Raw genomic sequence first — 288,358 nt, 5'->3', positions numbered from 1 at the left:
ATGTACGCGTGAATTAACATCACATGTTGTCATATGAAAGTGTGCATAAAGCACTCAGCATTCTCCTCCCTCTCTCTCCTTCTATCTCCATCTCTCTCTGTTTTTTTTTTTCTCCCTTTCTCTATTATATATCTCTCTCCCTATTTCTCTCTTTTCTTTCTCTTGGTTGCAATATGCACTCGATAGAGCAGAAATCCAGTCGCGCCATTTGCGTTCCAGAGCGCTATAGCCTTTAGAGAATTGCCGATCGCCCGCGCTGGCGCACGCCCCTCGAAAGCCTTAATTATCGCGGAATCGAGTCTCTCTATGGAAAGCGAAACGTGCACGTATCCCCCGCATAACCTGTTTGTCACGATGATAGCAACCTGAAAACACATCTCAACCTAAGGAGAGCTCTGCTCTCACGAGAGGCGGTTCCAGCCCACTCCGAGCAAGTGAATTGATAAACGCTCGAAGGAATGTATTCCAAGGCATGTGCTTGTCACACAACAAGTTCCACAAATTATCGTTTACCACTATCCAGCGGATTGAAAGATATTTAATTGCCTTTGGGATACAAGTGCCCTTTGATATCAATCATTTTTGATGATCATGTCGAGAGATATCCAGGTGTTTTTTTTTTTTTTTTTTTTTTTTTTTTTTTTTGGGGGGGGGCAAACTTAATACATGGAGAAGGACGGCCTTGTCTAACAATTATACTCGTCCGTCTGATATCACACACAAAAAATCTGGCATAGTATGTTATCTTCATTAGTACATTTGCTTTTTGAATGGAATTTTTTTTCTCTCTTTATTTCTATTCTGGAAGTCTGACAAGAACCCCCCTAAAAGAATACTTTGGTAGTACATTCTTGAGATTCCTACTTCAAATATTTGATGCTAATTGAGTCTGACAAGAAGCCCTCCAAAATGAAATATATTTTGAGAATTCATTCTTGACTTTCTAATTTGGATTACTCGCTGCTAATTGGAAAAAAAAGAAGAAAACGCACCACAAACAAACAATCCTTGTACGATGTAATTATCAAAAAACGGCAAACAACAACCACAATTTACGTTATCATTAGTATTCTTATCATCAGCTGTACGCAGAAATAAAAAAGGTCTGTATGTGCCCTTTAGTGTAAAGCTTCTTTTCCTTTCAATGTTAGCCCATTCATGAACCTAACCTCAAAACTGCCAATAACGTTGTCCACAAACAAGTTATCGACAGTAATCAAAAAATTTTGTTCGTCATTTGGCCATTTGACCAACTAACGTCTAAGGCTGCTGACTAAAATGCATTAGCTTACTGAAGTGAAAAAAAAGGAAAACATTGTTCATCAAAATCTCAGTGTTCACTGAATGAAACTTAAATAATGGAAATCAAGAAGTAACGAGATGACAGAAAAAGAAAATCTTTTACTGCCTTGATTTCCCACACAAAATCAATCTTGGTTGGTATATTTCGCAAGAAATGTTGCTCCTAAGAAATATCTAAACGAATTCGTGTTTTATAAATAACTGTATATTGTACTCATAACATCCAATTTTCACTGTGAGTCTCTTTGATAGTGTGCATGGTATTGGCGTCGCGTCACTCAAATCTCTGAAATTACAATTACAGCCGAAAGTATCGGGTTTCAACATGCAACAGCCATTCGAAAGAGATGAAATGGAGTATCCTTATCCTAACTGCAACGACTGAACATTAATCTTTCGTTACTTTTCGTTACATTGTACTTAAACACCATTTATCGGAAGTATGATAAAATTCTGAGAAACAGCTATGGCAGTGCAATACCAGATCAAGTGGGTTTGTGTGTGTGTGTGTGTGTGTGTGTGTGTGTGTGTATGTGTGTGTGTGTGTGTTTGTGTGCGTATGTGTTAGTACACATAGTTCTGCAAAATACTAAATAAGCTGTATGGGAGGAAACATAATGACCATGCTGTTTTTTGCTGTCCAAACTGCCTCTACGCCAGTCAGAGAAAAACAGGGGAAAAAAAGCATCACCTTGAAGAGAAACAGAATTAGGAGTAAATAATCAGTAATATACACTGAGCTTGTCATAGATTATTTATGCCAGAAGGAACAAAAAGTGCATTCGTAAACACACACAAATAGATACATATAAAATCAATCACGTATACGTACGTATATATATATACATATATATATATATATATATATATATATATATATATATATATATATATATATATATATATTTATTTATTTATTTATATATATTTGTATATATATTATATACTGTTTCATATCATAATGATGTATAATTGGATAGATATATATTGGTGAAGATAGAATTATATTCTTGGTGCACCGTCAGTACTGAGTCAGCAAATCTCACAGCCTTTGGGTTTTTTACTCTCTCTTTCTCTCTCTTCTCATTGCAATTACAGCCGGCAGCATGAACAAGTGGCGCAAACAATGATTTAATGACCGAAGGCCATCTCTTTCCAATTTGCATGAGTGAGCGCGCGATGGTATTAGTACCGTCTCCGTATAGCTTGCCGTATTGATGAGTTCGCTGTAAATGTGTGTACACACACAAAATGTATACGCAAGCACAAGGCAGCCGCAGAGCAGCGGGAATGGTAAAATGGGCTTTTTCTTTGTTCATTTTTTATCTGGGTTGTTGTTGTTGTCGTCGAGACCGACCTGTTGAATGAAGCGTACTTACTCCCTCCTCCATGGCACGCGATGCTGCGCGTGGACAGCATTGTTTGGCGGTCTGTCACGTCTGTCTCCTAGTATTTCCTTGGTCTGCCTCAGCTCCGTATGCTGCAATACTATAGGTATTTCCAGGGTAGCCCACGATAGCAGAAGATGTTAGACAGAAGATCGACTCGTTGAATAGTCTTATCCTGCTTGCATTAATGTATCGCATTTCATGCATAATGCATTCAAACGTTAAGCTCAAATTCAGACTGTAGGAAAGAGAGAGAAAGAGAGGAGAAAGAAAGAGAGACTACTATTGAGCGCCGAGTAATGTGCACGTGTTTATGTGAGTGCATATAGTTGTGCACATTTGGATGCGTTTCAACATTCTCTCTTTAAGCGACTTCATCGCAATTAAACATGTCCAACACCGTTTTCAGTTTTATTTTTTTTTCTTACTTATGAGCAACTCCATAGAAACAATAACCAGCTTTAGACGTTTATTGGCGTACGTTTAAATAACATCGTTTGATTTGATTGCGATAGGAGTTATATACAGGGTCCTATTTTCATTCATTAGGACCCTTTTTACCATAAATAATAATAATAACAACAACAACAACAACAACAACAGCAGCATGGGTTAGCTTACATTTGTATTTCGCTTTAGCAAACATAGTCATTTTATGCAGATGAATAGTGCAATTTCATGAAGACCGAGCTAACTGCGTAAAAAGTATATGCCCATAAACGTTGTATGGGTTGTTCGTGAGTTTTGATGCCTTTTTTCTCTCTAGCCATGTCTAGCTCCTTCCCCCCCCCCCCTCTCTCTCTCTCTCTCTCTCAAAGTATAACGTGGTGTTTAGGAAGCTTTCAGCATTTACAATATATACCAACAAACATATTCAGGGATATTTCCCTCATTAACGCCATGTTTACTTGCCCTATAAAGTGCAAGATTAAGAATTCCTTCTCCCCTTCCTCTTTGTCTTTTTATTCAATAAGCATATACAAACACACTCACACACACACACACATGCATCTAAGCTGCCAAATAATAACCAACACTTTACGCTATTGCTTTCACTGGCGTTGGAATAACGAAAAAAAAAAGATGTTGCCTTGTTCACCACTCTGTCCTTATTCTTCACCACAATCACCCTTTGGAATACAGCCAGCACGCAGCAGAACACCTGCTCACTTCTAGCAGTTCTTCCCCCTAGTACTTCATGGTTTTAGACGCTCACTTTTATCTCGTCTGCTTCTTTTGCTCGCAGCATCCGATTGATTTCCCCTTTGAGTTTAAATGCGCACGCCTTTCAAACTTCAAACATCTAATTGATTTTTTTTTTCTTGTCACACAACAGTGGTGGTTCACCTGAAAGATCATAATATTATTCGCACATGTTGCCAAGCGCTGATTATGCGGCGGAAGACGTCGGTTTTGATGTATAGGGTAGAGCAATTTAGAGTTAAGGAGGCAAACGAAATTGCACCCTGAGAAAAACAAAAACAAAAACAAAAACAAAAACGCCCAGCCTTGGGTAGGTCGAAGACGTGATGCCCAGCCCCGCGCGCGTCGGCTGCAAGAGGCGGGCTGAGGAAACCGGATCTGAACGCTAGGAAGCTCTGGGCCTTTATTATCTAAAGGCTCATCATTTCTTGCGTGTTGATCATCAATCATCTGTCAGTCGCCGTCTCTATTCCACCTGAGACGCCTCTAGATCCTTTCCCTCTTTAATCAAATTCATCTACCCCTCACCCTCTCCCTCCCCCATCTACCTTTCCAAACTATTTCTCTTCTTATTCTCATCTCCTTCTCTCCCTCTCTTTCTCTTTGTCTCTCCTCTCTCTCCTTGTATCTCCCTCCTTCCGTTCGAGGCAAAATTTGATGCCACTTTCTGTTCTTAGTTTTAAGTATTCACGCGATAAATTCTGATCAACAGCGTGTGACAGGGGATGTGGTGATACGCAGAGTGGAAAAAGTGTGAATAGCATGTGGTGAATGAGTATCATCCGCCTCCCACGAAAGGCGGGAAAAGAGGGGATATATAGAGAGGATTTGTCTCTACCTTGTTTTCGTGCGAGGATGCGCTGTTTTGAAATTAGCATATTGTTCACCACCGAAAGTCGCATGTGTGTTGTTTGTTTGTTTGTTTGTTTGCTTGTTTGTTCGTCTCTGCTGCCATTCATTAACCTCAACTATACTTAGCCAGCCATTCGAACTTGTTTTGATCGAAACGTATACTGTTATGACGGATGTATACTATTTTGAGCAGGATTTAACAATAACATAACGGAACATTCCAAACCCAACATAAGATACCATGGCATGACATACCACAACATAACATATTCATTATGTAACATACCATATATAACATAACATGAAATAACATAACATAACATAACATAACATAGCATAACATAACGTAACATAACATAACATAACATAACATAACATAACATAACATAACATAACATAACGTAACGTAACATAACATAACATAACGTAACATAACGTAACATAACATAACATGTAACAACATGATATGACATAACATACCTGTGATAGCATATTAAAAATAACACGACATAACATAACGCTGATATCGACATAGGGAGCTTTCATCGTCAGTTACAAAGGCCCAGCCCCCCCCCCGCCATCACACACACACACACACACATACACACACACACACACACACACAAAGAGGGAGGTAGGAAGACAAAAATCGATGTAACAGTTTGTGTGTGTTTCGAAAAGAGGCATTCTCTTCTCAAAGAACATACTGCTAGATTGTCGGCAAAGAAATGCAGTTTGCACCGATTACTTCTGCAAACATTCATTTCGAAGCTATCCCATACACGTGCCGTCACCTAGGACGCCATTTTGACGTGAAGCAACACGTACACACTGTGCGCCACTCAGGCCAGATTTGACATGTTGACCGACCAGCAATATCCATTAGTGAGCGAGTCAATTTTTTTTTCCAACCCTACCTTGTGGGGGGAAATGCTGAAAATATCACAAATTAAATCTGTGTAATGGACTTGCAGCTAAGCGAGGAGTGGGTAGAAGATGAAATGAGAGGGAGGTTGTTTCTGTTGTTTCTTTTTTTCTCTCTCTCTAATGATATAAGGTTCGTCCTGTTCAGGTCGACGTTTACTTTCTAGAATTTTTCTATCCCAACTATAAAAATATACAACATGGCTTAAAGAATGTTCTCGACTGTCATTACAGTTACAATATAAGGGGGGAAACGCCTCTCGACTAGGCAAATCAAAGAGAAAGAACGGCAAACGCTAATTAAACAAGAACAATCGTATGAAAAATGCAAGTTGCAGACGCCGCTATTGTAATGGTGCAATCACTGTTAGGCAGTATAGTGAGAAAGGCTTAAGTCATTTTATGGACTTTGACATAAATGAAGGAGAGATAAATGTATAATAATCAGCTTTCATCGGCGAATATATCATACGGGTTATGAAGAAAGGACTCGGAAACACAGGGAGAATAATGCAAAAACGGTAACCACTCTCAAGCGATGGAGGCCGGAGTTGGACGACGTGATTCTTCACTTAGCAAGGGGGAAAACTCGTATAACTAACGGACATAGAACTAGCCTGTGACATAGAGTAATGGCTATCCACCTCAGATGTAAGTCGAAAAATCGTCAGACTATCTGAAGAAGACAGTGTCTCCTTTTTCCATTTCTTTTTTCTTCTTACATCAAAAGCTGCAGTCGAATCTGACTTGACCTGCGCTTGAATAAGAGGAAAAAAGACCAACAATAGCCGATGCATTCAGAACTTATAGCTATGCCCAGGCCATTGCTGCACCGGTATGTTTATTGATAAATGCCGATTCATATTAAGAGAGTGCGCGGTGGACAAAGAGCCGTGATTCTTTCAGCAGACGGCATCTTTTGCTTTCGTTGCTTTTTGTCTCCCTATCTCCCATATTCTGTTTTGTCCAGACGCATCACTAAATGCACCATTCATACTCCATAATTCTAAGATCCCCCCCCCCCTCCGTCACCTTTTCATCCCAACGATTGTGAGGCATCTTATTCAAAATATTCCTCTCTGCTCTGCTGTTTATCCTAGCAGGTGCGGTTCGTGAACTTTCATGAAAGCTTCCAAGAGATTCTGGTTTGCAAATAAGTTGAATGGAAAGAATGGCTTTGACCGAGGACAAAAAAAAAGAGCCGTTCTCCCGCCTTGGCTTGCTCACTTTTTTTTCTAATGTATATATGTGTATATGTATATATATATATATATATATATATATATATATATATATACAACATAAATGCGCTATTGACAATCATTTCCTGATGGCACTGCCACCCATCTGTGATTATAATAATATTCAGTTCTTAGAAACGCGTAGGTATACGATTTACGATTTTTCATAGATTCTATATGCGTGTATATGAAGACAAAAATCACATGAAATCAGCAATTATGAAAAAAGATCGAGTTTTTAACACATATTTGAGTTGGTCAAACTCTATAATACATCTAATGTTTAAAAGGGGAGACTATTCCACGATGATCCCCAAATGTCTTGGATTTCACACTTACTTCTGAGAGGACATTCTCTGACTTTGAACGTAGATTACGTACGTAGATAGAATGTTTTAGTAGGTTTTTTTTTTTTTTTTTTTTAGAAGCTGCTCATTTTGTCCGCCGATGACACCCTTTGCCGAGGCCAATGGCAAGTTCCGTTACCGAGTTTACACTTCTCTGAAGTGGCTTTCTCTGAGACCGAGTATTTACATTATGGAACGTTCATCCTGTAGAAGAATTTTCCTATTTTGAGTCGCACTTCAATAACACGACGAAGAGTAAATGCTCACATCTACCCCACTCATCTCCCATTTGCTAGGTTTTGAGGAATTCATGCGGTTCTTAATTCCTCTCCCCATCCCTCTTCCCTGCTCACCAGAAGTGAAATGCGTTTTTACCACTCACTGGCGCTATGCATCATCCAGATGAATTCTTGAAACCCATGAACGCCATCAAACATGGTATACAGCAAGAGCAAGTGTGCAGCGTTGGCAAGGTGGATGCCGTACAATCGTATGAAGCAAGTTTGCTTTAACCAAATTCGTGAAATTCGAAAGACAAAACAACAAAATCTGAGCTGTCAGAGACCCAGACATTTTTTTTTCTCGACAACCGATAGTTATAAGATGGCTTCTTTTACACAGGACACCATTATTTCATCGTTGATGCTCATCGAGCAAATGTTAAACATCACTTTCATTCCGCGTGACTGCTGTGTAGAAATCCTGGTATGAGGTTCTGGGAGGAGCGTACCATAGAGCAATCTTGAGGCGTCAAGCGCATTGGAGCAAGAGATAGATAGATAGATAGATGAATAAATAGATTTATAGATAGATGAATAAATAGATTTATAGATAGATGAATAGATAGATAGATAGATAGATAGATAGATAGATAGATAGATAGATAGATAGATAGAGAGAGAGAGGGGGAAGGTTTTCTATGGTATCTGTATTAATCCAGAAGATCGTCAAAGTGGGAAGTGCGGGGGGGGGGGGTGCTGTCGATTCGATTCCTGTGATGACAATCAGGTACTAGCTGTGTCGCATCTCCCTTGCCAGGTATTCCTTTTATAGTAATTCTCCATCTCATTTTGGCCATGTGGAATCTAGTTCACGAAAATTAGTCTTCCTTGTTACTATACATTTTTATTTTTCTATTCTTGATTGCAATATGATTGGCGTCGAATGGGAGATTTGTTTATCTAGTTAAGGACAATATCGTGCCCATTCATGGGTTCGTGAATGAGAAATTGATGCTCTTTCCTGTGTGGAAGAGGAAAAGAAAATAATAAGACTGGGGCACCGCGTACAGAGGGGGAAAAATAATAAGACGGGATGACAGGGCCATACGATAATATGTAATTGTAACGTGAATGCATTTGCAATGACGTTGGGAGTCTGGCCCGTGCGTGGAAAAGAAATTATTCCCGTATATTCTTCATTGAGACAGCAATACGGTCGTGGAAATGTGGTTCGCATTACTTATGTATGAGTGAGAGATTTAGATATTCCTGGCGCAGCATATAATGAATCAGATTGAAATGCTAACTGACCCGAGTTGAGCCGCCATGATTCTGTTGATGTCTGCCTTTGCAAAAATCACTCCCGGGGTAGTGGTTTTGGGGGAGGTGGCATCAGATTATCTGTGATGGGGATTCATCTTTGCTCTTTGCAGTCTCCTTGTTGTCTCTTACTCTGATACAATCATAATCAGTTTAGTGTGTGCGTCGATTCATACATGGGTGTAGAAGCACTATATTCATAAGATATATCTAAATAGATATAAATTCACACAAAGCAAGAAAAAAGAAATACACACACACACACACACACACACACGCACACACACACACATAAAAGAAGACACTAGCTATTGACAAAGATGTGGAAGAAGTTTTTTTTTTTTACATCTTTTAGTTTGTATAATTTTGTAGCTCTTTTTTCTAACTCTCGTGGAAACTGGGCCACGGAAAACATCCTCACAAGTGTCATACGGCCAAAGTCCCTGTCGAACTCATATTGGAAAAGAAATGCAAGCAAGGAAATGTATGCTTGTTTAGACAACACTCGAAGTGAAGGCACTGTCAAAGTCGTCGCGCCTTGGGCTCACAGCCGAGAAGCGCGCGAGTGGCTTTAACCCTATCACTCCGGATAGGCCGGATTATCTGGTGCAGTAGGAACGGATTCACGAGACCGTGGCTCTGTATGAGTTAACCGTGTTCATTTCAGAGCGCCGGCGTCTCTCGCTCTGGCTGAGATTATAATCGCCAATATAGACCCATGTCTTGTCGCCTTGCCGAACATCATTCGACGTAACATCTCATTTTCAAGACAATCAAAATGTCCCCGAAAGACTTTTCATCTCTCTTTTTTTCTTTTTTTTTTTTAACAAGCTGAAGGGGTGATGGGGAAATGGGAGGAGGGAGGGGAAAGAATACTGCGGGAAATGATTGGGAAGGTGTAGCTGTTGTTCGTAGCTTCTCCCCCATGAAAATCAGCTTGTCCTCGCTAGTTCTGCATTTATTGCGGTGGACTCTAGGGCAACGACGTGGAAAGTGAGGCCATTTTGGAGGACGCTGTTATCGAACACTGTATAAATTGTGTGACATTGTATAGTTAAAAAGCAGAGAAGGTGTACAATACGAGGTAATTGAGTGGACATTGTGCAGTTTCAACAATCACCATATGCTGTCCTCATTAAGTCAGTTTTTATCTTATATCGCTCTAATCATTGCACAAGCGATTTAAGCGGATACCAATTTTCGTTAAAGTTATACTTTCATATACATTATTATTACTTCTGACAAACAATGTGTTTGCTGATGCTTGACTATATAAATCACTTATCAAGTCAGATTATGTGCAGGCTCATATTTGTGTTAGAATTTGTGAAATGATATTCATCTTCATGTAAAAATCTGCGCAATCATGGTAACCGCGGATGACTATGAAATATTGATTTCATGATAAAGAAGTTAAATCCACGTGTTGTTTCGGACGACATAGCAGCTTGGGTGTCTTGGCGCACATTGCCAGCGCGAGATACATGCGGCAGGAGTCTGTACACTCGTGACTGGCTGAATAATGCATGGCTAATTTTGCCCGTGCTCCTCACGCCGTTGTGGATCCACTGAGCACGCAGCATCGCTTTCCATGGGCCCCAGCCTGATCGTGTCTCCTCTCGTAGAATTCGTTATCCATCCTCTTAGCAGTACATTTTGACATGTGTGCAGAAATTTGCCTGTCATTTTTTTCATTTCCCTACGGAGCGGAGTAAAGTATTTAGTCCTTGATTGGCTTAGCATTCCAAAACCCTGTCGTTCTCTGGAACAGTCATCAATGTAGAGCCAGCAAAAGAAAAAAAAATGCTGATCTACGCATAAATCAAATTAATGTAACAATCATCATCTGCATGCTGACAATGTAGTGTCTTTGTCTAGTAGAAGACAATAAGCAGAGACTTGAAAATCAGTCTTTTGTTAATCTAAGTCTGAATATAAACCACAATTAAACCGAAAAGGAATATGATTTATGAAAGCCCTTGATATATAGATTATGATGCATTGGGGAAAAATGGAATCGCTCAGGAAAGTCATCACAAATACGTAAGAGTTCAAAATCATAGCTAACTAAAGACACACAGCCGTTGAACATTCAAGCCATTATGATGAATATGATGTCTTTTGGTTGTCAAAGCAAGATAATCAAGGCCCCCAGAATATTATCTTTCACCAGCGCTTACCAGTTCTACTATTGATGATGTACATAATTACAACCCCACTTCAAACGACGACAAACGATAGAAATTGCCTGACTTGAATCGTTGTGTCCTACCACTTTTGTTGAAGGAACAAAAAGGTCTATAGAATAGCCCCTCAACTCCTCTTAGGTGTAATTCAATTTCTTGACTTCGAACAGAGTCTCAACTGCAAGTGACCCTGCGTAGATAAGCCCCATAAGCATCATAAGCAATAAGCTAAACTTACAACATGTACTTCAACCTATCATGATACTAGTTTTGCTCTAAATGCTATTCTGTCCTACCTCCCCATGCGCCCCCCCCCCCCCTCCTCTTACTGCCATGAACCGCTAACTTCCTTCCACGTTTCTCCCCTTATCGGATTAATACTTGCATGAACAAACAATCTACATACATTACTTCCTTTCAAGGAAACTCTCTTATTTCAGTTTTTGGTGCGAAGGGGCAATTATTCCCCTTAATGTTACAGTAGGTATGCAGAGTCAACCGAGAATTCAAGCAAAGACTGTGATAACATGCTCATTTTGAGAGCAGTTCCGAACAGTCCTGAAAAAAGTTCGATCATTTCAAACATTCCTTATCTTTGTAGGTAATACGGGACAGCAAGGGAATAAAATACAATGCAAAGGATAAGCATAATATAAAACAGTTCTGCGCGAAAGATGTCTTGTATTTTGTATTAATTTTCTTAGATCGTATTGGTCAAAACTCAGAGGCAGAGAAGTTCACAAATCAGTGCAGCTGAAGTCAATAATTTGGTTTGTCTTATTTTACCCATGATCATGTAAGCTTATCGTTATACGTGGTATGACCGAGTTTCAATTTTGATAACAATTCGTACTTTAGAAATTATTTGTAAAGATACAATGTTTTCCACATTCATGTATTTTGATTATCAATATTATTATTCATATAAACGCGCGTGCCACAAACTTACTTGTGGTGGCAATCGAAAGATTCATTTGATATATTAATGAACTAAACTCAGTCTATATTACCATGAATCTAAGTTGATTCTCACAGTGTTTTCAATTCAATTCTGTTCGAACTATACTTTCAGGGTTTTTCTCAAAGGAACATACAAAGTGATGACTGGAATCGGACAAGCGTTTGAATAATACACCCTTTTCACATTAAAAGATCCAGGTTGGGCGTCGTTTAGATTTAAACCCATTTTTCTTTTAAAACACAGCTTTTTAAAACATAAGTTTTTCACCTCACATCAGATTTTACACGTGCAGCCACAGAAATTGATACCCGGTTTGGATCAATTTTGCTTTGCTCGCATGGTCACCGCAGTGTACTAATTTCAAAGAATGATACAAAATTCCGAAGGGAAACAAAATAAGAAAAAATAACCACAACAAATATTGGCGAAGAAAGTATCTTACTTATATAACGCATGTGTTAAGAAAATATTTCGCAATTTCCTACTCATTCAAACTGCTACCTTTTTAAATTATAAGTTCATGCTTATTTTGTACCATTCAAAGACATTCCTTGCCTATGGCGTGTTGATCATGTTGATTACTACAGAACCATCTCCAAAAAAAAAAACTTTTTGCGTCCTTGACCACAAAAAGTGCAATCGCAATCTAGCTCTGCCATTTAACGTCTTTATCTCCATACTGAATGTCTATTAATTGCAAATGTCAATATATAAGCGGTAATATAATATGCACATGACCATGGTAGGTAGTTACGATTGAATGTTACTAACTCTCAGTTAATAGACATTTACGCATGAATGTACGTAGAACCATTTTCAGACTCTTTTATATAAAGAGAGAGAGAGAGAGAGAGAGAGAGTGAGAGAGAGGGAGTAAAGAACTTAGTTTTCTCTTCCAGCCTGAGTTGGGAGATTAGGAATTTGTCAACTATTTGTGCTTTGCTATCAAATCGAGAATTCACGTCAGCAAATTCGCTAATTGATTACAAAGCACGCTATTGCTGTTTTCATTTCCCACTTTGAATCTGAAAGTTTTACGCATGTCCCGAGCCAAAGTAACAGGCTGTGCCTCGACAGAAGATCACGTGATTAGGTTTGTGTCAAACTACAATATTTCGTGACAGACAATATCATTGACGTACGTGGCGAGTTCGTTTGCAAATGCAAACCTCCGAAAGAAACAAAAGAATAAAGAAACAAACACACAGCCTGAAAACTCATTATCGTAATTGAATAATGAATAGAATATATCAGAACTATTAGGTAGTTCTTTACCTTCATCTCAAAATGGTTTTGCTTGAAACGTAATTATAGTCATATGAAGCTGTATTCGTTCTACCCTTCGTAGGAGTATATATATATATATATATATATATATATATATATATATATATACAGAGAACAAATAACTATTTCTTTTTCAGCAATTATAACCTACACTCACCAGTGTGTCATTGACTTAGCTTTTATCTTCATGTGACCAGTGAAAGGGTACCACGGGATGTTCGTGAAATGGTGTAATTTAGTTTAGTGCAGTAGAAAGAAGAATATTCAATATGATATACTATGAAGTAAAATAGATACAACATCGCTATATATACCTCCTGAAAACAAAATACCTCAAATCTCCCATTCATTTCTTGCTATGTCTCTTTCTCTCTCTCTCTCTCTCTCTCAGAACATGCTCACGATCGTAATCTGTAATGCACACATGCACACATATCATAATCGGTAGATAAAGGTATATATAATACTGCAGTATATATATATATATAATATATATATTTATATTATATATATATATATATATATATATATATATATATATATATATATATGTATATATATATATATATATATATATATATATATATATGAACGGAAGAGAAAGACATAAAGAGTTAGGTCTGTGGTAACTTATTTTAGAATTGATGAATGTCGGTGGAACAGCCTGGCATGATGTTGACGCCGATAGCAATATTGGTGTCTGGCCAGATAATTTGCGAATGTGCGTCGCCCAGTTGACAAAACAAACTGACGAAATGAATCAAATGTCACTATCTAATCCAAACGAGACATTCACTTGTTGCAAATAACAACCAGTAGTGGTCACTCAAAAGAATTGAAATTAAAAGCAAACATTGTCTGAATATAATACGTACATATGTGTGTGTGTGTGTGTGTGTGCGTGTGTATTCTGTCTGACCAAGGCATGCCTTTTGTCTCTTTCCCTGAAAGTATGTATGGGATATACAAAATTAGAATATTAGCAATTATTATATAATTATTATATATATTTATCATAGTAAATATTAGTAATCATCATAAATCGAAAATGTCGAATAATACAACGTGCCACCTGTGTCAAAAGGCATTTACCCATCATCCTGAGCGAGCTTTCCTAAAGGAGTACATTAAATTGTACTATCGTTGTATGTACAGTAGGACCTCAATTATCCGGACATCGATTATCCGGATTCTCTGTTATCCGGACGTGCACTAGCTGATATTTTTTCGGTAATATTTTTATGTATTTCCAGTACCAAATCTCACACTTTCAACCATTATCGTGAGATTACTCCACGGGACATCTTCGCACCGGATTGTAACTTTTAGGGAAGTTCGTGAGACTAATTTTAGAGACTGGTGCCGCGCTTGTCACTGGCACCGAGTGCGCAGCAGTAGTTAAAAGTACAATGCTGTGGCCGTATTCGACGAGTCGCAATATCGATCTCATTGTCGGTGACTATCAATCAGACTAACGATATACAAGGGAACAGTTTACTTATATTTCGTTTTATTTCCGCATCAATTCCTGAAGTATGAAACATGATGTGCATAACCCATACATGACGTGCTATAAAGCGCTGTGCTCGAGCATACATCGTATCTCTCTTATCCGGCCAGGTCGATTATCCGGACGCCCGTCGGTCCCGACGTGACCGCATAATCGAGGTGATACTGTAGTTGTGTTTGCTGAGTTTGTATTCAGGCGAGGTTCAGTGTCCGCTTGTACTCAAGCATCCTATCACTGACATTGTACGTGGTTTTTTCTGTTTGAGTGGGCTCTAAATGACTGATCCTATGTTCTCAAAAAATCGCATGAAGCAGTAATCGTAGCACGGACATGATCCGCCGCAAATTCCGAGAAAATCTGTCCTCGAAGCGACGTTTACGGTCGGCATGTCTGAAATGCGAGGAGGTTAAATGACTCCTTCTCTCGTGTCTCTTTCTCTCTTTCTCTTTCCATCTCTCTGTGTCTGTTTTTTTTTTTCTGTCACTCTCTCTCTCTCTCTCTCTCACTCTCTCTTTCTTCTTCCCTGAATAGACTTCCTGAAGCACATCTTTTTTTCCCCCAAAACAACCGCAAAATCATATCACTTTTCCTTTCCCACCCGCGGAGCTGGCGCGACCTGGGATACCTTCCAAGTAGCATCTCGTCTTTGTGGCTAACCGAACGGAGTTTCGGCCCACACTTTTGATGAATGCACCTAAAGACCACAATTGCTAGGCTCGGATTACACTTCTCCCTCCTGATGCCTTCCCGTCCGGAAGTAAACAAAAATAAAATAAGAAAACAGCAGAGAGAGCATGATCGAGTGGAAACCTGGCAAAGGAATGAAAAATGAGCTCAACAGTAAGAAACGTTAAAGATCGGCAGACTGAGAAGAGAAGTGATATCATTACGAGTATAGCATTAGTGTCTTATTAAAGACAGTCTGAGAACTTATGTTGTGTTGGCAAAGAAAGAGCGCAAAATGGATGTGTGAGCAGAAATTCAGAACATGAATAGGAAGGAATCAGCGACGATAACCTTTTCTGCGTTTCACCTTCGTAAACAAGGCAATATTATTCGCGACGAGGAAGATTTCTTCTCGAAATGGCACATCAATCCACGTCTGACACGGGAAAGTCGCATAATTCTCTGTTTTGCGCGCATTTACGTAAGCTTCATCACCTCTTGGTATTTCAGCTGTTTTGCTCTTCAGGTACTGTGTTCAATTACACATTCAAATCTTCGTTCCACACTATCCGTATGCCTCTTCAATCCCAAACATGATCGCAAACACGCGTTCTCAAATGGTCGTAAGATTACCATTATTACCCTGGTGACGTCAGTATGCGGGCATAACGGTCGGAAAATGTCCGACACGCTGGCGTAGGCAAAGTAATTTAGCGAAAGCAAATGTTGTTTAGAAATCGCTTTGTTATCATCGTTTGTCGTCTAAAACGTACAACTTTTATGGGACGTTTTACGTTTTCGTACATGGTGCTTCATGGGTGGTTAACAACCCCTGAAGTTACCGAATGTTTTTCGTTCCTTAGCAACATAAAATGAGACACATGTACAATATCACTGCCGACACAAATACGTTTAGGTAAACGAGGCACAGGTGAACAAATAAGGTGGCTTGGTCAGCCAGAATAAAGCAGTCATATACAATTTTGATAGAAAAGAAAAGAAAGGGTTTTGTGCGTTATTTGTTTTATACATTTTGATTTTAGCACTTCTGTCTTGTATGAAATGCAGAGTTCAATTACGTCATTGTCATTACTTGCAGTTTCCATTTCTGTATCATCAATGTCTCGTTACAGCTGTAGTACGATAAGGAGAGGTAAGGAGATAAGGTAAGGAGATGAGGATAAGGTAAGGAGAAGATGAAAGAAAAGATTAGGAAGAAAACTATGAAAGAGAAGACTTAAGTTGAAGAATTGAATAGGACGTAAAATATAAGTTCATCTAAATCGTGGTAATCATCAGTATTAACCTTCATGTTTTCTTCATGAAAACCATGGCCATCAGCTGGAGATAAGCCATACGACAGGGGCAAGGACGTGGTGACAGCATTTTGTTTTTCTAATATGCTGATGGGAGAGTGGGAGGTTCCGTGCGTAGGCGCAAAAGGGGGAACTGTACAAGTGTCTGCGTCCGCTGCAAGATCAACTCCGCAGTGTATCAATGGCCCATTGCCACCGGATTCGGTCTATGTATATTTCATGCTGCCTTGCGATGTCCCATGACCTAAAATGTAATGACCCTGCATTTCTGATAGTCTGGATGTATATATATATTTTTTTTTCCCGTGCCAACCACGGGTATAATCAATGAGAAATTTTATCTTTCAAGGAGAGCTGCGGAGACAGGCATTATAATCGATGTGATGAAATCAATGTAATATTAATGCAATTGAGAGAAGTGCTTTAGGTATGATGGCCAATTCAATTGCGCAATTGAGTGTTAAATCGATATCAGTGGCTATGGGGGATTTTTTTTTCTTCCTCGAGTTTTCTCTTCACATTTCCATTTGTCCTTCATTGACTGAAGCATATAGAATAATGCATAAAAGGCTTTGCTGCCTTAATTTTTCTTTTTTTTTTTGGGGGGGGGGGGGGTGCTAAGTGCCATAAGCACGCATGAAGTATAATGATTATGAGCTATATTTTGGCGGAATGAACGACGCGTAATGATTTAGCGCGGATCAACGAACTTGTAATTTTGACGAGTAATATTTCAGCATCAGTTCCAATCTTAATCCCGAGAAAGGTTTTATGTTGATTGTTTTATTGCGTAGTTTCGTTCACGTGTTTGTTAGATTGATTGTTTGTTCAGTTGATTGTTTGTTTCTTTTTGGGGGGAGATTATTCGGGTGCCGTTCCCTCCCGTCCACTTCATCCACATCGGAAATTGAAATTTCACATCATGCGCGGGCTGTGTGTGTCTGTGTATCCTCTGTGCCTGTGTCTGTGCCTGTGTCTGTGCCTGTGTCTGTGTCTGTGCCTGTGTCTGTGTCTGTGTCTGTGTCTGTGTCTGTGTCTGTGTCTGTGTCTGTGTCTGTGTATGTGTATGTGTCTGTGTCTGTGTCTGTGCCTGTGTCTGTGTATGTGTATGTGTATGTGTCTGTGTCTGTGTCTGTGTCTGTGTCTCTGTGTTGCTGTCATCCCTGTAGTCATAGAATATAATGCTAGCTTCTATTCTCGCCCGCACCTACTGCCACCCCATTATGCCGCCATGAATACTAGTCATTAGTAATTAGTCATTAGTCATGAGTCATTAGTCACTAGTCATTTACATCGCTACTGATGTGACATCATTTTGCAGGAACCGTTCATACATTGCTACCTTTGATACGAAATACACGTACCAACCTCTCAGTGCCAGATGCGAGGTATTATCAAAAGACTATTTAATGTGAATGGAAGTTACACTGACCTATTAGGGACCAAATTAAACACATTAGGGAGCAAACTCTAATACGTTGTTATCAACTTTTAACAAAAAATAATAGAGAAAAAAAGACCATGCTAATGGCAAGAATTACAGTGGGATAAACAATGTATTCTCAAAAGATATGAGCTATGTCGACACAGTCTTTCAGACGGGGTCATCTCACGAGGCCGACAACCACGAGTCATACAGCCCACGAGTTCGACATTGAAAACAGGTCCATGCGTCATACAGCTCACGAATCATACAGCCCATGAGTTCGACACTAGGCAAATAAAGCCCATGAGTTCGACACTAGGTAAAAACAGCCTACGAGTTCGACAGATACAGCACGGGGCTTAATGTGTCGGTCTCGCGGGCCTTGTTTGCTTAGTGTTGAACTCATGGGCTGTATGACTCGTGAGCTGTATAGCTCGTGGGCTGTATGACTCATGGGCTGTATGATTCGTGGGCTGTATGACTCGTGGACAGTCGGTCTCGTGATGTGCACCCTTCCAGACAAGTAAACACAACTGGCAGATACGCTATGTCTATATCTACCGTAGATTTACACACACCACTCCAAATCTTGCCCTGTTTACATCTACTGGTATACTTTGAGGCCTCCTGCTGCTAATTGATTAGAATATTGCCCTCTAGTTAGCATTCTTTACAGCACACGGGCGTCCTCTTTGTCCAGTAAATTAATTCCACTTTAAAAGGACTTTATTCATTCCTGAATACACCACACCCTTGGCAAAAAACAAAATGCCACCTTATCATAGATGTATTTTAGGTCGAGTGCTAAAATGGCTTAAATCAGGTCCGACCTATTTACTGGAAACCCTGTTGATTCTTTTCGCGTCCAAACAGTGGAATCATCACACCCGTCCTTGAGTATTTCAACTGCTAATGGATTGCCAATCTTTGCTTATCCGGTGTTCTGTCTGTTTTACCGGATCATTTTATCAATTTCTCATTTGTCTTCATGCCCAGAATAACATCTCTCGCAAATAAAACTAGGAGAAATCTATAATGGCGTGTCTGAACGCGCCTCGGTGATTATCACCCTATAGTCGGCGGCAAAGGTTCATCCATGGAATCACCCGGTGGAGAATGCATTCAATGCACGTAGGCCTCGCGTATCATTATCATGCGGTTTATAAATGTTGTATTTCAGTAATCGCGCATTTCTGAATCACCGAACATCGCTATCAAGAGAATATACCGCTTATAAACCAGTGGTGGCCTCACCATGTAATGGGCTCATGAACCGTTTTCAAATCAGAAACGCATAAGCCTTGAGTGTGTGTGCGTGTGTGCGTGTGTTTGTGTGTGTGTGTGAGAGAGAGAGAGCTGATACGCATCCTATAATCCACTGAATTTGTGTATAGGTCTAGACTATAATATTGCCGTCATGCTCCGATGTTTCTCATAACCATAATATGGCAAAGACCGTTTCTATCGACTGGAGAGCTCGCTCTAGATAATATGCATGCCGAACACATCCATGATAAATGCATGTAAACATGATTCCGCGTCTTGAATCTTTTATCTGTCAGTAATAGATTAATTCGAAATGGAAAGTGCTCGTTCGGAATCCTCAAAGGAAAAATGCACATCCAAAATAAACATTTGAAAAGGTGCCTACATCAATAAAACAGTCTATTGTAAACCCAGGATGCAGGGGGGGGGGGAGGGGAAGGGTAGTCTCCACTCATGGGCGAGTCAGTACAATTTTGTCCACATTGTTGACATGAATGCCGTCTTGACTGGCAATGAAAATACACGTATAGGGAACAATGCCTTGTTCTTGAAGCACTTAACGCCGTAGAATATAGCTGGAGATCCCGCACAGCGCCGCCAGTAGGCAGTGTGAACGCAGCTCCTAAGAGCTTTCCATACTCCCAGTGCAATCAGAACCACACTCCTTTATAGTTGCCCAATACGGTCTTAAAGCGGATATAAATGCCATCGAAGGAAGATGGCGAATGATCAATAAAGTATTCATCAAGATTATAGTCACTGGCGTACTATATCCCGGGCCATGGTATTCTTTGAAAGATAGCCCCTCAAATAATAATAATAATAATGGTAATAGTTATTATACAATGACACTGCGCGCCGATAAGGACGAGTCAGTAAGGGTTTATTCATTCTGGGAGGTCATGAAAAGTTAGTTTTAGAGTTGATGATATCATCTGATTTCGTATGTGAAAGGGGTTGCCCGTTTTAGATTGTCTGTCGTCAGCCCGCATTCCCTTCTTTGGTCACGCCACCGTCGTCAGCTTCCAAAATACCATCGCCTCATATTTTCTGCCGGCTCCCCATCAGTCCATACCGCTATCGACCAAATAACCTTCCGAGGAACGCGAAAACAACACCGCCGAGTGTACCTCGATGTGTTATTCATCGCCATTCTCTCTTGCCTTTTTTCTCCCCACATTTCCTTCTGGTTCTGAGTCAATATCGAACAGGTGTCGATATCGCACGATTCCCGACGATATCATGCTCGTCTTGTCGCTTCCGCGCACTGCTCCTGCATAATGCAAAGGAAAAAAAAAAAGGTCCCTCGCTGAGCCGGAACTAATTTTTCTATCTATTGTGCTGTATCACAGTTCCACTCTTTGTTTGCGTCCTTAGAAGAATGGTTTCTCTCTCCAATCTAGTTACCCCCGCTCCGCCTTCCCCATTCCCCTTGTTAAGGCGTCGACACACCGAGCATGGAAACGGCAACTGTCCGGGGTTTTTTTATATGGTGCGCCAAAAGGAACCATGTCTAATTTTGTTTTAAGAAATCAATAATTTGGTACAAAATCACGCAAAATTTTATTCTTATGTCAAAATCAAGAGCAACAAACTCACCTACTAAAGATTTATTTTGTAACAATATCATTCCACTCGCGGGAAAGTGATAATGTAACAGAACGGGACATTTTTCCTTTTGGCGCACCATAGCAAAAAAAAAAAAAAAAAAAAAAAAACAACAACAACAACAACAACAACAACAACAACAAAAACCCTTACCGTTTACTTTACCGTCCTCGGTGTGCCGAGGCCTTTAATGTTGTTAAAGTCCGTCTCCGTGCCCGCGTCATCGATTCAATGTCATTGTATGGATATCGATCAAAGAACGCGTTTCTGCCACGCTCGAATCAATCTCCGTGAAACGAGCAAGAACTCGATGTGGGGATACTAGTTTGCTCTTGCATTCTTCTGTCGATTTCTTTTGTTGTTGTTGTTGCTGTTTTCATACAAATAAGCAACAGCACAAATATAGCCAGCAGCTATACAAGGAGGATGGAATAGCAATATCATAGACTTCTTGCTGAAATCATTAAAGGAATGCACACTCTTCTTATTCTCTGTGAGGTTATTCATCTATGTATCTATTTTGAATGCTTACATAATCCTCTCATTATGACTTCACTTCTTTGTTCCTTTCTATCCCTCTATGTGTGTATGTAGTATGTGGGTAACCCCCCTTTCCATATATATATATATATATGTATATGTATATATATATATGTATATATATATATATATATATATGACCTATTCATACATTACATTTATTCATTCATTTATTTACTTATTTATTTCTTTGTTTATTCATTTTTATCAATTAATTAATCAGTTTATCTATTTACTTACTTATTTATTTTTCTTTGTACATTTTACATGATTTTTTTTAAATAGAAATTGGCATATGCTTCTTTTCTGGCAGGTTTTTTTTTTCTCATTTCTTGAAATTGCTGACACCTGTCGAACTTTAATAGAGTGAGAGTTAGAGAGAGAGAGCGGAAGAGAAAACGAGAAAAAAAAAGACAGAGTGAGGGGGGGGGGGGGGAGAGATTGTAGGAGAAAGAGAGGGAGATAGAAAGAGATGTTCACGTGACTTCTACCGTTACTTTGCCAGTCCATGCCCCGGGCGGTATCATATCTCTTCGCACCCTTGCCGGTGTCACCGGCGACTGCTCCCAATCGCTGCCAAATTGATTCGGAAGTCCGTTTGAAGTTCTACTCGGAGTAAATTGATTAAAACTCAGCGAAAAGGTTACAGCCACATACATACCAGGCCGGCAGAACAGCTCGACGGAGATGTAATGTAACACTATATCCTTTAGAATATAAGAAGAACGAAAAAAAGGAAATTGCAGCTGTGTGTTCCCCCCCCCCACCTTTCCATTTGTACCCATCAAAGTGTATTAGGGAGCAAGGCAAACGGCAACAATTACTGCCTCTCATCAACACTGGATTTTTTGTTCATCAAAAATCCATTCTCCCCATTTCCTTATCAAAATGCTCTCTCGTAACCCACTTCCCACGGCTTAATCTTGCGATGTTGGTTATTTCGTATAGGTATCCATAAATCTCGTCATTTCCGCTTGGCGGCTTAGGTGTTTGTATGTCCTAAATTCTATATTCCATGAAACACTCTTTGATGTTTAACTCTTTATGTGCCACGTTCCCACGCCTGACCCAGTCGACGTGATAACTTCGCATATTCTGCTCAAACGCACAAACTCGCCCAAACCGATCCATAAATCGCCAAATGCCGCAGTACAATGAGAGCGTTTCTCCCAATTCTATTTCTGCCACCTGTAGCTTGCATTTTATGTGGTGATTGACTATAAAGGGGCCATATACAAGGGAATTCTAAGTTTCTATCACTGTTTTGTGTGCAAAAGTCATGCCTCTACAATAGAGTAGCTAATGGTTTTTTGAAAGAAAAGCAATCATAGATTATTTGTCACACAATTTACATCGAAAACAAAGCGTGGCATTTTCTCTGCATCTTTGCTCCTTACATGTCTAGGGTGACAAAAATCTATAAAAAATTACATCCATAGATTTGAAAAACAGAATGTTTTCCCAAAGCACCACTACATTGCTGTCTCAGAATAATGTGGCACACAGGGGGTTTGCACCATGGCACATGGCACATGGCACCATGGCACCACGGCACCATGGCACCACGGCACCATGACACCACGGCACCATGACACCATGGCACCATGGCACATGGCACACGGGTTAAGATGACATGGCACATGGGCAGTGTATACAGGACTCGGCATTAGCGGTGGCTCGTTGGCTTGCATGGAGCCAATAAGAAATTGACATCTGGCTACTAAATTTCCAAAAAGGGTGTCTCTTGGTGGTGCGATCGGGCAATTGAGATTCAAAGTGGATCGTTATTTCTTTTTATTATGGGACCACAAAATTTTCAAGATGAAAGATTTAAGTGGACCAAACGGGTAACCAGATTAAAAAAAAAAGTTAGTGTCGAGTTCTGAATTTATATATATATATATATATACATATATATATATATATATATATATATATTATATATATATATATATATTCCTGTCATAATCCTATGTTAAACACCTATCGCGATTATCCAACAACGGGAGTAGGGCATGAAGTGGCACAGAATAAAAATAGAGCAAGTATAATAGGGTTGACCAACCTTTGAACAGCTCCTCCTCCCTTTTCCTCTATATGTCTCTCGCTTTTTCGTTCTCTTTCTATCTCCCTACCTATAATATGTATATATATAATATATAAACATTTATATGTTTCCATAGCCATATCACCATCAGTCTATCTATCCATCTATCTATCTATCTGTTTGTCTACCTATCTATCAAGTTATCATTTGTACAGCCGACAGGCATTCCCGTGTTTGTAAATTCTTCCCCGCCCTATTGATTCTTGCCATATTGTCGAGCGAATTACCAATTTTCTGCTTCAAGATTGTGGGAAGCAGCGATATTCTGCGGTGTTTTTTCTTTATTGGAAGCACAAAGGAGGGAGAGAAATTCGATCAAATTATAGCTTTTTCAGGCCCGCATGCACCATTCGAAATGTCAGCTCGTGATGTAAGCTATACGAGGCTCTCCAATCTAAACACTGCGTTTGTTTATACGTGCATTCACTACGAGAACGACATGCATGAATTGGTGGTAGAATCAATGGGCTGCATTGAGGCAGATTGTGTAATGATTATATTTGAGATCCGAATAACAAAGAATAATTGATAGATGATCGCCGATTGATTGAAAAAAAAGGGGGAACATCGAAGTATGCTCTTAGGAATAGTAAAAAGTGCAGCACATTTATTATGATGATGATGATAACAATGATAACTCGTACTGAGCATTTCTCAAACCTTGTCAAAAAGTGTATCGTTTGGTGTTGTATTTTAGTGATATAATGACAAAAAAAAATGAAAATAGCATGGTCTTCTTTATCCATAGTAGCCTCTTCAGTGTTTACAGTGCTCTCATAGAGGGCCCCGCTATGACCATTACCTCGACTTTGCCAGTTACCCATTTACACACCTGGGTCGAAAAGGACATGGTGTAAGGATGTAAGCACTTGACGGGATTCGAACTCGAGACCTTTGACTGAAAGTGAAGTGTCTTATCCACTATGCCACGCCCAGTGCAAATACGCACTAAGATGATAGTATGGGAATATTTTTTGTGCCAATCTCTTGCGTTCTTCCTTTCCCGTTCTCTCCCTCTCCCCTTTTCTCGCTCATTCATTCTCTCTTTTTTTTTCCATCCTTCCAGCTTAAAGACTGTCCCCTTCACGCTGCCACCGGCTCCTATCCCAAGGGAGCGCATCGGAGGTTTCACATTCCCACCTCCAGTGTCCACCATGCCAGACCCCAACATGCTCGAGCAGCCCGAATTACGCGCAGCAGAGCGACGGCCATCAGTGACTATGGAGCGACGACCGTCGTACGCAGGTGAGAAAAACTTGCCAGTGTGAACGCGTCCCGCGGACACTATCAATTTTTATAATCTCATAATGCCACATCTATTTTCTCTTGCCGTTAAAAATAACTTCACCTATCCTCTTGTGTGTTTGTGTTGTTGTTGTTTTTCGGGGGAGGGGTGTTAATGCTCTCTAAAGAGAATTTCAAAGGACGTTGTTGTTTTTTTCTGAAAATAGATGAAAATTTAATCAGCCAACGGCTCACTACAACCTATCAACTCTTTTCACAGGTCCTAGCTTTGTCCATGGTTATAGAATCAATTTGATGTTATTATTTCAATTTACACACACAAAAAAAAAATGAAAGAGCGGTCACCTAGTGTTAAGAAGCCAGAACAAAACAAAACAACAAAGACTGACCGTGGACAGTTATTCATTATGTAACGTTCCTCTACACTCCCCGGGCGTGAAGCCTGACCTAGTGTCGTATTCTAATAATGGAAAGAATAGCAATACGCTGTAATTCTAACGAGAGCCGTGGATAATAATCTAAGGCATAAGGTCACTCTATCGACTGGTTTGCATCTTTGAGAATTCATCCTTCGATCATGTCACCTGTAAATTAAATATTACGTCACAACCTCCCCTATCTATCAATTTTCCATACATCTATTTATCTTTCCATCCATCCATCTATCATTCATTCTATCTCTCTTTCTCCATGTGTGAATGATTATGTCTTGCCGCTAAAAGGCCAGCAGCCAACCATTAATTCGGACCAGCAGCAGAAGCCCTGCGTGACGTACGAGCAGGAGGACGGGCGGCGGGACAGCGTCGGGACGCTCAGTGTCTGCAGCGACTCCACCGAGGGCGGCTCGCCGACCCACAATACCTGCTCGCCCCGGGCCAGCTCCCGCAGACCGTCCGCCACGGAAGTGACGAGCCCGCCAGTTGGTGAGTCCCTAAACCTCTGTCACATTTTCCTTTCAAGAAGAACGAGAAAAAATAAGAAGAGAAATAGTCTAAAACAAAGAAAAATGACCATGGCATGACAAAGATCACAAGAAAATATCATGAAATCAAATAATTAAAGGAATAATTACTCCAGTAGTAAGCTCTTCAATTTGCATATGCATCCACCCTTGCACATACAAACACACATGTTGTACACAAGCAAGAATACACACCTACAAAGAAAGTGTAGCAGGGACAACTTTCCAATTCCTATTACTATAGGTAAGCAGTAAAAGTATCATATTTTTTACCATGTCATAACTCGGGTTTGTTGTTCTGTAACGCCCCTTTTCTTTCATACATGTCATTTTAGGCCTACATGTACCAATACTAACTTCATCTTCTTACAGTCATGACAGCACAAATTAGATACAGACGTATTTCTCAAGAAGACAGAAAAAGAATTATAGAAACATTTGATGATCATAACCTCGACTTCCTAGAACTGGCCGACACACTCGGAATAAAGTTGTGGCCACATGATGCACTAAATCTTCGGACTGGAAGAATCACTAAGCACATTGAAGAAAAAAAAAAAACCTGTTGCCAAAATCTTTCAAATAAGTACGAAAATATGAAATGTAATGACGCTTGCAAAACAGTAACTGTGTTGACAAAAAAAAAATAAAGAAAGAACCAAAGCATAAACATGCGTGCTAAATTGACTGCAAAAGATGTTAAATTGGATGCCCCAAAATGAATTTGAATGAACGAGTGCGGCATGTAAGGCACATTTCCATCCAGTCACTGAAAGACGATTTTTTTTTTCAGCACTAAATATGAATTGGAAAATAGCTTGTTTTATACAAACTTATGTTAACTATATCATCAGAAAACAATGATAAAAACAGCACTGTAAAAAAAAAAGAACCCAGACCCACCTACCCACTGTAATCTGCCCCAACCCCATCCCCATTTATGCTGCCATGATGGCGAATGTTAGGCTGTCATTGGTGGCTATATGCATTACTGAACCGCAATAGCCTTGTGCTCCTCGTCATAGACGAGAAATCTCAAGAATTGGGTGGCAAAGCCAGGTTGATCCAACCAATGTAAATTTTCCCGCCGAAATGTTATCATCATTTGAATTCTCACTGGATAAGCAATATGAGACAAATTATTAGGGAAGACGATGTAAAGACCGCTTGACGTGATCCGATGTAGGTGTACTCTACACACCGTAGGCATATTTCAGAAATTGAGATAGCAAGAATGATCGAGTCATTGGTACAACATTTAAACGGGGCTTGGGTGGCCTGCCGGCTTAGAGCAGACTCGATCTTTCCGCTGAAATCCCTACTGCAAGACACGATTTGCAGCCCCAGATTTTGATTACTGGGCCGTGAAAAGGGATCATTAGAGCAATCCCGTGGAGCCCTGGTTTGCTCACACCTTGAAAAATGCCAAGGCCATGAAATACGCAAGAAGCTTCTTTTTTTCTCTCCTTTCCCCTGTAAGTGTAGGCCTTCTCTTAAATTTGATGCAGTGTTGGTGGAATGAGCGCAACTCAAAGCGAGTTATACAGAATGAGCGTGGGCGGTATTCGCACGCCGATAAAATGACAAATCGTTACGTTGCTATACTTCCTGATATCCGCATCGTTGCGAAACAGAAGTATAAGACTATAATAAGCAACGGTTATGAAATCGGCGATTTATATTGGCGGCGCCTTTCAGGTATGAAAACTACCAAATGACATTCATTGACGACGGGATTGGTATATGTAACGGAACTAACTCGAATTTTTTTAAAAACATATTTACATGTTTTACATTTTTTTTAATGTGAGTTTTTCATAGTCAAGATGATAAAGGCCATGTCAATAGGAACGATTTTTTTTCTGTATCTTTATTCAATTATGAATTGCAGAAAGGCGCTGTTTCAGCGAGATGTGAAATTCATATTAGTCCCTTGTTTGGGTCACTACCATATTAAACAACTTGCATGAAAAAAAAAATCGTTGCAAGAAAAGTCAGTGCTATAAGATACGAATGAAATTACATTGAAATGTTTACTTTTTCTTAGAAACGTCAGTATGAAGCGCCACATAAATGCAATTATTATTATTATTATTATTTTCTATTTGGAGTGATTCATTAATAAAATATCATTAAAAAATCAAAATCGCAAAAGTTGTTGTTAATATGCACAAGAATGAATTGAATAAAACTAATCACACATACTTATTGATGATACAGATACAATTGGTGCAAATTCAACGTCGCCATAGAAACAACACCTAGGGTGTATATGGATTAGTGCCATATTTAACAGCATGCTTTGTTGCAATGCAGCCAAACCATAAAACCGTGTTTTAAAAAAATCGATATTTCACTTCAGCCGCGGTCACACTGGCTTAAAACATCAAGATCTTCAAGACGGCGATCTTAAACTGTGGGGTTTTTTTTGCCAGTGTGACCGCGGCTTTTGAGAAACCGACTTTTTAGTTTGTTATAATATCCATTCTAAAATGTGCTCCACATTATCATTTGATGTTGCGGAATGATTGAGTCAGCAGTGGAAATGTGAGAGAATATCGCACCATTTGTCATCATACGGGAATTAAAAAAAATACATATTTTAAAAAACTCGGTGTATAAAGCGGAAGAAACGGCATACCATGTGTTCCCGAGGGGGCGATGCAGGAAATCTGCCGAGATGTGCGCAGTTTAGGTATCATCCAGTCGGTCATAAACGCGCGCGGGCACGGATACGATACATTCAACGAGTCTATGGAGCCCCATCAAAAAGGGGTGCGAATCCGACGGCAGGTTCGGAGAAAGTAGAGCTTGCCCTACTTGACATTGGAACGTCGGTTGATAGATCTTTATGTCGTCCCGCTCTGGTTCCTACGCCGAGTATAACTGGAAACGATAGTCGATGACTAAACTCTGGTTGCACGGTATTGCAGAGGAGTTGACACTAAATACCCGATGCCTTGCAGACTAACTTGATGTTCGGTTTGTAAGAGTTATAAGACTACTTGAAAGACGTGGTGAGACGTGGTGAAAAGCTATCCTCTCGATATCTTTGACCTCTTCTTTTAATCATTTCAAATATAAGAACTGTGTAATAATCATAAAACCGAACCGCCACTCTAATGCGCACGCGCGACTAAACACACAGCACACACCTAACTGCCTAACGCAAACACCATGCACCTCACAGTGACCAAACCATTCTTCTGGCTTTTCTTTCGTAAACGCGAATCATAAATATCGGTATTAGAAAAGAATAACAACGATTTTATGCAACGAAATTGGCAGTGGTTACGAAACGGACATCAAGTGTATATTTTGTGTATTCACGTCGTCTGGTAATCCAACTTCCTTCCCCTTTAGAAGAAGGACGCTCAAGGAGAAGAAAAGAACAATACGTTTCGTGCCCCAGAAATCCCGATGGGAACGACCAAGCAAATATAACATCGACCTTTTCTCTATCGTTCTCTTTCTCTCTCGCAGAGAATTAAAAAAAATACAAACAAACAAGGCAGAAACTGTTAAGGGGTTGAAGTTATGCAATGACAGAATTTCCTAGCCAGGCAAACAGACAACAATCGGTGGGTACAAATAAAGAGCAAAACAAGATGAATCGACACTTAACTTGAAAGCTTTTTGGGACTTGTTTTCCACCAGTTTGAAATAATCGAAACTCGTTGAGCTCTTTTAATAGCGATAGCCGGCGGGTGAAAACAATACAGTGATAAGTTAGAGACGATATGTGCTGATAGTCACACACACACAAAAAGAGAAAATATTCACAGAATATACCGTCTTTTCACAATGTCCACACACACACGCACACACACACACATAAACACATCATCATTATGCACACCACGCGCACACACACACACACACACACACACGCCATCACTGCACATATACCCCCACAGACACCATCAATACACGTTATAACCACACAGAAACACACACACCCACACACACACTTACACTCACGTAAGTACTTATCGATCGTAGATATGAACACACTGGAGTTGCGTGTTTATCACATGACGCACGCATGAGCGTACTGTAGAAACATCATCCCTCAGGGGAGAGCCTCCGACATCTTTATTGTTTCTGTTCCATGTGGGTCCTGAGGGCTTTTGATACACATCCACCCCTTGTGGGACATCAAAATGTTAGCAATACCCCCAAAGCTTTGATGATATCTGAATTCTGACGAAGAGGAGAATAACGGAAAGATGGAAGGGGGAGGTTTTTTTCTGGTCAGTTGATATTTACAATTTGCATTTGTAGGTCCTTCTCAAAGTGTGTGTTTCGAAACAGTATTAATCAGAAGACCTTAATATCGAACTTTATTTCATGTATCATAAGAAAAAGACGGAAAGAAAAGAAGCAGCAAAATAAGAAGAAAGGACAAAGATGGTTTGTTTGTGGTCGTTTTTGTTTCTGGTTTTCCCCCTTTGGAGTAAGAATAGCTACCAGTTTAAGAAATTTCTTAAAATCGCAACCCTGTAGTCACGCCATAGCTTTGTAGAATTTCGGCGCGTTTACATTTCTTTACAGTGCAACGCTTCACAATATGTTTATAATTATGTTTCTTAGTCTATGTAAGTCTGAGGGCAGTGCTGCCTTTTTAATCTAATTTGTAAAAGAAAAAAACCTTAATGTTTGAAAAAAAAAGAGGGTGGTTTAGACAAACTCCGCATCTCGTCTCTCTCCCACTTCCCTATCTATCTATTTATCTTTCTCCTACCTCTGCTACTTTGCTTTAATATTCAAATTTCATACAGATACATAGATATGAAGAGATGATAGTACTGATCTTCAAAACATGCACGGTTCCCACCCCTATAATGAATGTGTTGTCAAACCCAGATACATAATTACATCAACGTACAACGTCAGAGTTCTGACACCATCCGCGATACAGAAGAAATAAATCCATAGGTTGATATAACGAAAGTATATAGATCTATCGAAACACTACCGATATGCACTAAACACGAAGTAGACAATATTTCCTCGTACTGTCTGCAAAAGGTGACACAAAACATGTTAATCTGTTTTATGAAAGCTCTGAATTTGCTCTCTCCAGAGATTCGACTTATAGCATCAAGTAACGCGTTTCATTTCCTGAGATTGCATTCGCCTCTCTATATTGTGCCAAGAAACTCTCATAGTATCAAAAGATGGAACATCACGTAAGAGCTAAATCCGTTCATTTTTGAAGCCTAATGCAGCTGGTGATCTAGTCTTTTGAGAAAACACAGATCCCATTGCTTTACCTTCTATAATATAAGAAAACAAAAGTCAGAATCCCCTGTACGCTCACGGCTTCACGTCCGTTGGTAAAGCAGCTCATGCGTATATGGCGTCACATGTATTAGCTGCAAAGCCGTAATATCGCATTCTGGGGTATCAAAGCAACACTGCTAATAGCGGGTACTACGTAAGCAAAGCAAGCATTAAAGTTATAGTGTGACGTCCGTCTGGGCAAAAGCTAACGTGTTTTGAGCACACCATTAACGACACAGTAATAACCGGACGAGACTCAAGCCGTCCCGGAAACGCCATTAAAGTTGTTAGCTTCTAGTAGTCCAACGTCCCATTGTGTGTGTGTTTGTGTATAGTCAAAACTTGCTATTCTGAAAACGCTATAAAAGTGACATAACCGTACTTTTTGCCAAAATGTTAACCATGCTGGAGAAGTTTTTTTTTTTTCTAATAATATTGCGCTTTGGTCTGCGGAATACTGCATCTTTCTTCGTTATCTCAAGAGGAATAGCTCATCATTAAAATCGATTTTACGCAACGAAATCAATCTTGTCGTGATCATTGTAAATCTCTGTCGCCCGAAGTGTTGCCACGCAAAACCAAAATATCGTCCAGTTTTTCAGACGGATGTTCCTGTCGGCAACCTGCAGGAACCTTCAGGAACCAACAAATTCTTAAGATATATCCTGATTTATAATTACTCACGCAATATTAGCTCTTGCATAAATCAAAGAGTACATGGACACGCTTGATCACCCCATGCAGTCAAACACTGAGTATAAGATTCTTGACTTGGAAAAGTACATCAGAGCTATTATACCAATATTTTAAGTCTGTTTACAGTGATAGAGTTGTTTAGATAATTTGTAGTTGATAGAGCTTAATACAAGGGATGCTTTTGTTGTTGACGTTCATGTCTATTTTTCTATATATGTGTGTGTGTGTGTGTGTGCGTGTTTGCCGTATGAGTTGTGGGTTTCTTTTTTTTTTTCTCCTGCAACCGTCTTACACAAACACCAACAAAACCTCAAATGGCAGAGGTGAACATCTCCTACTCCAACTCACAATTAGACCGGATATGGATGTATGGATGCAGCGTTTGCCCCAAACTCGGCCATGTTAACCTCTATTGATAGAGCTGAATTGGATTTCAAACACGACTGCTGCCAGCGTGGGCTTGTATAGGATTACCGTACGAGCATTACATGTCAAAGAAAGGAAAATAAATGAAAGGACGGGAGACGTCATGAATTTTGCTCTCGCCCTTTTTTTTCTCTCCATCTCTCTATCTCTTTCTCTTTTTCTCTCCCTTTTTTTTTCTGTAAGAGGTAAACCAAGTTAAGCGAAACGCGAGCAAGCTTGCCACGGAATGCGGGCGTTCCGCGTGCTTATTGGTCGAGGTGTATTAGCTTGCATTGTCGTTCCAGTATAGCAAGGTATCAGTCCGACTTGCAACAGCAAAACCGACACCAGGTCGGCCCTAACCGTTGTTTATGTAGAAACCGCAACCGAGAAGCGACGCGTGTTAAGACTACACACACTTTGCCCGTACACGCCGTGGCTCGAAAGAAACCGTATACGGTGGAAAAATACAAGGGCTGGTGGCACAAGTTTACTTTTATTATGATAGGCCGCACTAAATGAAAGCATGAAATGGAATGCTTGAATGAACTAATAGGAAAGTTCCAACAGGAATTGGGAATCATTAACAAGAAGATAAAAAAAAACGTACAAAAAGGACGAATGAACAAATAAAAATACTTATGAGCATACATATCATGCCATATAAAATAGGGAATAAGGATTTAATACAATGTAGATGTGCGATTTGACGATAGACAATCACGGACTCAAATGGAAACTGTGCAAATGCGATCTTATACTTCACTCACTCGCACACGTATACTTAAGCACCCCCTTCCCCCCCCCCCCCCCCCCCCGTTACTCACTGTCGTTATAACTTGGACGAGTGCTTACTTCCCACTTATGGCTGATTCGACGAAACCGCGAGGCATATGCGACCTTTACAAGCGAAACATGGTGTGTGTATTTAATACAAGCAGCTTGGGGACACTGTTCGCTGTATCGGTGCATAGTGGTAGACTATACAGAACGGAGGAAGTCTTTACATGAAATTGTCGGATGTACAAGCCGCCGTTTGTTTTACTCATCCTTGCATCTATACGGGATGTACGCCGCAGCTACATCGGTACAGATGTCAGCCATGTTTAAAATAATACGATGTTTTTGATCATCGTCTTTATTGTTATCATGTAGTTATAGTTATCATTTTATCTTCATTATCATAATCGTCGTTGTTATTATTATCATTAGCGTCAGCATTCTCAACATCATTATCATAATTATGATCATTACGACTACTTCTTTATTGGTTTCATCATATCATCACCACCACCACCATAATTATCATCATCATCATCATCATCACCATCATCATCATCATCATCATCATCATCATCATCATCATCATCATCATCTTTACAGGTAGCAGTATCTTATCGTAAGATGGCTACATGATAGCAGTAAGAGTGATTAAAGTTGCATGTACATCAAGCTAATAGCAGATGCGCCGGTTACGTGTCCTCGTCTGTTGTGAAAAATGTCCAGTTTACTGACTACGAACTATTGGACCGTACATCCCGAACTATACACCCAAAGCATTTGAGATTGGTCGCACATGTCAACAGAAACTTCTGTAACAACATTGGCAAAAAAAAACAAAATAAATGAATAAATTACGCGCTGGATGAAACATGAAGGATCACCTGTAAGATGTTACACCAGCTCGCTGAATTCTACCGCACGGTATCAGGCAGGTTATTAGAGTATCATTTTACTTCAGTAGCATAATGATGATGTATTTAAGACAATTCAAGGGAACTCATTTCTTATTCAAACGACTTTGCTGCTGACATTTTAGATCATGCCACACCCACGCCTTCACGAGTCCCTCCCACATAACGCTACCGTATACTCCGAAAATAGTCACCATTCAGTCTGACCTCCGAAACACACCAAAGCACCCACCAAAGCCACCCGCAAGACACGGAGAGTTTACGTTCCACCATCAGTCTGTGGAGCACCAAACTTATATGGCGGTGTATGTCCACCCACAGACTTCGGTTTCATTTTCCCATGACATGACGGTGTACATGCTATTCAGGATGATTCGGACATACGTGGTTGTTTGCTTCGCCCTGAAGGGAGAGTGGGCAGATTTATAAATTTTGCGGGGAAAATTCAAGATTCAAGAAGAACATGAGCTTTTCACCAGCACGAGTTAATGATTAAGCAACGAACGAGATTGGGGATAAATAAGATGCCTCCGTAATTGTTTTCCTTCGTCTGATGGGATGGTGCAGAGAGGCGAATCAATTTTATAACGTCAGGCCGCAGCTGCTGTCATGACTGGTAACCTTTGCTTTTACTTAAATGACAGCATCCCGGTATAGGACAGTCGATTCATCGCCCCCCCTTTTCTCTCTGTCCCCACCCCCCCCCCCCCCCGTCAGCCCCCTCCCTCTCCCTACTAATCTCACACACATTCTCACAAACTTTCTCTCTGTATTTGTCCCTCTCCTTTTCTCCTATAACTTTATTTTTTTTTCTCCCTCAATCTATCGGTCTTTCTGTTAGCTATCAACTCATCTATCGATTTTGTTTCTTTCCCTCTTTCTTTCTGAACGCGTCTCCATCTTTCTCCTATCTTTCTCTCTTTCTCTCTCTCTCTCTCTCTCTCCCTCTCTCTCTCTCTCTCTCTCACACTGTCTCTCTTTCTAAACACATCTCTCTCTCTTTCAACTTATCAATCTATCTATCTATCTATCCCTTCTTCTCCCTGTTTGCGTGTGCGGGGGGGGGGGGAGTAGTAGATTGGACGTGAGTGTTTGTATTTGTTTACTCTCCAGAAATGTCGGTCTGCCTTCATTTCCTAATATCCTGTCCAAGTCCCAAGATCGTTCAATTATCATGGCGAGCGCACAATTAATTTGGCCCCGCCCGTTCCTGAATGCCCCGCCCCGCGGGCTCAGAACACGAGTAACGGCGATCGCACCCCCTAGCTCTCTAAAAAAACGCCACATTCGGGAAGTAGGAGTTCACCATCAGTGCTAGAGGGCATTGACATCATAAATCATTAAAAAAAACGGTGACTCGATTTAGGACCTAGCTGGTAAAGGGTTTTTTCGACTGATAATGGAACCTCGCTTCCGTATACCTGTGTGGGTGTATATTTCTTAATCAGTTTCAGAGAAATGTCTTTCCCCGGCGATGACATTCAATATCTCATTCTGCCATCATGCAGTACAGTGACTGAAAGAGTTGCGGAGGAGATAGTCACATATATTGACATTCATGGCGTTGATGGTGAATGCAGAGGTCATAAAACAAGTACACCTGCGTGGACTCTAAGTGAGTCATTCATTTTATGAATTTAACTGCTATATACAAATTCAGAGTTTGAACTTAAAAAACAGATAAACGCCATTTTTGAAGCTTTTTAAGTACTAATTCAAAGGTTATCATCAAATACAACAAAAATCTTTTTTAGTGATACTGCACTCATTACATATATATAACAAAATGTATTTTCTAAGATATTGTTAAAATATAACAAAATGTATTTTTTAAGATATTATTAAAATTGTCCAATAATGCTTTAGGTATTTTCTATGTTTTTCAGCAGCTTCAATCACAAATATCTCAAGATGATGGAATAAAGATATATATATATATATATATATATATATATATATTTGCATTTTAAGTCTTCAAATGCAATTCAATGCATACACATGTTATGTCTTCATTCGGTCTTTCAAAATGGTTTTTCATGTTCCTCTTTATGACGTTCGATGCAGGTGCCTTCGTACTTGGTGGTCTGAACCCCGAGCTCTACAAGCTCCAGGACGAGGAGGAGGAGTCCGACTTCGCCGACGACCACATCGGACGGATATGGTTTGCCGTCGAGTACGAGCTCGAGTCCGAGCGCCTCGTAGTATCACTCATTAAGGTGAGGCAACAAACAAACAAACAAATAAACAAACAAATAGAACGGCCACCATGGCAAAAGAAATAAGAATAGCTTGATAACAAAATGTTTTTGGATCAAACTTCTCTGCACAATGTCTTTCTCAGATGACTATAATAACGTTAAAAAAAGTGCAGATACACTCACACATAAACACAAAAATACACACAAACACACGTATATATTCAATGCTATATGTCAACTAACACTTTTTTCAAGGGTTTTTTTAAAAGGTTTTCAAAGGTTGGAAGCATCGCAATAAAATGCGGATTATATATACTACACGGACACTTTCTCAATCTCCAAACACACGTATTTATACACACTGCACTCAAGCATACACATTGAAGTTTAAAGTTACCGTTATCTCAGCACATGACACATGACACCATTAAACTACATGCTGTCATTGTTCTTGTTGTTGCTGTATGACATTTCAACATCGACTTCAGTCGGCCGCAATGTGAATTGAAGGTGTGGCACCCGTCCCTCTGATATAGAGAACTCGCTAATAGGGCGCGCTCCTCTTAATGGTGTACAGTCTGGACAGAGCGGGGGGAAAAGGGGGAATGACTGGCCCCGTGCATGTCTGCGATGAGTCACCCATAAGTGACTCTCGTCAGTAGTTCGTTACCTCTTACAAGCACTTATCTCCGTGAGTGATGCGCAAAATCCATTTCAATCTATGCCGAGAGTGTATATGCGTCACTAATTTTTTGGCGCGAGTGAGGAGGGGGGGGGGGGGGGTCTGTAGTTTGCGCAAGTCTCCTATAACCTTCCAGGGTTACATTACGGAAGTCTTCTGCATTTTGTTGTTTGGTTGTTGTTTGAGGGGTTTTTTGCATCGTTTTCGGAAGCTGTTTACACACCCACACCATTTTGTACATGCCTCTGTGACTGAAACAGGTTACGCGTCATGAGTAATGTGTGGCTAACTTTGACGCATGAATCAGGACATAGATCACTTTCGTGGCTAGTCTCCCTCGTCGATGAATTTGGCGGAACTGCACCACCTTTATCAAGCAAATTAGTCAGCAATGAATCAAACCTTCTGGTTCCACCCTATCGTTTTGTTAGGGGTTTCTGTTTATTTCTGGCGTTCAGGCAAAAGTTGACATTGTATCATAATGTATGCATCAGACGCATTTCCGTCAATGTCTTGTGATTAACAAAAAATCTAATTCAGGATATTTTCTAACAAATAAGCACTTGCTGCCAATATGTTACAGGATGTCTTCACTACTTAGAGTGATGATGTTATCAGAGTTTCATTTTCAGATGTAATGACGACTGCAATTTCAGGCTAATAGGGTGATTTGAAGTCCATCGAGAATAATTCGATGGAGAATTTCAAGCAATATCAAATTGGACTTAGTATATATTACTTGATAACTTAAATTTGCAAAATACGTCGTGCAATAATGTCATACCTGTCTACACGATTGTCGTAAGGTGTATGATATCAAGAATGCAATGTGAAACTCTTTTGCATCTCTCTCCCTCTCTCTCTCTCTCTCTCTCTCTCTCAATCTATTTATCTATCTGTCTATTTATCTATCTATCTATCTGCCTGTCTATCTATCTATCTGTCTGTCTGCCTGTCTATCTATCTATCTATCTATCTATCTATCTATCTATCTCTGTTTACCTGTGTGTCTGTTTGTCTATCCAGGCCAAAAACCTTCCTAGCAGGACGTTAGGAAACGCCAACCAGTGCGATCCCCTTGCTAAAGTATTCTTGCTTCCCGAAGAAAGGCGCCACCTACAGTCGAAGGTTAAACGGAAAACTTGCAATCCCAAGTTTGACGAGAGTTTCGTCTTCCAAGTAAGCAACACCAGTGTGTTAAACAAATTGCTTTGTGTGTATGTGTGTGTGTGTGTGTGTGTGTGTGTGTGTGTGTAAGCGTGCGTGCGTGCGTGCGTGCGTGCGTGCTTGTGTGTGCATTCATGTGTAGTGTGGTGGACTTTACCTAATACTTCGTCCTTTCAAAATTTATTGCATGTGTCACATTTAACCCATAAACCTCACAAACCAGATATTGTAGTTTGGTGCTGCATCTTTTTCGCTGTTTTTTTTTTTTGTCTACATATAATTTGCATTTCATAAGGTTAAGTAAACAATTTTCATTCCAGACCTTTGTTGCTCATAAGTCATGGTTTACTTTTGCTGCAGAATTTCTCTTGGTTCTTAAATCTATGATCGATTTTTGTTAGAAGACTTAATTTCTTCTTTCTTCCATTACCCTTTTCTTCTTGGTACGAATTTCTTTCTGATTTCGTGAGCACATGATGAGTCAATAGATTTTTCATCCTGTTTACCGTAACTGAGCGATGCAAAATTATTCATGAGATGACGTTGATTCGTTTTCAAAATGGTTGCATAAACCTGAAAACCATACTAAATCATCCATGAAATGGCTTTGTCATGCAAAGTAATAAGAGTAATTTTCATGTTGTTTACAAAATGAGATAACCGGACCTAACGTTATTTCAGAAAAACACAAACAAACCTGCAATTAATCATAGCCGTTTGAGACACGACCGTCCGATTAGTTTGGTATAGTGGTTGAGATGATTAGCAAAACAGTTTGGGCGATGCACTAAGTTGAATAACAATTATGGCGGATCATAATAAGAATGCAACCTAAGTACATACCATATCTCTTGCAATGATTGTGGAATAACCAGAAAATAATCAACGAAAATGAACACGTTATTTCCGTCAGCAATACGACATCCCGATATACATGTATTATAAAGCCTATCTTCGGTAGATGTCAAAATACCATTGCAAGAAATGATACTGGATTACGATTGAATTCTTGAAAAAAAAATACAAATAAAAAATTAAAGATGAAAACATACTGCGCAACTGGCATATTTCTCAAGAATATACGATAAAAAGGTTATACGTAATTGTCATCCGAGCATTCTTTATTTTGATTGCTTTGAAGGTCACCTTCAAGGCACTGCAACAGCGCACCCTACGTCTGTCTGTATACGACGTAGATCGGTCCAAGAAACATCGACTTATTGGCCACTGCAGCTATCCGCTCAAGGACATGGACTATGAGGCCCACCAGAAGGTCGTTATGTGGCTCGATCTCGAAAAGGAGGTCGCCGAGGTCAGTATATATCCGATGTCGATGTCGATATCGATGTCGATGTAAGACATGTCGCTGAAAAAAAAATAACATACACACACACTAAGCTTGGTGTAGGTAGGCCTATAGACTCTGTCGTATTTCATTTAGTGGAAGGGAAATATGAGGAAGTAGCGACGGATCTGTTGTATTTGTTTAATGTACTCTTTTACGGTTTTAATGAAATTGTAAAATTTCAGGGGCTTCAAAGAGAAACAAGGTTCACTCTTACACACATGACCGCTAATGAGGCTTACATAATTATAATAACATTCGTTGTATAAAGACTTGATTATCATTCACATAATATATAATTCATGCCTCCTTTATTATAACTGGAAAATTCTTACGCATTCGCTAAGACTAGCAAAAGAGAAAAATTCGAGGAATTTTCCCCCCTTAGTGAGTAATACATAAGCAGTTCCAGTTGATGCCATTCTTATATGAAATTGCAACCTTCAGAAAAGAATTATTGATGGGAAGCAAGAATGCTAGCTAAAGAGATTTGGCAACACCCTAAAGAGACAGAATCAATAAAAGCAAGTTGTTACAGGACACACAGAGAATGAAATAATTATGTCTTGCTCTGCCCTTGAAGAGGCCAGCGCTTTCTTGAGAAGTAAATACCCCGATGAAAAAGATAATGATGGTACAGAAGATAAGGATTTGATCTCTGGAATTGGAAATATGCAGACGACATAATGTGGTAGTATGATTCATTCGAAAAAATAAAAGAAAGAAGAGGAATCGTTGCCAGATCAGAAGCATAACAAAGAGAGGGGGGGAGAGAACGCGTACATACGTGACAAAAAGAGATTAAAGATGTATGGTATGTATGTGGGTGGACGTGTGTGTGTGTGTGTGTGTGTGTGTGTGTGTGTGTGTGTGTGAAGAAAAATTAGTGAAGTACACAGTCAGGGGGAGATTATGATCAGAAGAGAGGACGAGGGTTGTAGGAGTATAAGCGTGGTGAAACATGTGACAGAGGTATGTAAATTTGACAAAGCGAGGTATGCGGAGAAAGACACGCAGGCAGGCAGAGATGATTATACGACAGAGTCTATTATGTGTAACCGAGCTTGAAGTAAGAGATAAATAGAAATAAAGAGATAAAGAGATATAGATGAATTAGTGAGAGATACATTCAGAGAGCGATGGGGAGAGAGAGGGAGAGGGAAAGATGGGGGAGGGGGAGGAGAAAAACGATTGCGGTCGATGACTATCGCTCGAGGCTTGCAAAGTGTTGGATGATAGAGATAGAAAAACACACAGATAAAGAGATATAAAAGTGTTATATATATATATATATATATATAAGTGTGATGTACAAGTAGAGAGAGATAGGAAGAGAGAGGGAGTTACATCAGATCTATGGCAGATAACACAAAGAGAGAGTGAAAGATGAGAGAGAGAGAAAAAAAAAAGAAGAAAAAGGACAAGGACGAATGCGGTCGATGTGTATATTGCTCGAGGCTGGAAACGTGTTAGATGATAAAGTTTACATTGTGGCGCAGAAAGAAACTATCGAGATAATTGAGCTCATACCGTTGCTCACCTCGCTTCAGCTTAGTCATCTTATCTATGGACGGTGAAGTGTGTTTCTTCGTATTTCATATAATCTCAGTAATTACGAACAGATCAATAATCTCATGTAACTCTGATATGTTTGTTTATGATGTGTTCCTATGTCCGTTTGAAGGTTGTATTATTTTCTTTTAAATGCTTGTTTTGTGACTACATCTCTCTCCTTCGTTCCCATAGCAACCAGCATCATCAGAGAGCGGGGACATCCACTTTTCGCTGAACTACAACAACACCAACGAGCGGCTGACTGTGGTTATCGCCGAGGGGAAAGGTTTTAAGATGCTGGATGGATTCCAACACGTCGGTAAGTGTGCGTACTAGCACTGCAACGTGTGTCCGCTGGTCTCAGTGATGCGAATAGCCTCTATATAACCCATTACTACGATGGATTTAAGTGCAGCTACGGTAGAAGTACAGAAAGTGGTGTTTGTGGTTGTAATTCTGTAGTATGAGCACGTCAATCGCCCATTAATGAGGTGATATGACATTACTTAAGGCAAAAACGCATACTAATGCAGCATTGAGTTGCATTCTAATCGAGTAGCGCTTGGTGGCTTTCCTTTCATCTCGTCAACAAATTCAATGTTGAAGAATAACAATTATTTACTCAAACTTTCAAATCCATTAAAGCTCTCGGCAGAAAAGACTTAAGCTCATAAGTGGACCTGGGAACGACATGCGGCGAAATGTTTACCTTCTTCGGCGTCATCTTTTAAGTCTTTTTGAGGTATTCTTCTTTTCTCACTTTCTTGGGGGTTTTTTTCTTCTCTTTCTTCCTTCTCTAACTTCTCCTCCTTCCTCTCCTAAGCCTCCTTCCTTCTTGACTTTTTCCTCTGAGAATTATTCTTTCTTTTTTCTTTATTTTCTCCTCCTCTCTTTCCTTCCTTTTCTTCCTCTTCATTTCCCTTTCTCCTTCGCTTCCTTCACCATCATTCGCTCCTTCTGGTTCTGACACATACCTTTTAAATCTCGTCCAAAAGTTCCTCGGCCGAAAAAAATGAAAACCGCCGAGTCGCCCCGGAAGCCGGCGTCACTAGCCACTCTAGGCGTGCTTCCCATTTCAATTGGCGCCGTGAATGAGCAAATTTTTAGCAATTCTCCTATATTTCCCCCAAATGGAAATCAATATTTGGTAGTCGACCCATTTCCTCCCGAATAAAAAAAAACGACCATCCAATAGTAAGCAGCGAGGTTCTCGCGTTTGAATAGTGCCGTTCGAATGTAGGCCCTACATTTATTTCAGGCTTTTGATTTGTTCTATTTCCATCTTCCATATGTGCATATTTTTTTTTCCAGATTATACATGTAAACATGAAAACAGAAATTGTATACCGGTAGTTATCTTCTTGAAATTCTTTGATTTGCTCGTACCTGCATACTTGTATGTGCGTGCGCGTTATCATCGACAACACCATCGTTAAAGCTGTCATGACAGAAAATTGTCGATCGTAGATTACAGATCATTACTAAGACAGAGAACGATATTGTGGTTTAACGTTATCACACTATCACCACCACCACCACCACAACTATCACTATCAATACCATCATCATCATCTTCAGCGTTATCATCATCCTCTTCGTCATCAACTTCATCGATACCCGTTACACCTTGAGAACTCAGGAGCAATGAAGGGTCATAATGAGCACGACCACTAATGATGATGATGATAATGATACTACTACTACTACTACTACTACTACTACTACTTATAATTATGATAATAATAATAATGATAATAATCATCATCATCATCATAATCATCATCGTCATCATTAATATTACAATTCATATTGCGCCATTTTCACGAGTGAAATGCTGAAGGCGCACTCGTAGATGAAAGTCTGAAGACAAAATAAAGGAAAATGAGAAAAGTTCAAATATCATGAAACAAAATAAATAATGATGCAGCTAAGTAACTTGTTGAGAATGATTGCGCTCCTCTTGATTGACGGGGGGGGGGGGGGGCGCTGTGGCATAGTGGATACGACTCCCGACTCCGAATCGGAGGACCCGAGTTCGATCCCTGCCAAGTGCCTATGTCCTTGGACAAGATGTTTTTAGCCACAATGTCCCTCTCGACCCAGGTGTATAAATGGGTACCTGGCAACGCTTGGGTTATAACAATGACAGGTCCCTCTTGTAGAGCATTTGCAACACTGAAGAGGCTACCCTGGATGATGATGATGATGATGATGATGGTGATAATGATGATGATTATGATGATTATCATTATTATTGTTATTATTATTATTTTTCTTGGCCAACCACAGATAGCTACGTGAAAGTCAGCCTCATGAATATCGGCAAGGTGATGAAGGCGAAAAAGACGGAGGTGGTAAAGAAGAACTGCAACCCGACCTTCAACGAGTCCTTCCACTTCAAGCTTCCTCCAGACGGGCTCGACATGTACAGCATCTCCGTGGCCGTCATGCAGCACGCGCCGGGCGTGAAAGGTGGGTGGTGAAGTGCCTGACATGGGGTTCCACGACATTGGCTCCTAGGACAATATTGCTCCCATGATTTGATAATATCTGCACGTTAGGCCAAACGTAAATTCTACCCACAACCATAACCCTAATCCTAAACCTAATCCTAATCCTCACGTCCAAGTAAACCTAAAAACCTATCACAATCCTAATCCTAATCCTAAGACCTGGTAAAAATAAGACCGGAGCCAATATTGTCCCAGGAGCAAATGTCGAGTCACCAGTGCCTGGAAATAGTCGTCTTAAATCTTTGGAAAAGCCATTACATGTATTTCGAAAAAAAATCCAGACTTTCATTTTATATACCACGATGCACTTTGGTATAGAAAAATGAAGGTATTCCCTAAATTTACGACTTTATTGAAAGTGTTTTATCAGTTTTTAATGTATTATCTTAAAGAGGTAACAATAATTTCTGTTGAAACTATTTGGAGGGAAGGGGTTCATTATTTCGAACTGCAATTAATTCTCCGCTCAAGAAATATCTCAGATATGTACTGTATGTATTATGAAGTTATAAAACCAGTAGAACATAAAGATATCCGATGCAGTGAAAGACTACCCAATAAGTCATATATTATTTTAAAGAAGCAATTTCCCTAAATTATTGCCATGTTATTAAAGCAAGGCTGAATTGAAGCTATGAGGTCTTAGATATGGTTTTGGTAAAAATATTGAAGGACCTCTGAGTGTCTTTGGAAAATTAATAGTGGACGAGTAACGTGTGTGTGTGGGGGGGGGGGGGGGGAGGTCTGTGTTTTTGTCGGTCACCAGAAGAGTAGGGAACTATATAGCCCACAGGAGCAGCCCACAACATCCCCTCCCATTTATATTATACATGTTGAATGAAGTGAGGCGAAATTTATTTCAGGAAGGTGAAGAGGGAAGATCAGAAACGAAAAAAAAACCTCATTAGATTGCTCTCGATGGGATTAGAGGCTACTAGTATTGGCGCTAGACGTAAATGTTTATGCGACGAGCGGGTGTTTGGCCAAACATTTGAAGGGTCTGATGATTATGAATTCCGACTGAAAAAATCACAGTTGTTCCTCGAAAGATTTGTGGAATGACACCAATTACTCATTCATTCTTATTCCATTTTTTCTCCCTCCTCCTTCTTTCTCTCTCTATCTCTCTTTCTTTCTACCTTTCGCTCCATCTATCCTCTCTTTAACTGTCATCCGTTCTACCTTCTTCCATTCTCATTTTATCGCCCAGGGGACAAGCAAATTGGGCGTGTGGTCGTCGGGCCTTTCATGTACGCGCGTGGCAAGGAGCTGGAACACTGGAACGATATGGTCAGTCATCCGAAGGAACCCATTTCACAGTGGCACTCTCTAACGTGAGTTGCCATGGCAACAAAAGACTCCAAAACGAACCTGACTCTCACCAGACCCCGCCCCTGTTTCGATGCCCCCTCATCGCGAGGCGTGATAGACGCGATATTTGGGCCTTTGCGCGCGCAGCTGTGGGCGTGTGGATTTAAGTATATTATACATACCTACGTACCGCATTACGCCTCGGATGTGTGCGCGCATGAGGGAATTTCCCCCTTTTTACGCAGCGTCTACAGATACAACAGAGCGACCACGTGGGTCGGATGGCGTCGTGTTTGAAACTGATGTGTGCGACCAGGATTCGTGGTGTCGTCGTACCCTCGTCTTCATCTGTTTTCATCTCGCCACTGACTGTCGCCACTTCCTACCAAATTTTGCGCAATTCCAGCGAGTTTTCGCTTGAGGAGGATAAGAAACACCTCTTCCGATGAAATTCCATTTAGAGTGTATCCCTGCCCAATCCACCCTGCAGAGAACTTAATAGTACACTGACCCTTTTGTAGAAGAAAAAAAAAGTTGGCGGAGGTCACCCAAGTGAAAATTAAGAAACAAACAATCTTTATAAGGTTACTGGATGTTGTTAAGGAAAACTGGAAGAGATATTTCTGGCTTTTTAGTCACATTTTGACTTTGGATTGGTGTTGATCTTCGGCGACCAAAGAACCGTGCCAGGAATGTTTATACAAACGACAAATTCTTTTCCCCCTTTTCATGTCGGCAAGCATTGTTTTACATCATCAATTCCTACGACAGTCTGTCTCTCTCTTTCTCTCTTGAAGAAAGCTTAATAAAGGTCGATTTATATGCAGACATTTTCAAAAAGCCGATGTGACGAAATGTGTTTCGAAAAATTGTCATTATGATTCATTGGTTTGTTATGAACATTTTTTTTTTGCCGTCGCGTACCAAGTCGTTTGTACTGGTGCTCATCTCAAGTGAGTGGCGTGTATAATAGCAGAAGAAGGTGTGCACGAAAATAATTGGAAAGAGGGAATTAACCAAGGTTCCACAAGAGTTATCTGTTTGGGTCAATAAAGATTAGTGGAAACCTCTGAATCTGTTCATGCCGTGGAGCTGGGGAAAATTCTAACGAGTGCAGCGCCGCTGAAGGACGAGGTGTTAAAAACAACAACAATAACGGCAACAGGAGAAGGTACAGCAAGAAGGCTGTAAAGAAACCGTTCTGTCGGAGAAGGAACCAAGTCATAAAACGGTAGGGGGCGCTGTTGACGAAAAACTGCGAAGAGATGATCGCTGAGTGTCTTTCGACTCTGGTACGAAACCGTCACCAAGTCCTCGGCTATTTATTTGTATTCCAAGTGCGCACACATTGTTTCAAGAAATTTCACGTTGTCGGCGCGTCAGTGCAATGATATAAAGTATCAAAGCATGTCACCAAAGAAAAATTATTTCAATCTAAACGTGATATAGTATCGTTGCATCATTCCAGGAATCCTTATTTCGTACCTGGTTATTACAATATTATCATGTCCATCATCGCATTCGATAGCATTTTGTCTATAGATGTCTTTATATATTTTGGCATATGTATGGCTATATTTGTTACGACGAACATTCTGTGAAGGAATAACGCATTTTGTAGAATAGTTGCAGTCACCACATGATAGAGTTGATACTAATATTTTGATACGTAGTGATGGTATGTTGATGAAGACGCTAAATTGGAGGTAGAAGTTGAGCGCAGACGACAAAATCCAAGTGGCTAGCACGGGCGTGTTGAATCCAGGTTTCATCAAGTTCTTGATTATTTTCACGGGCTTATGACCTAAGCGGAGGCTTATTTATGCTGAAATGATTATTGATTGAAAAACATAACAGGTGGTACTGACCAATTTTCGTTATTCTTCCATATATAACAAAAAGAAATTAAGCAAAATAATGGCTACGACGATCGAACGGTTTTGAATAGAGCCAACAAGGGTTTTGAATAGAGCCAACAAGGATAGAGATCAGTGTCGTGCTGGTTAATGCTAAATTCTTATGTGGAATCCGCTAGTGTTCCGCACAGTGAGTTATCAAGGAAGCTCAAGTGCAACAAGGAATGTGTAACGAAAATGTGGTTTCGTAAGCACGTCGAATTCGGCAAGTCAAGTGCACTGTGAGAAATGTTAATTCTTAAAAATGTTGTTGCTATCGAGGTAACGAAATTCCTCTTTTTCTGTTCTTTTCTTCCTTCATGCTTTTTTTATTATTACAATTATTCTTGTTGTTATCGATACAAATTGTATACTATCCCTATCATTATTATCACCATCATCACCATCATCACCATCATCATCATCATCGTCATCATTTCCGTTATCATTATCATTATTGGTGGAACAACATTATTTACATTTGTACCGTCTGCATCTGAAAGATAACGTTTTAATTTTTGTAGGACATATTTTCACATTTTTTAAAGAGAGCACACTGCATCACGAATTCTACAAACATCGGTCCTACTCGACGGGAGCGCGAGTTAATTCATCCCGCCTACTGTACGTACGGTGTAATGTAGCCGAATGGGTCATGATTACGAAACAAAAAGAAGTTAAAGAATAAGCAACTTTCTAGACTGAACAAGAATGACTGGTATGAAAGGGCACAAGTTCAAAATATTTCGACCCTCTTTTCTTTTAAAGAATAAATCAATATGATATCGTTGTGTGCCCGGGAGAACGACGCGAACACTGCATGGCGAGGCCCGATAAGTTTAACACGCGCCTCGTGTGCGTTCGAGTCAATCTCCCGGGCACACCTTCTTTGATGCGATTGCCTTCGCATCGTTCTCCCGGGGCACACAACGGTACTGAGTCGAAAATTTGACAATGCACATGTAGGCAGATGTGACGCAATGAGCTCACCAACATGGTTCCCGACTGACTTACGGCTACTGTGATACGATCATTGTTTCCCTCTCGATGTTTGTAACGCCCGGAGGTCAATATTAAAGTTAGTCCTATGTGAGATGAATCAATGCGATGCAGAAAACTCGCTGTTCTCTCTAAGTGGGTAGGTCTCCAACTGCTTTCGACAGAAGAAACAATCTAATTATGCTGAGATGACATCTTAAGCGTGATCATCTCCAGTTGAGGCCTCGTAGAATATTGAACTCCCGGAAATCTTTTAAATCTAGCTACCATCCAGTTCAAATCTTAGGCAAACTGAAAGCCCATGGCAAAACGGAAAAAATTATATGATAAACATCTGTGTCATATACTGGATTAATTTTTTAGTGTGTTCACGAAGGGTTTAAAAAATGGCTGAAAAAAGACACTAAAACATAAGTTGTGCGTAGCTATCAACATTTTGGAAGTCTTTAAAGATTCCTTCACGTGTAGTACAGGAATCGGCATAGGAAACGAGACAGCTGTAGCCGTTTATCACCAGCTAATTGGACGCTATGAGGGAAACATGTCGCAGCTATTAAATAACTAGACTCTGACCTTTGAACTTTTTTTTTCTGTTGAAACCCTGCTGTTCCATACGTAAGTGTTGCATGAGGTGTTCTGTCTTGATATTCATTGGAAAACCATGATTCTGTGATACTTTGGAAGAGTTATTATTGTGAAAACCCTGTATAAGGGCATACAAAAGCTATCAACTCATTTTCGTCAGCATGATGTAAAACACAATCGTTCATCGTATCATCTTGGGTATGGTTCATCTTCGCATTCAAAGTGTATTGATCGGAAGTAATGAAGACATCCAACAGTTATGTGTTCAGTGTGTTTTTGATTTGATACTTCAACATCTTTCATGCTACCTCTTCTTACCACGTATCCATTTGAGTTTTCCTGTATTTGACACCATTTTGGATTTGCTAGACTATTACTTTTATATCCTCGACATTTTTGATAAGTTATCTCGTATTACTAGCTATTCTCAATGTTCCTGTAATGTATTCCTTTATGGTCTTATGCAAATGTTATGTTATCCTCAACATTCCATCGTAATCAAAGAAACACAATTATTTATTTTCAGAATGAGATATTTTTCAGATAATTAACGACAGCGTCTATAAAAACTCATTCACTGAACGACTGTGTTGTAGAGGAGATAAAACGGTTACATGTGAATTCTGTACTTATCGATTAAATCTTTGAGGTGATTCATTGTCAATTTAGTCATGTTTAATAAAATTTGATGAAGTCTGTCGGTGCTGGACGCTCATAAGAATTACGTCAAATGTAAAACTGATTGTTGAATAATTTTGAGAAAAATATATAACATCTGTTATACATATATAAATATATTCCTTGTAACATAATCCCTGTATGATAATTTGTTTATATCACACCATAACAATTCGCAAAACAATACGCATGCATGTAAAAAAAAAGATAAAAGAAAAAAAGGTACGTATAGGTGAGACCAGTTCAGTGAATAGTATGAGCGTATGCTTAAATATGTTTTAAGATAAATGTAAAATGTGTGAATATTTTTACTACACTGAAAATATTGTGTAAATGATTTATGTAAGAATGAATCGTCGTGAACATTAAACTACCCGTTGTCATTACGCAAAAGAATTAAGGACTTCCGACAGTGGTCTTCGTCTTGTATGTGGTGTATCTGAGCTTGATCGTTACTGCGCTACACTGATGGTCGTGTGTTCTTGTTTTGTTCTGTTGTTCATCTAAGTTTTCTGTCCTCTTGATGACGTCAGCGCTCTCACTATACTTGATCATAACGAGCATAGCTTTTGCGGGAAATGGGTTCTTCTGCGTGAATTATAGGCCTTTGAGTGTGTGTCTGTTTGTTTATTTATCCATTTTCAAATTCACATTAAAAATGCACGAAACATAAATCATACATATATCAAAGAAAGATTACAAAATGGACGGATTGCCCATTTCAGATTCATTATTTTAGTGTTTCTGTTTTTCCACGGGGGCCTACTGTTCAACTACGCAATGCTACACAGCTGTACGTGTCTTTAGGATGATTGTGTGTGCATGTAATGGTGATCTCAAAGTAAAATATTGCAGGAAGATGCCTTCATATCTCATTGAACAAAAAGTGATGATAGACAGAAATGATACAAGTGGGAAAAAAGAGGCTTACAACAAACATGAACTTAAGCCTACACAAACTCAAGCCCCAAAATACAAGCACACGCGACACACATACACGTGCACAAGATGTAGGCCTACATTGTGGTACCAACGCACACGCACAATTCCACGTCAAATCAGTAAGCACTCGTCCCCGTTCAAACACCGACGCCCGAAATGAACCGTTTTTGCAAATCGACTTTTACAACGCGATGCGAAAACGGTTAAATCTTGTATTATGTAAACACACACATACACATTATAATATTCTTCAAAGCTCCCGTAGGGCCTACGAATGATGGGAGACCCGTGATCTTGCTGAGATGAGTAACACTATTGATATTTTTTATAATTATATGATATACATACCAATGTGAGGCAAGGCAAAAGTGAGATACATAGACATACACATTATTATCTACATAGACCGCGGAAGAATGTTGCTGTTGTTTTCTGTTTAGATGAATCACATAGGGATCTATCATCGTCAGCTTTTGTCGATACAAAACGGCGGTAAACGATATTACAAAATTATTGTTTTTATAGGATTGTCAAATGTGTTGCTATAACCGTGATGACAACAACATTACGCAGGTCTTGTGCGTGCTCGCCAAAATACCCATTGACAATGTCCTTGCAGAAGAAGCATGCACATGAGGAAAGTTTGCTCTTTGGAGTGATGTAGTTTATTACTTGAGGCGGAGATGAAATGTAAAGGAATATTATATGATGTAAGAATCCTATGTCTTGTGCGTGCTCGCCAAAATACCCATTGACAATACACATTATACTGAAAGGTGTATTGCCCCTGCACTTATTTTTATAAGGATAAGCATTGCATGATGATTGTTACGCAGGCAGCCAACATCAAACTGGACATACTGGCAAGTAGTTGGACAGTGGTAGCCAAAATTCCGTCCCCAGCTTGCTCGACTTTATCACTGGATGATCGCCTCTCGGTATTTGACCGGTCTGAGGCCTCGGTCCTCATGGTATGCGTCCGCAGGTCCGTCTGACTTCTGACCTTTGGGTCCTTTAGGAGTCCCTGAGGAGATTCCGTTCTTCTGCGGCGCCGCAAAAGCAGCCGAGAATGCACCAGAAATCACTGGTGGTATCTGTAGTGACCATTGACGTAGCGCGCGTGGCATTCGTCCAGTGTGTGCGGAGCAAGGCCGACGTCTCGTTGTTCGTTCGGACTGTAGATCGAGGAATTCATCGAGTGTCAAGTCAGTGATATCGAATGTCACACTAGGCGCGGTTAGACTGGTAAAAGATCAAGGGGAAGTTTAAGATCGAGAAGTCATCGAATTCATTGGGGAGAGCAAAGGTCCTGTAACTTTATCGGGAATCCCGTTGGACCTGACCAAGCAAAAGTCATCGTCACTCTCAGCGAATGTTATACACGTATCTTTGGATACCGACGCTGGCGTCGATGTGCTATCGCGACACGAATGCACTCAGCTCGTCGACGGTCAATGAATAAAGTGTTTACATTATTTCTAGTCGCCATAATCATTAAGACTAAGGTGAACCTTGTGAATCTTCTGGAGGTTACCTTCCAGATACCAGGGAAGGACGTTTAACTAGGGGAGGAAATGTGGAATAACGAACACCGGTGTTTGAATTTCGTCACCCTCCTCGTTCGGTGTCTTGTCTTAGTTAGAACATTAAAGTGAAAACTAAGTTTCGGTTAGTGCTTGAGAACCCGTCTAGCACCATTTCATTTTTGCTTGCAATATATCGAAAGAGTCCACTAAGAAACTTACCTGGCTGACGCGGTTTGCCGGAATGATGAGTCGGTTTGGAGTATTTTGAGAAAAATAATAATAGTAGGAAAACCGACTTTTATTCCAGAAGGCTCCAGACTAACTCGGTCTCGGGAAAAATTCGACCCTACTTCAGACAATTCACACGCAGTTCGTGATCGCTACATTCTACTGGCCCACTGCATACTGGGTGATTTCAAGTTCGGTGCTAGTGCTAGTGCTAGTGCTAGCCCCCGAATAACAGCGTTAAATCGAGCTCCAACACCGACGGTCAGATTAACGAGGCGATACCGATCAAAATTATCGATCACCAGCACTAGGTGTTGGAATCACAGCACCGCGAGCTCCGCGAGAATTGCGCGACGAAAAAAAGTGATTGCGCGTGATTACAGTCAAATATTAAAAGATGTAGCTAAAATTGCTTAGTTTTAGGGACATAGTGGGGAAGAAATATTAAAATGCCACAAATTTCATCCACTCCCCAAAATACAACTATCTTAATTTTGCTCCCAGGCTCAGATTTATGAAGCCATGTCGAGAGTGTTCGTGTACGTTACGTGGGCGACCACTGCATTAGCATAGACTTTGCACGTAAAAGGTGCATCTATTATGGACGTGAATATGAGTCTCGCACGGCAACGCTAACACCAGCACCAAACTTGAAATGACGAAAATGTTAATCCCTAGGGGCTAGTGTTAGTCAATGGCGAAAAAGCACGTAAATCGCTAACACAATCGGCGGAGCTCGGTTCAGCAGACGACATTCAACACCGAGCCCAGCACCAGCAACCGGAAATACGTCATAATTTTGAGGTCAACTCCCAACACCGACGTGATTTCAAGTTCGGTTTTATCGCCGGTGCTAGTGCTGAGATAGCACTAGCACTAACACTAGCACCGAACTTGAAATCACCCAATACCAAATGAGGCCTAACTGAATGGACAGGAAAGTGCGTGCTAACGTAATCCTGTACAAAACAAAACAAAAATGACAGCGCGCGGTCCTCAGTTGCTGAGACGCGCGGTCTTTGGAGTTTTTGTTGTTGTTTATCAAGCGCCTATGTTTTAGAGGTGAAATGGATGTTTATATAAATTTATTCACTCTTTTGTACGCTGACGATACTATTGTACTTGCTGAAAGTGGAAATGATTTACAAGATGCTCTTAACGCTCTTTCTGATTATTGCCAATTGTGGCATCTTACTGTTAATACCACAAAGACGAAGGTTGTTATTTTTTCTAGAGGAAAAGTTAGAAATATTCCAAAGTTTTATTTTGCCAATGAACTTTTAAGTGTAATTGATGAGTATGTGTATTTAGGAACAATTTTCAACTATAACAATAGCTTCAAAAAAGCTATAAATAAACAAGTAACTCAAGCACAAAGAGCTATGTACTCCATGAAGAGCAAAATTGCATCTCTTTGTCTACCTGTTGATATTCAACTTGAGCTATTCAATCAATTGATATTACCAATTCTGTTATATGGATGTGAGGTTTGGGGTTTTGAAAATGTAATTCAAATTGAAACGTTTTATTTGAAGTTCTGTAAAGAATTGCTTGGTCTGAACAAGAGAACTCCCAATTGCATGACTTACGGTGAACTTGGGCACTACAAATTAGAAAAAAAATTGTCACTAGTCGAATGCTAATGTTCTGGTACCGTCTTGTAAACGGAAATCAGCTAAATTATCAAGCATCATTTATAGCTTTGAATTTTTCTCCTTTTTGAAGGGGAAAAATCAGATGGGTTGGATTTTCAAAGTAAAGAATACTCTTGATAGCTTAGGCCTTTCTGACGTGTGGAAGAGTCAAGCAAGTAATCTATCTTTATCTTCATTCAAAAGAATAATAAATACAAAAATTAAAGATATGAGTCAACAGGAGTGGCACAGTGATGTTGAGTTAAACAATCAATGCACTGTTTATAGAATTTTTAAGCAGCAATTATGCTTTGAAAAGTATCTGATTCGTCTTAATGAAAATGATAGGAAATCTTTAACACGTTTTCGTTGCCTTAATCATAAGCTTCCAATAGTGTCTGGGCGTTACAAAGACATTCCAAGAATTGAACGTTTGTGTACCTATTGTTCTCAAAATGATATTGGTGATGAATTTCATTATTTGTTTGTATGTCCCTTCTTTACGACAGAACGTAAAAGATTTCTCGAAAAATATTATAGGAAGTATCCTAACACATTTAAATATGATCAATTGTTCAATTCCACTAAGAAAAAGACTTTGTCAAACATTTCGAGGTTTTGTAAGGTAATAATGTCCTCTTTTAGTTAGTTACTGCACTTTATTATTTCGTTTGATTTAGTTTATTTTATATACCCTTTGCATGATTATTTGCATCAGGCAGTGCCTGCATCGTTCGTAATTCATGTGATAGATTTACATTTGTATAGTATATTATTTATAACATACTTTTATGCAAATAATATTTGAAAAGTATGTTGATATCTTGTATATATTTGTATTATACATGTATATATGTTAATTCTTATTTGAAATTTTTCTATTTTGTGTATTTTCAATTGACATTGTACTCCCATACCCCATGAGGGTCGTTGAGTAAAGTGAATCAAACTTCAAACTTCAAACTTCAAGAGGTGCTTGATAGGCGCGCACTAATTTTGCATGCGCGCAAAAAAGGTTTTTGATGCGCGCGTTGTAACAACTCGGACCATTACTGCGAGTAGCCAGAGCACGAAGCGCTAGTTTATACAGGCCGCTCCCATAGGACAACACTGTACAATCAGAGGGACAACCATTACAGCTCATCCCGCCGTCAAAGCGAAGCCGAGTTATCCCCGAGTCCGAGTTTAGCCTGACCCCGTTCGGGTAAGTATGGTAGGTGTCCAACCTACCGACCGGGTCCATAACGACCGGCCGCGCATTATAATGGCATTGCGCGTACAGAAAGAAAATGTACGCATGGGACTACGCGCAACGGTGTTCGATTATTCACTTGGCTACGCTACCGAGTAAAATGTGGCGAAAACAACTAAGTATTCCCTCTAAATTACCGAAATTTAGCAAAATCGAATATGGTTTATCGTGTAACTAACGTTACATATATTATAACTAGGCCTACCTTTGCTGACTCGTTGTTAGATGTAGAGTATCCTTCCGTAATAGATTTGACGATTTTGACCGCAAAATTGTCACCGCCGCTTGTACGATCGAGCACACACGTTTACACATACACATGACATAAACATTTTGTCGCCCGCTACGACCGTACGAGTTGATGCAGAAACGAGAAATGAATGTGAAAAAACAAACCGACTCATCTAATTTATTTCAATTCCGATGAAAAGTTTCCTTATGAAAATCAATTCAAATTCATCAAACGGTCCTTCAAAAGTAATATCGAAGGATTCAAAATATATTCAAATATTATTGGGAAAAAAATGACGGCTAGAAAAAAACAGCGGCCTGTCGAAAAAACGCATTTAAGTGCCCTTTATACGTATTCTCAAGGTGGTCGGTGGAAATGAGCAGGGCAACTGAGTGCGGAAAAAATGACACCCCACGCGTTCGAAGCCGCCATCTAAGAGCGCGTACCTCAGATCGCATTTTCAGTGCGCGCTTGTGAATCCGGAGTATTTTCTCCACACGTGAGTAAAATTTCAGGCCAATTGTGAGATTTTTCACGTTTCTATTGATAGAAAAACGTTAGGTGTCCGGTATTATGGACACCCAACCATACCGAGACTGAACCTTTTTGGTTAATATTTCGCATTTTCGTCGTTACCCATCGAATATCTTATTATAACATCGTTATCCTGCACATTTCCTAAGCATACGTTCACATTTGGGAGCGAAATTTGACAACTTTTTAGGCGTACCAGAACTTTGTTTGGGCTTTAACAATTTTGTTATTGTTGTTGTTGTTGTTGTTGCTGCTGCTGCTGCTGCTGCTGTTGTTGTTGTTTTCAAAATGAAAATCGTGAGAAAGTCATTGTACCTCTTATTGATCTCATATCTACTTCAGAAAAAATAATGCAGTGAAACCAACAACAAAAACAGAAGCCTTTAGAAATGTCATTTCGAAGGATTGCCGTGATATCACTGTTCGCGTCATTTGCTTGATTTGCTTTAGTAGGCGATGACAAATAATGGACTATTTGATCCATTTTCGACAGGGAACTGATTGGGTGATTTCAAGTTCGGTGCTAGTGCTAGTGCTAGTGCTAGCCCCCGAATAACAGCGTTAAATCGAGCTCCAACACCGACGGTCAGATTAACGAGGCGATACCGATCAAAATTATCGATCACCAGCACTAGGTGTTGGAATCACAGCACCGCGAGCTCCGCGGGAATTGCGCGACGAAAAAAGTGATTGCGTGTGATTACAGTCAAATATTAAAAGATGTAGCCATAATTGCTTATTTTTAGGGACATAGTGGGGAAGAAATATTAAAATGCCACAAATTTCATCCACTCCCCAAAATACAACTATCTTAATTTTGCTCCCAGGCTCAGATTTATGAAGCCATGTCGAGAGTGTTCGTGTACGTTACGTGGGCGACCACTGCATGAATAGCATAGACTTTGCACGTAAAACGTGCATCTATTATGGACGTGAATATGAGTCTCGCACGGCAACGCTAACACCAGCACCGAACTTGAAATGACGAAAATGTTAATCCCTAGGGGCTAGTGTTAGTCAATGGCGAAAAAGCACGTAAATCGCTAACACAATCGGCGGAGCTCGGTTCAGCAGACGACATTCAACACCGAGCCCAGCACCAGCAACCGGAAATACGTCATAATTTTGAGGTCAACTCCCAACACCGACGTGATTTCAAGTTCGGTTTTATCGCCGGTGCTAGTGCTGAGATAGCACTAGCACTAGCACTAGCACCGAACTTGAAATCACCCATTGTCAAATGATTTAACTTTCCATTATTGACACTGTAAGTCACGTTGGACTCTGAAGAATAGGCAGCACTGGGAAGCCTTGGGAAATGGGATGCTTGAGTGATAGACAGAAGAAAAAAAAATGGAAACAGAAAGAATGGTTGAGAAAATTCTAGTAGCTTATATAACAGTGGGACATTTTGAATAAGATTGGCCAGTAAAGTGGCAGAATACAAACAAACGATATGAACTGGTGGCGAATTAAAGACACAGCTAAAAAAACTGAAAACTGTATATACTGGCTCCCCACCTTTCAGGTCAGTGCTAACCAAGATGGTTCATTAACATGACACTAAATAAGTATACAATATGTGGATATACATTTGTATTCATATATCTGCGGGCACTATTTATCATTAATCCACTCTCGATGTTTGTAGTTTACAATATTACCTATTAAGTGTTTTGTAGTTCATATTTTCATGTAGAATGATGTTTGTTATTACAGCAGGGCGCCTTTAGAATGCAGTTTTACAAAGCTGAGCAGGCCAATCCTGCAGTGTAAAATTTATCAAACAAACTTAGTAAATACAATGATAAATCAATAATCATAAGGGTCGTAAGATGAAATGATGATCAATCCTTTCAGTTATGATCGCATACAGAAACCAGATGAACTCACGTAAATTGTGGATAGGTTCATATTTTATATCAGTGAATCAAACACTAAAGGGATGGGGCGTGGTGAAAGATGCCTCAAAAATTCAAATTTTATAATCACTATAATTTTGCGACAAATTTATATCTCTATAACCAAGACTGTATTCTACGTCTTATTGGACTTTGAAGAGCGTCGTTTTCAAACTTATTCATCAGCTGAATCAAGGAAGAGCATGATTTTTTTTTTTCGGCGCAGAGAGAGATCCGTCGTGCCCTGTAATCATGATCAGTAATTCTGGCGACGGAACGGGGACTCCGGTGTCTCAAAATACTTTGTTGGCGACATCAAATTCAATGTAGGTCTACATAGTCTGATGGGCGTTACTCTAGACTACACGCACTCTCGGTTGATATCGCGCTCGGCCACTCAAAATATTTACACATTTCGTCATGCAATACAACACTAATAGATTGCATGCGATAAATATATTACAGATGCATACCAAATTATACATGCATATATATACATCTGTATATTTACGTTATGTTTGAAAAAATATGCACACATTGTTTTATAACATTTATTATATCATTATAACATTCACGTTTTCAGTAATAAAGATTAGAATCACACACGGTTTGTAGAACAATGTCATGACCTTTAAAGAGTTATCATTTCCATTACGCACGATGCACGTATGTTGACATGACCTACTTTCGTGCATGAGATAAAGCACACGGTTGACTGGTACGTTCATCGATATGATGATAAATACCACAAACCGAATTTTAGATTTAACAAAATATCTCTCTGTTTGCCAAGGCAAATCAAGAATGAAACAACATGCCTCTACCGCCGTTCACCAGCATGCCAATGCTATATGGTCGCCTGATACCAAGAGTTCCCACAGAGCGTATTCGTGAGAATAACATCGTGGAATATGATGAACATCACATTATTTCTTGTAGAGTTGGTTTCCCCAATACCTATGTATGCTGTTGCTTTTTTTTTTTTTTTTTTTTGGGGGGGGGGGGTTCTTGTGGGGAATTCGGTGGTGTGCATACTGCTCACACAAGTTCTTTTGTGCCGAAATCATCGAAGCAAGGGTTTGTATGTCGCTTGGCGCAACTTGAATTTTTTTTTCAAAATTATGATGCGATGAAAGGGGGAACTGGGGTCCTTTGTGAAACTTTCAACTCACATTATTCACCCATCTACAAGAAAGAGAGAGAGAGAGAGAGAGAGAGGGAGAGAGAGGGAGCTCGGTGAATGGTGGGACGAGTGGTTCCCTTACAAAGTGAAGACTACCAAACAAAGCAGTGAATCCGGCGACAGGACCTACAGGTACCAACTCCCCCAGAAAGTTTTTATGAACAACAACAACTGCACTGTTAAAAACAAGAGAGAATTAAAAAATACCATATCACACAAAGCCCATTATCCCAGTGAAGCAGACTAATTATTGATAACGGTCTCCTCAACATGTTACCTAAAGATACGATAAGATGTATGTTTGTTTATACACGTTATCGTAGCTACAGCTGTATTTTTGGTTAATATTTTTTGAGTATCGGTACGAAATGTATGTTTGTGTATACACGTAATCATATCTATATCTCGTAAGTACTCTTCCAAGTACTTTAACCTTTATTTTGATGTGAACGTCGTCGATTTGTCTTTATGATTTCGTTTTTTACAAGTGGTAAACACAGCAAAATGAAACTGAGACATGAACACATTGAACATGGAAACGATGCTTAATGGATGGATTAGTCTATTTCACGATACACTTACATGTGTACACACTTATTTCGTTTTACTACACACTTACAACATTATGCAATGTGTCTGGTTGGAAGATGGATATCCGAGAGAAACCTGCTGTACATAAACTTGCCATTACGTTAAAACTTGCTCACGTCAAATTACTATGATATGTGTCCATCAATCCGCATTTTGAGGTTTGTTATATCCGTATAAAGGACTGAACTGCTCCTGACCTGGCAGATGAGTGACCTCACTATCAAAGTGAAAGTTCACTCAGATGAACAAAACTGAATTTTATCTTAAGAAAAAAAGAGAATTAATGCCTATCGATAGTGACAAATATCAATGTTTCATGGAAACAGGCGAAGATTCACAAATTTCACATATACTTCTCATCCAATTTGGTTGGTTTTGAATAAGACTTTGAAAATAATGGGTGATTTCAAGTTCGGTGCTAGTGCTAGTGCTAGTGCTGAGATAGCACTAGCACCGGCGATAAAACCGAACTTGAAATCACGTCGGTGTTGGGAGTTGACCTCAAAATTATGACGTATTTCCGGTTGCTGGTGCTGGGCTCGGTGTTGAATGTCGTCTGCTGAACCGAGCTCCGCCGTTTGTGTTAGCGATTTACGTGCTTTTTCTCCATTGACTAACACTAGCCCCTAGGGATTATCATTTTCGTCATTTCAAGTTCGGTGCTGGTGTTAGCGTTGCCGTGCGAGACTCATATTTACGTCCATAAGTAGTTGCACGTTTTACGTGCAAAGTCTATGCTAATGCAGTGGTCGCCCACGTAACGTAAACGAACACCATCGACATGACTTTTTAAATCTGAGCCTATGAGCAAAATTAGGATAACTGTGTTCTAAAGAAGGGATGAAATTTGTGGCATTTTAATCATTCTTCCTCGTTATGTGTCCAAAACTAAATAGTCATGGCTACATCTTTTTATATTTGACTTTGACTATGCGCTATCACTTTTTTCGTCGCGCAATTCCCGCGGAGCTCGCGGTGCTGTGATTCCAACACCTAGGTGCTGGTGATCGATAATTTTGATCGGTATCGCCTCGTTAATCTGACCGTCGGTGTTGGAGCTCGATTTAACGCTGTTATTCGAGGGCTAGCACTAGCACTAGCACTAGCACCGAACTTGAAATCACCCAATGTTGGTTTAACCACATTCTTTTTCATCAAGATCAACTTGATTGCCGAGTGGAATTTTCCTTTGATGGTTTTAAGTCTTCCTCTAGAAATTTACTCGGGTATTATTTGGATGCGATGGAACACAGATCCTGGAAACTATAAACACGATATGGAATTTACATTGAAGACTCGCTCACGCAGAATCCCAATACTTCTTGCTACCTCCAAGTACCGCTTTCTTTGATTATCAAATCATAATGTGGATTTTTTTTTCTTCGAAACTTGAGAGAAGGGCCCGATAATGACATAAAGATTGTGGTAGAATTTCAGTTACGCGATAGCCTGAACTCCTATGACTTCAATTGCATGTTATACTTTTGTTTAAATAATTGATTACTGAGAATCGGAGAATAATGGAATGTAACAAACATGGATCCATGGATTTACTTCAGGAGGCGTGATCTCCAATGTAGTGGCTAAGAACACCGACTCTCAAACTTGAGGTCCTTTGTTCGTCTTCACTGGCAGCACTGGTTGTGCCAAGGTGGTGTACCCACACCTTCTTGGCTGTACTCTCAGGTGTAAGGCATGTTCGGCATATTATATTGTTATGATTGTGGGGCTCGTTTGTTCGGAGGGGGTTTAGTGCCGTAGGTCCATTGGATGTGTCTTTTCTTTTCACCTTTAATATCGAATGACTTTTTAGTGGACATGTAAAATGAGTCAAAACTTAAGTCAACTCAACAGAGCACTTCTCACCATGTGTCACGTTAAGATGCTTCTTGATCTTGAGGGACCAAGCAAATAAAGGTCTAGGCACGTCCAAGCACTATTATTCTAGGAATATCCAGCTTTGCATTGTCAAATAAACTCCAAACAAGATGAAAGAGATTTAATAGAAATGGGCGGAGCTTGTGCCAATAGGAATGTTTGTCTGTTGAACTTTACACTGAGCAAATGAGTAGGCGTGGTCATCTTCCAGTATCGCGGTCCCCTGCATACAGATATGACTTATAAGTATAATAAATATGGTCCAGTGTACATATTTTTGCTCGTGTTACGGTTGTGCAGCACTGCAACGTTGTTCTTTCCTTTAGAGGTCAATTCCGGACCATGTCCAGCTGAAAAGAAAGTGTAAATTTGTATAAGCACAACAGTGAAGATTTGATTAAAATCGCATAGAAATTAGGGAAGTTTTAAATTTGTGAAGCTCCGCTAAACTTTGCCCAGCAGTTCTCAAACAGTTGATATGAATCTGCCAAGGAACGAGCTGATGCTGATTTCATCATCTCAAAATTTTTCATTGATTTTGTAAAAAATCTCTTCTTTTTCATTTGTAAAAGCTAGTGTTTAAAAAAGATAATGCTATTCCCAGTTGCATAACGTTAAATGAATGATTAGTCAGATAATATAAGATTTGAGACTGGGGCATGATTTCGTTTGAAAAAATATATAATGGAGATTTTGTGTTCAAGACTTTGAAAATCAAATATTTGGTAATTTGTTAGGCCATCCGTGACATCATCAGTTCACTCGTTTTGCACAGTCATACTGACTGCTCAATAACTGATTTGTGAAAATAAGCAAAATTGTACAGTTTCATAACTTTCCCAATTCTTATCCGATTGTGATCAACTTTTCACTGTCGTGCTTACAGTGCGAATTACTTTGTACTTTCTTTTCAGAATAACTTTCTACTGGTACCGAATCGTCCTTTATTGTACTATTGCAGCCATAGACCCTATTGTTAGGCTTGAAAGAAAGCAGAAGTGGGATTCCACAAATGGCAATAGATATTTTTTTCTGGGAGTATAGTTTTGGTTGGGATGGGAGCTTCAGGTATCCAACTCTTTTGTGTTAATAATGAAAGCCTCTATGAAATATGAAAGAGCATACAATTCTAAGAGATATTCAAAGTTTATTTGATGAAAACTGGTTTTGAAATGGCTGAGATATCAAAAAATAAAGAGGTTTTAATAGAAGGTGGGACCTATCTTTTATTATGACCACTTTGTTTGACTTTGTTTGTAGATATCTCAGCCATTTCAAAGCCGATTTTCATCAAGTAAATTCGTCGTGCGCATGGCAGATTGTTGTTAGCGCACTTCCGTGCGCATGGCAGAATGTTGTTCACCCTATGCGCACTCCCACACCCTAACGACAATCTGCCATGCGCACTCCCACACTGACGAATAATGAATTCCTATTCGAATTGTATGCTCTTTCATATTTCATAAGAGGTTTTCCAATTATCCCGCAAAAAGTTGAAATCTGAATCCCCATCTCAACAAAAACTATACCATCCCTTTAAGCTGTCAAAGTGTAAAAATGAAAACAATCGTCCTAGCTTGCTTCTTCCCACGACAATGTTGTAAGGCGCCGAGGTAGCTAAGTCGATCGCGTACTTTCTGCCTCGCAATCTAAATGGATCGAAACCCTCGCTGAGCAATGCTGTGTGTTATCATGTCGTCCGATCCCCTGTAAGAAGCAAAACAAACAAAACATATACTATTTTGGCGTAAACTAGAGGTTCCGTGTGTGAGAGATTGACAACCCACGAACGTTAAAGATTCCTCTTTATTAACTTTTTAGGGCGAGCAGGGTGCATAATCCGGTGAAAATGTTCCGCCCTGTAAATACAGACAATAAGGTACAACTGCAAGCCAATGATAAAAAATATCATAATATACCCAAATGTACGTATATAAGTGGGTAGGTGGGAAGGTGTGTGTGTGTGTGTGTGTGTGTGTGTGTGTGTGTGTGTGTGCGTGCGGGATATATGTTTGTCATATGTCAATTTTTTCATGTGAAGAATTATCAGTGGGATTGATTCATAATCGATTTTTTTTTTGCAGTATTGTTTTGTTCATGACACGTTAACCCAGAATTGGTCGATTCACAAATGATTTGAATAAAATAAATCAATATCAAGGAAAAACAAAAATGTGTGTGTGTGTGTGCTTGCGTGTGTGTGTGTGTGTGTGTGTGTTAGACCTATTCATTGACATGCACCAATTATGCACACTTTATTATAATATAGCTAAGTACTAAAACCTGAAAGAACTGATGAAATGGTCGAGGGAATGGTATGAGTAACTGTAATAAAGTGAGACCATTATGTAGATGTCATTATCGTAATACGAAACACACACACACACACACACACACACACACACACACACACACATACACACACACCTACTGTGATTACGTCGCGTACCTAGATACAACTCGCCCAAGGCGTCAACTAGACAAAGAGCTTTATTCTTTTTTTCTTTCGCGGCCATAGGACAAGTAACGGTTCAATCTCCCACGTTCCCCTGCCACCGTACCACCTCGTACCCACCACACGCCCTTCATGCTAATAGCGAGGCTTTATTAATATATTGACTCTTCCATTGAATGTACTTGTACGGAACCATACGTGACTATATGTATGGAGGTCTCTGGTATAGTGCGTGCGCGCCCCGCCTCCATGCTCCTCAAAATGTGTATGATAATTGGAAATGATCATAAATACATTTGTGACAAGACCAACAGACGGACGTCTCATAAAACGGACTTCTTGCGCCCTGTGGTCATCAGCTTACCGTATAGGGAAGGGTTCCATGCTCAAAGGTAAGACGGCATTTAGGGGAGGCCTAGAGTCATTTTTAACGGATCATGGAATTGATTTGGTTTTTATATGACTGAATGCTCACATCAACTAAAACACAAAACACAAACTGGCTGCAGAGAAAACATATCGACCATATTATAATTGTAATTATTATTATTATCACAATAATCTAATGATACCATACAGTACTCGGCATTCTACCTACGAGCTCACTTGGACATTTTTGACATATTTACAGACATCGTGGTCGAAAGCGCGTAGGTCCGCAACTCGTCTGCATCGTGGTAAAAGTGATTTTTCAATTTATGACACCGAGTCCATATCTAGGCGATGTGGCGATAATAATGTGTTGTGTTCTGTTTCACAAAGAGACCTGCAGGCTATCGTAACCCGCGACACTTAGCAACGGATGCCACGGCGACAACAACAACACTCTTGCCTGCTGGGGGCCTGTAATATCGCAGTAGCTGCCATGGTTGCTACAATGTACATCTTGCTATTAACAGCAATTAACAAGTGAAATCATTGATCACTCATTGAAACTATGCTTGTCTGAGTCCCTTTCATCGACACTGTCTTTTGAGCTAAAATCAACCTTCAATCAATCTTCATTGTTTGATAAACATTTCACCGAGACATAATAACGATACAATTTTTGTTTTATACAAGTTGACCTCCCAAGTCTACATCATAGAAGCCCACAGTTATGAATCTGATAATGGGTCTTTTAATAAAAGATAAACCACTGGGGGTTCAGTAGACATTGTGTCATTGCGTGTTCAAGTTGTCAGGATTCATTTTGGTTAATATGACTACTGAAAATGTGTGCCTCCTACTTTCAGCGACTGACTAACGGTATACGGCAGAGGTTGACCGTAGTGAGACGCATAATACTCTGCTTATCATGCTTATGAAGACAAGGTGGTACAGCTCATTACCAAAAAGCTTAATGGCGGACATAAAAATGCTCGAAATACGTGTACCACGCACCAACAGCATTGTGTGTGTGTGTGTGTGGGGGGTGTGGGTGTGTGTGTGCAACAAAATTGCCAAATGTTACCCCGTTCCGTCGTAGTGATGTCTTTAATTTAAGTCAAGCAAATCACCTGATGATCTTGGCATTGTTTACATGTGAACAGTTCTTTAATTTGCCTATAACGTTTATACCGTCTTTCCTCTCATCTATAGATAATGATTGTGGAAAGAGTGGCTATCTTAGCGAGCACGCTCGCGGTTATCTGCGTGCTAACTTCAGCCCTCACGACGGATGAGATAGCTGCTTTTGGCGCCAGGAATTTCACCGACCAAAACACCGGTCTCCAGGGATATATCACGATCTCGGAATCCGATGACGACAATTACGTCGTCGAAGCAAACGGCATTCCCGACCACGAGGCGGGACCGTATCCAAATAGTGAGGACCCCAGCGAGATAATAGAGCAGACGTACGTGTACTACATCTTGAAAACGCCAACGCCGGCGCCGGAGGATGAAAAAGAGGAGCTCCCGATGGGGACCATCGCTCTGACCCTGAACGGCGTACCGCTGTTCAACCCGTACACCGCCATTGGAACTGATGCTGTAGAAAATGAGATCTTTGACGACTGTGACGGGCACCCCACGCCGGAGCATGGCGCCTACCATTACCACAGCAGACCGAAGTGCGTGTTCACCCTCGAGGAGGGAGTGCCGCCCGGCATCGTGGGTGTGGCGCTTGACGGTTACCCCATCTACGGTAACAACGACGAGAATGGTAACGAGCTGATGACGGCGGATCTCGACGCGTGCCACGGACGGACTGTGGACGGAAGCTACCGCTACCACATCACCGCCGACTTTCCGTACATCCTGGGCTGCTTCCACGGGGTCGTGGACGAGCGGAACTTGATGAGCGGGGGCGGCCCCGGTGATAGGCCACCGCGTCCTGGCGACGATCCTGGGGACAATCCTGGAGACAATCCTGGGACCGACGACGGTGGAGGAGACGACGGCACCGAAGCTCCTCGACTTGGGGGCCGAGCCCCTGCGAACGTCGCAAATGCTGTGTTCTGTTTGTTCGTCACAATTTTGACCGCGGCTATCATCCATTTTCGTTAACCGGGGTTGTGGTCCAGTTCTCAATGACCAGATTCGTACCCTCGCCGCAAACGCTAGAAAAGATATCAGATGATCATATCAATAAATACAATGATTGTTATAATCTTAATAACTGAAATAACGCTACAATGCGTTTTATGCTATTTTTAGGATGCGAAGATAATCTGTCCGTTTTAACATCATGTGAAATTCCAAATATCATACCACAACCCAAGGAGAATGATAAACCGACAAAATTAGACCAAGATTTATATAGAATACAGTAAGACGGGGAAGTGCACTGCCTTTATGTTGAGGGGTATACCTGGGTTGGATGTAGGATCAAAATCATGGTCAAATTGCAATTTGTGCAATAAAAGATACATTGTACTAACTTTCCAGATCTTATACTCGAAATTTTTGTCCATCATTATTGGCGCTGGTATGACGTCACGACGGAGCGACTGACTGAAATAACATGATGGTATTGTGTGATGTAAAGTGGGACAAAATTGCATCCCCCCCTCCGGTTTCGTTGCTTGGTCAAAATAAGCGGTCTAGGGCCAGGCGGTTACCCATTGCCGAATACAAGTCTAGTTTATATAGTTTATATAATTTCCTTTTTATTCATTTTCTAAATCGCTAGTCATTGTAATTTTATACTACAGAGCCGTTATATATACGCTTGTTTACGTTTTTTTTTTGTTTGTCTTTTTAAGAAGCACTTGTTCTTACGAGAACGAATCTATGGCAACCATATTTTGTGATACTAGTAAACAGATATACCATGCACCGCGGGTTCCGAGGTGACAGAAATACAGTAATACCTATCACCGATGAATCCATAATTTCACTGATGGCTACGCGATATAATAGTAATACATTAGTATAAATATTATATGAAATATATACATTGGTAAATCGCATGTGTATGACGACATTCATGGTAAAGGCACCATACCATGACTGTCGTCACGGTATAAAGCACACTTTGCTCCATGTGGCATTTTGCATTCAACATTATTATCATAATTATATGATATGTTGCACATTGTGTCATGCAGACCAATCTGATTCACGAAACAGATGGGTTTTTTTTTTGTTTTTTTGAGGGACGCAACCCCGAGGCAAACGGTGCAATCTGTCATTGTTGAATCAATAATTTTACTGATTACTCCAAAAAGTGTAGGATATTAGCTTTTTTTTTTTTTGCTTTATATCCCTCCGACGAATTTCAAAACAGATTAGTAAAATATTGTTGAAATAAAAATCTGTACGTATTGCAGCGCAGACGATCAGTGTACCGCGGTGGATGCGATTTAGACAAACTGGTCTCCAGAGAACGATACCGATAGCGCTTTACACACGTCATCAATAAAAAACAAACAAACAAACAAACATTGGTCAATAGAATATGTGTGACGACATTTATGGTAGGCCTAGAGTGCATTATACAACGAATATCGTCACGGTACTGCGCACTTTTTCGCCATTGACATTTTGTTTTTAATCGACACCATAATGATATTATGTTTAGTCACATGACGTCATGTAGACCAATCACAAAATTGGATTTCGTTAATGAAGAATAAGATGTGCAGCTCAAGAATTACAACTGAGAGCGCATACCTAGAATCTCAACGTATTTTAGTTCGTTTCTATATATCACATATAGTACAATTCACCTTGATCCTTTCAAACCTTCTTCATCAGAATTCCGCGAGCAGTTAGCAGTGCATCGAGTAAAAGCTTAATTTTGTAAATATTACTTTTCCTAGAACTACGCGCACTTAAAATTATCTGCATGAATCTACTAACTAATAGAACGAGTTGCTGACACATTATTCAAATGTACACCTAGGGATGTTTCATCCGCTTTGACGTAGTAACGAGCTATTCTAGTAACCTGTACCTCAAAAACACTTATCAAACTTGGAATCCAGTTTGTATATTAATTGTTGTTACATCGGGCAAATTTCGGGCAAGCTTTAAGGTTGTTGAGAAGAACCATTTTCAGAAAGGTATGGATAAAATTTTAATAATTATGGAGGAAGCCGGAACCATGCCCACACACTTTGATACTATGTAGAAGACATGCATACTAGTATCAAATTCTTGCATGTCGAGTCTTCCTATAATGTGTATCAATGTTTTCTTTCGCGAGTGGAAATAATCAGGCGACTAAATCAGACATTGCCATTTGCATCCTTTCTGTGCTGAGTCAGCATGCAGGAGCCGTCATATCAGAGACGTTCTATTTGCGTGCAATTAGAATTCATTGTCTTGATCATTTTTCATCTTCTTTTTATTTCCGACCTTTAACTTTTCATGGCTGTGATTATGTATATCAGATGTACAATGTTATAGTTTTTTGTTTCAATCTATAGAAATAAAGTACACGTATGTCGATCAGCACTCACCCAGTGTCTAATTTGCATCAGTGCCTGCGGATTCATTGTCACTGCTGTCTGCATGTATTGTTGTTCTAAAGTGTTTATTAAGTCTTCGCTTCCGTAAGAGTTTGTCGTTATCAGTAAACATACACTTTTTAATTGATTCAGTCGGTCTGACTGCAGCGTTATTAATCAAGGAAAAGATTTAAAAATATGATATTGTTTCCTACGTTTCAAGGGCATTTACAGTCTCCAGTACAGCCAAAATGTGTAGCATAAATACATACACATCCCATACAACGGAGTATTTCCCTCTTTATGAAGAAAATGGTCTATTGAAAACACTTGAGCGAAAAGAGTGGAAGGAATAGAATTGGATGAGGGAAGAGAAGGAATTTGTGTCAAATTGAACGCGAGATAATTAAAGGTAAAAAATTTTGTCTTTTATTCCATTTCCCCCATAACATGACTAAGTCACATTCGCACATACAAGCTGAATTTGATTATGCAATTCAGTTCAATTTTATTCAATTCAATTTCAAATTCAACTTCAATTCAAATCAAATTTTGTTTTCAATATCACATTTTGATGACCAGAATCGCCTCACAAGTCGACACTGACCTACAAGCAAATTTTCCTGACTCATCTTCAAAGATATGAAATATAAAGGGATATCTTCGTTAAATTAAAGGCGAAACGTAGTTACCATGGAAACGATGACCGCAGAGGCGCAACGAGTTGTAGTTGCTTCTATCTATTGTTGACCAAAGTCATTATTTTGTATGATATCTTTGTGTGTAAAGCAAAGGGACAATTTTGAAGCGATGACGTCATCGTCAATCAAATTTGCGCAAGAAAGGTTATGACCGATATTAATGCGGTTTTTTTATATTTGAAGTTCTGAAATTCATCATTTCTTACGTGTAATCTAAGTGGAACTTCTGCTGTTCGATGTGGATAATTTGCTCCTTTTCGAATTGTCAATTAAACGCGGCGTGACATTTCGCTTTCGTGAAAGCGCCAAAAATTCAAAGGCTGGTAAATGATACACGCTGTGACGTGATCATGTAAACTCGAAATTGAGAACGTAAGAGGAAGAGATTTGTATCAAACATTCGAAAAGAGTGAGAGTGTGTGTGTGTCCTTTAATTTTCTCTGGTTGTAGGTCAATATCTTTACTTACATCATTTTCCAAAATACTTGAAAAATATCTAAAGAACAGTAGATTTCATTAAAAAACAAAATATATCTCTTAAAACGCAATTTGTTTTTAGTGAAAAACACTCAACTTCACATGCAATGTTATACTTCATCAAAATTGCTCTGCAGTTGATAACCATGAACATACAGTGGTGTGCTTCTGGATTTCTCTAAGGCCTTCGACACGATTGACCACGAAATTCTTCTCTACAAAGTGAATCATTATGGTATACATGGGAGGGCCTTAGAGTGGTTCAGAAGTTACCTGTCTGGCAGGTAGCAATATGTTTATTTAAAATAGTAATGAGTTGTCTTAAAAAAAAATGTCCTATATTTGGGCCCCTTCTTTTCCTTTATTAAAACATATTCTTATAAACTTTATTTTATTTACTGATGATTCGACTGTTATGTTTTCTAATATAGACCCCCAAATACTTTTTGAAACTGTTAATAAAAAATTATTTTGTTAAACAATTAGATTCAAGCGAATGAATTATCGTTGAATATACAAATATTGATATAATTATGATTATGTATAGCGTACTATTCATGCATGTTCATGAATAAATAAAGATATGTAATTGTACTGTATGTTCCAATGCATGAATATACAATGTATATATATATATATATATATATATATATATATATATATATATGTCATATGTGCATATATAAGTATATATATATATATATATAAAATATATATATATAATTTATATTCATATATACTGTGAATTATAATAACAACAATAATATAATACAATGTTCTTATATAGCGCGATTCCACACAAAATAGGTTCTCAAAGAGCTTTACATACATACACACATAATGAAACAAAGTTACAACTGAGAAGTGGCAAACCATATATCATAACGGTATAATTCTAGTATACTACTGAAAAAGATACATATATAGGCCCTAGCTGGTGGGGAAGGGAAGGATTGATTGTATGTATAAATACTATGATAATCATAGTAATATTCATGTATGTTCATGAATGAATAAAGATATGTTCGAATGCTATTATACATATACGTATACTTGAAGTCCGCGTGTTGGTACCAGTACAGTAAAGATGACGACGAAGTAGGGTGGTAATGCATTTCAGTCCAACAGTGCTATCTATTCAGACCAAATTTTCGACTAATACATTCATCTTCTTCAGGGTCGACAATGACAATTGATATATAAGATCTGATAATTGTAACTGTCGACCTTGAGGAAGACGAATGTATTCGTCGAAAATTTGGTCTGAATAAATAGCACTCTTGGACTGAAATGCATTACCACCCTACTTGGTCATCTTTTATATATACATATATATATATATATAAATATATATACATGTATACATATAATTATGCATAGATAATTGCTTGATGATATGTAGATGTACCATAAGACTATATTTATATATATATATATATACATACATATAATTATGCATAGATAATTGCTTGATGATATGTAGATGTACCATAAGACTATATATATATATATATATATATATATATATATATATATATATATACATATATATACATACATATAAGTATGCATAGACAATTGCTTGATGATACGTACATGTACCATAAGACTTGATATATACGTGTTTCTCCAAGCTTCGGGAAGGCACCAAACAGATCACGAGAAGAGACTCTCCTTACTTACCAAACGCACAGACACGCAGACAGATGGAACCCGACAAACCACACGTGTGAAGACAGCTGGAGAGGAAGTTTCTCTATCCCACATATATTAATCTAAAATCTTCAAACATAATAATCGTCAATATGTAAATATTCACAGTTTACAATGTACAGTAGTATTTCAATAGGTAAATACAATAGTGTCACTCATCACATCTTCGTCCCCTTCACATGCCAGCAATATTAAAACCGAGAACTTAAAAGAGAGGTGAATCCTTCTTGAAATCAAAATTATACATTATAATATCATACGACTTAATCTTGCAAGCACTTTGCTGCAAACGAGATCAGTAATGTCTCCCAAGAGATAAAACAAAGAGTGAGACAGAGAGAGAGAGAGAGAGAGAGAAGGTGGGGGAGGGGGAGTGTGAACACTGGGGAATTGTTCTGGCAAATGTACAAGCAAATTAGCTGCAGGATACATATTATTTCTATTGAAAAGAACCGACATAAATTATTTTGAAATGATCGGACAGCTGGATTACAGGAATCTTGTCAGTTGTAGAACAGCTTTCATTGTCCCTGCCTTATCACACACACACACACACACACACACACACACACACATACAAATACACACAGGCACACATACACACCACACACGAACACAGACACAAACAAACAAACAAACAAACAAACAAACAAGAGTATTCGCTATCAAGAACATGAAGTCATCTTACAAACTATCCCTGTTAATTACACGTGTCATGGTTACTTGCAAACTTTTACGAAATCGCAAATTTACTTCATTGAAAAGAAAACAGTTTTCAGATATCAAAAAGATGAGTTACACGACACCATCTAAGGGGAAAACAAAACTAGAACACACACACACACACAAACATACATTGTACCATTAACCTATATTATTGTAATACATGGTAACTGACTTCTCTGACCATTTATCACCTATGTATACATTATTGCTGTATGTGCTGGGTGCATAATGAAGTGGTACAAAAGTTTTGAAAATGCAGTTACCGCAAGGATATTGACCGGAACTGGGTCTACAATGCATTATACGAGATAAAATAATACGTGAACGAGTCTGGACCGCTAGAAATGCGAAAACCACGCAGCAGTTTGGGAACGTATGCCGTTAATCACACTGATGTACTGCAAAGATTCAGAACAACGATATTACACTAACCACGTTTCCATAGAGACAGAGACAAAGGCGCATGAATAGAAAGAACGCCGCCATACGGATTATACGTAAAGTAACTGTTTAGTAAGCATTAGAACCTTGATTACTGACAGAAAAGAAAAAGACACTATCAATATCTTTGACCGACATACACGTTTCACACATGCAAAGCAATGTCAAACTTTGTATATGAAATGCGTTTCGATTATATCACTGACTCTCACAGTTGGTTTAATCCCCTAACTACCCACCAGTGGAATTTGACCGACACAAAACACAATTCGGACAGATATCCACCAATTGTCAATGAACAACTTGACTTTGCACCGGGGGTGAGCAAGTTCCAACAGAGAATGATACGGGTTTAGGAAACAGGATGAACAACAGGGACGATAGAGGGCGGCAGAAAGGAAATGGAAGACCGAGAGTAGTTTCGACAGGCAGAAAGACGAGAAGAGGGGGAAAGGGGTAAAATATGTCTCAATTCACTGAAATTTGCTTGGAAATGACGGGGAAAAACTACTTTAAGAAGGACAAAAACAGAAAAATTGCCGCGTCATAAATACAACATCGTGTAACTGTCTGCGACTATCGAAGCGTTACATGGACGCACAACCACGCAACTGAAAATGTAATTATTGGTCCACACCAAATTGATTTATAGTATTTTCTATGTCATGCAGTAAACAAAACATACTTTCTACGACACCTGTTTCAGTTACAAGTGAGGCTATTACATTTTTTTCCTTTTTATTTCGTGGCTTCAGAAAATCTTTGGTCATCAGTGGGATCTTTGTCAATATGTTTGTCACAACTATCCTCTAGTCCTGCACTGTAAATGTGTGAAATCGCCTCTCATTTTGCCAACACATGCAAGACTGCACAACTGATTAATAAATCACAACTAAAATTACCCCTGATACACAGAAAAATGGTAAGTTTTCTTCCACCACATCGTTACTCTTTCAAGCGCACGCGCAGATTAAAGGGATCGTTTAGTTTTGGTTGAGACCTAATTTCAGATTTCTAACATTTTTTGGTGAGATAATGAGAAACCTCTTATGAAATATGAAAGAGCATGTAATTCTATGAGGAATTCAACGTTTATTTGATGAAAATTGGTTTTGAAATGGCTGAGATATCAAAAAAAGAGTAATTCTAACAAAGTGTGGGACCCACACTTTATTACGATCGCTTTGTTTTACTTTGTTTTTGGATGTTTCAGTCATTCCAAACCCGATTTTCATCAAATAAACTTTGAATTCCTCTTAAAATGGTATGCTCTGTACTATATCATAAGTGTTTTCTTGATATCTCGCAAAAATTTAAAAGCCCAATTTTCATCTCCACCAATACTGTACTGTCCCTTTAACCTGTTGTCCAGTTCAAGTTCGTGCACCCGATCATTGACTAGTCGTAGAGCTATATGAAACTAAATTTGCATCATCCATCGAGCCTCATGTAACATTAATCACATAACACTTGCCAGAAACACATTATTGTGCACATTGGCAAATTGTTCAAACATATTACGCTCATGAAATGAAAAAAAAAAGAAAAAAAAACATGATCTCATCACCTCTATCTCCTATATCATCTGAATGCAATCGACGGCAATTGTGAAATCAAAAGCGTGGATGGCAAACTCACTTCCAAAATAGAACAATATTTGGCAAAGATTTGAAATACATACAAAGAAAAAAAATACAACAGCAAAATACACCATCAAAATCCATCACAATATGATGCGAGCTTTTCAAAAGCCGTAATATAAACATCGCAGTTCTGTCGCAATCGATACAGCATGCAGGCAATTATAGAATCATTTCACAATTATTTTTCACAAAACATTTACAACGACAACAACAAAAACAAATCACTGCTCAACAACAGGAATCTCAATAGCATAATAATTTCACGGGCCTACATTCTAATGACAACGGTGCAAAGTGATCTTGGTGGAGCATTGAGTTTGAGCTGAGTTTGAATATGGCATGCCTGTTGTTGACTACATTACAGATACTGAGTATCCTATTGAGAAAACAGTAAGATAAAATCTGTACCAAAAGCAAATGTTTTTGAGACACACAGATTCCTGTCAAACAGATTCAATGTTATCTTGCTTTTGTTTTGGTTAACAGTGTAGCCCACATACAAAATAAGTTTTACGGGGATTTGAATCCATTTCTGCACTGCATTTCACACTCAAAGTCAACTCAATCCTACGTTCAGATGAAATCACGTTTACTCGAATACAGGTCATGATATCTTCACAATAGTGGCTTCGCACAAAGGAAAAAAAAAGAAGGCAAATTGCTTGTCAGTCTTGACAAAAGTCCAGCCCATTCAATCATCTGATGTGCCAATATATAAACATAGGAGCTGTATCAAAAGAATTTACAGATAGAGATTGGCATTACTCCGCCTCATTGAATACAAAATACATAAATGAATGATGACATCAATCACAACATATGCACAAAAATAAATTCAGCGATTGGCACAATATTATTTCTCTCTTTTTTTTTTCTTACACACTTCACTACTTTTTTTCTCCTGTAATTCTCCGCGCGTAATTCTGTACCATTACTGATTTGGGTGACAATTTCTTCTTTCAATAGTTCAGGCACCCATGCAAAATACAAGAAAACTAAAGATTGCATTACTCACGCGGCAAAAATTACGAGCATAAAACCACATTTGTACTATCAAGAATCATGATTTTTGGGGAAAAACATAAATGAAAACCAGTCCTCTTCGCATCTCTTCAAAGCTCACAATTAAGGACCATTTTGGCTCCTCATAGTCACAACACTCAAAGTATACAAAGCTTGTGCATTTCTTGTGGTGATCTCTATATATACTTTGCCATGTCAGCCCCTTCATGGTCAGGTTTATGTCCACATGCATTTTCATGAGGAAAATATTAAGATATATGATATTACTGACGGTTATATCCTTCACATACATCTTGTCTGTGAACACAGCTATCTCTCGAATAAATTCATCACAATATTCAAACAACAAAATCAACCTGGTCCCGGCAGGGTTCTTCGTAACAAGACCACCTGTTCAAGAGATCGTTTTCAAATACTCCTTTTACTAAATTTGTGTGCAACCATTCGTGATTTGACTTTCAAAATCCAATCTTTGCAAACATTTTCCTCGTCTTCTTGGACAAATCCAAGATCCCTTGAATGCTTGCAGCTAGCTAAACTATTTTTTTTTTTTTTGCTGTTCAGACAACGAACAGAAACACAACCCATCAAGTAACCATATAAATAATCTATTTGTGCCTGTACTTGTGCTACTCTGAAGATACTCGGCACCTTTTAATAGAAACTTATACAGATTTTCCATGGAGGCTTACATCCACAAGACACAAAAGGGGCACAGCCACCAAGCATTTTATTTGACAGGGTTCACAGAGGACTTTACCCTCACTTTCAAAACATAAAGAAAACATTAACTAGACACTAATGTTCTCCTTTTCTTTTCTGAATAGTTCAGCACAGGCAATCTTACATAATAAAAATACAACTGTTCAAATCTTTGAGAAAAAAGAAAGAGTAAACAGAAACAAAGAAAAAAACAAGCTGCACACACACACAGCTGGCATTGAATAGACTTCGGGGACTAAATACATATCTCACGCACGCAGTCTTCATCGGCACACACGCGTCTCCATGTACATTGCATGTGTGCACGTGTGAAGACCGTCATTATACACCGAACACGATTCCTCACCACATAATCCCGACGCATTTACGACGACTCCTCGGGAGACGAGTCTTATAAAAATTGAGAAATACGGTACAAAGTGTCTCCTTTATCTAATGACTGTACACTATTTACACGTCAGTTTGCACTGTAAAAATCGACGACCAGTGTCTGCACTGATGTCCATCTACGCATGAAAGATAGTGAAGTCCATTCTGAGTTCAAACCCAGAACTCCTTAATGAAAGCGGAGGATTGGGGTACGTGACGTAGGGCAAGCGTAACAAATACAAACGCGCAAATACACACACACGTGCATACAAGAAGTAAAACATATTTCTTCCAAGGACCACATATGAAGCAAACAGCTAACGCAGCCATCTATGAATATGTCACGGAACCTGTATACTTAAGGTCGATATGCTACATATGACATTAAAAAAAAGAATTAATGTAAGCAGCTGCCCTCTATGAGTAGCATACATTGCGCATAGAGCAGGAGACTGATGATATATGGGCCAAAAATTCACTATTCATGACATCAATCCAGTGCTGTAATAATGCATCTAAACACAGTTGTGTCAATAAACAAATATCTACTTAGCCTTTCTGTGATTAAGATCAATACGATGCTACGGTACTAAGAGCCACCAACGATAAGCACAGTTCAAATAACTGAACACAGCTTCAAAATACGAACACTCCATTTTGTGTCTAGAACTAGAGCTTATGTGTAAAATTCTGATTGTCAAAAATCTACAGATGAGTTCATTTTAAGACCATACACACAACATGTCAAAGCTACAAATGTACCTAATTACTGTTTGTTAGGAAACCAAAATCACAGCTTCAAATATCAATGCAACGTCCAGCTCTCAATAATTTTTCCACCTACTAAACTTTTTAAACACTGAAAAAAGAAACCAAAACGCAAACTTCTGGCTGTTATCTAATATGAAAAAAAAAAACTTTTTAAAATGCCCAAAAGCAAATAAAGGGCACCGAGGAATTTTCTTTTCGTTTAACAATTATCTCACATTACATCTGCTACAGATTCTTCCGGTCGACAAGTTCTCTTCTACAATAGATCTAGAACACTGCACTATGCATTTTGCTGAACAGAGTGCCATGACATTTAATTTTTTCTAATCACAAAAAGTGAGATGGGAAATGGAAGAAACATTTGATATTGATGAGGTCAGAATTCTTAAGCATGACGCACTGCCCCCTTCTGTATCTCGTTCTCTAGGCTACGTCACTTCCACTACCTCTCTGTACATGCCATCTCAATCAGCAAGAAAAAGTGGTCCCTTAAAACAACAAGAAGAACACCGCAGTATATCACATGCGCCTCGAGTGGGATGTTGCAGGATTTCTTCATGCACAATCTATCAACGGACCCTCCAGTATGGGATTTTTTTTTACCTTACAGGATATCAAAAGTTTGGTTGGCCACAAACAATATTTCCTCTCGTAACCTACAAATTAACATCATTTTTTTTTTTTGAATGGTTACAGTTGGTGGCATATCTGGTCATCTCCAGCAGAGGAAATCACTCAGAGTTATGTGAAAAGTTTCATCAAAGTGTTCAGCGTTGAACAATGTTTTTATCTCCATTTTGGTCAAAAGGTAATGTTTACACTTAACTTATTGCAAAGTCATGTAAATACAGGGATCGGTCGAGTTATGCAGTAAACGGCACCACAAAAGCAGATCTTCTTTGTGCAAGTTCTTGAACTATTTTTTTTTCTTTGGAAAAAAGAATGTGTCAAAAGCAACTGGAATTAGACTACAGATATGTCACCAGCTTGAAAATGGGGTAATCCAGTGTCATTTTCTTTAAACAGAGCGAAATCACCAAACTTGAAGTGGAATCACATATACTGAATTTTTTTAATTACCAAAAGTACGGAGTAACTACGGTTTAGAGAACAAACACCTCTTAATTCTCCGCCATCACCGACAATAAATAGATACACAAACGGATACTACAATTAATAAATAAATAAGTAAATAAATACAATAAGAGAGATAAAGAAGAACAGTAAAAAATAAAAAGCTCCTCCATTCATTTTTTAAGAAAGGCATTGCAAATGGCACATATGCTTCATGTTATGATAACTTCCACACTGTCTCATGCACCCTCCCGGAGAAATTCTAAAACAAGTGGCTGTAGTATTTACAACACATTTTGGAATTGCGTCGTATCTGTCACTGGCTGAAAAGAAAGTATATCATTGTTTCGTTTGGGAGCGTTTTGTGTCAATAAATGAGCTTGCGCGACTTGTCGAAATGCTCCCTTTTTCAAGGAGAATGCGTTCTAAAACAAATATAAAACTTGAATATCCTCATGCTCTTACATTTTCTTTTTACTGTTAAAAGCATGTTGAAATAGCTTCACATACTTTCTCACAGTTATGACCAGACAGCATACATCGCACAGTTATATGTGTGATAGATGAGTTGTATGGTTGCATTATAATGTTCTTGTACTGGTGAAAAAATCCCCTCATTCCAAAATAGTGTTGAAATTAAAGGGTTCTACATGTATCTACAAGTAATATGACATATTAAACTTGACTTTAACATATCAAATTGCAGACCTTCTTCCACTATAGCATTTTATTGTCTAGTAGATGAGAAAGTCGAGAGTAAAAGGTCAACTTAAAGAGGATTGAGGACCCTTTCAAGATGCAAATATGGCGTATATTAGTGTCTTGACTTTTCAACAGCTTCTCTCTCATATATATGTGACCTGTGGTTTGAAGTATTGAACGCCATTGATTGGGCTAGAGGGTTTCCGGTTTGGAGATGATGCAGAAGGTCGTGTTGACCCAGAAGGAGCTACCCCCGGACTTCGGCTTGGGCTGCGACCCGGCTGCGACTGCGACCCCTCCCAGGATGTCCGCTTGTGGTGGTGGTGGTGGCTGGAGTGGCCCTCAAAGGACTGCAGGTTCCCCAGGCTCGTGGGCTTGGCCGGGGGCGGGGGCGATCTCAGCTGCGCGGAGGTTGCGAAGGCGAGGTGGGACTCCTCCGGGCGAGACTTGTGGTGGGAGGAGGTATTGCCAAATTCCGTGCTGGGCACCTCGGCCGCCGGCTGTGGCGCCACCCCTGTGACGCGCGGATCGGCGTTCACGCCCGTCACGTAAAACATACCATCCTGCGCATGCGCCGTCGGCGTGCCGACCGCCTCCAGCGATTCCTCCATGCTCTGCTCATAATGCGCGTTATAGTAAACGTCCACATTGTCGTAGAGCGACAGCCGGCGCTCGCTGACGTCGGTGTGTGCTGGACTGGATGGCGGCAAGCTCTGTGGCCGGTCAGAGAGCGGGGAGGCCTTACCCGCCCGCAATGTGCCCTTGTCGCCAGAGTTCTCCCTTCTAAAGTCCACTTCCGCCACGGTCATGCCCTGCTGGTAGTGGAAACCTGGCAGGTGCTCCTGCCCAGTCGGCGTTAGGTCATTATTCACGTTGCGGCTGCTCCCGGGCTCGGAGTGGGACGGCGACGCGCTGTACCTCAACTGCTGCATGCCAGACGAGCGAGCCGAAAACTGACTTTCGAACGACGTCACACTGCTGTAGTAATTTTCCTCGGCCTTTCTCTTATCCGGCGAGGTGTGCTGTGAGGTTCCATTAGAGGCTGACACCGTGGTACTCGTAGGGGTTGGGGGTGGGGAGGAGGAGGACGTGGACTGGGTTACCTAGGGGGAAAATAGAAAAAGATAAAGGCATTGGTTTCAGAGATTTTCAATACACCACATACAGACATACTCCATGTTACTTAGTCCTATCTCTGTTCAAAACTTGCTATCACACATCAAGTAGAGGGTATGGTAACATATTTTTAGGAAAGAATTCACACATAAAACATTGTTTGAAACCACTCAAATTTTTCTCATAAAATCCCTAAAAGTAATTTTCAAGCAGTTTGTCATATGATACATGTGTAATATGTTTACAGTTTCTCCAACCAGGCAGCTTAAATTACCATTTCTCTGACATTTCTCTGACAAATAAAGTGCAGCTATGATGATGTACCACACCCACACAAGGTTATACGTCAAAAGAATGTGTGGGAGCGTATTAATTATGAGAGTTAAATGACAGACCAAGAAAAAAAAAACCCTCAAAGATCCGATGTAGATACTCTTTCAGTTAATAGCCCTCATTTTTCACAGTATACCACAAAAGGTGTGACACAACGTTTAGGTCACTGCAAACATACTGGCATGAGGAAAAATCATACTGATTCCATCTCAAGGAAACCATTTAATGTCAGAGTTAAAGGAAAAATTAAATGTTTCCCTGAAGACTACATATGGAAGATGCCCTTCACACCCAATTAAAGTGCAATTCACATTCTGTTCAACCAAATTCAAATTACTGTATTGGACATGATCACAAATAAAGAGAAACAATTAAATTGGTTCAGTTTTCCTATGTATGCATAACTCATCTGGCCAGCAATTTTTTTTTTAATGATTGTGAAGTACGCCTGTGCAAAATGCTAATGATAGCACCAAATGACATTGGACAGACACTGGGAGAATTTGTGTAAAAGGACCACTCTTCTTTGATGTGCGCATGATGGTGCATTATGCTGCATGGATCAACTACGAATGAAAGCTTTGATGACGAATCGTGGTGTGGTGTGGTTTTTTTTTCACATCAGTACATAAATGTTACATATCTTGATTCCATTCAACCATGTTTTCATGTCAATCGGATAAGATCCAAAACAATAAGCACATCGAAGTATTTATAACAATACATAAATGTATGTGACATGAAATCTTTTGAGCTGCACTTTCTTCTCTTTATCTCAGTGGGGATATGACCTCAAATTAGAGCTGACAGTGGTCAGAAAAGGCTGCTTAATTCCCTGTGAATTATTCAGACTTTTTTTTTTAAAATACAAACAAATTTTCATCACTTTATCTTTCCTTTCTCTGAGAGACACTTTTGTGCAGAAATTTCTGTAACAAATTTAACCTTAAGTTTGTAAGTAACTGAAAACGTTTCATTAGCTATTTGAAAGACATCTTGTGATAAAAAGCACAGAAAATACTAACATTCTGAACACTGTTCATGGATACCATTTGACTTTTTAAGTTTCATGTGTTGACACACCCCTCTACTTTGTCTTTCAGCTCAATGTTGACACTTTTAAATTTATGCATTCACCATTCATCCTGCATAGACTATGAAGCATATGCACTGTTTTAGGGGATCTCCTGTGTGGTGTACAATCATATGAACTCACTTAAGATATACAGAGCCAAATGACAGGTGAAATATCGGTACAGCAGAGAAAGTAGAATGATTTAATTCTAGGCACCATCCCATGATACAATTAATGAGTGGATGTGTGATGTGCAGGGTTGTATTACTGAGGTAAACTGCAGATTGAATTTAGTCTAAAATTTTGGGTGTGAATGGGGGCTGCCATCTCAGTGAGGGTTACTTTAAAATCAAAAGAGAGTATTAAAGCAAAGTGATGTGAATATTGAATATGAGATATCAGATGAATTTCATTAGAAGTCGGTGAATGTGAGGTAGGCAAATGTATCATACAAAGTGATTATTTGTAAGAGGTATTATGGAAACCATGAAATGTATGATAGTGAGGTACAAACATTATAGTAGAAAAAGATCATCCCTGCATTTCTAGTGGTATGTCATATTACATGAGATAAAAAGCAATTTAAAGCAATGAGTGTCAGTTCTGCTGCTGGGTTCACATTTAACTCTCACTCTGGTAAATATTCTTAATATTACTCATTTAGTGGGGGGGGGGGGGGGGGGTTGGTACATTATATTTGTTATTGTTAACTCTTGCAATTTTCTCTCTAGCAACATTAATGATGAGGTCATTCACATTCATGCAACAGAGAACAGCTCTTGAGTGACAAACTGCATCGAATCTACGCACAGACCCCAATATTTCGGGCTTCTCTAATAACTACCACTCTGTTCTAGTCATGCTGATGTATCATCACGTTCGTTGTGCATGAGTTTGCAAGTATTACAACCTATTGTACATGACTCTTTTATCTCTTCTCTCTCTCTGTCTCTCAGGGGGGGGGGGGGGCACAATTCAACATCAGTACAAACAAGATGTGGGGGGAAGTGGGGCGGGGCGGGGGAGCAGGAGGGGAGTGGCATGCACATCACTGTCAACAAATGCACTGATGACTGATGAGAAACGGGCATGCACATTTAAGGTGTGCTTCTTTCAGTGTGCAAACATTCATTCCAGACTGCCGCAGTGCAAATGTATGTACACGTACACATGATGATAAACGAAGATTTCTACACATTTATGACACGATGACGTTACTTGTCTTATTTCTTTCATGCACTGCACAAAATTAATAATGACATGAGAGTGAGCAAGAAGGTGAGTGGTTTGTCTATGACACGATACCCAAACAGCGGAGATGCTCGCTTCTTATTTGACTATAATCCTACAGAATCATACTAACAAGTAGACCTACATACTACTATTTCTGTCACTACTTATCCTGTACGTATGTCTACCACATAATTCACTCTACCACTTCACATTATTCAAAACAGGCTACAAATACAAAAACAAAAACAAAAAACTTTACCTAGGTTAAACAGAATACATGTAATACTGTTTTTGTTCTGTTGCAACTGACAGAATCAATAATTTGAATGTTTTTGTTTTGTTATCACTGTTCCTATGGTTAGGGAGCTATGGGTGGGCGAGGGGCGGTTTACACATCCTTTTTGAGGTTTCTCTCAAGCAAAGGCCACGCCTACATTGTTGCAAGAGAGACAGAGAAATACAAAAATTGTAACAATCCAGATAGGATAGATCCTTGAATGCCCCAATTGTGCTGACATAGGCTCTACGGTGAATGATGACCAAATGAAAGACGTTGCCTTGGTTACACAGTATGGTCTGGACACAAGCTTACTCCAGCCGCACGGTGGTAAAAGCTGGGCCGGTACACACAGCAGCTACTGAAGGAGGGACACAATTCTTTTGCTGCTCTTGGATGGCTTGTGGGGATTATTCCATCCAAGGACATTCCTGCTCCGTTCATGGGCTAAAATCTCTTCTAATGAACCAGTATTCAACTTTATGATAAATAGCATCTACATTATCTTCTGTGCTTTGCGCTTTTAGGGGACATACATGTTGTAGCCATATTTGTTGTTGAAGTCATGGATGAAAGAAGTGATGTTGATTAACATGAATAGCGCATGGTTTTCAATTTCTTTCTCCAATCTATTTGTGTGTCATTTCTTTTTAATTTTTTGACATGCAGATCGAAAGCATGCAGAACAAAGGTGGGTTTGCTGCATTACATTGCATCTTGCATACATGAGTACACTGCATGACGTAACTCACAAGATTAGATTATGTAATAACGGAGTAACACGGCATGCTAGCAACATGATTATTTGATGTCAAGGACACTGCTCTTTTGAAGTCTTATGCAAACTAAAAGTTGGCAATATAATGTAAGAATACATGTGAACAAAATAAAACAGTAGTAAGAATGTTAAAAAAAGATCCTACTTTTAGTGGAATTATATGACATCTACCATTGAAATGCATAGATACGATCACACAATGTACATGTGTGTAGAATAATTACAGCCTCTCGGTAAGTAGTACATGTAGCTGAATGTGGTTTGATGCTCAAATCATTTGCATGCTGGGTATGATAAATGTCGTCTCGTTTTCGATGCGCTCAACTTGCACGGATGAATTTTTTTTACAGTCTCTCACCTCTTTGAACGTAACAACCTTTGCTGGTTTAGCGGAGGGTGTAGGTTTGTTCTACCAAAGACAAGAAATCAACACGTGAAAAAATACACAGAGTGATTTGTGCTGTGGTGGTGGTGGGGGGGGGGGGGAGGGAGGTAGTTGGAGTAGATAGTGACAATGACAAAGGTGCAAAAAGACATACACACACAGGGGTACAGTCCTTTTCTTCACGGCAGTAAACCTCGTCTGGATTGACTGCCGAAATGAACCCAGATAAAATTAGTATCCATCAGGCATACAGGCAAATAATACATTTCAACATGCAAGTTATAATAATATTGATGAAAATAATAAGAATGAAAGCAGTAATAAATTATAATGATAAAAATAAAAATTATAATAATGACAATATTGATAAAATAAAAGGTATAAATGATCAAAATGAAATCAATAATTAATGACAACAAAAGTAGTAAATATATGTTAACATAATAAAGACTGCATGAATGTTAACATGTAGGAGTAGTATAAACCGCCATATTTTGGGGAAAAGAGTTGGAAAATAAGATACAAGATATAATTGGACGTAGTCTTTGTCTATTAAATCCAAGTTATCTCTGCCCCTTGCAGCATTGCAGTGTAAAGTTAGAACCTACATGTGAAAGAAATATCAGTTACTGGACTGTATGAAGAGCAACTATGAATGTTAATATTGAAGTCATGCTGTAATTCCAGGATACCTGACGTGACAAGTGTGTGACGGAGTGGCTGGAGATATGAAATATATATAGTTGACTACCTACCAGGGCCCTGTTTTAAGATATAATCGATTTTAAATTTCCGTAACACACAGGCTGCCATAGACTTATGATAGAAATCAACTTTATAATCAACTTTAACTCTTCATAAAACAGGGCCCAGGTATGTGAACTAGGAAAGTACGTTGTGTCAGATGTCAGCAATAATTAGACTTCAGAGCAGGTATGGCAAATTTTTCTATGACCCGAAGGGGATTATTATTACAGTTCTCTTTAAGACAGTACTAACGCACATGAGTAAAGGGGGTGGGGGGGGGGGGGGGGTAAGGGAAAGAGAGAGTCATAAATGTTCCCACATTAGAGCAACTTGATTCCAAAGATGTATTGCATGCTTATGACAAATGGGTCCATTGTTTGATGCTTCTGCATCAATTGGGGAGGGGGGGGGGGGGGGGAGGGGGTGAAAGAGCAAAGCTGGCAGCATGAGAATGTGTGTGTGTGTGTGTGTTGTTGTTTTTTTAATCAGATATCTCCACCACCATATATATTCTTCTTTTCTTTTTTTTTTGGATCTACTACAAAGTATCCACTATTGTTTGATGAAATAAAGATGTTCAACAGTCACAGCCCTGGCCATTTGTTTGTTGGAAATCAAAACTCCCACATGTTAAGAACTATCCAGCACAAATGGTGAGCTAGTATAGGACATACAGTGTACCTCAGGATGTGTGTATTTTTCCTCTTGTTTCTCAGTTGCTTTTATCTTCTGATTTCCCCCCCCCCCCCCAAGCACTAGTCCTATATGTCTGGGCATTAGTACATTGCTTCTTTATTTTGTTTGATTCCTGTAAGCTGGACACAGCGACATCTGGGATTTGCGAGACACTGGTTAAAAAAAAAAGAAAAGAAAAAGTCACTATGTGTGTGACTAGCATCCTGCATGACAAGTCCACAGAAGCTGGTACTGTAAACTTTGTACAAAAACTAATGTCTTCCTCATTTGAAAAACTTAAAAGTTTAAAACATCATTCTCAGAAGGGCTCAAAATTCATGTTCGACCATTTGGGATTTGCTTGCAAAATATCAAAAGGATCTACCAAGAAACCTGTCTGGCTGACATGATTTGCTAGGATAATTATTCATTTTAGAGTATTTTCAGATCAAAGGTGTGAAATGACAAAAGTCGGTGTACCTTTTATTCCTGACACGCCCTCCCCATTCTGAAGTGGGTATGAAGAGTGTTACTTAAATAGTATGTGATGATTGAAATGTGCTCTAGAAGTAGTATAGAATCGCATGCATGTAACAAGCTGCGCATGCAATTTACTCTTGCGCAATAGATACTGCTATGGCCCCATATATTGTAATTGATGTAATTGATTATAAAAAAACACATAGCAACCAGAATTGGTAATGCTTGGAGATTGCAATACATCTGGCGTAACGTTATTTTTTGTAATCAGCATTTTTGTCATAACCTAATAAAATTGTGTTATCAAAGTGTTATTTCACAAATGTCTTATGCCCATTTGTCCATTTCAGAGTCAAAATTTATGATGCAGTTTCTGCAGTCATATGGAAATTGTGTTTTATTTTTAAACAAGGTAGGACTAACCGGTTGAATGCTGGCACCTGAATGGTCCTATGTAAATGTCTACAACTAGGGATTACTCTCCAAAAATGATAATACATGTCACAGCAAACAGGTTAACGGACTTTGCAACACACTCCCATCTCCATCTGTGCGTGCTTTTTTAAAGCTTCCCTATGAAAGATGTTCTTTCCCCCACAGACAACAGCTGGTGTTACGAGAGAGCAGAGTGCTGAGGCGGTTTGTATGGTCAGTGAAATGGATTACCATAGATGAGTGAGTGGCGGTGGGTCGAGTATCATTGCACCATGCACCTCATGAACGGGGAAAAGAAAAAATAAAATCAACACGTGGAAGATTGCACGGAAAGATACGAGGACACGCGGCACTCCACACCAGCACCGTATATAAATTAAGTGTGTGCTGTGAAGGGAGGGAGGAAAATAACAAAAACCACAGAGGCAGATGTAAGTGCTTTTTTTTTTAGGAATGAAAGATCACCGAAACAAAAATAGTAAAAAAAAATTTATTCAACATGCTCACCTGTTGGTGTGGATCTTTGGATGGACCATGTTTGGACAAGTAGGATGGGGAAGACTAGGAAAACGAACAAATGTGTAGAACAGAAAGACCGAGAAGGGCAGGCCGGACAGGAGCCGACATGAAATTTGAGGGGCGGGTATTGGGAGTGGCGGCTTGGAGGGTGGGGCTAGCGGCGCCCCTCCTGCATGCATCAAGACCAGTGCAATTCATGCTTCCATTTCTGATCTTGGGTTAATTTTGGAATCTTGCCTTTATCATTTTTTTTTTTTTACATTGATGGACGGCGCCTTACATTTGTAGTCTCATGCGGTTTTGTTGTTGTTGTTGTAATGCTCCCATATTTTAATGACTTGCAGTTAAGTATGCAACCACCAGAAACTATCATGTTATATGCTTTTATTTATCTAAATTTTCTTTTGAGGGGAAAAAGAAGGGAGAAGAAAAATGTCTTCTATAAAGGTAAATGGTTCAATGTACATGCTGAATTGTTGTAACAATCTTTTGTGGACAACTAACCAAAGGTCATTCATTGCTGATATGCATTAAGATTTATACAAGTGTGTTTATCAAGTGAATGAATTTGAGTTTCATATATGTTAAGCTGTATGAATGAGAACCATCTCTGTGAAATAACCTTATTAAACTCAAGATGAATACAAATCCTAATATTTTAAAGAAAAGATCAAACACAGACAACAACAACAAACAACTTTTCTAAGAATCGAAGTCTAATCGATGAATATGTTGTAGTCACTGTAATATATTCCATTAGATAATATCGTCTGCAAAAAAAAAATAAATTGAGGTTGTATAATGAAAAGGTGAGAACAACAGGCATGAAAACAAAAACAAAAACAAAATAACATTTCACCATATATACTGGCTTGCATACCACATGCAGACATGCATAAACAGGCACATTTTACACTGCACTCTTTGTCCGTTTTACAATGTCACATGTTTTATTCACGAGACGAGACAATGGTATGGTATTCAGTGTGTTGTTGGGCATGCAGCAACACAGTCGATAATCTGCATTGCCTTGCTCACTTCAACTCGCTTGATTCAAGCCTGTCATTAGCGATAGCATACGTGACAGTTTGCATAACATAAAACTATTACGATGACTATCAAACGCCCTGTACAAAAATAATATAAATTCATCTGTTCATCAGACCAACAACAACAAAAAACAAAAACAAAAACAAATTACAATAAGCAAAAAAAAAAAAAAAGCCAAAGTATTTCACTCTCATTATAACAGAAAAAAAAATATAATACAAAATTTTCTGCACATATCTAAAAATATCTGATGTTCTTGACATAATAGCTATGGATGCTGTCCCAAATAAGGAAGAGTTGTAAAGTTTGCGTAGACCTACAGCATCCATTAGAAAGTAGTCTAAATATGCGTGCAGCAACTTTCTCTGCGTCTTTACTTCATTCCAAATCAGAGGGAACATATCTTTGATAACTGAGAAGGGTTCAGAGGGATTACATTGTAGGGCTTGTCACGCAAGCGCTCTCAATTGATCAGTGAAACACTGGCGTAGTTTACTTGGTTGTGGCTCTGAGGTTCATTGCATGGCAACAATAGTATCTACCTGTGCTGAAGTGTCAACCTAAAACATACAATGATGTCAGCTAAAGCACCACTTTTGGCACTACAGTCCTTAAAACAGCGTGCTTGGTAAGCCTATCAAAATTCATTCTTACTGAAAATGTGCACCCCAATTGCACTTTCATATCAAAAGTATTATTATCACTTGCAAAAGATACTCGGGCAATAATCACAATGTGCAATATACACTAGGCATTTGAAATTCAGACGTCGGCCACCTGTGAAGTGCAATATGGTGGACTACATCCAACTTGACGATAGTTTGAATTTGCTTTAAAGGTGACATCCTCTGCATTTACATTTGGTAGGTTGCATATATGTAGGAGATATGACAAATATGCACTAAAATCACTATTTTGACTTGCCTATATCAAAACAAAAGGTGGATGAAAGGACACCACTTCGTAGCATGCCTCATAATGACAATACTTCAAACAGACATTTCAATGCAAAGAGCTACATTCAATATGCTTCCCTGAATCCACGTCACTACTGTACATCACTTATAAAGTCACCACACAGCAGTAGCTGAAAGTCAGAGCCCAGTTACTATGTTCTCTCAATCAAGTATATGATACACAGTAATAACCATGATGCAAAGTAATACACATTTAGACCAAAAAAAAAAAAAAATTGTCGCTGTTCCTATGAAATCCTTTCAGTGCCGTTGCTACAGCAGCACACTATGATGTCATAATATTCCCCACGACCCCAAAGGTCAACAGAGAGATCGTCCACACAGCACCAGTTCTACTATCTACACACCCAACTGACATCTGTAGAGTCATCCCCATTCCTTTTTATACCATAGCTACAAAATGTAACACCAGCAATAGATACGAATACAGGAGTACTACCAATCCCAGCTGCAGATAAGTAATTTGTCCCTACATATCACACACTCAGTAGTCAAGGACTGTCGATATTCTCACAATGATATCGGAAGAATTTCAAAGAGCTATTGGGGAGATACTCATATTTTACGTGCATCTTAAGGGGGAAAAAATGTACTTCCTAACCAGGGAGACTGTTATATTCTTTTGTTAGGGGTGTGAAGAGATATCTCTAAGTTTGTTTGGTTTTTTTTTTTAGGAGGCCTCCTACGGCATCAGGGAGACTTTGCAACTCTGAATGGTCACTGCAGTCTATGGCATACCAGGAACAAAATCTGCATATTCAGGGTACAGCAACTGATACACTTTGCTTATTGACTTGAGTTCCCTTTCAGCCATAGGCAAGTGGTTGAAAAACTTTCCTTCTATTCCTTCGTGAAGAGTAAAGTCCACTTTGAATCTGAAATGCACTTCAGTAACTGTAATATCATTACAATGTATTCACTTCACGGAAACAAACTGTAAATAACGTACTGGCTGAAAATTGGACATTTTGAAAATCGAGGACATCGAATCATCATCCTGCATTATTGTAGACACACACACAAAATGATAACAAATTTTGAAATGCGTTTGATCAAGTGTTTTCTTCTCATTCACAGTCCAGTCATCTGTTCTCCACTTAACATTTTATACAATTTTTCCCATGTGGTCCTACAATAAGTGGAAAAAAAAGAGAAGATTATATCCGAATGCCTGAATGTAGCCAGGTATGAGAAAGAATGTACGAATTTAGACTGACAAGAGCTAGCAAGAAACTAGGAGTATAAAAATTCTGCTCTGTAATCCTTTGGATACGTACATTCGAGGACAAGGCGCTTGAATGTACAGGTATGAAGTTAAAGGCACAATATGCACAACCACAAGTGCGTGAGAGTTTTTTTTTTTTTTTTTTTTTTTTTTGGGGGGGTCTTTTTTCTTTATAATGTGTACAGGAATACAGCTACTTACACATTTGGCAACTACTAATCTTGAAAGAGAGTATTCACATTTTAAAGTTATACCCCAAGAAATTGAAAAAAAAAAGAGCAACTCTTGTATGTACAGTGTACATATAATGTTATTTAAACATATAATAGGTTTCTATCTTTACATGTGTTATTCAGTACTAGCTACATAAAATTTAAGGATATATATATATATATACCAATATACACATAAACAATTTTTCATAAATTATCATAATAGTAGTCATAGCCTGATTGTGCTGTGCTCTGAGTTATGTACAAAGTGTTATTAAATTGGAATAATAATACATACTTGTCATCTCTTCCTGATCGAACCCCACGAGAACAAATATATACTGCGTTTCATTTCCAAGAGCGTGTTCTTTTCTCTCCTTTTTTTTTTTTACATTTTTGCCAACAGCATACCTTCACACCAAGTTTATACACCAGAACAGTATAATTTTATGGATTGGCTTCTGTTACCATGGTTACATATTTTTCACCTTCTAGCTTTAATTTGAGCTGTTGTGAAATCTACTTTTGTTTTTGGTTTTGTTGTGTGACTTTTTTCACTCATGACAAATTAATTGGGAAGTATTTTGCTCTCGATTTTTGATTCAAGACATACTAAAAGACAATTCTGACACACACACTCATACACACTTACAAAGATGATACATTTTCCTTGATGAAACTGTAAACATACATACACAAAAAGTATGGGTGACCGATGTATAAACATATGATTACTAAAAATAAAAAGGATATCCCAAAGTGGTGCAGAATTCTCCGAACTAAAATGGACATAGGACTACTGTTAATCGCCATGATGTCACATTCAATGTTATGGTTCTCAAGGTATATGCGTTGTCTATCCCACCACACCTAAATGAAAATAACATAATTCTAATTTCACATTGTCAAAAAACAAAAACAAAAACAAAAACCTGAGAAGCTCGCAAACTTGATTCCAGCATCATGTGTGTGCCACTGTTGTACAAGTAAAACAGTTTGAAGAATTCTTCTCTGTTTCAATAAAGAGACTCTTTGTGTCTTTCAGCCCTGCGGCAAAACTGAAAATATTCAATGTTGATGTCATGTTTGAGTCTGCAAATCAGCAGGTCTCAGAGGTACCTAGAACTTTTTACTTCAACACACACAACAAATAAAAGTGCATTAAGTCAAAAAAAAAAAAAAAAAACCCACAAAAACACTAAGAATAAAATTTCCAGAGAGGTCGGCCATTCAATTTAATATTTACATAACAGGATACAGCACCACTTAAAAAGCATATGGGAACAAAGATGCTCCTTTCACATAAAAAAAAAGAAAATATCTGAAATTAAGTACCAGGTCACGTTCTCATCACAAAAATTCACCCAATTTAATAATATGGTATACACTAAGGCATGTCGAGTAATCTCTTTTTTGATACGTTATGTCTATACACACACATAAAACAAAAGGCAAATTAGCATTGCCAGCAAAATATCAAAACGTCGCGTTCCCAAAAGTGAGAGTCTGTGCAGGAGCTGGAGAGTTTCTGTCACCAATGTCAAAGACGTTGTTGCATGCAGCTTGTCAATTTTTTTTTTTTTTTTTAAAGTTGCCTATCATGGCTGTCATTCGCTGTCCACCATGCAAGCACACACTGACATGACATCACACAAGTCTTCCTTGACCCAAGTCATCGCAATACGCAAAGTCGAGGCTGGCCGCGAATCCAATCTTACGGCGCCCGAAAAATGACGACGCAGAGGAGCTCCCTAAACCTATCTCATCTTGGGAGGGAAGGAAAGAGTGGTTAGTCAACCCCCAAGCTTCAGTCCAACTAGCACTAACCACACAGACATTGGACAGTTGGCATGCAGAGGGGTGGGACAGGACAATACGGCGAAACGTATGACTGTGACTACAATCAACCGTCCACACATCTCCACAAAATGTATTTGTTTTGTTTGGGGGGTGGTCTGGTTTGTTTGGTTTCTTTTCTTTCTTTCTTTTTTTGTCTACACCCAAACCGACTTCCCCGCTGTTACCTGTCTGCTGGTGCCGTTTCCGACGGGCATGACCGAGCGCAGCCCCGTGGCCTGGTTGAAGGAAGGCTGGCGGAGGAGCCCAAACGGTAAGATGGGCAACTCGTTGGCCTTGGGTGGGGGCGGTGTTATCAGCTTGGTCCTCTTTAGTTCTGCAGAACAAGTAATAAAACAAGAATGCTTAGTCAAAGTGGTAGTGGTAATGGTAGTGTGGTGGTGGTAGTAGTAGTAGTAGTAGTAGTGGTAGTAGTAGTAGTCGTGGTAGTAGTAGTAGTAGAAGTAGTAGTAGTAGTAGTAGTAGTAGTAGCAGTAGAAATGTGTAGTAGTAGTAGTAGTAGCAGCAGCAATAGTAGTAGTAGAAGTAGTAGTAGTAGTAGTAGTAGTAGTAGAAATGTGTAGTAGTAGTAGTTTAGTAGTAGCAGTAGCAATAGTAGTCGGACTATGATGTCCAATAACATTTGTAAAGAGTGCAAGACCCACAATAAAAAAGAGACAAATCTGCAGCTACACTCAGCAAAAAAAGAAAGTAAACACTTTTTCCAGCACATATTTTTCATAGAAGATTTTGATCAAAATCATTGTGTCATATACCAAATTAAAGATTATTTTATTGGCTATCAACCTGGTAGGTTAATTAAAAGGGAAATTTCATGCATGAGTAAACACATTGATTTTTGTCTTTCAAGACACAAAAGTAAAAATGACAAAAATTGACATTTTGTCATCTATTTGTATACGCCCTTCAAGATAGCAATGATAACAAAAGACAATTTTAACATATTGAGAGACATGAATGAAATAGCAAAAATAAGCTTTCGTCCCCTTGCATCTCTTTATGTCCTCAAACATAAACAAAGTGGGAAACCAAATGGGAAAAATAAGAGTTTTCTGTCGAATCTAACTGGAAAAAAAAACACAGGGAGTAAGCCGCAAAGGTGATAAAATGGACAGACTTCCTTTATTTCATTCTTTTGATTTAGGAATTTAAGGATTCATGAGACAAATCAAGAACCAAATATCATTTTCAAATTTCTTAATTTGAAATTACGTTTGAAATTTCTACCATTTTTGTTAATATTGCCACTTTCATGCTATTTGCATTTGGATTTGACAGAAGATTCTTAATTTTTTCTATTATTTTTTTTTGGCCTTTCTTTATCTTTGAGGGCTACAAAGTCATTATAGAGATTATAGAGATCATAAAATGTTTTTTTTGAAACTTGATTTATATTTGTTGTTGTTGTGGATTGTCTGTTGTTGTCATTGTTCCATGGAAGAGCACATATGCATGAATGACAACTTGTGCATTTTTGCAATTTTTACTTTTGTGCTTTGGAAGAGAAAAATGAATGTGTTCACTCATGCGTACAGTTTGCCTTTTTATTGCCCTACCATGTTGATAGCCAATTAAATTACCTTTAACATGGTATATGAAACATTCATATTCAGCCAAATATTCTATGTGAAATATGAACTCGAAAAAGTGTTTACTTTCTTTTTTTGCTGAGTGTAAATATACTTGTAAAATCTTTTTTCTTTGGAGGGGGGGGGAGGGGGTAAAACAATGTGATAGATAGTTTTAATTTATGCATTTCTACATGAACTAGCTCCTCTTTCCTTTTCTTTCCTCTCCCTCTCTTGGACAAGACAAGTTAAAGACAGCCAATCCCTTTTACATGCAAATTTTTGAAAAATTGGTGAGAACACTTCGGTATTGAAGAAAACATTATTTGGTAACCTCCTGTAAATTTTGAACTCAAGAGGGTCTTTATTTGTTTAGTAAATTGACCGTTAAGATTTGAATATTTTTTTTGTACTACGAAAAAATTACAAATCTAAACTACTAGACTAGTTTTACAGACCTGTGTGATGCACTTAGTTGCACGTGTAGATAATGTAAGTGGTGTGTTGTTATTTGCTATCGACAAGAAAGTAAGAGAAGCTAGTGAATTCTTCATTTCTAGCTGACAGCTTTAATATGCATATCTTTTGTTCGAAGCATAAGTATAATTATTACAACCACAGGAGGATTAATGTATGCAGCAGTGCCTAGTACACAGAATATGTTACGGTGAGCGTTTGGTGCATTATTTGAATTTTAATGGCTAACAACCTTCTAATATCACATAAATGTTATAGATTTACAATACTTGTCATTCTGGTAGAATATATCATGTTCTGTGCTATTTGGGAAGGGATGCAAAAGGGAAGGGCTATCTTTAAAGGTTTTTGACGCCCATCGAAGAGCGGCAGCGTACCTGATATCCCTTCCTGCAGGGAATCGATCACCTCGTCGTCCTTGTAGCCGAAGTCGATGACCAGCTGCTCCTGCAGGTACCTGACCACCAACTCCATGTCCTTCTTGATCAGCACTCCTGAGAGGGGGGGAATCCACGGGGAGAGGTGGCAGGGAGGGGACAAGGAGGGAGGCGGGGAGGGAAGAAAGGGGATGAGAGGCAGGCAGGAGGGGGAGAAAGGAGCACCAGTAATATCTTTTGACTTCTTTGTTTGAAGGTGGTTGCGCTTTCCTTGCAAGCTCACCCAATCTCACAAAGTATCCTCCTGGATGTTTTCAGAATGACTAAAAGTCCATTCTGGGACTACTGTCAAAGTGGAAATTTTCACGCATTTCATGCGACCAGAAGCTGGCGTGAAAATAAAAGCATGAGAATATTTTGGGATGTCATATGTTTCAGTAGTTAATGTCCTGATTCCACGGAATTAAGAACATGCGAAATTTATCTTAGGCGGCTGAGCGTGAAAGATTACTTGTGCAAAAATATCCACTTTTACAGTACCTCTGTCTCCCACTTCACATCATTCTGAACACCATACTTGCCGCAGCATGTCTGCGAGTTGATAATTAATCTCCAGTGGAACAGCTATAGCGTGATCTGTACTTAATGAAGGGGGGCATTTCACGCCCCTACCCTCTCTAACCCTGCCATTACTATCGACAGCCTGCCTGCACTCAATGTCAGCAGCATTTTGTGGTGCCAGTGCTGTGAGGGTTGACTCGGTCCTCTTAAAAGACGAGTACAACTTAAGCAAGAGGGCCCAGCAAGGCTCAAGATTTCCACTGATGTCAGTTTCGAATATTTGAGACAAACTTCCTTGACTTGCTGGAAGGGTAATCAGCTTGAGAACATATACTTCAAGTCTCTTTATCCACAAGAATTGCATTACAACTACTTAATGAGTAATTGGCAAATCTTGTCACCTCTAACTTGTATTGAACATTAAAGAGAGGTTTGTAAACTGGTTAACTCATGGCTACACCCTTCTGAAAGCGAAACAAGTGCATTAAAGGCCCATCCTTTTTCATGTAGTTTTCAGTCATCATAATGTGAAACATCTGTCAGCTCTTCCATACATGAGAAAGTGTCCTCATTTGAGGGTTTTAGTAACAAAAGGTGTAGACACATTTAAGCAATGCACGTTGGTCAAAACCCTGTGCTTTTGGTTGTTGTTTGTTTTTTGCTGCATTTTTCCTCACAAACTAACACATACACACACCCTATTTCTCTCTTCCTCTAGTACCATTTATTCTCTTCTCTTTCTTCTTCCTCCTACGCCTCCTCTTCCACCTCTTAACCCATTGAGGATGGACTGATTTTGCTACAACACGCATTTCCCACAGACACCTGCCCGAGTATTCTCGGGACTCGTCTTCAACGGGTTAAAACACACACTCCAGCACACACACAGTCTTACTTCTGTGCAGCTTCATGAGCGTGTAGGCCATGGAGATGAGAATCTTGTCCCCCTCCAGCATGAAGATGTCCCACAGCCGCAGGGTAAGGGGGAAGGGCACACGGTCCAGGAAGCACTGGAAGAACCACTTCATGGAGTAGAGACTGGTGTGGATCTCTAACCGGTCCTGCCAGGTCGCCATGACAACAGGATGAGGTTGTGGGATTGGGGGAGGGAGAGAGAGAAATGAATTTATGTCACTACGGAATGATGAAACTAAGGCAGCTAAAATAATACTACACAATAAATGCTGCTTTTATGAATGAAATACTGTACATGCTGATATCTTTATGGGACATTTTCGCAGGTTTTACTCTGTGCTTGTCATGAAAGATGATAAAATATCCCCCTCATCTGGCAACAGTCTTCTTTCCCCCATTATGTCAACTAAAGATAGACTTCAGTACCACAATGACTGAAGCAAGATCTTAAGAACTGTCAGCAAACGAGGAATTTACCAGCAACTACAATCTCATTTTCTTTCCCTCTCACGTTCTGAGCATTGCAAAGTAGGCTTACTGCATTTACCATCTGCTTCCAGCTTCAAAATTGCTTTTGAGTAAAATGTGCTGCCATGGCAAAACTTGTGAAATCACTCCCAAGGCCTTGTTTTGGTTTATAAAGAGAAGACCCTTAGCATTCTCTTTACAGCATGCTGGCATTCCTTGAGGGAGATATGATACAATATATGAAATCTTGCGCAGATGTGCCAACACAGCTGCAAAGAGCATTATCCTATAGATGGATAAATCTGGTCAGGGACGTCTGTAACAAAATCGTCTATCTCCTCCAATGAACCCGATTTCCAACGATGGAAAGACGATCGTGTCAAATCAACATTACACCAGTCGAGCGAAAATTAATTACACAAGAAGTGTACCCTTTCATGCCTAAATGCTGCTCAGTTACGAAAACAGTGTTCTGCGGTTTTTTGAAGATTTAGCAAATGTATCACGTTTTCTTCAAATTAGACGACACAAATCGACCAAGTGGGGTCAAGATCAGGTTGCCTCTTCCCCTTCTGCCTTTAACATTTTCTACGAAAGGAGCATCCGTGGCAGACGGCAGGAATCGTCTTTCTCCTATGACACCCACAAACATCTCTGCCCTCAAGAGTTGCAAACTTTTCTCATTAGGTGGTTATCTTTAGGGATTTATAATGTAGGTATGAGTTACACCTGCCAATGACTGTGTGCCAAGAAGAACACGTTGAAGTAAACGAGGCTGAAGTTGATCTAAACAGAACAGAAATATCACTGATGATCATGGCTGATCTCAGTAATGCTGACTGTAGGTATAGCATCAGAGATGATGATGATAATGATAATGACAGTGATGATGATATTGATGATGATGGCAATGATATTCATAGATACAGTGTTACGGCTATGAAATGTGAAAGTTCTTGTCTACGCTATATGCACTAAATGCTACTGGCAATTTGCGAAAATTTCACGCTGTGAAAAAGGCCTTCAGCTCCAATTCGCAAAAAGTTCACGCTGCAAAAATATTATGCTTTACAGTATTGGTAAACCTGGAAACTTCAAAAGATTAAAACAATGCAAAATATTTTACGCATATGGGTATACAGAACTCGCTGACTAGAGACAGCAGTTGCTATGGCAACACTGTTAATGACAGCCACAAATACGTTACCAGGTTCTTCCTGACTTTGGGGAGGAGCTTCTTGAGAATGTTTTCGTGGTGGTCCTGGTACCTGATGAGTTTGGGGAATCCTGGGATGAAGAATCCTGATGAAAATACAAGTTGACACACATAATGCTTAGTTTAATGTATACATGCACAATTTTATTACACTACATTTCGTTTTATACACATCATAATTTTCATTCCTCATTTTCAATGTGCAATAAGCTTTTAGTTCAGCGTTTCATTTTAAAACAGAATTGTATTCAGAACTTAGGCCTGAATGTGTTCTCTTTATGTTAAGTGTGCAGAATTGTTGTATTATTTTGTATCTACATCTACATGTATAGTATGGCACACAGTTCAGCCTCTGGGCTGCTACATATTGTATGTACCATTCTTGTTTGACCAGAATAAACCAATATCTATCTATCTATCTATCTATCTATCTATCTATCTATCTATCTATCTATCTATCTTTCTTTCTTTCTTTCTTTCTGTCTATCTATATAGTTTAATTGTGGTTTGGATTTACTTTATGTGACCACACAAAGGAAGTATATCAATGCTTAGATAGGAGCAAAGCTACCAATAGACCAACAGCTCTACGTCCCCTCCAGAGAATGATGCTATGAGGCTAAAGTGCCTTGCTTAAAGGACAAGTCCATATTCATATACATAAAGATTGAAAGAATGCAGCAATATTAGTAGAACACATCAGTGAAAGTTTGAGGAAAATCGGACAATCCGTTCAAAAGTTACGAATATTTTAAAGTATCTGCGCAGTCACTGCTGGAAGAGAAGACTACTACAGTGTATGATGTCACATGCGTACAACTATATAAGGAAAATAAAAAGAGAATTTCACAAAACTTTACTTTTTGAATAAAGTGCACATTTCTTCGACTTGCTACTGACGTATGTTAAGGGTAATATTATTTCCCCTGCCTTCTGAAAGAGAGAAGTCGAGTGTTCTTTTGTTATGCGAGAAAAATGGAAATATGTTGAATTTTCTTTATTCTTTCTTTATATCGTTGTACTCATGCGACATCACAAGCTATAGTAGTTTTTCATCCAGCCGTGACTGAGCAGAAACTTCAAAAATTCATAACTTTTGAACGGATTGTCCGATTTTGCTCAAACTCTCACTGATCTGTTCCACTAATATTGCTGCATTCACTCAACCCACATGTCTATGAAGGTGAACTTGTCCTTTATCCCGTTGAGGACGGTTTGATTTTGCTACAACACGCATTTCCCATAGACACTTGCCCGAGTATACCAGTTGGTACTTGGGACTCGTCCTCAACAGGTTAAAGGGAACAAATGCTGCTTCCAGGAGACTTGAACCAGGGATGTCAATACAGAGAGTCCACATTTTTATCCACTGAGCAACAATGGCTCCTAGTTGGGAAGTCCTTCAAACTTCTAGCAAGTTCTTTTTGAAAGACTGCACTGGGTATCAATTTCTGCAATTTTGCTCAGTATATCCAAGCTAAATATAGACATGTTCAACTTTAAAATTCATTTGGTTGACTAATTAAGGCATCTAAGATTGCTTTCCAAACCAAAAGCAGCTATAGGACTGTAACGCCGCCGATACGCTGAACACAGGGCAAATATTGTGTTACCGAGTATGGGATTGGTGTAAGGGTACAGGGGGTCAGGGCAACGGGAGGCCCTGGGAGGGAAGGCCAATATGGGGGCTTACCGTGCATAGCGTGTTTTGTGTCCGTCAGAAGTATGTGCAGCGCCCAGAAGGCCTCCTCTTCATTGAGGTACATGAGCAGCAAGGCAGCGATCTGGCTCATGCCCTGACAGTAGCCCACCTCCTGGAAGACAGACAAACACATACAGACATACACAAACAAACATAGCAAAAAAAACTCACAAAGCAAAAATGCCTGAATAGCAGATGACATGGTTCTTGATCTCATGCTGTGAGCAAATTTCAGCTGTCATAATTTCACTCCACATTCACATGTTTTTATTTATTTTGTAACAGTTATGCAATTCTTTACATGAAGTTGACTCCTTATTAACTGGTGATGGCTGCACAGAGTGTTAGATACTGGCCAGAGGGTGCAATATAAATCGCTGCCATCCATCAACAAGTGACTACTATTCCCAGGAAAAACATAGGATCACATGGTGAAGGAATTATCTTAATGGCCACTTTTAGCAGGTGGTTGCTATGGACAGATAGTGATACACACACGTAGGAGTGTGTAAACATGCCCTATTGATTTAAATAGCATGGAAGAACTTCCGGAGCAAAAGAGCTTAATAATCTGACCATAACTCCTTTTTCTAAAACTTCTGCGATTTTGTGATGTGATATGTCATAAGTGTCAAGTGAATCTATATCTCTTAAAATCTGCCCCTGCATGCATCTTTCATGCAATTGGATTGCCCATACACTGGGTGCTGTTTGATTACGGGGATAGTACGCAGGAAATGAGCCCAAATTAATGCAGCTTCTGTTGAATTCATCGCAAAAGCCCTACATTAGATGAAAACAGCCAGATTATCATCAAAAACATGCTCACGGATTTCCAACAGTTGCAGATTTCAGCACAAAGCACTCATAATCACCGAGATGTGTGTTATCAGTTCCTCCACTCCCCCCCCCCCCCAACTTACCCATCACAGATATTGTGATCCCCATCATTTCTTATTGAATGGAAAAACAATAAGTGACCAAATTGTCAGTGTCTAACTCATCAAGAGCAATGAATCCATCAAAATGGACAGAGAAGATTCCATTTGTCACGTGAGAACAAGAAGCATATCCAGTTTAATCCTTCTCAGTGATTGCTATCGATGTCAACCTCAGGACTCTCCAAATTTCACTTATTTTTATTTTATTTTATTACTTTTTTTGGGGGGGTGCATAAAACAAAGACGACAAATCTAATCTATGAAACACAAACTCTGGCAATGCATTGTACTTGGGGGTCCTACTTCAACTTTCTATTTGATCGATTGGCATTTCTTTCTGAGGATATCAACAGCTGGCACGAACGTTTGCACTTGTAGCATTCATATCTGTCATTAGATAGAAAACAACTTGGATGTTGCTAACAAGAATTCACCAACATCTGTCTTTGACTGTGATGTCCAAGATGAATCTTGATAGGTATCACTTCATACAGATTATTTAACACACATGCAACATTAAGGATCTTAGTTTGTTTATTTCATGGACTAATAATATATCAAGATGTGTAGAATTTGACTTCTTTCATTCTCCTAAAGCATCTATATACACTTTCCATGACAGGGGAGGGGGAGATAGGTAGGGAATAAGTATCATGATTTGGCACAGTAATAACAGAGCAATTGATTCTAATCACCTAAAGACCTAGATGGCAGTTTGCTCCCCCCCCCCCCACCACAATCTATTAACTCCCCATCAAATGCTTATCTTCATCTCAAATGACCTATATGCTGTCAAGACCTCTCCCTTTCTTTCTTTTACTCATGTGAGTAACCAAAGACATTCCATTTTCTCTTCTTCTTCTTCTTCTTGTTTTTTCTTTTTTTTTTCTTTTGGGGGGGGGGGGTTAGGGAGAACATTAACTTAGTAGTACTTTACAGGCTTGTAACATTTAATCAAGTGATCAATTCATATTATGAAAACAATCATGATGCCAATTCAAAGCCATACTTGATTACAGTGCCCCAACATAATGTGTGTCCTATCCACACAGCATGTGACCTTTACACTCCTTTTTTTTTTTTTGGGAGGGGGGGGGGGGGGGTTGACAAGAACAATAATTAAGCAACACTTGTGGGTTTCTAACAGTTTTTCAAGTGATTAATTTACATTATGAAATAACCAAGAATGCCCGATTCCCCTTTCAAAACAATAACAGATTTCAGTGCCTCAGCATCATGTGTATAACCTATCCACAAATCACATGACCTTTAAACTCTTGCACCCCAGACTGCCCCCCCCCCCCCCATCCCAAAATCATTTACTACCAACACTACCTCCTAAAAGACCACACCCACCGTGTTGTACATGGAGTAGGCAGCGAGTATGTGAAACAGGGCTTGCTGTTTGATGCCGTAGCGGTCCCGGAACATGATGTGGTTCCTGAAGGTCCTGTTCACGTCGAGGTCGATCTGCCGGATGTCGGGGGAGTTGCCCCGCGCCCTCTCTCGCATCCTCTGCTCAAACAATGATTACAGGGGAAAGAAAGAAATAAAGAGAGAAACATTAAGAAACAGCCAATGTATACAGGAGTTTCGAGAAATGACAAAGTATTAAATTTTCCTCTGTTTAAATCAATTCAATAAAATACATGAATGACTAATAAAGCATGTCTTCTTGTTCATTGCAGAACGAAGCAAGATTAAATGACTACGTTGGTAATTTACCCCCACCTAAAATTGACCGCATGAATTACTCAATTCCTTGTTTTCTTACCATGAGAGGTGCATTGTAAAATGACAGAGATATTACTGTCCTATTTAAAGCAATTCGACACAATAAAGGGATTGGTTGTTACAGGATTTCAATAATCTATGTCTGAATGTTGATGCATAACTGTTGGATATGAGATCATAATTTGTAGCAATACATGTAATACTGATACATTTGGTTTCCTACTGACCCTAATGCTGAATGCAAATCAACCACTTGATCACATACATATTGCTGAATGTAGATGAGTCTTGAATACATTTTGCTCAAACACTGTAATATTAAAGAAAGCAGAATGCCCTATTCAAGACCTACTACCCTGTTGATACCTACAAATCCTAAGTCATGTGTGTATGTGCATTAACAGTTTTGGTTTTCACTGCCTTATGACCTCATTCTAACCCCTCGAAGCTCTTGACAAGGAAACGTACATCACGTGGAGGCTTTGATATCCATCAGCACCAGATACCCCTTTACTTCCCCTGGTCTGATTCTCCCAGAATCATAGTCTTTTCCTGCAGACCCTAAGCTAGCTGCACATACACAAGACGAAGCAGAGACTCTCTGATTGGATGATGCACATCCACGCATACTGCACAGCAACAAATGTTTGCAGCATGAAATTCTTGGGAATTTGAGCCAACAGCCTTTTCCGTGACATAACATTTGTGCGAATTGCCACTGGCATTCAATGCATGTAGCGTAGACGAGAACTTCCCCTTGCATTTTAATTTCACAAATCTTGGTTCACACAAAATTCGCGAAAATAGAATGCATGTGAACATTCTTGTTTTCAAGTTTATAATCAGCAGGGGCGGATCCAGGAATTCTGTAAAGAGGGGGCACCTTTACAAAACTAAAGGGGGGCGCACGCACCCCTCCCCCCTCCATTTTTTTTATCTTTATTTCTTTTGTTTTACCAAAAAATAAAGGGGGAGGGGCATGCACCCGGTACACTCCCCCCTGGATTTGCCACTGATCAGTGCTCTTAACATAGTTGCAATTTAGCTCTCCATGAGGTACCGTGCCTATCAGAGATATCAATCAAGGTGCTCACTCTCCTTGGACAACTAAGACTTGCTGTGGGGCAAGCAGTATACTGCCAGAGAAGTTGCCATAATTGTCACTGAAATGTGTCAATGCTTGCATAGTTGCCCCAATCAAGCTTGATACACAAACAGCAGGTAGCATTCAGCAGCAACCACTGCACAACACGCGATCCATGACATGTTTGCTACCACATCAAATGCATTCCCTGGGCAAGTAAGATTCATTACACCCCGTCACACACACACACACTAGACTTCTAAACTTTTCACACGTGGGTCTAAGAATGAAAGGCTATGACACATCTTCCAAACTTTACGAAGACTTGCTGGGAGATGAGCTTGCCCCCGACAGCTCCCTAAAACCCGTCTTCAGGGAAAACAAAAAACAAAAACAAATAAAACAAAACTTTGCATTCCAGCGAGTTCTGCCTTTCTTGAGAACTTCAGGAGGAAATTGATTTAATCCCCCCAAACTAATTGAGTTCTGACGCAGCTGCAAGCTGTGGCAGTGTTAAATAATGGAGAGCACTGTCAACCTATCTTCTTCATGAATTTGATCCTTTTTCAGCATTCCCATTTTGGTTATGTGTAGTTTTGTTTTGTTTTGTCTGATTTTTAAGGATGTGAAAGAACCAAGGCCCTGTTGCATATTTAAAAAATGCAATCAAACATAAGTTTATACTCTAATAGAAAATCAAACAAAAGTCAAGTATCAGCCAATCAGAATCGAGTATTCAGAGACTTAGTTTTGATTTTCTGACTAAAGTTTGATGTCAACTTTTGTACAACAGGGCCCGGATTTCACATCTTGTTACTAGTGGTCTGTCACATCAAACATTGATCAACAAAATAAATACAAGCCCTAAATTTGACGGAATTACTATTTTATGAAGACCTTGTGCTTACTGCATTTTGTTATGACCGTGAGTTAGATATTCAACATCCTGTATATAACAAGAGGATCATAATTTGTATCCTACAAAAGTCGTAAGCAAGCAGATCCTTTCATAAATACACTTTTGATGATTCACCTCAGCTGCACTGCATGAGCACACAAGCAAATGTGCTAGCCAGACAAACACACACATGCGTGCGCACTCAAGTACGTTGAAGATCACAACCTGTTCCAATGTTTTGAATTCGGTTCTGGAGGGCCTGATGCCGCGGCAGGCAGCACCTTCCAAGTTTCTGCCAATCTGTTCTCGCTGGGATTGCTCCTAAGCCAGCTGTCAATTTCCTCCTCTTTTCCTCTTCCGGCAGTCTCCGCGCCCTACCCCCATCCCCCCCCCCCCACCCCCCACATTCCGCACCCTCCCACCCCCGAGACACACCCAATCCAGTCTTCAAACCAAACCTTACCCTTCTCAGCTTTGACGGTGTTTGTAAAGGAACTAACCCAGAATTCAAGACTTCCAAGGATAACAAGTAACTTCCCCAAGCTTCTCTAATACTTTCTTTAAACTTCTTCTATTGTTCTATCGTTTGTGCCTCCCCCTCCAGGTAACAAGCCCTCAGAAATCAAAACCCTCAAAACCTGTTTTTGTTTGTTTTTTTACCAAAAAGAAAACCCTCAATAACATTATATTTCGGTTCTTGAAGTTATCACAACTGCAAACTCGGCGTGGACCACGCAGAAATAATCCCAACTTCCTCCTTTCTCTTCAATCACTGCATGCAAACTCAAAGTTTTAGGAGAGAGATTATTCATTGTGCATAAACCGATAATCTTACGGGGTAGATTATAGATGCGACATTTTGTCGTAAACAGACAATGAGGCAAACGATGACCACAAAAGTTGTGATTTGTCGTGGGTTTTGATATAAAGCCTGCTTATTTGTGAGTACAATCCTTAAAGACAGCCTACAAAAATATAGACAAGGAAAACTGATGCTTAGTTGATTAAGATTTTCACCACCCTCTATAATTTTGCTGTGTTTCAATTTTCATGAAATTGCATTTTTTATCTCTTGATCGTCCACACACCCCACACCACTTTGAACACAAACACTGCAACATAAGCTGAAAGATCCAAAATGCCTAATAAATTGATTAAGCCTGCTTAAATCATCATTTGGCTATCCCTAGATATTGTGCTTCATCTCTCTCTTTCCCTCTTTCTGATCTGCTTCACTTTTCCTTTAATTCTCTTGGAGTTATGCCGCGTTGAATAAATTGGCTTAAATTCAACAACGTCCCTTTCAACAATCATGCGCAGGCAAAGTCAGCATCGCTCTCCTATGCCAAGTCAATTAAGTCATCAAGCAAGCCTGCTCAATTCAAACAGAAAAGAATGTGCATGTGGTGGAAAATTTAGTTACCAACTTTGCAGCCACTCGTAATAAGTTCTCGAGTCCCATGCTATCGACGGCAAACTGAAGGAATGCCTGGGTGCCTGTAACAGGCGTAACCTTCTGACCTTTTTCTTGAAATATTGCCCGAATCATTTCTATTGTTTTTTCTTTCTATTTTTTTTTACACTTGAAAGGAAGGAGCTGAAAGAGCAGATATTTAGCGATGATTTCAACAAAGAAATGAAATTTCCAACAGGGAGTAGATGCACTACTCTCTGTTACATAACAACACTCTCCTCCTTCACCTACACTGTACGGAGCGGGTACTACAGATGGACAGTCTCATTCCATACTCGAGCAAATTCACAACTAATCCCAGCTTTAAATCCCAAGAGGACTAATAGACTCGACAGTGGAGGCACATAGAATGACTCCTTTCAGCTACTCTGCCAGAAAACTAGCATTCGTACTTGGAGCCAAAAACAGTCGGCTCGTCTGTCTGGACATTAAAGGAAACCAAAGCCACAAAACTAAATATGGATTGAGTGAGCACAGCAATATTAGTAGAACACATCGGTGAAAGTTTGAGGAAAATTGGACAATCTATTCAAATGTTATGAATTTTTACAGTTTCTGTGCCGCTACTGCTGGATAAGAAGACTACTATAGTTCATGACATCGTTTTGAACAATAATACAAAAAAATATATATATATAAGGCCAATCCCACAATATCTCATTTTCCATGAAAAGTACACATACCATCAACTTGTTACTGACATCAAAAGGTTACCCCCCCCCCCTGCTTTTCCATTATGCTATAAAAGTGAAATTGAGTTTTTCTTTTTACTTCTTATGAAAAGTTGTCCATAACGACATTGGGTGTAGTAGTCTCCTTATCCAGCGATGATGACACCGAAACTTTAAAAATTTGTAAGGTTTCAATAAATTGCCCGATTTTCTACAAACTTTCACTGATGTGTTCCACTGATACTGGTCTGCTTTCACTCAATCCACATTCATATTTGTGCTTTGATTTCTTTTAAGCCTTTCACAACCACAGGCCTCACTGTCACATGATACAGCGGCGGGAATTCAACCTGGTTGTATCAACGGGTTAAGAGACGGCTACGAGTGAGGAGAGAGCCATTGCTACAGTACGACTGTCAGACTTTAACCACGCAGAGAGCAAAGGTCCCACTTTGTGAAGTCCACAAACTTGTCACTTGTGTGTCGAAATTGTGTATAAAGTCATCGGCCCTTCTTGATTCAGCCCTAATGAAAGAACCTGACCGCTTGCCAGACGAATTAACCAAGCAGCATTTCATACAAATCCGTAAAATAATGAATTACTGAATGAACCTTACTTTGCGGCGTAAACCGCACGGGGAGAATATTCCCCTATCTATTTCACCGTTCACTGAAAGAAAAACTTCACCCACTTCTTCAGTTTCCATGTGATAGATCATGTGACCAAATGAATCACAACAAATCCTGTTGAGGGAGTTCATGATATTCTACCAAACAAACAAACAAACAAACAAAAATGACACCCGTTGCTGATGCTTGCACCCAGTTTCAGCTTTTTAAATCATCGTCCCTGTGTCGGGATAAAGAGAGAAAGTTCATTTACCTCCAACGACCAAATAACAGCCACCGACCTACATGTAGGTACCTGTTGCAGCCTCCATGGTGACCCCTTCTTCAGATCAAATTTTGATTGATGAAAATTAGCTTAATTCCTAGTGCTTTGATGGCAAAATCCACTCACTAACCCCCCATACTCTACAAACACAACAAAGTGTGGCATAGATTGATTGGGATCGTCTTAACACTGTCTCCCCAGAAGCCAAAATCCCTCACTCGTTGGATTCATGTGACACATGTTATACCCCAGACAACAGAATACAAAAAAATGAAACAGCGTCTCAGAGTATTTGGTCTGGTAATGCTCACATACAGAATAAAACAGAGTATTTTATTTTTAAAGTCTCTTCTTTGGCAATGGTTTGGTGATTGTTTAAGAAAACAGAAAAAAAAGTCACTTTCACTCATCATTCACATATGATTTTGGAGTCACCTGTCTCATTACAGAAAATGATTTCATCAAGCGTACCATAAAAAAAGAACAAAAAAATACTAAATTTCCGCAAGCAAAACATAGGAGAGGAGAGGGGAAAAAAGTTTCTATTGAGAAAAGAAAAATGATGATGATAATTAAAACCGTACGATGATGTACAACAATTATTGTTGGGGAGTTAGTATGATTTCTGCAGGTATTTTTGAGGCGACAGTTTCAAAAAAAAAAAAATCTTTATGATGACTGTAGGCAGGGGTCATGGAACCCTGGGTTTGGGATTAATCTCCGTTTGGAATGTAATCGATTCATGCAGATTAATTATCCCACAGCTCAAGGTTGACTGGGCACACGTTGAGTCTGCCTCACCTTCTAATTCCGGCAAAGGATTATCCATGCCAGATTAAATGATGCGTCAGTCTTAAGCCCACCCCGGTGGCATGTTTAATTTCTGTGAATATTATTTCTTACAAGATATGTAGTTGCCAGTTTAAATAACACTGTAATTGCTCTTGTACATCATAATCTGAAACATTTCAGTCTCTTTCAATACCAGAGTTACATGCGAAGGCATTAAAATTGGCAACAAATCATAAAATACCTTTATAAACAGTGATGTTGATGCAAGAATTTGAAAGGCAACACAGAATTTCCTTTGCTTTGCTTTGGTTTCATTTTGTTGTTCTAGATATTGTTTGCATTCATTTCTTAAAACTTTAGGAACTGAAGATTCTGTACACAACTACCTGAGGTGCCCTAGAAGGTACAGCAATATTGCTCTCATTTCAACAATTTTGTAAATGATGTAATAGCTCACTGCATGTTTATTTTAGTCTACTATAAGTTCTGTTTATTTGAAAGCCTACTGAGACTTTACCAAGAGAACGATGTGTCATTGAAATAATTCTGACATACTTTTGTTGACTTCTGATCTCTTTCAAATTAACATAATTATATATTCTATATGAAACAAAAATAATGACAAAGCATAGAACTATTTAAAAAATGGATGGGCGGTTTTGGACGGTTGGGGAAGCAATAAGGCAGGCAGTTTGGGATGTTTCAGTTACTAATTGGTTTAGGGGGGAGGGGGTTATTGAGTAGGCCTTACCAAAAGAAAAAAAAAAAAGAAAAAAGGAAGATGCAGGTCATAGGCTCCTAATGTTCTACGAATGTATTATACAGAAATCACAAGATAAAGGATATGATAAATTTAACATGGCTTGTACTTTAATAAGCCCTAGTCTTTGTTCTTATCTTGGCTCTTTAAGTTCTCTTAAAATCTCCTGGCTTCAGAAATGAGGAACTTGAAAGTATTAAAAAGAGCTTCTATAAATGTTCTTCATCATCTTCTTCTTGCTAAAAGAATAAAATCAATTTTATTTTTATGTCCCATAAACAGCTATACAAATCATATTTCTATCGTATGAAATCTTCTTAACACTTGAATGAGAAGCTCTAATCACAAGGGTTTTTTTTTAATTGTACATCACATGCAGTTTGGGAGAGCAAATATCTGAAATGGCAGATCTTTTCTCTTTTCTTTCAGTTCCTCTCTTGCAAGATGCGAGCGATGATTAATCAAGATGTTTTGAGGGGCAGAAATAGTAATTAGCGATTCCTTTAAGCCCCTTACAAATCCATTTCAAAAACTCATTCCGGGACTCCACCCATTTCCTGTGTGTCTACATACTGACACGAAACTGAACGATAGCAACAAGTCTACTCGATCAGACCAAAACTAGCTAGATTCCCTGCAAGGGATCTGTAAAATAACACAAGCAACAACAAACACAGGAAGGAGCGAAACTTCACACAATTCAGCTAGACAATAGATAATCATAGCAACGCTGCTCTCAATTCCAAAACGACGAAGGGATCGAGGCAACGCCTGTCGATGCATCAAACTTTCCGCCACAATTCCCCTCTTTTTGTCGTCATGACGATTCGCGATGACGCACCCGCTAATTCTTCAGACTAGCCGCGGCTAGAGTTTGCCTCGCGCAAGTTTGAGCATTTCTTACTCCCCTTCCTTGGGTTTTAAACTCATTTCATACAGGCTCTTGTGATGCCAAGGCTATTTTGGGGACAGCTGTACAACAGCTTTCTTAAAGAAAATCACAGCCTTTTAAGCGACATGATTGCTCGTGACTACTTCTATGTCTCGTAACACAAGAACAGCAATGTAGTATCATTCAAGTCATGATATTCCTGAGCTTCAACTTCCAATGTATCACAGAACTGAAGCGCTGAAAGTTTTCAAAGGATACTGGTCAGCTTATTCCTTGGTCTTCTCTTACACATCCAGGTCTTAAGTTTGTCCCTATGAGCTATTTTAATATTGTGTTACCACAAATATATCATATTGGTTGTTCTTTTTTCAAAGAAGTTAGCATATTGTACTCTGTTGTGCTTTTGTGACCTCATACACATATTTGTGTATACTTTTCATAACTGGCCATTTTCCTCATTTACAGAGTCTTCAGTTACAAGATAAATCTTACACTTCAAGAATGTTCACAGACACCACAATGAAGTCCTTCGACAATGCTGGTAAGGGCTAAGTATAGATGTTCCAAGATACTACAAAATGGCCCGTGGGTAGGCTGCCCATATATAAAGAGCACCCCCACCCCACTACTGTAAAACCAGTCTCATTTTCGTGAATGTGAAACTTTTGCGAATTTCGCAAGGAGCCGAGATTCACAAAAGTAAAATGCACACGAAAGTTCTTGTTCGCATAATGCATTGAATTCCACTGGCAATTTGGGAAAGTTTCATGCTGCAGAAAAAAAAGCTGTTCGGCTCCAATCCGCGAAAGTTTCATGCCTCTAAAGTTTCTGATTTTATACTTTGCGCAGCTGAGCGGAGCTCCTCCACTGTCTCCCATCATGGCTCCCTTACCTCATAGACGTTCGGTTGCTCATCTTTGATCTTCTTGAGGTCCAGCAGCAGGGCCCAGACCGTCCCCCTCATCTTGTCCGGGATGCCCTTGTATATCCTCCGGGTCAGCTGCAGAGGGACAAAAAATGACAAACAGCAAAGGAAAAGAAAAGAAAAGAAAAATAATTACCAGGGCGTGAAGTCATGTATTCAGTGTCATGGACATTCCATGCTCATACATGGGAGCATGATGAACCCATAATGAACATTGATAATTGACAGGGTTTTTTTTCTCAATCAAAGTAATATCACACACGATTCTTTCAGGTTGTCATCTAACCATCCTGCATGGTGACTGGCCCTGAACTTTCAGGGCTGTTCTTTTAACACATGCTTTTTGGCAAGAACAGAAAGGGGGAAAGATAAGCAGTCAGCTCTCTCAGCTATGAAAACATTTGCCAGTTACATCAATAGAATGTTATTCACATCTAAAGATATGAGGTAAAAAACACTGAGACTACTTTCTGCGGTGATCATTTTTCACCTCCCCTATGGAGACAGCACACGCACTGACTGGCAACTTCTTCTAAAGTGGGAAACAAAATTACAAGTAGAAGAATGTGAAGGTTGACACATGCATGATAGAAATTTGAATGACAGAATAACATTGCACTGCATTTGTTCCCATGGTACGGTAACATGCAACAGGCGGCCAATTTGCTGATGCAGTAGAGTGTAGGTCATCACACACATATACACACACATGGAAATATTACTGACTCTTAGGTATGTAATTAAATAATGCTAATACAAAGAGGACCATGATGTGGCCACAAATGTGCCAAACTTTTTGACAGATCATCATCTCTCCCCCTGATTCTCCAAACAAGTGGCAGCTGAAGGAATATGAAACAGAACGAAACAAAACAACTCAAATTGCACTTCCACTCCACATTTCCTTTCCTAATTAACTACTAGTATTAAACATCTTCAGATGTTGAAGCCAATGGAAAGTACAGATCTGACCAGTGTCCAGACATGAAGGGGCCCATCAAGTAACGTGCCAATTTTTGATGTTATTGAGTCAGGTTCTGTATTTGTTTTTGTTTTTGTTTTCTTAAATAAATACGATAGAATCTCATAGAGTTTGGTAGCATAACCCAGAATGGTGCGATGAGTTGGGCGAGGGCTGGTGCACGTGATTGTTGAGCTACGTGAATCAAAACTGGGGGATGCGCTGTCTCTTGTCCATAGTGTGGATTCGGAGCTGCCCAAAAGTCCAGGTGAGCTTTTATTGCTGAAGATTAGCAATGTGGCTCATCTTTGTCTACGTGCAAAATATTAATATGTTACTACGGATATGGCTGCTATGCAAGACTCTTATTAAGTTGACTCATGTATATTTGCTGATGCTATTGTAGAACAAGTTAACAAATTAAATACCTTAGGGTGTAGGCGGCTATTAAAACAGAAAGAAGACGGGCATTTTCTTCAAACTTATTAGGAAAAGAGAAATCATATTCATGACACACTATAATCAGATATATCAAACAGAACCATGTAGCACTGAAGTATGCCAGTAAATGCAATACTGTATACGTCATATATTTCGCGAGTCTTAATTTTCGAGAATCAGGAATTCCGGACGATTTCGCGAGTGGTTAAATTCGCGATTGTGGAGTCCTGCACTCAACGGAGAAATGTATATGTGTGCGTCACAATCATATCGGGATCAGAGTCAATATTTTCAAGTGTCTATAACTTCGCGAATAGCACCTGACTCGCGAAATTTGCGAACATAAAAACCTCACGGAATATTTGGCGTATACAATTCTCCATAAAACATTTGATATTGTTTTTAAGTGGTAACCTTTTCTTCATTACACCCAGAGCCTCTAGCTACTCCATGAAAACTGCTCCCATGTCTCACTCAAATGCACGAGGTGAGGGATCACCATTTTTTTCCAGGAGAGATAAGGCGACACCAAGCACCTGATCTCTGCCTTGCTCCCGATCTCTGGATTGCTCACTTCCAGAGGGGAAGTACGTCAGATAGTGCTCTTTCATTAACAATACGAGATCATGGGATGCGAGCCCTCTACACGTCGATGCGCGACTGTGAAGTTGCAACGCCCCGACGGTCTACAAAACTGACACCATGACAGAATGTTATCTGATGTGTATGTACCTGTATACACCCCCCTTGTTTTCCCTATAGATTATGGTTCAACAAAGCAAGGAAGAGTGAAAAAGTTCAAAGATGACTCATGGGTAACGACGGCAACAGATGCACGCTGTTTGTCACATGGCTGCAGCCTTGCTGTGTTAAAGCTTTCATTGCATGGTGTAGAAATCGCAGTTGATGGTAGTCACATTCATGTGTCCTGTGGGGATCGTCTGCTGTATCTTTCTTCATATCTTGTGTAGGGTAATTTCAGTGCACTTGTGCAGTGTAGCTTGCACAGTGATGGCAGTCGAACCACGTGTCTGATGTAGACTATCTGATCTGTAACATCTTTTCTCGGAGTTGGTGTCATGTAGTGTAGTGTAGTGTAGTGTAGTGTAGTGCAGTGTACTGTAGTGTAGTGTAGCTTGCAAAGTGATTGCAGTCAAATATTAAAGTGTATTGTGTATTTGTACCATCCTGAGTATCTCTCCTCAAGTTTGGTGTAGTGCAGTTTAGTGTCATGAAGTCTAACTTGCAAGGTGATGATGATCAAATCACAAGTCAGGTGTAGATCATCTTCTGACCTTCCCCCCAGTTTGGACAAAGACTGCTTCCAAAATATGAAGATGAATGAGATTTATAGACATAATTCCTGAAGCCTTCATGTCATCCCTGTGAGCTCTTAATAGTGGCAGTATTCTTGCTTTACTAGCCTTCTCTCCCTCCATACCATTTTGTTCCCAGATTTCCACTCCAACTGTGTATAGTTACAGCGTGAAAAGGCAGCATTAAGACAGAAATTAGGTCTTGGTCCAGCAATGACATAGCTATTCCTTTCATATCCCCCCTCCCCCATTACTCTCATGGGCCTATTCCATTTGCCTTGTACGGGGATGCTTGATGCTTCTTGGGATTGGCAATTGACCGATACATTTTTCAGTATTTCTCAGTCACTATTCAGCAACATTAACCTGTTGAGGACAAGTTCCGAATATACTTGGGCAAGTGGCTATGGAAAATGCGTGTTGTAGCAAAGTCAGCCTGTCCTCAACGGGTTAAGGCTGCCTTTCGGGTGGCATTGGGACGACTGTAAATTGAAGAGGTGTATATTATTGCCATCCAGACAGGAAAGCTGGAGGAATGGGGGAGATTAATCAAAAGACTGTCAATATCTTCATCAAAGAAAATAAGATTGTGACCAGGGGGACAAAAAAGACACCCTTGAAGCACATATTGATGTTAAGCGAAAAGAGTATTTAATAAGTATCATCCAGGGAAGTGCTATGAAATTTGCCCTTTCTCTGTCTAGGCTTGTGCCCTCTCCACGACCTCTCCCTCAAGATGAAATGAAAAGAGTGAGGAAAAAAAAAGGTCTGGCTATGGAGCGCCCTGCACCCTATAACATTTCTCTCTGTGCCAATATCAAGTGCTGCTGGCGAGTCTGCACCAGACACCAGAAAAAAAGATTACCCCAACCATCTATCCTTTCTTCTTTCAGCTCTAAGAGTGAATTACAGAATAGATAGAAATATTCAAAAACAAAGAGATAGACAGAGACTTGCAACCTGAGATTGTTCAAGGCTACTTCAGGAAGCCTGGAGTCTGTATCTTAAAAAGAGAGCACGAAGAAAATGATGGAAGACCTCTCTCAAAATTATACATTTCATCTCATGCCAATTGACGACTTCCTCAGCAAGAAATGTGATAAATTGGAACATTTTGTGACTCCATCTCAGCTCCTGACGCTCCCAAGCTCAATAGAAAAAATAAATAAAAAGAAACCAAATACCTCATCAAGTATTGTTTACAGATCTAGTGCAGACATTATTTTCATTCTAATGCATTATCAATTTGAGGTGGGCCAAATTCGCCAGCCCGACCGTTAATCGCCGACATCTCAGATGAGCCAAATGAACTTCATGGCGAGAAGCAAGGTCAGGCAAGCGCGGCATCCATCCAAAATGATGGTCTCGACTCGGCCACCAAATTCTGGGCAAGAGCTGTCCTTGTTAAGAAGTGTGATCAACCAGAATAATTTGGTGACTCCATTTTCGGTTCCTCCCAGGCCTTTGAAACTACAGAAACACCTCCCCCCAACCCCCCCCCCCCAAAAAAAAAAAAAAACAAACAAAAACAAAAAACAAAACAAACAAAACAAACAAAAAACAAAAAACAAAAACAAAACAAAACAAAACACAGCACCACATATTTCTTACACTTCTGGTGAAAGCCCTCTTATGTTTGTTTAGTTTGTCTGAATTACTAATTTGAGCCATAATTCATCCCACCGACTGTTAAGCGCCAGCCATCTGAGACAAACCTAATGAACTTTGCAAGTGAAGTCAATTAACTTTGGACCCCAAATGATGGTTTTTAGTAAATCCGCTATCAGTTATAGGCAGCCCTGTGAAAACCAGACTTGATGTTCAGTTGCCAGCAAACAGATGTCATTCTCCAAAAGCAGAGAGCACAAAGAGAAACTGCAATAGTGACAAATAAAAACAAATATTGGACTTTGCTTTCCAAGCATTACAGAGGTTTGGTGACGGATACAATGCTTCCCCTAAAACTTTACTGTGTTAGTGCGCAAACAAAATATTTGTAGAAGTGAGTCCCCTTTGTGTACGTCTTTGAGTTTGTCTGTTGGGTGTACATGTACATGGATAAACGCATGTGTGTACATGCTCATGTATTGACATTTCTGCCTAAGGCTGCGCTTAGTCCCTAAACCACAGGAATATCCCCCAAATTGTGATGTGGTTTTCCCCAAAAGGTCAACTTAAATTTACGGTAATAACCAGCTTTTGCAGCATTAACATTTGAACCTTAAAGGTAGAAACTGTCTTTCACCGGGCCCTCGCACAGTCTACGTGACCATATAGGATGATCACCTATTTCAGATGATCATAAAGAGTAGGCCTACAGTATGTTTTGAGCTAAAACTCATATTGCCGAGGAGGGAAGGGTCAAGATCAGGTTTGTACACTGATTGCATTCTCATCACTTTGTCTTTGGGGTCAACCCACAATATGTCTGCCAAATCATATTTGTACAAATAACTTGTATTTTTTCAAGTCAAAATGATGTTGTGACTTCAACCATTGTAGATTGCCTACATACAATGTACATCAAGCATCTGTGTGTTTGCCTATGTGGAGCCTATTTCCCTGCAGTGCTTAGCAAAGGAAGGACCACTAAGTTTAAAGGTGCACTGACTCTGTTTGCAAATGTGCAAATCCTTGATGTTAGCCTTAACACTGGTCCAAAACTTATGATCTACTGGAAGTACAAGTATGAATTGATCCATTCAAAATTCTGAATTAATACCTGGATGTCTCCCCACACAAGACAATCATAAAAAATAGCTCCTTTTTTTTCAGTGGTATGATACAGGTTCGCGTTTGATGTGCTTTCATTACTTCACTCTTGAAATGTGATATACGACAGCTCACAGTATTTATCTTCCAGAAATTAAGAGATTATAAACGTAATGTCCAGGTCAATCCGCAGATTTGACATTTACACTGGAAAAGGAAAAAAGGTCATACAGGAAATCTGAACGAGAGAGGATTCAGATTTACTTAAAAGCAAATTTGAAGTTTAAAAAAACAACAACATGTATATATATATCTTTTCCAGCCCTGGCTTGAATCCAGTTTGGTCTGAATGGAAAAAAGTAATTTTAACTGCCTTTTTCATAAACTGTTGTAATCGAGTTATGGTAAGCACACATACCCATGCAAGAGTAGCACCAGAAAGAAATGCTTAACATTAGGCTGTCTGTGCTTCTATGAAAATGTGTTTTTCTTCATCTTTTTTTTTTTTGGGGGGGGGGGGGTTGGGGGGTCAATAATTGGAGGGGGGAAACTGTGATGGTTATTACTAGAATATTTCATTTCATGGAGTACAATCTATAAGGTGAACATTTGGAATCGTTCAATCTTTTCTTTACAAGTCTCCCTCGTTTTCGACCACTGCATGAAACAGAAGTATTTGTAGAGCCATTTCGCTTCAACTCAAAGAGTCCCCTTAAAAGATACTGTGACTAAAATCCATGACCTTACACTAAGCTCAAAGTAGAACAAAAGGGCATGAAATTTAAAACATGTCATACAGCATTATTTTCTGACAGTTCAAATGCATCTTTTTTTCCCCTGCACGCTTTGTATGTCTATGTCGAGGGATTTTCGTTGACATTTCCGGACAGATTTGCCCAGTCTGAAGTCCCTTGTCCACTTGAAGCGAGTTCACGATCAGCCGACCTCAGCCCACTCTGTCCTTTGGCTACAGCTGTCATGAATGCATGTAAGTTGTCCAGGATTTTTTCGAGGCAGCTTGACGCTGTAAACTGAGAGAGCTTATAATGGGGGTAGGGGTGGGGTTGGGAGGGCGTGAATAGGTACAGATACTAGTTCCCATTGAGGGGGAAGGATAGGGGTAGGTGGAGGGTGATGGGGAGAGGGAAGGGAAGGGGAGGAGGTCGGGTGGGGGAGTTGGCTTGTGCATTTAATATGACAGTGCAGATCAGACAGCTATGCTTTGAAAATGTTATCAATGTTGGCGACTATGGCGGGCTTTGACAAACACGACTAGGAACTTTGAAGTGGAGCATTGAGACATAGAAGAAGAATGAGGATAGAGGAAAGGGTAAGGGGGAAGGGGTGGGGGGGGGGGGGTAGTTCTGCAATGGCATCTATATACCTCCCTTCTTGTTCTACTCATGTAGGCATTCATATTATTGCACACAGAAAAGACACTGCCGTACACTGTATCACAACATAACCACTTGATAGACAGGAATGATCACACACAAACCACTGGGTGTAGGGATTGTTTTCATCCAAGAACATTGCGCAGGGGATTTAACCATACAAAAATCTATACACCAACGCAGATCAAATATAATCAACAGGGGGGAAGGTGGCAGTGGTTTGCCAAATCTAGATTTTCAATAGTCTGCAGAACAAAATGACTCCTATTATGTAAGTGAAAGTACACTTCCAAAATTTCCTCTATGACGTAACTCTAGTGTGTACTGTACCTTTTCGCTGGGGTAGTACCGCTTCCAGTTTTTGACCATCTTCAGCCATTTTTGTGTTCTCTCTACCTCCAGCTCTTTGGCCTGTGTCACACAGAAAAGACATGGAGAAAACGCGAGAGAGAAGGTAAAAAAAGATGTGATGAGAAGAAACATGACAAACGCTTTCAAATTTGGTTCATGGCAATCGACATTACAACTTAACCACATTGATACCAGCAAGTCTACTACAATTTGCAGAAAGCTGATAATATGTGATCTATATGATTGTGTCCTGAAATTTCAGAAAATCATAAAGTTCAACAATTTTCTCATCTTTCGGGGGATGGGGAATGGGTGAGGGTTTGCTTTTCCCTTTCAAGCATTTCAGACTCTTTGGTGCAATCTGCTTGAAAAGTTGACCACTATTACAAAATGAAGGACGCTATGGGCTCATCATCAATTCAGAGATTCCATGCTATTTGCTCCTGCCACAATTACTCCCATAAAATATCCGCACCCTTTGCCAAACTTAAATTTTACCAACAAACACAACATTAAGCCAGACCCTAATCTACACATCGAACTAAACCTAAAACCCCATCACAACCCTAAGTACCTAGAGAAAATAAGAGCAAATAAGAGCAATTATCACAGGAGCAAATGTCGTGTCACCCATTTCAGAAGACACCAGAACAAGCACAGCCCTCCGCTTGGAGAATGTATGTGGGAATCCCCGACAACAATGCCTCATGTCTACAGATGTGCAACAACAACAACAACAAATAACAACAACAACAGCAACAACAACACAGATTTCATCGTCTGTATTGTGTTGTATCCCTTCCTGTCACTTTTGCCATTGTTAGGATTAAAGAGTCAGCCGAAGATCCTCCTAACCTGCAGCTGCAATGTGGTTCAAAGGAATCCCTGTCCACCAGGTGTAGTGTGAAAAGAAAACCAGGGACACCGTAATGAGTAACCTCCGCCCATCTTAAGACAGTACATGCAGTTATCAATTCCGTACAAACATGGCGTCCTTACGCTGCTGATCTGTCCATGGCCACTGCCAGCAGGTGGCTGCCATGCACATACAAAGATTGGATTGCGTTGCGGGCTTCGGTTTTTGGCTGCAACACGCTCCAGGTGCATACAATAAGGAGTTTGAGAAAGTGCAACAAAGTGCTGCAAACCACTTATGACTGAATCACAATTGGATCTGGCTCCTACGTAGACATACAAGCTTTTATGTGGACATACACATAGCATACATATTATGTCATGAATATTCTGCAAACTGCTCACAGCAAATAAAAAAAAAATGCCATCCAGCTTTCAAATCACTCCTACGAGAGATTCCATTATTCATCAAAGGAGTGACATACTGTACATGGGTCATGAAATTGCTCCAGGAAGAATCACTTAATCAATTCCATTCAATTCAATTTATTGATTTCATAAAAGCAATACAGCCAATATTTTGTACAATAGTCAAATGTCGAGGAAACCACGAAAAAGCTGGTGGCTGAGGACTGTGATTCCATAGACAGAAGTACATTAAAAACAGATTGGCATGAAAATACAAAAATGTTATATAATAATGCTAACGATGATTAAATCTATGTAAAACCTTGATAATTATGATAACTTAAATTCTTTTCTTCTTCTTTTTTTTTTTTTTGGGGGGGGGGGGGGGTGTTGTTTCACCGAAAAGAATATCAATTTACAGATAGCTTTGCAAGCCTACAGCCAGGGAGCAACAAGTGGTGTGCATTAACCTTGTTACAGCACCTACATATCAATATATTGTCTTTCTTATCATAATTTTTAATGATAAATCATAGTTTGTTCATGTAGACACTGGATACAGCAGTGTAATCCCTAGCAATAGAAACATGTTTTGAAGTCCCTCTTATTTCTCTGGGCTGCAAAAAAAAAAAAAAATACACACAGGCACAAACTAATACCACAAGGATGGAACCAAGCTATACAATGTACATCCACAATGATCAAACTCTCACATTACTTTTCACACATATTCCCTGTTGCGGAGCAACACCATTTTTCATCTGTGTTTCACAACATTACACCTAAAGGCTGTCTGTACTTCCCATTAGAAGTGACAGCAATGAAATATGGTTATCACTATGTGACCAACGCACACATCACTAAACTAAATTTGCATATGGCTTTAAAACCACTGCCAGCTTGCAGCACAAGTATGTGCCAGCTATAAATTCACGTTCATAAAGCATAAAAACCAAAAACAGAACAAGTGCCAAATGTTCATGGCAGTGATGATGACACACACTTTAAGGCTGAGATCAACCTCAAATCATTATCAATAATCTATAAGTACAAGAAATCACTTAGGAATGTTACTTTGACTAGGTTTTTGGTATCTTTCTTTTTTGGAGGAGGGTTGTTGTTTTTCCTCAATTGAAGCAACCTGTTGCCATCATCTTTTCTCAGCTCTCCATCCACTTATCTCACAGATCGTCAGTATTGGCTCTCGAGCCAAGATCGGCCACCAATTACTGCTTCAACGAGACCTATCCAGGGGTTCGTGGCGGGGTGAGCCTTCGGTGAAGAACACCTGCCCCCCTAGCTGGCCGCTGAATCACGGAAACAGAGGTAAGCATCGAAGATACTGCACTTGTCACAAGTAATGCTCTCTCGCTATCACACGAGAGCGGAACGTCACACAGGACTGCCAGAACGTTATACAACATTGGCATGTTGGCAGCATTTGTTTCATGAGGTGAGTTGCAGTGCATTTAAGAAGAACATCGACAAATGTGTGCTCCGACGGGGAGGAGGTTACACATGAATCATCTCTAATCTCTAGAAAAAAAAAATGAAATTGAAATAAACCTGCAAGCATAATAGTCAATGGCCCAGACAGTGAATCCAAGAATGGCGTAAGATCTAGAGTATTTCACTAGATTCTAGTGATATTCCATTCATATCACTGGAAACATTTCATATCCATATTCACACAGAAAACCTCCTTTGCAAAAAAAAAAAAAAAAAAAAAAAAGAATGTACAAGCTTCTACTAGAAAAAAAAAAAAGAATCATATATCCAGAATAGAGAATTAATGTCCACCTGTTGATAATGTGTTCAACAACTAAAATATAACTCTCGAAAGTACAATGTCATTTATGCACAAAAAAAGGGGGGAAAGAGTTATTGTGACCTGCGAGTCATCATGATGGAATAAAGATATCCATGTAACTTTTGTTTTGGACTCATCAAAATGATAATTGGACAATCTACATTGTAGCCCAACATTTCAGTAGCTTCACCAACATTTGCAACTTTGCTGACTTTTTTTTTCTTCTCGCGATGACATCAGTGGCATAGGATATTACCCTTGAGAAAATCAATGTAACATAAGCTCACTAGTCCGCCAATTCTACACTCCAAAAATGTTTGGGAATAAGTCGTTTGAGGAACACTCGCGCGTATGCATTTCAAAGAGTCGCAGCCTTCTCGCCCATTCCCAAAAGATTGCTACTTGATGAGGCTGGCTTGTGATATATTCAGAGATAGACCTGGTGGAGCGCTCTATGATGCGATATCACTTCATACCACACAGCCCATTGGTGCCAAGAAATAAAAATCAAAGATACCGCATACGATACCCTCATTTTTGGGTCATTAAACAGATATAACACACAAATGAGATCCCTGAGTACATTATATGATACACTATACACAATTCCCAGGGTAGATTCTGTATCAATATCCAACGAACGATATATATAAGGGGGGGGGGGTGGGCAGGAAGAAGGCACTTTTCCTTTTTGCACAATATCTAGAAAAGGGGGCGTTGTCTTCTTTTCTATATTTCTTTTTCCTTTTCAGGGAAGATTTCAAGCCAGGGTATAGTTTGAAAAACAAGAGAAAAATGGCCCCCAAAAAAATTGTTTGTGTTGTCTTCTTCACAATCATACAACAAAATATTAAAGTCTTAACCAAAAAAGTTACTAAGTATTAAAAAAAAAGAAAGAAAGAAAAAGTGACATCTGGTAAATATATGAGATATGTAATCATTGTGTCAGGGATGGGTAACCATGGCAATTTAACAAAGCATCAGTCATCAATGTTTTTTAGCAGATGTGGTCCCTAGCAATTTTTTTAAATTTTTTTTTATTAGTGAATATCAAATTTCCTTAATTGCCATCATTCAGAACAAAGGATAATTCCCATCATCGACAACTTCGGTTTCCCCATTCTATTATCTATACATTTTTTTGTTTATTCGTTTGTTTGTTTTTTGTTCAGGCTTTGTAATCCAAAACCGTAATGGACCTTTGAGATTCCTGAGACTTCCATCGAGACGAGGCACACATCAGCTGATAACCATCACTGGTCAAGTGTGACTGCGTCAGACAGGGACCTCGCAACCACGGCTTATCACAAAACCATCTCGTCAAAACACAGTTTGGATGCTGACATGCTAAGAGATAAAGTATGCACACACACACACAAACAAGCACAAAATATTTCTTTTTCTAAAGCTCATATAACTAAGAAAGAGAACACAAAAATATAAAAGTGACCCTTGCTCATGCTTGCTTTTTCTAGAAGAAAATGGGGAAATGCATACTGGTAAGTACTGCAGTTGTGGAGGTAAGAGAATCAGATATAATGTGTGCAAATATGAGCAAGTTTGATGACTTTAGGTATTTCATAATTAGACATTGAAAAGAGGGAGACTAGAAAAATGCATTTGTATAATTTGTGATTTGGTCTACTGGTGGCGGAACACTGTAGCCATTAAAAGTCATTTTACAGAATATTGAAAGTAGGCTGTTCTGTCACACATTTGTTGGGATTTGCTTAAACCATTCATTTTTCTTTACTTGACTGATGAACAAATTGGCATTTGCCTGCATCAAGCACTGTATATGCCGTGCATTTTTTTTTTTTTTTGTATATTATTTTATGAATTGGAATTTGCAAAATTCGTAAGTGATTGAATCTATAATTGAGGATGATAATGTCTGAATGAGAAATGAGCATTTTCCCTTTCCAGAGGAAAATTTTGTGATTCCTCCCCTCGGATTATGATGTAGAGTGCATTTGTTTTATGGGAGGTTGAGAATTTTACACAATTGACTCACAAAATTTATACCACCCCCCCCCCCCCCCAAAAAAAAAAAAAAAAAACCAAACCAAACCAAAACAAAACCCACACATATACAGTAGAAAAATTCATGTTTTTAAGTGTAATACTTTGCGTGCAGAAAAGGATAAAAAGGCAATTAAACAGTGCTTTCTCAATTCCTTGCCCCCTTTTTTGTGCGTGTGTCCACATCAAAACCTAGCAAAGATGAGCTTATCTGAGCAAATACTGAAATATAAAATCACATGAGCACCACAAGGTAAAAATAGAGAACAAAATAGGGCAGATATAAACTTCATCCATCCATACAAATGCATCAGAGTAAAATTTGCAGAGCATGAACATGCACGCCAAGGTCATCTCATGACAGAGAAAAGCACAAAATATGGGGGACCCTTTGCAAAAACATCTGATGGGATGAAATTTGCAGGCAAGAAAATGTTTAAAAAAAGGAAGAGATGAGTTGAAAAAGACAGAGGAAAATATTGAAAATAGGACAGGAAAAGAAATTAGGGGGAGACTGGAGGATGGAACATAATTGCAGAGTGCAGATGGAAAGAGGAGAGAGAAAATGGTAGAGAGATGGAGGGAGGGGTGAAGGGGGGGGGCAGGGAGGTAGATACGAGTAATCCTTTTAAACATTCAAGCAGTGATGGTATGAATTGGATGACACCAGTTTTGTACAAAACACCAATATTGATATAACTTAAAGGGGTTATTATTTCAGTAATAAACACAGCGAAGTTGATATCCCACATAGGATGAAATATATGAAACATGTGAAAGAATATAGTCCCTACTGTACCATTCCTTTTTAGAGAGAGAGAGAGAGATGGGAAAATTTAGAAATAGCTTTACATGGACAAAGCAGAATTATAGTTCAGGGGAAGTTAAAGGTTCTGTACGATGAGGTGATAAGGAGGATACAGCCTAAAGAAAAAAAAAATTGCTGGAAAAATTGAACTGAAGGAGAGTTCAGGAGACAGGTGGGATTGGGAAGGAGGGGGAAACAAGCACCTGGGGGGCGGAGGTGGGGGTGAATTGATGGCCATTACCTTACAAACTTTGTAGGAGCGCTGCGTCTCCTTCTGATACAGGAGGTGCAGTGACGGCATGTTGACCATGTCGGCAGGGGAAGTCCAGGAGGACGAATGGTTCCCAGTATTCTCTAATTTGAGGTGCCAGAGCCCTCTAACAGACCACAAAGTGCCACTTTCCGGGGCACTGATTAGGAAAAGTTTCCTCCGCGTCCAACAACCCCCCTCCCCTCTGATTCCCGTTCTGCAGATGCTCTACAGAGGGGACGATGCTCTGCTCTTTGCTATGGGCTTTCCAGTCATCTACACAGAATGAACATACATCTATCTATGGGGTGCTTCAAATCGATGTGCAGTTTGTATCATACACGATGCACCGTGTACCGCTCCCCGCCCTAAAAATAACTTGGCACAGAGTCTACCTCAGGCACAGTGGCCAGCCCCTGGCGAATAAAAATAATATTTTGAGTCTGTTCTCCTCACTCAAAAAGACACATATATATTGCACAATATCTCTTGTGACCCGACAGAAAAGGCCTGAGACGTCTAGCTGCTAACTGCACCATCACCTGCTCCCAAAGTCATCTTTCCTTCACACCACAAAATTGACTTCCTTGGGAGGATGTCAACGTCTTTGAAGCTTGGACAACTCTGCCAAAAGTAGACCTTGACGATGCAATGAAACTGTCCTTTTCCACAGACGGAGAATACAAAAAGAAAACTTATCACTAAAATTTCCTTGAAGGAAGTTCACCAAATGAAATCTACATCAGAAAGAGAAGAGAAGTCAAGCAGCCCAACTACTAGCAACTGTTGTTGAACTTCAAAGCAGTTCCTCCGGAAGCCGGACATTTGTGTATGACATCAAGAGTGCAGTTGTGGCCGACTCTGATCATGAAACACAAATGTCACAAAATGGCTGGCCCGCGAATTGTTTTTGAAGTCCAAACTTGGCAACAGGCATGTAGATTGTAAATGTCCTCAACTGTCAGCCGACCGACAAAAACACATCGACGCACGACGACTCCTCGGTGGATTTGAAGCTCCTTGGCACGGAGCAATGAATTGTCGTCCCTGGATGAATGAATGTTGAGAGTCACAGAGCAGACGGTATTGAATGGCGTGCAATCCTGCAAGGGTGACGGTGGGACAGTGACCAATCAGCGGCTGCCGATGACAAAATCTATTCATTATCAAATGTCAACTTGATCGTGTCAAACCGTTTCTCCAAACAGAATGATACATCAAAATGTGGATTCTGATCGTTCATGCCACATAGGTAACACAAGTAGTACTTCTCCATGTAATTATAATGGAATCCTTCTGTCGACAACGCAGACTGTTTATCAATGTGTATTAGGGCAAGACAAAGTTACAAAGTCAGATGTTAGACCAGTATCTACAATGACTGCATTAGACTTTTTCAAAGTAAATTGTTTGGGGGGGGGGGGGGAATAAACGCAGCTATCTCAGATAACTGGCTGATACCGACTGGGAGTCTCAATTCTAGATCCTCTGGGAACACTGTATGATATACTGAGCGATAGATGGATGCCCTGGATATGTATCTACTCCACACGATAGATAGACGAGGGAATCCCGCAGCTCCAAGATTGGAGGAATCTGTAAAGATGATAGGTTTGGTGAAGCGACACTTTTCCACAGCAGGCTCACAGGGGCAGCAGCAGCAACATTCACGCTGGCAGTCAAGTCTTCTCCCTCTGAGACCTGACAGGCTTACAACTAGATCAGATCCAACCTCCTCTTTCACTCATTACACAATATTCCGATACTGAGGGCACGCTTAAAATCAGCTCCTAGTAGTCTCCATACTCAGACCCTATTCAGCCTCCAAATCAACAATGGATCCCTGTTCCGATGCTCGATCTCCTTTCACATATACAAGTACACATTGTGGAGCTCTACTGTTTTCAGCAATAATGAGTTAATCCACACACAACAAGGTCAAGACTGTGGAAAGTCTACTACGTGGCAACATGTCCACAAAGGCTATGATCAGTAACTGCCTCGTGAATAACTGGCATAAACTATTCTCTATTTAAATGTCAGAGATCAGCTTGAGACCTCTGGCATTTTAATCTGTCAGGGGAAGGGAAGTGCAACGTTGGGGGAGGGGAGGGGGTGGAATGTGTCTTCATGGGCGATTTATGATAATGAACTGTCCCCTAGATTTATGCAGTGGACATGGGGGCGGGGGGATATCAAGATGTATGTGTGCTGACAGGCCCAATTTTCAACAGGGGTCTGTTTCCAATAGACTATGAACTGTGTAAGAGCTGTCAAGCAACAGGCGAGGAAGCTAGACGCTGATTTGCTGGCTAGTGAGCCAACAAGCTTGCCTTGCTCAGTTAAGGCAGGACCTGCCAGTTCCTTTCTGGCTGGAGGTTAGGAGCCATTTAAAGTTGGCTAAAGTTATGTATATCATCTAAAATATTCCTTTTTCCTCCTTCTTCTTCTACTGTTTTATTTTTCTATCGTTCTTCCTCTTTTGAAAGAATTAGAACATACATATTCTAGAAACTTACACATAAATGAAGCCATATTCTTGAAGTCATATTCCAGTAACTTATTTGTAAATGCTTGAATGTATAATTTACCAACTTCTGCTCCCCCCCCCCACTCTAGAAAAAAAATATGAAGGACACTTAGTATTTTTATCAGAGTACAGACAAAGGACAAGTTCACTTCAGCGGGACCATTTGCGTCAAGTAAATTAATATTTTCAGTAAACTCAGTGAATGATCAATGCGCTCTGCTTCAGCATTCATGAAGAAATGCCAACATACAAGTAGCTTTGAATCTCACAGGTCCGTTTACATCATGAAATGATGCATAGTCCCACACACTAAAGATGATGTCAGGCTGAATTTGCCACAACCTGCTCATTGGAGGATCTTATCAATTCACAGCTTGTTTTTATACAAGCTGTATCACTGTCAGAAATAAGGTGACTCATACAATGCATACGCATCCTATCACAAAACTGACCATCTTGTTCAAAGTCATATAATAATATACAAATATTGACTGCTCATGAGGATGATGGTAGAAATTATCATTCCCAAGGTGCTTTTCATACCGACCCTTCTATCACCCCGAGGCGTTAGCCGAGGGGTGATGGAAGGGTCTGTATGAAAAGCACCGAGGGAGTGATAATTTCCACCACCATCCGAATACAGAGCAGTTAATATTTGTTTTATATACCTCATCGTTTAAGACTTAACCAAGATCTAGGGCTAGGCAAATATGAAGTAAATTCTAACTGATAGGCGCTAGGCCTAACGTTAGCCCTAAAATCAGGCCACAGCAAGCGCTCCCTTGCATGGTTTTCGTGCATTTCGTAGACTATCCAAACCGCACGGTAATCACTCACAGTAAGTCATACAGCCTTCGGCGAGCTCCTGCATAAAATCTTGGCAGAAGATTACAGTATACATCCAGTTTCCCGTCGCTCGTGTTTTAATTCGATATTTCCAACATGCTGAGATTTGTCTCTGCTTCGGGATCCTAAGAAATCCTAAAGACAAAGTGTATGATCTTTGATTCAGCTCACTTCAAATCACGGAGGAGCGCTCGATCATCATGCCATGTTGAAACATGCCTGCTGTGCGCTAGTGCGATGATTGTGCATGTGTTGTATACAATGCGCGTAGTGAACGTCCTTGGAGGGGTTGCGGACACCGTGCGCGAAGTCTAGTGTACTTGTTATGTGTACAAAAGTCGCGGAGGGTTTACGAATTCTATCACGAGGGTTTTGACTTACTATCACGAGGGTTTTGCCTTTCTATCACAAGGGTTTTGCCTTTCTATCACTTACATGAAAACCCTAAGGCAAGATAGACAGGACTACACCTTGTCACGTGATATACTTTTGCCCAATCAGTGATACAAATCTCACTTATGAGGTATATAATACAATCTATTTCCTCTTTAGTGAGATTCAAAAGAGAAAGACATTTTTTCTAGACAGTAACCATCTTGGCACCTACTACTTCAGTATCTTGATTTGCTATAGGGATTGTATTAAAAAAATCCCCTCCAGTGCCGAAAGAGTTAAAGGCCACTCTGTTCCCCATTGTGGACCACTGTGATTTACTACTTTACATGATCATAGTTCTTCAGACTTATAATAACAAAAACAATTTCAGATACAATCCTCAATCCAGATTAATTCTTCGATCAAGAGGGCAACCACCTAGAATCATTTTCAGTCTTCAATTTGAACTTGTTACAACACACCACCACTGGCTACAGAAACAGACGCCAGCATTTGGCTAGAGATTACACGCAAGGGCACAACAATGCTCCCGATCCCAATTGGGAACAGGGCAAATCGGGATCAGGATCTGTACTGGGTGAGGCGACGGAAGAGCCCCGGCATTGGCGACTCAGTATTTTTCTGAACTGTCCCACATATTAAACTCGTCCTCAATGACATCCTGTTGGGATATTTTGAAATGGCTCTGAAAAAACGGCGCTCCGAGTCCGTCCGATTCGTCACGACCCTTTATATGTCTCATCTTGTTTGCAAATGCTGCCGCAGAAGCCGGCCAGACGAGGTGTATGCTTAGTCAACCTCAATATTGCTCCATGATTCGGGGACCTTGCTCCCTAAAGCAGTGCATTTGGCGGTGTTCTTATGTGTCACTTGGCTCAAAACCCTCAAGAGCTCACACATTTGACACAGACCGCAGTGCAGGTGTTCATGACGGAGTAGGCTATAATGCAGCATGTGGGTACCAAATGGGCTTTACCTTGACTTCTTCTCTTTTGTAAAAATGATACCGATATGTTACAACTTTAAAGCCCCTACTAAATATATATATCAACTTGAATATAAAATTATATATTTGTTTTATATATATATATATAAATCAACTTGAATATATGTATACCTTTTTTTTTAAACTTGATTTATTAGCTTTTTTTTTTTCCAGAAAACAAGATACAAGAATGACATTTTGTTGGATTTGCTATTATCATTAGTTTTCAATGGTTTCTCATACATACATATGACAGTACTACTACTGCTAATGATGAGAATCATAATGATTAACGTAGTAATTACTAGCATTATCATCACTGACATCATTATTATCTTCATCACTATTACACTCATCATCATTACTATTTATTTATCACTATTTGAATTATTATCAATGTTAAAAATATAAAAGAATGATATACGAAAAAGATGAGATGTAGTATCAAAATGCTGCAGATTAGCAATGGACAAAATCTTGAATTTGAGACTACTGCCCTAGTCACAAGTGTTTGTTTGTTTGTTTGTTTGTTTGTTTTCTGTTGACATTTCATGTTCTCTAGAGGGGCTACCACAAAGAGGTATCAACAGAAATTAAAACAGAAAACTATTGAAAACTATAAAAACAGAAACTATCTTCTAAAAACAGTCTCCTGCTTCCTTATTGAATCACAAGTACTGCCTTATTTGTATTATATGTAACTATAAATGTTTTACAAAGATTTTTGTTATGCACATAGTATAAACTGCACTTTTGTGTTGCTCCTTAGTCATTTGGTTAAATTTTTTGTTTAAATTTGTCATATTGATGTAATTCATTTTTTATTTGATTTGATTTGAGAAGCAAAATAAATACAAACAAACGAACGAAAACCCACTGCAAACTAAACGACTGTGCATAATTCACAGATTGTACGAGCTAGCAACTGGAAGTGTGACGTCACCAGCCATGCCAGTTTTCAGTTGTGCGACTGGGTCACAAAGCCAGTCGTGAAGAATTGACATGTCAAATTTTCATGACCGGTCGTGGAACTCTCAGCCAATCATGCTACAGTATATGTATAAATGTACTGACGCCAGTACAGTTGTAAGCGTAGCTATGTGGTCTGGGCCCTGTCACATAAAAGCTGAGATCAAACATAAGTCAAAAAAATCAAACATAAATCTCTGAATAATAAATTCTGATTGGCTGACACCTGAGGTATGTTTAATTTTCTGACTTATGTTGATTGCAACTTTGCACGCAACAGGGCTCTGATCGTATAGTGTGCATGCGGTGTCGAGTCATGCGACAGGTTGTGCAACCAGCTTGCCTCAAGAGTTGCGCAAGAAGTCTGATTGTGTAGCGCGTGGTGGGCTTCAGCAAGCCAGAGAGACATAGGCCTTCCTGACCCAGCCCATCAAACCAACATCCCCTGCCACCCCTTTCCCTTCCCCATTAACTGCATGCTGGCATTTCACCCCGAACATCCTAGCACCCTCTCATATACAGGTGGAAACTTCCCTGGTCCTTATCTCCAGAAATAGTGTGACAATTCGGATTAAACCTCCTTGGTCACTACCCCATATCCCTAAAAATCAACTGCAGCCGAAAATGGTGATTCTATGCAATCAGGTCAGCATCTTGTAGCATCCCTAAACCACCTTGTTTCCTTCCCTGCCCTACCCCCTTCACACACATACACACACACACATACACACACACACACACACACACACACACACAAACACACAGAAGGTTCTATGTGATATTTCTACATTTGTACAGTAGCCGTCATCATGTACTGTAAAAGCTGTTATTTTCGTGAATCTCGCGAATCACTGTTGGGCCACGAAAACATCACACACCTGGTCTTGATTGCATTAAATCTGCAGAGTGAACAGACAAGCATTAGTGCACTTACAACAGCAAAGGTGTCAAAATCATGAAAATGACATCTTGTGAGATGCCTGTAACCTCCTCATTCACAAAAAAGGAAAAAAAAAACATTTGCATGCAACCCCCCCCCCCTCCAGCTTTTACATTATGTTGACCTATGCACCCTTAACATATACCCCCTTCCCCTACCCCCACTGATTGCACTTTAAAAACGAAACATACCCCATCTGTTCGGCCCTTTCTGCACCCACCAATCTGCTATCATGTTTCCATCTATTCTTTCAGTTCTTTGCCTCCAGGGAAAATCACCATACTCCCATGAAAAACATGAAACTATTCCCTAGAAGCATGGCATTGACCACAGACAATGTGCTGGTTTCGTTGGAAAGCAAAGATCTGCACTGACTGATGACCTCCTTAAAAGAACAAAGGAGGCAGAGAGAAAAAAACAAGAAAAACAAATCAGGGTTATTGAGAGTTTGATCTTTCAACAATTGAGTCAGAGGAGGAGGGCAGTCCGATGACAGAGTCGGTCGCATGGTGCTTGCAGCAGAGTGTGAGAGGGGGACATGAGCTAACTTCTACCTGGGAATGTTGTGGAGCAAAAGAAAGGGGTAAAAAAAAAAGAGAATAAAAGAGGAGCACATTCAGAAGGTACAGCAGACCCTCACCAGCTACGATTTGACACTCATGCTGACCTTTAATGTCATCACTTTCACTGTCACCGACGACAACGCCTCTGAATGCTTTGGCTCCTGTTTACCTTTACCTCACTTAGGAGAAGGGGGGGGGGGCATTGCCCCCTTCTCCCACCCCCTACATTCCAGACCCTACCTTTTGTGACTTTTTTTCGCAACTGTGAACATTTAAGGATTATTTTCTACAAAAATCAGCCAGATAACCCAACATAAGTTAAGCACATTATCATTGTCAATGACCTAATGTTCCATTTTTTAAAATCATTATAGATATTATGTAATCTTTGCCAAGAGCAAGAGTTTAGTGATCAGTGCTTCATCACAGATCTGCAGACCATCGCCTTTTTGAGGTGAAAATGAAGGAAGAAAGAATTCAGATTGACTTGAAAGATGAAGATGGAAGAAACAGACAAATCATCAGACTAAATAGACACATCCATTCTCACATACAGATACACTGAGGAGAACACTTCAGAAAAGGAATACTTCTGATCCATTCGATTGGTCCTCTATAGCACGAAAAAGCGACATATCCATTTACTCCGGCCTCTTCTACACAGAATTTATAGTAATAGGCAAAAATCAGTAATTTCACAAAAGAGAGTAACATCATTTCTACTTTACAGAAAACAAAGATATCAACCAGCTGTGCCAGTTGAGCTTAAACCTGGGTGTGAGCGTCATATTCTTTGGACCATGCAAAGCCAGCTTTCAGGCAAGGTACAAGCACACCTGCTTCAATACACCTAGCCCATTCAATCAAGAGATATGTTCTCTTAAGGGCCCGATTCACATCCAATGCTTATGTCACATTTCTGGCACACAGAGGTTCTGTGCAAATCCAATTTGTGCATGAAAGACAACCTCTGTTTGAATCTATGGACAGAGAAATCAAAAAACCGGTGCACTTTAATACATGAGACTTCATTTTCGCTAGCAGGTATTAAAGCATTACCTAAAGTTGGAAGTGATAAATGACTATGAACAATTCCATGTGTAATCTTGTTACATTTGAGAATGTTACATTTGACAGGAAAATGTTGACACTGAAAGGTGCCATAGTAGTATCCTCCTATCATTTATGATTTATGATAAACCATTTCAAATAAACAAAGTACCATATGAAATATGCAACATTCACTTCAAAGGAGTTTCTACTTATCATCAGAGTTTTATATTTATGTAAGTACTAGATTGGAATGAGAGTAAGGATATGTTTAACATTTCACATGTGAATTTTCATCCTTCCTTCTTGTTCTCTATTTGCTGTGTCTACTTTAAATCTCCTCTCGCCTTCTTGCCCAAGTTTCGAGCTTGTGACTCATGCCCGGGGTGGAACGGAATCCCTTAAGGTTTTGCAAGAGTGTCGGACGGGGTGCACCGATCTTGACACGCTTACACAAATCTCACAAGTGATGGCAGACTCTGTGTGTGTGGGGGGGGGGGGGGGGGGGAGGGCAAGGAAAGGGGGAGGGGCGGGGCTGGGATATAGTCTTCTTATCCACCTAGTTACCATGAGGATACACAGTGGCACATGGGAGTCTCTCGAGTCCTGGTACACACGGTTGAACTTGATACAATCGCTTGTGTAAACTCATAAGGGATTCATTGCGTGGCTTGCTTTGTATGAACGAATGACCTAGTTTCGCTGTTCAGTGCATGGGCACGACTCCTTTAGTGCGGCATCTTTACGATCTCTCTTTGTCTGTCCGGCTATAAAGCTGCTCATCTTATTCTCCTCAAGTATGGATTTGAAAGACAACTTGCACATTGGCCATGGGAACAGAGCTGTGAGTAGTTGCATTACAGATTAATGTTCCCATGACAAGACTCTTGAAGTTGTGGGGGCACGGGTGCGATGGAACAGAATCAGCGGAGGATCACCGGAGAACATATTCACACATGAACTGGGTGTGACGTTAGGGGACTATATAGGTCTTAGGTATCAAACACACACACATCACCCTGTGAGTTTTATCACATCTCGGTGCAGCCGGAATTTATCATCTTACAGGCCACGGAAAAGCAAGACAGTGCTCACGAAGATTGCATTCTCACAGCGTTTTCAAGCAGAAAGAGAGAGCTTGATAGCCCCTACGTGACTAGGGTGTCCCATTCCACAAAGTTCACCCATTGATACCCTAGGGTACATCTAAGAGGGGCTAAATATTGGGGGATCGCCCCCTTCATACCACGCAAATGAGCTTCTCGGCATGAACAGGGGACCTTCAAAGAAGAACAGCTGCTATCTTGCAATTCAGCTGAATTCAGGCCTTAAAATATTCCCTCCATACTTTTTCCATGCCCCAATTTCATTCTTATTAATTGATTTAGAAATTTAAAACAAACAAATATACTATACAATAGAGAAAATAGATATCCAAAAATAAGTGGACCATTAAACTGGTTACAGCAAGTTCCATACTGGCTTTGAGATACCTTATAAATATATCATCTTTAGCATAATCCACATACAAGTTTTCCAATACAATGAAGTGCACAGTGAACACATACTGCACTACTGTGTGGTGAAGAGATTAATCAATCAAATTGATTGATTCATTATAAGAGGAAACTGAATGGGGGTCATGATTTGACATCTTCATGTCACACATAAACCTGACAGGTGATCTCAAAACATCTTGGCACCTAGCTTCCTTTACTCTTGGCCACATAAAATAAATGTAACTAGAAAAGCACTCTGAGAGCGCAGACCTCTGGCAAGCAGCTAATTCCCACCCAGCCATACGGGTATATGCTGAAAATTTTCAAATTTCCCATTATAGAAGCCTTTGTTAACGTCATCAGCTTCCAGCTGCGCGGCGGCTCCCCCATTCCCGAGCAGAGTACGCGCATAGAGTGCATACATATGCAAACCTCAAATACGGGCAGCTTGAACTCACAAGTTCATTGACCCTATCTGCAAAAAGATAAAACAAACCTTTAAAAATCCATAACAATTCCTGGATCGCTACCAAAATTTAATCATCAGTTCCTTGAGTCATTATCAACTTTCCCTGCAAGTTGCATCCAAATCCATCCACAACCTTTTAGTTATTTTGCACACAGACAAACAAACCAACAAACAAAATAACTGCCTAACAAACAACCCAACGGTGATGAACACATAGCCTCCTTCCTTGGCGAAGGCAATTATGGAAGCCAAAACTGTTGTTGAACACCTTAAAACATCCAAGTAAACGATGAGCTCCAAGCTAATATTTATCGTTAGAGTAAACAGGTGTCACCTATGTGGAGAATATTATCAATTTTCCCCCAAATTGACATTGATCAGTTTTGGTCTGTTGAACGTTATCTCAAGCCTATGATACACATGATCTATATTTCTGCCTAAGATATACCAACCACTCTCTTGGAATTTTCTTCCAAAAATAACCCATGAAACTTGATGATTACCAAATGATCTTAGAAATGCAGTCATATCATACTTCATGTCCTCACCCATTAATGATAGTCATAAACATTTATTTGGAAAGAAATTAATATATTCTAAAAATAAATGCAGACATTTATATGATAAGATTATTAATATCCATAACACAAGATTCAAGTTGAACAAAAGGCAAATGGATTATGTCTATAATTCACAGCTATCACTGTGAGTGCAAGTTTACTTTAACATAAATGTTGCTGACCATAATTGTTGCTCAAGGATCAGGTTAATGAGCGTCATGGCAAATCTTATTACCATCATATAAAAATTGTAGAACTTATTACTCTCAATTGACACTTCTTGGGAATTTTTGAAGAATATCTTTGTGGTATATAAAAGTAGACCTTGCTTGGTAAGGTATTAAACAAGTGTGAGCTTGTGTGTTCGCTTGACTTCTTTTTTTTTTAATGGTTAAAACCTGAATGCTGTAGCATAAACATGATAAGTGTATCTATTCACATGATAGGATTCATTGATCTGTTGATTTAAATTGATGAGCCTGTGGCAAATTTAATCTTTAGGCATGTTTTTTTTTTTTTTTTTAAGTCAGAAAAAAAAATCCTTCCTTTACTGCCCTCTATAGTCAAAGATAAGACAGTTTCTAAACTTCTTCCTCTGTCACAAAATGATTGAAAGCAGTATGCTTCCCCTGTGTGTGTGAAGCCCAACTGAGTCACAGCACAAGGAGACTGAGAAATCTCCAGTCTGCTGCCCTCTAGTGCTGAAAACATTGTAATCATTGCAGCACTTCATGGCCAGCAATTCCAAGAATTCTACATGCCAAGTTCCCCTTGAGCTGCAGATCATAGCATCAACCCAGTTTGCAAAAGTAGACAGCTGATAATTGATTTCCTGTAATTAATAAATGCTACATGAGCCCTCAAACAGCGCAAGTTTTTCATAATAAAAAAAGCAATGTATTCATTCTTACAATTCATCAGTTTGTCTGTTCAATAATTTGTATTTTGGTAGGTACTTATTCATTATTACTATTTTTTTCATCTATTTATTTATTTTTACAGCAAGGAAGAGGCAGCAATTCTAGATTCCTATTCTACACAATATACAGTTCCTCAGCTTGTGATAAGTTGGAACTGACCAAACAATTACATTCAACTTGTAGGTTGGTACTCTCTGCAGTATATACATTGCATGACAGCAGCATAGTGCTCATAGGCTGTGCCAACATGCACTTCACCATAGTGTTGTACAGAGCTAAGGACTGACGGAACAAAATGAATCTTTCACTTTTCTATCGAGCCATCTCCCCTCCCTCATAACTCTCCCCACTGAAAATGAAACACGACATATCAACCGCTAAAAGACAAGGGCTACTTATCCACTAAACTGACAGTGGTTTTGGCTACCAGGGAACACACACTTCAGCAACTCCCATGGACTCGCCTAGGTTGCCTACTGCCCTCTTTTGTTGAGGATCAGACAGTAATTATTTCAGATTTCTTACTCTGCAAATGATAACAATCTACAATGTGTGTACAGTTTCTGCCATCCATTCTTTAGTTTTAGAATGTCGGCTGACAGCATCAGGATTACGGCAGGTAAAACTTCCTGTGATCTGAAAGATGAAATTGTGCGCTCCATGGTAGAGGTACAATTTTCAACAGTCATAGACACTGTGTAGCTACTGCCAGTCTAGAGAAGATCGATTGTGCCTTGCCTGACATAGCAATGGCCAGGAAACAAGCCTGCATTATGTGTACCATCTTCCTTACCTTTCTCTCTTCTTCATCTGGACTGGGAGGTAGCTCCTTTTCACTGCAGGCAGAAGGAAACACACATTTTAAGGCAGACCATGAAAATATGAATTTATCTTAATCATTGCCACAAAACATTCCACAAAATTAATCTTTTTTTTTTAAAGTAAACATTCCTTTGACTTGCTACTGACATACAAAGTATGCTACGAGTAATATTAACCCTGGTTTCTGAAAGACAAAAGTAAAGTGCTCCTTCATTAGGCAAGAAAAAGGAAAATATTTTGAATTCTCTTTATGTTTTTGCCCTACTGTGACATCAAGAAACATAGTCTTTTTATCCAGCAATGCCGGCACATAGATTTCACTATAACTATACAAATTCGTAACTTTTGAATGCTTTGTTCTATTTTCCTGAAACTTAACTGTATGTGTTTTGCTAATATTTCTGCATTCACTGAATCCACATGTATATTTGGGGTGATCCCATCTTACAATAGAATAAATGTGACAAGAAGAGAAGATCTGATACCCCTTTCATAAACTCAATAATGCGGATAATATCCGCATCATTTGGTCGTAAAATCGGAGCGGGGGGGCGGAGAATAATCCGCTTTTTTTCGACCCTTCTATTATCTGCATAATAGCAGCATCGAAACCAGATTTGGAGTTTATGAACGCAAACCCAAATAATGCGGATAATTGCCAGGGTGCGGTCAAACGTCACCTGTCTTTCCCGCAGGAGGGACGTGTGCAGTCACCATGACGATTATCCGCCTTATTCAGGACGGGCGCTCGTAAAAATAATGCGGATAATTTTCAGAGTTTGTGAACGCATTTTTTATTGAAATGTCCGCATTATTCTTAGGCAGATAATTGGAGGGTGAGTTTATGAAAGGGGTATGAGACACCATGTTAGAAAGAGGTGTCGGCGTTACTCACTGTAGGAAACCGTATCGGTCGGTGACCTTGTAGATGATGTAGGTGGCATCTTCCCAAGGGTCTATCTGGGCTCCTTTTTCTCTTCCCTATTAACAAAGACCACACAAGAACACGAATATCATCACCCTTGCTTTTTCAAAGACTTATCCGGCTCTGCGCATGACGTAACGCCATATCAATGTCTGTGTGCCTCAACTGAAGACCCCAACTTTGCTTCAGTTTGACGCATTTTTAAAAAGAAACAGAAAATGATTTAATTCATTAACAATTGTCTAGTGTTCAAATGTCCCAATACAATTGACTCTCACGTGCAAGATACACGCAATTCAACATCAAAGAAGAGAAATCAACTGAAGACCATGTATTATACTCACAAGTGCCACCATCAATGTGGGTATGTGGGACTTGCATATAAGATTTTCTCCACTCAACATAAAACAAAATCAGGTACAGGACATTTGGTTATCTCAATATTTTAAAGCAGAATGTAATTTCATGACACAACTTTCTTTACGCATATATGTCAAAGAAAAGTTGCAATATGACATTTTAGACATATATGTTGAGTATTCGCAACTTATTATCGTCTTTTGTGTAGATTTTATCCATTTTATGATATGCAATATCTCATGCCAACAGAATATTACGGACAGCTCTTATCAAAGAAAACAAAAATCTACAAGGAGGACCATAAAGGACAATTTGCATTTTTAAAATGTCTCCTCTATTCGGTGTTCTATGCTACCTACTGTATGAGAGCAAAGAAGAAACTTTCATTAGAAATGATTTCTTGTCATTTGAGTCCACTTACAATGTGTGCATAAAGAAAGAGCCAACCAGGGAAGTCTGTATTTGTCCTTTTAAGGGATGACTAAAGCTAATGCTATGCAAACAGACACCTGAATAAACCATGTGATCTCAAACTGACATCAGTAAAAAGTTATCAAGGAAGACACATGCATTTGCAATCATGACTAATTCCTTTTTTAAACTTTTTTCCAATAAAAAGATCAAAAACAGGAAGTCCATCTAGGGACCTACCAAACAAATGAAACTTTTCTGGGGAAACTGACAAAACTGTGGGTTCCTCTGAGACCTTGTAGACAGTGGTGATACAAACAAAACAAAACAAAACAATTTTGGCCTCGAGACATACCATTGTATGTCTCAACTATTTTCAACAAGTGACACGCTTTTCTGTTCTTCTTGTGGTTGTCTCTGTCTGAAGATTCTTTTATGTCGTACTAGGCCTCATGACTACATGAAGAAAGAAATGACAAATCTGCATCATTTTAGCTGATTCTATAACTGAGAAGGGATTTCATACAAAGGGATCTATAAAGGCAAAGTGGTCAGAATTATCTTGTCTTTTAGCTGAAGTCATTTTGTGAAAATGTTGTTATATATTCTTTCCCGTTGCCTGACAAACACAGCATCGGGTCATGTGGTGAGTTTGAAGCAGGACGGCTAACCTCCGCAGAACTAAAAACATACTGATGTATCGTAAAACCGTATTTTGAAGGCATATTTCGGTTGGTTGAAAATTGAAGATATTGCCTATACTCTGCATGAAAATTAGTTTGCAATATTTTCTTATTTCTTGACGAGAAAAAAAAAACCCAAAACAAACATAAAATCATACTTCTTTGGCAACACAGCTGAGGTATTCTCAAGCCACCAATACAGACATTCACCTTACAACTGATTGGCAAACTGCCCTTCATCGACATATTTGAAACAAGCACTGATTATTCAATGTTTCAGTAGAAGCCATGATAAAGGGGGAAAAAAAAAATCTTTAGCATATAGATATACTGTAGTCAGGTTGCATTCAAACCCACAATCTGCAGACTACCCCTAACCAGACAGGCATCTCACCCACTGGACTGGACCGCCGAGCTTCCGCTCGACAGCCATAGTGCTGGTTCTAATCCTTACACTACAGCATGCAGCGGATACTGCATCTTTCATTCAAATGAGTGAATTCTTGCATTGTTGTGGACACCCACCTTGTCGTATTTCAGACAGATGTCGTGGCGTTCCTTCTGGGCCCTCTGCAGGGCTTCCATTTCGTGTCTTTCCGCTGGAATAAGAAGTAGAAAAGAAAAGAAGATACTGATCAGCACAGATATGTGGTTTTAATAGTGCTGTTATCTTTTCATCATAATTCTGACTGTTTATAGTTAGTACTAATAAGACTGGATCAAAAAAAAAAATGTCTCTTTCATTTGATGTCTATTTTGGTCTTATCCTGTTGGTGATTTTGATTGAAGGATTATCAAAAGTCTTTGAATTGCTTTAAATCTATACCAAAGAGACTTAAAGTTTAGAAGATTAAGGTAAATTGTATATATCTCAACGAAGAAAATTTGTTTGTGATTTTTATAATTTGGTGAAGATTTAATGAATTCAATTGGCTCTATCTAATCTTTTTCAATTATAACATGCAGCAAAATTGAGAGCTGCCAATTTAATAATGTTGAGAAGATAATTTCTGCTGCAAAGTTTTCAGTATGACTTTAAAGGTTACTGAGGTAAACTGCACGGACTGATGATTAATTCAAATTCCATTACATCTACATCATGACATTTTAATGCATACTATGATGTCAAGCGTCAGAGATGCATGTATGAACTGAGAATCAAATAATTGTTGATGAGAAAACAGCACACACAAACACACACACCCAAATACATACATACATCGTACACACAGTGCATCCCACAGTGATGTACACTGGGAATGAATTGCTGGCAGATTCTAAACATCCAGAAATGATAAAGAAGCCACTGTCAATGCATACTGCCATGTGCATCCTATTCACAATACATACATTGTACACACCGTAACCTATGTACATGTACATGAACACTTAATGGTTTACACACATAATTGCTGACAAATTTAGATCCCTCATTCCTCAGGGAAAAAAGAAAAAATGATAAAATAGCAGAGACTCCAACTCTCCCGTTTTCGACGGGAGATCTCCCGCCGAAAACCCATTTTTGCAAAATCTCCCCTTCTCCCGTTTAAGATTGAATTTCTCCCACCCTGGCTCTGTGTCTCCCGTTGAAAAGGATTTCTTATTTATTGCTATCGTATGTTGAAAAAATAAGCCTTAGATAGCACCAGAGAGCATCTAGAACCCTAGGAACTTTGCGCTTCGCACACATCAACTTGGAGTCTCCCGTTTGCTAGGGGGTTTCAGGCGGGAGAATCTCCAGATCAGAAGGTGCTTTAGGTTGGAGTCTCTGAAATAGGGATATTACAATGAAAAATACAAATGTACAAATATATTTCAAAAAGTCAGCCTGAGAGATTAAAGTCCTTTACAGCATTTGATGACTCTGTGAAGTGCCGTTCTATAGCATTTAAATATAACGCATGCCATTGATGAGGCAATCTTTCATCACAACCACAGAGCTTGTGCAGCTTCTTGTCATTATGGGTTTTTTGTTTTTGTTTTTGTTTGTTTGTTTGTTTGTTTTTTTTTTTTTATAAGACCAAAATACAATTAGAATAGTGACAAAGACAGGCTGCAATGAAACAGCCCATTAACCAACATTGCGTCAAAGGACGAAAACATGGAAAAGAGGAAATAAGATATTAACCATACACTCTTGCATATAAAAAGAAATTATTGTATTCAAAACAAATTATTGTTTGTGTTCAGCCCCATGGAAACAAAGAATACTTAATGATGATACAAATAACACTTATTTAGTTGCCTTTTCAACAAACAAACAAAGTCAGCAAAATGCTTCGCAGAGTTGGTGTCCAGAAATTAACTACTGCCGTATATATCTACATTCTTTTTAAACGTTAGTGAAATCACTCATCCCAGTTCCACAGGGACGGTGTTCGAAACGTTTGAAGCAATGATTTTCAAGCAATTATTACTAAAGTTACTTGTACTCTTGATCACTGAATGATCGACTTGAGGGAAATCAATGGAGGATGCAGATGACGTGATGAAGTACATAGAAGAAAAATCAATCAGAAACAAATGGCTGTGCAGAAAAAACAAACAAACAAACAAACAAACTAGGGTTTGTAACTGTAACATTCAGCCATAGGTATGCCAGGAAGATGTTGTGTTAAAGGTGCTGTCTGGGCACTGTCACCTAGTTGGGGGGGGGGGGGGGGGTAGAACAAGAGTTTTTGTTTTTCATTGTCTGGCAGCTCTATTCTGAGTGCTGAGTGCAAAGATGCTTTCTGTTCCTGGAGCGAAATGGGTGTAAATGAATGGTTATATTAAAAGTAATCCATTTGATATGTCACCAAGGCTTGGACAGCCAGCGCAGTGGCATGCATTTCAGTTAGAATCCATATACAGTACGTGTACAAGCTTTGTCTCCTTACACGCTGTAAGGTTTACATGTGAAAGATACATTTTCTGACAATGTTGTTGATATGTATTGGTAGAGAATATATGCCCCCTCCAAAATAGATATAAAGAATGATATGAAAGTTATAGCCATCCTTCTTGTTATATACACCAACATGCAAACCCATAATCATAAGCATACATTGTACCATGGTACAGATATCCAGTGAACTGAATGTATCAAAGCAAGGCAAAATCTAGAGAAGAATTCCATATTACCTTCTGTTTATTTCATTGATGCAAACACATTATATCTACATTCATTTATCATTTCCTAGATATTAGTCAGTATATAGTACAATGTATATCAAAATTGACTTAAAGAGCATTATAAACAGAGTTGTGCAGTGCTTGTCCACACATGTGGAACATAATCATATTACCCACTAAAAGCGGCAAGACACTATTAAAAAGACATCTATAACTGTCACTGTGGGAATTTAGTCATGTTTGAATATTTGATGCATATTCCAGAAACACAAGAAACATCTCTAGTCAAGGTTGACTTCTCCTGTAATCATAACATTGTTCAGTCTCTACCGGATACACAGAGTGTATAATGTACAGTCATCTTGAATTCCAAGAATTGCATCACATGATGGCTTTATGCTGATGTTGCATCTAAAGTGCACATTGACAATGGGCCAATGGAGGTTGCCCTTAAAGGTACAAGTCATGTCCTTCCTCAGAATAATCTCACCAGCTGCAAAATTTTACCTAAATCTGGCATAAATGGCACTGAATTAGCACATGGTAAATTGAGTGAGAAATACCAGAGAGTAAAAGCAAAACAAAAGTTAACAACACAACATCTAAAAGACATTTTTTTCATTTCTTAAAAACCTACAATGTAGGGGGCTCTCCAGTAACGGCGTGATGACAGATTCTAATACATCACTTTAAATGAAATGTTACAATGATAATATACCATGTAGGCTAATATGTCGTGATACATTCATTTATGATTTGAGTGGGCATATTACATGCCAGACTTGTAAACTCAGTGCTCATGCTCACTCTTCGGCATAGAGTCTTACACTCTCTCCTTTCCCTCAAGAAATAGACTTCAGTATTGTATATAAAGCGTCGAACATCACCGTGATATCGTATGTTACTGCATGACAACAAATTCTGTATCTCCTTGCTTAAATGTAGTCATCCTCCCAAGCTGAAACAAGCCCAGGTCACATTGGCGTAACCCATGATGCTTTGCGAACAGGGGGGGCTACTCCCTTTAAATCGCGGCCGGTAGCCGCATTATCCTGATGACATTTTAAGCATGTAATCTGCGGGATGCTGGAGGCAGAGCGTGCCTTCAGCTGCCGACCGTTCAAACCATGTTGGGGGGGGGGGGGGAACGGACGAAATGTGACAGGGAGAATTCCCGAAAGAAATGCTAAGAGAATCAAAATGGGCAAGGGAAGAACGCCTTGGCACACTATTGAATCTTAATTGTGCATTCAATAACATGCCTAAAAGACTGGAGGAGGAAAAAGAGTTGTCATGTCATGTTTCTGGGAAACCACCGTGTAACATTCCTTGTTTCCATGCAATAGAATATTTGCAATCCTTTTTATTCATTTATTTGTTGAGGTCACTCTGCTCAACACTACATGAATTTACATTGGAGTGTGTGGGTACAGTACAATGTAGGTGTGTGAGTATGTGCTTCCTCAAGTGTGTGCAGTATGTGTGAAAAAGAAAGAGCCAGATTGATTACATTTTTCCTGTAATATGATAGACGACATATAAGTCAACTTCCTCATTGCTACTATCTCATCATGCTGAACTCACGGTGGCAAGGCAGAGTATATCAACTATGCGATTTTTTAAAGTGGGTCAACCGCTTTTGCCCTAATCATCAGACATTCGTGATGGATGACAATCGTCATTGGAGTGCCATGGGGTAATTTTTTTCTATCAATTAACAGATGGCCAATATATAGCTCTATTGCCTGTTCTTTCAGTTATCATTGTACTTGTCTTTGAGCGGGGGTTATTTATGATGAATGGATGGAGGGTGAATCTGTCATACTCCCATCTTCTGCCCTATCTCTCCTAAAGCTCTCTGTCTAAAAGCTGTCTTTGGCTTGTCACATGTTGTACATCTTGTGGTTTATGCCAGTGAACATTAACCCCTGACATGCTTTGCTGGCAAATTGGTACAGATGTCTGCAAACTAAACTATCAATGAATGAGAGAGATTACCTAATCCCTAATCCCTATTGTGTCACCATATCCTTCCCATTGGACTGGGAAACATTAGGCTTTTTCACATCAGCCCGATAAAAATCCAAGCTCAAGATATTTTTTGCGATCGCAGATTAGCGCGCTATATTATTTCCTATTCACATCAGCCCGAACATTATCAGAGAGCATGCTAGTTCGCATTAATTATCCTGCTATTTCGGAAATTTCCCGAGTTGGACTCGAGAAATTTTCTCGATCAGAGCGATAAAATTAGCACGCTAATTTGTATTCACATTATCAAATAGCGCGCTATTTCGTGATCGGGTTAGTTTCCAAAGTCAGAAAATAGCACGCTATTTCGAAACATCGGGCTGATGTGAGAACGCCTACTGCTACACCTGTGTGGACTTGTTAACTTTATAACTATGATGTAATCAGGTTTAGCAGAATTCCTGAATGCTAATGAAAAAGCATAGCAAGTTAAAAGGATAGTCTAATTTTGGTTGGGGTGGCTGGCTTCAGGTTTCCAACTTTTTTTAGAGCTAATGAGAAACCTCTTATGAAATATAAAAGAGCATACAATTCTAAGAGGAATTTCATTTGATGAAAACTGATTTTGAAATGGCTGAAATATCCAAAATAAAGCCATCCTAATAAAAGGTGGGATGCACCATTTATTAGGATGGCTTTGTTTTACTTTGTTTTTGGATATCTCAGCCATTTCAAATTGATTTTAATCAAATGAACTTTGAATTCCTCTTAGAATTGTAAGCTCTTTGATATTTCATGAGTGGTTTTGTAATTGTCTTGTAAAAAGTTAAAAGTATCCCCATCTCAACCAAAACTATACCATCCCTTTAAGCTATAAAAGTGTCTAGGCAAATAAAGGACTACATATATGAGGAATCCGCACTTTCTATTGAAGTTGACTTTTATGAAAGAGCAAAGCCAACAAATATTGCAGTAGAAGTCTCATTCCAATCAGACCCAAAATAACATTTGACATTCAACATGCTGTTTGCAAAGCATTAACAGTGTGGTATCCTCAATCATGATCACATACTCAATTGCACTGTATGTAAAGAGTTTTAGGGCAATGATGCCATGCTTTACAATACTTCCACTGGTTTATACTAAAAAATATAATGCAATTACTTCTTTCTATTTGTTCAAACTTCATTTAATTAAACTCCCTCCCCTTTACAAAGGCTTCACTTTACATCACCACAACTCTGACATTTTAAGTAAACAATATGATTTTCTATTCTTGAATTCATGGCCAATATAGGCAATTCAGAATAGAGTTCAACTTCTGCAATGTTAACCAGTAACATACAATATAGTTCCTTCTTCATAGTGTTGGGCATTCTATGGAAATAAATACTTTTTTTTCCACCACTGGTACTCATCAAACCTTGAGCATCACACACTACTCTGATACGATTTCTGAGAAATGTCATCGATATCATACACCGGTGAGTCCCAACGGAAAGTAGAAGGAAGGATTTAATATCTTGTCTCAAAATGGACATACAGAATAGTGTATCATGACATCATGCAGACATTGTCCTGCAATAGGCATTTATCACTTTCTCTTTTGAAAAAAACTTTTGAAAAAAAAAAACCTTTTTCTATTTGACTGTGAATATCAAATGAAGATTCAGTGACAGAATTACAGATTTTGCGATCAGCCCAGACAAAAATAAATAGATGAAACATTCTATTTCATCTCATTATCTCCTGCATGATACAAGTTTCCTGCCATGAGCTCAGCCACTCATGGCGATCTTATGTCCCCATTTTTAGTGACATGATTCACCCAGTCACATTCTGACCACAACTCTCAACAACACACCTGAATAAGTGGTACCTTGAGCATGTGTTGGGGGTCTACCCCCCCCCCCCACAAAAAAAAAAATCAATTAATTAAATATCCTCAAAATGAACTTTCACTCAACAGTTCAAGTTAACCTACATGGAGTGAAATCATACAAAGAATATGGAAAATGTTTTGAAGAATTTGGATGTAAATAAAGAAAGCTTTGGAACTTCTAACAATTTGCATACGTTCACAAAATCTTAATATCATTTTAACGACTGCAAACCTCCATATAAGTATATCAGAGGGTGCAATGTCACCACCTCACAACTTAAGGTGGATAACTTTCATATTTCCTTCATTCATGTTAAGCATATTTTCAAACGGGAGCACAGACTTCCTTTACATTACTCAAACTTCACGACCAAAAATGGGTATTCAGCAAGAATGTACCCTCGATCCGGCGGAGCCGCCGCAATCTGTGGGTGTCATTGTCGCAGCTCAACAACTTCCGCTGCGCCACTCATGTGTCAACCGGCAATGCTGCCTGATTTCCTGGGGCTCTTGTCTGAGGCAAGATAAGAGTATTGTAGTGCATTTTTGGCACCAGGTACTCCCAAATTCATGACAACATAAAAAACTTGTTTCCAAACAATGCAATAGGTAAACTTAAAGAGGTGGTACAAGTATTGGTTGAGGTAAGAATTCAGCTTTTAACTTTTTGCGAGATACTTAGAAACCACTTCATGACACATTGAAAAGCATACAACTCTAAGAAAAATTAAGTTTTTATTTCATGGAAATCGGTTTTAAAGTGGCTGAGATATCTAAAAACAAAGTAAAACAAAGCGATCTTGATGAAAGGTGGGTTCCACCTTTTATTTAATGGATTGCTTTGTTTTGAATATCTCAGCCATTTCAAAACCAATTTTCATCACATCCACTTTGAATTTCTCTTAAAATTACATATTTCATTTTTCATAAGAAATTTCTAATTATCTCAAAAAATTATCATAAAAGAATGGAAACCTCAAGTTCCCTTTCAACTGAAACTGTACCATCCCTTTAATGGGTAATGTGATACCGGTATATGAAAAGCAAGAAAGACAAAAACAAAATGGGTCCAAAAATTCTTATTCTACTGCAGTTGAGCTGTTTACTCTACAGTGAAATAGACTGGTTCTGTAATGTATTCAAGTTTTATGCTTGCTTTGTTCACAAAATTTGCACTAAACAACCATAAAGTTTGACTGAGGTTTGCCCTATCTAGTGCTCAACAACTATAATGAATTCCTGCCCATGAAACTTAATGGGAGGGAGCAGGTGAAAGAAATGCTTCATTACTAGGCTTTAGGAAATGAAGCAACCATTAATTGCAAAAAATTACAGAAACAGTCTATTGTGATGATATATCTACTTGTAGGCATCAAAAATGCATATCATCAGCTAATTGCATTTATGTGAATAGGGTCACTGTACAGTACAGCCTGTGATGTGATGTACACATCAATGGGCACACACACCCTTCATTTGCGTGGGGCCAAGAATGGCTTTTGTGACAGGTGACAGGAGAAGGCACAATAGCAGTGTAAACTGAATGTACACCGCAGGAATGCTTGGCATGACAGATACACCAGCAGAGTACATTCTGCACTCTTCGCTCATCCTGATGTGAACAGGGTCAACGTAGGTTGCATTCCACAGCATAGGATAGGCACTGACAAGAACATGCATATATATCACTAATACACATCCTTCATGAAAAGTGTTCGACTCGTTTACAAGTTTAATATGGGAGTTTTGATCTAAGCCTGCAGTAGTGTGTACGCTTGTCAGAGTGCAAAATGTCCAAGCATGGTCTGGTGTACAAGTACATGTACCACAGGAGCAAACGTTTGCTTGGGACGAAATATGAAAGAAACAGTACGTTGATTAAACTATAAATATAGCAGCGACTTCATATAAACTTCAGTGGAGACCGACCTACATCTACAGTACTAACCCCACCCCTTTCTGTATCAGGTTCAATTCACTTACAGTCACTGAATGCCACACGCGTATACAAAAATGTAAATGGTATTTGAGTGCTTTGTGAAATGATAACAATACAATCCTCATGCTGAAAACAGCAACTGTATGATCGACTTCCATTCAGATGCCCTTGGAATTTTTGAACAGAAACATTAGAGACATGACCCTCACCCCCACCCCCCCCCCCCCCAAAAAAAAAGTTTGACCTCTAAATAACCCCACTGAGCTATACACTAATCATCAGATCTGAATATTTTTAGCACCAACATCCTGGACAGATCCTGTTATTGTCTCTCTGTCTTTTTCCTTTTAAATCATCAAGTACAGTTATCAATGACACAGAATATCTATGCAAGCATATTTTGCAGAATCCTATTCATACCAAATAGAATGCTGTAATCAGCTCTTTGGGGGGATACATATTTTTGCACTAGGCTGAAGAATTTTTCATGGAACCTTTCCAGAGCCACTATTAAGAAAAACAAACAAACAAACCAAAATAGGAAAGCACCAAATTTTTATCATCCTATTTGACAAACCTCAACCCATTGAGGACAAGTCCCTAGAGTATAATCGGGGAAAATGGGAAATGCATGTTGTAGCAAAATCAGCCCATAGGGTTCAATCTCATAACTGCCATTCTATCCGATACATCCATTTAAAAGACTGGTTTGACGGAACACATTTATAATCAAAGAACAAAGGACGGAATCTGAAATCAGCATGTAGGCCTTTATCATCAAGTACAGAAATGTGGTTTATAATGGGACCATAAATCATTTTGTTGAATGAGGTGTGAAGGAAAGGGGACAGAAATTATGTCAAGCGTACATGATGCCTGGATATCTATAGCTGACAGTTGGAAACTACATTGTACATTTGTCAGTCAGCTGCAGCTTTTTAAGGCACACATGTCCATCTACAAAAATCAATACCTATCGTGATATCAGGCAACACCTGAACGTTTTAAAACGAATGGACAATGAAACTACAGTACAATAACTGTAGCTGTACTTAATCCGACACGTAGAATGATGTACCACTTTCAATGCATGGTTTGTTGGTGACTTTCGAGGGAATAACAGGAGATTTACGAGTGTATACACATGAAAGTTTGATGAGAGATTCGACGTATATTTACAATACTTCATGAGCCGTACTATATGAATTGCATGAAAATGGATTGTTAACAGGCAGCACTTCACGGCTACCAGTACATTGAGATGGAGTACAGTTTTGGTAGTTGTTAGACATGATTGAAAAATTACCAGTACAGGAATTCCTTCTACTTCTATATTGTGTGAAAGCTATATACCATACAACTCTGTGGAATTAAAAAAAAAAAAATCAAGGAAACCTCCATCGTAAAGATATTGATTATCAGCTTTGCGATACGATGTATAATGTAGTACATGGGTAGAACACCTAGATGCATTTTCACACGCTTGCTCCATGCAATTCACAATGTAATTTTGATAATTAATGATTTCTACTCCCACATTGTTATAGTACATACAACAGGCAAAGTTCATGCCTAAACACTGTAAAACACTCCATTTACCACGGTACATGTTTTATGCAAAAATGTTACATTTCAAGATATGACACATTCATCTCCCAAGATGTTGTTGTTGTTGTTGTTGTTGTTGTTGTTGTTGTTGTTGTTGTTGTTGTTGTTGTTGTTGTTGTTGCCACCTAGCATGCCTCAAACGAAGAACCATGATTTGGCATGCACCATTGTTCAGTCCATTATACATTTCAACTCATTCAATAAACCTCACTATAAGACTGGGCGTGACTAATATACAAAAAAAAAAAACAATAATGAATAATGATAATTATACTCAGTGTGGCCGTAATGATAAAAAACAGTAGAGGATTTGTGGCACGAAGTTCACAAATGAGTTTTCAAACCTAAATCCTCTGAATGATTAAAAAAAAGGAATAAAATCACAAACATTGTGCTCCAAAAAGTACACTGTTGACTACATGTGTTCGCACATAATGCATAAACAAGCCAACACTGTGGGGCGGGGTACAATTTATCATGACAAGGAGGAGGTTAGTCGAACTTTTTGCCCTTGTCTTGAGAGATAATTCCAAGAGATGTTTGTGCCGCCAGGAAGAGAGAGCCCGCTGCTGGCCATCCTGCTAATTAAAATCTTGCAGCCGCACGACTCTGCAATTCCGACGCTACCTGGTACACTAGCTACAGAGCATTTCCCATATCCCTTCTCCCGTACTCTTCAGACACAATGTCTGGTCATCATTTCAGGAGCTCTACTATACTCAGGTAGTCTTTTGAATATTACTGGATCTCTGAAGGTGTGCTGTACATTGTACATTCTATTCAGAAGGCTACACAAGGAATCACAACGATAGTTTAAAGAGATAATTTGCATTGTTTTACCCTACACTGCAGACATCATTTATTGTAAATAAGCACTTCTTCATACCCTACAATGTAACATCGAGAACATAGAATTATTTCATCAATTTTGACAAGAAAGCACCCCCCTCCCCTTTCTCCCGATCACCCTCGACAAATAAATGTAATAAAATGTAAATTGTGACGAACATTGGCCAGGAACAGAATCGAATTCCTCAAAATGAGTTTGACTCTTTAAAGTCTTTGTTGTATCATTTATGAAGTCCTTTCAAATTTATCGAAATATGACTCTTCAAAAACGTGGAATTAATGTTAGTTCTTCGAAAAATACTTGGAAACTGTGCCGTTTTCATTATGGCCTTAACTCTGTTTTGCCCGGGGGCAAGATTGTTGTGTGCAATAGCATATGACATTTCGAGGCAGTGGTTCCGAGGAAGTTAACTGTCAACCTTTTCATCTCGAAAGAGTGTGTGGAAGGACAGAGGAAAAAAGCTATATATTCAATGTACTCAGTCCTGTAATCTGACAAAGCATTACCTGTACTGGAACAAACATGAGCACCATTGAAATATTACATGCATTGCTGGCATGCAAAGCACACTAGTTTGCATGGTAAAGTGTGATACCTTTTAGCAAACAAGGAAGTTATTTCATTTCTTGTAAAGCAACAGGGAACTCATGAATTTTGTTTCATCAAGGAAGATTACCTTTTATAGAGACATTATTGCTTGCTGAACAAATTGTATCTTTACGAACTACAAAATGAGATACATCTTCATTCACAATGAATCATGTTGAGACAGGATCGTTTTTGTTTTGTTTTTTTCTAGATTAAAGTTTGTGATGAAATGTTCAAGTTGTCAAAATGATTTTGTTGCGCAATAAGCATTCCAATCTATAAATGGTGAATGTTTAAACCTGACAATTTCACCACACTTTTGAGTGGCCATAGAGACCCTGTTCTAAAGATTTCAACCTTTCTAAAAGATAAAACCACCCACTACTTTGGAAAGGAAAAAAAGCTGGTCTACAGTATGCCTAACTTGATACAGTAGTGTTTTATGAACAACAACTTCCAAATATTAGCGCTTACACCCAAACATTCATGGTCATACACTGTGGGTGAGCAAAGTTTTGTTCTACTGTAAAAAGGCAGAATATGAGAAAACGGTCAAGCGGTACTATCAAAACCAAAAACTATCAACACATCCATAATTTCTGACCAAGTTTTCCTTACTCAGTTTGAAACACTGCACGACTTCAGGGCACTTTGGAGGGCAAGTCCAAGATAACATGCGCGTTACGTATGGGACATTCAGAGACTTTTATGACCTGAAAAATAGTGTTAATGGCTTTTGATCATATTAAACTTTATCATGGTGATTGATATCTAGGAGAAGTATAATCATGCAAAAAATGGAGAAAAATTACCTTCACAATTATATTCTAGAAGAGAAAATATGTGCCGTTACGTATGGGACCAGAAAAATTTTGTTTTTTTGAACATTTTTTTCAACCTCAAAACTCTCTGAAAGTATTTCATTCTACAACTTGTAACTCACTGTGATGAAAGCCACAACACTCAAGATTATCACAGGTAAGTTTTGTGTCATTAGGCAAAAAGCTCTAATTACAGGTTCTAATCAAAGACAGACATGACGTGTTACGTATGGGACAGTTACGTATGGGACAGTTTGTCCCCCATTCATTTAGTGTGTGAAGAACCATGTTTATGGGTATTTTGCATAATTATTGAAGTAAAATCAGTTGAAACTACTCAAATACTGATCCAGATTGTCAAGGAAACAATATTCCCCAAATATTCACCATCCTAATCATATTCAATCATATTTGTATATTTTTATGACCAACCTGAGTATGCATGCCCTTTGTCCCCCATTCGTTTAGTGTGTGGAGAAACATGTTTATGGGTATTTTGCAAAGTAATTTTGCAAAATACCCATAAACAAATTTTTGCATAATTATTGAAATTTAATCAGTTGAAACTACTCAAATACTGATCCAGATTGACAAGGAAACAATATTCCCCAAATATTTACCATCATAATCATATTTAATCATATTCTATATTTTTATGACTAACCTGAGTATGTATGCCCTATTTTTATCAGGATAGTTACTACTGAAAAATTGAATAGTTTAAAGTGTTTACTTCCATTGATGAAGGGCAGTTTGCCATTTCGTTTCGATAAAAACAACTTGACACAAGAAATATTAATTTTTATAAATAAGCAATACCTGCTGCGTGGAACCCCAGTGATCGAGTAGATATATGATGTCTGTCTAGCAGTCAGGTCATTGATTCGAGTCACACCTCAGTATGTATACCCATGAATTTTGTCGTGGCTATTATTGAAACCTGAATAAGGACAATTTGTGTATCACTTGCAATAAAAAAAATCATTTTACTTTATATTCTTTTTAAATATTTATATCACAACCATTTCAAATTGGATCTCCATCACTAAACCTTGAATTCCTCTAGTCTTAGGATTGTATGCTCTTTCGTAATTCATATAATTGGTTTCCAATCATCTCATTAAATGTTGAAAACTGAATCCCCATTTCTGCAAAAAACTATACCATCCCTTTAATGCTGATTTTTCATTGTGTATTTTGCCATTTTCCCCTCCCCCTTTCTGAAAATTATTCAGTCAAGTACATGTATTGTTTAAAGTGTCTATAACTCAAAAAGTAGCTACAATGTTGGGATGCTTTCTTCAGGATGATTGACCATTTGTGTACTGAGAGACCTTCCCAGCTAGCTACATGCATTCACATGCATTATGTATGAGAATGTCCCATACGTAACGCATTTGTCCCATACATAACATTATTTCAATGCCTAATAAAAAATATTCCTTTTACTGTTTTTTCTTTTTTCTATGGTATTTAATTTCTCTAAACAATAAATTAGAACTTTCCAAAAGGGCATTAATATAACCTTAGCAATTTCAGAAAAAACCTAAAAAAATGACCTCAATTTGTTACGTATGGGACATCTCATGATAGGACACGAGCTAATTTGCATAATCATTTGCATAATCCCTAAATTTTCATACCAAGTCAAACTATTTGATGAACTTCTTATGTCCACATATTAATCAAATATCATTTGCTTTCCTTTGAATTAATATGAATTTTTATAAATGTCCCATACGTAACGCTGTGTTTCACATTTATGCAAATGAAGCCCTCGAAATTTGCATAAATTTACGTAATATAATTTTTTCCTCCATGGAAATCAAAACTTCAACTCATAAGCTTCAAAATGATACCAAACATGTCAATATTGAGCAAAGATGAAATTTTGCCTTCTGAGGGGACCTTATCTTGGACTTGCCCTTGATCTCCCTACAATGTAGCTGGATATCTTCCTGTTAGTCGGATATTCCAGTTTAGGCCTATGGTCCCATTATACAGAATAATGCATTAAATCACCAGCACTAGATACAACTTACCTGGTAACCCAGTTTGTAAGCACAATTTTACATGATTACATTTATATAGTCATGGAAGTTTTTGAAAAATGTGTTCAATCTACTAATCATCATTATAATGTTCATTACTGCTTAATAGAATCCTTTCTGCATGATTTGTAATCCCAAATGTTGGCAAATACACATTGACTCATTAGTAAACGACAAACATAAAAGCCATACCAATCACACACTGGTATTATACCGGTTTGCCATGGTAATTGTTTTGGAATTTGCACACACCAATACTGCAGTTCCGGTTGAGTGTAAACAACGATGTAACTCTTAATGGATGGCTGCATGAAGCGGCTTATGTCACATGCTTCGAATTCCTGCGACATGACGAACGTGAATATGGGACGATGAATATTATTCCTGAGGGCTATTTTAGGGACAAGAATGTCAGATAAGCCAAGTGAATGGTGGCAATGTCTCCTCATTGGGACAGCTTGAGTTTCATCCTGGAAAAATAGAACTGAACACTGGAATAAAACAGTATCACTAATTGATATCTTATACTTTGAAAAGATGGTGTGTACATGTATCATTGGGCCAAGGAACTATCAGAAATACACTTAGCATGAGAATGAAGTGCCTTATTGTATCAAACTGTCATTACATATAACTGTATATGGGGAATATTTTGCGAGCTTTTTATTTTTGCGAATTTCGCGAGTCAGATGCTATTCACAAAATTAAAGACAAGCGAAAAGATTGACTCTGATCTCGATATGAATGTGACGTATTGGTATGCACATTTCTCTGTTCAGTTCAGTACTCCACGATCGCCAATCTAACCACTCGTGAAATTGTTGGGAAGTCCCGATTCGCGCTTATTTAGACTCGCTACAATAAAAGGCGTATACAGCAATGTGTTGACAGAAAAACTCAGAAACAGCCTACATCTAAGTATGCCAAACTAGACATAATTTGATTCCATGTTCATCTGTGAAATGGACAGCACTGAATCAAAACGAACTATTAAAAATGCATCATGTCAGTCCCATGAATACAAATTTATGTGGGCACCAATATGCATCGGTATTTCCTTTCAAACATACTGTGTACACTGTTATTTTCGCAAATGATGAGGTCACAGACATTTCCGCAAGATGTTGTTTTCGTGAATCAACGCCGATGCTTACATTAATCCACTAGACATTTTCGCGTGTTGTTAAATTTGCGATCCAACTGTGATTTGCGCAATTCATGAAAATTAAATCATCTCGAAAATAACAGCTTATACAGTACAACTAATACATACATGATTTGACCGCCGGTGGCTCAGTGTTCTCATAGCGGACGCCGAAGTCAACAATTTTTTTATACAAATCATGAAGGAATGCGTTCACACGAGTCAGCATGCTATGTCATATTAATCCACAGTAAGACATGTTGTTGGTTTCCCATTGCATGCAATGACGAGATCTGCAGATTCAACTAAATAAATCCTGGCACAAAGTGGCAATGAATTAGCATGAGTTCTAGCATGGATGCTGGTAAACGTACGTATATTCCCACAAAAACGATTTATATCGATGCTTTGCTACATACGTAATGCATTTGCCAGCATTGCCCCCCTGCCCAAAAATGCTGTCAATAATTGTCAACATAGCTGCAGTATTAACCAATCAAGATCCCTTACTATAAAGTCCACTTAATGAGGTTGCTCTGTCTCATAACAGCAACAGATTAAAAAAAAAGACACAAAAATCCATACATGCAAATTACTGCCATGACATCACCCACACAGGTACTACATCAGACGTGGCTACATTTTATTCATATAAATTGACTGTACTTGTACAATGTGAAACCACAACTACACGAGCTGGGCTACAAATTTGTGATGGCCATCAGCCAGATTACACAACAACAACAACAAGAAAAAACTGTAAAGCATACAACATGACAGAACGAAATTTATTCATCCACCCTTTTCGACCGCCGTCATACATGTATATCACAGCTCTCCAAATGGTTTCTAAACCCTTAAATAGTATCTGTGCAATGGGCAGAAGGGCAGTTGACTAATCATTATCCTGATTTGGGTATACAGTAGATTTCATTGATTGGTATCACTACGGACAGACCGTCAGAGATAGAAAGTACTTCACATCGCGCACGCCAACTTTCTGCCTGTCCCTATGTAATACGTGCCGGGGACATGAGGAGTTCTCCGCACAGACTGCCATGTCATTTGCGCCTGGTGTTAATCAATTTTTCCTAATAGGGGCTTGCTATCAGTGGCTTCATTTATTAGTACCTGGCCTTTTCTGATCTCGCCGTAATAAGATTAAAGATAACTGGACGCTCGCTCACGGGCCAGACTGAGGGTAAAAAAGGAAACATTACTGGAAATTGGGAGGGAGAAGGGGAAGGAATGTTCAAAATGCTCGCTCAAGCAGGAAGGAGAGAGAAAAGGTGGGAGGGGAGGGGGGATTGAAGGAGGTAGAGAAAAAAAAATTAGGCCAGAGCCTAAGCATTGATATGAAGAATTACTCACAGCATCTGTCCCAGAAACTCTGCCAAATGAGAAACAGCATTTCTACACAAACATACACACAATCACACAAACATACACACACTTACACAAACACACAAGCACACACACACACACACACTTACACAAACACACACTTACACAAACACACACACACACACACACACAAACATCTCCATCATCACCAAAACAACATCATTTCTTGCTGACTCATTTTTAATTTTTAATTTTTTATTTTTTATTTTTTGATAAAAATCTCTCCCTCCATCTTTCTCATTCTATATCTCCTATCCAAAGGCTTTGCTCTCCCCCGCAAATATCTATATCAATATCTACATTAGACAGCAATACACTGTGTATGCCACATATTTACGGAGTCTAATCTTTTTTGCAAATCGGGACTTTTCGACAATTTCGCGAGTGTTTACATTCATGATCGTGGAGTATGGTAATGAGCAGAGAAATACATATGTGCACAATGCATTTGTGGCAGGATCAGAGTATTAATAATTGTGCATGTTGTCAAATTCGCAAATAGCACCCGACTCACAAAATTCGCAAAAAAAAAAAAAAAAATGCACGAAATTTATGGCATATACAGTAGCATACATTCTGTATCTCTCTCTCTCCCTCTCTCTCATCTTCTCTGGCCATTCAATCTCATAATCTTCCTATCTTGGATCCAAAATACCAGAGAGCTACAGATAAACATGCCCCAGTTGCCATGACAACAAAAATTTGCTGTCTTATGATACATGGGAAATTTGAGGAAAGTTGTGCACCTAGGCTACAATGACATTTCTCTTCACTGTCCTTGCATCCACACATCATCATTATGACACATCAAAGATCCATTGAGAGTGTGTCATCTCTGGGTTCATACGGCCATCTTAACTTTTGATTTGGGCAATCCATTCTCGTCTTCTGTTCCTGGTTTCGTTTTTTGACAAACACTTCCCTATTATGGGCGATCTTATACACATTGTACATACACACACATACTTTTTTTTCACCTTGATCTTTACTGATTTCATTCTCAAATCATACATGAATAAACAATCCATTCTGATTGCAAAAGAAAACATACAAACACACACCACGCACAAACACACACACACAAACACACACACACACACACACATGATTGTGGAACACTGGATACTAGCCCCACACTTCAAGTGGCAGTGCACACAACATGCACTATTGAGCATTAATTTAATGTCTCCATTCTCTACTGTACGTTAGCACTCTTTCTCTCCCATTATCTTTATTAATGTTTGTCTATTTAATCTATCTATCTATCTATCTATCTATCTATCTATCTATCTATCTACTTTTGTATTCTATCTACCATCCACAGTACCTTGCTCTATCACTCACTCTTTCTCTCTCTGTTCTATCACCATCTGAACTTCTTCCTCTTGTTGGTAACAAACAATCGCATCTTCTGCAGGAATCGCGCTCCAGGGCAACACACCGCTGTCACACCTATCGTTCTTAATCTGCCACCGAGATGACATATCTGGGACGTGTCCACTGATACTCTTTTCATGTACTTAGAGTATCTCCTACAGCAACAGCAAATTATCTAGTGGAACATTCAGGAATGCCAACCTTGTAAACAGCATTGCAGCAGACAGAGGGCTAAAAAAAGTTCGCTGGAAATTCGCTGGAAATACAGTATTTTGACCTTTCCTCCAACACACACTGTGCAATCATAAAATTTAGAAAAACAGAATTTACCATGAAACATGGCAGTACTTTTGGCAAAAAGATACTGCACAAAAAAAAAGGGAAAAAAGTAACAGTTGGCACCTCTGCACAATGTAGGTTTGGAATCATATGATTGCTAATGCCAGAATGTACCGGTATGACATAGAAAAGGAAATAAAGCACAGTTATGTCCTTAATATCATATCCGTGTGCCTGTAAGTACACGTTTTACAAGGGTTCATCTGGCACTTACTTCTGTTTGTCTGAGCTGTTTTGATTTTGTGTGTGCACATGTGATAGGAGGATAGATTTCGTTGCACAACTCCGTGCATGATAAACACTCTTTAGTGGAATATTAAAGGGTACCACCACACATGGACTTTGTGTTTGCTATATGATATAAGACAGATACATCTCTCAAAAACATATCACAGCTATTTTCATCTAAAACATGCCTACTGACACCACAAAGGACAACATTTGTGCAATCTTTGCCAGGTTGACACTCTGTACCAATACATCACTCGACACAATTGATGTAACAAAGAGTGATATATTGCTGGCCCCTGCAGCCACCCAGTTGCAACTACGCATGCCTGATAATATAGAGCTTTAGTCTATACCTACTGTATGTGCATACATGTGACCAGTGTTCTCCTATGATCTATCAAAACAGTGGACCCACAAATTTAGAACCAATATTAAAGCATTGCACATATGCATACTACTAAAAATCTCGCACAGAAGAGGAAGTACATGTATGCACATAAAGAATATGTTCAGTAATTTTCACAAATGCCATTAATCATTGCTTGCTTTTCTCTTCACAGAAGTCATAGCCATGCAGTAGAAATTTCATTGGCATGTGTTTTGAAAGTAAAAAAATGTAAACAAAAGTCCTCCTCAGCCCAGCAAGCCCCTTTTAATACTTGGCTCAATGTCCATCTGGTTTAAGAAAGAGCTGAAATAGAAAGTGATTGAGACAATGCCCAGTTTATGTTTCTTCATACCCTTTGATAAAGAAACTATATTTTGAATAACAGCATCACATTACAAGAGGCAAATTAGCTTAGCCAAGAGAAAAGATACTCACAAGAAAATTGATTTACTCCCCATCCCCCCCCCCCCCCCCCCCGCCCGAAAAAAAGAAGCAAAGAAATCTAAATACCCATCTGAGAACCATTTGATAAACTGCTACTATTAGAGCAACTCTTGCTACAATGACAAATGCCATGGTTATGACAAGAATTTGGCTTTAATACTCATTAGCTGTTGCTAAAATAAGTTGCAATACTAACAAGAATTAGTTACTGTCCTAACATTTATGAAGAAATGGGACCCATGTTCTCATGATTAAAAAAAAGAAACAAAAAATAAACACAAGACGTTTATGACATAACCCTATTTTTGGAAGGGCAGGAGAAGAATCTGTTTTAATGAAGATAGCACCCTACACTGTATTTCAAAAAGTTGGAGAGGAAAAAAACTGGATCATTTCAGTCAAAAACTGACCAGGATGTCACAGGGATAATTCAGCACCAGATCGGACATGACGCTACTAAAGAACACTTAGTGCTGTAGTGGTGTAGCAGAAAGGGAAAATGTACTAAAAAGGTATGTATGGAGAATGGTTCATGAATGTGACTTACATATGCAGATGATCCGTAACAGAGGTATTCAAAAGATCATTTGGGGGTTGAAGAACATAATGATATGATGGTGTTATGATGGCACCATAAAAAGGGACCAACTGCTAGTCCTGTGTTGCCGCAAAACATGTTCACTTGGATTAGCGCAAGTTGATTATGAATCTGCATTATACATGTTCAAAACCCCCAGTCACTGATAATGATAGTCTCCCTTTAAATATACATTTACAGAAACCCAACAGATGCTTGAGGCATGATTTCCCTCCATGAAAATCAAACACCTATCAGTATCCTACAAGCCTTCTCAGAAGACTCTGTACTGGTTTAGAAAGCAGAGGTATCACGGCATGCACATTACCGGCCACATTTCTACCACAAGCGGGAACATGCCCATTCTCATTTGCATGACTCTCTCCACACTACGGCTTTCCCCTCCTGTTTATTTCGCGATCCGTCCTCCTTGAGACTAATCGTTTTCGGATGTTGACGTCGCCATGGCGACGGACATACGAGTCAATTATCGGACGCGACACAGCAATTTGCACTGGAGCTCTGGGTTTTCATCACTGGCCTCCGGATATGAAAAGTTCCTTGGAAGAGTTGACGCTGAATATGCAGAGGGCTGAATGTTAACAAATTTTGTATAACTGCCGCCATAATACAGTACCCTCCCATACATTAATGCACAGGTATACTTATAATGTGACAATGACAATGACAATGACAATGAATCTTATTTCTTATAATGGCCCCTCCCAGGGCATGGAAGAAATACAATGAGTACAAAACACACAATAAAAAACTTGGTATGAAAGGGGATACAAAAAATAGTATTTTCCTATCTCTAAAACACTATCAACACAGAAAGGTGACATTTGGACTTTGCACTCAATGAAGACTAATAAAATATCTAATGAGGTTTTTTTTTTTTGGGGGGGGTGGGGATGGTGGGTTACAGAGTCCACAATATGCTATTCAATGGTATCATATTGATACTTCCACACCAGTATCCCATCATTCTGTCACTTAATGTCTGATCACTAATATGCCAGTAAAAAAAGCCATGTATTTCTTCACCAGAACAGGTACACACTATCCAGTCACTCAGGTGAATGAATAGACCTATCATTCCACATCTGAACACATGCCGAGCATTCAGGGTACTACAAACCCAGGACCGACAGCAAATGACATAGACCCCATCTGAAAGGGGTTATGATGGTTGCAGAGATCAATGTCACACTCCATCAGATTATTTTTTTTTTAAATGCTCGCAGCCCTGGTCGCCAGTGGTCAATACTGGACAGACTAGATGCAGAGTGACCATGATAGCTATCCTGCAATTAGTAGCCCCCATCCCCTCCCCCCCCCCCCCTGCCATGCCCCTGTGACAGCCAGCCATATGAATGTGGCATGCTCCCATCTCATTGATTTGGCAGCTGTCAGTATAAGCTCTAGAGGGGGCATTGGCCCCTTCCAAATCACACTAGAAATACAATCCACATAGACACAGAAGTCACAACCAAGAATACAAACTTTCTGCTTGTCTGATTTCACCACCTCCAAGGGGGTTTCTGCACAACGTGTTGTATGCACGCACACGGTATATTTACCAATCAACTCATATTTCATTCATCAAAGCAAAGATTTTTTGCCAGATTTGTCCAGGCAATCAATGGCGGACATTCGCAGTAGTAGATGGGTTTTTGCCCATCACTGCCCGAGACAATGAAATATCCTGCTCAGTATAGAAGTTGGAGGTCGATGAACTTTACAGGTGGCATCACTCGACTGGAAGCCCATCCATCACAACCTTTAGACTGTCATCTTCAGAGCAGCATTCCACGAAACTTGTCAGTCACTGATGACGACTGTTTTAAGCTACTGAAATCCTTGCATTCGATTGGCTGAGAGTAAATTTCTCAATGAAAAATCAGTGAAAATCACTGACAAAACACATGATGAAATGGCCCCCAGCTGGCCATCAACATCCAAATGTTGTGTGTTACACTTTACAACAGAGCGATCCTCACGCTCGACTAAGAATGACAAATAATCATTCTTTGAAATAGGCATTGCAGGTATCTGCCATGAAGAGTATTATCATGCATGGTTGCAAGATGACAATGAGCTCAGTATTATGGCACATCTCTTCAGCTTGAATATTCAACGATACATTCGATCGTATCCGGGCAATTACCCCCAGAGGGCAATTACCCCCCGGCCAAATACTGGTTAGTGGTAAAGTTAGAGTAAAGATTAGGGTTAGGGTTAGGTTTAGGGTTAGGAGTTTGGAATAGGGTTAGGGTTAGGTTCAGGATTAGGATTAGGATTAGGGCCAGGGAAAGGGTGCGGGGTATTTGCCCAGGGGGTAATTGCCCTAGACCCACATTCGATATATCATGTCACTTCAAGAGAAATATTATGGTGTCTGAGATCTCTGATGAAGAGCATTATACACATGCACACATACACACACAATTTTTTCCAATTTGCACCAATGGGTAGTTCGGCAATGGTCCTCATACTTGTTAAGAGGGCAAGTACCCATATGAATTCTACCGGTGTGAAAGCGTGTTTTAGTTGCTCCGGGCTATAAAGGGGCAAGTAGCTTTGCAACGGAGCATGATGCTCCACACACCTGCAGTCACCACCTTTAACACCGTAAAATGAAAGCGGAGATGGCTTATCGAGTTGACCCCCCGGCCAGGTCTTCTTGTTTTCACGCCGTGACGAGGAAGTCGAAATTCTTAGTCACTGTCAAAATCGCGGCGTCAGGAAAATCGTGGAGAGGAGATTGCCCACTTCCATCCCGATTTCCACCTGCCAATGCCTTAGCGGTATATACATGTATCTGTGTATGATGTATAATGCATGCATCTGTACCAGTACCGTTGCCTAGCAACTGGCGAGGGTTTGCAGGCGATACAAATTGGCCAGGACTCTCAACTATCTAGAGCAGGACAAAGGAAAAAAAATCACTGCACACCACAAATTTGAAATTCTCACTCCTTCTCTCTCCACCCCATGTACAATATCAATGTACGTATGCATTTACATACACATGTATACTCATGTGATACATAAATATCATTTTGCACACAAGCATATATTTAGTACACGGTGTGCAAAGAGTGTTTTATATACATACAGTAGCAATATCCTTGCACCTTGCAAGGTTAAAATCTTTGTCACAGACACACACAAAAAATCATGTATAACGGTATTTAAAGTTCATGTACATTGCTATAAAATACTATGAGGAAATTGGGTCACATTGTTAGGAAATTTCACTCATGAATAATTTTGTATCTGTTATGTCTGGTCATTGACTGATGCATCTTAAAATAAAAACAACTACATTGAATTCTGATATGTACATTGTAGCAGGATTTAAAATAAAAATAATAATAATAATAATATTAGCAATGAACTTAATCTTACCCAAACATATATCTACTTCCTGAGAAAAAAAAATGGAAGTTCATCATGAATGATTTCATTGCACAAGGTTTACCACTACTTTGTGTTGCTAAGTTTGAAAAAATATGCAATGACCGCTTAATAGAAAACACTACAATGAAATGATTTGTTCTAACTTTAACAAGAGTTCGTATAACTTGACATTTGGCTTCCTAATGCTTGCTTGGTTATGAAAGTTGAAGGAAATGTGACTACTCATTCAACCAAATCCTATAGGGCCTACTATGAGTGATGTGGAATATGTGGATGTTACCATTAGGGACAGAATGCAGAAATATATCTCTTACAGCTCTGTTTATTTTTTAATACACTCCTGTCTGTCCTGTATACATGTAGCTCTTGCACAAGACTTGGAGAACATGTGATTCATGGGTTGCCAGCCCCTCTTTGGAAAAACTGGAACGGTCCAGAAAACCAGGCACATGATTCCATTGTGATTAGGTTGCTGTTGTTATTGTTTTCTCTCTCTATCTCTATCGTTCTTTCTGTTTAACCCTTACAAGAGCTAGCAAGTATGTGCCCAAGGGAGGGAAGGATGCAAGTATCTAATGGGTAAAAAAAAAGAAAAAGAAAAAGAAGAAAACTGTATCAAGGAAGACGGAACAGTGAAAGTGGGAATTTACTACCATCATGGTACTGCTGATCAGTTTTGTTCTGAGCTCAAGTGCAGTTTTGTTCTGAGCTCAAGTGCAGTTTTGGCTAGCTCTTACTGCCAGAATGTGGTAAGATTTGCCTTCATACTCAGAGGAAAGTCTTCAGGAAGACATTAGCATACAATACACATTCCGACAAAAACCCTCCTCAAGGGGTTTTGAAAAGATAAACACTGATATCCTCCAGAAATGATATCTCTCTTGCATGCCACAATTTAGCTTAAATTCAGCAGTCTTCCAGTTAAGTGTCTTGTTCAAGTCAAACCTTCATTTAGCTCATTGATTCTTGACAACAAGCAAGCAACCTGTCAGAAGTTTCTAGCCTAGTAACAGACAGCTCAATTCTGTTAAAGCTTCCCCAAAAAGAGACTAACCCAAATGTTCATCATCAAAACTCACATGCAGCACTACTACAAAATCTCATCTGTAACCACTTATCAGGTTCTTATGGAGTGCGCAAAGTAAAATACTAATCTATCAATACGCTCTCGTTTTAAAAACAAAAAAACAAAACAAAAAAACAATGGCAAGGAAGTATGAAACATGTTACCCACACACACCTTGCACTACATGCGCAATACCCACATTGCGCTGGGCGATGGTTCACAAGTCTGCCAAAGCCTTTCGTGTGAGAACTGCCGACAGAATTAGTTCGGGCATGTGAACGGGGCCTGCCCATTGATACTGAGCCCGCCTCTTCTCATGTCAGGAATGCAAGGGTAATTTGTTGAGAGTGTCAGTAGGACAACTCCTGTTGACATTCCTCCTGCGGGCCTGTTTGGCATACCACAGTGGCCAGTGATGCTCTAGCCCTCATCTGGTGGCTTGCCCACCATAGCCCCACATACAGCCAGCTGCGCGGGCATGGGTTATGAAGACCTCAAGGATGCGTCAAGGGTCAAGGACCGTGGTGTGTGTGGGTGTGTGTGTGGTGTGGGTGTGTGTGTGGTGTGTGTGTGTGTGTGGGGGGGGGGGGTTAATCTCTAAACAAATTACTAATTAAATTCCAAACTGACATCCTCTATGAAGCAAATATATAGTATACAACCTCACGAGCAAGAGATTTGTCTGAGGTAAACTGCTGGTGATGGCAAGTAATGCATTCCGTACCACCACCACACAGTCGCATTGTGTTTTAATATCTAATGAAGATATGGCTACTCCACTGCCCTCACAAATGTCCACTCCATGACAAATGAAGAATGTGTGCTTCCTGTTACTTGTATCACTGCACATTTCAAAGGCATGCTTTCCAGGACCACCACTTTACAGAGAGCTAAATCATACCTGTTAGTCGTATGAGACATACAATGGACAGCGTTCTATTTATGTGAGTACCGGTACATAAAACACCAAGCTAAAACCTTCGCCATTCTAACAGTGACTACATGACTGTATGCTTCATGCAACAAGCAGTCCACGTCTGTATCATAAATACCTCTACTGTTATATATTTTCCCCCCTACAGACAAATAACGCTTTGCAAATGGATGCAGGGTGTACCTAATGCATGTAGTCTGTGTCCCAGACCTACAGTTGTATCTGCCTGAATCGGGTCAGTGATCAAAATTATCCATCAACATATTCATATCTTTTCTTTGTTTTTTGTTTTCAAGCAATGCCAGGAGAAGAATTCACTCTTTGATAGTTCAATATTAATATCCTTTTCATTTACAGAATGCTCAGTGAAGATTGATATGTACAGCTGTACATGTTTTTAGCTAAAAATCATATTTGCACCTGACATTAATTTTACAAAATGTAGAAGTACTCTTGCATTGTACAATATGGTGTACATGTGGTTCCATGATCTTTGCTCCTGTGAAAATTGCTTCCATGAAATATCTGCATGCTTCGCCAAACATAAATTCTGCCCAAAGACACAACCCTATCCCTAATCCTAATCCTAATCCTCACATCAAACTAAACCTAAAATCCTATCACAACCCTAACCTGAATCCTAAGTCCCTGGAGAAAATACATGTACTTGTATGTAAGATCTCAGTAATTGTCACAGCTGCAAATGTCATGTCACCTGTGAATGTACACGTATACAGCCTTATTTTTTTTCTTCAGATGATGGTATTCGTCAGATTAGTCCACTGTGATTTTGCTTTGTAGCCAAAAATTCTGAATGATTATATTCAAACAATTCCCTTTTTAATACTAAATCACATTCAAAGGGCTTATGAATAGATTCAAGAGATGTTTCCCCTCACAATATTCCTCATCCGCCCACTAACCACCAGAAAAGAAGTGTCATTAATCCTTTGATATGTGCTGCGCTGATAAAACTGGACATCTACACATACATTACTGTTTGTGGTAATTTGGGAGCTTCAGAGAAGAATATTGGACAATTTTATTTGATTAAAAAAAAGAATACAATTCCCTCTGATCAAACATTCTACTACAGCCACACACATACACTGTACATCAGAACTATCCTACTCCTATAACACAGACTACATGTATGTTGAAAAGAATTCTCTTTTGTGAGCATACCATCGGGTGGGTCGCAGTGGTTGAGAAACAATGCGGAACCATGCACCTTTCAGTGTCGGCATGAAACTCGAAACCTGAATATCCAGGATCCGTAGGGTAGGCCAAAAGCACATAAATCCATAAATATCCATCATAACATGTAGGATCCTACACTTTCAGTACCTTGAGTCACCTTGAGTACAATTGTATCAAGAATGTAACAATACTCCTGTGCTTACCAGGTAAATATTGCACACAATGCTCTTTCTTTTTATGACATGCATATCTTATCAAGGGTATTGACATGCTACAGCCTGTTTCTTACAGACATATAAAGTACATAGGAGTTTCAGCTGTCCTACAGCCTACATTGCATGTGCACGTTACAACTTTTTTTTAAAAGAAAAAACTATGTCACAATAGACATCAAATCACACACAATCATAGTTTACAAACAAACGGTACACTTTCCCAAGAACATCTACATTGTACATGTATCCAATGTGTTAAAGTTGCTTTAATAGTGTAAGTTACCTACAAGTTGTGTACCAACTATAATGCTTGCCAACTATACCTATTTTTGTGGTGTTTGTGAAATTCAGAGGAGATAAAACTGTGTACTTTGTCCTCGAGCCCACTGGACTCTGCCTTAGACTGGTAGCCAACCTGTACTCGCAGAAATACTATGTTCTAATATTGTTAACGTTTAAGCACTTCTTTGCGAGTCCTCTCTGGATATCTAAGTTGTCAAGAACGTTGCTATGAGAGGTTCTAGATGTATGTTCCTTTTCAGTTGGATCTTTTTTTTTTTTCCAGCATCATCATGAAGTGTAAATCTTTCAAATACAATGAATGATGCCAGCAGAACATGACAACTTGACTCTGACAATGACTTCAGATTTCTATTCAGAGCTGATATAGAATTAGAATGCACGAAACTCTTGCATATGTTCATTGACTAGTTTCTGCTGCTGCTATTATTATTGTTGTTCTTGTTGTTTTTGTTGCTGTTGTTTGTTGCTGTTGTTGTTGTTTCTAAGTTTTCAAAAATCCTATGCAGTAATTCACAGCTACAATGTCCATTCTGAGGAGGCTTGATGTGACCTTCTTGCTGTTATGTTACTGGACTGGTGTGCCTGATGACATTTAATTGGTGCTCGCACCATCCTCGCATGATTTGAAAGTCTGCTCTCCCTTGCCCTCAAATCATCCGATTCATTAGATATTTCCCTCCTGTCACTCAACCTCCATCCTTCATCTTTTACCCTCTCCCCTCCCCCGTCCACCTCCCCCCCCCCCCCCCCAATCCCCATTTCCACCCCCTGCATTTATAAAAAGGGTGCAAAGGTTCCGGAATGACCCCTGGCTCCAGTCTGCAGCTACAGAGGTAGCACTGCACTGTGGGCTGCAAGCTATTTTAATATTGGAAGTGGCATACATAAATAAGTTAAGTACTTTGGACTGAAGGCGGTAGAAAATTAGATTATTCATTTTTGTCTCTACCTCAGCCTGCACATCACATGACTGTATCCAGAGCATACACCAAAAAATAAATTTAAATAAAATTTTCAAAGGAAGTACATCTATTACATTGGGTAAATTTCAAGTTTTGAAGCATAAAATTGATGTATGAACAGTCCTTTCAATAACTTTTTGAAAGTTTTTTTTTTTTTGGTCTCAAGTCAGTTTTTTTCCCTATCTATGAGGTAAAATATTGTGGACACTGTATCTGAACAATTGCCTGAAAACCTCATAGATACTGTATAAAACAGTCAGCAGTAGTTTTGATACTTTAACATAATCATGAAAAGGATTCTCAAACTGAATTGTGAAGTTAATCTGATAGTCTATTCAATGTGGTTGCCAAGGATTTTTCAAAAATCCCTTTTTTTTTTCCACAGACAGTATTCTCAAATGTTCAACTTTCCGTCATTTGTTTGGGTTTAGTTAGGAACATCCAATACCAAAATGTTATAAATAAATATCATTGTAAAGCTGGAATCTTCTCTCTTAGAATTTAAGCTTAACAAACAAAGCTTACCTGGTGCTTTCTTTTATCTTATCTTTTTAGTGGGAAGGGGTTTGTTATGAACGGTCACACAAGAGTAAATATATCTATACAACATACATTGGTAATGTACACTTGTATCTATTCATCTATCTACCATGTACAAACTACATTGTACCTACCTGTCCATATATGGGGCAGTGTATCATATTTATGCACACACAGACCTACTTCAGAAATACATTTGTATTATAACTGTATATGAACATTTATCTCCAGTCATGGTGACTCTCAGTCTCACAGTCTTAAAACAGGTTCATCCGTTTTCTGTTTCTGTTGCTTTTTTTGCATAGTTCTGTGGGGTGGGCCAAGTGAGACGGGGGTTTGAAGAGTACCGGTAGTGTCATTGAATGCCGCGCTTCCATTCGGATTCATTGCGCATCCTGCTTCGTATCTGAACAGAAACTGTTCAAACGAGCTTGAAGTACAGCACAGGAGATTAACGTACACATTTTCACTCTTAGTGTACATACCTGACAGAGCTAAATCAAATTTAAACATCATCTCCCCTCCAATCCCTTTGCCATGCATTTTAAAATGGCAGCGCTGCAGCACACATCAAGTCTACATGTTCCTACGGTGATGTTCAGAGTACTTTCACATGCGTAACCTTGTATTACTGTGTGTGTGCATCGGCAGATAAACCGGAGGTGGGGGGGGGGGGGGATTGATCCAGAAATCTAATTGCATGCTAACACATTGTACATGTGGAATGCATTCCATCTGGATGAAAATGAGAGTCGATCTATACATGGACTTAACCCTCAGTCTACCATCACCTGCAAATGCTGCTGAATAAACAATGGAGGAGTTTATCTTCTCTGCAACAGGCGAACGGGTGGAAGGTTTCGGCAATCGTTTCATTAACTCGGGACTTGGCGGCAGGCAAGCGCGCACACACAACACACACTTTACTCTGCACAGCTGATTGCACCCAAAGTCATCAGCTCGTGCGACACGGAGGCTTGGTTGATAATCTTGCCAATTTGGGCAGAACTGCCGTGTGGCATATTGAGAGTCGGCACAGGGCTTTGCTGCACACACAATGAGAATGCTATGAGCCATCGCAAAGCTGCATGGGCCATTTTTGCACATGCATCATCGACTCTCCAAGAACAAGCTTTATTGCATAGAAAGTCCTGAGAATGTTCCTTCCTGCAGAATTTTTATTAAAGGATTAACCCCAACCCCTTAAAAAAAACGAATACATAAAGGTACAAATTGATAAAAAATACTGGCTACCTTGCATTCCCATGTAAAACTGTCTGATGTACAGTGACACAGTACTTGGATTTTGACATGTCTCACATAATCCATGATTATTTTTATCCTAAAGTTCTTGGGCTGCAACATGCACACATCAAAATTACGTCGAGACAAACTGTCTAGGGGCCTACCTGTATCATTCTACAGCCTTCATCACCACCACCATAAAATAGATTTTTCACACAAACATGCATAAGTATTGACTCTGCCTGTAATGTATAATAAACACATTGCACTATACATTGTGTACAACAATTCTCGTCACTATTATTACACTGCTAGACGCAAAGACGGTTCTGTAATTTTGCAACAAGACTGTCACTCACTAGAATGGTATATCAAACTTCAAAGAGTACCACCATGTTTAGTTCTAAAATGTGTATGTCACCCACGATGACCTTACTCATTGGGAACGACTTGCCTTGTAAGTTGTACAATGTATGCTTTGTGCAGGTATACGTATAATGTACAATTGATGTAAAATGTATACCATGTGTGTGTTAGAATGAAAAGACATCCTATGTTTGTCTCAATAGACATACTGGGATAATACAAGCCCATTTTGAATGCACTGTCTACAGTGTAAGTATGGAAACTCCATCTGCCATGCTAAGGACGTTAGTGCAGACTTCCAGATCCAATTGAGGCCAGCTGATATTGATCTTGCCAGTGACGTCCTGTCCGAGTTGTCAATCCAGGCCATTCCATTTTACCCACAGCTTATTCAAACCAAGATCGGAATTCACTGTGGTATACACCACTTGCATGACCTTACACTGTACACTCACTGTAGGACGGCTCACAGCTATTATTGACTCTGTAAACATTGGTCTGTTACAAGCATATATCTCTCTCCCTCACAGTATAGTACTACTTCACACTACACCACATACACACCACTACGAGTGTTTTCTTCCAGCATCAACAAGCTTGTTGTGAATGGATTATTCCGTGTGCTAATTCTATCGCTGACAAAAAATGGGACAAAAATGCCACAGATATCACAGCCTGTTGATCGGTTGTACAAATTGTATGTGAGTGGCATGTAGGCCTACTCAGTAACACACAAATAGCAGGCCACTTACACGGCACAATCCTACTAAAGACGTGCTCTGTTAATCAAGCTATTTGTAGGTGTGACATAAAGCATGACATCCCATTCATGTTGATATTTTGCTTCAAATATTCTTATAAATACATCGTGCGTACATGATTTTATGTCGATACATGTACACATAGAATGTACATACTGGCAATAAACATTACACATATGTATAATGAGATCCCAAATTTTTTAATCATGGCAACACTATACTACATATACCTGGTACATATCCCTCCCCACCCCCTCCCCCTAAAAAGTGGATTTGAGGTTGCGTGTTTCAGCAAAATCTGATGCATTACCAACAAAACAGAGTCTAAAAATCAAACTCTGTATTAAAGCACGGAATGTTACTTAGACATGCATGTACACCACAATCTTGATATCAGATACAGTTGAAGTAAAACAATATTCTACTTTGACAGAACGGAGGAGATTATAACCTTCAGAGCACTTTTGAATGTTGATGCATATTGTTAGTGTGCACAAAATAGTATAATAAGTGTACAACAAGAATACACGGTGTAGTGTATACGGTAAGTTTGTGTGTGTCTGAGTGTGTGTGTCAGTGTTTATGTGGATAAGTGGATGTCAAAATGTTACTTGGCATTTATATTTCTTTGTAACTTAAAGTGTGATAAAATTTTGCAATACCTGATTTTTTTAATACTTTTTTTTTGTAGGGGGGGGGGGGGAGGGAGGCATATGCTGTACATGGCATTTATATCATCTGCAAAGTTGAACATACACTTTGTAAACTGTACATGAGTAGTACTAAGAAATTTTTACATCTCATATAAATACTGCATACTACTCTAATACTAGGTATGTTTTTACAGGGTTTGAAGTTTTCCATGTGTACCTCAACCAAACTCAATTCCTCTGATATACTCAATGCTCATACACAAATGTACTTTCCAGAAAGTTTTTGTTGCAATGTGTATTGTTCCTTTGAGTTGTACAATATCCATGGTTTTTGAGATTGTAAGAAAAAATATTCAATATCAGGTATGCACTGTATGTATATTACACTATATTACACGTACACTTGATTATGAAAAATATCACAGTAAGATCCCTTGATAATCACATTCCCAATATTTCTTTTCTCTCTCTCCCTCAAAGGCTATCTACGTGCAGCAACACTCAATGTTTAGCACTTTTCTACAGAGAAAAAAAAAAGAAGCCATATAATTCTATTCCTAGCATCAAAACTGTGCATCCTGTCAACTTGTGCATTACAGCAACGAACGCAGCTTTCAAGAAGCCATAAATGTCTTATTTATATGCCATAAATCCTACTGCAAAAACATTTCATATCACGCATCCAACCTTTGGCACCAATTAAAGCACATTCACATGATGCGTAAAATGTGTTGACCAAAGTTGGGCTCAGTTACAAAACACAAACCTCTTGTGTATTGACTATTAAACTGATGATACTGCTCGCATCACACTGCACAAAGAACGTATGGTCAAAATATCACGACAATGATCTGTGTGGGAGTGTGGCACTAGTGTTGGTTTCACTTTAAGTTTACATCCTTCCCTGGCACAATAGATCATAGCCTTCATATTTCACTTCTAATGCCTTCAGAAAGAGCAACCTACATGTAGTGCCCTCACAGTACAGGCCTATAATTACCTGACCTCTGTTTGATGCATTGAGTAATTCTGTGAAAATCTAATTGTCACATCCTTCTGCTTTTAACTGACATTGATATAGAGTATATGCAGGCTCTGTGAATGTGCGGTCATGCTTCAGTCCACGTTCGGAAATTAGTGGAGGGAGAGAATTTCTGATTAGGTTAGGTACATTTGTGTGATTAGGAGGGACTACAGCGTACATTTGCAGAGACGAACTATCGTGTTCTGTAGACGTAGTCACTGTAATTCTAACATGCATACATGTGTATAACGTATAGATGTACATCCACTTGGGCCTCTACGAACTCGCTCCATTTTTGTCCTTTACGATGCTGTGAATAATCTCACAATCAAAGTATCTTCCTTCATTACGGGTATATAAAACACTTCTGCGTGTAACTCCCACACATCATAATGTCAGAATAACATCACAGCAATAATGATTCAGCAGATGTTGATATTACTTCTGATGTCATTGTTGATGTAAATGTCGACGTGGATGTCGATACTAATGCTGAGGTCAATATTGATATTGATATTGATGCTGATGTCAGTGCTGATGTTAATCGTAATGTTGATGTTGATGTCGATTTTGATATCAATGATGATGTGGAAATCAATGCTGATGCTGATATCAATGTTGATTTCAATGATAATGATGGTGATGTTGACGTTCATGTTGATGTTGATGTTGACAATGCTGATGCTGTTGATAAATGATGTTGACAGTGATGGCGATATAGATAAGTGATGCACTGAAAGTGATGTTGATTTGAGCACAGTCACACATACATGTACACTACACACTGACTGCATGACCTGGCAATGCTTCAAATAGATGGCAGCATACATTTTTAAAATATCACCACTTACTATTTATCTGAACAGTGTTGTCTCATGACATACAGGGGAATAGAACCCCGATGAACTCAAAGTCTATTTTTCTTTTTCCTGACAATGCCATGCACTATCAAACTGGTCTATTTTTCTTTTCTTTTCAATACTTGCTCTATGATTATTTTTTTCACTCTGGATGTGTACAACTTTGCATCTTTGATTGTTGCAGGTCAGACAATCTTAAAACAAGTGTGGTCAAAATTCTGGGTTACCTTGGATAATCCTTGGGTTCAACGTATAGCATGCATGTATGAAATATGAATTACAAATACATTGGGAAAATGGTTCATTGTGAGAGAAAGAGAGAGAGAAAGACAGGAGGAGGAGGAGGAGGAGGAGGAGGAGGAGGAGGAGGAGGAGGAGGAGGAAGAGGAGGAAGAGGAGGAGGAGGAGGAGGAGGAGGAGGAGGAGGAGGAGGAGGAAGAGGAGGAGGAGGAGGAGGAGGAGGAGGAGGAGGAGGAGGAGGAGGAGGAGGAGGGAGGAGGAGGAGGAGGAGGAGGAGGAGGAGGAGGAGGAGGAGGAGAAGGAGTTCGTCACTGCATATTAGGCCATGGAATGGTGGGCACAGTGTACTCGTACTTACTCATCTCAGAACGGGGTTGAGGCGTAATAGAGCGTATTCCTTCATTACGCGCACTTTGGAACAATCGGAACGACTCCCACGTCGGTGGAGGCAAGCAGTTCCAAGTTTGGCAAGCATGAAAATTTCACCATTCAACGGCACGTACCATGCATCAACGAAAGCGCTGCCACAGACCTGAGGGTGATGGAGAGAGAGAAATGTATGTTACATCTGTGGCACATGATACAGTACACCAATACATACAGTTATCATATCAAAGGATGCGTTTATTAAAAAACTTTCTGAGGCAGAATCATGATCCTAAACATGTTTGAGGCATTTTCAGGCGACAGATAAATGCAACCGGGTTTTCAAATGCATTTAGAAACACCGATTTGAAAAGCCATTCAGAGGGCCCTTTGAAATGCGTTTGAGACCATGATCTCCTTTCTGCGAGTAAATAAACGCAATGCCATTTTGAAACGCATTTATATCTTTTAAAGCTGCCAAGGTCAACTTCCAGTATAAATGCCATCAGTTACAAAACAGCTGACCTCCACTTCCTACATTGTATTTAAGTCGAACGGCACAAAGTAGCTCGCAGTGACAACACTCCAATCATGATTATAAGACGTTAGATGACACGGCACCGTGACAATCGCGTTTCAAACCCCGTTTGTAAACACCATTCGAAATGCATTTTGAAATGTGATTCTCTCTCTTGACTTCGCAGCCAACTCTCTAACATCTTTTCTTCTCTCAACTCTAAGCACTACAGGCTTGTCTTGACTAAACTTGTAACTTTACTTTTCATTTGCAAGTGCTTGCATGGTCATAAAGAAACATCATTTTTTATTGAAAAAAAAAAACCCACACACACACACAAACAAACATGTTGATAACTTTAATATTCCTCTGTGAGCACTGTACACTGGGGATATCTACATTGTGCATGTTTGTGTACATTTTTGTGTACATCTGTACTTGCTTTGCATTTGCATTGCTGATGCAAGTCCTATCTAAACAAGTAGACATCCTCCTTGCAAGCCCTCAAAAGGTCATGAAAATTTCATCTTGAGATTTTCATAGCAGATGCAGAAGTGGTAAACATCATGTAAACAGTACGGTAAGCACTGCACATAGCCTGAATGCAAAGAATTTCTCACATATCACGCACTATCCTACACCAACGGAAGAAATCCACTTCCAGTCACACTTCACATCTAACAAAGATTTACATTTTTTAGACTTTTTTTAACAATAGACTGAATGCTTCATCTTGTTATATCGTGCAACAATGAGCCCATTTCACATAAATATAACAAATATGATTACTTTTCAATTACACAATAAATTCCAGTGGTCATTTAACTCTCAACTTTACAGTAATGATGTACTACATGTACAGCTACTAGATTTTTATAACCAATGTTTGAGGAATGCCGATTTGACATTTCTTCATGATGATTGTGAAAAAAAAAAATATTATGTAATGGTGTCCTACATCTCTTCTTCCTGGTCAATCTTTGGTAGTAGATTCTTTTACAGGGGCTATAAAAGGGGGACATTTTGTTTGTTTTGGGTTGTTTTTTTTTTTTTGCTATGATATTTGCCCACATTCCCACTTCCAAGAATGCAACACCTTCCGCAGGCGCTAGCGATACCATTAATTAAAAAACAAAACAAAAACAAGAACGAAAAATCCAAGGCAAGCACCTGGCACACTCGCAAAATGCTCACTAGATGAAAACAGCAAAGGTCTGACGTCTATGCCTTTTGGCAGCCCTCTGGCAAAGCACAGACAACAAACACAGAAACATCTCCGCCATAATGAATTCCCAGGCAAGGTAAATTCTCTCCTACCTCCCAAGATCCCTAGCCCTAGCTCAAAGCATCCTCTCTCATGGAATATTGAGGTAGATTTGTGTGTTGGTCTGTACTACACACGTATAGTTGTCCTGAAAATATTTCAAACTGGTATTTCAATACCTTCTCTTAACAGCGCTCACCTCATGACAATTTGTAAACCCCACAAGCATACATTTGTATGAATACTGAATACATGTAGGTGGTATTTTTCACAAATTTTGCAAGTCAACTGACTTTGATTTGCAAAATGAACAACTCCAAAATTATCACCTCCTATGACACAAAGTATCACATCTTAAGGTAGGAAGTACAAGTGTAGCTTTAGAACTTTTGTCCCAAACAGGGAAAATCCCCATCCTAAATCTGTCACTGAGGTCCTTGATAGAAAAATTCAACCTTACCATTAAATACCAAGTTCCAATTCAAAAAGTTGTATTCACAAAATATTTGAAATACAGTAAGCAACTATATGACTGTAAAATAGTGTAGAACTTGTGACATTTTTTTTCTGTGCCCATTTCCACACAAGATACATTGTATGAGCGACATTTCGTGTTTCAACTCAAACGATTTGGAAATACACTAAATGGATAAAACTATGGAAATTATTTCATAATGCAATATAAACTATGGGTACGAAAAGCTACAGTATGCATTCTTGCAACTGGGATAATCATCTAACTTTCTTCGTGGAATGCAGCAGCTCAAACTTTTGCTCTTCCTTTAAATACTAAAGCTTTCATTACATATAACACTTTGACTACATCACAACTGTATCATTATAGCATCTTTTCATCAAATGCAATATAATAACATAACTATCTTCTGTGGCTAAATCATATTGAAGTGAATGACAAGTTAATCCAAATGTGAACAACTATATTCATAATTCTTAGACATCACATTTACCTTCTCTACTAGAAACATCTGTTCTATGTTTTGTGTATCAATTTAGGTAAATTCTCGCAAATCTAAAGGTCATGCGAGCATCATATTCTTTCACTTCCCCATGCACCCTTTTAGAAATATCTGTCACTAAATAGGGGATACTGTATGTGCTACATATGCAAGGAAGCCTTTGTGGCACCAATACATACAATTTGTACCACAAAGAGATTACCACTATGTTCTACCCTATTAAAGCTTTTCCTGTACCTACTGTATGCACTTTAACCCAAAGCTCACTTCACTGTCTTGAGCATATTTAACCAACCCTCTAGCACGAACGCTGTATTTCCTTGATACAAAGTCAAGCTTCAGAATACTCACTGACTGAAGCAGTAAACCACATAAAACATCCAAGTGTGTTTCAATTCAAATAGGCAAACTGCAGATTGATACTGGGATTATATTTAAAATGGGAGACACATTTCTTCACATTGTATCTCACACACATGGATGGATGCTATTTACAATGATTTTAGAGAGTAGGCACGCAGCATCTCAGAGAGGGTTACGGTGTACGTGTAAATCTCCCCCCCCCCCCCCCCACTTCTCCCTAACTTTATCATGATGACAGCTACACAAAAAACAAAAACAAAAACTACGATACAACAATATCACTGTCCCATACAATAGCCAGTGTGATACTTATGCTTGGGGGGGGGGGGGGGGGGGGGGGGGCGGGTTTGACGTCTTCCTGATGCACTTCCAAACGGTTTTGAGGACATCTGCCCTGATAGGCCACTAAAGAAAGCTAAACATGCATGTCAATCAGCGGGGGGGGGGGGGGGGGGGGGGGGGGGGGGGGGGGGGGAACAGTTGAGGTTAATGGCTATTGTCTGCCTGGCAGAAGAAGCCCTCCCCTTACAGTACCTACTCATCATTACCACCCTCATTATCACTACCATCAATGGGGGGTCACATACAGTGTTCACGGTGTATGACATGAAGAAGTGCAAGAGGAGATTATGGTGCATTACTCTAATGGACATAACAGGGCAATTCCGTATGGGAAGGGCAAAAACAGCAAAATTCAAAGTTAAGTAAATGCTCTGAAATTTCAGTTTCCCGTACAGACGGATTGTTGTATTTACGGAAACAAAAAACCCTTTACCAATAACTTTCCTCGTTTTTGTTGTACACACTTTTAAAGTTGGAAGACTATTTATTGTATTTATCTAAAATCTTACAATATTAAATGAAAATTTAAAATGAAACAACTTAAATATCTCTCTGCTTTATCCATACTTCCACATCTTTCTTCCTATGCGTCAACAATCACATTTAATGAAGCATTCAGTCACTCTCATTATGATATTTTTTGGAGAAATGTTCAAAATCTACTGACAAATTGACGTAATTCCGTTACCATAAAATTGAAAAAAGTTTTCTCCTGAACAAACTAATCACTGATTTTTTCTCCACTTGTAAATTTTTTCTCTACATGTGACTCCCTGAAAAGTCACAAAACATTTTGTGAAATATCTCCTTCAGTTCTTCTGTAATTGTGGTAACGGAATTACATGGTAACGGAATTACACGCACATCTAATATGGAAGAGAATGACATATCCTACTTTCGTGCCAATATATATGTGAACTGTTCATGAAATAGCTTCAGGGCATTATTATTGAGCTTAACAGTGTTGGTGATTGGCAGTAAAGGAGTGAAAGTTGAAATATATGTATGGTATGATACACTTGACATGACTCAGCATAGTGTAGCTGGATGCCTCTGACAGTGAGTCCTGACATCAGGGTACACGCTTGACAAGACTTCTTGTGCTGAAAGTCTCCTCCTTTCCTTCACCTTTTCTCATAATATGTACAAGAACTACATGTGTACATGGAGACTGTGCTAACTGATAACTTTATAAGGTTTGCTACAGATACTCATTCTCAAATGTTAAAAATCATACTGAATTTTGAGATATCAATTTGTATATTTTCTTGCTAAAAAGTCTCATGGTTTCATATTAAATCTAAGTATAGTGATGAGGGACTATTGAATGGGTGTGATGCAGCATAAATTGAACAAAGTTACAAAGAAGAGGAAGGACATAAAATTTATTTAATAGGAAACGAGAGCACTGCTACTGACAGAGAGAAATGAACAGGATAATTTTTGTGAGGAAAGATCAAGAATTTAAGAGAAGGATCATACACAATGTGATAGAAGTCATTACTTGACACAGGATGCCCACTGAATGTGACACCTTTGATCTTTCTGTATGCTAAAGGCTTTATTATCACCAAGTCGATAGTCTGACCTTTTATTGAACATGTCATGTTTTCATCCTCAAGTCCTTTATCTTTAATGGTAAGTGTGTGACTATGACCTTCTTTCATTTGTTTCTTAGATCTTTCCTCCACAGAGACATTATTTTGATTTTCATGCCCATTTGATACAGAGCATCTGCTACCCTTTGAAATTTTTCTTAAATCCTTTCTTTTTATAAGGAATAAAGACAAAAACACCATTTGTGATGAACATTTACCCAGTCAGTAATTGTGATACAGCTCTAAAATGTAACATTTAGGCCTATACTTTCCCATCCTAAGTAGATTTTAAATATTAAAGTCAATGGGCTTCTGCTTCTACCTTTACTCTTCATGTTACCATTTGCTGTACAATCCAGTTTCCTTTCATACAAGTGCCATTACAGTGTATTTTATAATTTGCTTTCAGGCAGTCAAAATACAACTTACCGCAAAAGAGAAGATGCACACTTCTTGTGAGTAAATATATGGCAACACTCAGGATGAGAAAATAGACAAAGTCAAAGAAGAAAGACAAAGACAGGAAACTTGTAGGAAAATTATAGGCCAAGTCATGATTGTGTTTCTGAAGACGTCATTTGGAAATTTTGTGTGGTCAGAAGTAAATACTAACATTATTCACAGGTTGATTAATCTAACTCTAACACAGTGAGCTGCAGATGGATAAAAGAGGCCCTCTTACCTTTCTATGAATTAACAGAATTTGGTGGACTCACTCTAATGGTTCAAAAAGTTGTAGTTTGTTAAAGTTATTTTGCTGTTTTCTATTTCCTTTTAGTTTAGTTCATTTTATTTTGGTGGGCTTAAGTAGGACTAAAGGGAATTATCAAATTATGCACTACATTATATACTAGGGGGCAACTTCAGCTATTAGTAAAATGTCACAAGTTTTTAGTGATTAATATATGCCACAACATATAGGTAATAATGATTAAGCACTGGTGCAGTACCATAATCATATAGGAATATTTTCTTTTCTATTTATGATTGAATTGTAATTTGTTATATTTGTCATTGAACCACAATTGCATCTTTTCACTTAACAAATTAAAAGTTTCAAGCATCTTTAGTGATTATACTTAATATCAAACATTGTGTTCAATGATGGGGCTGCACACTGTGCTCTTGCACTGTAAATTGGCACTTTATGATTTAGATTTAAATTCAGTGTCAATCCGGACAGTTTTTCATTATTTTCTTATGCATGTGCACATAATATTTATGTACAATACTTGTAAGTAATTCACACATATTGTCAATTATTGGCATATTTAGGAAGAAGAAAACAGAGAAATCTGTCTTGCATGATATCAACAAAAGAAATAGAAGAAAATTTGAGTATTGTTGACTGGATTTATAGAATTGTACTTGTGTAGGGCTATTCTAGCGTAATTCCGTTACCATGTGTCTTAGATGTCATTTACCTGCAGAGTGTGAAATTCTTAACTTGAAAGTAGACAAATTTTGATGGATGTGGTACTGAGAAGTTACGAGATCTTGATTGACATAGTTACGACTTCAAATCACAGTAGTTAGCATGAACATTTTATGTTTTTTGACAATAAAAACTCATATGGCACCTATACACTTGTAGCAGTTCAAGGTCAAAGGCTAGAGAGTACTTCTTTAGTGGTTATATTATAGCTAAAGGCTTAAACAATCTTTATCAAGACATTTCAGAATACATGAGTACCAAGAATGTGTATTTTTTCCAGTGTATTTCAGAAGGCGTAATTCCGTTACCATTTGTGTAATTCCGTTACCACTGACTTTACAGGGAAAATGCGTGCTGCTTGGAAAATGTGATGAAATATTTGAAAAACAATACAACTGAATTGAAGTCAACACAATCAAAGATGAAATCAGACAACAACCTACAGTGTATGTGTTATAGATTTCAGAGAAACAACTCCCAAAGTCAGAGTTGAAGTTGTGACTAAATTCTCTGGTAATTCCGTTACCATCGCACATAGACCTCCTTTGTAACCAACCAAGTGAGAACATTTAACAAATTTGTATTTGGGGTGACAGTGTGAGTACCTCTGCATCTTTTAAATGTATCAAGAGAAGGCAAAGTAATCAATCCTGTATACAGGGTGAAAGAATATGAGCCAAAATTCTCTGATTTGTAATTCCGTTACCGCGGAATTGCCCAACAATGTATTAAAGAACACAAAGTGGCCACATACTGTACATACATGTACATAATCTAATTAGACAAATGTTGCAAAGTCAATACACCATTCCTGGCAGTAAACTTATCCTATTGTACAGTATCTATTACGGTATGTGTTTTGTGCATAACTAACCTTCATATACACATTTGTAAATGGTAGCATACATTGGAAACAATGCCATCACTTGCGTACACACTGTACATGTATGTGCTTACAATGCAATCTTGCATGACCTGCAACATGCTCTGTCAAAATGAACAAGCTTCAAATTATACACATATATTTGTAGTGTGCATCATTAAAGGAATATTTGCTCCAAGGAGTTCCAAAATGCAAGAAACCAAATTATAAGATAAAGAGATGGAGAGGTTATGATATTTGGATGGGAAAAAGATACCATTTGAAATGGACAAATGACAGACAAGCTATGACTGATATACTCTTAGATTATCATCACTGCCATCATCAGCATTTCATCACCATCACTAAATAAATTATTTCAATCGTCCCAGCATTATCATATCATCACATACATTAAAGTCCACCATCAGATAAGAAAAAAAAAAAAAACTTTCCAGTAATACAATGTACACGTACATTGTACATGTACATGCACCTCACTTTTTACATTTATAACAAGGAACATTCTTGCAGTTATGATATTTAAAAAAAAAATCATGTTTCCTTTATCATTTTCGTTCTTTTTATCAGCAGCTTTAATACCGCAAGTATCTGAAATTAACAAGAATGGAGACGGCAACTTGTTTTGCAATGAGATACTACACGCAATGCCTTTGCCTGCCTGTCAACATGTGGGTGTCACAGTATCGATGTAACCACTAAATGTGGTCTTTCCCTTTCACTCTTTGGGGCTGTACTTTTCAAGCATTTTTCGGAGGCTGTTTACTCGTGCTTAAGATGAATATGTGACTCCTGGGCATGAGAAGTGATCATGATTCATGTACTTAGTAAAAAAAAAAAAGAAAAGAAAAGAAAAAAGAAACCACAGACCCTTCTGTTGCCATCTCATTCTCTTAACTCCTTCTCCTTTGCCGTTGCCAGTTCTAATTCTAGGCACGGGGATTTGACATATACCACAGCATTGAAATCACGCTATCATTATTCATCTGAAGAAAAACAGATCAGCACTGCACTTCCTCTTTTGTTTTTGTTGTTGTTCATTTTTTTAATGCCTTAAGGAGAACATACAGTTCTAATCTAAACACTACGGGACAACAATATACAGCACTGAAACATGCAGATTAGTGCAATTACTCTTGCGGATCGTATGAAGTCCAACCAGAAAGCATTAACCACAATCTGTCCTACTGCTGTGTCACTCTGTTTCGATTGTGTATCATGATGATTTACACCAGTTGCAAGTACATATTGGCGAATGTACACTTTGATATCTGAAGTTTGGGATAGTCATTTCCTCAAGGAAGATGTATGATATCATTATTTCTGAAATAATATCTATTTATAAAATTATACCATTAGTTGCAGTCAATGCCATGTCAAGAGAATTTTAGTTAAAACTCTCCATGTTAGATTTAGCAAAAGTATGGGGCATAACAGAGACAATCCTATTCAGGGAGACGACAGTCCAACACGCGTCACACTGATTCACACTGATCCACCGTTCACAAGTATTCCATGTATGTGAGAGTGATACAGATATGGGAGATGGTATTGACTTTGGCGGTTTTCCTTTGTCAAAGGCCCGACACATGCTCTGAGCTCGTGTGACACTGTACTTCAATAGTACGTTAAAGGGAAAAGCTACCCAAACATACAGTGTATCACTATATGTGGCTTGAGTGAATACAGAAATATTATTGGAACGCATCAGTGAAATTTGCGGGAAAAAAAAAAACAATCAGACAATCTGTTCAAAAGAAATGAATTTCTGAAGGACCCGTCACACTACAGCGAATGCCCAACGAATGCCAAGCGAAAGCCCAAAGAATTCGAAAATGTGAAGACAGTTTGCATATCTGACGTTCTTTGAATTCATTAGCTATTCATAGGGATTCGCAGAGATACGCTGGAGATTTTGGACATGTTTAAAAAATAAAATCGGCTCCAGCGTATCTCTGCAAATCCCGACGAATAGCTAATGAATACAAAGAACGCCAAGCATGTTACAAACTATTCTAGTATTACCAATGGATGTTAACATATCTTCAAATTTTCAAATTTATTGGACATATACGTTGGGCATTCGTTGGGCATTCGCTGTAGTGTGACAGGGCCATAAAGTTTGGGTACAGGCATTGCTGGAAAAGATCCAGAAGAATAAAACAATATGTGATATCACACATGGATGATAATATAATAATAATTCCACAAAATATCACATTTTATTACACACATTTCTTCCATTTGTTACTGACTTGTATTACACTGTATACAGTGTTGATGGTAACGTGATCATTCCCCGTACTACTTTCTTAAAGTACAATGTAAGCCAAGTGCTTTTCCACATGCTACAAAAATGAAGATATATACAAATGGTACAAGTCTGTTAAATTTCCATCATATTTTCCTCAAACCTTTGTTCTTGTTACTGAGCTATAGCTGTACCAAAACTTCATAGCTTTTGAATGGATTGTACAATTTTCCTTAACCTTCAATGATGCATGCTACTAACTGCATTCATTCAATCCACACATTGTATATTTGGGTTAACTTGCCAGCATGCACTGCAGTTCACACTGGAATGCCGTGAGAGCATGGGGGGGGGGGGACCAAAATTTGGTGTGTGAGGTAGGGGAAAGAAGGGAGGCACAATAAGATGTCAGGAAAAATCATCATTGTTCTCCAACAAAATGACCAAATTTGGCCAATTTTGAAATTGCATGACTTAGAGTCTGTACGTGTAGTCACTGTCTCAAAGGGTGTACATTTGTATGCTGATATCACTGTCTCTTGGACAGTCAGGAAGAAAAAAAAATAGTTTTCTGATCAAGATATGCAATTACTGACATTATATGCACTGCTGTAAAAGTGGTTTCTTTCGTGTACAGAAACTTTCGCGGTTTCCATCGGTGCCGACTTTTTCGTGTGTGTTTAAACTCGCGGTCGGTAATGATAGCGTTGTAACAAGCGACGAGTTCAAAACATTTTCGCGTGATGTTAAATTCGCAATTCCACCTCAAAGCGCGAAAAGCGCGAAAATAAAACCACCGCGAAAGAAACCACTTTTACAGTATTAGTTCTATGTACAAGTGTACAGTAGGTTACTGTGCACATCATGCATCATGGCAGCACCATTATGTGGATGTCACAACTACAATGAACTATGTCATGCATGTTCATGCATGTTCAGGTGTACTTTAAGGTAGCCATTGAATGCTATGTTAATAGATGACTAATACCGCCATTCAAAATGGTCATGGAATTTTTAGTCATTTGTCAAATCATGCTATCAAACATTTGCAATGATCCAAATGTTGACTTTTTCTCCATTATCATCCTATTGTACAAGGGATCTGTATTTCAGCTTGAGGAAGTATACTCATACCACATGGATCATACTGTACTTCAGACTACAGCTGTACAACTAAAGGAGGATGCTCATACAACATGTACATGTATACCATTGTATGTTGTACTCTAATCAAAATATTCCACGATAATCACTTAAAATGACTTCAAAATGAAATCACAGCTAGATGTAGGTCGTAATGGCAGATACAACAAGAAACTTGGTCATTTTACACTCAAGTGCAGTCTCCTTTCACTAAAAATTGGTTTTGGTTTGGATGCACAGATATCAACATTAAAGGGAAGGTAAACCCAAAGAACAATGTGGATTGAGTGAAAGCAGCAACATTAGTAGAACACATCAGTGAAAGTTTGAGGAAAATCGGACAATCGATGCAAAAGTTATAAATTTTTAAAGTTTTGGTGTTGGAACCGCTGGATGAGGAGACTACTACAGGATATGACGTATGAGTGGACAACGATACAAAGAAAATATAAAGGAAATTCAACAAAAATTCACTTTTCTAGAATTATGAAAGAGCAATGGACCAACTGCTTTCAGAAAGCAGGGGGAATAATTGCTACCCTTAACATATGTCAATATCAAGTTGATGGAATTTGTAATTTTCATGAAAAATGAATTTTTGCAGAATTTTCTTTATATTTTCTAGGTATTGTTGTCCACTCATACGTCATAACCTCTAGTAGTCTCCTCATCCAGCGGTTCCAACATCAAAATTTTAAAAATTCATAACTTTTGCATCGATAGTCCGATTTTCCTCAAACTTTCACTGATGTGTTCTACTAATGCTGCTGCTTTCACTCAATCCACATTGCTCTTGGGGTTTATCTTCCCTTTAAGGGAAATGTGAAACAAACCATTGTCAACAAGGTTTAGAAACCCTTGGAGGCAGATGCTTGCACGTTGAAGTATAAACAATGAAAAAAAAAAATCAATCTACAATTCCTGCAATGACCCCAGTACTATCTACAGCTCTAACCGGACCAACATGTATGTACAGTGTACATTTGTTTATACGCCTCAAATGTGTGAAATGTTAGCAAACATTTCCCTTTTCAATTTGTTTTCCTTCATTTCAATACATCCTTTACCTCTACTTCAGATACCTTTTCATACTTTGTGAAGTTAGCTTTAACTTCCTTGTTCCTTGACTACAATTTCATGGCTATGTAACAGCGATCCATCGTCACAGTGGGTCTCAAAAATGTGATATTCAAACACATACAATGTACATGTACAGCCTGTAGGGCTCCAAAGGAGAAGCATACTATTTATTATAGCTTAATAATTCTGACACCAAGTGTGCCAACATAATGCCTTATTGACAGAATGGCGCGATGCACAAATACGCAATGTCAGCAGGGGTGGCAGAGACTGTGACGGACATGCAACATCGAGCGCACCTGCCCAGAGCCACAGTGGACGAGCTACACATGTATGGATGCGATCACAAGCCAATCAGTACATATCGGTATTAAAAAAAAAAAAAAAAAAAAAAAAAAAAGAAGAGAGAGAAAATTTACAGAATCCTCTGACTCTGACACATGTGCTGTACTTTTAAAGGTCATAATCCTGCAAACCCACACAATGTTGCATGTCTTGAACAGAACTTTTCAAGAGGCTCATTTTCACCAAGTTGCAGTAGCGTATATATACATGTAATTGTAGATTTACAACTTATAATAAAGCTCATTTGTGTGTGTGTTTGTGTGTTTGCTGTATACACTTCATTTCTTGAATACATGTTCACCACACCTTGTACACATTTGTTCAAATTTTAGAGGAACTACTGTACTTCAATCTGAAGTATGAAACCAACGATTAGAACTAAGTTTTCTGCAACCTTCTATACTTTAATGCAAAAACAAAGCAAATAAAAAATGGCTACAAATATATAAGTTTATACAGTCATTGCCACGACTGTTATAAATGAATGAAACATCGTTTTTCTTTCATGCATCTTTAGTGAGAGAAAGATCTATAATTGTGTAATTTCTTAGTCATCAGATTCTGAAGGGTATTGTGTTAATTCTACTTCAACATTTTTTATTCTTATAAAATATAAAATGAGAAGTCTAAATAAAATTGGGCAACCAGCATGTTATACACTACAGGCACATTCAATCGAGAACTCTATGCATCATCAAAACTGGTATCGAAAGAAAGCTCAGGAAAAAAAAAATGGAACAAATATATAAAACAACAAATACACAAAATACAATGTGAAGGACTGTATGTTAAGATAATGTAATCCCCGCTTGAAAAGAAATTCAATCCCGGAAGCAGGTTCCATCTGAACATAAGACATGAAATACAGTGTACATGTCTATCAATACCCAGTTTATCCTAGTAACAAGACTACAGACTGATTGGTCCCTTTAAAGACCATGCACAAGGGTACTTTGAAACTCTTCCCTTTCATCATCATTAAAAAAAAAAAAAAGAATGTACATTGTAAGTAGGCTGAACACATCATCAATCATGCCTGGCTTCAATACTGTTGTATGGGTCGATACTGCACTAACGTAATGCTTGAAGAAAACTGTGGTACATTGTACATTGTAGAATGACTTTCATCATAGAAACAGCCTACATGTAGTTACTACAGTTACAGCTGTTTGTGCACACATTGTACACGAGAATATTGTACTGTTTTTTATGTTACACATGTACAGCTGTATGTACAGATGTGTAGTACAGTCCTGTACTTATTTGTGTATCATAGTCCTATACATACTGTACATTGTACATGTACAATGTACAACCTAGTACATACCAGTACCGTACCTTGTATACATCCACAGGATCATTATCTCATACCTGTACATTCACTCTACTATAAATGACGTTGATACATTGTACGTGTAGTGGCATAACCAAAGAAACAACTCATTTAATACATGTAGATTCCATCCAACTTCTAAGGCATTGCAGGGCTGCTTGTTGGTGATTATTAATCACTATCCACCGTCAGAGAACCACATACATTATATCACATGGTGCATCTTTTCGCACACTGAGACAAACTGTTCGATGTAAACATATCATATTTTCCAGTTAAATACAACTGTAGCGTATAACTTGCCATCCATGCCACATCATGCTGCTCTACTGTAGGCACTGTATACATCCACAACGTACAATGCTACCTACAAATGTGTGATGTATTTGTGCCCACAGTATAAATGTTATGCAAATAAACTCTACATTTAAACAGTTACTACATGTGTATGTCACCTAAGTGAGCATGTGACTATAAATACTATTATAAAATGGGTTCAAGAATGTAGCCAATAGGAAGCACTGAAATGAGTCACATGTGCTTTGGTTACTCAGTCCCATTGCACTGCGTGTTAAATCAAATCCTATTGCCGATCGTCTGTGCGCGCGGCGGCTCCTTTGAATTGCATGCATACGCGCTGTCAATCCTGTAAACAACTTCTAGTTCGGACTGCCGGCCGGCCGGCCTTTCTTCCCTTGTGCACAATGTGTGGCGTACGTATCATACGTACAGTGTACAGTAGACCAAGCGTTGTGGGTTCAAGAATGTAGCCAATAGGAAGCACTGAAATGAGTCACATGTGCTTTGGTTACTCAGTCCCATTGCACTGCGTGTTAAATCAAATCCTATTGCCGATCGTCTGTGCGCGTGGCGGCTCCTTTGAATTGCATGCATACGCGCTGTCAATCCTGTAAACAACTTCTAGTTCGGACTGCCGGCCGGCCGGCCTTTCTTCCCTTGTGCATAATGTGTGGCGTACGTATCATACGTACAGTGTACAGTAGACTAAGCGTTGTGGGACCGGACGCGTACATGGAGTCACTTTGAAGGGCAAATCCAACGATTTAGCAGGTTAATTCTCACGCCGTTTTCAGAGTATGTTGTCTAGTAGGCCTATATGAGGAGTCTATATCAAGTCTTTAAGGTAAAGGGTGCATATTCTATGTAAAATAAGTAAGTTTTCATGCGGGAACTTAAGTGTCCGGAAACCCAACCCCCTATTACACTTATACTGTATGTGCGGGATTTCCGAGTGCGACGTGCGTAATATTTAAATGTTTGGGACGAGCATCTTCGGACGTCTTGACCCACAAAGGTACGTGAAAAACGCTGAAAAATGTTGTTAGTTTTCGAATTTTCGACCCATTTTATAAAACAAATGATGCACAGGATTATTTCGTGGCGTTAGTGGAGGCGTAGCTCACTCTCGGGTATTTACAATGTAGTGCAACATGCACTCGGCTTCGCCTCGTGCATGTTTCACAATTGTAAATACCCTCGAATGCACTATACGCCTACACTAACGCACTCTATCCTGTGCATCATTTGTATACAAGCAGTACACAGGTTTGTATATTATACTACACTGTAAAAGTACATCGTATGTACAATGTACCAGTACATGCTACAAAGTACAAATTGTACGTACACACATCTACACTAACATGTACACTGTACAATGTACATGTACACATGTTGACAACATTTGTTCCTTTAATTCTGAATACACAAAGAGCCAAAATATGCTGCATAGATCATGCCCATTCAGACTTCTCTTGTGTAAAAATTAGCATTATTGACTGGTGAGACTGATTTACTGCTGTTATTTGATTAACTGATAATTGCAAAAGTGATTTTGTTTGTTTCAATTTTTTTTTCCATATGGTCAGTTTTACGGTAAAGGGTGTAACTTTCAATTTTTAGCCTTTTGGCCCACCCTGAACACATAGATTTACAGATCTCAAAGATTTTTTCCCATGTGAGTCACCTTATGAGTAGCCACCTTGGGTAGCATAATCAGGTCCAGGTATTGATGCGTTTTGTTTTGACAGTCACATATGTACCCTAAAAATGACTATTTTGTTGCATTGAAATTTATATAACATTTTTGAAATGTTAATAATTTTCTACAGCAACTGCAGAGATCTAATTTTTTATGTTAAAAGCATAGTTGTATGGTCAATTGAAATGACCAAATTAGTTTGGTTTGTATCTGGCCCTTTATTTTGGAATACTATGACTTCAAATTTGAGGTTTCGGAGGCTTCATTTTCCGTTAACAATTGTTTACAAACTTTGATGGACAGTAATGATCAGTGGATGTGTTTTGGTTACTTTCTTTTATGCTGAAAATAGTAAGGTACAGCTAAACTTTAGACTTACATCAAAGTTTACTTGATTCTAGGGCTATTTGAAAGTTTGTGATAATTTTATTCCATCAAGTGAAATTTCCGTTAGCAGTTTTGAAGCCTCCGAAACAAAGTGTTTAGTCAAATAATATGAATATAGATAAGAGAAGCGACCTAATCTATATGTCAAAATGTAGGATATGGGGCCCTAACCTAATAGACCAAAAATAGTTAAGATCCGCCAAACTCTCTGAAAATAGGAGACAATACAAATTTTCCGTTAACACGTGAAGCCTCCGAGACGCATTGAAGCCTCCGAAACAGCAAAAACGTCTAATTTGACATTTCTGATAAATTCTTTGAGTGTCTGCCCCAAATCATGCCATGAAATCATCAACAGACATGGACAGACAACAAAAGTACTAAAAACATTATGATACTGCAATAATTTTTTGAGCTAATACACTTTATTGAGAAAAAGTGGTTTCGGAGGCTTCAAAAGGATGTTAACACTGCATTTTTGTGATTTTCTCTGGACAACATCAAATTAGATTTATTGTTCACCCACCCAATGATCGCTTATGACATATCTAAAGATATTTAATCACATTCAGTCTTCTGGCTGCTTTGTTTACTCACCAATATAGATTTACTATACGATTTACCTATTTTTCTTAAACAGTGCAGACGTGTCACACATAACTCACCTTTTCATTCAGCAATAAAATATTAGCAGATGAGGATGTTGCCCCACAAATATGTTTAAACAGTGTATATCAACCAAAAAAGACACAATTTACCCATCACTTTCTACATAACATACATGATTTTCATAAAAACATAAGGCATACCAAATTAATTTTCCAGATATTTCGGAGGCTTCATTTTATGTTAACAGCATGTAAATGGAATGTTTTGATTACAATTTTGTAATTCTAAGTCTATCAAATAACTGTTTGGACTGAATGAGACTTAATGATTCCTCAAGCAAGGTGTAGATAGTTGTTTAAATGTATGAAAAGCATTTATTTTGTAGGTTTCCTTTTGAAACAATGGAACAGGCTAGATATTGTGAGTAATGAAAGTGACTTCCAGCTTGCGTGCATGCCCACATCATGCAACAGTACTGCAACAAAGCAAGTAGTTGTGGATACATCAATGTTCTTAAGTTGGATAACTCATTTTTACTCTTGAGAGAAGTTGAAGTGTTGTGACCATATTTGTATCACTCTTTTGACTGGTTAGACTTTGACAACCAAACAATTACTTGATTATTTAGTGTTAAATACACTTTTTTTAAAAAAAGAACTGAACACTATTCCTGTCCTGAAGATTCAAGGACTTTAATAGATGGTTATTCAAGAGGGAAGCATACACTTAACTAAGAAATATATTACTTTTGAATTTAAGGTTGTATCTTTTATGCATGATCCAGAGCAAATGGTGGAAAATACTTTTTGGATTTTTACACTTTCGACTCACTATCATCTGAGTGTAATAGTTTCGAAACACAATCTTTTACATGTCCATTTATAACCCATTGACAAATCCATTCCATTGTTACTCACATGGCATTTGTTTTTGCCATACTAAAATCTTGACTTTTTCAGCTTTCCATTTCTTAACAAGTTCTTTGGCTTTCATTTCCAATACTTATTTGGAGGAAAATAATTAATCAATAAATTTGTGATTAGATTTGAAAATAGCTAACATCTTGCAGATTATCATTTCTGTGGTGTGACTTGGATCACAGGGTACTGTTTTGGAATTTTGACATTTGATTACTTCATTCAGACAGGTTTTCATATCAATCTGTATGTCAGATCTGATGCACGCAAGGTGCAACACAATCTTGATACTATACCCTATTTTCCATACTTTATCATGCTGGCAGTAACCACTTGACTATTTTTGATTAAACAAAATGTAACTTGTGTTACGAAACATCATACGAAACATCATACATGTGTGAGACTCTATGATATGTTTGCGGATGTAGTTCTCAGTGCAGTAAATGGACAGTAATGGTTGGGATAGGATTGTTTATAAATGACATATAGACCTCTACTTATAAATAGCCTGTTGCCATGGGGTACATGTAGTTTACATGGGTGGGTGACTGGAGAAGTTATGTTCATGAAGAACAATATTGAAATGATTGAAATCTTTATAATCTGTTTGGTCCTGGCTTTTCTGGAAAAAGTTACAAGCCCCTTTAACTATTTTGAAATTCAAAGGGTGGGTTTATATACTATTTAAAACAAACCTGTGGGTTTCTAAAAAACTTAGATATCTAAACACATTTGCTGCTTTTTAATTTTTTGCTAAAAAGGTTGTCATTTTTAGAAACAGTAAAAGTTCTGTTAGCAATTTCTCAATGAGTACCTTCAAAAACAGGCCTCCTAGCTGTCACAGGAGTCACACAAACTGGAATTTTATAAAATAACTATAAAAAAAGAAGCCTTTGAAGAATTAAAAAAAAAGAAAAGTAAAATGATATGAAACAGGGGTGACTTGTATACCACAGAAAAAGAAAGTGAAATTCTAACTATCATACATTGTATATTATAGGGAACTATACATTTGGTCAACATTTTTTTTTTTAATTCAAATTCGTCATGGGTAGGGTATGTATTATATCTTTTCAACAGGCGATTCAAAAAGATGAATGGGATCTTGACCATTTCAATTTCTATTGAGCTCCATGATAACATCACCAATATATTGATTATTCCAACTCCATTTTGATGATGACAGTTTGATGATGACCCTTACATGGACTGGCTGATCGGTGTTTAAGATTGCTGTTCTATGACCATGATCACTGCATTTGATAGCTATAGTAGGGGATACCAGGCATGGTCATATGCAAAAAACAAGAGACCCGCGGGTCTAGCGCTCACCTGAGTATCGCAAGTTCACCTTTCACGCAGTCACTAATCTAAATTATTCACAGCTCTACCAAAATTTGACCAGGCATTCTCAAGTAGAAGATGAAAATGTACAATAAGGGCCCAATTTTTTTAAGATTCCTTAATTTGGGGGGATTGGGGCCCCCTGGGGCCCTCTGGGTGGGGCATGGTGCCCATTTTGATAAATTGAGATCCTGACCCCCTAGGGATGCTACCTGCCAAGTTTGACAAAAATCCATCATGAGGTTTTCAGGAAGAAGATGAAAATGTACAATTCAGGCCCCCATTTGGACCCTTCCAACCACCACCCCCCCCCCCCCTACCCAAGAGGGGCACCCCTGGATCTCCTATGAACAAACTTGAAACTACAGTCATTAATGTACTCACTCATAGTATTATCTCAGCTCTATATATAACTTCTGATTCTAGAGAAGATTTATAAAGATTCCTTCATTTGGGGGATTTGGGACCCCTGGGGGCCCCCTGGGTGGGGCATGGTGCCCATTTTAACAAATTGAGATCCTAACCCCCTAGGGATGCTACCTGCCAAGTTTGGTGAAAATAGGTCATGGGGTTCTCAAGAAGAAGATAAAAATGTACAATTTAGGCCCCATTAGGACCCCTCCTCACCCCCTCCCTCCCCTGGGTCCCAAGGGGGGCACCCCTGATTCTGCCATGAACAAACTTGAAACTACAGTCATCAATGTACTAACTCATAGTATTAACTTAGCTCTATCACTTCTGGTTCTAGAGAAGAAGATTTTTGCGGATATTCCTTAATTTTGGGGGGTTGGGGCCCCCTGGGGGCCCCCTGGGTGGGGCATGGTGCCCATTTTCACAAATTGATTTCCTAACCCCCTAGGGATGCTACCTGCCAAGTTTGGTGAAAATGGGTCATGGGGTTCTCAAGAAGACAATGAAAATGTACAATTTAGGCCCCATTAGAACCCTTCCCCACCCCCCTCCCCTGGGTCCCAAGGGGGGCACCCCTGATTCTGCCATGAACAAACTTGAAACTACAGTCATCAATGTACTAACTCATAGTATTAACTTAGCTCTATCACTTCTGGTTCTAGAGAAGAAGATTTTTACAGATTCCTTAATTTTGGGGGGTTTGGGCCCCCCTGGGGGCCCCCTGGGTGGGGCATGGTGCCCATTTTAACAAATTGAGTTCCTAACCCCCTAGGGATGCTACCTGCCAAGTTTGATGAAAATCGGTCTTGGGGTTTTCAAGAAGAAGATGAAAATGTAAAAAGTTTACGCACGACGCACGACGGACGACGGACGACGGACGACGGACGACGCACGACGCACGACGCACGACGCACGACGCACGACGGACGCCGGACGAAGGGCGATCGCAATAGCTCACTTGAGCCTTTGGCTCAGGTGAGCTAAAAATGTTTATAAGCCTTTTTTCCCCTTTCTATATTTTACAATGCTATGTTGTAATCTAACCGTCATGCCATCACCTATTTTCTATCCCTTTCTCATCAACAGTTGAAATTGATTTCACATGTATATAAAACAATTATGATGGGTGATTTATGTCAATATACATCCCACAAACTGCACTTATAAAGCAAGCAAACATACAAATGTAATCTTTGCATTAAGTCTATAGCTACAGTTCTAACTCATTGAAAGTAATTCTTACTGCATTATGATGAAAAGTTTGACAAATGCATACAGCCATACATGTGTGTAGCCTAATCATGTTCTGCATTGCCAAAGTCATGGATATGCAAATACAGTGTATGTACTGTATACAACTGAGCATAAAGATTTAAAATATTTTTCTTTGTCTCTTAACATATATGTTGGAAAGTCTTTTTTCTGCATACAAATAAATACTATTTTACATGTTACAACATTGTTAGTTATTTGGAAACAATCAGCTGCATTTAAGTACTTCATATCACCTTAAAATGGACCATTTTTGCATGTTAACAGTCATGATGAAGCCTCCGAAACATGCGTTGCTGCTAACTTTAAGCCGCAAAAAAAAAAAAAAAAAGATGTTCCTAATCAGTGTACTTTTATTGCTACTGTTGCAGTTTCCTTTAGAATCATATTGCCTCATGTAATGTCATAAATTCGAACTGAGCATTGCTTACAGTGTACACAGTTTGTTATTCACTTTTGTGGAAGCCAATTTCCTTATAATAATAAGTACAATTTGTATGAAGGGTAAACATTATGCACTGCCTTAAAATGTACATCTGTATACTGTTATTCACATTTTATTGATGCCTTGTTCTTATTCTAGCATGTAGTGATAGTTGCTTACTGTAGTTTTTTAAGTGAATACAGGACTAGAACTTTGTGTTAGCAGTTTTGAAGCCTCCGAAACACACTAGTTTGTTAACTGAAGCCTCCGAAACTCTGAAGTCTGAAAATTTCAACTTTGTCAAAAATAATCAAATTTCTTTGGGATTTGGGTTGATAAATGTTTGTTACCAAGAGATAATTTAGGGCTATGTTTAGAGTGGCTCTTGCTTCTAGAACATTCTTTTAACTTAAAAATAGTTTGTCAGGTACCATTTTTACCTTGGAATTTGAAGTTCACATCCAAATAATTGCAAGAGCGAATATCTGTTGGGGGAAAAGTGTTTTGATATTTCAAATATATGTTCACAGCAAATGAAAAGTTGCATTACCTCCACCATTTATCTTCATTTGGTTGCTGTGGGTGACCAAAACATTCTTGTTGTTTTTACCTAAATTTATCTAAAATTCCATAATAGTCACTTCATTTTTCATATTTAGCCTAAGAATTAAGCTCTGGAATGACAAAATATTGAAAATATAGACATTCCTATATAAAATAAAGGCAAAGATAAAAATGGAAACATAACTTTAATTTTTGACCCTTGCCACATCAAAGTTACACCCTTTACTGTAAAACTGACCATATGAGAAGATGGCCACATGTACATAGATAGCCCATATTCAGCTGCATTATCTGATCTTCCATGCAGACCAGTTGGATGTGAGGCTGGACCACTTCACCAGGTTATGCACCATGCTCTTTGTGATGATTGAATGAATGAAGCAGTATCTTTTGCGTGCATGATTTGTGCCTCTCTAACGCACAGGTCCTCCATTTTCTGTCTTATCTGAGGGACAGAGCATTTTGTCTCTTACAAGGGGACGGTATGATTACACACAACATTGCCCAGCTAAAACTTGAGAATCGAACGCAGGTCATTTGGATTGAGAGGCAGACGTGCTACCAACTGTGCCAAATCAGTGATTGAAAAATACTCATACAGGATTACTATGACCAATCCTGCAACATCCTCATAATTAATGGTCCTGTAAATCTTTCCTCTGAGTTTCAGATGATTGAGGATGTACAAGTACATACACAACACTGCACTCAGCCTTTTCAAACATGATGTCAGCAGTTAATGTTAATGTGAGCAGAGCGAAGTTCTCAGAAGGCTGAACAACTATTTTGTGTGACCACATACAGTAGATATAGATGTCAATTTCTCTGTGAACATCTACAGATTTTCTGTATGAACCTCATACCAGAAAACAGCAATGAAAACATTAATATTATACTACATGTACATTGTACATATCAGTCTTCTCCATCATCACTCGACCGTTATACAATTGTATGATTACTGCAGTGGGCCTACACAATGCTAGTGGTTAAAACGACAACAACCACAAAACATTCACCTTGACTAACACACACAAACACACACACACACAAATCAGACTAAAGCTGATATATGGTGGTGACAAGGTACTCAGCTGGTGATACATTGTACCTACTGGGTGTCATTCAGGAGTCAAGGTACATGTATGTAGAAGTCTGAACATTTTTGTCCTTACTTTCACATGGACATTCTACTTGTGTACATGGTGCTATGTCTTTGTTCATGTTTCAGATTGTACACGTTTATAATTCTCTGGACTAAGACTGAATTTCCTCGTTATATTGGGTACACTGTTAATATCAGGGATAAAAACATAATATAAACAGAATGGAACTTGTAAAAATACCTCATTTTATCTTGCTAAATCTGACCTCTTTATAATGATGTTCCACTGTAATAGAGCCCATCTTGGCAATAGCCAACATGAGTCAATGTTATAAGCTATTGCATTCTACAGACAACCCGCATTAGTAATACTACACACTGTATCAATACTCCTATTATTGCTTACCATAACAATACTGACATCGCTTCAGCAGCAGACCTTACTATACAGTGTATTAAATTGCTTTTAACAGTGCTGTACCTCTACATTGTGAACATGGTACAGCGACTATCCCATAACTACTGTGTGAAACACGATATCTCACGGCATGAAATTTTCACATATTGAAGCCGACTGCCTTTTTCGCAGCATAAAATTTTCGCAAGTTGCCTGTAGCATTCAATGCATATAGTGTAGACAAGAAATTTCGCATGTAATTTAATTTTGTGAATCTTGGCTCTCGCAAAATTTGCGAAATTAAAATGCATACGATCATTTCTCGTTTTACATTACTTTACTAATCACTCTATATGAAAATATCATCAATGTTTAGCTATCATTTACCATAAATTTGGCAGTCATAACCTTTCTTTGTCAGAAAAATGTCTACAACTCGCCCAAATCCGGGGTGGTGGATTGACGACAGCCCACACAATTCACACGTCCAGAGGTGTAGAAAAACGCTGTAGCTGTGATCTCTGCTGATTTCAAATTGAGCCCTTTTACAATTGAAGACCTGAATATAAGAACGACCCAAGTCCAATTTTTGGCCAAATTCAGTTTGACATGGGAAATTGTAGCTTATGCATGGACTCATCTTGTGTATAAATGATAAATCCTAATTACCCCCGGAAGTGCCTGAAATTAATGAGTTAAATCTTATATTAATGTTAAAATGAAAGACTTGGGTCATTCTTACATTCATACAATAGCGCCCTCTCTCATCCTTCTCTCATCTCTATAGCAGAATATCATGTACTGTACATGAATCAAAGAACGACCCAAGTCCATATGAATCAAAGAACGACCCAAGTCCACCACACAAAATGGCCTCTCCACAATTAATGTAAATGTTAATTGTCATAATAATATAAGTTCTAATTTGTATATACAATGTTGCCTTCCCATCACAGTTAAATAGAATATTATTGGATAAATTAAAAAGATATGAAGTTTTTTTTTAGTTTACTCGAAATGGTGTTCCATGGACTTGGGTCGTTCTTATATTCATATACTCAATTACCTGTCATGACCCATAGGTAATCAGAAATATTCAAAGGTCAAGTAAAGAGACAGCATAGACGTGTATGACTGTGAGAGACACATCTCATATACTTGTACACTGTATTTGCAAATGTGCAATACCATATTCAGCTACATGGGCTTTGTGAAGCTACTTTGAAACTTTGCTTCAATGTGTGACATCATTGCAAGAAATGTGTACATGCACACGTTGCTTACATAAATATGTATCTCAAAGGGGAAGTCAGTGCAAAAAATTGCTAAAAGGTGGCAAAAAAGCACTAGTAGAAATCATACAAATTTACGTAATAATCACTAAAATTTTGATGTTCCATATCCTGCATTAATGACACGAACTGAAATTGTATGAATTTCCGCCCACAGAAAGCTCATGTTCAGTGATACAATTTGCATCAGTAAAAAAAAAGAAAAGAAAAAAAAAAGAAAAAAAAAGAGATGCCTTTCGTGGAAGGGTTACTTGAAACATGGATTTTGAAAGTATGTGGCTTGTTTTTCAATGAATCCTGTTAAATGACAGCTGACAGTTAAAATCACAAGCGTTTCAGTTATCGTCTAAATTACTAGATTTTTACCTGACTGAATGCTAGACTGATACATTTTCTGATGCATCAAAGACTGATGAATAAATTGTACCCTAGGAACAAGTCATGCTCACCAGTTTCCGACAAGTACAAACATGTCGGAAAAAAGGAACCATGGGACTCGAACCTTGTTAGAGGAAAACAAACTGAAGTGAAGAAAATTCAAAACCTCAACCTTCACCCCTCTACTTGATATTCTCTTGCATTTTTTTTTATATATAAATGCCTTGTCCACCTTGGACAACTTAACATAACAATGTCGGTATTTTGGAGCTTGGGTATTTGTTCCACGTTCATCGTGTCACTGCCGGCAACCAGGGATAGCCTAGTAGTGTCGCTGCCCGGAAAGTAGTAGATGACAGGTTTGGGTCCTGTGGTTCCTTTTTCCGATATCTTTGTTAAATTACAGATCAGCAGTTGCGATCTTTACAAATTTCATTTGTTAGAGGGAGACAAACTGAAGAAAATTCAAAACCTCAACCTTCACCCAGCTCTAGAGTAAAATATCCCGTTTGCGGCAGTTTAAGCATTGTTCAGGGTTTTTCCAACTTGTAAACAAATCAGGCAAATTATTTTCAACCATTTCATATATCATAGACAAGATTATTCATTAACGCAATTGTTTTCGTAAAAGAAATTAACCATTGACCAACGCAGTTTTCATGATTTACCAGGGCAAAACCCGGCACAATTTTCGCCGATAAGGGCGATATGCGACGTAGTATTTCTGCTTGCGGCACGATGTACAATCCCTATGCAATACGCGCGTGCTCCGCGATCTTTAGCTGAAACGCCTTCACATGTCTCGCGAACATTGCGTAAGCGCCAATTCCCATTGCGAAAGCACATGAAAATAGCGTGCGCACATGCATTGGCCGCAAACAAGATCGCAATTCTGGCGGTGTTGTTGATGTCTTTCTCGTGTTTTTCCCGTTTTTTTTCGATGGTAACATCCACTTTCCGAAAAAAATGGCGGCCCACATCGGCTCGCGAAAGTTCTATTTTACGTGAGGATGTGTTTTCAAAATCCATGAACATTGAGAAAACGACAAAAAATCCAGTTTCTTGGACCATTGTTTCTTAACTGTTATGTTAAGAAGTACCGAAAATTTCATTTTGGATGCGATATGTTGTCATTTCGGTGAGAAAATTTCATTTTCGTCAGAGATTGTGCCCATTTCATCGGTTGGTTTTTGTTGATTGCTAGTGTGTTAGTATATGTGTAGTGTGCATGTAACAGTGCAGTGCTGTGTTTAGCGGTATATTACCGTGTATGTTGTATGGTAGGTGTCCAACCTACTGACCGGGTCCATAACGACCGGCCGCGCATTATAATGGCATTGCGCGTACAGAAAGAAAATGTACGCATGGGACTACGCGCAACGGTGTTCGATTCTTCACTGGGCTACGCTACCGAGTAAAATGTGGCGAAAACAACTAAGTATTCCCTCTAAATTACCGAAATTTAGCAAAATCGAATAAGGTTTATCGTGTAACTACATATAACTAGGCCTACCTTTGCTGACTCGTTGTTAGATGTAGAGTATCCTTCCGTAATAACTTTGACGATTTTGACCGCAAAATTATCACCGCCGCTTGTACGATCGTGCACACACGTAAGACGTTACACATATACATGACATAAACATTTTGTCGCCCGCTACGACCGTAGAGTTGATGCAGAAACGAGAAATGAATGTGAAACAACAAACCGACTCATCTAATTTATTTCAATTACGATGAAAAGTTTCCTAATGAAAATCAAGTCAAATTCATCAAACAGTCCTTCAAAAGTAATATCGAAGGATTCAAAATATATTCAAATATTATTGGGGAAAAAATGACGGCTAGAAAAAAACAGCGGCCTGTCGAAAAAACGCATTTAAGTGCCCTTTATACGCATTGTCAGGGTGGTCGGTTGAAATGAGCAGGGCAACTGAGTGCGGAAAAAATGACACCCCACGCGTTCGAAGCCGCCATCTAAGAGCGCGTACCTCAGATCGCATTTTCAGTGCGCGCTTGTGAATCCGGAGTATTTTCTCCACACGTGAGTAAAATTTCAGTCAATTTGTGAGATTTTTCACGTTTCTATTGATAGAAAAACGTTAGGTGTCCGGTATTATGAACACCCAACCATACCTGCCGCGAACGGCTGTACGGCCGCTCACTGACGCAGTTACTCTACTTAATGTTCTCTCGCATTTATAAATGCCTTGTCCGCCTTGGACTACTTGACATAACAATGTTGGAATCTCAGAGCTTGGGTATTAATTTGTTGGTAGTTAGATCTAACGTTAGAATCCAAGTTCATCGTCGACATCGTGTCACTGCCGGCAACTAGCCAGGGTATAGATACTACTGTAAAAGTGGATATTTTTGCGCTCGGCCGGGTAAGATGGATTTCGCATGTTTTTAATTCCACAGAATCAGGACATTAACTACTGGAATATATGGCAAGCAAAATTATTTGTGTGCTTTTATTTTTGCGCTAGCTTTTGGTTGCGTAAAACGCGCGAGAATTTCCACACCACAAAAATTTCCACTTTGACAGGAGTAGCCTGGTGCAGTGGTGGTAGTGTCGCTGCCCGGAGCGCGGAGAAGAGGTAGATGACAGGTTCAAGTCCCGTGGTTCTGACATGTTTGTTGAATCACAGATCAGCAGTTGCGACCTTTACATATTTCATTTGTTTTAGAGGGAGACAAACTGAAGAAAATTCAAAACCTCAACAACGTCAAGAGGCAGATTTATTGGTCTATTCTTGAAAAGACTCCATTGTGCTGACGTGGTCACCAATCCAATGTTTGTTTTAACACTACTAGAAAAGCAGTCTCTATCTAGAACGTAGTAAATCTAGTAGGTTCTAAGCCTAGACTAGACCTACAAATTGTAGACTAACTCGTTAGACTGATTCTCTTTATAAAGCCTACTCTCATCCCAATGCTCATCAGTGCAGCAGTGGCCGTATAAAGATTGGCAGCCATAAAGATTACAGGCCACGGCCCACCACATCACGGTATCCCCACATTCAACAGTGCAGAAGCACTGGCACGGCAGTCCCATTCATTCCGATCGAGGTCGCCTTTCATTGGAATTTTTTACAGCAAATTGCAAAATTTAATCCGTCAGGTATTTCACTTACCACGGAGAACTCGACGTATATCTGCTGAACACTCGGATCGAGTCATAACAAGTATCGTATATCCAAACGAATAGCCTCAAATTACCATCATGAGTCATACCTTTCATCAGTATCCGCATTTATCATCGCATAATTCTCGAAGCGCTCAACAGCAGGCAGCCATATTGGAAACACCTTTGACTGTCTGAAGAGTCACGTGACCAAAATATTTGTTAGTTTTGACATGACAGTCGTTTTCACGCTTGTTCGCGCAGTAATGACGTCATAAGGTCTCTTCACTGGACTCGAGCAGTTATGTATTAGTAGTCAACATGCTTTTCCTCTAAACCTACATAAGATACAAAATTAAGGCTAAACCTAAAACGACGGTGCTAGAATCAACAGGAAGAGAAAACACAATAAAAAAAAAATATTCAGCTCTAAATGATGCTACTGGTCAAAAGAAGAAGAAGAAGAAAAAAAAAAGGCATAATCTTACCATTTGCAGATGAAACAAAAACCCAGCATTAGTGCTTTAAAATAGGTCAATATGTGAGTTTGGGATAGAAACAACCATTGTAAAAATTTGAATCCGTATAAACAATGTTAAATATTGTTAGATACACAAAATGTGAACAATAGTTATAATAAAAATGTTGCCAGACTAATTAACCGTCTGCAGTTATGGTTTAATGAGAAAAATACTGATATCTCCTTATATTTTAGGCTTTATTGCAAAAAAAAAAAAAAATTATTATATGGTTGGATGTTTTGTGATACAACAGACCTACACATATGCATCAAATGTGATATCTTGAAAAAAATTTAAATCACTGTTCCCAAAGGTAAACTGGACCTTTAAGAACCAGTGTCGGCTGTGTGTTTTTCTCGAACACTTCTGTCCTTTCTCATAGCATTCACTTGACAAGTCCCCAGAAAATGTACAAACATGGAGATAGAATTTGATTGATGAACAGGCATTGTCCTGCATCATCGTTGGGTGTGGTAAAGAAGTGCCGTCTCATATACTGGATGGTTGGTCATTTTCACTTCACTAAATGACAGAAGGTACGGATATATGAAATAGGGCCTACACATTGTATAAACTGATAGATAGACAGATTGATAGATTGATTGACTGATAGATTGATAGACTGATAGATAGATTGATTGATAGACTGATAGATAGATTGATTGATTGACTGACCGATTGATTGATTGATTGATTGATTTATCGACTGATTGATCGATCGATTGATTGACTGATTGATTGATTGACTGATTGATTGACTGATTGATTGATTGATTGATTGATTGATTGATTGATTGATTGATAGGTAGATAGACGGGTGGTTGGATAGGTATTTCATTGTAATTGATTGTATTTTTACAACTTGCACGTACAAACAATCAAACATACGTATACTAGTAGGCCTACATTATGCACGCTTCATGATAACATGCTTTTCACTCGCAAATTCATAATATGAATACACATGTATCATAATGATTAATTCCTTGGATTTCAGAAAAAGAATCGCATCAGAAGTGCGAGTGACGTTAGTAGTCATCTGTCACCAAAACTACTAGGTATCGAAGAAGTAAGAACTAATTCATAACATTTTGTTTTGTTTTGGTTTGTTTTGTTTTGCTGGAGAAAAATATACAGTGGGGGCATTTTATGAAGCGTTTTGGTTGGCTATTTTTCTGACAAACTGTTACAAGCTACTGAATCCTTGCATCTGATTGGCTGAGAGTAAATTTGTCCGACAACTTTGTCGGACAGATTTGCTCTCAGCCAATCAGATGCAAGGATTTCAGTAGCTTTCAACAGTTTGTCAGAAAAATATCCGACCAAAATGCTTCATGAAATGCCCCTCAGATGTGCAGTGTATAATGGTTTTGCCCTTTTCCCACTAGAGGGCGCTATTCAAGCTTTTAAAACGAGGCTCGACTACACCACACTTATAATAATGGAAGGATTTGTGCTTGAACAAGAGACGTTGTATTAAAATTGACAGATAGCAAAAAGGAAAGAACTGACAACACTTAATATTCAACGTGTTTTGCGTTTGATTATCCAAATATATTCCATGATTCCATCTACTGCTTTCCGGGCCGCGACACTACCACCAGGCTGTCCCTGGTTGCCTGCAGTGACACGATGAACTTGGAACAATAATTATGATATCATATCCAAGCTCCGAAATTCCGACATTGTTATGTGAAGAAGTCCAAGGCGTACAAGGCATTGATAAATGCAAGAGAATATCTAGAATGACAGATTCGAGTCCCGTGGTCCTTTTTTTTTTCTACATGTTTGTTATATTACAGATCAGCAGTTGCGATCTTACAAAAATTTCAGAGGGAGACAAATTGAAGAAAATTCAAACATCACAAATTCTTGTCGTCTTTTTATCCAGCTACATGTAGGCTATGCGGTACCGAAAATTTCAAAAATCGTAACTTTTGAAAGGATTGTCCCATTTTCTTGAAACTTCAATGATGTTTTCTGCTTATACTGCTGCATTCACTCGATCCACATATTTAGGTTTCAGGACCCCTTTAACTCCCTCTGATAGATTCCCCGCATGATAAATATAGGGCCTACAGATATCATGTTATTTCCATTGACTCACGGCCTACGCTATGTGCATAGATGACTATCCGTTACAATTAATCGTGACTACATCATAAAAGAATTCTTCTGCTGCATGGCAGTGATAACAAACACAGCTGAGTATGTAGTAGACACAAGAACCACTTGCTTATTCTCATGTGCAAGTAGTATAAGACTTGTAATTAATGGGACATCCTCACTAGTGATCGAGCAAGAAATGTTGAACAATATTGACGTGTATGATCAGTGTCGATTTATTGCTATCATACTCGACGTTCAAGTTACGAACTTCCCAAAAGGATGTATTTGAATACTGGAAATCACTGTTATGAGACGAAATTATCTGTCTCATAGATATGATTTTTTATTGAATTTCCTCTGTAGTTAGCCTGCATTTAGCACATTAATGAAGAAATTATTAAATCAGTATATATAGTTTCAGAAGAAAAAGAGAATAGGTTACTATAGTCGTCATGAATGTTTTGCACCCAACATTTTACTGAGCAACACTAAACAAACTCAGTGCAATGTGTATATGAGTGCGTATGTATTATGATCGTCATATTAATATTTATGTGTATGTATGTATGTATGTATGTATGTATGTATGTATGTATGTATGTGTATAAATGTATGTAAGCAAGTACATTGACACGTATCTAGACTCACTACAATAGATCAAATTTAATCACCACAAAATCCACTGTCCCTCTCTATCTCAGCAGCTCTGCAAGACAATGTGAGATTTAATTTAAATACAGGATTTAAATTATTGTTCCAACTATTTTCTCTTGACGTGGTGCCGAGTGTACACAATCAATTTCAGTAGTTCATCAAATCATTGTGATGTTAAGGAAGACCAACATTTTTTTTTCTTTTGGTGGCCAAAATATAAAAAAAACCCCATAAAAATAAATCATTTAATAAAAGATTAAAATGATAACATATCACATAATAATCATGTGAGGATTGGTAGGTATGGTAAAGTGCTTAAAATACCATGTATTGTGACTAAGAAGTAAGAAAGAAAAACATCAAAGAATGAAAAGATTTAATCAAGAAAACATTAAAATAATTATAAACCATGATAATTTCATGAAAATTGGCAGGTATGATACAGGACTTCAAAATTTGATATCACATACTGCGACTAAGTTAACTAATTCTAACAAATTCAAATTTCAATTGAGGCACAAACATGATTTTCCACGACACTACGTATTCATGTAATGATTATAATTATTCCTACACAGATCAAATTTCCCTGGGCTATGCACCGAGGCTACTATCGACACGTCCCGAACCTCAACGATGCACGATAATGAAAAGTTCACGAGCGCCATCTACGTCTACGAACAGGGCAGTACATTCACGTGCAGTCCTCTTACTAGTACACTGTACACTGTACTTAAAAAGCGATAAGATTTTGATAAACAAGGAAGATTAATGATCAGAATAATAACCTGGCTTCTACGAAGGAAAAAAAAAAGAATGACCAAAGAATTGAAAAATATGCTTTAAGATATCAACCATTGCGTGACAATCATGATTTCTAGTATAAACAATCCGGATTTTGGTTTTGCTTGTTTGTTTTGTCATATTATTGTCATTGTTCGTTTGTGGGAGGTCTAGATGTTGATGTTTCATTTTGTATCAAAGTATAATTGAGAAAATAAAAACAGCAAATATGTAAGGTTAAACTACACAGTCGACTCACAAGATGGAGAAAATGGTTTGAAAAAAAAAGAGAAACCCAATGCGAGAGAGAGAGAAAAAATAATCCCACACACACTCTGATTTTTTCCTGTAATGTGAACGTTATAAACTGTCATTGTAGCATGTACAGGTATTTGCAGAGTAGATGTAAGTTATGTAAGTTGCACAGTTTCTGAGAGAAGGTATCCTGCAGTTTATATAATTTCGTCTTGAATGACATTCAAAGAAACGCGGAGGTAACTAGATACGCAAGTAAATGTAATCCACAAGGATAAGTATGGGAGTATGAAGTGGGAGAGTTGGCAAGAACATGACTGTAGGCGTATAATCGGTGCATTTCATTGATTGATGAGAGTGATACTGGATAATGAGAAAAGATGAAAAGTATATAGAAACAGCAAAAGGCATTAGAGACAAAGGAATTAACATGATGTATTGCAGACAAGGAGGAGGGGGAGGAGGGGAGAAGGGGAGGGAAAGGGGGAGGGGTGGTTGTCGGAGGAAGTTGATGAAATTGCACGAGGAATGTCCATTCCGCTTGACGTAAGAGCTAAACAATGTCGGTTTTCGCGCTGGATTCCTATTCCACGTACAGTTCGTTCGTCCGGTGTATTAGCTATGATCATGAGAAAGATCTTGTAGACGTAGACATCGAAGATGAAAAGACAAAAACCAAAACTTTCTTCATAAGTTTGACTGATTACTTATCATTGCCATAGGACTCGAATAAACACCTCCATTTCATGTAATAGAGTTCGGGTAATAAATTTGCAAAAATAAGATCATGTAAAGCAAAATTTTTTTTTTCCAGTGATACATGCCTCACTTGTTACATAACACATAGCAAGGAATCTTTAAGTGAATTTAAGGTTTTTCATTGTTTCATTTTCTTTACTTTTTTATCAGCAAATATCTCATATTAAGAAGAATGGAATTAGCTCGATTTATTATTAAACTTTTCATTATAATATATATATATATATATATATATATATATATATACTTACAGTGTATACATATCCCACATTAACCACTATATAGCATAGACATTTTAAAGGCATGATAAATGCATTGCATAGGACCTACTTGTCACCATCAAATGTTCATGTAGCATTCAATTAGCGCTTTTCACGATTCGATGTGATGGATGCATGCTTGATTTCTCTGCAGGTATTGTTTGTTTGTTTGTTTGTTTGTTTGTGTGTGTGTGTATGTGTGTTTGTGTGTGTGTGTTTGTGTGTGTGTGTGTGTGTGTGTGTGTATGCGCTTGTTTGCCTTTGTTTCACAAAATGAATTTGCATGATGGATGCGATATTATACAAATGATGCACAGGATAGAGTGCGTTAGTGTAGGCGTAGTGCACTCGAGGGTATTTACAATTGTGAAACATGCACGAGGCGAAGCCGAGTGCATGTTGCACTACATTGTAAATACCCGAGAGTGAGATACGCCTACACTAACGCCACAAAATAATCCTGTGCATCATTTGTTTTATAAAATGGGTCGAAAATTCGAAAACTAACATCATTTTTCAGCGTTTTTCACGTACCTTTGTGGGTCAAGACGTCCGAAGATGTTCGTCCCAAACTTTTACGCACGTCGCACTCGCGGAAGTCCCGCACATACAGTATAAGTATAATGGGGGGTTGGGTTTCCGGACACCCGCATGAAAACTTACTTATTTTACATAGAATATGCACCCTTTACCTTAAAGACTTGATATAGACTCCTCATATAGGCCTACTAGACAACATACTCTGAAAACGGCGTGAGAATTAACCTGCTAAATCGTTGGATTTGCTCTTCAAAGTGACTCCATGTACGCGTCCGGTCCCATAACGCTTGGTCTACTGTACTGTACAAAGTGTACGTATAGTACAGTATACGTACGTACGCCACATATGTTATGCACAAGGGAAGACAGGCCGGCCGGCCGGCAGCCCGAACTAGAAGTTGTTTGCAGGATTGACAGCGCGTACGCGTATGCATGCAATTCATCAAAGGAGCCGCCGCGCGCACAGACGATCGGCAATCTACCATAGGATTACAGGCAGTGCAGTTGTACTGAAGTAAAGGAAGGAGGTGTGTCTCATTTCAGCGCTTCCTATTGGCTACATTCTTGAACCCATTTTATAAACCGTTTTACTAACATAATTCAAACAGTTTATGGAGGTTTCTTCCGTCCTGACGTATAGTAACGAGCTATTAAAAGAAATTTCAAAACTCGGAATCATTCCGTTTGCATACATCAGTTTTTGCTTAAGTTGGGCAAACCTCGGGCAAGCTTCCATTTTTTTTATTTTTTTTTTTCGTTTTAAGAGAAACCATTGTCAGAAAGGCATGAATAAAATTGCAATGATATGTTAATAACCGGTCGTCTATTCATCTGCCATAACTAAAATACATGAATGAGATTGATGTATATCATTGTGTCCTTTGTGGTGAATACTAAGGAGTTAACAAAGTAAATACGTAATGAGTTGCGGGATGCATGCATTGTTTGTTATGCAGGCATGGCTGAATTTCACTTATCACCTGGGTTGAGTCTTTCATATAAAATTGCTCACTTCCTTTGAGGTATAATCATCGCTGTTCGGAGGCAACATAATTATGGTGCCAAAAGTCCAGTTCCACAGACAGAAAATTAAGACGTGACGGTCATTATACTTTTTGTCAGGTGACCGGGGAAAAGACATCATCGGTTAATGGCTGTTCATGACGTCATTGACTTATCATCGTTATGACATCATAGTAATTAGCTCGGGGGTATAAGCCATCGAATGGAAAGGACCAGTTATATACAGTTGCCATTTCCGCCATGTTTTTGTTTTGTTTTGTTTTGTTTTGTTGTGTTTTGTTTTTCATGTCGATGAGTTAACAAAGAGGCATGAGGAATTTGTAATGTACAGGATAATATTTTGTGTGACGAGTACATTGCATAAAGTTGCGTTAAAGCCTGTTTGGAGTTATGTGCTTATACACGGGTACAATATAATAACCTTTATTTTCTTTTATTTTATTTTTACTTGGTCATAGTCACTTTGCTCGTTTACTATGCGACATATACATAATGCCCAGGCTTGCCCGACGCAACAATTTATGGAATTATTCATCGATCTTTTCAAGCAAAGGATGACCGTACAGCAAGTGACCAGAAAGATCCGTCAATTAAGACTTGGGAAAGCATCTACTAGTATTTTGTTATTTCGAACTGAATGTATTAACATTTTTTGTTTCTTTTTTTTTAATTGATATTGCCAAATACCACTTTTTGTGTTGGTGGGTGTGCTGGCAAATACCACATGACTGAAGTACGTAAAATAATCATTACATCACAGATGCTTGTCTCTATGAATTTAAAAACCAACATGCCCTGTTGGTACAAAATAATGACCTTTTTCTGCTCATGCGCAAAGCAGAACCAAAACTGGCTTCCTCGCTGTCTTTTGAAGAAAAAAAAAAGAAATAAGAAAGAGAAAAAGAAAAAAGTGAGCGGTGGTTGGCGTGGAATTTCAGTAGAAAAATGTCGGCGAGCCTCTGCTCATTCAACGTATACTAGTAATAGATAACAAAAATGCGTGCCAAACGTCATTTAAAATCAAGACTCAGTCAGACGCATTTCCCCTTATCCACAGATGATGATGACGCATTCCTCCAAGTAAGCACGCGCAAGCACACAAGCACAAACACGCACAAACACACACACACATACACACACACACACACACACACACACACACACATACACACACATACACACACACACACACACACACACACACACACACACACACACACACACACACACATGCATACAACGTAGTACCTTGAGCAAGTGCAAAACAGGAAGCATGAGTTAGGGTCTTACCATGATGGTAACCCGAACTACAGACGAATGAAAAAAAAAAATGACGAAATTTCACTGCAAACAGCATCTTGTGGATAGAAAATTGAAATGGACACTGTTCCTTAGAACTTGGGAAATGTAAATTAAAAAACATGGCTAATCTACTTAAGTTGACATCTAATTTCTGTGAATCACTTTAAATTACTGTGAATCAGGCCTGATGGAACTTTCTCTCATTTGTTGTCCACCACAATGTGTTGATATGAAATGAAATGAAATGAAATTAGATTAAATTAAATCAAATTACATTAATGAATTAATTTTTTGTGTCGGTGAATAGACAAAGCAATCCAAAACTACACTTCTCCGACAATAAGTTCCGGGACTTTGCGGTTTCGCGTGTTTTTTTTTTCGAAATAGTGAAACTGTTCACGCACGATCCCGATAAATGCACCTCACTTGTAATGCTGATGTCATTACATTGCATAGAAACGAAAGTTCAAATAGATAAAGACCGCGACACCATTATCATCTTATCTAATCTTGATGTGTGTGATTGTCAGCAGTATCACTTATGCTTCGTGAAAACGCATACACTCTTAAAACATCCGAGTCAGAACTGACCCGGAACTGGGTCCGTTGGGGTCACACACCGTTCCGGGTCAAAAATGACTTGGAATTTGGTCATGAAGACCCCGATGGGGTCACCCTGACCCAATTCATGACTCTGAATGGGTCATATCTGACCCCATTCCTTGTCATTTCTGACCCGGAACGGTGTGTGACCCCAACGGACCCAGTTCCGGGTCAGTTCTGACTCGGATGTTTTAAGAGTGTACGATTAAGAACATACTTCTAAAGGAACTTCCGGCATCTGCATTTACCTTTTAATTAAAAGATAATTATTTTGTTATACCTCTGTCAAAGTCAACTTCAAAACGAACTGAAGTATTTTGTTAAACAAAAGAGAAAGAAAATGGATTGATTGAAGTGAATTGAACTGAATTCGTATCTCCAGCATGTTTACCGAAAGTTTTGTACGGTGTTTTAAATCAGCATTACCATATCATACACTTCAACCTGCGTGTAATGTCGATTATGGGGGGGGGGGGGGGGGGGAATCGGCCATTTGCTTAGTAACAGAAGTTTCATTTTAAGCAGTCTCTCCAATTTAAACAATTTTCTATTTTGTGATCTTTTGTCTGTTTGTTTGTTCATTTTATGATTCCAAGCAAAAATAGAAATGTCAGTGCCGGGTGTTGATGTCCCTGTGAATATTTATAATTTCTTTAACTATACGCATGTATTGCTTGGTTACAAAATAAAGATTGAGCGCGAGAAAACACGAGCGCTCCTTAAAACATTCTGGATTATCTGCATCCTATAAGTAAGGCTTTTTGTTTAATCCTTTAAGCTGACATGACTTAGTTATACGATATTTCAGAATAAATGGTAATGTACTGTATATCATTAATTTTGTAGCAATTTTAGATTTCAGTTGATTCTTTATGATGTCAACTTACTGTTTTCACTTTGAAACGTAATTGTCTAGTTGTGCCGCTGTTTCATGATAATATCGTGCTATGAAATAACGTATGATGCTTCAGAAGTTAGATTGTGAATCAAGTTTGTGGAGATATGGCATCGGCCTAGTCCATTATTATGATTGTTTGTATGTTTGTAATGAATTCATTTTGCGGAGCCTGATAATGAAGGTATAAATAGCGTTTGAGTAAGTGTGAAAGTGTGTGCGTGTGTGTGTGTGTTTGTGTGTGTGTGTTAGGATAGATGAAGATTTGTTTTGGTTGGGAGAGGAAGGGCTGGCTGGGGGTTTATGAATGATTTCATTCTATATATGATTTGTATAATGTATTTTTAATGTATAATTATGCTCTTGCAAGTGAGAATGAGTTATATGATTCAATATATTCAAGGGACATATATTTGGTACATAACATAATTATATTTTCTCGTGAGGAAATTATCAATGGGATTGATTCATAATCGACTTATTCATGTTGAAGAGAGATTATTATCGGTATAAATTGAAAAATGGATTTGTTTTGTGTTTTGAATTGTATTTGTATTGTTTTTGTTCATGTTACACCCAGAATGGGTTAATTCATGAATGATTTAAATGAAATCAATATATATCAAGGAAAAAAAGTGTGTGTGTGTGTGTGTGTGTGTGTGTGTGTGTGTGTGTGTGTGTGTGTGTGTGTGTGTGTGTGTGTATGTGTGTGTGTGTGTGTATGTGTGTGTGTGTTCGTGTGTGTGTGCCATGATGTGTCTGATCAATGATGTACTAGATAGGCGAGCTAGTACCGCCTTGGTCTGCTGATTTGACACAAGCTGTTGCAGAGAACTCAGAACGTTTTCCAGTTTTGCTATAGCGCCCTCACATGCTGACAGACAGCTCATAAAACCGAGTGGCCCCTTGACCGAATCGTGAAGAAGATTCCTGTAGTACATAATGGAAACTATCGCATTGACAACGATTTGGTGGCCATACGGTCTTTCTTGATATGAGCATCGATTAACCCCAAAAAATGTCAGGTATTTTTGAAGCCGGCAGAATAATCTCTACATCACTGCGCTAACCGCTCGCGGTTTGTTTTCGGGCTACTATGCGCTGGATCGCTTCCAGAATTGATATTGGGCAGCCTTAATTGGCAGGAAATTGAGAGGAACGACCAATTCTACTAAGCTTCCTACAACTCGCACATCAACCAATGTCTTGTTCCCCCTTCAAACGTAGAATGCAATAGAGATTTTTGCACTCATTCAGAAATCAGTCATCGACCTCTCCCCCCCCCCCCCCTCCCTGTCCCGCCCGCGCCCCGCCCACTATTACTCTCTCCAGTCTCGTATAAAGGTTGGAGAAATATGTTGATTGAGAGATGTGGGGATACTTGTGACGTCATACTTTCCCTGCCATCCTTTCAGTGTGGGCTTTATTCCAGGAAAATATGAAAACTGAGTATACTGTGACCATGATATCATTCCTATACGTAAAAAGAGAGATTCTTGAGAGTTGAAACTGGTGGAGGTACATGCTATCACAGTGTTATATCTCTCCTCCTATATACTCTATCTCCTTATCCCCCTCTCTTTTTCAAGGAGACAAATAGACTGACCGACCGTCACAGAAAAGGAAAGATGAGAAGGAACAAAATGAGTGAGTGAGTGAGTGAGAGAGTGAGAGAGGGAAGAGAAGGTGAGAAGAGTAGGGAGAATACAAGAGAGAATGAACAGATATACTAAATGAGCGGAGATGTTTTAGCTCGATGTAATGATCGCTGGATATGCACTAACGCCGAACAGAATAATTAACCCAATCAGCGCTAACCACTTTGATCCAGTGACGTCATCACTGATCGGCGAAAAACAAGATTCCTTGACGTCAGAGACGGCGCTTGTAACGTCTCCAGCACTCTTAAAAGGAAGAGAGGGAGAGAGAAAGGGGATACTCTGTAGAGTATAAGAAAACATAGCACATTCACACACACACACACACACACACACACACACACACACACACACTAACTCAAACACATGCACACATACAAGAATGTGACAAATTGTCGCATTCCTCGGCGTGGTATGTTGCATACAATTCCCGATTGCCGCAACTGAGGTCAAGTATATCTCAGGACGGTTATTCCTGGCTCAGATTGCGGGAGGTTTTGACTTGAGATGAACACTTCTCACCGGAATCAAATTTTCAATTAAATCATAATCTCTTTTGACGACTGATTTCCTGCTTCGTATGCTCAGCCTCGAATGTTACCTTCCCTCGTAATATTTATTACCACTCACTGGAGATGGTTTCAGGACAACATCTCTAATCTCATATCATTATCATTAATCATTCATTTATTATTCTCACGTCATTAATATATTCATTTTTGTGTGCAACTTTAACTGCATGTACTTATCAAGAGTGTCGATCGATATCACACAATGATTGATCCAGTTATCTTAACCACAACAAAATCAGGATTGCCAGCTTACACTGATGGTTGAATTAGATCTCACGTTTGCTCTTTACAAGAATGTCTCCTCGAAAATCTCCGGGGTTGTCTTTGTGAAATTTTACCTTGAACTCGCCCGAAAAAAGGTATATAACTTCTGCTATAAACGACACAAATCCTGCCTCGGCCGGGGAGCTGAAAGAAACTGGAGTGACGAAAATAACTCGTCATACCAAGGAGGTTCAAGAGATTGGAGTTATGACTGTCTGATTCCCTTTTAACCTATGTTCGATGCCGCCACTCAGAAAAATGGCTAATTACATGCCAAAGATTTGCCTCACAGGTAGAAGACAATGTTGATTCATGTCTCACTTCATAAATGATCAGCCACTTTTGCTACCCCTACGTATAAAATAGGAGCAATACAGAATGATTTCTCTCTTCTTCTTTTTTTTGCGTAATATGACTTCTGCTCGTCTTTACTTTGTATTGTGAAGAATAAACGGTGCGGTATACATTTAAGTCATTTGTCTGTTTCCATACATTTTCTCTGTAAAACTTTTACTCAATAACTTTGTTCAATTGACTTTGTATGCATTTCTTGAATGGAAGAGAAATGCAGAGATCAAATCAAATCAATCACATGAAGACACGGGTATGCCCGAATAGAAATTGCGCAAGGATTGATGATGAAATAAAAATAAAAATCATTCGATTGCACGGCATGTCCGGGCACTAATCTGACATATCAGTTTATAACAAACTCTTCATGAAAACTCCATTTCCTTCAATTTTAATTGTCGGATTATTAGCGGAAAGTGATAAAATCTGCTTTCTAGGAGGGTATAGTTTCAAATACTTTCACAACATGTAGCTCTGATTTACACTTTTGATTTAAGACATTTCTGGATGAGATAAGACTTTTGATTTACATGTTTTATCATATATAGAGAAAATTTCATTTCATCTAATGAATAAACTATAGCAAATTATACCTAATATCTGTAGACTATGAACATGTTGTTATCCCTGTCTGGTTATGTATCAACGACTCGCATGTCAAATTTATCATATTGTTTCTTGTACATTCTGTACAAGTAAAATAATACCATACGGGACAGTTATAAGAATGAGTCATACCAATAATTGGCCATTTTACCAATGTATCTTTCAATATATACTTACAAATCTGTTCAAATTTTTACCAGACCTATAATATTGTGAACAATCTAAGCCATCATCGTATAAATGCACACTCAGGGCAGTTTAAAACTTTGAATGCAACTTGCATATACAAAGTTGTCTCTATGTCGGGCAAGCCTCAGACAGGCCTCGGCCATACTTTCTGGTTTTCAAAGGGCATCTCTGTTATAAAAGTATAAACTTTAATTCAGTTCAATTAAATTACATTACTTTATTTCAATCCAACAAACGATAATACATAAAACAGAAGTATACATTTTGTCGAATCATATCGTATGACAGTAAGTATTATAAGTATAGAAGCACGAGTCAAAAAGTATGATACAAAATATACATATAGGAATGAATATGAACAGAATATGAATATGAACACTTTAAACACGTAAACTGGTCTATATTAGAAATATCTCGGGGTGTTACATAGCCTTTGTCAAAACCGACACTCTCATGTTGATGTCAAGATTACTTTTCTGTTTGTTCTTATCTACACGAAAATAATCTGTGCATTACTCAAACAAAGTTTGTTGCTAACACAAGAAAGTTTGCCATGTTAGAGCAACTGATACCCGCAATGCAGTGAATGGATTCTACGTACTTCAATGTATTCGACAGGAAAGGGTCTATTGAACACCTTGTAATAATAATAGGCATGCAATTTTCCCGAAATACTTTTCCATTACAAACGCTCCAGGCATTTTTAACACTTTTAAAATTGCCTGCATGAGGCCTGAAAGACCTGGCGACAACTATAGGTCTATTCCACTTGATTTAGAAAAAAAGGAACTTAACATTTATGAAAGAGACAAGAAAATTGACTATAAGGTGCGCATTAGGATAAACATGCATACATAAAAATGATGAATGTATCGCCAATACCATTATTGAATAGAGTTTGTAAACAAAACGCTCAATGAAAATCGATACCATGAATATTTTGAAACAGTATATAGGCAACAGGCCAAGTAACAATCGAACTGATGCGAACGCGACCCGCCTCTCTTTAATATCAACAATAAATATTCCAACAGGTGACATTTCTACAGGTTTAGCCTTTATTTTATCAAGTCTGACATGGCAAAGTCTGTCTCTCTGCATCCCTCCTTTACAGGTGCCTAAACATCAAAACAAATTGAATGTGACTACCCGGGCGGAAGCATGAATAATGTAAACACGCGCACTGCATTACGTTTGTAAAAATATTTGTGTATTCCTGGGTGCATTAGCGCACATTCATTTATGCAAAGCACCGGCGTAGTATATAGAAAAAGAGGAGTGTGATTATAAAGAATACGGTAGCACTGTCATTACCAGGGGCAATTTCTACATGCACATTGTCAATGGCTCTTCGAGTCAGGGGTTTTAAAGAGTTAATATTACTCAAAGTAGTGACTCAGCGGGTTACAGATTGTCAAACATTAGCTTTCTGACTGCAGCAGAAAATGTAATAAGAGCGATAAATATCCACGTTTTTGTTGTTCAAAAGGCTGGATGATATCTCGATAATATATCATTAGAAGTATATACCCAAAATATGCTATAAAATTGTTTGATTTGAATCGATTCGGTTTCGATTATATTTCATTCGATTTTATTTCTGCATTTTCTTCCGAAGACAATAACAAACGAGTACATGTTAATGATAAAAACATGTCAGCATGACACGGTGAATAGGCCCATGAATCCAGCTCATAACCCTGTGTCGGTCCTCAAACAAAACAACAAAACAATGCATGCTTATACAAGGGAAACAAATCGTATTATCCACAATTCTCACAAAGGAGAAAGTAAATGAAAGTATTAATTCATCTGGCAAACAATTCGCCTCTCCATCTATATAGGCATATATATATATATATATATATATATATATATATATATATCTTTATATACACGTTGTATACAATTACATATAAAATATGAATATATGCTTTACGATGTGTTGCTCTTGTGTAATTTCATGTCATCGCGCTCTCCATGTTAATAGTTGTAAATGCATATAGGCCCTATTTAATGTTAATGTATATAAACACATATTCCATGTTTGTGTGTGTGTGTGTGTGTGCGTGTGTGTGTGTGTGTGTGTGTGTGTGTGTGTGTGTGTGTGTGTGTGTGTGTGTGTGTGTGTGCATAACGGTGTTTGTCATGTACATTTACGGGGCTTGAATAACATTTTCTTCAAAGGTTTGAGGTGAAATGGACATCATTCTAACCAAACAAGACATGCATGCGGTAATTATTGTAATGGACAGTTTGCCGCACATTGCAGGCCTGTGCGAGAAGCAGTTAACCGCAGCAGCCTGGACGCGATGCATTTCGAAAGGGCAAAATCCGTCAAGAAATGGAAAACCACACACCCCGCAGGCAGTATAGAATCGCTCGAATTTGAGGAGACAGATCTACATCCACCTTCATAACAAGACAGACAGACAGACAGATAGACAGACAGACAGACTTAAAAAAATATGAAAAAGAAAGAACGAAACCCCCAAACGCTGAACAAAGATAGAAAGACTGCTAGATTCCATGAGTGATTGGAACAGTGAAATGTGTTCCCTATTGGAATTTGCAATTGCAGCTAAAATCGTTGGAGTCATATTTATGATTTGAACAGAAATATACGTCCAATAATAATTGTATTAACTTCTCTGTCTCATCATAATACCCTTGACGATTCAGCAAAGGTCTAATGCGGTGACTCATTGATAGAGTTATAGTCGATAGTAATGCAGTTGACATAATTCATCACAGATAGCGATATTACTTCCCTTTCTTTAATGTAGCATCATGCGGCTATTATAAAAAAGCCAAATATCACTCTTTCAAAGTACACTACACTTTTCCCACTTTTGTCATGGTCCTTGTATTGTTCTGTCATTCCTATACTTAGCAATGATCTTACGCAGTGGTCAAGGTGTGTGTGTGTGTTTTTTTTTTTATTGATGTAGGCCTATATATATATAATTTATATAGGAATGTACATTCTAATAATTCAATTTGAAACGTGAATAATGTTTCAGAGTACGCTCTATCCTTGCGATATGCATTGGCTGCTGACTTTTGATTCCGTTGCGGGAAAATGGAAATTTAAGTTCAAAAGCCTGAAAACTATATTTACTATATCAACGTACAATGTTATTACCAGATTAATATTGTAATAATCATTTTATAAATCTCTTGAAACGTCAAAGTTCCTTCTATGATCATTTTCTTACCACTATGGGGTTAGATAAAAAAGAAAGAAAGAACAAACTTATACAAAGACATATTTTGCAAAGTATTTTTTTCTGTTAAAAACAGAAAAATAGAAGTCACTTATCGTTGTAATTTTGATCTCAGAAATCACTACTGGGTATAACTCTCAGCACGACCCCAGAAGATAGCATATTGCATATACACTTCAGTGGTGAGATGAACGCACATTCCAATAATATGAAGGAAAATACCGTTGGTTTATTCACAAAAAAAAACAAAAAATGTATGCTAATAGGCCTCATAGTACAATGAAGAAAAATAATGTCTCACCATTAGAATCTTAACGGCGCATTGGATATGGGAATCACTTTCATGATGGTGCCCTATCCTATAGACAGTCATCACTGTTATACGCAAGCATTGTATTTAACATTCCACAAGAAGATAGTGCTGGCATCCGATTTACAGTATAGTTCGTCCTCTTTTATCACCGGATAGTTGGCTGCCAAGCTTCATATTCCGCAGTTTTTGTATTATTTTTCCCCGGCAGTCGGTCGCACACTCGAAGAAAAGGCGCGTAATGAAACGTTTCATTGACGTCAGAGTCCCCGAGGTGCCACTGTTGCCTCCGTTAATCCTATTCAGCCATCCATGTTAATCTGGATTAACTCGAGACTAGCGGTGTCTTAAAGGTAACTTAGAAGATTATACACTCCGACGGTTACGGAGCGTGCTTTATTACCCACCAGTCGCCCACAGTCGGTGGATAGGCCGAGTGATCGGAACTTAGGCCTATAATCCTCGATCCATACGCACTTTTTTTTGCCGAACGCTTGCATCGATCGATACACTTTCGTACCACCAAGATGTGAATCTTTCGCACTTTCGTAAAGCATTCAATTCTCAAGCACATCCCCATATAACAAAGGTTACCTGCAAACGCCCCCCCCCCCCCCCCCCCGCGCTCGTTGGAAGTTTGCCCAACCTAGCAGCTATATTCATGTAGGTGCGTTCCACATAGCAAATGCAACTTCCATTGCGCGTCTACTTAGTATAGGGCATGCAGAGAGATTTTATAGTCGGGTATATCGACTATACTGATGAAAGGAAACACGCAGACATGACACTGAATACTATAAACCCCAAGGAGTTATCCTTGGATAATAAACCCGTGTACTTGCGACAGATGATAGACCGGTGACATAAGTTCAACCCCACGCATAGAGGAAATGATAGAAATAAATGTCAAGATGATTATAATATATTCCGTATAATATACTCCGTAATCTTTACAAAATGTCAAATTTCGTATTTTAATCGTTGATTATGTGACATCGTTTCACTGAATTGTTTATTCGAATTAAAAAGACACTATAAACAAATGAGACAGCAAAAGGTGGAAATATAAAGTCAACGTTATACATACAGCTCATCAGTGTCACGGTCATGTTCCACAACTGCGTGGAAACAAAAATCCACTCATAACAGAACAGAGCGAATATCGACATGTTTTGGAAGTGTGCCACGATGTTAAAGGGAAAATTCCCTCGATGCATGTTCGCGTTAACTTTATTATGAGTAACATCAAAGCAACCATAAAAGCACAATAGAAGTTCCAGTATAAAACAAAAAACACCACCAACAACAACACAATCGGAATAAATGTAGTTATGGCATTGTGGAATTTGAACATGCTCTTATGAATTACACAATTTTTTAATGTAAAGATGATGACGTATCATTCATTTAGCTTCATAAATCTTCTATCTTGTTTTTACGTACCATGATTGTCATAAATCAGTTTTTCTTTATCGTCAAAACCGCCATTTCTCAATTAAAACTGCATTCATAAATCCATTTGATGTATACGAAATGAATCTTTTTCAAGTAATGTGAAAAAGGAACATCAATTCGACACGACATCAGTGGTGTGCTATAGAAAATATTGAATCTAATATTGAATATTGCATCTTCATTTCAGTCTGTCTCGCAACTATACGTGACCTATTACGTTTGATAGAAACAAATCCTCGGGAAATTGACTAGACATGTCCTAACTTTCCTATCATTATTTCGACTTAATCAAGCCCCCATGGCTGTCCGGCTTGTTTGATTTCACAGAAATCCATAAAACCTTTACTTTAAACTGGGTGGATTTTCACAATTAATGTCATAAAATGCGAGTTTCACTGTCGGAAATGAAGGTGGACTTCAGTTTGCAGCTGTATATAAAGGAATGTAGCTGCATCTTTTCAACGTTAAATTTCCATTGAACAAAGCCATGATGAGATCGAATGTATAAATAAGAATGTTCAGTTATTGATATACCTTTTATAGAGTCGGGAAAAATCCATATACATGTACAAATCAACTCATTCAATTATTGGAGACATAATTATTAATTACATATATCCAGCAACTTGTTTTTCAAAAGCAATCTGGTTACAGGCCTATATCAAAAAACGGTGAGAAATTATATACTGTATTGTATATAGGAGAATTTTGTTTAGCATTATAGAAATAATTATAGAGAGTCTGCTCCATGACCTCCGCCCATGCTGGACAGTCACCGTTCTGTTTATCTATAGGCAGGGTATCTTTACATTCAAAGGGGAATTGCTATCCCGGCAATGCTCAGGGGGTCTTGCTTTTCTATATGTATAAAACTAACAGATAATCTTATGTTCGTCGGACATCATTCTGTCAAAACGGAGTTAGTCCACTATTTGAAAGATAATATGTATGATCCAGATAAACAACAAAACATGCCACTAACCAGAAAACAAATCCGGTATTCTTTTCTTGTGTGCCATGACGACATTTTTTGACCAAACCTTTAATTTACGTCTTTATCAACTTCAAGAACAATCAAACTTAATCGTGATCTATTTTGCTTTTTTCCCAAGGTGCATTGACTTTTATATAGGTGTGACAGCTACTTCTTAGATTATCGTACAGAAATAAATCACGGTCACTACAGTCAACTTGTTTGTTTCGGCGAGTGGCTAAAGTTGTCCACAATATAGAACGGAAAATATGACTAACACTATACATTGTATACTCGACGGAAAATGCGACACCCCCGTCAACCCGGCACCACGTAGTCAGCCCAAAGAAGTTGTAGTTGGATGAATATGGTTATAGGAAATGAGGAATGTAAAACACTGTTACACAATATGGTTTCCTCGGCACACACATCTTCCTTTTTCACAGTTCTACATAGGCCTATACAGAGTTGGATTGAACTATCACAGTAGGAGGTATCAAAACAAAACTGCATTCTACCAAAATCTATTTTGCAAATCTTATTCAATCTGAGCTGTTAGACTATTTTTCCCCCCAGAAACTTTATGAAGGACATGTGATTTTGTGACACATTGTGGGAGCCAGATGCCTTTGTATTGAATGTTTTACAGACAAATGACGATAATTATATAAATGCTGTTTATCGTCATCATCATCATCATCATCATCATAATCATATCTTTGTGCTCCTGCATGAAATTCCTGCTAACCAGATAGCTAGGCTAGAGGATTGCCTGATATAGTGTGCGGTGACAAATTCTCCACTTTGTCAACATGATTAATTATATAATTTATGATAGGCAGCACGAATTAGCCTCTGTCTTTTAATACATACTTCAAATGTGAAGGAATGAAGCGTTCGGCCTCTCGGAGTCGAAAACATAATGCCGATTCTATTAATTTTCATTGCTGGAGGCGGCAAGGTGTAAGGACACAAAAGGTGAATAGCTACGTCGTGTCAAATATGCCCCTACGCTCAGTTCATTCGCAGTCGGAATTTAAGAGGGCGATCAAAAGAAGAGGAAAGGTTTCATTTATACGAGCTTGACGATTATCACATCTTCTGCCCTGTTGTAGATAATGTGGCGGGTGTCATGCACCTGTCATGTCGGCGTGAGGAGTGTAAACAACTAACGGTTTCGGGGTTTCTTCATAAACAAGCATGGCATAGTAAAGCGGCGTGCACTCAGCTGTGTTGGCAGGCTTCGCGCAGACGGCATTCACGTAATAACGTGCGTAGTAAACTGTGTGGTTGAATAGCTGACCGTCCAATCGAGCCAGCGCTTGCTGTCTGCGCCTTGCGGAGGCCATATCGCCCATCACCAATGAACGACTGCAATCTTTCTAGTAATCGAATCAGCCGAGGAGTACTAGACGGTGCATGCGGCGGCGGGTAACGGTACGGCCTGTCAGTGCAGCTGGTATGGCAACGTGAACGCGACACGGAAAATGGACGAGAGAAGACCATCAGCTCGATATGGACTAGACAAAGGATATTTTAACCTCGATAGCTCGGATAATAACGGATATATCGCCGGTACAGCAGCCTTCATGGAGAGGAGGAATTATAATCCATATCTGGCCTGGTTTGGCCTGAAGAAACTGAAAAACACGGGCGCTGAGAGTCGATCTGCCCTTGCAGCCGGCGTAGCTGGTATTGCGTTACTCATGTATATCTTGCAAGACTCATTCATATCGGCTTTACACATTTTGTGTGGTCTCTTTGCTCCCATGTTTAGTGTAATTTGTGCGTTTTACTGGCTAGCAATTTATCTGCGAAAGACATGGACTGGTAATAATGTGTACGTATTCTTCATGGCCTGCTATGTCGGCGAGATTTTCGGCCAGATCTGTTTTGGGGCAGCCAACCTCTTTAGCCTATGGCTAGTCGCTAGCGTCTTGGCATCGGCCTCGTTGGTCAGTATGACATCAACTTTGTCCACACCTCAAAGTGCGCTGGTCATCAGCTTTCTGAGTTTCATGCGATTTCTCAGTGGTTCGACCTTGCATGGATTACCTATGTGGATGAGGCCCTATTTTGCCTACTTCTGCGGAATTGCCGGCTGCGTTCTGTCCAAATACACGGAGGCTCATTTGTTTCGGCGAAGTTCCATCGTTTCGCCGTTCAATAACGACGGCAAAATTCCCGTCCTGCGGCGTCGGCGGACGTCATCGCAGAGCTCCGTGGCGAGTCATAGCCACAAAACCCGCAGAACGTCTCTACCCGCACTAATACAACGGCCACAGGTATGGAAACAACTAAGATTAAGAAAAAAATAAACAAGCAAAGTACTGTACAGTGCAATCAAGCAGGCCGTTTTACAGCCCATTCGTGATAAGTGGCGGGCATTTCTAGAAGTCACACTGGTCACTAGATGAATAGACACTAGAGAAGGTAGAGTTTTCTAGCTAATTACAAACACCATCATGCACCACCGCCACTACGAACACGAGAGTCGATATCAGCAGTGTCACTTGAGTATGTCAGTAAAATTGTTAGGTAGGGACTTAACAAATCTAAAGACGGTTACACTACACCAAGACATCCAAGTAAATTTAAGGCAAGTCAGTTGTGAGATTATGGCATTGTCTAATGACCATGAGGATGAGAAAGATCTTATAGATCTAATGCCAATGATCTACATGACACAATTTAAGTATTACTCCGGTGAATTTTTACCATCCATGGAACTACGTAGCTCCATGGTTTTACTAAGAGTCAGACCTTCAAGATGCATCAGTACCTTTAATTAAAGGCAGGAGCTGAAAAGGGTATTGTGTGTTGTTTACATCCTTCACAAGGCTAGGGCAAAAAGGGAGAAACCCCTGCCCTGATTTTTAACTGAATTGATTATGCACAGTATAACTGTTAGTCTCTTCAATAGTGGTTGCATGTGATGTAGCATTGTAGGCTACTACAATCATGGTACTCTGAAAGATGAAGCCATACCGAAGTAGTCCCACTAAATAGAGTGCTAGATGTGATATATTTAACGTCTTTGATACCCATTGCAGATTTTCTTCAGGCTATCAGAACCATTGAAGGCTGTCAATCATTCTTCTCTTTTTCTTTTTTTTTATTTGAATTATTTCAAGGGTGGAACATAAAAATGCAGAAACTGGTGATCTGGAAAGCATAATCATGCTTAAACATGCTTGAACATTTCATACAGTGGTTTCTAAGTATCTGGCAAAAAAGTTAAAAAGCTGAATCCTCCCCTCAACAAATGCTTTACTATCTCTGTAAAGGGGAAGTCCAGGCAATTTTCACAATTTCACATCACGTAGAACATGAATCGACAGCTCCATGTTTAGATTTGTGGAATTGAATAATCATGTGGTCCTTGAGCAGAGAAACCGATACTCTGAAAACCCAAAACAAATTACATTGTACACTGAACAAGGGAGCAGTTTCACCATAAGAATGCTTGAGTGGGGGCTCACCATAAGAATGCATGAGTAGAGGCTCATATTTGAGAAATGTAGCAATGCAATTCCATTACAATACTGCTTGCTTTTCAAGGTCACCTGTGTAGATTTTATACATGCTTTCATCTTTTGTTCTGCTTCTGTGAGCCCCCACTCATACATTCGTATGGTGAAGCTGCTATGTCATTATCCTTGCTCATTGTGATTGGTTTTAAATTTTGAAAACATTTTGAAATCACTCTAAATTCTGAAAATCTGTACCCAGTATAGCCAATTTATAGTTGTTTCCAATGTAAAAGTCTGAAAATCAGCCAGAGTTCCCCTCTGATATCTGTTCTACTAATGTGAGAAATTGCCTTGTGTTATATGGTTGTTGATATTATAATTGTTGTTGTTGCTATTTTTGAATATCTTGCATTGAGGTAGCCTTGCTACCAGTCTTGTGATAAAGGAAATATAATCCCATTGAAACACAGCTTCAGCTACTAAAAGTAAGCTGCCTTCTTCTGAATAACATTCCATTGAAAGATGAGATTGACTTTGGGTTCAATATCTGCTAGTTTCTTTTTGTGTGTGTGTGTGAAAGTACATAAATGAGTTGAGTCATGATGATACAGTGATGATAAACAGGCCACATTGCAAATTATTTTGTAATACAGTGCCTTGCCTATACCTACATGTACACTTGCAAAATGCCTTAAAAGGACAAATGCTTGTGAGGTCACAACTGTTACACTGTGTGTAAAGTTGAAAATTCATGAAGTACAATTTGTACAAGTATGTGATCTCTGCAAGTTCCATACAATATCATATAAAACATGTGGAGAATTATTTGCATACCACCCGTCTTGGCTTTTCATACCAATGTAAAAGCATGTCATAGAAAGCAAGTTTCAGGCTATATGTTCAGTTCAGCATTTCTCCCGTTGAGATCTAGTGTTATGGTGATACAACAGAGATGTGTAGCATGATATGATCACATAGATCAGTAGAATGCTGCCTGCTATTTTGCCAACAGTCATTTTTTTTTCCAAACAAATTATTTTGTCAACCATGCAACCATGGTATGTGAATTTACCTCCTGACACTGACCCTCATGATCCAACATAAATTATGGTGGTGTTACTGTTATGAAGTTTGCAGTGTTGCATCACCACATGTGTATGAGACGTCTGTTCATTTTGATTTATATGCATGTGTATGTCTGTGACCTGCAGAGCTACAAAAAACACCCATTAACTAAAAAACAAAACAAAATGAAAGCAAAGATATGTTGCAGCCTAAATCCATATAAACCTCAGTCATGATTTCTTGATCTAAAAGTGACATTGGTATCAGGGAGTAATAATGGCACGCTGTGGGACTTCATGACATTGCATCAATTTCACTGAAAATAACACAGATTTGCAGTTGTACGCAAGTGGTCTCTCTGACAGTCACACAGTGTATACAACATATGACATTTTCTCTTCTTGGAGAGTTTGAGTCTTAATGATTGACATTGCATCAATTTCTTGGAAAATAACACAGATTTGCAGAGGTACACATATCGTAAGTCCATTCTCTCTTCTAATACTGAGCAATGTGGCTCGGTCTTTCTGACAGTCACAATGTATGTGACATTTTACAAATTTGGTGTACCATTTTTTGGAACCAGCTGTTTGACCCCCTGTGGATTGATTTGCAGATTGATTGTTAACCAGACCAAATAATTGACCCCTGCATTCTGCAAATCAACCTGTTACTCATTACAGCAAAAACTCATTAAATCATAAAAGCCTGGTGTTTGATTTCCTTTTGAGATTGGCAGTCAAGAATGCATATTAAACGTTCCTTACAGAGAAGGGCAGGAGACGTCATGGGTTTTAGAGAATGATTTTCAAAATCTCCATCGGCTCCCCAACAACACTTTCAGAATTCTGCTTGTGTGAGACTTGCTTCAGGCATGTACGAATGTAGTGGATTATGTAGATACATGGGATTTATGAAATGCGATTGATGGCTCTGCTGAAGCAGATGCAGGTTGGGTTTACAGCTGGAAGGACTTAATTGCTATGTAGACTCTATGCAGTCAGTGGCAATTTCCTCTCTCCTTCAAGAGAAATGAGAAAACATTGACATCATTGATAAGCTCACATGACAGCAGTCTGTGTTTTGAGAGAATTGTTAGACTCAGGAACCATTAGGTAGTATTGGGAGTTTCCATTGCATTCAGCTCAGTCTAATTGCTTTCACTTGACATCTAGCCATAAACATAGCGCTTTGAAAACATTCAGCAACTGTACCCTATAGGGCTTTTTACACTTGTGTTTCTTAACCCCGGACTTTCTCTGACCCAGGACTATCTTTAGTCCCGTACCAATTTTTTCAGCTTTTTACACTCGCCAATTAGTCCCGTACTATCTCTTGTCCGGGGCTAAGGAGAAAACTGACCTTTTTACACTCGTATTTCTTAGCCCCGGACTTTCCAAACCACATGAATATTCATAATTACGCTGTGTACTGTACACGTACACGCACGCACCGGCAGCACTTGATTACCTCGTTTCTGATTGGTCAGTGAGGGTCGGACTTCGTCTCCGTCGCTTAGCCCAGGATTATTTTTTCGTTCTGTTTACACTCACTTGCTTGGCACCGCAATTGCGGTGCTAGCACCGCAATTGCGGTGCTAACCCCTGCTATTTTGCAGGGCCAGATAGTACCGTACTATCGGTGGGGCTAGCCCACTTTGGCAAAAACGAGTGTAAACAGAAAGTGGGCTAAGGATAGTCCCGTGCCAACGGTGGGGCTAAGGCCCCCCCCCCTTAGCCCCACCGTTGGTCCGGGGCTAAGCAAAAATTTACAAGTGTAAAAAGCCCTTACTTGTACATATCCTGTCGCGAATACTGGTGATGTCACATGGCACTAGTCATGTGATTACTAACCACATGAGTTATGGTTTGATATCGCTTTTGTTTATGCATACTATTCATCATGTCAATCACAATCGCATACCCCAGACAACAAGGGAATGCAGCTGCTAAGATATATGCTTTTGTGACTGTTTGATAAGCAAGCAGGCTTTCTGCATTCCTTTACTGTCAACTGGCATTTCACTCATAAAATACAGTGAGAGTACATTGAGAGACACTAAGGTACAGTATGCATGCTCATAGGAACATGTAATTGTATAGTATAGAGAGTACAAGCTGTTGTTACCTGAATCAGCAACTTCTACAGTGTTTTAAGGCATACATGTACTTCCATGATTTCATAATCTATGAAAAGCATGTTGTATGGGACCATAGCTTCCCATATTGGACAATAGGTAATGCTTACTGTGTGCAATACGAATTTCAATTTAAGAACTAGAACTCTATGTAAGAAGCAGATGAAGAATTTGCATCATCACAAGACACTGGGGCCAAAAAAAATTCCTTGCATTGAATGCAGAAATGAAACTGGCACATTGTTTCCAGATATTAATGTTCACTTTGCAAGTGTCGTACTTTAAATATAGATTTTAGGAAAGAATGATAGCCTCGTCCTCTAATATGACATTTTGCTGTAAATACACAATATAAACAGAAAGCAGGTCAAGTTTTTTTTTGTTTTGTTTTTTTGTAAGTGTGCATGCTCATTACCATACTCACGCATCATGTGACAGGCTAGCAATGTGAACAATGCCATGCTGTGGTTGTGTCACCTGTCTACATTTCCACACATTTGTTGGCGCGTGTAAGCATGCGATCAATAGATGTCGCCATATAAACATAAATCAGAACATGTGCTGTGGGGAAAGTCATACATCTATTGATTCAGGGAACCTGTGGAGCAGCCTCAGAGAGAGAGAGAGAGAGAGGGAGGGCAAGAACAGTTGAGGCAAGATGACATGGTGGGGTGAAGCAACATGAGGGAAATTCTGTGCATTATGTCACAAATGGAAGCATACAAGCATGCACTATACACGGTACGCAGATAACCTTTAACAGGTCTACAAATATATGCATTAAAATCATCTTCACAAGAAAGCTCTCTGTGAATCCCTTTCTTTCCCCAAGAAGAAACTCCTCTCCCCCCCCCCCCCCCCCCCCCCCCAACAAAGAAATAAATTTGATTTGGCCGGGTACCAGGCTCACTCTTGAGGTACACAGGAAGATTCCAACCCCCTTCATGAGTGAGAGGTATAGCACTTTATGATATTGATAATGGTCGTATCCCCCAGCGTCTCCCTCGACCTTTCAGCAGTGATTTGCCAATATGCCTAATAAGTCATTGTGCGATGGAAAAATTGCACAGGACTTGTTTACTGTCGAGCTCTGCGATGATGATGCGCTCTGCGCTCAGCCTCTGGCAGACTCGAATGGCCGCTGGGCACTCTGAAAGGACAACCAGGTAATCCAGTGCTTCCCTCAATGGAGAGATTAAGCATCTCCTTTTGGGCTCTGTCCTTCAGTTTGCTAGCAATAAAAGCAGGTTGACTCCAAAGCTGAGTTGGAAAGTATGTTCCGATGCAGAGGGTTGCAGGCAGTCCAATGACAAGTCTATGCAATCTGTGGTTATAGCCTGACTAATGGGTTATTTTAAATGTAGCATGTGGCATGTCATTTGTTCAGAAAAACAAAATACATGAAACAGTAATAGTGTACATGTACCATCTTTTACTAGGGAATTTGACACAACTTTGCTTGATACCAACTATTAGCAAGATTAAAAATTGACTATTTTGTGTGGTTGCTCTTTAGGTAAATGAAGCCATTTCACCAGTTTTCTTGAAACCGACCTAAATCTAGTTGTTGAAGATTATTACAGGAAGAGCTGATAAATGTTTTTGTACACTATAGTGTAATGTCCTTGATATAGGCCTGCATGTCTCAATTTAATACATGCTTTATTGAAACCCAGTAAAAATGAAGTTTTCAAGTGAGCAACATTATTCGATATTTGCATGCCTTGTGCTCAACAGGCAATAGATGGTTCAAACCAAACCCAAACAGAACAGAACAAAATGAAATGTTAGAAATAATCAATATCACAGCTTGATTCCTTTTTATTTCTGTGGAGGAAAAAACAAAACAAAATTAATTGGATTAAATATTTATGAATTTTGGTTTGAGTAACAGAGTTACTGTATATTTCTGTATTTAGAATAGCTTATGTTGTTAATTTGCTTTCATGAAATTCAACTGGAATATTACTATAACAAATTTTGTGATTATGCAGTCATTCCTTGCAAGGAGACATAAATATATTGTGTAGTACAAGGTTAATACACATTAGAACACTTGCTGTGAAGGCCAAGGTGTGACGCATGCATGAAATGTGGCATTTGTGAACAGTTGAGAGCAAAGTAGGACAGAAATGGACTGTTGCCCATTGTGTTACCCAGTTACAGTATAGAGCAATTGCAAATAGCCATTACAGTATCTCGATTGATATGCAGCGATGATTCAGCCAGAGAACTACATGTAGTGTGCTTCTACTCATGTGAATATGTGCCTAACGTTGTATGGACAGTGTTCCTACACACATGTTGCTGACATGGATCAGCATTTTCTGGCAGATGCACAATCTGTAGTAAGCACATAATACAAGCCTATAATACACATGTCTACATGTACATAATACTCTTCATGAGAGAAGACACACATGTATGATATGTGCTCATGTGGCTCTGTCTGTGCGTGTTTGTGTTTGAGCAAATAGGAACAGAGCATAATGCGTGGAATCATGGATGGGCCATTGTGGAGTAGAAAGAAAAGTGGAATTGATTGCCAATATGTCAAAAGGATTCCTCATACACAAACGCACACACACACACATACACACACTACGGATGTCAGCAAGTCCCCAGTCCATCTGCTGTACTTTTGCGTGACATTTTTAATACCTTCATGTTCCCAAGGAATTACTGTCATATGCTGTATACTCTTGTACAATGTACACCTGTATGGCTGTACCTGTCCTATAACAGCATTTGACAGTAGGCCTATACAGTCTACATGATGTGTATCAGTGTAAAAGATATTGCTAATGTAGCCTGCCTCTCAGACACAAATGTGCAGTAGATTCTACACTACATTGTCAGCCATTTTAAGCACACCAATTTTGGTTTGTGAAATAACTTCAGATAAAGATCTTAAAAACATATTATGCTAATTTGAAATATTGTGTCAGAACCCTCTTTTGAACATGGTTAACAAAATTGTGTTATTTGAAATACTGACTCAAAACTATGCAAAACATCAATTGATTTTTTTTTTCAAAAGAAATAAAAAAATCATGCTTTTACTCAAGACACTGAATAATTGATGTTTACTTTACATTGATGAAGGACAATTTGTCAATCAGTTGCAATAAGAACAATTGGATGCAAGATTCATTAAATTGAACCAGGATGAGACTACACGTAAGGTTGTGATGTTAATGCATACACTTAAACAATACTACATGCCCCAACCAGAGACAAGGTTGGAAAAGAAATACTTCCTGAGAAGAAACATAATTATCATTATTGCACAGGTACACTATACCCTACATATATTTGTCATCATAAGCTATGCCAATGTTTATGACTATTTCAGGTTTGTTGAACATTTGCATTGTTTTGTTTTGTTTTGTTTTTTTGTTTACATTTACCATGCATTGTATTCAGTATTCAACAAATGTATGCTATAAGGCTTGAAGATATCCATAGGAGAATATACTCTGAGGAGAGAATACAGGTGCAGGGTATACACACATGTCTCGGTGAAACTGGAGTGAAATCAGAAAAAAAAATGAAGAATGCAGTGGCAGCATGAATGTTACTGAATCAAAAAGCATGTGGTGCTGCAATATTTTATCACGCCCTCAAACATTCTCCCAAAAGAGACAGCTGTAACTCTAAAAAGACTGTAAGTTTAAGTTACAAACATTTTGCCCTTTGTCTTTTGTACAGTAATACAGAATGCCTTTTGTACAGTTTACAGGATGTCTTTTGTACAGTTTACAGAATACCTTGTAGGATGATACAGTATTAAGCTCATACAACTGTACTTTCACAGATAATATTTCAATCTCGCCCTTGAATAGTTTCTTACAGATACTGATCTGTTGTTCTACCACTTGCACCTCTTTCTTAACTTTTATTATTCATCAAAATTTGTGCTTGGTATGATAGATTTTCTGTTGATGTCATACATCCTCAAGTGAGATACATGTTTGTATTCCTGTGATCTATTCCTGCATGTCTGTTATGTCAGCTTTAATGTTCAAAGACCTCTTCCACCCCACCAGTCTAAATTTTTGATTAAATATTCTATGCTGTTCCATATTTGATAAATTGTATGTTGAGCTGTACATAATGTATTAAAAGTGTCCTCAAGTAACTCTAATAATGCACTGAATTTTGATCCATAAGTCAGACCCAAAGACTCACATCGGTCAGTGCCTGAGGTCTTTGTTACAGCCTTGCATTAAATTACAACCTCCATGGAAGTGCTCACTGCATGACATAAATATGGACATGTAAGATTCATCAGCCTGACATCCGATGACTTTATGTAAGAGCCTTGCCTTGCCGAGACCTTCTTTAATCACAATTTAACTGGCCATCAAAATGAACAGACAAAAAGGGCAAATAGTGAAAGATTTTGAGATTTGAAGATGTGCCATGCCACTTGCTATGTATGTCTTTGCATGCACATCTGACTCGGAACTAATTTTCGTTCTTCAGATTTTTTTTTTCCTCTGCACATTTTAAAAGGGCTACCACTTCAATACGGTGAACCCCTTTCTCCATTGACTGCGTACCCATCTTTGCTGCGTTGCCGGAGGCAGACCAGGAGCCAAAATTTTCTCGGGAGCGATCGGTGAAAGATGGATCTTATATCCAGAGCACAATGAGGAAGGCACACGCGCATGTGAAGATTGGAGCGTGCAATCGAGTTGGAAATTCAATATAATCCAGATTGATCGCTTTTCCCACCCACAAGTAATGATCGTACTCCTTTTCTCATGGCCTGCTGTTGATGCCTTACCAACTTAATTCACTTATGCTACAGAGCTTTTAGTGTCAAAATGAATGCAAATATCAAATAACACAATTTCCATTATTGGCAAGCAGCTTTCTAGTACCAAGCAGTATGTGTCATATTGCGATTCTTTCCTTAAACTTTATGGTATTGACAACACTGTGTATATGGTTTGTTATAATTTTGTATCTGTCGTGTACCGGTATATAAAACGTGGTTTGTTCACAGTTTATGAAATAGATGTAAAATGAACTGCTAATTGACAACTAGAACTGGGCTGAGTATGTGTAGCAACCATTGAAAGCATATTAAGGAAGACTTAATAATTTGAGATTTTGCTCAAAATTTCATATTTGTGTTCATCGGCTACAGTGTATGTTGTTAATGTTATATACCCATGAAATTCTCTATATCATAAACTGAATACAGGATGATAATTACTTCATGCAGTTTATTTGCATCAGTTGTAATATAGACATGATAGCAGTCCAATCACAAACAAATTTTTACGCTTATTGCTTACGTACTATTTGCCATGCCTTGGCTTCTCTCTCAAGCAGCTATGTCTGTTGCACTATTATCAGTTTTAGTAGGTCAGGATATTCCCAGAGTTTTTTACAAAATAGTAAGAAAGTTGTGAACATATATTGATGGTCTCCATCTGTAGGATTCCATGTGAGATGTCACACTTTAATAGACTTGTACCACCACAACTGTCTAAATTATTGTTGGAAAATTGAATTTGCCTGGACTTTCCTTGCTCTTGTGACTTTATTCATGCGCTGTCCTTGAGATAGGGCCTAGCGTCTTCCTTGGATACATTCCCTTTTGGAATTTTGATGCATGATGCCAGAGTCACAGATTAAAGCATCTGACTTACTTATAAATTCAAATCAATCCCAATGCAGTAGTGCCTGTATACCACTAATGCTTTTAGACCCAAGGTTTTACCTGATTACATAACATGGGTTAGAAACTATGTATCAAACATAACTGTCCACAGATATTTCACAAACTGTTGTGGAGCAATCATAAACAAGTTCAGGAGGCATTGTGTAGGGGTAACCCACCACAAGGATAAGACCAAATTGATTTTTTCCTTTTGTGTTATTTTGTGAGTGACCTGAGAGCCATCCTCACTGTCCAGTAATCTCCTGTGTGCATCAGTGGTCGCTAAACTCTTTTGTGTTTACCTCAAGCCCCCTTTGAAGCCCTTCTTAATGACCACTGAGCTCCCAGGGCTTTCAAACCCAGCTATTGATTTTTCCTGCTTGAGACCTACTATTGCTTGTGTCAAGGCCAGAAGAAATGAGAACGGGGTTGTGTCCATACTAATCATGCACAATGCATAGTACGTGTACGTACAATACATAGTATGTCTAGTAACATAGAGCTATTTGTAAAATTTGTTGTAGGCATGTGTGGGAATGACAACTACATTGTATAAGTATTTTGAAATGAAGCCTTACATGGTGTAGCAGCACAGACTAATGAGTATGTGTTATTTGTAAGACTTAAAACAAAAGGAATTTCCAAATGGACAATAGAGATTGAAATTGAATTGAATTGAATTTCTCATTCTTATTATTGCCACAGTACAAAAAGAGTACAGATGCAATTGGAACACACATACGATTTCAATGAATAGTTTGAAAACAAGTATGAAGATCTTCACAAAACCAAATCTCTATCGCAGATTTGGACCTGTGACACAGAGAGAAAAAGTAAAATAACAACAAAACTAATGTCTCAGATGGTAACACTTGCTGATACCCACAGACGAATGGTCTGTAAATCTTAGCATGTACAAATTGTATGTTTTACACATTTGTTGAGATTTTTTAGGTTCGTATGAGCCAAATGGAATGTACACATATATGTCTGATTGCCCTTGCAGAACAAAATTTTGGCCTGTCGATCTCAAGAGTTCATTAATTTTGGTAAAGGGAGCGACACTGAGGCTGTGAATTTTGTGGGAATGGAGATCTCACAAATCACTGAGCGTGACACAATGTCTTCGCCAATTGCTGTGTCCAATCATAAAGCTACTGTTGTAGCTCCATGGTCCAATCTTCTTATCTCAATACCTCATGAATTGGCCAAAGTGGTGGTGATTACAGGTGGCTGGAAGAATTGGCTGGACCACAGACTTTCACGCTTGGTGGAATGTTCACAATGCCATGTGTACACATTGTCTGATGGGCTCATGTCCTGCTGCTTTCTGTTTTTTCTTTGTTGGCCAAGTAATGGTCTTCTCCGTATACAGTATACATATCGTCTGAAGTTCTTCCTATCAATTCTTGTATAGACTGCTTCTCTCGTGTGAAAAAAAAAGGAAATAAGTAAAGAAAGAAAAGAGATCCGAGATCAGGACGTCAAGAGCATTCCTCTGTTCAACTGAAATATTGGTATTTCATCATGAGAGGTAATGCCTAATCTCCAACAATCTTGCCTAGACATGGAATACAGTGTACTCTCTTTCATATTGCCTTATACATTAAATGCTTATACTTTACTGTACATATCTTATCATGATGGCTGTATTGTAATGTTTGTAGCAGTGTATTTTTTTAGATGTGTATATGATTGTGTGGAGGAAGGGTGCATGCAGTATATCTTGTATGGGAATAGTTCTATAGTCGTATCTACTATGACTGTACTTTGAAGGCCCATTGTATTGTTTCACTGTTTGCTTTTCATTGATCTTGAGATAAACTAAAACATCAATGAGCGATACCATGGAATGATATCATGTGGCTATCAAAAACCAAACAGTACTTGAAGGGGGATACAATATCGTCATTATTCAAACAAGTTAAGATGCATACAAATGTACAGTACTGTACATTGTACCAACCCAAAACATTCATAAAGCTCTGTGACACATGCATGCTTATGATTCTGTGGTGGTATGAAAATATCTGTTTCTGCTGTTAAGAAGCATTTTACCATACTTCTTCTTCATTCAGTTGTAACATTGATGATACTGATGTTCCCAATAAAATAAAAAACATGTATGTGTATATGCAGTGTGATTTAGTGACAGTACGCTTTAGTCTGTGCCAGGGAATATGTCTTTTCTTATAGGTCAGTGTGTCATTTCAATATCTCCCTCATTGCAAGTTGTCTTTGCCAATCTGTAGGGCTTTCAGATGCAATGTATTGTTTTTGAATACACCATATAATTTCATGATTTTTTTTTTTTTTTTTGGGGGGGGGGGGGGGGGCGAGGGAGGGGCTGCTCCAGAACACCTTTCTTGATTCACTAGCAATCATTTTGGTTACCATTGCTGGATTTTAGTCTGTGCCTTTTTTTTTATAGGGCTAAAGTTGCCAGAGATGGCATGATTTATACAAGCCAAAACTTGCCAGCTGTCGGCATGCTCAACAAACTCGCATTTATTTCAGTGGCAACTTCATATAATTTGTTGATCCTTATCAGAGGGATGTTATAAGCATCAGGCATATTGTGCCCTCAAAGTGTGCAGTAATCTCATTATGATACATATGTACATGAGATGTTTCCATGTCAAGCTGTAGCACCACTAGCTTTACGTAGCATTGGGACGAAGCGATTTGAATGAAACTTTCATTGTACATTATCTAGCAGGTAATGATTTATGTAGGCAGAGGCTTTTAATGTAAGTGATGAAAGTAAAGCCAGTGAAAAAGGGTAACTGTTAGTGCATGTCTCCTGTTCATTACCTCCTTTGATGACCTGTGTTTTAAGGCGCTTGTGTTCCAGATATGTGCACCAGCCATAATCCCATTATATCCCTTTGTCTGACAAAATCTGTTTCATGTGCCAACGCTGCATTTGTTAAACAATTGTAACAGTCCAGTCACCTCTTCTTTACTGCCCTGGTGCTTCTGCCATTGTTGTTGTTGTTGTTGCTGTTGTTGTTCTTGTTGTCGTCATTTTTGTGATGGCATCTTCCCCCTTGGAACAGGGAGGTACCCCTGCTTGGAATATGCTCTCTTCATTCAGTACCCACACAAGGTACATGTAGGTTCACGCTAGGCATTGGGAGATCTGGACCTGTGACCTGCTTCTCAAATAGTCCGATTGAATCCTGGGGCACTTTGTCAACTCCATTGTTCAATGGAGGATCTCTTTGATTACATAACGATGCCCTCTTTTCATTCAAGCACAGGGTTAAAGTGTGTGAAGAGGTATCCCCATTTCGCACAATGACTGAAATCCTCCAACAGCCAATTCAAACACAAGCGTTAATTAGTCTCAACTGTTCAGCCTGTGACACGACAATTTAAATGGGCAATGCAGTGTGTTTTTATAATCTGTTTATTGATACTGAGTTGAGATGAATGCTCACATCCGATATCTGTAGGCCTAAATAGACTTTAAAGAAGAATAAGCATACTCTGATTCGCAGAAGCCAAAGAAATGGAGCAAGAAGCGTGTGCATGTTGAGATATTTTACGCTAGTGTAGAGAGTCTCACATAATAATATCCAATTAGTATTCATTTTTAAAAAAGATTTTGCTGCATTTTCTCTCAGTAATCTGGAACTTACTGTATCCAACCATGATGGACCTGTTTCCATAATTGAAAGATTATGATACTCTCGCTAGGTGTACATATGGCCCCTGACTTCAGTTCAACCAGTTTTCATCTCTCTCAAGACAAAAGAGCGCTAAGGAGCGTAATTCACCTGTTCAGGTATTTGCTACAATTCTTATAGGACATACGACGTACAAACTCTGCGGTCAGATGCTTGTGCAGAGGCTACCAAATCTGTTGACAAGTTTGTGAAAGTGAATTGCATCATAGAATCCCCTGATTTGTATAAAACGGGTAGAAGACTCAGACTAGGCTTTCAGTCTGAAGGAGCTGTTTGTGTTAATAACACATTGTACTTGTGCCTATTCTTTTTAGTTTCTGATTGTCCTCAATGGAATAGAGAGGGGGCTAGAGAGTTCTCTCCCTAACCCCCCCCCCCCCACTTGCATCCTGTCAAGTGTTCCATTGTGGCCCTGAGTCTTTCTTCAGAGGGGGCCCCTGTGTCCCATATTATCAGTAGGAATGTGTCAAAACAATATGTGAATTACAAGCAATACTAGTACATATTGTCACATTCTCCAATGAGCTGCAAAGCTCCTGGCTAGTGGGACGTGTATGGACTATCACTGCACAATGTGTGACCCATTTTTCACTGTCCTGTTCTTTAGCCATGTGTGTGTACTCGATATCAAAAGAGCTGAAAGGAAAAGTAGAGTGTATTGGTTCAGGTACAAATGCTAACTGCATCCATACAATTTAACTATTCATGTGACAATCTCTTTTGTAAGATTAGTTCAAACACCAGATCAATTCTTTGGGGCAAAATGGAATGAATACATTGAAAGCCTCTCCCCAGCTCTGAGCCAGCAAAAAACTAGAACACGATCAGATTTGTGCAAATTATACATTTTGGTCAACAGCAAGGTGACTTGATTTAGGATGGTGAACTTCCCACCGAAGCTTTATATTATTGTATCTTGTCCACAATTTTACAGTAACATGATATCTGCAAAAAATGCATACTAACTACATAAAGTGATTTAGAGCATGACTTGCTTTGAAACTCAGAACAGTTGGTCTGGTACATTTCGTCAACCCCTCTCAAGCTCTTTATAATCCTGTGGAGGAATTATAAAAAGATTTTGAGTCAACAAATGTCCAAAGTAATTTCTCCAGTTCACTTGTGGTTTGTACTGTGTGGGAAAATTTGTTCTTTTTTTTGTACCATATATTCTGGAAGCAGTACAAGTATCCAAGAGTTCCATACCAAATATTATTTTTTACTAGAGTGTGATCTGATATGTCTTAGATATTGTTTGCAACATATTATGTTTCTTATATTAAGGTGTTATATCATCCTGTGTTTGTACCATCATCTCTGTCTATCTGTTTCTCTTCCTATGTTTGTCTTTGTCTGTCAAAACTGTTTGTCTATCAAAACTGTTTGTCTATTTGTATATCTATCTGATATCTATCTCTCTACCTGTCTATATCTATCTATATCTATCTATCTATCTATCTATCTATCTATATCTATCTATCTATCTATCTATCTATCTATCTATCTATCTATATATCTATCTATCTATCTATCTCTCTATCTATCTATCTACTGTATCTATCCATCCATCTATGTTTCTGTCGAGCTGTCCTGTATATCTCTATCTGATATTTCTATCTATCTATCAGTAGGTGTCATGTCTCTCTCTGTCTCTCCCTCTTTCTCTCCCAAGCGCTCTCATTTATCTCTGCCTGCTATGGATGGTGAGATACCCTACTTCCCATGTGTGGCTCATACCTTGAATGCTTAATTGGTGACAGGTGGAGAAGTACAGCAATAAAATGTCAGCTTTTGTCCTCGTTAACTGGACATCCATATATACTGCTTGAGGATGTCGTGCAGGCTCCCAAATTGTACCGTGGTGTGAGGTAGGCTTTAATACGGATGGTACACAGTGGTTATGGTACTGTGTGTCCGTCGATATCTTGAGACTCGTCAAAGTCAGCCCCAATCATAATACAAATATACCACAGCAACAGACAAGGTCAAGTGGTAGGGGAATATGACAATACATGTACCAAGGAATGTATCAGGTTACTATTGAGATCAACCCACCTGGATGGTATGACACAAGTGACTGATGACATACTGACATATACAGGGCCTCTAATGTCATTATTTTTGCACATAGGATACTGATCTTGCACACAGTTTTTAAATACCAGGTACTCATCTGTTCTCCTCCACCCCCTTCCCTTCATTCAAAATGTTTTTACCAGTCAAGGGTAATAAGCTCTCCCTTTAGGTGTTTTGTAGGTGCATCTTGCTTGTTAAAATGCTCCAATCTGTTCATCACAGTTTAGAATATTGTAGAACACACATGCATGTACATAGCCCGTAATGCTGGAGAATGTATGAAATTTAACCAGTGAACAAGTGCTATTCACAGACTCATTCATAGTGTGTTTATAGATAAAGTCAAAGCTAATCTTTGAATTATGTTTTGCCCATCAGAATGTGGTTTTCCTATCATTAGCTAAGAGTTGTAAACATACCAGGTGTGTAGGCCCTACCTTGGCAGTAACATATTATAGACAATGCCAATAGTTGTTGATGGATATAAAATCTTTACAACCTATGTGGCCAGCTACTACAAGGCAGGTCCCTTTACACCTGTCCTGTGCAGTGATTGTTTTCACATTTATGAGCAGAGTTTTGTTTACCCGCAGTACAATACAAGGCACTAATTGCCGGTGTTTCTGTGATAAAGGCTCCCTGAAGGGGGTACCCTACAATACATTGCAGGACTCAAAATGAGATCCTGTGCATTGTATAGCCATGGCGGATATAGCCGAGAGTGAGTCGTATATCGGGGATAAAAGAATATCACAACCTGTATATAAATCGTTGGCCAGGTGCACAGATGGGCATGGTGTTTGAACAAAGCGCAGCTTGTCAATAGAAACGCACAAGGCAGAAATCAATGGCGTAGACCGACATTTACTGTCCAGGCATGCCTCACATAGACATTTTGTCATGTGCCGGAATTAGTTCATTCTAAAATTTCTTTAGACTCGTATACCCACATAGTGTGTATCTAAAATTTCTAATGAATTGCTGAGGATTTCTGATATAAACATTAATTGAACAGGGGTGAGTATTACTCTTTAGATGATACCAAAAATTTGGAAGTTCACAATGAATTGTATGCTAGCTAAAATGATTGACAAAAGAAGTATTGTTATCATGACGCGAGTTCAGATCTTTTGAAGGATTTCATCAGAAGTGGAAAAGCTCATGCCGCCACTGTAGTGCACAGAATGAATGCGCAAGTACAGTGAACCTCAAAATAATTATTGTACTGACAGAGATGTTTGTACCGTTTGCTGCCTATCATACACTAGTATCAATGCACAACTCTGTTTTTGTGTGTTACAGCTGTACACCTCTTTGCATGGTTCTGATACAGTATGCTGTTTTGGGCAGTTTTAGTCCAACCCCCATCTCCACAACCCCAGCACCGCTCCCCCCCCCCCCAATCACTCCCCTCACACACACACACACACACACACACACACACACACACACACACACACACACACACACACACACACACACACACACACACACACACACACACACACTGCCCATGACTTTCAACTATCCTATAATGTCTGGAACCTACCTGGAATTTGGTTTTGAGGTAGCATTTCCTGTCACAGGCATGCACAGAAACATTTGATACATTTATGATAAAAAAAACAAAATATAGTGTACTATGTACATGTACCCGTAGACATGTTAACATGCGAAGCAGGGGCATGCGTATGAATGAAATGGTTGAGTATGTACTGCAGGAAATGTTATGCAGTGATGTGTGGTGATGTGCATAATTACATACCTAAGTCAAATACTGTTAAAGCTGTTATTTTCCATACAGATATTTACACGAATGAGGAGGACATTTTCATGAGATATTGTTTTCACGATATGACACCTCGCAAGTGCACTAATGCCTATCCATTCCCTAGTTACAAAATTTAATGCGATCAAGATGAGGTGGCAGTATTTTCCTGTGTTGTTAAAGAAATTCATGGCCCGACTGTGATTCGCAAAATTTGCAAAAAATTAAACCCTTGCAAAAATTACATTTTTTTTTTTCACTATAATGCTGTATTGAACTCACAGTGATGTGTGAAGAAAGCTTTGATATAAAAATTGAATGATCTCACCTAAGAGAATCGACTATGTCATACTCTATTAAACTCTAAAGGTGTCTGTTTGTGCATGTTTAGTACTTTTCGTCATGACAAAACAACAACAGCTGACCCTCTTGAATCAAAGTACACAGTGTATTCAGATCTGCAAATTCACATGCTGCATGTAAGCAGTGCATCTGAACTGCTTTGGCTTTAGTACATGTAGCATAGGAAAAACAAGAAAATGCCAGCAATGATGGCATTATAAAACTTCAATAATGGTTACAATACAATATTTAGAATTTAGGCAAGCCACACCTTTAATTAAAAGGGCCTTTTGAACTTTTGCTTTAGTTGCTCAAGGTTGAATTATATTTATAAGCACAAATCTAGAGTGAGTAATTTTCATGTATTGAATATGAAAGTTCATATGCGGCTCTCGGTACATTTTCAATATTAGCATGTGCTGAAACTGAGCTGCGCTGCCTTTGATAGCATCTAGATGATAACACAATAAAGTGATAAACTAGTAAAAACATGCACACACATGTACAGACACACATACAAACATCACTGCAGGATGCATGGTTTGCTGATCAATGGTGCTTTATTCTTTCCCAGATGGAAGAAAGAGCAGGATGGTCTCTAAAATGACAGCACGCAATCTAGACGTTAAATCGCGAGGCAAATTTCATCCCAGTGCGCCGCATTTTAGACCCCCTCCCCAAAGCGTGCAGTTGATTGCAAGTCTTCTCGCAATTAGCTTAGGCCTGACTTGATTTCAAAAGCAGCTTGTCCATTACGTGATAACGTCTTATGCTCCCTGCTCCAGACAGCCGAATCTCTGGCAGTGTATGGAACGCTGCAAGGGAATGCGAGTTGTAATATATTACATTAAGGTTTATCTGAATTTCAAATCAGCCATGGATTTGATTTCGTTGCCGGAGCCTTGTCTTCTGAATGTAACTGACTCCTGGACGTTAGTGTGCATCGTTTGTTACGAACAAATTGAAAAACAAAACCCAAATGAAGTGAACGAGTTACCAGCAGAGACTTACATGATGCCTCAAACGTACTTTACCTCTTTTGGGCTTGTTCATATTAATTTGCAGTTGGAGCCAATGTTGTGTGGCCCAATGTGAGTAATGATAGTGTTATGAGATGGCAGTGTGCGAGAGAGGGAGGTAATGCCTCCCCCTCTCTCTCTAAATCTCAGATACACATGTTGTGTTGTGTGCTCTATGTCCAGTTGGCCAGAAACTTTTCATTGCCACAATCTTTGCATGTATATATATCTTAATTGGTTTTTCTCAAAAAGTTAGCCCGGCTGGAAGAGAAATTGGTTTTGTTTTGGCATGTCCAGTCATCTTGTGTACCTCTACTAGTGCTTTTGTGATAAGAAACAATATCTTGATCAGTGAGGAAGCAGATCTTTAATGTGTATGCTGTAGAGATACCACTTCAAAGTTATGGCCAAGTATTTTTTTTTTTCATCAAGGCACCCCGTTCTACCCAGAGCAGAGCAGACATATAACCATACTGAGTGCTACTCCATGTGGACCAGAAGTAGCTGCAGTTGGTATTGTTTATATGTATTTAGCATACACTGTACACCTGGCAGAGAAAATGTATCACTCTGCAGGGACTTCGAAAAACAAAATAATCGTGACACATTCTCTTGAGGTAAGATTCCTCAAACATCTTTTGAAGAGTACCCCATCCCACGATGAAATTGAAGATGAACATCCTTTACAAAAAACAGCAACAACAACAACAACACAATTAACAGAAGTGAGGCAAGCATACATTTTTTTTCTTCTATCTTATTGTCTGAGCTAGCCCCATGTTTTCCCAGAAAAGTGGTGATATAGTCGCACTATGCCTGCAGGGAAAGCAACTTCCCATTTTTTAGGTGACCTTTTTATCTTATATCCCTCCTCCTCCCCCCTCCCCCTTGCGCTGGAGAGATTGGCATAATGTACAGTGGTCATGCAACAGAATTGTGTCATATCTGCTTCTTCAATATGGCATCAACATTAAGTGTAAACAAGTTGCCAACGAGAATGAGAGTTGAATCAGAGATAGCTTTATGCAAAAGAATTATGTTCGTACATGGGTATGTGTTATGCTGTCAGCATCCTGTATCGTCTTATTAACGCTGTCTGTACTGCACATTTGAAGTTGCAAATCCGGAATATTGCATTGTGGGATATTCCATCCAGTGGATGTGCAACTGCCCATGGCTGACAAAGCTGAAGCACAGTCGGCATACTCTACGTTAAAATTCTGTGCATAATTTTCTAACAGAAAGTCGTTCCTGACTACAGGAGGCTTGCCCGAAGCAGGGAGGTGTTATAGATGGAGTAGAAACTAATTGCTCTCCTTTGAAGTCATGTGCGACACCGCAGAGAAGTTATGTCCTTAACTACAAGATACCCAATATGTGCCCAGGAGCTTTGACAAACAAGCACATCAGTAATCAGAACAACTGGTGCTCTCATTGCTGGATAGACCTCTCCTGCTGCAGTTAGCACTCTTTCAGTGTGCCTTTGCTAACAATGAATGTGTGTGCCTAACATGGAGCAGAGAATCAAAATTGGAGTACTTTGCTTGAAAGATCGAATGTGCCAGATTAACTGATAGGAAATGAGCATGCGCAAATGTACACATCTGGAAAAATATTAAGTTTTTCAAAGAGGACCTAATTTTCATTTCATTTTGATTCGTACATTGAGAGAACAGACATGTGTACAACTTTTAATGGGATAGTACAGTATTGGTGGAGGTGAGAATTGGGCTTTTAACTTTTTGCGAGATACCTAGAAAACACTTATGATATAGTACAGAGCATACCATTTTAAGAGGAATTCAAAGTTTACTTGATGAAAATCGGGTGTGGAATGAATGTAACATCCAAAAACAAAGTAAAACAAAGCGATCGTAATAAAGTGTGGGTCCCACACTTTATTAGAATCGCTCTTTTTTGGATATCTCAACCATTTCAAAACCAATTTTCATCAAATAAACGTTGAATTCCTCATAGAATTACATGCTCTTTCATATTTCATAAGAGGTTTCTCATTATCTCACCAAAAAATGTTAGAAACCTGAAATTAGGTCTCAACCAAAACTGTACGATCCCTTTAATTCTTTCCTAAACTGTTCTAAACAAAGTTTTGTATTTCATTCAAAATTTTAGCTTGTAATTTAATGAAATGCGAAACTTTTACTTTGTTTCTAAATTTTGTCTTTGAGTATGGCTTTATAAAAGCATAGAGGAGTGTCAGACACTCCATCAGAATGCTTTAGAACTCAAACATATGTTTGAGATTGCAAAGAGTTGCCACTCCTTTAATACCTCTCTGCCTTAAGATTGCCTATCACAGCAACAACTATGCATCCAGTAGATTCCAAGTTACTGCATTTCATTAATACTGGGATCAGCTGAATTGAAAAACAAAACAAAACAGAAAGAATACTTGTTACTAGGTCCTCATAAGGACAAGTATGTGTATATTTAAAGATACTCATGCACCACCATGTTGATTGCATGAGATTAAAGCAAAATACCATTCACACTGTCATTGATATGGATGGATCTTGTGCAACATACATTGGTTGAAAACAAACATAACTGAAGCTCATTGGAGAAGGAGAAGGAAGAATGCCTTGCTGAGATTCCTAAATTATCCAGTGGTTTGCAGTGAAATTTTTCATCTGCCAATAGCAAGCAGTAATAGATTATGTACAAGTATGATTTCATAATTATCCTTTGTATTACAAAAACACAAGTGCTTACATATGTTGTTGTTGGATAAAATTGTCAAAGATGGAAGGTAAAGTAAAGCTTCCATTGAGAATAGACCCAGTTGTGTTGGTAATTCATCATTCTATTGACCCGCGGCTATCCAGCGTTCAACATTTCTCCCCAAACCAATTACACGAACCATGGGGGAAATGCGCCGCTCGGGGCGTGCGTCCGTGCCAAGCGATGCAGGTCCGACGTTCACCTGCTCGATCAGCATTCTAATCCGTGTCGCCGAGCCACTTACACGAATGGGTGACGGCAGGCCGCTGTCTCAGCGCAGCTTGCGCGCTGTCCGCCCGAATAAATCTGAATTTTAAAACGTCTTAGGCAAGACGGAGTGCTACAAACCAAAGGGAGAAAGAAAGAGAGTGGACGCAGACCATTCAGATGTCATTGGCTCTTATGCTGAAACTTAACGACAGTACTCTGGTTACATGCTTGCGGGAACTTGTCTGCCTTTGTAACTTGCCTCGCTCAGTTTCATTTTACTCTGGGGTGCAATTTGCATACCCTCAGTTGTTTGTCTGAGGATAGGAATAGAAGAAAATTTATCAAACTTAGTATTATGTAGATTTTGTCACCTTTTTTTTTTGACAGCCATTGAGGTCATGGAAATCGAGGAGAATTGGATCGAATGTGAAATCTCTTTAATTTTTGTTCAGAATGAGTGGAATGAATAACTGCTTTGGTTTTCGTCTGGAAATGAAAGAAATGAGCAGTGATGACTAAACTGTTATTTTCGTGAACAGATGATTATGTGAATGAGGAGGTCACAGACATTTTCGTGAGATGTTGTAATTTGCGATTTGACACTGAGGCTGATCTGAAGTACGCTATTACCCTAGCATATGGTGACATTTTCGTGTGTTTTTAAATTCATAGTCCAACAGCGATTTGCGAAAATTCACGAACATTAAACACTTGGGAATATAACAGCTTTGATACAGTATTTTGTGTGTTTATCACTGTAAGACATTTGTCCATGCGGGCTTAATCAATCATTACTTGGAGCTATTTACTGTGTGATATACCCATTCATTGAATTGCATTGTAATCTGCAGTTTCAGTCAACCATCGCTGATTACTGTTAGAAACCTATTGGGACAAATGGCAGTGCATGTAATTCAATGTCACTGGCATTTTTATAAATCCACTTAATGCCTTTTAAAAGGGTCAAAGGGGAATGACAGCTTTTATTTTTATGAATATTAGTAGTACACATGAATAATCAGTAAACTTTGAAAATCAAAAGTTAAAATTTTTAAAAGTTTTGGTCAAATCCATGTGCCGTCTTCTGGATTTATGAGAAGATCACAAAAAATACAAGGATGTCAGTGGGGCAATGACATAAAGAAAATATTAAGAGAATTCCACAAAATTGCATTAAAAATGAAAAGTACAGATTCCTTTGCATTATTACTGACATTTTTTAAAAAGATTTTGTTTCATGTTGCCCTGGAAACCTGAGACTGCATGTGATTACTCGGGTAATTTTTTATTATTTTTTTTTGTTCAGTGTGAGGTGAAGGCTAAAAAATGTCTAGAACACAAGCTTTCGCTTTGGGCTTCACTAAGCCAGTGTGTACGTTTCACACTGCCATGATAATTTTTGAGTGAGATGTTTTATTCTCCAAAGTGCTTTTGAAAAGATTCCCATGTAAGAGAGAGAGAGAGAAAGAAAGGTACAAGAGCTACAGGTATTAAATGAAAGAAACTGAACTGCAAATCCCTCTAAGTTCGATATTGGCTCATATATATGTTTGTGTTTGCACCGTCAATAGGTGCTAAGGGTTTGATTGTCAAAGATGGTACCTCTTGCTTGATAAAGCTGCACCATTAGTGGTAATACAATCATTAGACTGCTCTTGTTTAGTTGTGGAACTGCCAAGCAGACTAATTAACTGGGCAAGCCCCATAGTGAGGACAGTGTTTGTATGCCAAACATTCACATTGGCAATGTGTACTCACACATTAGTGTGATAATGGTTGCATTTCCAAACATTGTGAAGGTACTGTAGGTGTGTATGTGTGTGTGTGTGTGGGGGGGGGGGGGGGGAGGGAGAGATATGGGGTCCCCCTGAAGAATGTGATCAGTGACATTTTGCCATGTAACAGTGACTTATGATCAGTAAAACTTACTGTGAGATAGATTTAAGGACATGAAAATAATAGAGAAAGAATACCTATATTTTTTAAAATCATGTGTATATGTGTAGCAAATTATGTGAATTAATACTTTTTTTTTTCTGATTCACCTTGCCTGCTGCTCGATAAAATTTACAACTTGACAATAGAACATATCAAGCCAATTTTGATGGTATTGATTTTGTCTTGTTATATTTTTCTTGATCATCCACTGTAAAATCTGGCATCATAGGAATGTTGCCAAACACAATGGCCTGTCACTAATGAATAGCGTTTTGCAACAGGTGAGAAGCCATTCAGTTCATACAGAATTGAAACAGATGGAGTTGTCACTATTATAACACAGTGGAATTCAGGTAACGTGGGGCCCTTGTCTTATAGCATTGAGACAGTAAAAGGACTAGCTATATAATAATGCCATGCCTGTAATGAAACGGCGAACAATATGAGGTGGGGGAAGGGATCAGAGGAACTATGCTTGGGGAAGAGGATTTGTTTTGTTTTGTTTTGTGATGTTTTCTTGACCTTTCTATTCTTTTTGGGGACCAACAAACTTCATGAGCTGTGCTGATTATGACTAGGGTAAATATGCTCAAGAGCTTAATTGAAATGTGCATTGTACAAACAAACATGCCCACACTCAAGAAGGAAAAAAGAAGTGAAGTGAAAAGGAATCTAGCAAAAAAAAGCTGCTGAAAAAAGAAATCAGAAGATAACAAGAGAGAGAATAGGGGGGGGGGGGGGGAGCAGTTGTGCGAATGATGGACATGTTCAGTGGTTGAATACAAATGCGATCTAATGTGACAGACTTTTTACGGTTGCAAATATATTGGGTTATGTTGGTACATGTCTTTGTTTCATGAGGGATGTAGAAGATAGGTGAATAGAGAATACACACACATACACACACACACACACACGCACAGTTGCCTTTGAATTTATATATTTCTGTACCTGCAAACCACACATTGTATAGTGCAAACAGTGTGATTCTTGTGTTTTTTAGGAGGAATGAAGTATAGCTGTTGGATGTCAATAACTTCAATCACTTGGGATAAAAGGATAGAAATGGACTTTTGCTATACACCAACTGCAAATGTAGAAGGACCTTCTTCTGGCCCAAAGGTGATGATGTTGATATACAAGTGTTACTATTATTGTCATTATTATTATCATTATCATCATCACGCTAAAATTGTCACCACTACTAGTCGTCACTAAACTTGGCACTGAACTGCAGCATACTGACACTGATTTGTACTTTAATAGAAAGACAGGGAGCGTGGGTGTGTCAGTGATTGTTCCTTTGTGGAGAAATGAAGATGCTCATCCCCAGGGTGTGTGAAAGGTCGGATCGTGGAGAGCGGCCCGGTGACCTTTCTCTGCCACACCTGCCCACCCTTTTGCAGACCGGCGGGTTCGCATTGATCGCGGTGACCAGGGCGTAGGGACCGGGAGAGGGAGGAAGGCTGTGGCAAAAGCCAGTGGAGCCGACACGCACATTTATCGCAGGAACATGTTAGCAATTATTTGCTCGAATAGAGTTGAACACGCGCAGAGGATCAGCAAGAGAGAGCATTGTGCTTTTTGTGTCTTCTCCACCCCTTCCTTGCCTCTCTCCTCTCTCTCTGTCCATCTTTTTCATTAGTAGGGAGCTTTCGATTGAGGACGTAGTGAAATCTGCGAGGCAGGAAGCGACCAACCTGGAATGTCCGTGTCCTTCGGTCGGTTGTCCCTTACAAGTGCTTTCGAAAATGAGTGATGCGGCAGCTCAGCCGAGTGGGTTGTCCCAGGTGCAAATGAGCATATGACGTCATAAATAGTATTTTTCCTTTGACATGGTTATGGGAAATGCATGACCGATAAACAAGAATTTATGCATGCAATCAGTGAAACCCCACATGGTTTTGTCTGTAGTAAACTTTAAAGTTTATGTCGCAAGCAAACTATACATAGTTGCTCGTAGTGCGAGCGCGCTGCTTTTGTTAATTGTGCATATTACCATTGTACATCATAAACAGCATTGTTCCATCAGCTACGTCGGTGATTCTAGAACAACGTTATTTTGGCCTACTACCATTGTAGAATCAAGGGGATGCAGTACCCGGTACTTCAAGCTTGTAACTATGCCAACGGCAGAAATATGCACACGATATGCAAAATTGATATCTGCGTCCTTAAATCGATAGCTCCCTATTGCAAACACACTCACATTTACACGCTCTCGCATACATGAATGTGCACACAAATCCTTTATCCTACGTCACACCGTTCGTTCTTCATGAAATAGAATTGAATTACGTATGTTCAGAGAAATTCCCTCAAAAAAAAAAAGCTTCACAGGTTTAGCAAGTTTGTAAATCATATGTATTGATTGTTATGTTAATCTTCTACATATCAACTACACATGTAGCTGCCAACATTGATAAAAGCTGAAGTTCTGTTCTGTATTGGCAATATGCTTTTAGAAACCCTCTCCACCCCCCCCCCCCCCAAAAAAAAAGAATGACTGTAGGTCAGTTATTGTGCATATTCCTGTATGTTTTTGCTCAGATCATGCAGCTTGCTGATCTTGAAAGCTGAAATTCACCATTAGTATGTGCACATTTAAGGCCCGTATCATTGTCTAAAAAAACAGTTTGCTGTTAACCACATTTTCTCATAGTGATTCCTTTTCATTCATGCTTTCTCTGTCTAATCCTGTTGAATTTCACTTGTTGATGGAAATCCATTGATAAGTATACAAACTATGTAGAGATAATTATGATTTGACTTTGTTCAATGTTGCCATGGTCTGCACCTTGTAGTGCTTATGTCCATAGATTAGTACACAAAATGTGAAGATGCCCACAGTTGCAGAATCACAGTGATGTGACACTTTCCCTGATTCCTATTAAATACAATGTAAATGATTTATGATAAAGATGAGAAACCACACTACAAGATGGTGGAGTGGAGAGTTAACAGCAGTCGGCAGAAAAGGTTGTTATCTTTGCGCAGGAGTCTGCTGACCCGTTAACAGATGTAGATGTCACATGGGTTTTACACATGTAGTTACATTGATGTGCCAAGTCAGATATTTCGAATGTCATACCTCGTCCGTATTAAAGTATGTTGTATTCACAGGGCCACTTAGCGGGACCTCCATAACGCATCATGATTGGATACCACTAATGACATTAACCCCCGCCAACTGTTTTTTGATGCCTTTCAGTAGTATGAAGCCTAACCCCACTGTGTCTTTCAAACCGGTCCTGTACAGGATCAATAATCCGTGGAGGACCTCAGAGATTTTGTGAGAGCGCATTCCCGGAATGTTTTGATGGGAACCGATTCCCTGTGCATGCAGGCATCAGAGCCTCTCCTCTCTGCGGTGGGTAGAATGTGGAGGAAATGTTGACGAAAATCAAAACAGAGTCTAGAGTGGGATTGAAGCAGGCTTAGGTAGGTGATGATAAGGTGGATTTACTGGTCGCACTTGTTAGTGCTGCTCGGTACAGTTGTGGGGATACATGTATGTTTGATAGACCTGTAGCATTTCTCGTGAAATGTGTACTTTGGATGTTAGAACACGGATATGAGGGTTCAGTACACAGGAATAACTGAATGAGAAATGCAACCGAGAGAGTTTTGGAACAATAGCCTCTGTCGCTTCCTGGCAATGTTCAATATTTTGTGTGCCGTTTTTCCTGAATTTGATTATTAAAGGCCATCCTTCAGCATTCATCTTTAAGGCAGCCATTCAATCGTCATTGTCAACTCTATTGCATAAGATTTCACAGGTGATGTGAAGTGGGGATAGTGAAGGGGGACCACAAAATCTTCAGCCTTTTATCACTGTTTCTACTCAGTGATAGAACATATTGTGTGGTCATCATGTCACACCCCACCCCAATGGATCTTCAGTCCAAACCAGGGTGGTTAGACTCTTTCAGATGGTTTCTCTGCAATGCGATGGTGCACATGATGCAGTGTAATTCCTGGAGCCTTCCTTCCATCATTTCTAGGTCCCTATCCAACACTCCAAAACAGCTACTTCAAAATTTAGCATTATATATCAGTGGCAGGCTTACACATCTTGCTTTGAATATTCCTCTCCCCTCTCCTGCCCTCATCTATATTTTGCCCAGAAATCATGCCCTTGCCATTCCGCTCCTTATGAAACCCTATCCAAACTACCTGCTCCAGTATTGGAAATGATACCAGCCAAAAAGCGTGCCTTATCTATCCTTGACTACAAGTGTTCCTCCGCATTTCGTCCAGTTCACCTCCAAAAAATTATGCGAGCTACAGCTGACACAGGGACTGTTCTTTTCGTGGTTTATAACAACATTATTTGTGTTTTTGTTATGTGGCTTTAAAAACTGAGTTTCTGTCACCATAAGCTGTTAGGTTTCACTACAAATGCCTCAGAGCTGAATGTTGTTTCAGCTGCTATTGATGCATATTAAAGGTACATGAGCAACATAGTATCCTTGAATACTTCTCCATACGGAAGATGAATCACATTTGCATACAAAACAAATCTGCAGTTTTGAAGTGTAGATTGACAAGGGATTGTGACGAGAGTGCAGTAGGCCCTACATGTATTGTATGAAGATCTGTGAAACAATCGCGCATGCAGAGTAGCACTGGCCTTGTTACCATATGGACGTCACTTTTTTCTTTTTCCTGTTTTCTGTTTTGTGTAGCTTGTCACAGAATGTCTGTGTGGAAACAATCCCTCCCCCACAATAAATAAAAGTTTATCTCATATAAAAATCTTTATATGAGTATGTAAGTGTTAAGTTTGATTTCACATGCTCTAGTATAGCCAAACTTACCATGTGTTTATGGATACCTGGGCCCAAGCCTGTAAGAAAACGTTTTTGAAAGTCAATTCTGATATAATTGCTAGAAAACTCAGGGTTTGTTGACGAAAAAGTGATCTGAAAATAAGACTTTGTAATTTGTATGCAATGTGTGATTGTGTAGTACTTTCTGTAGATTTCTGCTACTAACAGGTGTAGATATGGAATTGTTCCAAGGCTGCATCTTGAGATTTAAAAATGTTTATTTTAGTACATGCGCATCATTGAAATATTAGCAAATACTCTGACTTCTGAACTATTCACACTTTGAGCATTTTGTCCCATAGACTTCTACTAACTTTCCAAGTAAATATTGCTTAAATACCTATTCCATGACTGAAGTAAAGAAGTAATATTGCAAATTTGGGAATGGTTGTCAAAGAGAGGGTGACGTACTGTACAATACATATTTAGCTAGACATCAATTTTTTTTTAGCTTTGTAGGATTTAGCAACAAGGCTTAGCGTCGACTGCAACTGCCAGATTTCAGACAAATGCTCCAGGAGGGATGATGATAACAATAAAAAACAAAACAAGAGGGATCAGATAGAAGTGATGAATGTTGTGTAAGTGCTTGATCTGGGATGGGGGGGGGGGGTGGGACAATGAGCAGTGGGAAAAGGGTCTTGGAGAGAACCATCTTTGGCCTGGTTTCCGCCGTCAACTTTCCATCTTTACGGGGTTACGGCAAAAGGAGGAGTGTTTGCGCAAAAGCGTGAGTTCTTGCAAGTACCCTCGGTCTGCATCCAGACTCCGAGGTGTTTTCCTTGTAACATGAGGATGCAAAAGTATCCGACACAAAGAACCCTGTTTTTCTTCTTATAGTCTCCCTGAGATTTTTCGTAAGTGAGAGGGGAAAAGACGAAAGAAATGAAAATGCAATGAGGGAGTATGTTTTTTAGTTTCATGTTGTGAACCAGCCACTGATCATGGGATTTGGCCCCCGTCTTACACTTATAATTGTGTTACGTGGACACTTAGAAACAAAAATTGTCCGTGCTTGAATAGGAATTCATTTACATCCCTTTTCATGCAATGAAGTAATATACTAGTAAAGATATAAAATTACACGTAGCACTGATTTCACATTTTTTCCAAAGCCTTTAAAGGAGAAGTCCGGACGATTTTGAAAAAAATTAACCAAAATCTACATAAATAAAGGACCATAATGAGTAAGTTTCATTGAAAAAGACCCTCCCAACTCGCCACAATCGATTTTTTAGCATCACTAATTTTGAATCGTAACCGTTCGATTTCTGTACGCCGGCGAGAAAGATCACGTGACAGCGTGACGTTTCATCCTCACTTTGCTTTTTGCTTGGAGCGTCAGCTGGCTCGGGGGAGCCCTGCTTGAGCAACGGTGATACGGGCCAAGCAAGCGGTAGTAGCGTACCGCTCAACAGTCTCTGACCACACAGCGGATGCACGCGGCATGATCTATTGCTTCATTAAAAAAATGCCGATGTGTCAAGTGTTAGGGTGTTGTCAATACTTCAACTTTACTAGTAAGTCTTCAAACTGAAGAAATATTTCGATTTTAAATTGATATCTATCCACGATACTACCTTTACATGATCCTGAATGCTACAACACGCAGCCCGATTACGCTGTTTGTATTGGGCTGCTGGTCGTAGTTACCGGCGCGGCGCGGCGGCGGTACCAAGCTGGCGCTGGCGTTTCTTCCTCGGTTCAAGTTACATGTATACTGTCGTATTTTATCACCGTCAGACACACTTTTCAACAGTCTCGGACAACAAAAGAGGCAATAATTCTGACATTGACAGACTGATTTCAGATTGTCCACACTCAGAAGTCGAAAAAACGATCGCGGATTGTGATAGCACTTGGCAGCAGCAGACGTAAATGTATGCCTGCACAGCCCGACAACAGCTAATGCATTGTAAGTGATGGGGTGGACACTAATAAGTACGGCAGTATTATAATACATACATATTTCAATTTAAACGAAAATGTTATAGCATTGCAACTATTTTACATTAATCTTTGAAGATTTTATATAGATATATAACGAAGATTATTTGAATAAAGGAATACAGCGTTTGGCAACAGCACTCCTAAATCGGTGTACGGTCTCCTGCAGTAGCGCCGACAAGGCACACCTATGCAGGCATGCAGATATCGCCCGCAGTCAGCAGTGCAATGGGAGATCGATGCGTAGCTGGGTTTCGCTCGCGGTGCTCTCAGCTGAGGAAACTGCGCCCGATACGTCACGCGCAATGCATCCTGGGACAGATAGTACGAAGGGCAGCTCGCGACGGATTCGAACATGAAGAATTACCTTATTTAAAAAAAAATCATAGTAAATGTATCTGATGGTCTTTTCTCGTCGGGAAAAGGGTAATAGGTTCATGAAATATTGTTCTTTACACACGAAACGGCTGATAATCGTCCGGACTTCCCCTTTAATATGGCAGATTTGTTTTGATTTAATTTGGCTTCTCTTGAAGAAAAAGTGATTCAATCCAAAAGAATAATGAAGAGATATTTTGGACACATAAAGAGTGAAATGTAAAAGATATGGCTATAATATGTTCTGCTTAGAACAAGTTGCTTCCACTAAAATTGTTATAGTTGATTTTATAATGTGTGCAAAGAATGAGGATATATGAATAATTATTAGTTTAAATAAATGTTTTAATGGATTGTCAAATCTAGTTCAACTTTGATTTTGCCTGTGTTATAAAATGCGACATTTGTATGCAGTATACTGTACAGTGTGAGGCAGTTATCTTGGTATCGTATGACCTAATAACAGGAAGATTAGATATTGGGTAAATTGATAGCATGTTTGATGGTAGAAATTAATTTATGGATATACCTACTCAAAGTATATTATGATGTGCAAGATCATCATGTGAACACGTGTGGATTTATGATTCTGCTCCACATTTACAATTTTCATCATGAAGTGAAATGAACAGCAGGTTAGAGTGATTACCAATTTGTTTTGCTTTTCATATTGGGCCTACTGCTTTGCTTCTCTCCAGTGTCCATCTATACGATGTGGCGTGTCTGCAGTAATATTACATTGGCATTGGAAGTGCTCATTGCTATACATTCATTAAGCTGCGTGTGACCAAACAAAGGACTGGCACAAATATTGGGCACAGCCTTTAGCAGTGTGACAGCTAATTGAAAGTGGAGGGCATGCTCATTACAGCCAGGGAGGTCAAGTCGCATGACTCAAGGAAGGCTGACCCGCCCCAAACTTCATTTATTCTGTGAACTTAAGATTTGTTTTGTTTACCGAAAAATTTGTTTTCACACATCCAAAAAGATAATTTTTTAGCTGGTTGCCTGTTTTGGTGTATACTTGTATCAAAGATGTTCTTAGCATCCATGTGCTTGATGTATTTAGTGATGACCAAATTCATTCAATGTGTGTGTATTCTTTGATAATGTGTGATCAGATCAATGTAATGCATTCAGGAAAAGTTGTTTTCTGTGCTCAGTACCAATGTTATTTGCTACTGTTCAGAGATGTAGAGTTAGCATTATAAATTTCTTTTCCAACAGTATATGAGGCTGATATTAATGTGGAAAAAGTACACCAGCAAGCCTAACTTTGAGATCTACAAATGTGTAAGATTCCTTCTTTTTGTGTGGCAAATTTTGAAAAGAACATTGCTGAAAGTTAGCTATTGAAAAAGAGGAGGGATATCTGTTTTTTTTTTAATGGGCATTGTGAAATGACCCTAATGCTAGTATCAAAATTGATAGGGATAGAGATGTCACAGGGTAGGGGGAGGGGTAGGTAAAAAAAGGCCTGGACGACTTCCTGCATATTTATATGCATGCAGGCTTTAAGCCAAATGACTTCTAGCTGCAGTACAGAACGACAAGAACAAAAGAATATGGGGAAAAGAGACATCTTAGTGCAGCGAACAAACAAACAAAGTTGTATTGGTTTCCCACTGGAACACTCGCCAAAATTATTTAAATCATGGCCTCGCACTTGCACATTTCGATGGGTGTCAGTTAGCCATTTCTGCCATCGAAATTAGACAAAAGCGAGAAAAGCAGTGTTTGATAGCACTGTGACGTTATGCGCAGGCATGGGCAGACTTTCGGTCCGTCGAGGAGGTGCACTTGGTGAACGTGGCGCATCATGCGGCACGGCGGTAATGAGCTGAGCAGACGCGTCCATGTTCTGGCAACGAGAGACGACGCGACGTCCTCTAGATTACGCCCAAGATGAGAAAATGAGATTTTAGCTCTTTAGAGTTTGCCGCTATGCACGGGGGCATTTCTAGATAAATTGATGAGTTGTTGTTCTACATGTAAACACGAACCAATGAACATGATGCTGTTGATGGTCCTATAGTTCAGAGGAAGGAGAAAGGGCAGCCATTCCATATATGTTTGAACATATGTAGCTTTCAGCTGTAAATGCTAAAATGTTCTAGGTGATCAAATGTGGCCAAATGTAAACACATTTTTGAACCCAACAGGTGTCTTGACCTTTTTCATAGGAGTAGCCATATTTATGTCATTTGGTGTTCTGCTTGTGTGATATACATGTACCTTTAGACCCAGATGTACAGATTTGCAGCTGGCAATGTTGGATATGGTAGTAAAGCCCCCAGGAAGAGCAGTGTTTTGCAAAACTGAGGAGACCGCATTGGATACATACCTACACAAAATCCAAAATTTAATTTTCTTCGTCATTGCCTTCTTTCTTCTCCTTTTTACTTTTCTACTGTGCTTCTCATTTTTTCCTTTCCCCCACCTCTCACTGCATCCTCCTTCTTTTCCATCTGAACATTACTCATCATTACCAAACGTTACATTGATTCTAAAATGTGAATCTGACCCATGGAACATCTCTTTTCTTTGTCTTGTCATCTTGCAGTATCCCTTCTTGATAGGGCATAAGCCCTTTTTTAAAGCAGGGCACATTAAGCCCACATGCCCACTTGCTCAGGGCTACAATAGCTCACTGTTGGGCAAGTAAAATGGATGGGCACTTGCCTGTTAAAGAATGGAGCCCTTGACCAGTTGTTTTATTTGGGCTAGTTGGATATACCATGTGTAATTTATGTATTTTTCGTTTTTATTTTTTGCCCTGCCTTGCAAGCAGCATGGCTCTCAATTAGTTCTTGTTTTCCATTGTGGCCTGTGCAGGAGATGGCAGTGTTGTGATTTATACATTATTGGCACACATGCAATTTCAAGTTCGCTTCTGTCGTTTCCCATATCATATTGGCTTCAACATGCAGTGCGACATTAAAGATTCAGATAGCATTGGGTAAAGAAAAAAAAAAAAGAGGCATTTCATACGCAGTGCAATGAAGTGTTGTGATTGCTCTTGGATTAGTAATTGCAGCCCCTATGTCGTCCCCCATGGCCCAGGTAATGCATTAAATTGCAATCAGATCACATGATTGTGCATTGCTTTTGCATGATACCATTCAGGTCATCCCATGTCAGTGAGGGAAGAGAAGCGAGCAGTTTCAGTATCGGTACATGCCTGACAGCTGTAGCCTTTTGTTTTTTTCTTTTGTAATGCTGCAGTGCAAATTTCACAAACAAAAGATGTCAAGATATCGTTTTGGTCCAAGAAGGATACTTAGATTGGTATTTCTGGAGTTATGTATGATCAGCACAATAACTACCTAGCATTCATCAAGTTCCAAAGAGATGTCAAACTTATAGTGTTTTAACGTATATCGCACATGCTGCTGTTGTTCCTATTCACTGTACAAAACCAGCTCACATTCAAAAACCTTAAAAACTTTTATCTATTGCGAAATATCTGGTCTCTGTGCCACCCCAAGAAAAAATAGTAAAAACAAAAGCTCTGATCAAGACACCTATCACCTTTGTTTAGCAATCCAGTTGTGATTTATAGTTGTGTGACGCACAAACTTGATCTCCAGTGCGGGATCATGACAGATATCTCAGGGGAAAAAAAAAATCAGGCTGAATGTTGTTTGACAGGATCATGCCTGAATTGACTTATCAATCACTCTGAAGTTTTCTCAGCATTGACGTGCAGTGTCAGTCATGGAGTGAGGTTAATGTGTTTGCTTCACAGAGTACGTAGTTAGCATTTTGTTTCGTATTTTGACAAAAGCACAGTGTCAAAGGGTAAATGGCCCTCAAGGAGTTATGATTGTTGTTGCAGTGCTGGCATTAGCGTTATTCCTCAGGTTTTGTCTGTTGCGCTCCAATCTGAAGACCATCAACAACAACAACAACAACAACAATGTTAGATCAAAGTAAAGATTTGAGGACTGTATTCCATCTGTAATGATGAATTTCCACTTGAGATTCATGTGCATTGTAAAGCACTGAGTGCACACAGTTGCCTGTATTCAGTGTTTATGATAAACCAATAACCTCACCTTATTCACCTGCTCGAGTATACCACTAAATTCAAAAAGTAATTGTTCATATCAAGATAATATCATTCAAATGTCTGCGTAGCCCCTGTCCTCATCCCACTCATGTTGTAGAGTTGCTCACTGCAATTTTACATGGTTTAACACCAGCGAGGCCGGGGGGGCTTGGAGGTCCCCCCTCGACATTCCGTGCGATATATCGCCATCGCAAAAAGCTATGGCTGCGATGTTTCACGACTTTTTTCTTTTGAGTCTCCCGCATCTTTTGACACCAAATTTGCGATGCCTGGGCACACGGTTTCAAAGTTATGCATAAATATACGTATGCGCATGCATGTCGTCAGACTGAATATTGCTCAAAAACGTGAATTCCTGTACAATTTCAATGCAAACTGTGCTTACAGTCAAATTTCATAAAAGCATGATTACTTTGGGGCTTTATTGATTAAAATCAATTAATATCACAATTTCATATTCGGAACAATGATGCGGACAAATTTCAGCGAAAAAACAATGAAAAACAACAAGTAGAAAAAACAAAGAAATACATGAAATTCAAAAAAACAATAAAATACTGAAGAAATTTTTCTGATGGTGCAATTTTTTTCATCTACATTTGCTTAGGACATTAAAAAATATTTACACAAAAAATATGGCTGTTTCCAGCTTTATTTAGTGATTTATAGCAAAAAGTATGATTCATGCACCATTATGCACAAATGAGCATAATTTAGCATAAATTATTTTTTTTTTGAATATCAACTTCACAGTTTTTTAGATTACATCACAGGCAATGTGCGTGCTAATTTTCGTCGCAATCGCGTGGTCGATGGCCGAGATCTGGGGGGGGGGGGGGGGGGGGCCTAGGAGGCCCCCCTCTATCATCTACCGAAATAGCCTGGCCTAGTTAGGGTTAATAGTGAGATTCACATTGATGCAATTTGGTGGAATACAAATCTTGAGATTTGTATCGCATTCCAAATCTTAAGATTTTTGTCAGCGGGGACATAAAAATCTCACTAAATGGCATGATTGCCCTGGCGGTACAAATCCCAAGAAATCTTCCAATTTGGGGGGGATTTATCGTGATAATTTGCACCATGGCTAGCGTATGAATGCTGGAGCTAATAATCTGGAGATATATTAACATTATTATTTTTTAAATCTTTTAACCCAGCATTCAAAACACACATCATAACAGTGCATGAACGCTAGGGCGAGGGGCACCATTTCACTAGATTTCGGGCATGTGCAGTTTGGGCGACAAACTATTAAGATAGGCAATTATCGGGATATTTGTCTTCATCTGAACAGGAGCAAAAAATCCTAGTATTTGGATCGCAGTCAACGTCCCGCTATTTTGTCTGTGTGAATGACACTTTCGTGCAACAAAATATCTCTGGCTGTCCCCTTGTAAGCAGCCAGCTGCAATCTGTCAGGTTGGCCTTGCTGCGCACACGGTGTTCAACGCTCACTCTCGATTCAGAGGAAAATTTGATATGGTTACTAGTGTCTTGGTGACCCTCCCCTCTCCTGGCCAAGTGATGACAAGCTCTCCTTCGTTACAGATAGGTTTCGATGAGGCTATGTGCGGACATGCAGCTGTCCGGAAAACCCCTTCCCCATGATCCCCCCCCCCCCCCCACACACACAGAGAATGAGGTAATTTCTTTGCCATTGAGAACATCATTAGACAGTGGAGAAGAATTCCTTGAAAAAGCGTAACTCTGTAGCTTCTATTGCATTTTTCTCATTTATGCTCGATAATGACCAACGTGGGGTCTTTTTTTGTGTTTGGTTCTGTTGCCAGACTCATGTTTGTGAAGCCACCAGTCATTCACCTGCCAAAAGAGGAAGTGAAATTTAATGGAAAGGGGGGGGGGGGATAGAGTGTCTGTTATGATTATGATGTCATCTTATGTTGAAGAAACTAGGAAATGACAATCAGTCTATGCAAGTTCCTTGACTTTCAACTCTTGAACTTCCTCATTTTGTTGACAGATCATCGTGTGTGAGTGTATGACACATTCCTTGAATGATATTTGTTTTGTTTTGAAACATTTTAAAGGGGATTGTTATGCAGAGCAGGGAAATTCTGATAGAAATTTACTCAAGCAGTTACTGGGATAATGTTGGCAGTGTTGATATTATCATTACTGGGTCATCATTCCATCATTCTTCATGTGATAAGCAGTTATGGGGATGATGGTAATCATCATCATCATCATTATGACTGTTATTATTCAGGGATTAATTTCCCTTCTCGAAAATGAATAGCAATTCTAGTCGATGGACATGTATTACCAACAAAACATAAATTTATCTACATAGTGAAATTGCCTACAGCAAATTAACTTCGTATAGCAGTCATATCCAAAATGCATAGCACATTGCTATGCAATTACCAGGAAAATTATTTGCTGTTGTTATCAACATTAACCCGTTGAGGACGGATTGATTTTGCTACAACACGCATTTCCCACAGACACTTGCCCGAGTACACTCGGGGCTCGTCCTCAACGGGTTAACATGGTCTTTAACTTGATTTTTTATGTAGATTGTTTCAAATGTAGCATAATTTTGCACCTGATGAGGTGCATTTGGATGTTTATATATCAACATCAAATTCAAAGCCCTGGTAAACTTCTGGTAAATGGACAGGATGACGATTGAGTGACTGAAATCCCCATTAATTGTTCTTTAGAAGACTAGCATTAAGCGTAGACCCGTTTACAGTGAGTGAAAGGGCCAGGCCTTCGTTTCACTGTAAACGCGCAAAAGGCCAAATGCGGTACCAAAATTGGCGGTGCATTTGGCCAAGCTCCGGAGGTAGTCTCAGTGAAAAAAGGCCGGGCTCGGCCCGTGGCCGAGCCCGGCCTTTTCTCACTGTAAACGCAAACTGGGCCAAAATGCGGTTCCAAAGTGCGACCAGCGCGCTCACAGCAATAGTCGTTTGTTTCAGAGCCTTAGGCTCTGGTTTGTTTACAAGCAGAGCGCCTTGAAAGGTTTGAATTAAAAGTCCGGGCCGAGCCCTCTACTGTAAACGGACAAAATTGTGGGGCCGAGTACCGCAATTGAGGCCAGGCTCAGCCGCGGCTTGGCCTGGGCTCGGCCCAGCCCTGCACGGTAAATGGGATCATAGTGAGACCTAAGGTGTGCATCATTGAATTTTCTGAAGACTTATTATATGCTTTAAAAAAATGCAAGAATACAGATTATGTAATATTTAGATATGTGTGAATAAAGTTTGCACATAAGATCAGCATTGCAGTTATCTGCATCAAACAGTTGGTCTGTAGGTTGTTGTTGTTTTTTTGTTTTTTGTTTTTGTTTGTTTGTTTTTTGTTTTTACATATGTGTGCCGGAGGAAAGTACATGTGCTGTTCTTGTTAAAGAAAAACAGGTTCTTAGATCTTTTTTTTTTTTTTTTTTACAGCATAGATGATGAGTTGGTATGGAGAAAATGCTAGATGTTATGTTGTAAAAGACTAACTTGTAAACATACCGTGTGAGGTATCCATTCATAAGCATTTGTGAAGGAAGAGCAATGTTTTACGACGTGTTATAGTTGTTGTTGATGGTGTGATTTTTGTTTGAGGCGCAGCTTGTCACGACATGAGATACTTGTAGCCTGGGAAGCAAAGGTCAAGTTGTGTGTTTGTCGCCCCTCTTGAGTTGGACGAACATCCTCCTGCATCGCCATGGATACGTGACCAGGGAACAGGGCGGAATTATGGAGTCCCTGCCCCATGGATGGAGCCTGTTCGCATCGTATGCGTCGAGATGCAGCCATTGGCGTGATGTAAGGCCAGCTTTTGTGAGGTGTGCTCAGTCCTGAATGCTGTGCATTTAATTCTAGTTCTTCTAGTTCTTGTTGTAATGGTTTTCATCTCAATTAATGCTGAAAAAAATTAAAGCATAATCTGAAGACATACATATGAAATGCAGTTCCACTGTTTTAGTAGAGAACAAGTTGTATTACAAGGAATGAAATATTTTACCTTTTTTTTTTTTGGGGGGGGTCACTACTATTGCATAGAGCAAATAAGAATGAAAGAGCTCCTCTAAGTTGGTTAGAATACTTTGAACTGGACATCATCACGTATTCCATTGATCTTTTGATTGGACATCAGCTTTCTCTTCTAGTGTATTTGCCAACATTAATCGAAAGCCAATATTGATAAACAGATAATGAAATGACAATCCTCAAAGGGAAGTGCTTCCAGTATGACAGCTTCATGTCCCCCATGGCAGCCAAATACAGTATTTATAATGTAATTGGCTCCTATATATACCCTGGGACACAGCTCCTCTATGTATCAGCTGCGATCTCTTCAGCAGGCAGAAGAACCCTCCTTTATTGCATAGTGTGTCTACCTTTGCCCACCACAACATAGCAGCGCTGTAATTACCCAGCAAATGACCAGGGGGTGGGGTCATATAGGGGACAGCACGGCTGCACTAGTAAGGCCTTCCAGCTATGTCATATAATAATGTCAAAGAAAACTTCAAGTCCAGTGGCCCTATCTAAGTGGCTATCAGTAGTTCTAGTCATATATTACGTGGTGGCATATTGAGGGGAAAATGGCCCACATATACCCCCATTTTCATTACATGCCGCAACACAAAGTAGGAGAATCAGTTTAGAATCCTCTTAGTGTGATCCATGAAAATTGAAATGTTTGAGAAATCGCACCACCATATTTCCTAGCTTTTCTAGAAGTGGAGACATCCAATATCACACAAACAAGAGGTTTGGATTTAATAAGCCTGAATGTCAAGTCTCCTGAAAAATCGCTCTTGTGACATTTTACTTTGTTGTCGAATGTGAAAGAAAAAACAGTTGTACTCATCAGGTAACACTGTATCTGACTCTCTAATCCGCAGCAGTGCCAGCAAATATGCATAATGTGATTTCACTTTGCAATGTAACAGTCCATGGCGCAAAGCAAACAATGAATACATTTCCAAGTACCCGTGTGAAAAGAAGTAACGGGTTAGGTAAACATTTATTCCCCATGATGCACATGTCATGATCAATCTTGCGTATAGTTTTGTCTAAGATATTCACTTTGAGTGCAGCTAACCATGGTGTTTTTTTTTTCTTTTTCTATAGATTGCTTGATTGAATGTGCGACTTCCCAGTTCTCAATTCTATGGGACTATTGTAATTGGAATAATATTTAAAAAAAATTGTCAAATACTGAATACACTAAAGAGTACAGTTATATGGGTTTGTTTGGCTCATATGATTATTTCATTTGTTTCAGTGTACGATGCTCGATTGTAGAAGTTTTGGTTGCACTGCAGTTTTTATATCTAGTATCATTTGTGTATTGTAGCATCATTCGTATTCTCTACTCGTTTGACAATCTTTTTGCACGTCATGAAAGTTTTCTTTTTTTGACAGTGATATGTCATCTTTCATGATACTGCTGAAGATGAGATAAAGGCAGACCTTTTTTTTTGTGCTCAACTTCATTTTGGATGCAACATTTTGTGATAGAACTGTACTGTGGCTTTAATGAATGCTGCAATCTTTTTGTCTGTTGACCTTGGTGGTAGGGAAATATCAGCTTAGGACTGGCAAGGCAGCTTGTTAGTTACTAGTGTGGGATATTGTCTACATGCACTACCTAGAGATAGGGCTGGAACTTGGTAGAGATAATAGCTTTTCAGTGGTATTCAGGTACACTCAACATGGTACAGCCTATATAATGCAAGTGTTCAAGTCAATTACACAGCTCACTACATACAATTCGTGTTTATATGCAACTTTGTGCTGTGTATCACAAGTTTAGGGGGAAGGAATCCCCCACCCCCTCCCCATTAAAAAACAACAACAACAACAGCAACACCAAAAAAAAAAAAAAAACCCACAAAAAAACAACAACTACTACAATACAACTTTTTTGGATATCTTTGTTGTTGTTTGGATTGATTCATCATATTGTAGGAACAAGAAATTGTAACCTACACAATACTGCTATGCATGATATTTTATTAGAAATCATTTCAGGTATTTGATTACCAGAATTTTAAAAATTATTAGCCTTAGGTTGTCTGAATGCTTGTGCTCACAATGGTGTCTACAGAATGTGTTCTGCAAGACATTACGTGATGGAGAGGGAAATTGACAGAGGCTTTTCCAGTGCTAAAATTGAATTCCGAATTTGAAGCAGATACTCGGCTTACGAGGAGCTACTTGTGTACTGCCTCAGCCCATGGTGTGTCTGTGAATATTAGCAGCAGGATAATGAGATCGTGGAGACTATATGGACACAGTAACTTACACCAGGAGACCTCCATTTCATGAAAATGTGCAGGTATGTGCATTATACTTGGAAGTGGTAGTGTGGTTGAATGGTAAAACATTATGCAAGGTGCCACCAGCACATTGCCCTAGCTTTAATTCGATCCTGCTATGTGCAATAAGACAACATGCCATTGTGCATGCACGTCAAGGTGCGGCTGTGTGGGAAATGGTGCCGAAAATGCTCAAGGCGGTGATTGCAATGTGCTCATATGTATTCCTGTGCTTCGGGGGGGGGGGGGGGGGGGGGGGGGGGTACTGCAAACATCCCCTTCCGAGAAGGCAAAACATCTGGACTATTGGTACCAGCCCCTCCCCCTTGCGAGATATCAATGTACCATGTGCACTCATTTGTAATGCTAAGTCTATTCAGAATATCTAGTATATGCACCATCACACTTTTTATTTTGTGGGAGATACATTGTGGTGGGTCTGACTGCTCCACCTGCTTGTCAAATTGCATGAAGCGGCAGCAGATGGAGAAACCTTGAGTGCGGCATCTCGGTTAGATAAACCGAGCATCGTCAGCCAGTCTCCAGTGGCAGTAATAGGTAGAAAAGAAATGTTGCCAACTTTTTTTTCTCTTTGTTTGTGGTGCTGAGATGCAGGTTTTTTTTTTTTTTCCTCACAATGTACAGTCTAGTTCATCACTGGTGTTTTTGAATTAGTGATTGCACGTTAACTGACCTGACACATCCATCTTTCATTTGGCGAATTCAGTAAACAAATGTCCAATTTTCTGATCTTTACTCTGCAGAAAACTTTTGGGGTTCATGGAGCCAGTAATAATATTATTTACTTTAGTGTGCCTGGATTAATGCTTCTTTTGCACAAGCTATCACTGGTTTTCTAAAGTGTTTTAATTTGCTTATAAATACATCATTTGGAATCAGATCCAATTTTTTCAAAGTTATGAAAGCTATCATGTTCGTGGTAATTTTGGACGATTTTTGATTATCAGAAAAATTGTTCACATTCAAAAAGCACATTTCACAATATCCCATCAAGTCCCTGGATACAATTTGCTGCAGAAATTATCATGTCATTACATTAGCAGCTTTGAAATTTATAGCATAATACTGTATGCCCTACTGTTAGACCATAAATGTTTGTGTGCATTGAAATTTTGCAAATTTTGCAAGAGCCTAGACTTGCGACATTAAAATGCAAGCGAAAGTTCTTTTCTACACTGTAACGAATGTGATGCCAGTGGCAATTCGTAAAATGTTATGCCGCCCCCCCCCCCCAAAAAAAAAAAAAAATTGTCATCGGCTCAAATTTGCAAAAATTTCATGCCGCGAATATTTCTTGCTAGACAGTATTTTATAAAAGGTCAGATAAGAACTGGGCAAGATTGCACAAAGTCACATAGATATTTTACCCCCACAATTGATGCTATAATCTTTTTGTTTTGCCCATTTCAGCATCAGTTATAGATTTAGGGATTAAGTTGGATCCGAGATGACGCAGAAAGAGCTAAATGAGATCATTTTGCAGAGCTGACGGGTGAAGTGCGGAATTTTCTCATGTCGAGAAATCTCAGGTCCTCTTGGATGTGGAGATTGGTGCAATAACAGATCTTGTTTCATGCGATCATCCCAAAATTAGCTACTCAGCAGTAATTACTTGCTGCTTGGGCCATCAGCACTGGAAGGGATTTTGGATGCTTTCAGATTGGCGAAAAAAAAAAAAATGCTTGTAAACGTGTTTTCGCAATACGTGCCATGTCATAAAAGTCACAGCAGAGAGCAAGCTCACGTCATGTTTTTCCAAAACTGAAAACTGATTTCTCAACTCATGTTTTGGCGGTCTATGGTCTGGAGGCATTTTCAAATTGAGTGTTGCTGTTCCCCGAGTTCATGTATGTCTGTAACCTCAATAGGTAATGGGATTAGACAATTCTGTTATTTTTGCTGCCAAAAAAACAAAAACAAAGCCCAAACAAATTAATTTACAATCAATATGAAAACTATTAAGCATGAAAGAAATATATGCTTTTTCATTCAAAAGAGCCTGTGTTATCAATTGCATCAAATTGCTTATTTGTGAGTTTTCACCTGCTGAAATTATGAAAAGCAAATAGAGGTATCATCATAAAAGCCAACCTGGTTGATATTCACAATTTTGAACATGACTAGAAGCAAGAGTTTCAAAAGTCTGGAAAGAAAGGGAAAGAAAATCAAGTCTGTAATGAGATCACTTCATGTATTGTGCATATCTTCAGCAAAACTTGGATGCTTTATAAACTGAGCTGAGAGGAGCACATTTTCTAGCATGAGTAGCACAATTTTCTAACATATTGAGCTTATCACAGGAGTTTAGGTGATTGACTCAATTGCTGTATTGGGTCATTGGCATATTAAGGATGCAAAAAAGAAGATTGCACTTTTTTTTTTAATAATGGCAAGCAAATATTGATAATTTATTTTAATAACTGGCAATAACAATTAACCCCCTTCTTTTCTGCAGAATAGTTATTGAGAGTGAGTCAAGAAGCATTTTGTCGGCTAGTTGAAAGACATAAAGACCACCTTGTGATTGAAACCAGTGCAAAAATGAAATCCCCTCTTCATCCCCAGTGCTATGAAATATGCATGCTTGCATGCATTGCTCTGATAAGTGAAAGTGGCTGGTGCACTGAGCCAAGAAAATATCACCACCTCTGTTCTTGAGTGCTCTGTACGGGGCACATAAAGCATGGATAATGGAAATCGTCCCGAGCGGTTCAAGTTAATGGCTGGTGGAGAAATCATCTAACGAAAGTGATAATTGCTCTTCGATAGTTTAAGTGGACCTAATTGCTCAAGGTACAAGATAAAGAGGTCCAACATGAGATTTTGTTTTATCTGTAGTACCATCATGCAGACATGCTATCAGTGCAAGAGATAATTTGTTTGTGCTGGTAGTTGTATTGTAGAGAGGTCTTTGTTTCAGCCTTTGGCAGCTACAAATGCTGTGGTCACTGGTTTATAATGTCAACAATGTTTAAAAGGAAACTACTGCACAAAGAGTGTGAAATGAATACAGAAGGTGACGCAGATGCATCTGATCTATGGTAACTCTAGTAAGTCAGAGCAAATGAAGCAATATTATGACCATTAAAGGGGAATTTACCCGGAATTGGCTGAAATGCATTGTATGTAAAAATCGTTTGGATTTAATGAATACAGAAATGCTAGTAATACACATTGGTAGAGATTGTGGAAAATCGGGCTATCCATTCAAAAGTTATGAATTTTAATGTGGTGGTTCATTCTTGCTGAATAAGAAGACTTCAAAAAGATTGTGATATCATAGTAGGACAAGAATAAAAGGAAGATTTAAAAGAATTAAAGGGAAGCAGTCCTGAGATTTTCACTGTACTGATAATTAAGAAGAGTAAAAAATATAAACTTTCACCAATTTATACGCTTGGACATCAAAAATTGTCTCCGTACGCGATTTTTGAAAAATAATTCCTGCAAGCGATCGTGAAAGAGCCGGCAAAAAGATGCTACGTAGTGCATGCCCTACTCACCAAGTTGACAGCCGTGCCTCTAAAAACCAATTTAAGTGTTCAAATGATTAGTTGCAATTTTATCATATAATGTGAAAGTTTGTGGTTTTATAATTTCAAACAAAATATTTCAAGCTTAGATATATATAATTTACGAAAAATTAATATTGTAAACATAAATTTATATGTATTTTTAAACCAAATATACCATGAACTTGACATCAAATAGGCACGGTCGTTTTCTAGCTTCCGTCCGTGTTGCATACTTCTTAGCGTAGAAACCACTCTCGCGCGCAAATCCTTACCATACCAATGTATACATACACAGTACATTCGACTCCGTCCAGTCAATTTTGGCATTCAAACCGAAGATAACCTGTGCATGAGAGAGTCGAATTCTTAAGAAAATATTGTTTGTATCTCAATATTTCTGTAAGTAGTCAGATAATCGCCTTTCCTCGAAAAAAAAATATGACGTGAGCCGGGAAGGATAAACACAGGGGGTCGTAGGGATATGATTTCGCTCCACTTTGCCGTGCATGTCCAGTCGGCACTGGCAGCAGCTAGCTCAGTGGCACTGTACTGCAGTCCAACCCCGGCTGCAGGCCCACGGTAAATTAAACATAGCTAGCCACTTTCCTTACCTCTCTACGCTTTTTTCCCTCGGTTCTCTTCGAAGTCGATGCTCGAGGTGTTTCTGTTTTATAACTCATGTGAGCAAATGGTCCGGATTGCATCTGGTTTCAGGAGTTTTCTCGGTTTATAACCGAGGGCCACAGCCTGCCGGTCCACGTAAAAACATCGCTTCACAAATTGTCCACGCACAGGTAGGTCACAACACGATTTCGAGATTTTGTAGGCCCTAAGTTTCTTATGTTCAGCATCGTTGTACCGATATTTCCCAGCCATACAGCTCACCTTTCACGATACTTTTGTTGTTCTGGGACGGAAAAAAGGATTTTCCTGGGAAATTTTCTGCACGATTCGAGCAAAACTACTGATGTAAGATAGCCTGACCAGACGACGCTGAATGCGGTTGCCCCTGTAGTGTACTAGCAGGCCTGTGTAGAATCGTTTCTACCTACAAATATGTACGTACATTGTACACTCTGTACGTACTATAGAACATGCATGAGCGGCGACAGGTAGGGCTGCAGCTGCGCTTGAGACTGGAAAATTGCGAAGGGCAAACCGCGTACGGGGTGCGTACGCGTATCTACCGTAGATCTACCGTCCACACGTGCGAATATAATACACAATACATACACACACACACACAAACACACACACACACACACACACACACACACACACACAACGTAGAAACAATGTCAAATACGAGTCGGAGTAGCCGGCCACCGACGTCTTCATGCATCCCATATCCGGGTAAACTAGGGAGCGTACGGATAACGAGCAGAACACGGCTGGGAAGAGTTGTGCATCGACGACGTATGACTCTCCGCCAAGACTTGCTCATTAGCATATTCACCATGCAGAGTCACACTTTTTCAACCAAAATGTACGAGCTTATTTGGTGATTTTAAAGTTTGTTTTTGGTGAAAGTAGTTCATTGGAGGTACCAACAACAACATATTTTTTTAAATTTCGTGAGGACTGTGTCCCTTTAAACATATTTTCATTTTTCTAGCATAATGAAAGAACACTTGACTTTACCTCTTTCAGAGAGCAGGGGGATGATAATACAGCGTACCCCTAACATATGTATGTCAGTAACTAGTTGAAGGAATGTGTACTTTTGATACGAAGTGTACTTTTGATATGAAGTGCATTTTTTTTTTGGTGGAATTATCTTTGTTGTACCTTTATATCATTGCCCAACTGTAGCATCTAAATTTGATGCAGTCTTATCCAGCAATGGCTGCACCAAAACTTCACAAAATCATTACTTTTGAACAGATTGTCCAAATTTTTCTTCTTCAAACTTCACCAATGTGTTCTACTAATATTGCTGCATTTACTGCATCATCATTGTATATTTAGGGTAAACTCTCCTGAAGTGCATCTGTTCAGGCATCCTGTCAGCTCCTTGCATAAATAGTACATACAAATATACCAGGCCTGAGAGGCTCTGGTTGAAACTATGTGCATGAGGTGACTTCAGCAGCACTATTTTCTGAGAGGCGCAGCCTCAAAGAAAATAGTGCTACTGAAGTCACCGAAGGCACATAGTTTCAACCAGTGCCGCGAACAATGGCCTGGTATATTTGTTTTATATCCCTCCCAATGAATTAAAGAGTAATTGACTGCTGGTATTCTGTAATTTATCCTTTTTTAGGACATCTTGCTTCACTCTTTTCGAGAAGATTGACAGGTCAATCATGCTTGGGATCGTGGAAAGCAGCTAGTACTAGGGCAGCTCGTACGCGTATCATGAAGAGACAACTGCGCGCTCAGCTGCTAACGTACTCAGTGTACTGTACTGCTGTATGTACAACGTACTTTGGTAAACATGCGCAAACTGCAAACTCAGTACGCGCTTCATGCATGCAGAATACGCTTATCTGGTCTGTCAATCAAGTACGGTACGTGTGCTCGAGCTGATCAACGATATGAGCTGCAGCTTTTATGTTTTTTATCATCTTTCTAGCGTTTTCTAGCTGTCTATACATGAATATGAACTATCCTTTGCTGTTGAAAATGCAAGTATAAATTCGGGTAGAAAATTCAGTAATGGCAAGTCTAACTACATGTAAGATTATTAGGCACGAGCAATTAGCATCGAGTGTCATCGTAAATTTGTGTGATTCGTGTTGTACTTCTTGTAATTAGGGTTTCCATAAGGATCAGATTACGGGAACTACGGTTAGACAGGTAGAAATAGGCTTAGCTATATCTAATTTACACTAGAAATAATTAAGCAGGCCTAGATCTATCTATACCATGCCTACTACTAAATTATTGTCAACATCTTTTGGGTGGGCCGCTCGAGTTTATGAACTGTGAGACCAAATTTTAAAGGTCCAGTTTACCTTTGGGAGCAGTGATTTAAAAAATGTTCAAGATATCACATTTGATGCATATGTGTAGGTCTGTTGTATCACAAAACATCCTACCATATACAATTTTTGCAATAAAGCCTAAAATATGGGGAGATATTAGCATTTTTCTCAATAAACCATAACTGTATACGGTTTAGTCTGGAAGCATTCTTATTATAACTATTGTTCACATTTTGTGTATTTAACAATACTTAACATCGATTATACGGATTCAAATTTTTACAGTGGTTGTTTCTATCCCTAACTCACATTTTAGAACTATTTTAAAGCACTAATGTTGGGTTTTTGTTTCATCTGCAAATGGTAAATTATGCCTTTAAGCGGCGAAGCATGATCTCCCCCAAATTACACATTTTTACAGACAGTCCTACACTGGGATAGGCATAGACACCACCTCGAATCTAGCATACCGTAGTTAGGGGATCATACTTTCTCATACATGGCCCCAAAACTTTGGAACGACCTTCCAGTATCTCTATCGGGGGTCTAACTTAGTACGACACTCATCTTTAAAACCTGAATGAGGCCAAGATCTACGGACAACGGTAGGCCTACGTCGTAAAGATCTCTAGAATCTATGTTTAGAGAGCTCATGTTTGCTTATTGTTGTTGTCTAAATGATCGCCTACTCTGTTGTAACATAATATTCTATTCCACAACGCCATGGGCATCTTTTTAGGTAGAATGATGGCTTTATAATAGTCTCTGAGTCTGTTATTTTCTCTAACGTTACACGTATTGAGCGTATTACGGTGTGCCATACTCATTCATTTGTACGTGAAAATCCACTGTGTGGTTCTCGCGAAGCGAAGGCGCTGCGAGATACCCATTCATTTGTACATGAAATCTTTCGCGAAGCGAAGGTGCTGCAATACCCATTCATTTACACGTGAAATCTTTTCGCACCGCGACGCGAAGCAAAAAAGGTGCGAATTTCACCAGCGTGATGTAGTTTTTTTACTATTTCCCTAGGGAGAATAACGAGACGCGGATTTGTATGGCAGAATTATGTTTTGTTGCTTTCAGTGCTCTCGACCAATCACAGGACGAGAAGCAATTTGTGAGGGATATAATTTCTGATATAGTGGCAGTAAAATAGTCTTTCCTGCATTGTACTCCATATCAATTTACACTTTAATAGTCACATTAGAGTAGTCAGTTCCAATTACCTCTGGGGATCCACATGTATCAGATAGCTTGAGAGCAATACTTGCAGGCATTTTGAGTCTACTTGTAAGCATGCTATGGAGGTAGTGGATGGGCATGGTGGTGGTAAAAGAAGTGACATGTTTCATGTTTGTGTTGTGTCATATCCCATTCAGACTGACTGTAGACTTTTCATTGGTTATCCATTAAAACTCCCATTGATTTTAGCGGGGAAGAATTTTGCTTGCCATGCCAATGAATTTCTCCGGCTGGATTCCATGCCTTTTGGCAAGTGAAGCCTGGAAAAAAACAACAACATCGCAAGGGTGAATGTTAAAATGTGAATCCATGTTTATATTGGCAAGCTTTGTGCTTGCATCACCACAACAGCAAGGGGCATAGAAGTACTGTGCCCTTTAGATGCTGGAAAAGCATTGCTCAGATTTGTTGCTGGGGAGCTGTTCTCACTTGTGTCTTTGCAATAAAACACTGCTTAAACAGCTCCGGGTTCACTCATGTTTTATTAGTGTTTTTAATGGGAGTGCATCAGAGAGAGAGAGAGAGAGAGCCTTCAGACTGAAGAAAATTCAGAGGGTATAGGCTGCCGCCTACCCATTAAGAATTTTCCAATCTGAAAGGGGTATGTGATGAGCATTTAGCCAAGGAGTCTTAACTGCAGAAACCACATACGTGTATGTACACTGTACCTGCTGGCTGTGGTCCATATACAGGCACCAACTCAGCTCCCATCAGTGTTCCTACATATGCTGTGTTTTGATCTACTTTTATTCTCTGTCTTTTAACATGTTGCTGGTAGATTTGTCATCGTATATCACTCTTTCCTATTCATACAAAACACTAATAGTTTGTGTACAGTTTCAGGACATGCTGAATGAATGAGTGATGACAAATTAGAGATTTGCCTTATTGGCTCTTCGATTCATCCTGAAAAAAACATGGAGTGAAGAACCCTGTTTTCAAGGAAACATTCTGGTACAGTTCCTTTAAAGCCAACATTTGATAATATGAGTAGCAGCGGTTGGTTCATGTACATTATAGTAAAACTTTTACCACTTAGGGAGTGGCAGATATGTTGAGAAGTTAAGCAGACCATTACTGTGCCTTTAAACCCTTCATCCACTACTCCGCATATCCATTGGCTGGCTTTCTTTACTGGTCTGTACACCTGTCCATGAAAAGAAGACATAGGCAATGCACTTAATACCTATTGCAGCACTTCACGGCCTTCAGATGTGACATTGGCATTGTTTCATCAAGGTTGATAAAATCAAACTTAATTGCCAGAACTTTTAGTGGAAATCAGCCACATGACATTGTATGGCAAAAGTTACAGTGAACTTCATGGGGACATTAAAGGTGAAGGGAAACAATGTCAAGCAGTTATCATGTTGCACTCCCTTCTTCTAGTGCCAAGATCTAATGAGAGTCTGTTTGATTATGAAAATGGTATTTTTGTATTTCATTTCCAGGTACTAGGAATTCATTTCTTTTTTAATTTCCTAATTATATGTTAATTTTGCACCAGACAAGAATACCTAATCAAGTGACATGAAAAAAAAAATATTTTGATTCATAATTAATATCTAGTATTGAAATACAGAAACCAATTATACAATCAAATCAAGTCCAATTCAGGGTCGTGTTATCATTAGGCGTTTTCACATCAGCCCTATAAAAATCCAAGCTCGAGATATTTTTTAATTTCCCAAGTCAGAAAATAGCGCGCTATTTCGAAACATCGGGCTGATGTGAAAACGCCTTTTGTGAATGTGATACTAGAATTCTGTGTATATGATAATGACTGATATGTATTCATGTTGACTCATAAGATTGCAATGTCCTTGCGAACAAAGATGATAGTTACGTGTGCAGGAGATGTGTGGGAGCGGCTCTCTCCAACCCCTTTTTCCTCTCCCGCAGGCAATACTGGAAGAGCGTGGGAACTTTCACAAATTATAATACCCCTCCGAATGTATTAGCATGTTATCATTTCCATGGTAGTTCTGTCAAGTGTGACATTCACAAGAATTCTCACTCTGTGGATGATCTTTCATTATGTGTACATTACATATTCGAATTGATTACAAATACTTAAATTCTTGTTAAGTCCAAGCTGTGCAATTCATTTTGTATGTAGTTCCATGTTTTGTTTGGCTCAAGAGTTTGCAGAGCACTTGGATGTGGAGATGTAGAAAGTCATTACACTACAATTTTTACTAATTACTTATTCTCACCGAGAGCAAGAAAGAGGGATGGTAATGTTTCTGTATCCATTTGGACATAATTCTTTGGACTGGTCCCTCCTGTTCGATTTGAGATGAGCTCCACGATGTACGTCACCATTAATATTGGTGACTGAAACGTGTGCATGGCGTTTTTCACAGCTGCCTTTTTGAATAGAAAGTGTGCAGCCAGACACTGAAAGATACCCAGGGCATGATTAAAACATACTCCCACCGGTGATCAATTATGGAATGATTGCAAGTGAGTCTCTACACAATGGTCCTTCCCATTTAAATGCGAGCTGTGTGCATGCCGCCTGTGTAGCTCACCAAACTGCATGCCTGGTCTCGCGTGTTAGGGGGAGAGAGTGTGGTCGTGGAGATGAGTTTGGCTCCTGCGCTCAGATGCCGGATGTCAGTGGTCTGTCGCCATGGAAATTCGCACCCGTGCTCATCAGGGCATCAAAATTGGGTTGTGCTTGCAATAGCTAGTTCATCAACATTTGCATTAGAGGAAAATTCAGGATTTGTGACTGATTTTGTTTGTTTTTTCTTCTTTTTTTTTTGGGGGGGGGGAAGGGGTGGTTGGTTGGGATGGGCAAGTTCTCTTGAGCTCCATCCCATTGATGAATGTTCAGTTAAATCAAGTTTAGCAAAGCACTACCTGCCAGAAGCCATAATAGTACGCCCCAATAATGTACCACACAAACAAAGCCTCATGTACACACACACACACACATGCACACACTTGTTTCAATATATTTGCTGTAAAACATTGTATATTCGCGGCATGAAATTTTCGCGAATTGGAGGCGACGGCCGTTTTTTGGGCATGACATTTTCACGAATTGCCACTGGCGTTCAATGCATATAGTATAGACAAGAACTTTCGAGTGCATTTTAGTTTTGTGAATCTTGGCACTCGCAATATTCGTGAAATTCAAATGCATGCGAACATTCCTGGTTTTACAGTAGCTAATATATTATATGTGTGTTTATATCATAGACAGAAGGAGAGGCAGGAATTGTACAGCTATATTCAGAAGTATTACATGTCTGCAGCTTTCTATATGAGTCATGAATTGGTGTAGTTAGGAAGGAAATGTTCTCATTGTTTCTCAATATTGCTTTCAACCTTTTTATCTCCCCTTTGCTTCCATCCTGTGTGTGGATCTCTATTCTCCGTCTCTTTGGATGGCTTGCTTTCGACACTGCAGGTGAGTGACAATCCCCATCCTCAAGTGAAAATAAAACAAATATAAAACAAAACAATTTTTTTTTTTTTTAACCTGTCAAATTTTCCTTTAATCTTTCTTCAAGAAGTTTGAATATCGATTTAAGACTGTAAAGATTGAAATTTTCGCACATTTCACACAACAAGAAACTAGCTTGAAGATAAAGGCACGTGAGTATTTTTGCATGCCATATGTGGCTGTAGTTGGATGTCTTCATTCCACGGAATTAAAAAAGGAGTGAAACTCATCTTACCCTGCCAAACGTGAAAAAATTACTCCTGCGAAAATATCCACTTTTACAGTAGAGGAAAGTATATTATAAGCTCATGTACATGCGCGCGCGCACACACACACACATATGGTATATGCATACATGTACATGTATGCTGTACAGTGCAAGTTTATCTTTAATGTCTTTAATATATATGAAAGTCATTCAATAAGTTGAAGGCAATGTGCACAGTATATTTTGATGACTAGCTCTCATGCACTTGAGGAAGTACATGCTTAAAGTACTTCCAAAGAATTTCTTGGGTCCAGACTGTTTCCCAGGCTGCAGTAAGACAGTCTCAATCACTCATGGCATTTTTCCAAGTGGAGAATCAGATGTATCAGGATGTGTCGCTTCTTGGAAATCGGCGTAACCTATTTCCGCGTTCTTGAATGACACGAGTCAGCCCTCTTGCCTATATTGCAAGGGTTCAATCTGTACTGCATGCAAATGTGTCCTGGAAAGTATTTGTTGTCATTTATAGTTTAATTTTTTGTTTAAATTTCAGTCTCAATCTATTATTCATATCCCCCCCCCCCCCAAAAAAAAAAAAAAAAAAAAAAAAAAATCCAACAAACAATGAAGTTTGATAACATAACGAGAGTGATGGTTATAATACATCCTAGGGTAAAGAAAGTATTGGACGATAGTAATTGTAAAGTCTTATATCAAGTATCGTATACTAGATAATCAAAGTAAGTTATAGCAAGTGAAGAATGATTGATGCTTCAGAAAAGCACACTTGAGCTGCTGCAAAACGGAAAAGGTAGGATGATTGTTAAACCGTAATAGTGGAGAAATCCTCAGAGGGATGCTGGAAGTGATAGAAAATTAAATCATCACATAGTCATAATTGCATATGTGTAGTGTGATTCATGGAATTACTGGAGGCATTAAATTTTGAATGAATCATAATGTAAACAGAATAGAAATGTAGTATTTACCAAAGAAAAGGAATTTCAGATACTCATGATAAGCATACTTTCAGAATGAGTAAAATGTGGCTCCAGACAAGAGGGATTTCTTCGAGGATGTAGAGGAAAGGGGAAAATGGGAAATTGACAATGAATTTGAACAGGATTCAGCCTGTCTCCTGTGTAATTTGTTATGCTTCTAGTTTGTACTCATACAGACACGACCAAAAAGCAATGACTAATAGTTGCATTTGTATCATTAAAAGTACATTTCCAGGTCAATTATTTGAGTTAATGCCAATAAATGGAGTAGTGATGCGATTTTGGGTGTTTTTTATGTTTTAACAAAACTGATAAAACTATTTAAAGGGTGTGTACAGTTCTGGTTGAGGTGAGGATTTAGCTTTTAACATTTTGCGAGATATTCAGAAACCACTCTATGAGATGTCAAAGAGCATGCAATTCTAAGGGATATCAAAAGTTTGTTTGATGAAAATCAGTTTTGAAATGGCTGAGATATCCAAAAACAAGGTGAAACAAAGAGATCCTAAAAAAAGGCGTAGCCTGTCGCCTTTTATTATTATCACTTTTTTGGATATCTCAGCCATTTGAAAACCAATTTTCATCAAATAAACATTCAATCCTTCTTAAAATTACATGCTCTTTCATATTTCATGAGAGGTTTCTCATTATCTCACTTAGGAATGTTCAAAACATGAATCCCCACCTCAACTGTTACTATACAATCCCTTTAACAGCAACCACAAAGCAGAAGAGGTATCAATACCATCCCCTCACATCTCTTCCAGTATTGTCCTGCACACATAATACATGTGCAAGTTTCTGTTTGTGAACAGAAATCACATTAAAAAATAGTTTTACCTGTTGAAGGAGACTATTCTAGTGATGACAGCAATAATGACTTTGAGGGTGGAAGGATTGAATGTAGTTGTTACTTTACCATCCATGAAATGACTTTTAAAATACTTCTGTGCGCAAACCAATGGCATAGTTGGAGGGGATGATGTCATTGCTTCTAATTTGCATTAGAATATGTTATTTATAGCAGTATCAATGTTTCATGAAAACATTGGAAACTAAATTCCATAACTTTCCTACATTATGTTGGATTCTAATAAAACTTGCACCATATTGTTTGTTGCATTGTTTTCTAGTCAATCAAAGCCAACTTTATGTTGAAGTAGCATTGCACACTAATTAAAAAAAAAAAGAATTATATATCTTTGCCAGGACTACTCAGTCTGTTTTTCAGATAATTTTGCATCAATGCCACTCTAAAAATTGTTTGCCATTCAAAATTTGCTGCAGCATGCTGCCATAGCATTGCAAGCATACCTGTTCCCGAAGTGAAATAGCATCCACTTTTTCAAATGCAACTTTACAAAATTCTGGACTGACATGTTGTTTGTTTGTTTGTTTGTTTGTGTGTGTATGTGTAGAACAGAATGTTCAATTACATTCCAGTCTTTTGTCAATTGTGTGAGAAAGAAGAGCGGTGCGTTTGATTTCACTCTCTGGTCACTGACTCTGTACACGGCGTCATGCCTGATTTCCGAGGGCGGGTGAAGTCTTTTTGCGTGAGCGATGTTGCGAGTCAAAATGTGTTGTTGGTGCACTTGTTGTGGTATAGGGTGGGCTGTAGACTCTGAGCAAGGTTCTGTCTTGTTTTCTTTTTGTCAAGAATAATTGTTTTTTGAGATTCTATGTATATTGATACAGAATTGCAACTTCAACATATTGTGGAAGAGTTGATCTTGCTATAACACACATTTCCTGTAGACATAAGGAGTAAGACAAATTGTTAAACATTTCGAGGGGGAATCCATCGTGATTTAGGTCTTTTATACCCATTAAGTTTTCTTAAAGTGAAGAGGTGATTCTTAAACAGTCAAAAGAAAATTCATGGAAAAAAGGCTTATTCACAAGATGTCATCAGAAAATACGTATGCTTATTAGTTTTTTTTTTAAAAGAACTTCTGTTCCAAGTGATCTGAATAGGCAACGGTAGGATGATTGCTCAACATCAGATTTGTGAATTTTACAAGCTACATGTATGAATTGCAAAATATTTTTTTCTGTACAAGAATAGACACTTAGCCTATCTTTTCAAAGATATTAGGAGACTTACTATTATTAACATTTTATTTACTCTCAACCCCTTCACTTCCCTACCACCGTCGAAAAAGAATAAAATAAAATGAAAAATTATCAAACTAAAAGAGAATCTGGTCATAATAACAAATCTTAACATACAGCATCAACTTGCCTGCCAGGGACGGCAAATTCATGAATTTTTGTCAGTCTTTTGGGAGTTGCTGAAGTGTCATGCAAAACAGATGTTAAGGTGACACGCTGATCGTAGGCATACATGTGTTCAGGCAGAACTGGAGACATAGTGCAGGAAATTTGGCACGTGAGGGCATGATGTACACTAGAAACATGTATGTGCCAAGTGTGAATTGGGCTCCGAGTGTAGATCAGCCCCGAGAAATGAGGGTTTCAGGATGGTGGTCATGGTGGCATGGTAAAGTCGAATGTGCTTCATACAGCATGCATACAATTTCAGTGTTGAATGTCGTCAGATTTCAGGTTGATACAGCGCACTCCCTTTGTAATGAACACGAATGGAATGAAACTCTCCTCACAACAAAGTAAAAATTCATGTCCCAAAGTTGTTTTCTGTACATCTCTTTATACTTTGTTGTTCGGCTGTGACAATATTTCGATATAAACAAAAGAAAACCGCCAGTCCGAAGGACTTCGTTATAACAGTCATGAGTCCCCTGCATTCTGTCCGTTTCACTAGGATATTGGGCATGGCCTGTTATAACAGTTGTAGATTGGTATCACAACTGTGCCGTTATTGTTTTCAGATCACTTGGCATTTACCATCTCACCTCTCGACGGTATCCCAATTGCAGAGACTCCAACTCTCCCGTTTTCGACGGGAGATTTCCCGCCGAAAACCCGTTTTTGCAAAATCTCCCGTTCTCCCGCTTGAGATTTGATTTCTCCCGCCCTGGCTCTGTGTCTCCCGCTGGAAAGGATTTCTTACTTATTGCTATCGTATGTTAAAAAAAAAATAAGCCTTAGATAGCACCAGAGAGCATCTAGAACCCTAGGAATTTCGCGCTTCGCACACATCAACTTGGAGTCTCCCGTTTGCTAGGGGTTTCAGGCGGGAGAATCTCCAGATCAGAAGGTGCTTTGGGTTGGAGTCTCTGCAATTGTGTTTTCTTTTCTAATGCAAGTGATACCAAAGTCATGTAACTATTTAAGACATCATGTCTATTTCGCCGTGCTGTATGACTTGACTTGGTAACTTTCATTTTGCAGTAATATTCTTGGAGTATGTCCACTTTTGCTGAGAGCATCATTGGAGCTTTTTCTTGGAAATCTATGACCAGATTTATGATGACATTCTCTTTGAAGATTTTTTTTTCTATTTTTAGTACAAGTACTGCAATTTTTTCCTTTTTTTGAAAATTATGCTGTGCAAGCTTTGTAAGTTAAGGTCATAGTCCTCTCTATTAAAACATTTACACTTTACCCATACCTGCTTGATATCGCAGTATATGCATGGGGTATTTATGTGCGTTTTGTGATTGTCTAGGTCTGATTTTCGGTCGTTAATTTCCCGCGGGAATCCCTTCCCCGTGTCTGTGATGGAGTGGGATGTAATGACCTGATGTGCTCTGTCTGCAATGTAACACCTTCTTTCGTCCGTTTCTCTTGCTTTTCGATAACCATCAGCGTAGATGCTCGTTATTCCTGCTATCCTTCAGACCAATTTGCACCATTATGATACCCTCTGTGTTGGGTAATGACGATGTCACCTTGTAGAAAAGAGAAGAGGGTATTCCCCCCTCTCCTAGTCCAATGATCTTCCTTGATTGATACAGCATGTACAATACTGTGATGAGTTCTTGTGTTTGAGGTTAGTGCCCCTGATATTTCGTGAGAAAACACAAATGAGCTTTCTCCTTGTCAAGTAGGAGATGGAGTAGGAGATTAAACCTTTTGAATTTGTCTAAACTATTCATTAGCATGATTAGAAATTATTAAGTAATTACATACATTGAATAATTAGAATTCTCAATAGATATATTGTGCTTGTTTTTTTTTATACCTGTAGGTCATCACTGTTCATGAGATACATGGTCTCTATATAAACTGCCCTGAATTTGACGAAAACTTTATTTGATTATTCAGTTTTAGCATTTCATCTTTGATGTACATCTTGACGCATATGCAGTCATCAAGAGATTGAGTGAGATTTACGAATGGTCTGAAGAAAAGAATATTATTTTCTTAACTTTTTGTGAAATCATACCTATTTCTTGTGAAATGAGGAAATATTAGGTAACCATGTGAAGTGAGTATGTATCAAAAGCTGCGATGTCTTCATTTATCAAATTTTGTCCATCACAGATCCTCATACTTTTTGTGCTAATACATGCATTTCAAGAGTTTGGTCAATGTCTTCTTGTTCAAAAGTCAGATAATCATCGATGACGTGAATGCAACTTTATAATAGCAGCTGTATCAGAATAATTTCAGAGAACCTCTTCGCAATCGCCAATAGAATCAAGTTCATCTTGTTCATTATGACTCATTCTGCGGTAGAATTTGCAAGTAAAAAGTAAAATTTAACTTTGCGGGGGCAAAGAGAATATTTAGGATGTTCTTGTTTAGTTTTTTTCAGTGTGCCAGTTTGTTTTCTCTTGTGCATAAAAGAACTAAATAAGTTGGCAGTATGCCATTTTATTGCCTGCTTCATGCACATTGAGAGATGTTTGTCAGTGTTCATGCCGTAGTGGAAACCACGGGGCAGAATTAAATCGAATTAGCATGTTTGAAATGCTGAACAGAAGTTATTATTGATTGCCCTCTGTAGGACAGTGCGTAAGTGGCACTGTGGATGTTCCATTCGTTCAATCTGTTTTGCTGTTTTGCTTAACATATGTTTTAGTAAGTAGTGTGTGTGTGTGTGTGTGTGTGCGTGTGTGTGTGTGTGTGTGTGTGTGTGTGTGTGTGTGTGAATCTGTGAAATTTTCAGTTGCATGTTTTATACAGCTTCAAGTGAATGCTTGTGATTTCTGTAATGATTATGTATTGAATATAATCAAACAGAGATTACTGAAGAAAAAAAAGGTGTATCTTTAGCCTTTGCTGTTTGTTGATTCTTTCTTAAGAATCTGGGGATATATTCATAAGTGTTAGATACATCAAACACATGCTGAAGTCCTGTAAGGCTACGAGAGCTACAAACAAACAAAACTGTGGTAGCACTATTCTTTTTATACCTTCTTCTTTTTTTCATCCATTAAAAAAAAAAAATCAATCTGCCCCCTAAAAGAATAGATCACTAATATTCTCCTGACATGATTTCTCATCTATTTCAGGTGTCTTGTACTCTCAGTCCAAGATAAGAAATAGACCTCTTCTTTATAATTGTAGCAGAATGTCCCGAAGAAAGATGTACACTGTATAATTCATAATTCATAAGTTACATTTTATCTTTGATCTTTGTTCTGTGTTGATGTGGTTTTCAGGGAAGAATTTTATCAGGCATATTGTTAATCAAAGCTGAGTGCTAAAACTTTTAATGCCATATGGGGAAGCACTTAAAGGGTGATATGAACTTTTGATTATAATACCGCAGGCCAGTGTTTGGCTACTTTACACTAATTCCATGATTGAAATTGACGATGCCCGATTAGCCTGACCTCAAGGCTTTTGGAGGCCTATCCCGCATAATAGTCCATGTAGTGCTAGTGATTACATCAGTCTCAAGTTAAGACTATTACCCCTAGTGACAGGTTGTTAGCAGCTGGCTCACTGTACTGTACAATGAAAGTGTTATTCCTAGCAGTTGAGATATTCTCTTTTAAGACTAAATGCATCAATTTTATTTGAAGAAAAGGGAGTTTGGATAGGAGCACACACTCTGCAGAGTCTTGAAGAAAGGCTGTTTCCCTGTCCGCTGTTTAATGGCTGTGTTGTCTTGCCAAGATGGCCAGAGGAAAATTAATCACACAAGGTGCCTTTTTCTTGACAGCTTAGGACCCATCCTTCTGAAGTTCACTTTTAATCATAGGGAGTGGTAATTTCTATATGGACGAAGAGATATTAATGGAAAAGTTGTGTGTACCTTGACACACACATACTACTATGACAAAGTTGAACCGAAGCTTTTAGCTGAACAGTAAAAGGATTGTGGTCAGTGTGTATTTTAAAAAATCCAAAGGCACATGGATAGGTGTAAAGCGTAGCGCGCTGTCTTTCATTTGTGATATCTAAGCTATTTGTGAGTGTGTATGTGTGTACCTGTGTATCTGTCTGATAGTCTGTCTGTGTGTTTGTTTTTGTGTAGCCTAAATATGTTATAGGGCCTATGCATGCAGGAGTTAACTTGCATTAATTAAGGCGAAATTTTGTTTGTACACAACCAAAGAAAACTATTTACCGTGCGTGAGCTTTCGCCTACTGTCTGTAGGCTTCATCAGACTGGCATTGACTCGCTGTAGATGGGGTGTAGGCAGTCTTACAGAAAGCTCACGCAAGGTATATAGTTTTCTTTGGTTGTGTACAAACGAAATTTTGCCTTAATTAGAGAATTACCACTCAGATGAACCTCTTCCAAGAGTTAACTTGCATTGCTGTGCTCTCACATCAGTACTGGTGCTGGCCTCCAGACTTCAGAAAAGTTTAGTGTGCAGGTGGTGTGCCTTGTCTGCATCTGATGGATTGTGAAATTGTTCAATTGTATTTCTCTGTTGAGTGGAAACGGAAGGAAACTGGCGAGCAAAGCTGATCAAGTTAATACTCCTTTATTCTTGCCGCTCCCAGGAAATTTGCGATCTCCACAGTTCTGTTGCAACTCACTTGCAATGAACCCATACTACTCTAATCGGGCCAGCACAAGGGGTGTTGTTTTGAATGAAAATGGGTGAAATAAAGGAACAGTGAATGCGGTAAAAAATATATTATGTGGAAGTTATGTAGTGTAAATGTTGAAAACAAGTCATCTATTTAAATGAGCTACCTCTAAGGATCTTAAAATTGCAGCCTTGTTCCTAAGACCATGATGTCACTTATATGTAGCTCTCAATTGTTTCATTAATTGAGATACTGAGGAAAAAGGAAAGTATACCTTTAACAGAGCATTTATCATTTCCACATGTTAAATTAATTGGACGCTTTTCTGTAACATAGATAATCAAGTTTCAACTTGTCTTGAAATTGAGTCATGGAATTAGCCCGTCCTGCTTGTGTAATATATCAGTGCACCATGTTATTCCATATCTCCTTGTTAAAATGGTGAAAGTGATTAATAGCAGACAATTTCATTAAGCTTTGTGCATGCAGTTGTAACCATTTCAGAAACTCTAAGCACAGTTATGAATGGTTTGCATAGTAACACTTAGAAGTCAATAATGTGTAGTTGGTTGTTACTGATTGGAACCATTATGCATGTGGTATGCATGGATAATAAGTAAATATGTGAACTTGGCTTGCTGTTGATTAAATCTGGAGCAGAAGAGTGTGTTGGATTACGTGAAGAGTTAATTAAGATTTCAACTCAATTCAAATGCAAACGAGGTCTACTGTGTGTAAATAAACAGCAACAATACCGTGGTACAGCTTTTTTTGGATGTGGGGAGAAATACCATGTGAGCAAAATGAGGTGGGAAGGTGAAAGGTCACAAATGCAAAACATCATTAGATGTTCAAAATACCAAGTAGCTGAAGATTCCTTGGACTGACATTTTTCTATCTTAGGGCTGCTAGATGGTACATGAAGCATTAGGGGAAATTACTGCAGTGAAATGGAAACACTGTAAGTTGTTTGGGGGTGACTGGACTTGCACTTTCCTTGATAGATACTGATTGCCATCCTCCAAGCAGAGTTAGAAATTTGGAGTGGTACGTACGGTATAATCAAGTCACCTCCTTTGAAGCATTACAGTAAAAACTGCAGTAAGCAGTAATTACTACAAGGCACTTTTTTTTGGTGTTAATTCTTTATTGGAATTTTGTTCAGTACCACAGAATTCATATTCACAAAAACAACACAAAACATTATACAAAGACAAACAATAATAATATGAAAACATTATGCAAAGATATGTGAAATCTTACAGATCTTACATCATGACTCATTTGATAAAAAATGAAATCTTTTTTGTATTGTTAAACACACATTCATTCTCACAGAGTGCCCAAGACTGGGGACAAGATACACACACATACACATGCATACACACACACACACACACACACACACACACACACACACACACACACACACACGTACTACAATACATACAAAAGCACACAAAGGAACACAACTACATAAAGGCGCATACATGCATACGTACTGTAGATAACAAGGACAAAATCTATTGAATATTAGGTCCTGGGGCATCATCCTTTCCCCCTACCTTATATCCTGTCTCCCCTTTAGCGCTGCTGTTACGCAGGCCCATGCTCATCTGTTTAGTTCACTCTTGATTGTCCCCCCCCCCCCCTCCCCAAAGGTCTTGTGTGCCTTGATGTGGAAGTCAATTTTGCCAATTTTCTTCACATTGCCCATGCACGATCTAATTGCCTGGGTAACCAAGCGGATCCATTGATTCATTGATGCAGAAATGGAGTTTGGCACGTCGGTGGCCATCTTTCATGTTACTTAAAGGTACTCTTTAGATTTTTATCTCTTTTGATGCTGCAGAAGCCACGAAATGAAATCGATAGAGAACCTCATAGGTAGTCAACATTATAGAGATATTGCCCTTTTTTTGAGGTGTAATATTACACTTGACATTACCATAGGAATGATATTTTCCCTGAGAGATTCGATTTTCCCAGAGAACACAGCACTGAGGGAAAATTTTGTCTCGAGAGGGAAATATAACCCCCAAAGGACTGCGAAGTATTGCATTGCAGTGACAGACGATGCAATATTTGTTATATCATATTTTATATATAGATATACATTTTATTCTAGCTCTGTCGGCAGCCAGTCAAATTTTGGAAGTAATAACCTGACGTGACATCACTGTAGAGGATGAAACGATTTTGATCGACGCCGCCTTCCTCACATGATTGCATTATGACCAGTTACCAACTAATATTTATATAGACCATATGATTTAATGAAAATGTAGTGATTTTAGGATCAAAGTTTGTATATTGCCAGTAATTGTCAAACATGCATGTCCTTGACAGTCAGTTCTCGTTACCTTGGACAAAGTGAATTTCACAAAGAATTCAGCCTAAAATGAAAATAGGGCCATTCATATATCATGGCAGAGTATAACATATCGATGAAAGTTGCCGGGCAACTGTGCTATAAACAGGAAAAAAACATTGCCAGGAAAATTACAGACTAGAATGTAATCTCCCCCCCCCCCCCCCCCACACACACACCCTGGTAATTGTATTGTGTATAGGTAGTGTAAAGAAAATGGGCAAAGTTGACTGCCATGATTTGCAATGCGAACCCTAACCGCAGAAAATGTGCCATTTTTTTTTTTTTTTTGGTCACATGACTTCCTCGTGATTTCTCTGAATGGCCAAGCACAAAATGTGCAGCTAGCTGGTCACGCCATTGTTCGTCTTTGCATGTGGCAGACTTCAGAGCCAGTGGTAGACTGCAGAGCCAGTGGCAGACTACAGAGCCAGTTGCACATTGTAATAGGCAAAACTAAAATACTTCCATAAGTACCGTACTTGTGCATTTTTAAAAAAAATTTCATTCGTGGACAGAGGGATCAAACCATTCAAATTTTAATGATGCAATATTTCTAAATGAAAGAAAGCATCTCCTGCAAAATGCTCCCCTTTTGCTCCCATACTCGCTGCGAAAGTGCTTCATAGATAAGACGGTACGTTGTATGACCATGGCCGTTAAACTCACTGTCCTGCAGTGCTTTCATCCTGAAGTAAAAACTCCCTTTAATAGCAAGTATAGATTCATTGGACCCAATAATTTAGAAGCAATACCAGTAAGCACTGAACTTTTGCATGCCATTACAATCCATTATACAGATGAAAGTTGCACATGGAATTTATATACCTGATGAATTTCATAAATGGCTTTATTTTGTGTTCTCTTTACAGAAATTGTAGTCATGCTATATATAAGATATAGTTTATTGGTATGTGTTTTAAAGCAGAACAGAAGGACAAAGATCTTCCTAAACCTAGAGGTTCCCTTTTTGTGAATCACCATTTCATGGAAGGGGAGTGTAACACAAATATACATGTCAATTGAGTGAATGTCGTAGTACTAGTAGAACACATCAGTGAAAGTTTTAGGAAAATCAAACAATCTGTCCAAAAATTATGCATTTTCACGTTGTAGCATTAAGAAGGCATGTTAAAAACAGGAAATGATGACTCAGATAAAGACCTATCTGGGGAGGGTAAACATGATGAATATTGACTTTGTTACCATTCCACAATATAGAAGAGGGCTCTATTGTTTTTTTTTCCCAGTGACACACTAGCTTATAGTAGGCCAAAGTTTTCACAATCCTCAATCTTTAATGCATACCATGTTATCCTGCCTATTCATGTTAGTTTGGAATGTACAAACTCAATTACATACTGACTGAGTATTAGATGAGTGATCTGCCAAGGAAAGCATAACTTTCAACAGTATACATGTATGGCCTGGCCTGAAATGAAAACAGCACCAATGTACCTTGTGATTTCTGTACCAAAATGCAGAACAGAAGTATAATTAAACGAAAAGCAAGCATGCTCTGGTGCCGCATTTATGCATAGCTTATGCTTTAGTGGAAATTCAAAGTTCCTTCAAACAAAGTCTGGTCCTAAGGGTTTTGAACTGCTCTACAGCATTTAGCTTTGGTGTACTTGACCACAAGAGAGAGGGGGATCTCTAAGAGAGTTTGCCTAAACTTTTTCAAAGCCCCGTAGCACTTTAGAGATATTGATGAAGGAGGGTGTCTTGGGGGACTGGGCATCCCGAGATCCTGCATCAATAACGGATCGTCTTTGGTCCCCTCCCACCCCCTTCTCTCACTCTCTCTTGCTTTATATCTCGTCCTCTCTCCCCATGTATATAAATCTTTTTTTTTTCTTCATGTCAATTTCTGCCCCCCTGTCAGGTTACATTCATCTATTCTATATCATCTGTCTTCCTATCTATGTAGTAAGTACAGTGCATCTATATCTCTTATCTATCTCCTTTTCTCGTTTCCCTGCATATCACTGAAGAAAGGTCCCAATGCACATGGGATATGCTTCTGTGGGAGGAGGATGATGATGAAATGATAAGCGGCATGATTGATTGATATTCTTTTCTCTTTTTCTACCCTCCTCCTCAACTGGGGGAGAGGGATCCCCTATCACCACGTCCACCTGCTACCGCCGCTTTCATAGACAATGGAGAGCAGGTGCATTCTTCTGCACGTAGTAGTCGGTATTTATGCGCGTGTCACCATTAAAAATGGCAACGGGACCCTCCATCACGTACAGCACATAACTGCGATATTTGATCCCAGTGCGCTCTTTCGATTGGCTTGGAAGTGGAGGCAGGCAAAAAAAAAAAAAAAAAAAAATGGTGTGAATGTTGAAGGCATCTTGATTGTTTCAGAGGGGTCGGTTTCACTGGATTTGTAACACGAGATGGTCATTGTGGAATGCCTGACTCAGTTCATATAATGCACTTTTGTCATTGCATTATATATCATTTGATTTTCTGAGGAAAACAAGAAAAACTATGGCACAAGTACTAAAGATTTAATGACAGAGAGAGAGAGATGGGGGGGGGATGGAGATAGGGAAAGGGAGAGACAGGAGAGATCTGTACTGTACTAACAGAGAGGAGAGTGAGACAAGAACTAATATCAGGGGTGATTACTTCACCATTGTAAGAGATGCATAGAGGCAAACA

The 288,358-nt window shown here is 38.9% G+C and overlaps 4 protein-coding genes across 4 annotated transcripts; 3 read left to right on the top strand and 1 right to left on the bottom strand.

Moving 5' to 3' along the window:
* The first annotated feature begins 23,082 nt into the window (after positions 1–23,082).
* On the top strand, positions 23,083–44,890 carry LOC139725453 (synaptotagmin-15-like). The gene is made up of 9 exons (XM_071636527.1): positions 23,083–23,186; positions 24,738–24,916; positions 25,639–25,839; positions 36,023–36,174; positions 37,865–38,017; positions 39,147–39,317; positions 41,097–41,223; positions 43,194–43,376; positions 44,628–44,890. The coding sequence occupies exons 1-9, from the start codon at positions 23,083–23,085 to the stop codon at positions 44,753–44,755; spliced, it is 1,398 nt and encodes a 465-aa protein (XP_071492628.1). The 3' UTR covers positions 44,756–44,890.
* Positions 44,891–63,505: 18,615 nt separating this feature from the next.
* On the top strand, positions 63,506–67,882 carry LOC139725435 (uncharacterized). The gene is made up of 2 exons (XM_071636510.1): positions 63,506–63,633; positions 64,823–67,882. Exon 2 carries the CDS (start codon positions 64,826–64,828, stop codon positions 65,729–65,731), a length of 906 nt encoding a protein of 301 aa, XP_071492611.1. The 5' UTR covers positions 63,506–63,633; positions 64,823–64,825; the 3' UTR covers positions 65,732–67,882.
* A 9,532-nt stretch (positions 67,883–77,414) lies between these two features.
* On the bottom strand, positions 77,415–201,251 carry LOC139725427 (USP6 N-terminal-like protein). Its single transcript, XM_071636502.1, has 15 exons — positions 201,124–201,251; positions 173,343–173,516; positions 138,987–139,060; positions 136,978–137,063; positions 136,054–136,096; positions 117,360–117,440; positions 110,173–110,280; positions 101,437–101,595; positions 99,131–99,251; positions 97,429–97,523; positions 95,734–95,899; positions 94,278–94,394; positions 92,023–92,171; positions 83,652–83,702; positions 77,415–79,584 (listed from the first exon to the last, which is right to left on the bottom strand). Exons 2-15 carry the CDS (start codon positions 173,344–173,346, stop codon positions 78,625–78,627), a joined length of 2,214 nt encoding a protein of 737 aa, XP_071492603.1. The 5' UTR covers positions 173,347–173,516; positions 201,124–201,251; the 3' UTR covers positions 77,415–78,624.
* Positions 201,252–221,840: 20,589 nt separating this feature from the next.
* LOC139725452 (cGMP-inhibited 3',5'-cyclic phosphodiesterase 3A-like) lies at positions 221,841–275,253 on the top strand. The gene is made up of 2 exons (XM_071636526.1): positions 221,841–222,707; positions 275,209–275,253. The coding sequence occupies exons 1-2, from the start codon at positions 221,910–221,912 to the stop codon at positions 275,251–275,253; spliced, it is 843 nt and encodes a 280-aa protein (XP_071492627.1). The 5' UTR covers positions 221,841–221,909.
* Positions 275,254–288,358: the final 13,105 nt, after the last annotated feature.

Source organism: Diadema antillarum, unplaced genomic scaffold (genome assembly GCF_040938485.1).
Source record: "Diadema antillarum isolate AM-2024a unplaced genomic scaffold, OU_Dant_1.0 seq00000041_RagTag, whole genome shotgun sequence".
NCBI classification, from domain to species: domain Eukaryota; kingdom Metazoa; phylum Echinodermata; class Echinoidea; order Diadematoida; family Diadematidae; genus Diadema; species Diadema antillarum.
Note: the sequence above shows the minus strand (reverse complement) of the source record. Positions and strands in the feature narration are given on the sequence as shown.

Bases quoted from the DNA above. Each gene is read 5' to 3' on its own strand.
- LOC139725453 (XM_071636527.1), top strand. From the start codon at position 23,083: ATGGCACATGGCACATGGCACCATGGCACCACGGCACCATGGCACCAC. The intron at 39,318-41,096 runs GTCAGTATATAT...TCGTTCCCATAG, and splicing joins TCGAAAAGGAGGTCGCCGAG to CAACCAGCATCATCAGAGAG. The intron at 41,224-43,193 runs GTAAGTGTGCGT...GGCCAACCACAG, and splicing joins GGATGGATTCCAACACGTCG to ATAGCTACGTGAAAGTCAGC.
- LOC139725435 (XM_071636510.1), top strand. From the start codon at position 64,826: ATGATTGTGGAAAGAGTGGCTATCTTAGCGAGCACGCTCGCGGTTATC.
- LOC139725427 (XM_071636502.1), bottom strand. The intron at 136,097-136,977 runs GTGAGTAACGCC...TTCTGCCTGCAG, and splicing joins GACCGATACGGTTTCCTACA to TGAAAAGGAGCTACCTCCCA. The intron at 83,703-92,022 runs GTAACAGCGGGG...TGTCTTTGGTAG, and splicing joins GAAACGGCACCAGCAGACAG to AACAAACCTACACCCTCCGC.
- LOC139725452 (XM_071636526.1), top strand. From the start codon at position 221,910: ATGGACGAGAGAAGACCATCAGCTCGATATGGACTAGACAAAGGATAT. The intron at 222,708-275,208 runs GTATGGAAACAA...TCGACACTGCAG, and splicing joins CACTAATACAACGGCCACAG to GTGAGTGACAATCCCCATCC.